Source organism: Caloenas nicobarica, chromosome 15, assembly GCF_036013445.1.
Source record: "Caloenas nicobarica isolate bCalNic1 chromosome 15, bCalNic1.hap1, whole genome shotgun sequence".
Lineage (NCBI taxonomy): Eukaryota > Metazoa > Chordata > Aves > Columbiformes > Columbidae > Caloenas > Caloenas nicobarica.
The window spans coordinates 3469283-3757640 of NC_088259.1; the positions used below are offsets into that span (position 1 = coordinate 3469283).

Below are 288358 nucleotides of genomic sequence, written 5' to 3' on the forward strand. Positions count from 1 at the left end.
ATTTGTTAAGTATCCGTATGACTTGTACTATGGAAATGTGGGGCTTAGGCCATTTTGCTTGCAATCCTTTGAATCTCTAACTGAAAGTTAGTTTCCCTATTTGATTTGGAATGTGTGTAGGTGACCTTACCTAAATTTCGTGCCATCAATTTAAGTACCTAAATTCAGTTAGAACGTTGCTCAGTTGTTGTTACAGACAAATATAGCAAAGACCAAAAGGTTTTCAGGAACGATCATGTTTGGTGTTAAAATATGAGCAAAATTAGATTGCAGAACATCTGGGGATTCTGTTCCTACTGAAGGAAGTGCACAGTGCTTACCCTCTGCTTTTCCAAAAAGCATCCAGAGCGTTGGCTTGGATGCTAGAGCACTTAGCAATAACTCACCAACAGAGCTCCTGCACGAAAAAAAGATGTGTCCAGCAGCCAGAAATGTGGCAAAACAAAGTGTCTTCTGTGAGTTACTTGAACGTGCTTGAGATGCTTGATAAGCAAGGTTTGGGGGACCAGACGGGGACAAGCACGATGAGCAAAAAGTAACTGTGTAGTGCTCTGAGTAGTTTCTCAGAGTAGGTCTGAGCAGGAGGAAGATGGGCTTGCATGACCACAGAATATTTCTGAGGCTTTTGAAAAGACAAATGTTTTTCCCTTGTTCTCTGCTTTTGTTGAGTGACAAAGCGACACACAACAGCAGAAGCAGTTGAATTCTAGAGGGCTGGAATGTTCTCAGTTGTTAAAAATGCCATTTATCCCATGAAAAACTTTAACAAAAATGAAATTTTCCAGTTGAAAACATTTCAGTTACAAAACTTTGTGCTGATATCTGCAGGGGAATTTACTGCATCAACAATTCCATTTCTTTTGAAAGTGCTGTTCTTATTTTTCCATTTTAAAAGTTCAGGTTCAGAATGGTTTTTGTTTGTTTGTTTGGTTGGTTGGTTGGTTTTTAATTTGAAATTAAAAAATAGCTTAGTCAAAACTTCCCATAAATAAAATCTATTTTCCCGACACTACTGTTACCTGAATTAGGGCCAAATTCTGCTCTTGGCTTCTATTCTGGCCTCGAGGGACAGAACTTACACCTCATTATACTGTAGATATTTGTAGGGTGTAATTAATTTTCTCATTTAAAGAAGAAAGAAATCCCAGGGATTTGTTCTGTGCTGCTTTGAAATGAAACTCAACTGTCACTCTGGAAAACGATATAGGTTTTCAGACATGATGCAGGAAGGCTGGTTTGCGTTCACAGAACCAGCCACTGGAGCCTGGTGTGGATGTGCATTTGACTTTCTCTCCTCTGATCTCAGTCAGCATTTCATTTTCTCCTTGTTTGGCTCATTGTATTTTCCATTGTTGTAAGTTTACAAAAAAACCCCCACTTGTTTTGCCTTTTCTTTTTTCCATCTTTTTTCTTCTGTTTTTCCACACTTTCTTGGCTTTTCTTCCTCTTTTGTACTGTCACATGAACATACTCTTCTATGAAATTTGTTTTTCCATACTTCTTTTTCTATCCGACTGTTTCCCTTTCCTCTTTTTGATGTATTTTCAGGCCCTCTTTTCTCTTTTTCCTTTATCCACCTTATTTTTTAACTATCGCAGCTTTTTTGCTCTCTGTCAATTCCCCCATTTTGTTGTTGTCTCCATTTCCTCCTAATTTCACAGAATCACAGAATCACAGAATGTTAGGGATTGGAAGGGACCTCAAAAGATGATCTAGTCCAATCCCCCTGCCAGAGCAGGAACACCTAGGTGAGGTTACACAGGAAGGTGTCCAGGAGGGTTTTGAATGTCTCCAGAGAAGGAGAATCCACAACCTCCCTGGGCAGCCGGTTCCAGTGTTCTGTCACCCTCACTGAGAAGAAGTTTCTTCTCAAATTTAAGTGGAACCTCTTGTGTTCCAGCTTGAACCCATTGCCCCTTGTCTTACTGTTGGTTGTCACCGAGAAGAGCCTGGCTCCATCCTCGTGACACCCACCCTTTATATATTTATAAACATTGATGAGGTCACCCCTCAGTCTCCTCTTCTCCAGCTCCAGAGCCCCAGCTCCTCAGCCTTTCCTCACACGGGAGATGCTCCACTCCCTTCAGCATCTTCGTGGCTGCGCTGGACTCTCTCCAGCAGTTCCCTGTCCTTCTGGAACTGAGGGGCCAGAACTGGACACAATATTCCAGATGCAGCCTCACCAGGGCAGAGTAGAGGGGCAGGAGAACCTCTCTGACCTACTGACCACCCCCCTTCTAATACACTCCAGGATGCCATTGGCCTTCTTGGCTCCCTCCTCATACATCTCATTACTGTTTGATATCACCAACACATACCCTTGTGTGACCCCTTTGCTCCTTCATACCTACCTCCTGCCTGTGCCTAGGGCCCTCCTCATGCGCACATCTGTCTGCAGATGTTCTTAGTTTCATTAGGACTGGGATGATACAAGAGGAGGAGTTTTTCTCCTGTTCCCACAAGGATCTGGATACACACGTGGTCTATTTGCCATTCAAAGATCCATGTGCATCCATCATCTGCACAGTCCACTGAATAGTCTGGGGATATTTGCAGATCATATTTTTTAACTGACTCATACAACCTTATAATAGGATTTGATGTCTTTCATGGGTATATGAGACCAAACTCCTCTTGGCAACATCTCTGATTTTGAAGTTATGTTCATGTGTCAGCAAGCAGCCTGATCCATCCTTATTTTGCTGCAAGAATGTAACACTTCTAATTTATTTTTTTTTTCCTCAGTTGCAAATGCTTTTATCTGGAAACCATTGCTATTCTGAAAACCTTAGCAGCTTGGCTTAAGGCACTCCGGTCTTCAAAAAAGGCAAGAAGGAGGACCCGGGCAACTATAGACCGGTCAGCCTCACCTCCGTCCCTGGGAAAGTGATGGAACACCTTATCCTTGGTGCCATCTTAAGACATATCAAGGATAAGAGGGTCATCAGAGGCAGTCAACATGGCTTCACCAAGCGGAAGTCATGCTTGACCAACCTCATAGCCTTTTATGAAGATGTAACAAGGTGGATTGACGATGGCAGAGCAGTGGATGTGGTCTACCTTGACTTCAGCAAAGCATTTGACACAGTCTCCCACAGCATCCTCATGGCTAAACTGAGGAAGCGTGGACTGGACAATCGGGTAGTAAGGTGGACCGCAAACTGGCTGAAGGAGAGAAGCCAGAGAGTCGTGGTCAATGGGGCAGAGTCTGGTTGGAGGCCTGTATCTAGTGGAGTGCCTCAAGGGTCAGTTCTGGGACCAGTATTATTCAATATATTCATCAACGACTTGGATGAGGGAATTGAGTGTACTATCAGCAAGTTTGCTGATGACACCAAGCTGAGAGGAGTGGCTGACACGCCAGAAGGCCGTGCTGCCGTCCAGCAAGACCTGGACAGGCTGGAGAGTTGGGCAAGGAAAAATTTAATGAAATATAATAAGGGAAAATGTAGAGTCTTACATGTGGGCAGGAACAACCCCAGGTTCCAGTATAGGTTGGGGAATGACCTATTAGAGAGCAGTGTAGGGGAAAGGGACCTGGGGGTCCTGGGGACAGCAGGGTGACCATGAGCCAGCACTGGGCCCTTGTGGCCAGGAAGGCCAATGGGACCTGGGGGGGATTAGAAGGGGGGTGGTCAGTAGGTCAGAGAGGTTCTCCTGCCCCTCTGCTCTGCCCTGGTGAGACCTCATCTGGAATATTGTGTCCAGTTCTGGCCCCTCAGTTCCAGAAGGACAGGGAACTGCTGGAGAGAGTCCAGCGCAGCCACGAAGATGCTGAAGGGAGTGGAGCATCTCCCGTGTGAGGAAAGGCTGAGGAGCTGGGGCTCTGGAGCTGGAGAAGAGGAGACTGAGGGGTGACCTCATTCATGGGGATCAATATGGAAAGGGGGAGTGTCAGGAGGATGGAGCCAGGCTCTTCTCGGTGACAACCAATGATAGGACAAGGGGCAATGGGTACAAACTGGAACACAGGAGGTTCCACTTAAATATGAGAAGAAACTTCTTCCCGGTGAGGGTGCCAGAGCCTGGCCCAGGCTGCCCAGGGAGGTTGTGGAGTCTCCTTCTCTGCAGACATTCCAACCCGCCTGGACACCTTCCTGTGTAACCTCATCTGGGTGTTCCTGCTCCGGCGGGGGGATTGGGCTGGATGAGCTTTCGTGGTCCCTTCCCATCCCCGACATTCTGGGATTCTGTGATGATTTTTTCTAATATATGAATAAGAAAGTTAGAAGCCCAGCTGAAATAAAAGTGGCTGTTATTTACAAGACTGTCACTGATTTTATTAGGAAGAAGGTTCTCCGCTTCTGCGACATGTTACTATCAAGAGGCGATCTAAACATATTTGTTGGAAGGACAATCTGAAGAGACAATTACAGAATTCACAAGAAGATGCTGCTCAGTTCTAAGAAGAGAAATAACATGTGCCTTTGGGCAGCAATACAGTGTAAGGATGGGAAACCCTGTCTGAGCAAAGTCAAATTTCTGCTCTTCCGTACTTTGAGACGCTTACAGGCTTTCTCAATCAATTTATGTCAATGACATATCTAATCAGATGTTTTCTGATTATAAACCTTTATGGTTTTCAGATACAGTGAGATCTGAGAATGCAAATACGAAATAACCGACAACTAACAAAAATCTTTTAATAGAAGGAACAGCAGAGTGGAAATTTGGAGCTTATATGTCTAATATTTTAAAAAGGGAACAGATTATTACAGCCAAATAAATTCTTATTCATACATGACAAGATGGATCAAAATAATTAAAAATAGAGTACTGAAAAGTCTGAAACATCATGATAGGATGAGGTTTGAACAATCGAATGAGCCATGGAAGACTTCTTTTGCAGAAGGGCTATCACCTCTCAGTGAGATTTCTCATTCTCTTAAACATGAGGTCCTGATCCCTCCCAAAACCAGATCACTTGGTTAAACAGATTATATCTGACCCAGTTCTTGGTTTAGTATGAGAATAGATGTAACAAAAATCACGGAAATGCCACTTTATGCACACCTGGACTTGCAAAAAATCAGTGGAAGGCAGTTTAAGATCAGTATTGTAATACTTCAGTGGTACACCTCTTGCTGCTAGTTCTGTGGAGTTGCACTGTTACAAAATCAGAGTTTTTCTCTGTAATAAGTAATGGAGAAGATGGGCCTATTTGGAGAACGTTCAGAGAAACCTTAGGGTTTGGAGAAGTGACACACGGATGATGCGAGTGAAATTAATCCTATTCATGCTTTTGAGTAAAATATTGCAAATGGTTCCATTACATTTTGGTAAAATAATACTACGTCAGTTCAGAAGAATGTCTTATCTTTAGGCTTGGAGGTCTGGTATTTAATGATTTATCCTCAAATCTAAAAAATCAAAGAATGTTATTTCACTGGAAACAGTCAAAAATGAGCAAAACCCACACATGGCGACAGGTTAGTACAGGATTTACTGCTGCGTTTAAGCAACATAGAAACCTGCCAGCTTTCCCCAGCCGCACGTTGCTATGCGATGGTCATTATTACCACAGCTGCTCTCATTTCATCGCCAGGGAATTTGTAACATGAGTTGTCTTCCACTCTTATGAGGATCTAAAGTCTGTTGGCCAAATTTGACCATATTCCTTTACGTGTTGCCCTAATTTTCAGAACATGGTGACCAATCTGAGATATTATTTTGCTTTGTAATTTAAATGCTTTATTTCTCAGAGAAGAGAAATGCAGAGAGTATTTTGGTCATGGAAATACTGAAAATGTGAAAGCTTTTGGATTGCAACAACATTAGGCAAAGCATTGATCGAAAAACTTCAAAAATTAATTCATAGCTGTTCTTTGTGAACATTATGTGTTGTATATGTTCAGATTTATACAAGATGTTTTAATGATGGACATAAAATTCTAAAACGTAAACACACTGATGGTATTATCAAGGATCAGATGTCTATTGCCTTTCTTGTATATAAAATAAGAAAGTGAGCGTTCTGAATGTTTGAAGAATTTAATGAATAGGCGGTGCTTGATTTCATGTGCATGCAATTTTGTGGCTCTCGCACAAAGGCTAAAGACGTCGTATGCTTTAAGATTAATTCTAGCAAGTTTTCAAGAACGTTCATTCCATTTGTTGAAAGAGGATGGCAAACTCAGATAATTTTTTCTAGGGCAATTAGACCAACAATCTTAATTTCCAGTATCTTTAAGTTTTAAATGGTGAGGCGGGGGGGAAAAAAGACAAATTTATTCTAATGCTGGTTTAGTGAGGGATTTTTCCTTCCCTTTCAAATTTATTTACAGCAAAAAATGTACCAATTTATTCTGAAAATATACAGTAACACTACTGAGATTTGTCAGATACAAAATTTTTTTGCAAAAGACAGAAATGTGGGAAGAGTAACTGAATATTATGGGGTACTTAAAATCCTTTTCTGTGTTTAGTTAGAAAGTAGATATACTAGAGCAATTGAAATCTGTTTAGGAAGTTCCAAGATACCAACAGCACAGCCTATTTTAGCACTTAGATACACTCCCTCAGAGCACAGTAAACTACAAAGGTGTGAAAATGTTATGACTGTAACATGAATAAACAAAGCTATGAATGTAGAATGTAAATTAGCTATTTAATTAAAATACTATATTTCCTTTTGTGGCTTGGTTACGACTATCATTAGAGCTTGTAATTTAAAATGAAAAGAATCTAACAATTCAATGAAAAATACTGAAGCGTTTCCCAAACCTCATTTTATATATATAGAATACATGTATGTAGTGCATATATTTGAGATTTTGAGGCATAGCGATGCACCACATATTAGTTTTGCTGTGAGACAGCAGGTGCTTCAAAGAGTAATGAAAATCCCTTCCCTAAAAACATTTTCAATTTAAAGTCCTGAAAACCTGTCACAGATGTGGTCAGAGCTGAAATAGCTGCAACAAGTAGCATATGTAGAAAATATTAGTGGAAGAAGGCAACAAAAAGTTTTGGAAATGGCTTTAAAAAATTATCTAACATTCAGTGAAATCACTTCTGAAACAGAAAACAAGATTTAACTTTCCACAATGAAGAAACTACTTATTTTACCTCTGTAATATAACAAATTTGAGGCTGGTATGAGACGAAACTCTAAAAGCAGTAAAAATATGTTTCATATGAAAAGATATTTTTAAGTCTTAAGTGTCCGATTTCTAAAGGCAAAATTATAATTGGAAACACAGAAGGAAAACACTCTCTTGCCCACTAAAAAGTGTTGCAGAAATTAGTATTTTCATTTAATTAAAACTCGTCGTCTCCTTTTCTAATATATTCAATTTTTATTTTAAAAAAATGGTGAGTAGCTATTACCCTTCATGTTTTAACTGGCTGGTGCTGTTATTTTTAAAGTAGGTGTTGTATATCAGTTTACATATACATGGAAGCAGTGTGTTTAAGCCATAGATTTCTCTGGCCCCTGTATTTTCATTTTAGCTTGCTAAACAAATCCATATCATACGTACAGTTCTCAAGCTATATCTTCCTAAAATATTTTGTTGTAATTTAGAAAAACAGTGAATTACAAATTTATGAATAATTTCTGAATACAAGCAAAACGTCCACTTGAGAAATAATTTACTCACCCCAGGCAAGTAGCGGAGGAGAATGTACTTCTAGCCAGGTTTGAACATCATAGCTGAGGCGCTGCACATGGGCAGTTCTGGCTTTTCTCATTGCAAGAAACTTCACTGCAAGTCAAGTGAAGCTAATCCTGCTAAATCCTTTGATTTATCTAGAGCTTCCTAGGTAACACAGGTTTTCAGGCCTTTCTAGAGATTTATTTTTCTTAAAAATCAACCACTGAAGAAAAGGAGGTAACAAAAAACTGCTGTAGCATTAAGGCATCCTGACATTGTCCTGTCACCTAAGGGCAGTATGGATCAGCAGGATTTGCCCAATACATTTTGTTTAGCTGCATTAAAAAATGAACTTCCAAATGCATTCACCACATACCGTTCTAGTAGGTCTTCTGCTGTCTGTATTTTTAACGTTCTGGTTCTGCTTCCTTTTCATACGAACCAGAAGTTAACCTTCAATCAGTGAATTAAAGAAGTGAGAGGTCTTGCTTATATTGAATATCCAAGACCTGTTGGCAGGGGTGGTACTTCGAGGGGGTTATAATGTATTTTCCTCCCTCTCCAGTGGGAGGTGAAACGGGACTGATGCTCTCAGTTCACGTGGTCCTTTGTACTCATGCAATAAAAGTTTATATACGAGGTACGTAAGACATATAATACCCAGTGAGCAGTTCCAGAGGAGCGACCAACAGATAATGTAATTTAGTTCTACTGTGTATGGCGATGTTTCTGTAGCTGATACCTGTTGGTTTTGTGCCTTTGGTATTGGCAGCTGTTAAAACTTGAAAGCAAAGGCCTAAAGACTATATTCAGTATCCTCTTGGTAGCAGATTACTTCTACAGACCTCTTACAGAGGGAAGTCTATTGGTTTGGTACCTTCTATTTTGGAAGGAAGAAGGCTGGAGCTACAGCATCCAAACCAATGCCTGCTTCCCTGCTGGACCTACAGCATCCAAACCAGTTCCTGCTTCAATGCTGGGTGTGAAGGACATTTTGGTGAACTGAGTCTTGCTTCTGCAAAAGCCGCTTGACTGATGGTCCTTGTGCCTCCGCTAACAGGGCCTGGGCCAGGTTCTCCTCTTGCATTTCCCTTCCTGCAGCTCTGCCTTTCTCAAGTGTAAATTAAATTAAATTTATTTCATTAAATTATTTATTTAAATGGAAAATTTTATTAAGCAATTACTAAGCATTAATAAGCGTTGCACAATCTGAAAAACAGTCTCCTCATTTTTACTGCATGCAAAACCGGTCCATTTTAATTTTTGCTAGAGGCATGACAGCAGTACTGAAGGCGCTGCCCACGGAGAGCTTTGCTTTTTCATGGTCCAGAATGCACCACACACAGACTGGGAGAGCTGGGGGACTGGAACTACGCATGTCAGCAAGCTATTAATTCAAGTTTTCCCAAGAAGGAAAAAAGAAAACAGAACAACTTGAAGCAGATAAATGCTTAAAGATTGGCACTTTAAATAAGATGGTGAAACTGGACATTATTTCAGGGACAAGAAATTTCTAGGGTCTTTTTCTTAAGTTTTGGGGCTGTGCTGGCTCTTGGACATGTAATCCTCAAAAGCTGGAAGTAAGGCTTTCAGTAGATTAAAATATTCCCTATTATTGAGTTACAAAATTGTTTTCGAACAACTTTTGTTGTAAGCTGTCAAGATAGAGAACCAGGAATACTAAATACTGAATTTACATGTCAGTTGGGGAATAATGTGGAAATGTAACCATGTAAAGTCCTTATTAAGTGGAAACCATGTAATTAGTCCTCTTTTTATTTATTTTTTTCCCCCGTTTTCCCTGCTTTTTGCTTTTCTTTCAGTTTATCTGGTTTGCATTAGACTGAACCTGGCATAACATATGGCTAGCATACAGCCTTGCCAGAACTAGCTGGAGCCTCCTCACGGTTGCCTGAAACCTCTGATTATTTCAGCTTCCTGTGACAGTCATTACACAGGGAATCTCTAGGCAATTTTGTTGTATATTTGCCAAACGCACCTCTGAAGCTGTATATTAGAAGAAAATTAAGCTGGGAAGGGTACTGAGATGTTTTTGTCATTGAGGCTATTTTAAGCAAAACCTAATTCTTTTTTTTCTAGAAGTCTTTTAATTCTGACTGTATAAGATGCAATTTCTCCTTTATCCACAAATAGTATGTTTTTCTACTGTCCCCTTTTGCACAACACAATTGTATTTTTTTTCATTTTTCTGTTAGCAGAATACTTAATGCTGAAGACCAGGTCTTCGGGTAATTTAAGCTAATAGGTCCAAACTTAGTTGCTATTCTAAACCATCTGTAAATTTTGACCTCAAAGCGTAGAAACTCCTAAGAATACCAGTTTGAAAAGTCTCATTGCGAATGGGCACAGAGGAAAACGAGGCATTCAGAATGAGCTCCGCAAGGTGGAAGGGCACTGCCTGGGTGAAAATACAAATGCACTCCTTGAAACCAAGGTGTTTGATGGGTATATGCGTGTTTGTCGAATACATATTCTGGAGTACTTATTCACAGAATCATAAACCAGTAGTAGCTAATGCAGCATGTTCTCATGGTATTGCATGTGAAGGCAGGATAATACATTGTCCAGAGATCCAGGTAGTTTCTAAAGTTCTCCCTGCCGCTGCACTGCCCGAACACTGGTGAGGGTTTCTTGAGGTGAGTGCTGCTGGATGTTGGGTTTTTTTTGTCCAGATAAAACACTTCCCAGCAGTGGAGACCAGGCCAGGAGGCCTTCAGGAGCCTTTCAGCTCCTCTTACAGAGTCCTGGAAGTCCACCCCCAGGGGAGTTAACACAGGTATGTAAAACACATGTCTGAGTGCTCAAGCCAGTCAGCTGTGAAGCACGTTGTTTCCTTTTCTGTAAATGAATAGAAACTATAAAATTAATATGATTTCATTGAAGGGAGATTTCTCAGTTTTGCTGAGCGGATGAATTAAAGCTACTGTTCTTCTCCTTTCATTTAGGAGAGGGTGTCTGTATTCCTGTCCAGAAAGTCCTGGACAGAAATCTGGGATTAAGCCACAAACAGTAGTGAGATTTGGGTGAGAAGTGGAGGGTTTGGGTGGGCACAGCTCTCTCCCTGGGGTCAGGCAGTCTGAGCAGAGATGCTGCTCCGGCTCCAGCTGGGCTGCCTGACACCTGGGACATTCTGGTCCTGCCAGTGCTCCATCACAAACCCATTTGTGAACAACAGACAATATCTTCATCTTGCTGTCCATGAATGGTACACGCACAGCCTCTGGCTGCAGGCAGTCCAACTGGAAATACTGCAACTGCTCTGAGTGGATCGCCAGCTCTAGGAAATCCACAGTGATTTCCTCATTTCTGCAACCTCTCTTCTCTTTCTTCTACCTGAACTCAAATTGCGGTGGAAAAACAGGGCAAGCAGCTCCACAGATCTGGAAAAAATAGCTTACTTAGCAGATGTTTCACTGAACCAGGTGTTTTCACCGAAAGCTGATTTTATCTAGATGGAGTCGTACAGCAAAAACTTCAGCAAAGTGTTCTCAGCTGAAATGCTATGTCTGTTACACACATAGAAAATGTGTGCATTTTTATACCGCACTGTTGTGGCAGATGCACTCAACGCTCCCCCAGCCAAACCAGCGGCAGTTTGGTTCAGGTAAAGGCCTGAGCCATAGCCAGGCCAAGAACTCCTTTTAGGAAACCCACAAAGCGGCAGAACGGTGCATTGAACACCGATAAGTTGTGGGTGCAGGGAGTGTTGTGCATACCTTTCTCACTGTATGCAACTTGACTACGAGTCAACCACATTCTTCTATAAATATGAGAGCCTGGATGAGCTCACTTTGAGCTCTCTCTGCTAAATAAGTGAGCTATATGGTGATGGTTTTACTAATCAGAGGTCAGTGGATAAGCCCAATTTAAATTTCATATCGATGATTTGGCTTAAGTAAATGCATACTAAATATAATAAATCATCTAGAAGTACAAGGTTGTATGATTTTTAATATACTCTCTGATTCATGTTACTTAGTAAGCTGGATTTGCTAAAATCTTAAGCTGTAAAGTTCTGCTCAAATTTACCAAAAGCAGCTACAAACTACACAGAACATTTGCAAGATAAGGTCCAGTTTGCACTTCGCTGGGAAGAACGGAACTGACTGGGAAAAAAAACCAAACCACAAACCAAGGCTAACGCAGAGACATTACAGACGTGCAGAATGGGGCCTGTTTTGCACTTCACTGAGAAGAAAGGATTTATTCAGACAAAATAGCACCTGCAAGGCTATGGACCAAAACCAATGTCTGCAGCTGAACAAAACAAAGGCACATGTGAGATCAATGAAAAAGATCCAGTGAGAAGCAAGAAGACCCCAAAGTGAAATATTGCTGTTGGACTGAATCATGGCAGGAATGGTCTGTGAAGATATAAAAATCTGTGGTTTTCTTTGCTCGGGTTGGACCTCTGCGCAGGTACCCAGCTTGACCCAGCTGTCTTGCTATTCTTCTACGTTATTTTTTTTTTTTTCCTGAGAATATTTTTTCCTGAAAGTCTGCTCTGCATATGGGTATCAGGCCTCGCCTGAAAGTTTGCCTCTGGAGTTCTAAAATACAGACTCCAGAGCGAATGGTTATCAGGGAGGGAACTCCTGAAAGTTTGCTTTTGCAAACGGATACAGGCCTTCCCTGAAAGTTTGCCTTTGGAACTCTAAATACAGACTCTGGAGCGAACAGTTATCAGGGAGAGAATCATGAAAGTTTGCACCACAATGGGTAAAGGCCTCGCCTGAAAGTTTGGCTCCGAATCTCCAAGACACAGACTCCGTAGTGAGCACTTATCAGGGAGGGAAGGCATCCAAAAGTTTTCTTCGTGAGCAGGTGCAGGCTCCTGGAGAGAAGGTCAGCAGCATTCGGCTTGGCATATTTCCCCCATGCAGTAAATAACAGAGTGAACCTGCCACCGAATTCTTTTGAGTTGCACTTTTCTTTGAGAAATCTGAACACTGTTCTGCAGTAAGCAGAACCCCAAATTACTCCCCCGTGACAACTATGACTTACCTGTGTAAGGTTGGATAGACTTGAGTTAATTTTGGTTGTCTCTTCCTGCTCAGAGAATACATGTTTAACTGCTCTTCCAGTGATAGCAAGTATGTTTAGTATTATACCGTATTCAAACTGCTTGCTAAACAGCAAGAAAGTAAAAAAATGTAGCAAAACCGCTACAAAGTACATGATTTCTTAGGAATATAACTTGTATCATAGAGTTATCATTCTTCCTTTTTAACTTTGTGAAAAAACTGCCATTTCTAGTGAAAATCATCAGTAATTAAGAAAGCAAATGATTACAGTGCTAGAAAGAAATACCTTTTTTTAAAGATAAAAAGCATGTTTCATCTCAGGGGTACCCATGTTTCTGAGGGAGAACGTGAAAGTCCACACCCATAAAGCAGTTGCATACTGATCTATACAGCCAAAGTACATGAAGAAAGTACTTCTTTAAAATGGGAGAATTTGATAATTTGTTTATTATCTATTGGATTGATCATAGGATTCAGTGCAGCTTTGATAATGTCTGCTTAAAGAAGGAGATCACAAAATGTGAAAGACTACGTACAGGCCAGCTTATACTCCTCACAGAGAAGGGATTTGCTCGGTAGTTGAGTTTCTTCTCCTTTGTTGTCTGCACATTTCACATGGAGCCAATTGTTGGGTGTTCCACACAAGCCTGACAGGAATAGGACCTCTTGCCTCATGGTTTGATGATATGCATTGTGCTTACCCTCCCCGAAGCCATGCTTCAAACTCGCTGGAGAGAAGTTTATCATTCTGGAGACATGAGGTCAACCTCGGAATTTCTAGGTGAAGTCCTTTGCTTTGAAAAAAGCATTTACAACTGAGTTGCAGGTAATAACCTCTTTATCCGGAGCTTTTAAAGCAATAGGTAGAAATATTTAGCACTCAGTCAGAAGCTGCAGTCCTTATGGATAGAATTTGTGTAACTAAATGTAGATGCCAACAACTATGCTAATCAGCCCACAATTCTTTTACCATCAAAAGGGTATAACACTTTGCTTTTGCATTTCAATACGACATTTCATTCAAATTGTACATTTCAATTTTGTCCAACCAAAGGATTTTTTGCTTACACAACACTATTACTATGAGTAGTAAAACTTGGTTCCTCCCTGGCTACAAAGCTTTTTCTTGGAAATCCTGTTATTTAATGTCACAATTAATAAAACTTGAGCCATAAGTGTTTAAGATATGTTGGGTTTTAATGGCTAGATCTAAGGCTGGGCTGAGCTGGGCTTAGTTGTTAGGCTGGGTCATTTCAGTGCATTAAATTTATACAGTGCTTCAAACCACATAACCCCCAAAACTCTACCTTTATCCTGCTCAGAGTAATATTTTACTTCTTTTCACAAGGTACTGGAGTTACTTTAGAAACCTGCAAACTTCAGCTTGGAATAAATTTGGTTTTGCCAGTGTGCTCAGGATGCACTAAATTTTTCTGAATTTCCCTTTTATGGGACTTGCCTTATGAGCTTAAATAATAGCTAGGCTTTCCACAGATTCCCATGAGAATACACTGATAACTACAGAGTTCTATTCTGCTTGCTTTGGGCTCTAAGACCCAAATTCTTCCATCTTCCACTTCTTTTTTCCCCCTAGGTGTTGATGACAGAGTTTACTGCCTCCTTTATAGAGTCTCGCTGGGTACTATGTCAAAAACTATATTGGAGTGCTTGTTACCAATCTCTTTTACTGCTAAATGCTGGGCCAGTATGTGACCTCTGCTCCACTAGAGCTTCTGCAATAGTCTTGGAAGCTCAAAGGCTTCAGTGCATGTGCGATCTTCAGAACTTTGTTTCCTTGCACCACCTAGGGTGTGTGGTTTTATACTGCCAAGCAAATATCTACCCAGTGATCACATATGCTGATCCTGAACTCATTTTCCTATGTCTTTAGCAGTTTGGCAAAAGAAAAGACAACTTGTTTTCTAAGTGTGGTGTGTGTTGTCCTGGCCCTTCAGGATCAGAGTGAGCATTTGAGTGCCTCGTCCTTGAGTTCTGTGAGCACTTCTGGTCTTGAGAAGGTCTTAGTTCTACCTGTTTCTGCTTTCAGGTAAGACATAAAGCAAAAACTTGCCCAGCACATTCAATCGGGGAGATGGAGAGGCTGTATGGTATGCATATCCTCTCTTTTTGTGTGTGTAAGGAGAGGGTAGTCATCTGAATGTGGAGTTCTGTTGTCCAGATGTGGGCCATGGTTGCACACAGATTCTGCCGTTGAAGCAGGACCGGTATGGAGCCATGTGGTCTGCAGACTATGTGAAATATGTGCATCTTTTTAGATCTTGAAAGGACTGCTGTGATAACAAGAGCCATATTGTGATAGATGAGGGAGAGACAAAGCACTGAGTGTCAGACGTGCTGTTTGCACTGTCCCAACGTCACGTCTAGTCCTTACAAAGGTCTCATTGGGTCTTTCTTTTAGGAAGAACGTGTTGAATCCACAGCACAGCAGACTTGTGACCTCAGGGTGCCACGGAGAGCAAGGACTCTGTGTACCCCATCTTGAGTGGTACTGTCACTCGGTCCCAGCACAAAGACAGGAAAGTGATGGAGGAAAACCTGTTCTTAGTGAAGGCTCAGAATAAAAAGAGAAACTCAGAAGGGTCTTTGCGGTGTGCTGGTCGTGCTGGTAGCAAGGGCTGTGACACCAGCTTTGTGTGTTCCCATCAGGACTTCACTCAGAAAGGTCACCCTCTGTAAGTGGACTGCAGTTCGATATGTGTTAGAGATGGGTGTATCTAATTTAATATAATTTAAATTTGTAACTTATTCACTTATTCTTATGTTTTTATTTGCTGAAATTGGTTTTGAGGAGTTTTGTTGTTATTGTTGATTGTGGAGGTGTTTTTTTTAATTTTTTAAAATTATTTTTGTTTGGTTTTGTGGTTTGGTTTGGTTTTTTTCCTTCTCTCTAACATAATCTTGTTTTCTTGTTTTCTTTAACAAGTTTTCTTGATGGTTGATTCAGTTATACCTGATAAACCAAGGATGCCTCAACTTTCATAAAAATAAATAATGCAAAAAGAAAGCAATGATAAAGACAAATACTCAAAACCAGAGGAGGGTACTTAAATTTCTGGATATACAATATGTTTCCCAGCTTGGGGTCTGGCATTATTAGTTGTCAACAGAGAGCCCTTACTGTAGATCATCCTGGCATCCCTTTGAAGAGGTAGTCCACAGATTTTACTTATTCTGTACAGCTTCAGTCATGCTTCACTGCCTTTCCTCAACTGTTTCATAATAGCAGACTGTCAAATATTTAAGTCTTCAATATAAGAAGTTGGTCTGGAAGCAGCCCCAGCTTTAGAAGATTCATGAGATGCTCCCTGCTGCTTACAGGTACTTGTTTCCTTTTCTCAAAAATCACTTAGACAATATTCAGCTGGATGAAGGAACATTACCGACATACGGTTCTTGGTATAATTTTCTAGTGCAACCTTCATGCAGAGAGAGAAAGAAGCTCCGGTTTATTGACTTGGCAAGAACACAGCTCTTTTTCACAGAGCTTTTAAAATTCTATTTTAAATGGGAAGAAAAACCTACAAGAAAGAAGGAGGTCAGAAATACCATCCAGTGAGGTTGTCAGCACAGATGTGAGCAAGAGGCCTATGCAGTGCAGGCTGCACAATACTTCAATTCAAAGAAGGAGCACTTTAAAAAAAAAAGGGGAAAAAAAACCCAAAACAAGAAAAATTAAAGCAGCATCCTAACTAGCTAGCTAACTAGCTAACTAACTAACTAATAGTTAGTTACTATTCTATATCAGTGTGTTTGTTCTACAGGAGTCCTCTCTTTCAGACCTCCCTCTAGATGGAATTTGTTGTAAAATGGTTTAGGAAGCCAATAAAAACATGTTTTCAGTTTGTTCTGGTCGCAGTTATTCTGATTATAAAATTTAATTTACACTCATATTGTCCCAGACATCACGTATTTGAAGTTGCTGAGGTTTATAACTTTGGTTTCAAGGAGTACCAAAGACCCTTAGAGGAAATAAGAGAAATAAGGATGCATAGAATTATTTTGCGTGCTTTTAACTGTAAAATGTTGTGTGATGTGAATGAACTCTTTTTCAAATAGACCAATGTTCATGAGCTTAGGGAGGAGGAAGCTGGATATTGGTTTCATCATTCAGGAGTTCTCTCTGCTGGAGCAGAGATCACATCCAGCTGTGCGGAAATCAGTCCATGACTTCTGGCCTGGTAAGTTCTTCTCTGTCTTCTCTATCTTATCTGAGCTAATACAAAGAGACAAGGGAATCTCCCCAGATACCTGACCTACAGCATTGAAATGCCCATAGTTTCAAGATTAAAACCAGACAACTTGGGGAGAGGGAGTGGGAAAAGCTGTGTTTACTGCTATGGAGAGGAAGAGTTATGGGAATAAGAACATACATATGTTTTGATGATCTTAATATAATTATCCATCTGCAAAGGTGGGTACTCTAAGGGAAAAAGCAGCTCAAAATTCACAATGAAATAATAGGATTTTTGAACATCATTTCAGCAGCAAGTAGCTATTTTTGAAATGACTCTTGCTCCTGAAGGCTCCACAGTGATCGCAGCAATTGGACGGCGAAGGACCAGGCTGCCCAGGGAGGTTGTGGAGTCTCCTTCTCTGCAGACATTCCAACCCGCCTGGACACCTTCCTGTGTAACCTCATCTGGGTGTTCCTGCTCCGGCGGGGGGATTGCACTGGATGAGCTTTCGAGGTCCCTTCCAACCCCTGACATTCTGGGATTCTGTGATTCTGTGATCTCAACAGAAGGCATTAACAACGCTAAAACCTTTCTTTTAACCGAGGCTCATAGAAAATGCAGGCGGGGCCGGCCTGAAGTCCTGGACTGTGGTGGGTTGCTCTGCAATTGAGCTTCTGAAATGGATAGGTGTGATCTGGATCTACCAGGGGCCGAGGTGTACCACTGCAAGGGGCTGGGTTTTCAAGTGGCGCCTTTTAACCGGCTCTCGAGTAAATGCTGCAGAGGTGAAGTGCCCCATGGAAGCTGCTGTTAGAAATTCCAGGACATCCCCACAAACGTGCAATGCTGACAGTGCTTTAGCAAGTGGATTTTAGGACTGGAAGTCTGCAAGTGCAATATTCTGTTTGTCATAATCCAACGTGCCAGACTTCTCCTCAGTGTATCTTCATCAGTGTTAATCACTTATGATTGTGACATTCATTGGGTCTGTGAAGTTAAAGTTTATGAGAAAATAAAGGCTCATAAAGGAAAGCCATTACAAGTGAAGGATTTGTATAACTGTGATGTAGCCCTTATTTCTTTTACTTCCCTTCTGGCTAGGAATGCAGATGATTTTAACTTTTTAATTTTATTTATTTAACTGAAAAAAATGGAAGAGGGGAGAGAAATGCACAGAGTTTAGCTTTTCCTTGTGCAAAAAGAAAATGTGGAATATCTTCTGTCGCTGGTAAGAAAATGTTCCATTTGACTTGGCCCTAATGTTCCTAAGTGTTTCATTTCAACTACTCTTGGGAAAGCAAAAGAAGAAAAAGAAGCTTCTTCATTAACTTGCTGGGGCAGGAATAGAAGGAGGCAGGGATGGTGTTTGTACTCTCATCCAAACAGGCAGCCTAAGCAGAATTTTATCATTGCAAGGCAAATTTTTAAAAAGTACTATCCAGATCAGGTTATTTTATCATAATGTGTCTGCCAAATTGAAAGAGAAATAGATATTCTCTTTAATGCACACATGACACTAGGATTCAGAGTGTTTCCTGAAAAGAAAACCTGTAGGGGAGCGAATGCCGAGGCTGTTACTGTGGCTGTTACTGCTACCTTGAGAGAAAAAACACCAAACCAAAACCATATTTATACACACACATGCAGATATATATATATCTCTCTCTATATATAGATAGATATATCTTTTCTGGCTTATTCCAGGCGCTTAAGTAACTCTTTTTGGTGACTACCTTACCAATATGATATTACTTGAGGACCACTGTTTCAAAATACCCCAAATTAAAAATCTCTTTTGTTTTTGTATAAATCTTCTGCTACTTCTTCTGTCAGCTGACATGGTGTTTATGACTCTCTGGGCTCACAGAAAAAGGCTGTAATTATTATAACTTTCCACTTCCAATCTTAAGACACTTTTCTTTCGTCTTTTTACCAACACATCTTTTTGTATTCTGATATAATTTTATATTCTGTAATTCTTTTCTAATTCTGTTTTAAAAACAGCAACAGTAGAATTATTATATTATGCAGTGATAACTTAAACAGATGTATTTTATGCTTTTTGTAACGAAGAATCTTGAAGCATAGAGTTTCCAAGAACTTGTCTTTTCAAATGCACCAAAAATGGGGAAAAGAAAAAGCTAGTGTCAGTTATGCATAGATCAGAAAATGCTATCTTGATAAAATCACAACGTTTTGCAGAAATGTATTAATCGCAATGAACTCTCTCCAAAACACTAACAGGTTTTGAAGACTTCTTGCCTTGTTTTTTGATGAGTTCTTGCCTTGGCTTTGTGCTCTTTTTGGAATAGTGACCCAAAATGCCCAGCTGTTTTTATGTTGAGTCTTCTGTCATTTTCTAGCTTTCCTCCTGCCTGTCCACTGAAACACTGGGTGTGTTTTTTCATGGTAGCCCTCTACCTTATCCTCAGGACAGGTGTATCTAAGTTAGTAGCTCGTCCATACATCGCCCCGCTTGTAATTTCCACAAACAGACTCTTCAAAGGATGCATTCATATATGTAAAGAAAAAATACTTGAAAGATACCTTACTTAAAAAGCAAAGGAAAAAAAGGCAGAGGATTACCTTCAGACCTGGTACTAGCAGAGCTGAGTCCCAGAAAACCAACCCTTCCCATGGAGCCCTGTCCTTGGCGCCATCCACGACATTATGTTCTGTGGTGAAAATAAAACACCAAGGAATGTTTACGGTGGCAGACGGGCTGTCTGGTCACCCCGTACTCTCTCCGGCAGTGGCAGGAGATGCCGTTCGAGGACAGCGCGTGAGCAAAACCGTGCGAGTGGTTTGCTGCCCTGGTGCTTTGCCTCCATCTTCTCGTGGGGCTGTAAGTGGGCTACCCGCACAGTGCTCCCAGGTTTGTTCCAGCGGCAGGATGATGTAAACATTGGAGAACATGACCTTATGTCCAGTCTAAACCTCCCCTGATGAAGCTATTATGGTGTAACAGGCTGGCCATGAGCTTATCTTCTCAAACGGACTTCAGGTCTGCCTGGAAGTTTGCAGCTGGGAACCATTTTAAAGGAGTGACGCTGGCAGGGTAGCTTTCTCCTGGAAACGATAAGATCATTAGGTATGCGAGTGCTACCAAATGGACATGCAATTATTTGATAGCTGCGTAAAACCTTATTTCTGATTACAGAATCATATGTGTCATCTTACAATCATACTGGCATTCGATTGTTTTATTTTGCACTGCTGGTAGTGGTTGAGAAAGTAAGAAGTTACGTGGACTGGTGGATATCCATCTTTTTAAAATTATTTTTGGACCAAAAGGTATGGATTTTACTTCTTAGGGATTTTTTTTCTCTTTTTTTGGAAGTTGAATAAGAAACAGAGTTATTTGGGGTGCAGCCTGCATATAATCTCATGATTACTGATGAGCAATCCAGGTAGACTACAGCTAATCAAAGTTCTCCATAATAACTAATAGTAACTTGCAAGTAATTTTCTTTTACTGAGACAAGCATTAAGAAAAATAGTATCTATGTAAGAGTCTGGATCTAGTGAAGGCAAGGCAATCTTGCCAGAAACTGCTTTGACATGTTTTGTGTAGGTGTGAAGTAGAGCATGCATCTTGATCTGTGTCGTAGTTCAGCCCAAGAGAACGCTTTCGAAGATCCCCTGACAGACTCCATTTCTCACCCTCGGGTTTGTGTTGCAGCCAGTGGGTTTGTTCCAAGAAAAACTGCACCCAAAGATGCTCTCCTGGAGCCCACCCGCACTCCAACCTCAAGTTGCCCTTTGGGTCATGGCCCCAGATTAGCACAGGACTAAAGTAAAACCCCTGCAAAGCGCATACTGTGGTCAGTGGCTCCTCGAGGGCTGGCTGCATTGCTCCAGGTATCTGCTGCTACTGAGCTGCCCTGCAATCCACAGCTATTGCAGCTCCACTGAGAACTCCTACCTATGCTGGACTTGCTGTGTTTGAGCTCACCTTGAAGAAATACCGCAATTATCATCACTCTGAAACTGAATAGGCTATTGTAGAGCTGTGTACAGCTGATTGTTATTCCCGTGAATGTCTAATTTCTTAAATCCAAGCGAGTTTTGCTGTTGCTTTTTCCCTGGAAACAATTGTAATTAAACAAATGGACTCCTTATGTAAATTTTTCTTATTTCTGTCAATACTTTTGTTAAAAGCTTTGGTAATTATTTCAATCTGTCCCTAAGCTCTCAGAAGGACTATTTGTATTCTTCCACCTATTTCTGTGTTTTGTTCTATTTATGTAATATTTCCACATTATTTTCTTTTGGTTTAGAATCATAGAATTCTTTAGTTTGGAAAAGACACTTGATGGTTAAGTCCAACATTTAAGCTAGCACTGCCAAGTCCACCACTAACCCATTTCCCTAAGAACATCGTCTAAACAGCTTTTAAACCCCTCCAGGGATGGTGACTCCAGCACTGCCCTGGGCAGCCTGTTCCAATGCCCCACAGCCCTTTGGGGAAGAAATTGTTCCCCAGATCCAACCTCAACCTCCCCTGGCGCAACTTGAGGCCGTTTCCTCTGGTCCTGGCGCTTGTTCCTGGGGAGCAGAGCCCGACCCCCCCTGGCTCCAAGCTCCTTTCAGGCAGGTCAGAGATCAGAAGGTCTCCCCTCAGCTCCTGTTCTCCAGCTGAACCCCCAGCTCCCTCAGCCGCTCCCATCACACTTGTGCTCCAGCCCCTCACCAGCTCCGTTCCCTTCTCTCAACTCGCTCCAGCACCTCAAGGCCTTTCTTGGTGTGTGGGGCCCAAAAACTGACCCCAGGATTCGAGGTCTGGCCTCCCCAGTGCCCAGTATATGGGCAATCACTGCCCTGGTCCTGCTGGCCACACTAGTGCTGGTAGAAGCCAGGATGCTCTTGGGCTTCTTGAGAGTTGGAAGTGACCTGCAATGATCATCTAGTCCAACCGCCTGACCACTTCAGGGCTGATCAAAAATTAAAGCATGTCATCAAGGGCATTGTCCAGATGCCTCCTAAACACTGGCAGGCTTAGAGCATTGATCACCTCTCTAGGAACAAAACCAAACCAAACCAAATATGTCCAGTCTTACCATTCCCCATTTCTAACTGTGTTTTGTTTTAATTTCATTGTTGGCCATTTTAAACATATTTAGTATCCCACTATTGGTTTTATTCCAGTTTTAGTTCTATTTTTGTTTGCTTTTTGTTTTTCAGTATTTTATTATTAGAGCTAAAAGATGATGAGGAGTCTGGAGCATCTTTCTCATGAGGAGAGACTGAGAGAGCTGGGGCTGTTCAGCTGGGGAAGAGAAGCTGAGAGGGATCTCATCAATGTTTATAAACATCTCCAGGGTGGGTGTCAGAGGACGGACCAGACTCTGTTCAGTGGTGCCCAATGACAGGGTGAGGGGCAACGGGCACAGACTGGAACACAGGAGGTTCCATCTGAACATGAGGAGAAACTCCTTTGCTGGGAGGTGCCAGAGCCTGGACCAGGCTGCCCAGAGCGGGTGTGGAGTCTCCTTCTCTGGAGACATTCAAACCCAACTGGACCGACCTGTGTGATCTGCTCTGGTGACCCTGCGTGAGCAGGGGGGTTGGACTGGGGGATCTGCAGAGGTCCCTGCAACCCCAACCAGCCTGGGATTCTGGAATTCCAGGATTATGGGATTTTGGTACCATGCTGCGTTCCTCTATGAACACTGGGTGTATTACATCGGCACTATTGCTTTAGTAATAATATCTTACATATATAATCTTTCATCACTACACTGCAAAATGCTTTACAAAGAGAAGTCAGCATTGTTACAAATGGGGAAAAGAACACAAAGCAGTGAAGTGACCTGTATGTGGAAATGCAGTGATGGAAAGAGGCAAGATGTGCTGATTCCCAACCACTTGCCACGCAGTTACAGGTTTGAACTGTGGCTCCCACGAACAGAAACTCTGTATAAACAAATGTAACCAATTAGTGCCTGGATTCTAGTTTTTCAGTACTTTGGAACCTTGCTAACTGCGAACGTAAAAGTAAATGCTGTAACAAAAGCCATTCTGAAGGATGTGAGACAGATGTTTCCGACTTTGTGTTATTGAATCCTAGGCCATTTACTGTTCTTTCAGAGAGAACCAACATTTTTGAAAGACCGAAAGGGACATTGTGGTTACTGAAAACCTGAAAATATGCTCCTCCTAAAAGCTGCAAAATCAAGAAGCAGAGTAGACTAACTTAAGAATTTGCTGCATGAGTCATTACTTTAAATCATATCGTATGTGCTTTGGACTCTGATACCTGATCATGTCTGTTCTGTCATTTCTTTTTCTGCTCATGTTTAGTCATATAACTTCATATTCCTTTTATGCAAGCTTTCTTTCATCTTACTTGCTGAGTCTAAATTGACACACTTTCCACATTGAAGTCCTAATGTTCATTATTGTCGTGGTTTTGGCTGGGATATAGTTAATTTCGTTCCTAGTAGCTGGTACAGTGCTGGCCTGGGCATTGTACTCAGCATTGCCATCATCTCCGTACTTCGGGACCCACCTAGTGGAAACTATTAATAACTACACTTATTTTTTCTCTGAAAGCCAACCTACCGGGGAGACACCTTCCTTCACCTTCTCCTCTTCCAACAGGTCTTGAAAATGTTGAATATCCTTGGGATGTTCAAACCAGTGTGTTCCTATTGCTGTGTCTCCTGAATGTGGCTCAGGTCTTTGTTTAGGGTTAAACAACATTTCAACACCACCCAGAGATCGACCGTGGTGACAGGCACTGCAGGTACTCAAACCCCGGCGACAGGCACGGCCGCCGAACCAGAGCACCAACCTGTGCCAGTACCAGTTGCCCATATACACAAGAAGAAATCTCAGAAGCAAAAGTCAGCTCCTTCAGTAAGGGATGATGAAAAAGCAGGGCCACTGTGAGAAGAGGAAGAGGAAGACGAGCAGGTAACCCTAACCCAATCCTCTGAGATATGCGAAAAGATTTCACCATCATCCAGGTGAGCACATTATCACCTTGCTGATCCGATGCTGTGATGACGGGGCTGGTAGTCTGGAATTCGAGGGCAGGGAGCCCAAGCAGCTGGGAAGAGGTGGGAAGGAGGGAGAAATGGATAAAGAAAATGTTCTTCCTGCCCCCACAGCCAGTATGGCACATCCCAGAGTTTGAATTGCTAAGGGATGAGTTTTGAGTGGTTGGGAGCATCCATCCCTGTGCAAAGCACTGCAGCCTCTGCAGCGTCGAGCTTCTGAGGACACGACATCTCATGGGCTCTTAAAGAAACACAGATGCACAAGTATCGGATGTAGCCACTGCAGGTAGATACAACAGGCAATGACTATTTCAAAATATTTGTCTTGAAATGCTCTGTTTATTCAAATAACATATTTTGAAAGAAAGTGCTAATGACAGGATTTGAGATTTGAAATTAATATTTTTTTCCCTTTTTTCACATTGCATCTTAAGAATTAACAAAACCATTTTCCATTAAGAAAGGAGAGAAAATCACCAACTTTGTTATTCAAAGCTATATGAGCTGGAAAGTGTTTGAAGTTAACTGGAAAACTGATGAATGATGTCCTGACTGCAGAGGGATGTCACTACCCGAGGAGGCACTCGGGAGAAGCTGATGGGTGACGACCAGCCCGTGAAGGCTTGTACAACCGTGAAAGAACTAATAAGAGGTAAAACCCAAAAGCTCTATTGAAAATAAAACTAACTCTTGAAACAACAAATAGTACTTGTAGCACTAGTGCAGTGTAGACCCTAAACACTAACTTCTTTTGCTCCACCAGGTAAAGCAAACACCTCAACCTACCTGTCCAGTGCTTCACACAAGCACATCCAGGTGGCTTTAAGTTCCTGAACTAGTGCTGTGCAACAATAGTCGGGAGTGTTTGTGCATCTCCTGCTGGCACGGGACTGCTGAGGGCACCCAAATGATCTGACAAAAAGGGAAGGATCTGTGAATGAGTCCGACGAATGGTAGTCAGTAGGGTAACAACCCCACTGTTAGAAGGTACCTCCGGTGTCACCAGCTATATTAGGCAAAAGCCACTCAATGGAGACATTGTAGGACAACTGAGCATTTTGCTAAGGTGTAGGGTACCGCTGGACTCAAGCGATGTGTACCTGAAATTACATGCGTTACCGTTTAAACCCCTTCTGCCTATGTACTCAAGCACGTCATGGGTTCAGTCCTGTGCTGTTAGCATTTCTACTGCATTGGGATGATACTGGCTCAACATCTCCTATGTGGCTTGGGACTATAAAATAGTATTTCTTTAAATATTTACTGATTTACTGAATTCAGGTAAAAGTTGTATTTAGTGAAGCAAGCTAAGGGTTTGTGGCTGAACATCTGTATGTAGATGTGACCTCTGTTATCTGCAGAATTCTGTTTTACTCCTGTTGGCAATACCATGTTAGCAGAAGTCTGTTTACTGTCAAAACATTCAAATACTGGATGCATTGCTTCATACCAAATGGTACAGCAACAGACACTTCAGCACAGCAAGAACATTAAGGAAATAGCTTGCTATAAAACCCCTTTTGTTCTCAGAATTAAAATCTGTTGCACAGAGAACAGAAATGCCTACTTTTGCAAAGACATAGTCATAATGATTTAAACTAACTGCAAAAGACACTGAAGAGGTTGAGTGTTGCTTCTGGCGCAAAGACCTATCCAGAAAACCTTAATCTTGGTCATCTTTGTGAGGACACGTGGGTGTTGAGCAGAGTTGTGTCTACTGATAGCCATCGTTTGACATTTCAGAGCTGCATTATTTTGCAAAACTCCTTTCCTCTTGATATACAGGCAACCACTGTCTAGTGCTTCCTGAGGACAGAGAATTCGTAGAGTTCATTACATTTCACAGATTTTTCTCTGTCAAAACCAGTAGCACATGGCATTTTATCAGAAGTCTCTGCTCTGCAGTGAAGTTGGTGATTTTTAATAACCAACCTGCAATACGCTGTTGTCTGGACCACGTTGGGATTTTTGGAATGCTTCTGAAGGCATTTGGAAGTCTCTCGAGGTGACGTCCTGTCCATGTGCTGTCAGCACAGCCTGATCGAACCTGAACGGTGTGGAAATGCCGTGTCAGACTGACAGCTGTCAGCAAGGCCATGTCTCCGACAGACTCAGACTGTGCTACAGCCACAGCAACAGGCACAGCCCCAAGACTTGGGCAAATTTTATTTCAGGCTGTGCTTTGGATGCAGGATCATTACTTTAGGGAACCTGAGCTTGTCAGGGGAAAAGTGCTTGCGTTCATGTATCTGAACATGTATCTCTGTTAAAAATAGCCTGAACTAGCACTGTTCTATCTTACAGCCCTATCTTACATCTATTACCCACAGCTATGTCTGTCAGTGCCTCGGCACACAAGATGTGGGTGTGCTTACCCAAAAGACAACGCTGAGAAGGCTGTAGCATTGCATCAAAAACACTCACAGGGAAGAAAGAGCTGAAGAAGATTGTGTAAGGGCTACAGAACAGTGAAGAACCGACTTCTGGAACCTCAGAGTTAAACAGGCCACTGAAAACTGAAAAGGCTCTGACCATCAAGGATGCCATCTGCCCAGGGGTCAGTGAGAACATTCATTTTTACATGACATGAAGCACGAACCAGGAGCTGAAAATGTCATGGCTGATTACTGCTCTTGCTTGATGCTGTCTCCACTGGGATGCCAGAAGATAAGTGCACAATTCCTTGTGCATTTTCACAACTCAATCTACTGCAGCTAATGAGAACAATTTCCCAAAGTTCTATCTGTAAGCATGTGATGCACAATCAGCACTGTTGATTCAAATATTAACATCCATTCATTCTACATAGCTAAATATTTGTATTTTTTTTAAATTGGGACAATTCAGTACCCCAATGTCATGGCACAGACTGGGTTTTCTAAGTAAAATAAACACTTGCAAGGGCATGTGTAACTAACATTTTTAAAATTTGTCCTGCTGCCAGACTAGAAGGAAGATATTTCCATTAAAACCATTCTGAGTCTGAGAATATTAGATGAAAACCTTTTCTTAAGAACTGCCAGAATGGATCAAACTGAATTTTCCATCAAGTAAAAACATCATTTTGTACTTTGGAACTCACCAAGGAGATTAGCAACATCAGAGTATCTTTTCCTAAATCAGTTACCTGAAAATGGAGTTGAAATCTTGACTTCAATGAATATTGGACAGTCATTTCCTCTCTGTATTGCTGGCTGTTTTATAGGTCCTTCACATGTACCTTCTTCAGTCATCTCTTCTGAGAACCAGTTCATTTATTTGGATGGGAAGTGGTTCCTCAGCTCTGGTCACCTTTTTTGCACCTCTCTGGACTTTTTTGACATTCACAGCTGCATGTAGAATTCCAAATATTGATGCATCACTGGTTTATGCAGTTTTTTCCTCCCTCTCTAAACTTCTTCCCTAATGTCCTAACTTCATTTTTTCAATGCTAAGAATTTATTTGGAAAATCACTCTGTTAACTACTCTAGAAAGCGCTCATGGACTCATCAAGGGTTCAGGCTCCACCTGCCATGTCCTTTTCTTCTTGTTGTTTAAATTTATTGACCAAGCCTTGTTGCAAGACCTCCTGCTGCCTTCTGCATGGTTATTTTGAATAACTGTGTCAACAAACTTTGTCTTAAGTAACCTGCAAAAGGACCAGATATCACTTGGCAACTATGAGCATCCAAAAAGGGACTTTGGATTTCTCTCTTTCCTTTCTGAAAAGCAACCATCCTTTCCTACCCTTTAAGCAACTGCTGATACAAAACTAGTGTCCAGTCTTGCACTTAATTCCTGTCTTATGACAGCTCAATTTCTTTAAGTGCCTTCGTAAAGGCACTGTTGAAAGATGCATCTAAAAAAAAAAGTCTGTGGTATATCAACAGGTCTTCATGTCTGCCTGTTAATGCCTTAATATTTCTTCTTCTCTCTGCAAAAGGTATGTTGGCTCTTATCTAAATATTTTATCTATTTGAGGCTATTGTAACTCAGTAATTTAGAACAGTGCTGTGATTTTTTTTTCTCCATAATCGTAGGTCCTTTATTTTGCTCTGCAGGAATCCCAAGGTAAGGCACACGTACAGCTTGTTGCAACAGACTGGCTCTTCAGAGCCGACAGTCTGACCAGCTGCTGCGCACAGCTCAGGGCAAAATCCAGAGCTTCTCTACTCTTTTGCTGCATATTTGGGTCAAGAAACACCTGCTTATCACAGAATCAGAGAATCACAGAACGTCAGGGATTGGAAGGGACCTCAAAAGATCACCCAGTGCAATCCCCCCCCCGGAGCAGGAACACCCAGATGAGGTTACACAGGAAGGTGTCCAGGCGGGTTGGAATGTCTGCAGAGAAGGAGACTCCACAACCTCCCTGGGCAGCCTGTTCCAGTGTTCCGTCACCCTCACTGAGAAGAAGTTTCTTCTCAAATTTAAGTGGAACCTCTTGTGTTCCAGCTTGAATCCATTACCCCTTGTCTTACTGTTGGTTGCCACCGAGAAGAGCCTGGCTCCACCCTCGTGATACCCACCCTTTATATATTTATAAACATGAATGAGGTCACCCCTCAGTCTCCTCTTCTCCAGCTCCAGAGCCCCAGCTCCTCAGCCTTTCCTCACACGGGAGATGCTCCACTCCCTTCAGCATCTTCGTGGCTGCGCTGGACTCTCTCCAGCAGTTCCCTGTCCTGCTGGAACTGAGGGGCCCAGACCTGGACACAATATTCCAGATGAGGTCTCACCAGGGCTGAGCAGAGGGGCAGGAGAACCTCTCTGACCTACTGACCACCCCCCTTCTAATCCCCCCCAGGTCCCATTGGCCTTCCTGGCCACAAGGGCCCAGTGCTGGCTCATGGTCACCCTGCTGTCCCCAGGACCGCCAGGTCCCTTTCCCCTACACTGCTCTCTAATAGGTCATTCCCCAACCTATACTGGAACCTGGGGTTGTTCCTGCCCACATGTAAGACTCTACATTTTCCCTTATTATATTTCATTAAATTTTTCCTTGCCCAACTCTCTAGCCTGTCCAGATCTCGCTGGATGGCAGCACGGCCTTCTGGCGTGTCAGCCACTCCTCCCAGCTTGGTGTCATCAGCAAACTTGCTGATAGTACACTCAATTCCCTCATCCAAGTCGTTGATGAATATATTGAATAATACTGGTCCCAGAACTGACCCTTGAGGCACTCCACTCGATACAGGCCTCCAACCAGACTCTGCCCCATTGACCACGACTCTCTGGCTTCTCTCCTTCAGCCAGTTTGCAGTCCACCTCACTACCCGATTGTCCAGTCCACACTTCCTCAGTTTAGCCATGAGGATGCTGTGGGAGACTGTGTCAAATGCTTTGCTGAAGTCAAGGTAGACCACATCCACTGCTCTGCCATCGTCGATCCACCTTGTTACATCTTCATAAAAGGCTATGAGTTTGGTCAAGCACGACTTCCCCTTGGTGAAGCCATGTTGACTGTCCCTGATGACCCTCTTATCCTTGATATGTCTTAAGATGGCACCAAGGATAAGGTGTTCCATCACCTTCCCAGGGATGGAGGTGAGGCTGACCGGTCTATAGCTGCTCGGGTCCTCCTTCTTGCCCTTTTTGAAGACTGGAGTGACATTTGCTTTCCTCCAGTCCTCAGGCACCTCTCCCATTTCCCAAGACTTGGCAAAGATGATGGAGAGCGGTCCAGCAATGACTTCAGCCAGCTCCCTCAGCACCCGCAGGTGCTGCGCATTAGATTTGCTCTAAGTATACATTTCAGTCCAAACAATATATATATTCTTTGTGGATTATTATACTTTAAAGGATACAGAAAACCATAATCACAATCTTCGCAAACATAGCACTTGCTGGGTTTGGAATTTTTAAAAATAATCTTCTGGAACCAGACGCTTTGATCACTAAATAATATCAGCATAGACATGCCATCGCAACACAAGATGCAGTATTGGAATAGGTAGGTTTTGCATCAGACATTTGTAGCATTTATAGAGAAATAGAGTTACTGAAACACTCTTAAAACACATCCAGTGAATTTTCCCCCAAATATTAAAAACATCTGTGGTTATAGATACCTACTTTCATGTGTCACAAGGGATAACCAATTTCTAGAGCCTTCCCTTCCAGCTCCTCAACTCAAGCTTAAGGATGGTTTGCGTTTGCCATGTTCCAGCCATCCACAGTGACCACCCCAGGATTGTAACCAGCTGGTACAAGCTAAACCTTGCTCTAATATAGTCTTGGGCAACGAATAAGTGAAATGTTATGGTTTCAGGCTATTTGCAACTATTTTAAATATAGTCTCACAATTTGAAGCAGAAAGAAAATCAATCCTTCAGCAAATATTTCTCAGTGACATCAAGAAAGTCCCTTTGCAACTGGACCTGCTCAGCTTTCTCTTCCTTGCATTTGATTGAACAGCTCTTGATGCAAATGTTTAATAATAATAATATGATTTCTTAGGCATATCAGTTTGGTTTTTTTTTTCCAGCTACATTGTGTGAAAGCAGGCACCCCTGAAATCTGTAGTCTCTTCTGCCGTGCCTTATTAACAGTTAATGTTTTCTTCCAGTAACTTTCCAGTGTTTGGGACTTCGCATGAAAGAATGTAAGAGCTCACTGATGTTGGTACTCACTGATAGGGAAGCCAAGATCGTCCCTCAGTTTCTCATGTTTTGCAAGTAAACAGGTTCATAATGCGGGGAGGAGCAGATCCAGGCCAGCTGACTCAGCTTGGCCAACACGACTGTTCCACACCATGAACCTCATATTCCGTATTTAAGCGGGAAGTTGCTGGGAATGGCTCTTTCCTTGATGGTCACTGTCCCTGAGGGGGTCCTGCTCCTGTTCCTGTGCCCGGGGCTCAATTCCTGTGACATCCCTGTGTCCTGTTCTTGATCTCCACGTATTTACTGAACTCGCTGTGCTCGCTGTGTCTGCCCTCTGGTGCTCATTGCTCCGAGCACGCATTCTAGTGGCCAAGTATTTGTTTTGTATTGTTCTTCTATTATTATTATTTTATTAACTTTGTTTCTATTGCAACCCATGAGTCTTTCCTCCTCTTTCCCTTCCTTCCCCCCAGAGAAGCACAGGTGAGACAACAACTATTTTGTGTTTTAGCTGCTGGCCCAGTGTTAAACGGCAACAGGGATCAAGAGGAGATCTTCCACAGCAAAGACTGACAGGGGTAGTTGTGGGTATTTTGTTGCCTTTTTCTGCTAAGCAAAAGGTGATTTTATCCTTAGTGCATATGGTCAATTTTATGCTGCCATGCAGTCTTCTCCTGTTCTCTCTTTACCCTTACTTATCCTCTCAGCTAATTTCACCAACATGATTAGATCAGCTCTCCAGTGCATTTAGATGGTTCTCCCTCATCTATGCTCCCTTTCACAGACTTAAGTTGTCTTAATCTAGCTGTCGAAACAGTTTATTTTCTTTGAAAAGCAATTTTCTTCCCAAACAGAAACTATTTACCAACTCTAGCAACAGGCTTAAAAGAGTGACCCTCAAGAGGCAGCCTTAAATGTGCTCTTGTGCCCTTAAATTATGTACATGGAGAACTGAAACAGTCTTAACTACCTGCATATCATTTAACATGAGAATCCAAATGCCAGAAATCTTTGGGGTGAGGATGTAGCTGTTACTCTAAATTTTCTGGGGGCACCACAAAGCACTGAGGGCTGGATTAATGAGATGCAATCCACAGTGCTGTTCCTCGGACACTGCAGCAAACTCGCCTCCCCGGCGCCAGTGGGTACAAACAGGACGAGGCTGGGGGTCTCAGCCAGCATGCGGTACCACGACTGGCAAATACCTAAGTGCAGTGTCTTGATGTAATACTTCATTTATACTTAATTTGGGGGTGTTGGTGACAGAGGCTGAACATGAGCCAACGTGTGCCCAGGTGGCCAAAAAGGCCACCAGCATCCTGGCTGGTACCAGGAATAGTGTGGCCAGCAGGACTAGAGAAGTGATTGTGCCACTGTCCTGGGCACTGGGGAGGCCCCACCTTGAACCCTGGAGTCAGTTTTGGGCCCCTCACACCAAGAAAGCCCTTGAGGTGCTGGAGCGAGTTGAGAGAAGGGAACGGAGCTGGTGAGGGGCTGGAGCACAAGTGTGATGGGAGCGGCTGAGGGAGCTGGGGGTTCAGCTGGAGAACAGGAGGCTGCAGTGCCTGGGGACTGGATTATAACCAGTCTCATCACTGGTCTCCCAGCTGGAGGTGGGGAATCCTTGGCTATCCTATTATAGCGGATGTACATTCCCGCTGTATATGGTATTACACATGGCATAGAGGGAGTCTGCAGATCTAGCCCTAATTGTGAGAATTTGACCACGACATAGCAATCCTTTCCCGCTACTATTTTAATAGCTCTGGAACCGCACCGAAGCCACAGTCTTTGCTAATCAAAGTTAGTGCAGAGGACACTTAAGCACATGCTAATGCTGAAGGAGGAGTTTACAGCAATGAAAAGTGGCTGTGGCCTCCACATAATGTTAGGGCCCTGGGTGCACTAACAGGGCTTAATGGTCCTGACCAGGCTCACCTGGGACTCCTGCCCACATGCCCTGCCCATGGGTCCTGGTGCCCCATTTAAGCTCAAGCCTGAGGGCTCAGTGCCTCTCTTGAGCTATGCTGTAGGAGCACTGACCTCCTGGATTGACCTTGGATGTATGCTGCAGGCAGCTGGTCTCCTGGATGGACCCCCTTGGAGGTAGGTTCCCATCTCCTGGGTGGGCTTTATGTTTGTGTTATAGTCTTTTTGATCCTTGGACTATGGGATGCAGAGGATGCCTCTGTGCTCTGTCTCACCGCACTCACACAGTGGGAATTGCCGTCCCCAAATCATGCCTGACCACCCTGATATCTCTATATCTACTACCAATATCCAGGTAGTAGTGTGACCCAGGAGACCAGGGAGGTTGCAACCACCACAGTCCTAAAACATTGTTTTGCTCTGATATTTAGGAGCTGTTTGCCGTGTAATTAGGTATGCACACATTTTTTTCTGCTCAGCTTTTTAAAATGGGTATTTTATAGCACAGTCTGTATATTTTTCAGCCAGAGTATCATTTAAATTTCAGTGCATTCTACAGCTCAAACCAAGTTTGGAGGAAATCAACGTCATGCTTTGTCAAATTAAGATAGTATTCAACGCATTGTCTGCCTGCTAATCAGAGCAGCAGATGCTTCAGATTCAGTTTTAGTGACCAGGAAAGCAATATTCATAGTGAAGAACAGCATGCTGTGGGGAAGTTGCAACAGAGACAGTCATTGCTTCCTGATGCTGTGAATGTGGCTTAGCAGCCCCAAAGTCTCTCTGATATTGCCCTCTGCTGCAGAGCCCCCGAAGAGTGTGCAACATTTGGAAGTCACTCATATCTTCTATCCTGCATGCCAGTAATTCAAAAATCAGCTGGTTAAAACATTTCAAAACCAGATTAGGACTGATGTCCTCATGAAGTGTTGCATTCCTACAGCAATGCAAGGGAGGACAACGCCGAGTGTCATTGCTAGGCTTCTTTTCCTCAGTTTGGTAGATTTTTAAAGGCAACAGAGGTTTTCTAGGAGAAAGATAATGAGAATCTGTCTCCACTTAAGTCAGCAAATGAATGTTATTTTAAATAACCTTGACTGTACACAAACAGTTCCATTGTGTGCAGTGCAAATCCCAGAATTGTTGGTTCTCATATTTGCCCTTTCAGTAGTGTAGTCATAATAAAAAGAAGCAGCAGTTATAGAGGACTCATCTGAAAGAATCTTGATGTATTTCATCTCAATGTAAATTGAAGGAGATGGAGAAGACTGGGTGTAACCAGCCATGACCATCAAGGATGTGGGGAGAGGGTCAGCAGAGGTTCATGTTTCTACCTGTTTTCCCCAAAGTGTCACCAAACAAGCTACTGGCAAAATAGAAAGCCCTTGTAGCTATGGATAAGCAGCACTGTCATAAGACTTAGTAAGACTTTTAGATACATGACAGCTCTGTCAACAGCTCCCTGTCAAAAATGCAAGGAGAGTACTTCATGTGGAGCAGGAATAACCAATTTCTTAAATATGAATCCAGGAACCAATGGCCATGTAACTGTTCTGCAGGAAAAATCTGGCAGCAGAGCACACAGATGCTGTGGGTTCAGATCCAGCTGTGAACCGGTGCAGTGATTGTTCTGAGATCCAGCTGTGAACAATCACTGCACCGGTTCACAGCTGGATCTGAGCCCACTGCATCAGACATCGCACCAGGCACTGAGAGCAGCTGGGTGCTGTGAAACAAATGTGGAATAGACCTTCTCCTCCATGTGGTGCTCAGGCCTTTGCTGTGGTGATATGTCTAATGCTGGACACTGAAAGAAGAAAAGCAGGGTGCATGAAAGCGGGCAGGAGAGATTAGTAAGAGTTCTTTAAAAACAGGAAACGGGGACCTAAAGAGCTGCACTCCTGTCTTTGGGTGGCTGGAAGCATTTGAGTGAATGAATACTGAAACACTGGTTATTATTGGGCTACTGTAAAACGGGAAGAATGAACATAAATGTGAAAATACCACCTATAGCTGGTATTTTCCAATATATAAAAATGCCAAACATTCAGACTTTCAGAGAAGACACAAGTTACTGATGAGCTGATCCCAAAAGAATTAAAATCTTTGGCTCAGCATTTAAATCCCTTAAGCAAAAACATGTATCCTCTGTTAGGTGGGGAAGGTATTTATAGCTTAACTATGAGTGACCCAGACAGCCTTGCCAAGGCAATGTTACTGCTTCTGACCCAACAGTTGTAAAAACTGCTGCCAGAGAAGCTACATTTAATTCAAATGGTCAATGTGCTATGTGACCTTCCAAAGCAAGAGCAGAAATGTAATAGGAGAAGAAAATATATTATCTAGAGGAGCATAAATCCAATGAAAGCACAGAAATACTTTGGAGGTTGAAAGCTGCTGTTCGTGGGTTTTTTTGTGCAGCTCCAAATTACAACCAGGTGATATTTAAAACAACTTTAGGAGGTGGCCTGACCATAGGAATGTGTCCATGTGTCTAGTCTTAGGCTGCGTAGATGTGGAAACAGCATGAGATGTGTTAGAAGCTCTGGGGCAGGTAGGAATAGGCTGTGAAGCAGTGAATACAGATTTTTAAAAAAGCTAACTGTAATGAAAAGGAACGGCCTTTGCTACTATAGCTCTCTGACATCTTCCTTTGTGAAAGGACAGAAAAGGAGGGTAACTGGGTAAAACGGAGGGACAGAATAACGTAACCCTTCAGGGAGCATTAAATAAATAGTGCAGCAATGGATCTGCAACAAGAGCAAACATGAGGTTGCACATGGAAAGGACTGTGGGGTTTGGGGAGGGTATCAGACAAGTATCTAGGATGTTTCCTACTTGGTCCTTGACAGAGATCAGGATGGAAAAAAAAAAAAAGGAAAGGTGAGCCCAGGATCTCCACCACCCCAGTTCTGGAGTAGGGATGCCCATCACCTGCCTTACCAGTGCCTGGGGGACTAGAGCGAGTGCCCATGTGTACACTGATTTTTACAAGGTGACAGGGCAATAAGGAGCCCAGGATGCTGCTGGGTGCTGGTGTACCCGTCAGCATAACGCTGGCCACCAACCTCTATTAAGCAGAGGTACAAGAACTATTAAGCTTGAATCTGTTACCAGATGTGTAGGAAAATCCAAAGAAATTTGACCTACTGAAGTACAAATTGGATTAGATCTTAATTTAAATGGCTGAAATTCACTTTAGCTTGATGAATTCCCACAGGATGACCTATAAAGCTATGCACATAATTCTCTTATTTCTTCCCTGTTCTCAATTGCGAATACATACAATTAGAGGCATATTTGCTAGATTTAAAATTGATGGGTTTATTCCTGTCCTGCACCTCAAGCAAAAGGAATTCTTCTTGATAAAATCTCGACAAAAGCTGGCAAAATTTTTACCCAGGTAGTATCTTGTTTCTAATCTAAGCGCAACAGTTAAAGATGGACCATACGAGCCATACCATGCAGAACTGCAACCAACAGAGCTACGATACCTAAAGAGTTACAGCCCTACCCAGCCCTTGAGCAGCCAAGGGTGGTTTCTCTCCTGGTGTCCCTGTGCCACCCTGACACTGTCCCGCCTCTCAAAGTCTGTTCTTGCCGTAGATCCATGTTAAAGTGTAATGATAAAGGTGGTTATTTCTACAACAGTCCTTTAGGGTGAGTGGACAATTATTTAGGAGATTCGTATCTGCCCCAGCTCACTCCTGGATGAAGCACATGGAAAGCAGGACCAGCACTGTTGTACTACGGTGCCAAGACACCTCTGTTAAACCTCAACGAGGCAAAGAATGGACTGCTCCAGTGTTAGATGGTACTTTTTCATGTTTGTAATAGGACCATAAATCAGGCGGCAAGTAATGTAATTTTCATTCGTGTTTCCAATTTACATTTCCCTCATGTATGAAGTGGCTGAGGCAGAGAAGGTGCCAGATGGTAGACTTTGAAAATTAGGTGTGGAGATGGGGAAACCAGCAGTGGATCAGGGGAGAAGAGAGTGCTTTGCAGCTGGATTTCTTTTCCCCCGTCTTTGTTTCTAGGGTCCCAGAATTTTTCTCTCTCTCTTCTCCTTTCTGACCAAGAATTCATTAGATTCCCTAATCTGTTAGGCTTTACATTCATTACAGAAAAACGTGTCTGGTCTTTCCTCATTCTTTCTCATTTTCTTACTCCATTTCTCTCTTTGTTTCTGCTTCCATTCCCTCTCACTATTTCTCTTCTCTATTTTTCTTTCCTGTACAGATTTGGATATAAAAAAATTGTACTGATACAATATGGCAATATAGCTGTGCAGATCTAATATATCAGTACAGCTTGTTGTGGACTCTTTGCCTTCCCTGCAGGTTCTTGTGATTGAGAGACAACGAACTGAACAACCGGTGTCATTTGCACTAGATGACTTACCAAGATTAGTTATTTTTCAGATGTGATTGTTGTGATTGCTGAAACTTTTGCTGTAATCCCATTCTGTACTACAGATGAAGATGTTTCAAGGTGCTCTAGCCCAGTAAATAAGAATGAACTGTATTGCAGATTTATTGCTGGTCAGTTAGTATTGGTGTTTTGATCCTCTCCTGTGATTTTTCCCCAACACATTGCAAGAATAAAAATGCAACTGTTCTTGGTTCAGTCTTATCCAAGCCCTGCCAATTGCATTAAAAAAATCAACTAGGAGAGATTACATCATAATACAGGGTATTTCAAAGAGATGGACCCAATTTCAAAGCAGTGTATTTCGCGATGACATGTTACAATTACACAAAAATTTATGAACAGTTTAATGAGTTATCAAGTAGCACTAATCATTTGAAACTCTCTGCCCTGCCCTTTCAAGAGTTTCATTGATAGGCGGTTCGTGCTTGCAAAGATATAATGATTTCAAATTGGATCTTTTGGAAACACCCTGTATATTTTACAAACAAGGAGGTAAGTTTGCTACATCCTTTGTAGATAATGTGCAAGGTATATAATATGCTGACTTGGATTTATAGATTAAGCAAAGAACTCACTTTTTTGTTTGTTTTTTTTAAATATCAGATCAAAAGTTGCAGTGTGGGCAAACATCTACTTTTCAGAACAAGTGGGCAATTAACAGCAAACGATTTCCATGTGATGTTTGGAGTGGTGTGCAGGTCTTGCCTTTTTTTGATTTAGATGCACACCATTTTTTTTTTTACATACTTCTGTTCTCAATTCTTTGACATCTCCATCAGGAACAGAAAATTCAGCCTTTTCTCTGCCATACCTAGAGCAAATTCACAGAAGTGGCTTTTAAGTGCCACCCAGCTTACTTTGAATAATGTGACTCGACCCGGGTGCACCCAATGGAGCACACAACTAGTGTGTCTTTGAATTCCTTGTATCTTCCTCTGCTCTTCCATTAAATAGATACCCTGATTTTCACAATAATAGGCACAATCATATGTAAGGTTGTCATATTTCCACCTGTTCTTTTACTTAATTTCTTACTGGAAGTCACTAATTAATTAGCATAGTTGTACCTTTACAATTGATGTGACAAACATGTGAAAGACATTTCAATACTAAGAACTTCTGGAAAATTTGCCATTTTCACCTTCATTGTGATTTGTTGGGCTAAACATTTACATTTCTTTGAACACAAAGAAAGTATTTTTAGTCAGAAATAGTTTTTTTGGCAGATAGCTCTACTTCTGTGAAATCTTAATAAATAAAGCTTTGTTTAGGATGGCATTGAAGGAAATAGCGTGGTTGAAATTGCAGAGAACAGAATGCAATTAAAAGAAGAGTTAAAACTGAAGCTGTTTATCTTTGGCTGAACTTGAAAATCAAGTTTCCTGTTCAAGACCATTTTGACAATATAACAAAATCCTTTTTTTTGTTAGAGAAACGCTGTGCAGACTTTTTCACACCCTTATAAAGTCTGTCTGTTAGAAAAGAAGTTGTCACTGTCTAAAGAACCATTAGGAATGAAATGTTACTTCAAATCCAAAAGAATGGTTTAAGCATACTTTTGATCATAAAAGAAAAATTGTCTAGAAACTCCATGCTTTTCTGTGATATTTACACAAAAGAGACCCAAATTTTATAGCTTCTAATGGCATATGGAACTGTGAGATGAGCAGATGCTTTTTGTTATAATATTTGTGATCAATGCTGCCATTCTATTTGCACGCATAAATATTAGGCAGGAATGTATATTGTACAGTTGATTCGTATTTATTTATTTATTTCTTCCTTGACAGACAATTGGAACTTTTTTTGAGCTTCCTGAGTGTAAAAATCTCAAGGTGGTGAACTCGTTTTCAACCTGCAGTGTCAGACAGTGGTTTCTTAGCCCTTTGCTTTGGAGAGCAATTAAGAAGTGTTTGAAAAACAGCACAGGGCAATTAGTGGGACAAAGCCTCACAAGAAATAACCAGATAATCCCAAGAATGGAGTTTTGCATGAGTGTTTGCAGATGTGACAAATTACATCAAACAACTTCAGCACAAAAGGGCAACGTGCATTACCAGCTCCTTGTGGTCTCCAGAACAGTCATTCCTGCTTCTGGCTTCCTCTCATTATGTTTAGAGTTTCCTTAAGTGTGTTATTTTCCATCTCCAAGACCTCTCTTCTGAAGTCTGCCTTTTGAAGGTTGCATTTTTGGCAAAGAAAACCAATTCTGTTTGCTTAGGACAGATGTGTCGTCTTGTTTCATCTACCCTATGAGTAGGGGGTGTCACCCTTGTTCCTGTCTCTTAAAACAATTCTGGGGCTGACATGGTGACCTGGGAGGTACTTGACCCTCTTCAGTGCTGCAGAGCTCAGCTCAGGTTGCTCAGAGCCCCGTCCAGCCTGGCCTGGGATGTCTCCAGGGATGGTTCAGCCACCACCTCTCTGGCCAACCTGGGACAGGCTCCCACCACCCTCAGGGCCAACAATTTCTTCCTCGTGTCTGGCCTGAACCTTCCCTCTTCTAGTTTAAAACCATCACCCCTTGTCCTATCGCAATAGGCCCTGCTAAAAGTCTGTCCCCATCTTTCTAATTGGCCCCTTTTAAGTACGGAAAGGCTGCAATAAGGTCTCCCTGGGACCTTCTCTTCTCCAGGTTGAGCACCCCCAACTCATAGCAGAGGTGTTTCAGCCTCTGATCACCTTGGTGGCCTCCTCTGGGCCCTCTCCAGCAGTTCCATGTCTGTTAGGACTGTGTCCTGTGGGAGGGACCCCACGCTGGAGCAGGGGAAGAGCGTGAGGAGGAAGGAGCAGCAGAGACACCGTACGACGGAGTGACCACAAACCCCCTTCCCCATCCCCTGCACCACCCGGGGGGAGCAGGTAGAGAAAACTGGGAGTGAAGTTGAGCCTGGGAAGAAGGGAGGGGTGGGGCAAAGGTGTTTTAAAATTGGATTTATTTCTCGTTAACCTACTCTGACCTGATCTGTTTTGCCCATGACAGAAATTGCTGATTGATCTCCCTGTCCTTATCTTGACCCATGAGCCTTTTGTCACATTTTTTTTTTCTCCTTGTGTCCAGTTGAGGAGGAGTGATAGAGCAGCTTGGTGGGTACTCGGTGTCCAGCCAGGGTCAACCCACCAAAAGATGGAAATATAAAATGAGAAGATTAAATGCCTGTATGAGGCAAGATGTATTGTTTCCAACAAAGGTATTGGGCAATATATGCCGAAGCTTGGATGCTATTCCTGCACAGCTTCCATAGGAGATTCAGCTCTGCAGTGGTTTGTGTTCTGTAACTGCTTGAGGAAAAAAGTGTCATTTCAGTGCTTAACATCCTGGGCTTTTCACACAGAACTGGTGAAGCACAATGTAAAGACATGGCAGAGTTCTGAAAATGTTTAGTTGCTGCCACAGCATCATAGGAATACAACATGAGTTTCTTCTCAAAACAAACTTCTAGAAGGTACTTCCAAATTTTTGGCAAGTTTAAAGCAGCAGCAGCAGCTTCTCGCTGGTTTTCTCTTTTCTCTATTTGTGGAGGTGCAGTTTCGTTTTGAGCAGAATTCTTAAAGCAGAGAAATGCTGTTGGGTAGCAAGTATAAGATAACCCAGCACCAGAAAATGCAGTAAAAGGGGTCATGCTCTGCCTGTGAGGACTGAGATGAAGAGAATCCACTAGTATGGACAAACAGAGCTGGTTCGTGCCTGTGCTGAGTCGGGCTCTGGTGCAGGACATCCACCTCCATTTGCAAATTCATGGTGAGCAATTGGCTTCTTAGGCTTTAAATACCTTAAAGAGTGGCAGACCCCATGCCAGGCAGAATTGTACACACACACACAAATTGTTTCTGTATTTGCCCTGGAGATAAAGAACTCGTAAAAAGCAAAGTAGCAGTAGCCTCTGTAACTGGTAAGGCCACCATAGATTTCCACAACAGCAAAAAATACATTCCTTGTACTGTGGGAAAACAACTGCTTCAATGACAGACAGTGAGTCCTGCAGAATTTGAGCTGGCTGCTGGTTGCTTTCCCAAAAGACCAATATCAGGGGAGAGTCTGTAAATCTGCCAGCTCAAAGGGGATCAGTTCCTAAATAAACGGATATATAGACAAAATTGTCAAGGAGAATGGGGTTTCCCAAACTATATTTCTTCTGAGAATAATTTCCTGAAATGACAAGGTGCCTATTTAGATTTAAAATATTACCATTTGTTGTGCTTAAAAAGGACCTGCATCAAATACTGCAGGGAATGAAAGCATTTGCCATATCTAATAACTGGGTAAGGTGGTAATAAATGAGATAAAGTCTTAAAGGAAAAATTGGGAAAAAAAAAAGTAAAGAGTTTGGAAAGACTCTTTGACAATAGTAAGCATCCTTCCTCCCCTCAGGACTTGTTTTCCCTGAAGCGTTAATTTGAAGAGTTAGCTCTGGCAAGCAGCTGTCCCCAGCTGTGCATCACTGAGTCACAGCGACTGCCGTGTGCAGGCTCCTTACCCATCAGGGATGCAGATTTTCCTCATCCCTCACTGAAGAGTGCTCAGCTAAAATGCATCACTTTGCACTTAACTATGGGCTAAACTCTTAAACACCGAGTTATTGCGATTTAGTGGATGTGGTGCAGTGAACAGTAGCTCAGCAGATGTGGCAGCTCGCTACCATACCCTAAGCTACTCAGGTGTCTAGTTTCCTAGTTTAAGTGTATGTCTTTGTTATTCATAAGAGCACCTTCTCAAATGTCTATATATTGCAATAAATTAATGATAAAGCAGACAAAAAGATAAAATTTTGAGGCGGAAGTAGGTAATGCTTCATTAGTGTCCAAGGACCTCACAGATGGTTATTGATCTTTGTGTGATAGTCACTACAGATCATCAAAAGAACTTGTTATTGCATGTACCCTGTCTGAATTGACCCATTTGTGAGAAAACATACAACGGGAAGTGTTGTGCTGATATTATCCTATTATTGGCAGAAACACCGCTTTGGAAATGGGCCAAGGCTCTGCCTTTCAGATAGCGTTAATAGTTTCAGAAGATGGGAAGGGTACTGGCAGAGAATAAAGTATCTTCAATTTTCGTTTATTTCTGTAAGGACTCTGAGTTGCACATAAACCTCATTAAAATTGCATAATATATGTACTAAAGATATAGCAAGAAGTTATTTTGTGAGGCCAAAGATGGTAACAAAAGGAAGTGAAAAATGTTCTTTTGGAAAAAAAAATGAGTATTGATTTCGTTACCAGATGATGAATACCACTTGCTGGGAATTCCCAGATCTTCTGAAAAACTGCATGGAGCTCCAATTTTTCATCCTGACTTTTACAAAATTAATGTTCGTGTCAAGTGTGTGGGAAGGAGTTACATTTTTAAGAAAACCTGCTATCAGTTTAAATTGCAGAAAAATTTCATTTCCTGCCTGCAAGTTGAAGTTCTCCAGGGAAGTATGTGATCAGGATGTTATTTCTATTTTCATTTCAGGTTCGGGTTTCTTGCAACAAGATGGCTTCAATTATCTCCGTAAAAGAGGATTTTTATTTTGTGATGTTAGTTGACTTTCCTCAAGATTCTCCAGGAAGAATCTTTCTGTTGTTGAATCAATCTAATGAATTTCCTTGCGGGTCACTGCACAGGGATGTGACCTTGGGCACTTCTGAGCTTGGTGGGTACCTGGTGTCCAACACCACGTGCTTGGTCATCTCTGCAGGTGAGCGAAACAGGTTTCAGATCATGTTTAAAAGAGAGAAATGTGCAAGAGAAAGGCTAGAGCTAAAGGAACTACACTTCTCAGAAGTTACCAGTGATCTGATGAGCTAAACATGACTTTTGTATATGGGATGTATTTCTCTTTGTCATTGGTTACTAATCCTTACCATTTACTGTGGTTTGCTTCATTCACTGCTGTGGCAATAACAGAAGTCATAAATTTGGTCATGAAACAGAGGACTGTCCATTTCTTTTAGAAAAAGGGAGTGACAACAATAGTCAGAACTGAATTTTCTCCCCTCCTGGCAACAAAGTTACGTAGCTTTGGGACAGCAGACTGCTTACTGCAAGAGCCTTGAGTCCATTTATTGGTGAAATATTCCAAAAACCAGGCATTCCCAGCTCCTCCTGTACAGAATAGACACCCTCTGTCCCTCTCAGATACCTCTTCCAAAACGGTCCCTGCTGTGTTGTGAACCCTACTGCGTTGTGTCATCTTCTGCCCAGGATCTGCGCCCTTGACTTGCAGCACAAATCTGTGTCAACCTTGTCCACTTGAACTGGGGCAGCAGCTGCTACCGAGCTTAGAAAATCGCTGGAGTTGTCTCCTGAAATGGGGCAGGATTCACTCCGTGCTTGAGGCTCAAAGGGAGCGTCTGCAAACAGGAGGGAGGTGTCGAACATCAGGATCTCTGGGCTCTCCAGCCTGTGGTTTGGGAGCAATGTGTGATCCAGAGAACAACAGCCACAAAACCAGTGTCAGTGGTGGCCAAGCTGGGGAACATGTTCTGAAAGGCAACGGAACTGAAGGGAAATGGTCCGAGACGCAGTAGTGTGTGATTCCCAAGTCTTGGTAAGCTTTACAGCGGAAAAGAGCATGTCAAAATGGGCTTTATTCCTTCTCCAGTGCTGCTGGCAAAGATGTGCTGCTCATGGATCAGGGAGAAAATGGCTAAAAACAGTAATATGGACACACCTGCTGGAATTCCTGAAAGGCTGGCTGCCCCTAAGGGCAGAAAGGGTTTCATCACAGACAGGCTCTCTGCTAAGCCAAAACCTGTCCCTTCACCAGGAGATGATTCAAACCAGCCTCCTGCACCAGTTAATTTCAGAGTTATTTCAAATAAACACCCTCCTTCTGCAAGGCTTCAGCCCAGCCTTGGTCATGACTGCTGCACCGCAACTTGGGAACTCAGCAAAAGTGAAACAGGATCTCAAGGATGCCCATCGAGTGAGGAGCTGCAGAGCGCCCTGCCTTCCGCAGTGCAAACCTCCTGGCCTCTTGATGCAGATTTTAGTACCTGAAAAGCTCGACCATTTTGAAAACGTAGATGAGGGTAAGTCTTCCTGGTGCTTGAATTCTTATGCTAACACGCAACTGAAAGTTGAAATCTATTGTGTGGAGTGGAAAATGCAGCAAAACGAGACTGCTGGTGTGGTATGCAACAAAGCTGTTGGGTACGAGTCAAAGCTTCATAAATCTCCAGGATTGTTTTAGCTGCTTCAGATGACTACAGATCAAGATGAGGGTGCTCAAAGGAGAAATGTTTTTCTCTCCTGAAACTCAGGCTCCCAATTTCTGTTTTCTTTCTCATTTGGTTCAATATAAACAAAAGTTTATACTTGCTAAGAATTTAATGTTTTTCTTTTACGATGAAAGAAACACTTGTGGGAAACCTCAGACTACTCTTTGGGAGTCCAGCGTTTTCCAGACAGCTACACTGTGAAAATTGTGGTGCTACTGACAGATGCAGGAGAAGGGCTGACTCATCCCCTTGCCATCTGATGTGGTTCTTTTGTGGACCTGGATCCTTATGTTCCAGTCCAGATGGAGCTGGGAATTAAAATGTATTTAGTTTTGTATTTGTAGTTCAAAGACTGTTAGATGGGTGGTCAGAAACCCTGGGCTATCTGAAGCCTTAGCCTTTCCCTTCACAGAGTAGCCCACAGCCACTGACAATGCTAACTCCTGCTCTGGTCCAGTTGCCACAAGGATCATGGAATCACAGAATTCTTTTGGTTGGAAAAGACCTTTAAGATCATAGAGTCCAACCATTACATAACACTGTCAAGTCCACCACTAACCCATGTCCCTGCGAACCTCATCTCTGTGTCTGCTCAACCCCTCCAGGGATGGTGACTCCAGCACTGCCCTGGGCAGCCTGTTCCAATGCCCGACAGCCCTTTGGGGAAGAAATTGTTGCCCAGATCCAACCTCAACCTCCCCTGGTGCAACTTGAGGCCGTTTCTGTCTTTTTTTGATTGTCCATGACAGTGACTGCCAAAGCATGGGAGTGTTTCAAAATGTGTGACTAGTGAAGCTGTTCCCACAGTAAGAAAATCAGCTCCTTTGCAAGATACTGAATGGCTCTGATCCTCGCTGTGGATTTGCTGTCATCGTTATGCTATGGCATTTGCTTTTAAATGAATGCCCGTTAGCTGTCCAGATATACTGGTCTTTACTGATCAAATGTTCTTTCTCACCCTGTGAGGGAAGGCTATTTCCAGCCTGCTTCTGTTATATTAGCATTTGAAAATAAGATCAAGGAATCAAATATTATTTTTGACTTTTTGATTCTTAAATAATTCACAGAATCAAATCAGATCCTTACTGCTAGATTGACAAAAATTAACTTCAACTGAAGGCCAGTAACTGAACGTCAGGATGTTGGAGGCAATAGTAACTTTATAATTTTTTTGTAAGCAATGCCATGAATAGGCTTTTTTTTTTTTCCTTGTGTCCTGAGAATTAGAAAACAATGGAAAACACTGGGCTTCCATTTTTCAACCATAACTATACAAAAATCCCATTTAGGAATGTGGATGAGTTGCACAGTGTAACTTAACCCAGCTGATTGCTCCAGTTTGTAAAACTTTCTTAGCTTGTACAATAATGTGCTAATTAAAAGAAGACTGAGCAGCACTTTTACTAATCCCTCTGATTTTTCTACCACAGCTTGCTGCACCCTCCTGTTTGTGGAGCTTATGCTGCTCTTAGTTACTTTGTGTGACTGGTACATTTGTCCCTGCAAAACTTCTACTGTGGATGCAGTTATAATGGCAAGACCAAACACTTGACAGTATCTTTGATCTGTGTGAGGTGATGAATTGCTTGAAATGGGTTTTTAAAACCCACTCAACATATGCCTTTTCCTTTATGAGAGATTTATTTTGACTAGGATTAAGTTAATCATTTATAAATTTGGGAATAGAAAGATAAGCTGCTGCTTATGTGAAATATGTGAATCCACAAGATCTGTGCCTATGTGACAGTTTAGAAATGGATCTAATTATCTAATTGACCTTTTTTTTTCCCCAAGGCTTTGAATTCCAGAACTGAGATGCAATTTGGTTCTGTGTTGATTCATATTGTCAATTATCGCTAATAGGTATGTGTCAACTTCCAGTTATGATGAGAAAATAATCTAAAATATATACGCTTGTGTGTATCCATTTTCTTCCTATATTTGCCTGATCAAAACTTGTGACAGAAGGTGGCATTTCCATCAAATCTGGAAAAGGTTGTTTAGGGTGTTGTATCATTTCTAGACATATCTTTGATATTTTTATCCACATGCATCTTTTTCAAATATGTACATGGAACAGAGAGTCTTCTGGCAAATAAGGACTTACTCCTTGTTTAAATGGATTCAATTAAAATCTTGTGTCCATGTGATGTTGTTCTTGATCAAATGTATTGATAATTTTTCCTGAGTGGGAAGATACTAAAGAATAGCAAGGGTGTTTTAAATGCTTTTGACCTCAATTAACCCTCCAGTGCATGGAAGTTTTAAGTGAAAAAAAGTGACACCTCTGCAAATGCAAACAACAAATCTTGAAATCCAGTCACACCAGTAAGTAACACGGCTTCAGCATCACAGGGAGCACCCGAGCAGGACTCAGAATTCAGAAAGGCAAATTGACAAAGTCTTTTTCTGGAGGGCTGGGTAATACTACAAGGGCAGACAGGCTTGCAGCCTCCACAAGTGTGTTCCATGTGATTGTGATTTTCACTGTGCCATCCCCCCCAGTTCAGGGTTGCATTTGGAGTTTGTTCATCCCAGACTGTGACTGCTCATCACTTTCAGGCTATAACTTGGGCAACTGCATAATACTTCCAGTGCGCTCAGTTTCTGAGCTTTAAGTTGGTGAAAATTCTAGTTGTCATTCTGCATCATGTGCCTTTTTCTTCATATGTCATGACTGCTGCTCATCAACAAAATAACCAAAAAAAGAAAAAGATACCTTTTATCTGTGTGTTTCTGCAAGCTCTCTAACCCAGACTGTGCCTTCCTTACCAAAACTCACAGAGGATTTTTTTTTTTTCCCCAAGTATCAGATCAAAGAGACTAGTTTCAGCTGTTCTTGGTCAAGTGTTGACATTGGTAACAACTAACGTAGCAGTGCTCTTAAGTTTCTGGAACTTATTTCATTCACAAGGAGAGCAAAGAAGAAAACTGAACAGGAAAGTCCTGCATCCTGAACGGGTTTTCAGCGGAAGAGGGGAAAAAAAAAATCAATACATGATGGTCTCCCAGACATGCTTTTGATGTTGCAGATCTGCAGCCAAGAGCTTCAAAGACATTGTTTTGGTTTCTATCTGAAGATCAGGTTATAACTCCGGCATAGCACTTCCAGCAGCTCCCATTAGTTTTTCCTCTGACATTTTCCAAATACGTGTATTATGTATGGGCACTACATATGTTATGTATTATTCATTAGGCAGCCCAACTGGAGGAAATCTCAGGGTATTTATCACTAATAATACTTGGTCCTCAAATACTACTAACAAAGGAAATGGTGGATCTTATTCTAGAATGCATTAACAGATGTGTCATGGATGAAATATTGGGGGGAATTACGCTGCTCTACTTGGTACTGCCATGGCATCTGATGAAAGTACTTTGTCCAGTATTGGGCACTGCACTGAAGAAATAAATACATAAGTAAGTGAGGCGCAAAATGCAGCAATGAAAATGATAACAACAAAAAAATGATCTCATGAAAAAGGTTGGAGGGGCTGGATTTGCATCTTTGGAAAAATAAGACTGTGGGGACAAGACAGGAAAGAGCACAGTGATATTCCAAAGGTCTGTGGGTTGTCACATGGGGAGCAGTGAACTTCTGTGTCCCCAGGGGACACTACAACAGGCACTGGGTTAAGTCACAGCAAGGAAGAGGAAGAAATTTTTTTGTCAGGCACTTGATCGGGCTGCAGAGAGAATCTCTGTCCATCGTGGTGTTTAAGAACAGCTTAGATAAATGTAATTGCGGGCAATATAAAAATATAGTTATCTCAGGACAGGAGGTTGGTCTGGGTGAGCTCTGGGAAGTGAGGAGGGTGTCAGGCTGTGGTCGTTAGCACAGTCATTAGCACAGTGATTACCAATCCACGCACTCTGGCTTCACACCAGTGGAAAGTGTCTCAGTGTGAACAGTCTAATATGCCAGGGAAACAGAGCAAAAGAAAATAATTTGGTGGGAAACCACCTTCAGTGTTACAGCAGCACTGAATGTGCCTGCTCAGCATATCACCAGCATTAAATCACAGCTGCCTGCAGTACCTTAAAAGCCGTGGCATCCCTGCGACATAACAGCAAGTGACAGCGACACAAATACTGCAAATGCCCAGGGAAATGTCGTGGTACTGAAGCAAGAATGGAAAGTAATTCTTTCGAAGTTGGCTTTCAGAAGTTTAACAGAAAAATATTTTAGTCATACTGGGAAAAGCTAAAACCGATCCTGCTCCCCACTGGGTCTCCAAACTCGTGGCTTTGCATACGGAATGTGTCGGGTGTCCTCACCTTCAACTGAGGCAAGCAGGAAAGGCAGAGGAAAGGAAGACCGAGGACAGACAAGATGGGAAGTCTTTTCTTGTAGGTGATTAAAAAGTTAAATGATATAGTGTGCATAATCTCCCACCACTGTAAAAAGAACAGTACAAGTTTACAGCACATAATGGGAAGTTATGGGACTCCAAGAGCGCAAATGGTCTGGAAATATTAAAATGTAAACCAGTCTGTAACAGTTTGGGCTGATGGCTCTGTCTGCGTTAACACTAAATCTTGCATGAAATGAACGATCTTTTAATTGTGAGGAGTGAGTTTGGAGGCAGAATTTTAACCGGTACTTCTCATTGTGTTATTAGTGCTGTATTATTTTGTCAGCTAGGATTAGGGAAAAGGAGCAAGGAGGAAGGACTAAGGGACTGGAGCATCTGACATGTGAGGAGGAACTGGGAGAGCCTGGATTGTTAAACCTATAAAAGAGAAGGCTCAGGGGATCGTATCAATGTGTGTATAGAGCGGGGTTAACAAAGCAGACATTCCAACCCGCCTGGACACCTTCCTGTGTAACCTCATCTGGGTGTTCCTGCTCCGGCGGGGGGATTGCACTGGATGAGCTTGCGAGGTCCCTTCCAACCCCTGACACTCCGGGATTCTGTGAGGAGGCGGCCCCGGTGACAAACCCGCCGCCCCGGTGACAAACCCGCCGCCCCGGTGACAAACCCGCCGCCCCGGCGGGGCGGGCTGGGCCGCGCGCGGCTGCCGCTCCGGAAGCCACAACTCCCGCGAGGCGCCGCGGCGGGACGCGCGTGCGCGGGGCGGCTGCGCAGGCGCGGGGCGGCGCGCGGGGGAGGGGAGCGCTGATGCAAGAGCCGAGCGCGGCGGTCGCGGGCAGCGGCCGATCCGGTTCCTGAGCGCCCGCCGCTCCGCCCGCCTCCCGCTCCGCTCCGCGCCCGGCCGCAGCCATGTCGGGCGACGAGGTGAGACCCGGCGGCCGCCGCCCTCGTCGGGGGAGCCGGGCCCGAGGCCTGCGCCGCGGCCGCCGCCATGTGGGAGAGCGGGCCTGAGGCCTACGGCGAGCGCGGCCTCCGCCGTGGGGCAGAACCGGCGCCCCGGTGCTCGGGCGGGCGGAGGCGCATGGGCCCCGCGGCCCCGCCGGGCGGCCCCGGCCGCCGCCCCGCTCGCTGCCGTCCCGGAGCGGGGCCCGCGGCCGCCTCTCGGTGCGCGGGGCGGAGGCCGAGCGGGCGCTGGCGCCTTCCCCGGAGCTCCCGGCGTCTGCGCCGCGCGGTCCCGCCGGCCCGCGGCCGTGGGCAGGCGGAGAACTCGGCTGGAGCTGCCGTGTTCCGCCGGCTCCGGCGGAGGGAGGGCCGGGGAGGGAGGCGGGTTTCCCCGCCGCCCCTTCTCCATCGTGTGCCGTGCTGTGCTAACGCGATGTAGCGTTCAGTCAGCGTATTTACCACTCTCTGGAGCTTTAATAACTCGCTTTTAACCCGGAGAGCTAAATAGCTACATCTTAGCAAATGATACCTTCCTGTTTTCCGGATCCCGTGGTGTTTGCCCTGGCACACCTCAGGGAAGTAGACACCTCTGTGTCTGAGAAACCTTTCGCGTGTTGTACCTGCCGTGTGCTGGCGCCTTTACTAACCGCATTTCAGTTGCTCTCATGGGGAAAAGGAAAGCTTTACATCTCTGAAGCACCCTGATGGGTGACTGTAGCCTGTGGGGAACTGCACTGGCTGGATCCATGAGATGGCTGCTGCTGGTCTTCTCGCTGGTGTTTGATATACCTGTGTGGCATGTTTCCTTTGAGCAAGTAGTCGCTCTAGCCATGGAGACAGGCGAGTCCTCATTTGTCCTGTGTAATAAAGGAGAACTAGTGTAATTACTAAGTATTTTAATGGTAGTTGAGACTGACTTATTCAGCTACTTTAACATCTAGAATGAATGTACTGCATTTTTATGCCTAATTATGTCCCTGGAACCGCAGTTGTAATGTCTAGGTTGTACTCTGGTTCCAGAAATTAGGGCCCAGGAATCCTTGTGTCAGATGCTTTCTGTCTCAGGTGATCACAGAGCCTTAGAGCAGTTCACCTGGACTTTCCCAGTTTGTATTTAATTTAAGTGCCAGTAAAATTATTTTTCTTGCATAATGCATTTGTTCTGCTATTGAGGTGATATCAGGAATATCTAATGTATTAAAGTTACATTTCTGAAGTGCTTTATGTAGCAGTCTGACAGAATAAAATATCATTGTTGAACTATCACTGTTAGGTCTCCTGGCTAGTGCATGTGTGAGTGAGTGAGCGCACGTGCCTTCCAGAACTTCTCTATATCTGGTTGTGGGAGCCAAGCAGTTTGTTATTGACATTAACTTGGTGAAACTTTTTAAAGCCAACAACCCTACAACAGTGAGGAAGATGAAGACACATTTGCACTTTAAACTGGTACAGATGTTACAAAACTTTGTTTTCTTGCGTTGGACACTAGCTTAAGATGTTCAGAGCTGTATGCAAAATGAAGCGCCCTGGTGGAACCATCTCCTGCCTGAGTGCTGCCCAGAGGTGCAGCTACAGAGGCAACACAGGCCCCGTTTGCAGCGGGAAGCAGTCTGTTAACATCTGTTTGCTCTATTAAAAATCCTTTTATATCATGCTACTAGATATCTAAAAGTTATTCTTGCCCTGAGGTTCTCTGAAGCTTCAGGAAATAATATTGGAGAATGCTGTGTTTTGAGCAGCCAGAGGGTTTAGGAGCAGGTTGGTCTTCGCCATTTTGCACTCCGTCATAGACATCGACTCGGTGTAGCGTAAGGATAGTTGAACTACACTCAACAGCGCAGAGTTGCTGTGTGCTTTGTAGACCTGCCTGTGTTTATTCAGACTAATGAAATGGGATTTATTTGTGAGCGCTGTTAGAATCCCCAGCATTTGCCACTGTCACGGCAGTTTAGAGTTGTGTTGGCTTCTGTCTTGAGAGTCGGACTTGAACTATGAAGCTTTGACGAGTTTTTTTCCCTCTGTTCTTTCACTTGCAAGTTTTCTGTAAGTTGAGGTTTTGACTGTTTAGGCATTTGAAATAAGGAGTAGATGAATGTATCTGGATGTGAGAAAGAACTCTGTGGTCCACAGAAGACAAAACCCCATATGGGACTTTGAGAGGAGAATAAGGATAGAAATTTATAACCATTTTGACACAGGAGAAGCAGAGGGTTTGGTGTATTTGTGCTGGAGGCTACAGCCTCTTTAGTAGAGGGCCTGCAAGTTTTTAGAGTTTCTCAGTGCTTAAATGGTATTATAATGCTTTGACTAATCAAACATACTGAATAGAGAAAAGAAATAAAGGAACTTCTGAAACGCTTAGCTCAGAAAGGCAAACACAGCATGGCCTGGTTATCAGGCTGGCTTAGTTTGTATCATGATTTGTTAAAGCATGTGTGACTTAAGACTCCTGCTTAGTTTTCATTGAAGCCCTTGATGAAAAAAAAATTCCAGGCATAGGCCTCCTTGTCCCGTTGTGGAAGTATTCTGTTATTTGCTGAGAGCAGCTCACATGTTATGATGGGGTCTTGTGTTTGCAGAAGCTTGCCCTGGCCTGGCTGGATGGAGTGGACCTGCAGAGCAGTGTTCTGTCCAAGGCCAGCTACACAGTTTTAATGCTGAAAAAACAATCTCCTGCATCCAGAAGTTGTCCTTGTGTGTTGTCTTCAGTAGCACCACTCTAAACTGAAGTTACAGTCTGTCTCTTGTAGACACAAGATGTGCTTTATGGTGGTTTGGGATGAAAGATGGCTTTTTCTTTGCAAAGAAAAGAGTGATTTGCGGTGGGTGGGCTAGTTCCTTCTTAGAAATCGTTACACCTGACCTAAGCATAATCTTAGAAATACATCATTTGTTCATAGAATCATAGAATGTCCTGAGTTGGAAGGGACCCACCAGGTTCATCAAGTCCAGCTCCTGTCCCTGCACAGGACACCCCACAGGTCACCCCGTGTGTCTGAGGACGTTGTCCAGTCTCTTCTTGAACACTGTCAGGCTGGGGCCGTGACACCTCCCTGGGGAGCCTGTTCCAGTGTCCAGCACCTCTGGGTGAAGAACCTTTTCCTCATGTCCAACTGACCCTCCCTGGCACATATTCCTGCCATTCCCATCTTATGTTCGCTTAATCGTGTGAGAGGATATACAACTCTTCAGAGTCTTGCAAAGCTGCTTCACTGAAATGAGTCATGGTCTTGAAAAGGGCGTTCGTGTGCTTGTTCCCGGAGCTGCGGGCTCTGCTGCGGGCGCCTCTCCCTCTGTTCGGCGGGCTGGTGTTGCGGGAGGGAGCCAACAGACAGCGCAACCGGTTGTGCACATTCTTTGCTTACTGTGCATCATAAGAGCATGATTCATACATGTGACTAACGAAGCATTAGAGGGAAACCCTCTTTGGAAAATTGTAGTGTGGCGTGTACAACTAAAGGCACACTTCAGCAGTTTGAAAGCCTTGAGCTTCAGTGTCCTATGTCTGTGGACCATTCTGTGATGTGCCGCTTCAGACACTCGCATGTGCAGTTTGCTGCCTTTCAGTAGAGCCTTTATGAAACATGCAAGTTCCAGAAAATCAGATCATCATAAAAATATGTGTAGGAGAATGAGAAGTGAGAGGAAAAGATTGCTGGAGAAAGTTTCAAGTGTCAAAAACGGTTTGATATATTAAATAGATACTATGGTGTGAAAATATGGCCAGATGTCTGTAACAAAAGTGACCAATAGCTGTGATATCAAACTTGCATCTTCAGTGACAAAAGTAGGAAGCATTCCTGTGTTGGAAAACTGAAGAACTCGTGTGTTAAATATCTCAGGTCCACAGCTGCTGAATAGGTTAAAAGTGAGCCTTGGGGTTAGCGCCTTCTTCACAGCCAGACTAGGTGAATTAAGCTGCTTTGCTGGCTAAAGAACTCATTAATGGTTTTTAATCACTCGGTCTCTGAGGTTCGGTTTCCCGCCAGTGTGGGAAAAGGATGAGACCTTTGCTACTTCGTAGTGTTGAGAGCTGATACAGTTCTTGCTGTGTCACCAGCCCCTTCTGGGATTTTCCCTAGTCCAGAGCATTCTTCTCAAGAGAGTTGTTGGTAGATCTTGCCTTTTAATAAATCTGGAAATTAACACGTCTCACAAATAGAAGTACAAAGTGTAACTGGTAAGTAATCAGGCTCTGTGGTATAAGTGAGCTTAATTTTTTTTCTGGTGCTGAGTGATTCAGTGATGGCTTTGCAAAGTCTTGTCTCAAAATTTGAGTGCATAGTGGTAATAAAACAGAGAAGCAGCTGGTAGTTAGTCTGTCAAAGATCCCCAGCTTTAATATATTTTCAGCTGAGCTAATACAGAGATGGCAGGAAACTTGGACTATTGTAGGAAAAGTCGCAGAAGCTCTAAACTGTCAAGCAGTGTTGTAATATCTCTTTTGTAATTGGTTGCATCAGTTATGCCTTGGGACAAGATCTGCAGTGTTTTTAGTAATCACTGTTTTGGGTCGGTTAACTTGTGTTACGTTGTTACAGCTCTAGGAAAAATCCCTCCTTGAGATTGAAGCCAAGGAACAGTTTGTGTAACTTGAAAGAATCTCAAGAGAAACTTAAAGATGTTACAAATATTAAATGGTAGGTGATCATTGTGTTGCTAAGGAACTCTTGACTTTTACAGATGATTTTCGATCCCACTATGAGCAAGAAGAAGAAGAAAAAGAAGAAGCCCTTTATGTTGGATGAGGAAGGAGGGGATACACAAGCAGAAGAGACTCAGCAGTCAGAAACAAAAGAAGTTGAACCAGAGCCAACAGAAGACAAAGATGTTGAAGCAGACGAAGAAGACAGCAGGAAGAAAGGTAAAGTGAATCCGGGTAGATAAACTCACAAAGGTAGTTCTGTATTTTGAGACCACAAGGCCCATTTCAAGAATTTGGCATCATGGTGTATAACGCTGGGGCCCAGGTTTGTTTAGAGGCTTGTGAGTAACACTCTGCCTGTTTGGAGGGTGGATTTCCCTCCTGCTTGAAATCACATTCACAGCCAGCCAGCAAACTACCACTGGCTTATTTAAATTCCGCTTTCTTGACTCACACTGTTTTCTGTGAGACAATGAAAAGAGAACCGTAAAATAGTTGGCATGATGTTTTATGTCTTCCACATGCAGTTATTACAATACACAACTATGACTGGTTTTCATGTGAACAATTAAGCAATTGTATGATAACAGAAATATGGTTAAAGGGGGTTTTGGTTTTTGGACAACTGTAAATGTGATAACTAGAATGTTCTTCAGAATCTTTCAGGAAATAAGCTTGCAATTGTGAATATAACCTTGCTTTTTAAATTGAGGCCAATGTCATTTCACGATAACCTGATTCAGGGAATGCTGTTAACTGAAATCCAGTTCGTTGATAAAATTGTCTCCAGCAGTAGAGCAAAGAAACTATACCTTCCTCCTGCAGTTTTTGGTTTTGTTTTGTTTTTTTTCAAGCATTTCTCTTATTTTGACAAAAGCGGGCAGTTTCTCTTGTACAGCAGACAGAGAGATTAAGCATTTAAAAATTAAGTAAATGCAATTAGATGCAGAAACTGTAAACCAGTACTGAGGTATTTGGGGGAGAAGGGAATGACCTCTTTAAAACCTGATGGATATCTGCAGGTGCTACAGATCATTGCTTATGTCTTACTGTATAGTTTTGAAGATGTGGATGTAAATTAGAAACATTAATGTCTGAACTGTTTCTACAGTTATTATACTTCTTCTGGCAATCCTTTTGGTTTTTAGATGCAACAGATGACCTGGATGACTTAAACTTCTTCAATCAAAAGAAAAAGAAGAAAAAAACAAAAAAGATATTTGATATAGATGAAGCAGAAGAAGGCATAAAGGTTTGTTCACATAACTACGTCATTTGTCTATGGCTGAAAACTTTCTTGCTTTCATTTTCTGGGGATTGGCAGTGCAGGAGTTGTTTCCAGTCTGTCATTGTCTTGTAGTGTGATTAATAATGAAACTTACATTTCACTGTGTCTTTCATGTTATAGTAGGTTCTGCTAAACATGTTGCTTCTGGAGCACTTTTTGCCCAGAAGGGAAAGTAACCTAACTGATCTGCACAATGAGCAAGTAATTCTGCAATCGGTAGTAAGGGTTGGCTGGCATCAAGGTTAATTGTCTTTTGGAGTGAGAGAAGTAAATGGATGTCAGAAGTCACACAGAATAGTCCTTTAAAGGCCAGACCTTCAAATAAAGGCTATATATCTGCTCAGAAGTAATTTATTCTGGTGTTTTAGAAATGATTGTCTACTGTTCTGTGTTTCAGAAGGTGTACAAGATATTTTTGCTCTTCTCAAATTGTGTGTCATTGTAACTGGCCAGCCCAGAGGGCAAGAGGACAGAGAGATGTTACGTTATGTGTAAACCTCTTCTTTAGATTCTGCCTTTTGGGGAAGAAAATGTCCCTCTGATCTGCCCCAGACAGGTGAAATGTTTGCTCCGTGTTCTCTACATGTGCAGAATTGTGATAACAAATGGGACTGGCTGCAGGTAGCAGAGCTTTGCCTCACCTTATTGCCTTCCATGTGAGGTGTTTTGTTCTCTTAGCCCCTCAAATGGCTCATGCCTTTAGGGTAAGTATAATGTGACCTTGCTCTTGAAGTTACACTAGAAGATTTTTGCCTGCATTGATCACTTAGTAGGAAATCAAGTATTCCAAAGGAAATAGTATAAACTAAGTTTTAGTACAAGGCTGCACTGTTAGACACACATACGTCATTGTATCTGAGCTTGGCATAAAAATATCTAGCCCTACGTCATGGTGATAGTGCAGCACACCCTTCAACATCTTAATACTTTAGTTCTGTTCTTACCTGTTACCTTTTAGGATTGCGGTGGATATTACTAGTATTCATCTAGTATAGCATGCTACTAGTATTATTTCAAATGCAGAGCAATGGAGATTTGTGTTTTAATACTGTAAACTACGGTCTTATTATTTCTTTGCAGGACTTGAAAATTGAAGGAGATGTGCCAGAGGCAGTAGAACCTGAAGATGACCTTGATATCATGCTGGGCAATAAAAAGAAGAAAAAAAAGAATGTGAAGTTTCCAGATGAAGATGAGATGATGGAGAAGGATGAAGGTAAAAGTATAACCCAGCTCGACTAGATGTTGAAAGTAAAATGTAGTCCATGTTGTAGAAAACTAAGTTCTGTTCAAGTGTCTTTTTGTTTCAAAATTCATTTTCTTACCTTTACTGCTATATTATTTATCAGAAGAAGGTTCTGTAAAAGCACTGTATAAACTTGCCATAAGTGCTGGTGTCCTTTGTAGGCAGACAAAGAAGACTTGTGTTCGCATCTTAGTGGTATCTTCTTTGATGTACCTTTTAGAAATGGTGCAAGCAGGAGATTTAAAGAATGTTTCTTCTTAATGAATCCCAAACTTTCTTTACAGCTTTTGAGGATGAAGATAGCAAAAAAGATGATGGAATTTCTTTTAGCCTTCAGTCAGGACCTGCGTGGGCAGGCTCAGAAAGGGACTACACATATGATGAGGTAATGTTCTAAAGACACTTAAAAAAATATTCGTTGATGGGCATCAGTAGAGCAGGGCCTTAAGTTCATATGTCCTATTTCTAACTGAAAGTAACAGCACATCTTTTATCACAGTTAACTTTCATATAGGGCAATATTAGTGATAGTTAAAACACCTCTGCAAATAGACTGAGTTATTGTAGGTTATGAAATAAACCATTAGTGAAATGGCTTTTTTATTTTGCATTTATCAGAACTTTTTTTGTGTGTGTTCGAAAGCATATGGCGGAAATGCTAATGGTCAGATATGGTCTAATATTAATTGTGAACGGTGTTTCAAGGTTTTCGAAGGGATGTACTTCGTTTGAGAAATGTAACGTGTTCATGTGAATATTTTTTTTTTTTCAGTTGCTCAATAGAGTATTTAACATCATGCGGGAAAAAAACCCAGATATGGTAGCTGGAGAAAAACGAAAATTTGTCATGAAGCCTCCGCAGGTTGTAAGAGTAGGGACCAAGAAAACATCTTTTGTCAACTTTACAGACATCTGCAAATTGTAAGTTTGTTCTTGAGATTTCCCAGGAATAGTGAATGGATGCACTTCTCAGTGCTGTTGGTGTTTGTGTTGAATGTGTGTTTTCTGACAAAAACTCTGGCAAACCAGGAGCAAACTGAAAGGTGTTTAAATCATACTGCGAGGTTCCTCTCTGTAAGAAGATATTTATATAAGGATGGTTTGAGATAATTTCTTATTTTATACTTAAATTATGAGAATTGTAGGCTTGCTACCTGGGCCCCTGAAACTCAACGTATTGATTTTGTGAGTTTACCAGCTTCTGTAGTTGGGTCACCAGTGATATTTATTTGCAGGTCTTGGGAGGAGGGGTGGGAAAAGTGATTTATTATTTGACCTGACTACAAATACCGCTCTCTTGGTAAATGGTATGGAATTCAGTAATTTTTTCCATTATTTTCTGCAGTGCTTTCTGTGTCTTAATTATTCGTCACGAAGGCAGTTCTGTCCTTTGTGGGCACTTCTGGGAATGCATATCTGATTTGTTTTACAGATGTGCCAGAAAACAGTCCTGGTGAAATCACACTGAGGATCTGGGTAGTCCACTAAAGTGAATTTTGAATGGTAGTGTTTTTCAGGGAATGGTGAGGGGATGGGAGAATAAGAATGGAAAATCTCAAATAGAAAACTGATTTTCAATAGTTACTGTAATTGCGAGTTTAGTTTTTAGGGTTGGTAGGGTTTTTTTGTGGACTGTTCAGCTTTCTTGTGTCCTCATTGTCTGCCCCTTGCACTTTGGTGCAGACCCTCTGGCACCACCGCCTTTTAAACTTAGTAATTTAAGATCATTTTAGCCTGCCAGGCCTGATATAAATATCAAATTTCTCTGAAGGGGGAAGGTTAAACATATCCTTACTCTATTTTTAGATTACATCGTCAGCCAAAACATCTTCTGGCATTTTTGTTGGCAGAATTGGGTACAAGGTAAGCCTGCTGGGCTATGTATGAGCTTATGCATGCAGGAGACAATGGCAACATGGTTGACACCTGTTCAAAAATAAAATTCTTGGATTTAGATCTGTGTATATGTGCTTGAACATCAGGATTTCCTTCCCTGCACGTAGATGTTGTGCTGAGTGATTGAGGAGGTACCATCATAGGGAAGAGGTACAGAGGCAAACTGTAAGTCCCAGGGAACAGTTTGGATAAGGGTTTGGGTTCCCTGTTTGTGGCTTTTCTGAAAGCTGCTCTGCCAGCAGAGCTGTTTGTCACAGCCCTTAAGGCAGGTGATGGATGGCGGTGGAAGGCGGAATGCCTGGCTCCCAGATGGTGAGTCTGGTGGGCCTGGAGCTAGTTATTCCATCTAATGCTGCCGTTAAGCCCACCTGTTTTACCACAACAAGTGTTGATTTTATATGCCTCTTCTCAAAGATCTCCTGCTTGGGTGGTGTAATTCCTGGTTGTCTGTTCCTTTCTCTGGTGTAGACTACAATGTTATATATAAACATGGAGTCAAATTGTGACATGTATATAACAAATGTCAGTTTGATTGGGCTTTGGAGTCTGTTCAACTCCAGATGACTTAAACGAAAACTTCGGAACAATAATGTGAAAAAACACTCACTACACCAGAACGGCTAGAAGAGAATCTTATTAGTCATATTACACCTTACTAGGGAGTCGTCTTGGTCACTTCTCTGAGATAAGCAGGTGTTAATTCTCAATTCTGTGAAGTTGTTCTGACTGGATAGCTTAACTATGAGGCTCTTCTCTGCTGGAGTTTGCTTTTACTGCCATGTGGGTTGTGTTTGGGCAAAACTTCCTGTAGGTTTTCAGGTGCCTTCAGAATTGTGCATTTTTTTCCACTTACTCTTATCTTGAAGAATGCACCGTTATCTTGCTTCATGTTCCTGACTTGTTTTAATGCTTGACGTCTTCTGCAAATCAAATACTTAATTAATTTTTCTTTTAACTTAGTGGCTCAATAGATGGTAACAACCAACTTGTAATCAAAGGAAGATTCCAGCAAAAACAGATAGAAAATGTCTTGAGAAGATATATCAGTAAGTAAAACTCCCTTTTCCACTTCAGATTTCTCTCAGCCCCCTTTTGATGAGCAGTGGCCCATGTATGGCCCACTTGTGTGCATGCTGTGGAGATTCTGTGCTAAGAAGCTACAATTTGCTGCAGCTTTATAATGGAATAATGCAAATACAGATGGTTGTAATAAGCGTGTAGGTCGTACTCTGTCCTGGCACTAAAACATACCAAGGAAAAACAAAGTGTTTGAGAATTGCTTGTTTTCTTCTGACTTTGATTTCTTGGCTTTGATGAGGAGTATGGAAAATAACAGTAATTGTTAATTTTAAAATCTGTTGTACATATTAACAAAAAGAGTGTGTGTGCTGCTGGCCAAAGGCCTTGCAGATTTTATGTAACAAAACCCACTGGTTTAGTGCTGTGTCTGTACAAGAGTTGCTGACATCTGGTAATGCTGTTTCAGCAGCGGAAATTCTGGAATGCCAGTGGGAAGTCTTAATTGGTTGTTACTATTTTTAAAACACCAGTGTCAGTGCATAACGTACCATATGAAACCCCAGGCTTCATTAACCTGGGAACAAGGGGGAATTTTTAGGTTGCCTCAACCTCCGTGGTTTTCATAGCAAACCCACTTCTAAGTTAGTAGCTGCGTTTGAACAGCCTTTCAAGACAACTGTGAAACTAAAGGCTAAAGAAGTAGTGACTTGTCCGCATTATCCTTTAACTGCAACTTAATTCCTTTTCTGCAGAGGAGTATGTCACCTGTCACACGTGTCGGTCACCGGACACAATCCTACAGAAGGACACCAGATTATACTTCTTGCAGTGTGAGACTTGCCACTCTCGCTGCTCCGTCGCCAGCATCAAAACTGGTTTCCAGGCTGTCACAGGCAAGAGAGCACAGCTCCGTGCCAAAGCTAACTAGTTTGCTAATCAACACTGGATTTTGCAAAGTGTTCTGGGGAGATATGACTGGACAGGTTTACAATCGGAATGGATTTACCATTGTATTAAAACAAGATTGTAAAAACTACAAGAAATTGGGCTTTTGATTGGTCTGTGAAATCCTTGCAAGATGCAGATCCTCAAGCTGTTCACATACCTTTGCTCATTGAATATATTTTACCAACTGTAAGGAACGTGATGGGAAAGGAGGTGCTTTTTAATCCATTCAGACTTCTGTAAAACACAAGATAAATTAAAGATACTATAACAGTGAGTGTCTTTGATTTGGATTTTTCCTTCAGTTTCCTCTTTAAACAGCTTGTGGGAATGGTTGGCATGTTGTTCTGTGCATCATCTCACTGAACTATGTCCAAGACCCAGAATAAAGTTTTAGATAAAGGTTATTTTGCTTTTACATAACAAGCTTATTTTTAGTTAGGCTGTCACTGAACAGAGAAACCAGCCAGAAAAAGTCAGGGGGACTATACCAACGTGAGAACTGCTCATGCTTTTCTGGCTGCATTAATAGGAGAATGGATTTTGCACAGAAAGTGATGTCAGGACAGGTTGATACTGCTCAATTATGCAGAATATAACTTTGAGATAGTTCAGACACAACATTGATGCTGAATCTTAACATGGAATTGGCAAACTGTTCTGTAAGCTTTCATAGTGTCTTAGTACTAAATTTTTCAATTTCTAATAGAGAAATGTTACGTTTCTTAAGTCCTGCACTCTTTACGACTTTAAAAAGAGTCCAGCTGAATGCAGGAGAAAAAGAAAAGAAAAAGGATATAGGTAACATCATCATATGATGGCTGCAACACACTCTCTTATATAAATCTTGAATTTACAGAAGATACTGCCAAGTATTTTTGGGTTGATCATAACGAGCACTTTGCCAGCAGACACTATCAGCAGTTTCTAGTGCTGTCCTAACTTGTTTTTCTAGCGCTGTAGAAATTTTGTTAGAGCTGCCACGTACAAAGATGCGCACAGGGGGTCAAGTCCTTGAGCACCGTAATGGGGACAGTTTTCGTTTAATCACCAAAATGGTGCAGGGTCAGAAGGTGCAGCAGCTCAGGACCCCACGCACCCACCCTGCAGGTGAGCACAGCAGCCTCCTCCCCAGAGAGATGGGGGCTGTTCCGAATGCCATTCATCAGGTGTTAGAAACTGAAGGGTTTCTACCAAGTTTTAATCTTTGTATGGTAATACGGAACAGAGTCTTGCTGGGAAGTCACTTACTTGCTATTTGAAAACTTGACAGCACTCTAAGGCAAACCCCAAGGTTTTATCATTGGTTTCTTAAAAGCATTTTGAATTTCAAGTGAGCTATAATGAATGTTGGATGTATCTTGAAGTGAATAAAGCCAGGATCAGTGCCTCTTGTAACATTATTGTTGTATTCTTGTTTTTTCTCTAGCAAATAGACATTATCCTATTGGAAGTAAAACTTCTTGGAGAAGTGCTAGTTGCCTTTTTGTTTCAGTGACTTGCTGTTGGGACACACTGAAATAGGTGGAGAACAATGATACTTTCTGTTTCTAAATGCTTTTGCCTGGGTCAAATACCTTCAGCATACTAAATTTAAAAAAACAAACCACATACAAAAAGCGTGAACACACAAGAAAAAACCAACAACAAACCCTCACAGTATGGCCTTGAGCTCGTGCTGTGTTTAAGTGCGTTAAATACAAGTTTGATTTCAGTATATTTAGATCGAAAAGATGCAAGTTAATAAAAAACCCAAATAACTGTTCAAACCTGTGTGGAGAGCTTTATAGGTGTATTTTATAGGTGTATTTTACAGATGTATTTTGAGCCTGTGCATGAAATCTTGAAGGCATTGGCTTTGATGACTAATATTTGAGTGAAACATCTTGAGCTGTAGACTCTAATTCACCTGTGGAGTAGCCTCACTGATGCATGAAAAGTCTGTGTCTAGGAGTAGCAATTAGTTGATTTTATTACCAAAAAACACCTTCCAAAAAAGGAGTACAGTCTGCCGCAAGTGGTGCGTGAACATAAATGCCTCTTGCTGCTTGTCAGACTGATATAATTCGAAGTGGAGTCGTGAGTCCAGAGGTGAAAAAGCAGAGTTCTGTACTTAAGCAGAATGGAAAGAGGCAGCTTAAGGATGGAGTTCTCGCCAGAAGTTTGTAGCTTGCTTTGCCTTGGGTCTGCACATAGGCGTGTGTTTGGAGGCAAAAAGAGCTGTGTTCCTCCGTGCTTTGTGAGCTGAAAGTTGGCTGGATGGTGCTGCTGGAGATGCAGGAGCCGGATTTTTTCGGGCATCACCTGGCTGCAGAGTGGGATGGAATCGCTGTTTGAGGGGCTGGGGAGGAGCCCGGAGCTGACACAGCCCCGAGGTACAGCGGAGTCACTCCTCTTGCCTCCTGTGATCTCTCACATCTCATCTAACTCATCAAAGTGGTCGCAGGTCTGTTCCTTTCCAGATGCAGCACATCTGTCAGCACAGAACGTGTAAAGGAAAATCTTTCGAGATTTGTCACTGGAGGTCCCAGGAGAACGGTACAGAAGTCACGTTGCTGCCAGTCTGCCTGAAATTCACTGATATCCTTGTAAGAATAATCTCTTTATAACCCACTTTTGCCAGGGAAATGCTTTTCTCTCTGTTGCATAGTCAGGGGGTTGGAACTCAAAGGGTCCGGTTGGGTCACCAAAGTAACCAGTACAGTGAAAATAATCTAGTTCCCTGGCTTAGGATGGATGCAGTGGGATCAGCCACCTTCGAGGTGGTGTGGTTCTGTTCTGCTGAAATAACTGCTTATGAAAATAAGTGAGATTAAATACTTCTCATGGAAGCTTCTGGCCAGAGTAAGGATTTAATCAAAGCAGTAGTATTTTTATCACCAGAAATGGTGTAAAGAAGGAGAAACCTTTATAAAAAGTTTCTGTTGAGAGTGGGGGGTTTTTGGTTGGTCCTGTGTGTGGGTCATGGTGCATTGTGTCCTTCAGACGTGTACCCCACACCCCGAAATCCCGCGTTTGTGTCATCCGGGGGCCGGCTTGGCAGGGACGCTTGGTCACCTGAGGTTGTAGGTGAGGGGAAGAAAAAGCGGAATTTCAAAGCTGGTGCTGCTGAAAACAACACAAGGTTTGTCACGAATCGCATGGGATGTTCTGTAATCAGACAAAAGTGCGTACGATGGTATCTAGTGGAGGAGAACAGAGGAGAATAGAAACAGCAAGAAAACTCTGAAAGTCAAGAGAATGTGAAGTTGAGTATGATGCTGACAGCTAAGATTCATTAGAAATTATCTATTAATCTTTTGAATAACATTTCTCCAGGTATCTGTCCTACCCGTCTGCTCAGTTTTTTCCTAGAGGTTTATTCCAGATTACCAGGCTAATAGAACAGTATCCAAGCGCGTGGGAGGCCAAGCTTTGAGAAAGAATTGAGGGCAGATGTTCGGCAGCAAACAGAAGCTGCACAAGAATTACCAGTTCAGCAGCAAACTGCAAAGTCACTCCAGCTTCCAAAATAATTGCTTGCTTTTCTATTTTTAAATTGGTTTTGCCATAGTAAAGGGTAGTCCCATGTTGCCCGAGTAGCAGAATATGGTTTTCTGCAGCTTCCCGTTTGACAGGTGCTTGCCCTTGCCACATAGGATCATGGAATATTTTGGGTTGAAGGGCCCTTCCCAGCGCCCCCAGTGTCCCCCCCGCCATGAGCAGGGACATCTGCACCAGCTCAGGTTGCTCAGAGCCCCGTCCAGCCTGGCCTGGGTTGTCTCCAGGGATGGTTCAGCCACCACCTCTCTGGCCAACCCGGGCCAGGCTCTCACCACCCTCAGGGCCAACAATTTCTTCCTCATGTCCAGCCTGAATCTCCCCTCCTTTAGTTTAAAACCATCACCCCTTGTCCTATTGCAACAGGCCCTGCTGAAAAGTCTGTCCCCATCTTTCTTACCAGCCCCTTTTAAGTCCGTAAAGGCTGAAAAAAGGTCTCCCCGGAGCTTCTCTTCTCCAGGCTAACAGGTCACGATCATGGACCTCAGGCAGTTCTTCAGCCGCACGGCCACCCTTGGGCACACTGCAGCATCAGTCCCAGCAGTGGCTTCCAGGGTGGGGGGACTTTGAGATCAGCCATCAGGGCACCCCCTGCCCCCCGTCAGCTCACGGGAGGGCCAGAGGCAGGAGCCACATCTCTGCTCCCCATCGTGCCTGCACGCCGGCTGCTGCAGCGGCAGCTCTGCCCTCACAGCCTGCTCCTGGTTCTGCCCCTGGCAGGACACGGTGGGGATGGAGCCTGCTGGAGTCCGGGTTCACTCATCCTGCTCCCCAGCCGGCCTGTTCACTGGTGTGTTTTCCCAGCCACTGTATGGGGATGTAGCAGAAGATCGGCGAGGAGGTTGGTTAAATGTAAATACGCTCAAGTGACTTGCAGCTGTGTGTAGAAAAAGCACATACATCACACTAATTGTTTTACTGACCTCGTGTGCTTGATGAGTAGAACCTCTGTGTTAGATAACATAGGCCTGTGAGAAACTCCAGACAACTTATCGCCATGTCTGAGATTCCTGCTTTGCTGTGAGAAAGAGCAAGAGGCTGCGCCTGCCTGAAGCCTTGAAATCCCGGCGAGCTCAGCAGGCCCAGCGATCTTCCAGCAGGGCTGAACTCACCAGCGCCTGCGTCCCCGCTTGTGTCACCTCTGCCTGGGAGCTCAGGTGCTACTTTGGACATCCCCCAGTAGAGAGGTAACTAAAATAAAACTTGCTCTTTGCAAAATGCATTCGTGGCCTCTGGCTGTTCTTTCAACGTGCCTGTGTATGTGCACGCACCAATAAGCTCACTGTTCCCTGGAAAACAGAAGGATTCAAATGATGGGAAAAGGGGCAGCTGAGTGTCCCTGGAGGAGAATGGCCAGAAACACCCAGGTCAGAGACAGTGTTCAGGCAGCACAAGCCTGTCCTGGCTAAACCTCTCCTGGGCTTTTCCAGCAGCGCAAAGGGTCCTCCAGCTGTGGTCTGCAGATGTTTGGATTCCCACGGTGTCCATGGATATTGGCCAGTGTAGGGTTGGACCTACACGGCTCTACCTCGTGTTCTCCTTTCCGCACATGTAGGGATATTGTGGCAGTGAACCTAAATGACGCCTTGCTGTAGTCCCAGGCGTCTGTCAGCCTTGAGGAAACTCTTCTCAACTGGCTCTAATTTGGGCTAATAGCTAAAACGATTTTGGATCAACAGTAAAATCCTATGGCAGAGAAGGGTGCACAACTCCATGTGTCCTTTCCCTTGGAACCCCTTCAATACATAGAGCTGATGGAGAAGAAAGGTCGCTCTGATCCTGATCGGTTGCTTAAATGCTCTCGTGGCAGGGGGAAAACGGCTTTTTAAGGAAGATATTACTTGGAAATTGTGGAATTCTAAAGAGAAACAGGTTTGAGGGCTTTTGCTGATCTTTTCTGGCTTGAAGGAACCTCACCTGGCTCCAGTCCCTCGGCTAAGAAATCCAGTTTTCTCAGCTCTTTCTGTGCTCAATAATGAAGACAGGGAGGTGCCTCCAGAGGCGATCCAGCCCAGTCTTTTAGTTTTTAGAAAGAGCCTAGGGAGACACTGCTTCTACTGCAGGTGTTTCATCATAGATTAATATAGATAAGACATACATACATATTCACATTGGTATCAGATACATATAGACACTATAATTTCTTACGTATTCTATATAGGAGAATAGGGCTGAACCTGTGCTGTTAGTCTCTGTCGCAAGCCTAAGGGAACAACCACACTACTTTACACAGACTTAGAAATTTAAGCTGGCTCTGGAAAGACGTTGCTGCCTGACAGACATGAGGAACTGGCTTTTCCTTGCAGGAAGAAAAATACATTCTCGCTTCCCTTCCGCTTGCGCCTCGAGCACCAGGCTCATTCCTTACTGGCTCAGCTCGCTGTTTATCCTTTCTCCTTTTTGCATACTTCAAACAGTTGCATATTTCCAAAATAAAACAGCCATAGCTTTAAATCTGTGTTATTAGCCATGTTTCTGCTGAATTCTCAGCAGAAGTCTGTGGTACCTCCCTCTGTTACATCATCCATAGTGGTCTCTGGGCTCACAGAGACTTTGGGTTTTCTAATGCAGAAGCAGTTTCCTTAATTCTACATTCTTTATTAAAGCAGATTAGTTTGAAACCCTTTGTTTCTTCCCCCAGCCCTTTTTTTTTGGTAATTATCCCATAGGTTTTGTGTATTTCTTTCTTCCATGTTGACACATTTCACTTGAGGACCATGTGACTGACGGCAAAACATGCTCGTGTCCTAATTGTCACCAGTGTTCGATGGCATGGCTGCATGCTGGAGCTTCTAATGTGGTCTTACAGTGCTCTTCTGATAATACGCGTTTTCATTTAAAAAAGGAGAAGAAAAGGGAGTTTTATTGCCTTCGTTACAGGGAGAAAAGCTAGATGTGCTTCACTTTGAAAACAAGGCACTGAAGGCAAGTAAAAACCAAATCTTTGGCTCTTTTTAGTTTTGTGCGCTGAAATGTCTCTATACTGCTCATCGTCCGAGCCTGCTGCAGACTGTGTGCTAAGGTTTTGTCCAGCACCAAACCAGCCTTTTTTCCACCATGAACGTGGAAAAACTAAGTTCTGGGAAATGTGAGCTCATCTGAAATGAAGCTTAAAATGCTTTTCTTCGCTGCTTTGTCTCCGCACTTTCTGACACCTTCGAACAATGGGCTGCTCTCCTATGAGTCCCAGCCAGCAGGGAGGATTACATTCCTTTCTTTTTTCTTCTGAAGGAGCTGTGCAAAGATCTCTCGGGTTGTCTTGAAGCGGTTATTTAGGTTGGAGGCTGCGGTTGCCATTGAGGTTTCCCTGTTAGTGAGAGGCTGCTTGGGGCGGGCTGTGTGGTCTCACCTTTTTTAGTACATGATTGGTTTTTATTCCAGACCTACTCCACTTTCTCAAATCCACTTATGTGCTGAATCACACCGTTTTCCCTCTACACTTTGTTCCGGATGAGGGAGGTGGCCATTAAATCTGTCCCCAACCGAGAACATATTCAGGCTTGAAGAACGAGGAGCGTGCTGGGGCTGGAGATGCTGCAGCAGAGACGTGTCTTCTGAGCTGGCCAAAATCAGGAGATGATGCTTTGGCACGTGTGGATGTGAAGGGCGGCGGGGGCCAAGCCGGAGCATAGGGTGAGGATGAGGAGCGGACGTCCCAGCTGTCCTGCCAGCCCTGTCTGTCCCGCGCTCCCCGGCTGGCTCAGCATCACCCAGCAGAAGGAAACCCCAAGGCAACACGGGGAGCGTGGGCACCGTGGTGGCTCTGGGCCCGTCCTGCCAGGTGGCATCTCACAGCTGCGGCCACCGCGGCAGCCGCTGCTGCCGTCGCTCCGGAGGTGGAGCTGCTGTCATCCCCATGCAGAACAGAGATGATTTGCTGTGAAGGTTGAAGCGTTCTTGAAGGTAGAAAGAAAATACATAAGTAATGAAAAAAATAAGATTAAACTGAATGCACAGAAATAACAAAAGGTAAGGATTGGGCAAGTGTGCAAATGCAATGGAAGAAAAACCGATGTGATGGAATCAGGAAGGTATCAATTTGTGTGTGCTGTCTTGAAATACTGTCGTTTGAGAGTTCTGCTGTTAAAAAGGTGATTGTGTATCAGATTTACCTTTCTAATTTGGATTTTAATGCCCAGGGCACAACGCTTTTTGCCTGTTACACATTGAATGTTTTCCAGAAGAGTACGATATTCACAGTGGGTCTTGTATATCCGCAGCCTTGTGGGTTGAAATGGTGCTTAAGAGGAGGCAAGGAACCAGAGGAAGGGAAGAGGGGAGCGCTGTGAGGAGCAGAGCTGATGGGAATGAGGTCAGGTAGGGATTAATCCAGCCCGCAGCGACATCCCATCCCTCTGCATCCCCAGGGAGTGCTCTGCCAAGCCATCGCTGCGGCCGGTCCTCATGTGCTGAACTACAGACGGAGTTCGGCTGCGGGGTGAAGATGCGCTGGGTGAGCAGACGGGGGTGGCTGCAGCTTTGGTCTGTGCTTGACCCCCAGCGACGTCTTCTTGAAACGGGACTAAAGGCGTCAGCAAGGAGGCTCCTTTGCTCCTCTGTGGGCAGGGCTGGGAGCCTGGGTTCCTGCTTCTGCCTGCACCTCCCACCCCATCCTTCCCTTCCCATCCTTGCCCTCTCGCATCTTGCCTTTCTTGATCACGCTTCCTCCAGATCTCTTTTGCAACTAGTTTGGGTGGATCACTGGGGCCAGGAGCCCAGGGAGGGGGGTGGAAGCTGGGATCCGTGGGAATTTGTGTTTGCAGAACCCTCTCAAACCTGACAGGCAGGAATGGCTGCTCGAGCCCCTCTGTCAGAGGTGCACAGAGGATTTCGGAAATGGCTGAGTCCTTCTTCACATTGGACCATCCCCATCCAAGGCCTGCGTGTGTTTTCCTGGCAGAGGATGGACAAACTCCACCAGGAGCCTTGGGGTTCCTGACACATCCCCAAATGCTTCCACGACTTTCTTGGGAAGAGGAAAAATATGGCATCAAATCTCCTGCAGATCATAGGAAAACAATGCAAGAGGGATATGACAGCTCTTGCAGAGTCAGCAACTGGCTTTTACAAATTCCCCAGAGAATGGGTCCTGTTATAGCTGCAGTAACCGAAGTGTTTCCAAAGCGCTGCACAGACTTGAACTGCAATGCTCATTGAAGTCAACAGGATTTATTCAAGTCAGTGTGGGCTTTTGTTGTATATCCTGACTCAAACTGAATGCAAGACTACAGGCATTTTGGCCCAACAGATTGTCTTTCCATGTCCAGAAGCACATAAAAGGAGGATTTGGTACTGGAGAAACCCTGCTCTATTGCTCTAACGCCTGCCGAGGCCAGCACATCAAACACCAGAGCACCAAACCTTCCGCTACACCTGCTGTTCCCATCCAGAGCAGCACATTTAAGCCCAAAGTGAGTCAGGAACCTCAAACATTTGACGTTTCCTTTGCAGAGGTGCAGGCAAGGCAGTGGGGATTGGGACCTTTGGTTTTGTTTCCCACAAAGATCCCGCCGCCGCTGCCACCAAGTGCAGATGGGATGGCACCAAGCGGAGCAGCAAATGTGAGGTTTGGGGCACTTGGTACTCAGATCTTGTCTCTGTGGGTGGTGGGGCAAGGCTTTAACAAAGGCATTTATTTGGTTTCCATTTCACAGACAGAAACTGTATGTTCAGTTGAGTTGCTCAGTTTATGTTGATCACTTTTCTTCAGCATGTACAGATGTTGGATTAACTGTTGCCCTGGGGGAAGTGCAGGGAGAACAGAGCGGTCCAGCCCTCGTATTCCCACATCCCAGCAGCACAGGGACAACTGACGGGGAGCAGCTCTGTGGGGACACTGGATCCTGGAAAACAAAGCTGGGTGCATGTGGGGTGAGATGATGCATGTAGGGTGAATGTAAACGGGGGGCCTTTATAGTCACTCAAGAGCTAATGAGATGACAGATCTTTTTGTGTCATGGATACTTAAAATGCCATAGGGAGGACCACACATTTTTCTGTTAACCAGGACAAGCTCAGAGCTGGGGCTTCCGCTGCTCCCTGCGCCCCAGAGCCTGCGCTGGGCTGGGGCTGAGGGTGAGGATGACGGGCTGGGGATGAAGCTCTGTGTTGTGCTCTGAGCACACAGCACCTCACGCTGTATCTCACGCGGGGGTTCACGTTTGGAGAGACGGGACGGGGGAGCTGGGGCACAGGAGCTGACTGGGATCAGGCGTGCACTGAAGTAGCACCGATGGCTTTGTCTGTGCTCTGTGTGCATGGTCACTATAAATACTCCGGAGTCCTTACACCTCCACAGCCTCGGCTGCTCTTGCCCGTGTGCTTTCACCAGCCTCTTTCTCCATCGCTCTGTGCCTCCTGCCCCTGCAGTGGGATCTGCCTTTCCCCCCGTCCCTCTCTGTCTCCAGCCTGGGGGTGACACCTCCTCTTCCTCTGCTCCGCTCTTGATGGACCCAGGGAAGTCAGCAGGAAGCTTTGCAGCCGCTTGATGGCCTTAAGGGGTGAAAGGGCTGGTATGTCCCCCTTCCCACCCCGTGCTGTGCCCTCGCCTCTTCACGTGAAGATTTTCTGGGTGGTCACACACAGAACTCCACGAACAGGAAAACCCCAGACCCCATGTCGTGGAGGCCCCATCTACAGTCAATAGCAAAGTTCATTACCCTACAGGGCCCTGCATATGAGCTCCCAAACTGCCCCACTCTCCCCTCAAAATAATTAATTATAGTTAGTAATTGATAATTAATAACCAGTCCTCTTATGAGGAGTGGTTGAGGGACCTGGGGAGAACAGGAGCTGAGGGGAGACCTTCTGATCTCTGACCTGCCTGAAAGGAGCTTGGAGCCAGGGGGGTCGGGCTCTGCTCCCCAGGAACAAGCGCCAGGACCAGAGGAAACGGCCTCAAGTTGTGCCAGGGGAGGTTGAGGTTGGATCTGGGGAACAATTTCTTCCCCAAAGGGCTGTCGGGCATTGGAACAGGCTGCCCAGGGCAGTGCTGGAGTCACCATCCCTGGAGGGGTTTGAAACGTGTTTAGAGGAGGTTCTCAGGGACAGGCGTTAGTGCCAGAGTTAAGTTATGGTTGGACTTGATGATCCTGAGGGTCTCTTCCAACCGAAATGATTCTATTCTATGAATTAACAGGGTCAGAACAGTTGTTTGCCCGGAGACATCAACCATGCTCTGATGGCGTGAAGCTGATGAGCTGCACGGTGCTGCCGTTACCCGGTGCCAGGCTGAGCATTTGGGGGAGGCAGGGGCCGGGGTGGGGATGGCACAGGGAGATGCTCTGCCCGCCCCCGAGGCACCGAGCCCTGGGCACAGCCCAGGTACGCAGCTCAACGGACCAAAGGCTGGGCTGAGTTTGACCTTGATAGCCAAATGCTTTGATTTGCTTTTTTTCTTCTGCTCCCCGCCCTGCAGTCTTTCCTCCTTCTTCCCAGCTGCAAAGATATCCAGCCATCACTCTGACCTCGCTGCTTTCCTCATCTTGAACTGGTGACTGATGGATGGCAGGATGGATGGATGGATGGATGCTCAAGCATCCCCAGCTTCACCATGAACAGATGAAACAGGCAGCTGTGCCCTCCAGTGCTGGATGACGGCTCAGGCCAGGCTCAGCAGCCAGCTTTCTGGGACTGGAAACTTTAAAAAAGCACTGAAAGGGCGGTAGCAGCTTGTGGTCACTGGTGCCCTCCAGACACAGCTCAGGTGCCACATGTCCCAGGGTTTGGACGGTTACTCCAATGAACATGTGCACGATTGACAACATGGTGTGAGCTTTGCTCTGCTGGGGAGGGGACTGGGGACACGGCCAGAAGACATTGTGCTTAAGGAGCATTTATTAGCACTGTCGGCTTGTGCAAACTGGAACAGCAGCCTCATTTTTCCAGTCTGTTATGAGCTGGACCAGTGCAAAGTCCAGAGATTAAAGGTTTGGATTTTTCCCCAGCTCTCCTGCATTAAAAGTGTTTTCAGGCCTCCTGAGGAAAAGTCCCAGACACCTGTGAATCCAGATGTTTTACTCAGCTCAGTGGGACATACCTTGTGTATGGGAAATCAAATCCTGTGGGCAGAGGTGAAGCTTAGGAAGGGAAAGAATTACTTGTCTGAAATAGAGCAAAAAAGTGCATGTTATATGGATGTATAACAGAGAGAAAAGAGAGTGCAAGCAAATTAGATTTCTTTCTTTTATTATACAGGATTGTATGTACAAGGTCACCTTTCTCCCAAACATCAGCATCACAGTCAGTTCATAGCAAAAACTGCAGCTCATCTCTCAAAGCCTAGAAAACAGCTCTACAGCGGCTCAGTACAACACAATGGATAAATTGTACAGGAACCGGAAAAAGGGAGGGGAAAGCACGGTTATCCCTTTAATCCCTCATGAATTATTTGAAACTAAGAAATGCAAATAAAACATTGTGCTTCAAGAGCCATGCTTGCTCCAGGACGGCCCTCGGGGGAGGCAAGCGTTGCCCTGGGACCTGTTTTCCCCTCTACCCCTCAAAGAGCGATGCCGTAGACAAGGTCTGGCTTTGAGCGCTGGAGCAGAAAGCAGGAGTCCCCTTTCAGAGCACCCCAGAGATGCGGCGGGGCCACATGGTTTGTGGGAGAGTTTGACCGAGGAGAAGGTGCGGACACTGTTGCGGATTCAAAGCACTGATGTGTGTATTTTGGAGGGGAAGAGAGGAGATGGGCAGGACACACCTGATCTGAATAAAGTGCTATGTGAGTCTCAGTCCCACCCACCCCTGAACTCCGAAAAAACGCATAAGCCCATGAAGGAGGAAGGAACAAGAAGAGAAAAGGCCAAGAGCCTTCCTGGGTGTTGTGGTGTAAGGGGGTTCCCACGCCAAGTGGCATGCTGGCTGCTGCCACCCTCTGCTCGCAGGACGTGGCACGGGTCAGAAGCAGCTTGAATTTGGGCAGGAAGGGGAGGCGCTCGCACGCCCACATGCATCGTGCTCAGGGTGTTCACCGTTACCAGTCTCGTTACTGCAGACAAGTCGTCCCGCGGCGCAGACCCATCAGGCTGGGGATGCAGCGCAGGCTCTGCAGGCAGGAGCAGGAGCAGGAGCTGTTGTGCCGCTCTCCTGGGAGGCCAGGTCGGTGCGAAGACCCAGCGAGGCTGCGGCACGAGGAGATGTTGGCGCCCTGGGGAAGGGGCTGATGTCTCTGGCGCTGGGCTGGAGAAGCGAGTGGATCACATCCCTTCCAGGGAGCAGCTGGGCTAGGAAAAGGGTCTAATCCACATGTGCTGGCACCCCCTCACTCTGCAGAGACTTGCTCAGCCTTTACCTAGTGGTTTCCCAACGGAGAAGGAGAAGCCCAAACCAATGAAGACGATGTATGCTTTGCCCCTCCTGCTTGGGATCCCCCGCTTGCCTGCAGGCAGCCTCCTGTCCCCTTCCCTCTCTCCAAGCAGCTGCAGAGAGCACAGCACATGCACCAGCACCGACTCATTCCCGCCTGGACGTGACCGGGGACCTGCGGCAGCTCATGGGGCAAAAGAGACGCGACAGGAGGTGACCGTTCTGGGAGGAGAGCTCACCCCACAGCCTCAACACGACCTTTAGCATGAGAACACAAATCGTCCAAACTGAGACAGTACTTTTCCTCCAGGCAGCAAATGCTCTGGCTCTCACCTAGCACAGGAAAGAATGTCTTTATTAGGTCAGGCTTTTTTCTCCCTCCTCTCCTGCAAAAAGCCCTATAACATGTCTGACTCATTTGGTGACACAACCACTCTCCTGTTATCCAGTCGGTGGTGGTTATGGGTTGTGCAGGGTTCGGTTCCTGCCTCTGCTGCTGCAGAGCTCCGAATCCAGCGCACAGGGTAGCGGGGATTCACTGGGATGATGACTTTTGTCTTTGCTTTACAGATGGGTGGAAGATGTTGGGCCATGTTTCTCCTTTTGAATGCCAGGCAGAGATGACAGCAGCACTTTGATTCAGCTTGTCTTGCTCACCGTGCCAGGACAGGGTTTAGCCTCGTGCTTTCCTCACGCGGTTGCTCACTGCTGTTCTGGATGGGCTGCAAGGAGAGGAGATGGAGAAGGTGGAAAAAAAGGTACATAATTTTCCTTGAACTTCAAAGATTTGTGATTTACGAAAGGGAGGGAGGGGCTGATCAGTGGCCAAGCTCAGTGCTAGGAAAACACAGAGGATCAATGGAAAAGAGTATCTCCTGAAGTAGCACCCCCCTGACCCCAACATGCACAGAATGGCAGCTTTTGCTCAGGATCAGCCTCTGAAAAGCAGCGTGTGAGCTGTACCTGGTTACTGTAGTCTGGCATCCTCCACGTCTGTGTAATGGCTGTTCTCCTGGAGGGAAAAGGGAACCAGAAACAGTAAATCACCACATGTCCCTCCTGCCCTGCCCGGGACGCTGTGACGCCTCGCACGCTGTGACCAGCTGCCACCACGCTGTGGGACAGTTCACAGGCTGCGAGCAGGGGCAGACTGCTCAGCGTGGTGGACGAGCTACAAACCACACCTCATGGGGACACTGCATGTGTTTGCTGGCAGACACTGTCCCAGGCAAACCCACAAATCTCCCCTGGCTCCTTATTCTGGCAGGGTTCTGCCAAACAGACCCAGGATGTGTGATTCCCTCTTGGATTTTGAAGTCTGGCTCCTGCTGAACCTCAAAGGGACTGGGAAGAAACTAAGCCCGTGTTCCCCGGTGTAAAGTCTGGTGTCTGATCTGGGCTACGCCAGCGTCAGCATCTCCAGTGGGCAGGTCCCAGGGAAGGCCTTGAGCCCGTGGCATGAGTTGCCGGCTGCCAAATTTCTGCAGGGCCAAGTTAAGTCCTTGCTCAGCGCTTTCGTAATATTTACTGCATGTGCTTGCACAGCTCACGCCTTCTTGCAGCACTGTGAAAAGTTAATTTGGGACCTAGGAATGGCCCGCACCAGGGGACAGGCATTCCTGCGACACTGCAGCTGCTCACAGATGCAGAGGTGCAGTCGGTCCACAATGGCAAATCATGCACAATGTAATGACTCTGCTGTTGAACACAGCAACTGGTCCCAGTTTGCAGCAGAACTCATCACCCAGAATGATAACACATAGTATTCATCACTCCAAAGGCCACAATAATAGTGCTGGTGTGCTGAACCAGTCCCCGTGCAAGAGCAGTTTGAAAGCACGGCATGTGAAAGTTGCTGTTCTGCAATGCAGCATCATTAAGAGAAGAATTCGTAGCATTTCATCTCCTGCACAGCCCAAATTGTGTGGTAAACATTTGAGAGATGGAAATCCAGATGTCTGCAGGGGATGCCAGGTAATCTGAACAGAAAAGCAAGGGAGCCCAGTCCCAATGTGGTCAGCAGTGGGCTGGCACTGGGGGAGACAAAGAGATTTTTATATTCAGGGACACCAAGAGGGTCTTTGCAGAGATCCTCCAGTGGAAAAGCCTCAGGACTGCAAAGCTTGAGGAAGGGGCAGCTGGAGACTGTGCTCCAAGGAGCTGTGGATGGAGACTCCCAGGAGAGGGGAGTCTGGAGGCTTGTGACTTCTGGCAACAGAACAAAGGCTCCTTCTCTGCACTTACACAGCAGGTAGCACGCTGGGAACAGGCTCTTCAGGAAAGCCAGGTGAGGTGGCACGTGCTCTGGGCAAAGGAGTAGCCCAGATGCACTGGGATGTGCCCTGGAATGGGTGATGAGTCAGCTGAGAGCTTGTGGGTGAGGATCAGGGGACACGTGAACACGGGTGACACCAGGGCAGGCACCTGCTACAGCCCACCTCATAGGAAGTCTCCTCTGCATGGCTGGAGAAAGCCTCCTGATCACAGACCCCTGAGCTCCTGGGCACTTCAACCACCCTGGTGTCTGGTGGGAGGGCAGCAGGACTGACTGCAGGCAACCCAGGAGATATCTGAAGAGTGTCAAGAATGAACAATTTCATGACACAACTGACTGACAAGCTGACCAGGGGAGACGTTCTTCTGGCCTGTTGCTGATGACCAAGGAAGAACGGGTCCAAGGTGTGAAGACTGAGAGAAGCCTTGGCTGCAGTGACCAGGAGATTGTGAAGTTGAATATCCTGAGAGAAGTGACCAAGGTAAAGAGCAGAACCAAACCCCTGAATTTAAGAGCAGATTTTGTGTTGTCTGGGGATCTGCTTGGCAAAATCCCATAGGAGACTGCTCTGGAGGCCAAGGCAGCTGGGTCATCTTCAAGGACACCTGCCTTGGAATACAAGAATGGGCCATTCTGGTGACAGCTGGGCAGGCGTGGCCGGAGGTCAGTGTGGATGAACAGCAAGCTCCCAACCGAGGTTTTTCATACGTGAAACGGCAGAACCCAGAAGATGGAAAGCAGAGCTGAGCCACCCAGGAGGAATATAGAGCCATCCCACCTCTGCAGTGATGGAGTTAGAGGAGCATCTGCAGGTACACCAGCAGCATAAGGAAAGCCAAGGCAAGCATGAGCTCACTGCTCAGTGGTGCAGGGGACCAAGGGACCCGGTGACAAGGCACATGGAAAAGGCCAAGGTGCCCAGTGCTTCTTTGTCTTCTTGGTTCTCACTGGTCAGGTCTGTCTTCTGGCCGCCCAGGTTCCTAAGCCTAGTGGCAGAGCCTGGGGGGAGGAAACATCACCGACTCGATCCTTCCTCCGCAGCGCTCCTCTGCTGCCCATCTTCTCTGAAAAGGGCACAAACTCATGCTGGGAGGGGAGGGATCCCTTTGTCCTTCTCCTAGTGGGCTGTAGCGTGTAGTCTGGACTCGATTTCCCCAGGTGATGTTGGAAACTTCACCAAGGCCAAGCAGAGATTTGTGCACAACACCAGGGCAGCCAATGTTGCTCTGGAAGTGGGTATGAAAGGAAGTATTTGCCCAGCTCCTGTTGATTTTCAATGGAAATTGTGTGCCTGACTCCCTCGGGGTCTAAAACGCTCCCCCTGGGCCCAGCTGGAGCTGACATCTCTGTGAAGCATCACCCTGCTTAGCCGTGGTATTTTCAGGTGAGCTGCAGTTCAGTGAACTCCCCTATGAACAGGGATGCTCAGTCCTGCTGCTCCCCAGGAGACGTCCTACAGCTGTCTACAGGGTGCAGGTGGGACCCAGACCCAAGTCCACCTGGACCTTCCCCACTTGTCACCACAGGGAAGAGGTTCCTGGCAGGGAAGCCTCTGTGCTGGGTACTGCCCCAGCGTGAGCAGGTCTGACTCCCGCCTTGCATAAATGATGCCGTTCCCACTCGTGACAGATGTTCTCCTCCTGTCTGAACTAACCGAACTTTGGCAGACGCTCAGCAAGTAGGCCTAACCAGAGTTAATTCTACTGTGTGAGGCTATCAGTGAGAACTCAGCACCAAACCCCCAGAGAAATGGTTTGGCTGGAGTCTGGGCTGATAAGCATCTGAAACTGCATGAGCACAGTAGAAAATCTAACTGCAAATCAACCACTTCATACTATAAATATCTGCAGCTATCAAGGCTGGTGAGCTGGCTGCGCGGTGGCGATCCCCCCTTGAATAGGGACGTCTGTCAAGGCTCAGAGACCCCTTACCTGACACCAGACACCGAGGGGTTCGCAAGTGACATTTTTTGCACGCATGTAACATTTAAGATATGCATAGTAAGCTTACGTGATAATCTTCATATCCCATACTAACTTCAAGTGTAGTAAACAGCAGAGTATTGACCGCCAACCCATCTGTACTTATTAAATATTTTACATACCTAAATTTACTGATTAGAACTCAATAAGCTATTAGATGAGATCTGTCTGAGTGACTTCTGCCTTTGCTACTGTGACACCAGAGCCAAGCGTAGATAATGTTTTTGGGGACTGGTGTGGGCACCATGTCCATGGACAGAAGGTGGTGAAGGCTACACAGATGTGTGTAAGCTGTGAGATAAAGGAGTCACTCCCCAGGAACTGGAAGGCTTGAAAACACCTCAGTGTTTTAAGGTCAGGAGCAAAATACGAAGAACGGCTTTTCTGAGTCGCCTTGCAGTGTTTAAGAGAACATCCCTGCAGACGAACTGCACACATTGACTTGCCCCATGCAGAGCACACGTGAGCCTGTCTGATGTTGACACTAAAATATTTCTGATCTCAATGATACTGTAGGACCAGGGAGTTACAGAAAATAGAGATGGAAGGGACCTGAAATAGTCATCTTGTTCATCTGCTCCTAATGAGGACCAGCTCTTCTTAAATCATAGCCAGCAGATGTCTGTTCACTCTGCTCTCTTATCCCGCTAATGGCAGAAAAGTCCACATTTTCTGTTGACAGGCTGTGTGCTGATTTATGATCATTAGTATCAGCAAGTTTCCCCCTAATTTCTACCATCTGTTTCCCCTGATGGAATTCAGACCTGGCCTTCCTTATCCTAATCGACACAGAGATGGAGACCAGCTTTTGCCTTTCTTCTTTATAGTGTGTGTTATGATGTTTCCCCTTCATCATCCCTCAGACTTAGCAGGGGTCATGGACTTCACCTACGAGGCCCCAGAAACCGAAATAGCTGAAAGACCCCGTTCAGATCCCTCATCCATCAGGACTCAGCGGGGGCAGCGCAGAAGAGCACAAACAACCTGGGCAGTGGTTTGAGTTCGAGGAGGATTTTGGCCAAAGAAAGGGTGCTGTGCTTGTGCATGGTGGTGTGGTCGCCCCAGCGATGAAGGGGTGAGGAAGGACAAACGGATGCTGATGCTCGAGCGCTGCCCTCGCCAGGGATGTGCAGCTCCACGCACAGCGGTCCGAGCAAGGTCCTGCGGTCCTGCCTTGCTCAGACCTTCTAAGCAGGTTTGTGCCATGTGGTGTCTGTCCAGACAAAATGACATTGCAAAGGCAGGTTGGTAGGAAAGTGTAGTTAATAGAACATGGTCCGCCTTTGCCATATGTTTCAATCCATCTCAGAATCACTCGGGGGCAGAATGACTCTTATTAACCATTCATTAAGAGTTGTGAAATCAAGGATAAATGCGGTCAGAATTTCAAGAGTCAACCATTTTTCTTCAGGGTGTCCACACACATTTGCTAGGTCAATGCTTTTGCAAGCAGCAGAACACTTACAAAGAAAAAGCTGTGAACAATCATGGCATTTAAGTACAACAATTTCTTTTGACGAAGGAAAATCTATTTTTCTGGGGATTTAATAAGTTCCAGTGGTCCATTACTGAACTCCCTCAGCTGGAGGAATGTGTTACCCAAACTCTCTTACCAGTTCATCTTCACACTCATCCCGTGCGAGACCCTCCTCCTCCCCCTCGTCCCCGTTCAGCGGCTCCTCCGTGTTGACCTCGGCCTCTGATGCTGTGTCTTCCTGTGAGATTTCGCTTTTGCTGCCGTCCGCCTTCTTCCGTACCTCTGAGAGAGAAGGGCCAAGGGTCAGGGGTCGGGGGGACAATGTCCGGAGCCTGGTGACACTAATCCAGTGGGCCCCCAAATTCAGTTAGCAGGTAAATAATGGATCTAAGTTCTTTCTCTGCAATGGGAAGTTTTGCTGACTTTGACAAAGCTGCCTGAAAGCAGCCCCAGAGAGGGCAGAGCAGGTCATTGTTCTGCAGCGCTCCAGAGCGTGGGAGGCAGATCGAATAGAACAACAGGACAAAAAAGCAAACTAAAAAAAATATAAACTATATGACAAAAGGAAAAAAAAAAATCTCATTATAATCTAGGGAGTTTTGGCATGTAATTTTGGCCTGTGATTCCACCCTGGGACCTGGGGGTTGACACTTCCCTACCAGAGCCTGGAGGATGCTCTAAGCCACGATGGTTTCCTGGCCAGCTCTGCAGGGCACATCCCTGTGCTCGTTGCCCATTTCTAGACCATCCCCAAGGCATCGGTGAGCATCCAACTGACCTGTGGACAACTTCTGCTCTTCAGCGATCTGCTCCAGTCGGCCCAGGAGAGCATCGATGTTGGATTTGATCTGTGTCAGCTCCGTTTTGATTGTTTGCAGCTCGCTGCACTTCACTTGGGAGGAAAGAAAGAATGAAAAAAAGGCATTTAGTGTCCTGCAGAGCACCCGAGGTACCTGCCTCATCCCTGCCCGGCCCAAGTCACCTTGCTGAGCAAGTTAAAATATCAACTGGAAACTCCACGCTAGAAACATGCTCCTTGCACCCCTGGGTGAGCATGCGGTGCTGCTCACACAGAATCCCAGAATGTCAGGGATTGGAAGGGACCTCGAAAGCTCATCCAGTGCAATCCCCCCGCCGGAGCAGGAACACCCAGATGAGGTTACACAGGAAGGTGTCCAGGCGGGTTGGAATGTCTGCAGAGAAGGAGACTCCACAACCTCCCTGGGCAGCCTGGGCCAGGCTCTGGCACCCTCACCAGGAAGAAGTTTCTTCTCATATTTAAGTGGAACCTCCTGTGTTCCAGTTTGCACCCATTACCCCTTGTCCTATCACTGGTTGTCACCGAGAAGAGCCTGGCTCCATCCTCCTGACACTCCCCCTTTCCATATTGATCCCCATGAATGAGGTCACCCCTCAGTCTCCTCTTCTCCAGCTCCAGAGCCCCAGCTCCTCAGCCTTTCCTCACACGGGAGATGCTCCACTCCCTTCAGCATCTTCGTTGCCCTGCGCTGGACTCTCTCCAGCAGTTCCCTGCCCTTCTTGAACACCTCGCTGCATGGTGTGTCTGAGCCTCTCCCTGATGGAGGAGCAGCGGTGATCAGTGTGCAGGGCACCCTGCCCAGGTAACGGGGACAAGTGGGGAGATGCATCCGCCTGCACCTTTGTGGCATCAGCAGGGAAGGCTGAGGGGGCTGTGGGTGGTCATAGGCACCCAAAAAAGCCTGTGTGTCCATTGTCCAGGCAAATTGTGGAGGCTGACGCTGGGCTTTGGCACACTCAGGTTGTACTTGTACCTTCCCCTGCTGCACCTGCAGCCTGCGGGATTCTGAACAGCCCTTGCCTGGGCTGTTATTGTCAGATGGGGAGCGGCTGAGGGAGCTGGGGGTTCAGCTGGAGAACAGGAGCTGAGGGGAGACCTTCTGATCTCTGAACTGCCCGAAAGCAGCTTGGAGCCAGGGGGGGTCGGGCTCTGCTCCCCAGGAACAAGCGCCAGGACCAGAGGAAACGGCCTCAAGTTACGCCAGGGGAGGTTGAGGTTGGATCTGGGGAACAATTTCTTCCCCCAAGGGCTGTGGGGCATTGGAACAGGCTGCCCAGGGCAGTGCTGGAGTCACCATCCCTGGAGGGGTTGGACAGACGGAGATGAGGTTCTCAGGGACATTGGGCAGTGCCAGGGGTGGGTTACGGTTGGACTCGATGATCTTGGGGGTCTTTTCCAACCAAAATGATTCTATGATTCTACGTTTTTTAGTTTTTTAAGGTTTTCTCTGGGAGCACCTGGCCCTGTGGGTGACTGGCTAGGTATGGACGTCCACATACACACTCGTCTCCACACCATCCCGCACACCCACGCGCAGACTCACACTTCAGTTTGGCCGAGCTGTTGGCGATGGCGGCTGATCTGGCGAAGAGCTTGACGGGGAGCGTCGCCTTCACACGCCGGACGAGGGGGATGGTGACGCGCGGCCGCTTCACAGGGACCACCCTGGGTACCGGAGAGACCCGGCCCCGGTACTCGAAGAGCCTGGAGAAGGGGGAAGGATGGGGGGTGAAGCAGCCTGGCAGCACCCCCAGCCATCAGTGCCACAACCGGAGCCAAGCAGCTGGCGGTGAGCCAGGGCACAGCCCGGCCAGCGGACCCCACTGCCCCCCAGCCTCCCCCCACGGCAGGAGCCGCGCTGCAGTGGAGATCTCGCCCCACAGCAAACCCCTTTGGCTGATGCCTCCCCTGCTCACCTGTCGTAGAAGTCGTCCCTGTAATAGTCATAGTCGAAGTCGTAGCCGCTGCAGAGACACAGGCGGGATGACACGGGTTAATTAGTGCTGGCAATTTATTGTTATTACTCCCTCATCACCTGCAAGCTGGGGCTGGGGACAAATGTCCACCAACACCCCACGGGAACGTCTACACGTGAAGTGACGGCGGGGTCTGGGGCGCAGGGACCAGCCCTCCGTCCCCAAGCGCTGCCCGGGGAAGCTGAACGTGCAGCTGACAGGTTGTGGCTGTAAAATGTGGGCTGAACTGCTCTCACGGCATTGCCGACAACCCTCCGTCCTGCCTTTTGTTCAGCGGGACTGTGCCAGGAGGGCACTGCCCTGCAACACCCTGGTGTGATTTCTTTTTTTTTTCCATACCATATGTACGCTGAGGGAGAAGTCAGGAAGAAGGGGATATTTATTAACTTAATAACTCTGCTATTAAAGATGTTTAAACCTCTTTCTTCCTAGCAAGACTCTGCCCACGACCTTAGGTTTGAACTGCATTTTAACCCAAAGCTGGAGCGATGAATTTCTCACTCCCTGCAGACCCAGTGATGTGCTTTGTCTCTTGCTGCGGCTGGTTTTTCACAAGGCAACACAAACCAGGTGGAAAACAAAAGAAAAACTAATGGGAAGAAAGAGAGAGAGATGGGGAGAGGGAAGGACTCTGAGCCAGGAGAACCCGGGGCATGTGGAGAGGGCAGGATGAGCGCTCAGGTGTGCAGCTTAGACTAAACGTGCTGACCTGCATCTTAGGCAAGAAGTGAGAAGAAAGTGAGTCTGGCCAGGGCGGCCGGTGGGAGGTGTGGTTTGGACCAGAAATTCCAGGCTTGATTCAGGATGCCTGTCATAGAATCGTAAGATAGTTTGGGTGGAAGGGCCCTCCCCAGCCCCCCTCAGTGCCCCCCCCGCCATGAGCAGGGACATCTGCACCAGCTCAGGTTGCTCAGAGCCCCGTCCAGCCTGGCCTGGGATGTCTCCAGGGATGGTTCAGCCACCACCTCTCTGGGCAACCTGGGCCAGGCTCTCACCACCCTCAGGGCCAACAATTTCTTCCTCATGTCCAGCCTGAATCTCCCCTCTTTTAGTTTAAAACCATCACCCCCTGTCCTGTTGTAACATGCTCTTCTAAAAAGTCTGTCCTGCCTATGCTGGCAGTGGGATTCCCACTCAATATTTTAACTTCAGTAACCAGCTGGTTTCTTTTTTTTTTGTTTTTTTTTTTTTTTCCATTCTCCTTGGATGCTCCCTGGGTTCCCCAGGAGCCTGTGGCAGCATGTGGAGATTCAGCCTGTGCCTCGAGGGGACTCAAAGAACACTCTGGATGGCTGGAGGCACCAGGGGCTCCTTTGGGGCAAAAGACGGTGCAAGGGGTTAAAGACAACGAGACAACATTTACACCGACTGCCTCTTTGGGGTTTGCTGCCACCACCATGCACTACCACGGTGACTTCAAACGAGGGGGTGTTTTATAAAGCGGGACCTTATCTCTGAGCTGCTGGCCAGGATGCTGGATGCAGGGATGCAAGGAGCACGGGCGGGGAGGGGAAGACGTGGCTAAGGAGGTGTCAACACCATAAACCTTCCAAATTCAGTCACATGATGAAAAATAGCCATTTCGCTGACAGTCTCAGCACAGATGAGTTTCAGCATCTTTTCAGCTTTGGCATCCTCCCTTTCTGACCTGACTTGTAGACAACGTGTCTGCTGGGCTCACAATGGAGAAATGAATATCTCGGCAGCCTTTGGTCCCAACCACTGCGTGACCTGGAGTTAGTCCCCTCTGAGCTGGTGGATCAAGTAAGACTGTCAAGATTGATGCTTCCTCTATGTCCAAAACGAACCAAAAGGGAAAGGTAATTCCTACCACGTCAGCTTTTGCTGGAATATAACCAGCCTGCTTGCGTGGCTGAGGAGACGGGCAGTATGGACCGAGGAAAGGTGTTCTCATGGAGGTTTTCGTGACAGGTAACTTGATTTTCGTTCTAACCTGGGATGAAACCTGGAAATATAGAAAACCTGCAAGAAAATAGCTCCCCTCAGCCCGCCAATCTATTTTGACCACCAAGGATGTTTGACTCCAGTTCTAGTTGAATCCAGTAAATACAGAATACAATCAAAATAGGATGTACCTTGAAAGGAAAATTGAAGGAGGATGCTTCTACAATGTTGGACTCCCCCTCTTCTTTTTTATTTTTTTTTCCCCTTAGATGCAACTTAAATGAAATAGATGCGATTTTCGATAGCATATGGTGAACTGCTTCTGGCAAGCTCTGGCAGTGCCCTGGAGCCAATGTTCTCTGTAGCCACAGGCCAGAGAAGACCGTGGCATTTCTCTGCGGCTCAAGAACCCCAAGTGGGACCGAGTGCCTCTATTCAGGGCAAAAGGCAGATCTCCCAACACAAATGCAGAAAAAAACGCCAGTCAAAGTGAGTGCCTTAGCGTGGGTGATTTACTGGACACTGTGTGCCTGAAAATTTCACTGCACGTACGATAAACCTCCCTGAGACTGATGGATCATTTTTCAGTGACCTGGCAGCTCTTCCTTTGTGTACAGGAATAATTTTTGCTGTTTTTCAATCAGCTGCTGACATTGTGCCCTTTACAAATAAAGCAGGGACAGAGTGAGAGGCAGCAGGCTGTGTCAAGTAACACGATGCTTCCACCTCCTGATGCATTTCTTCTGCTTTATTTTTCTTTAGTAATTAAATAACATTTATTAATGACTCAGGAAGGTTCAAAATCCAGAGACTCATAATTGAAGGGCAGTTGTTTGTCTGTGCTGCCTTTACATTACATTTGTCGTGCCATTTCTGAGCATGTACCTGAATAGCAGATGTACATTTGAGTGGCTGCGCTTTTAATTATTGGCTGAGACAGCCCCGCACCGATAATCACAAGTGACCCGTTGTGCTCAGCTCCCACCCTTCTCCTAACGGTTGCACAACCTTAGTTATTGCAGCAGTAGAAATAATACCTGCTGGAAAGCTGGTATTATTTATTATTATTACTATTATTACTTGAAAAATCTGGCATTGATCAAACAATGAGCTTTTAAGACCTTGTGTATGTGGTGCGAGATTTTTTCCTCCTGCAAAGAGCCAAGGTAGCGGGAAGCTGGGAGAGAACTGGGGGAAGGGAGCCCGGCATGGCCGTGCTGCCAGGGCTGGGTCTGCTGGGTTTGGGTCCCACTGCTCCTCTCCGCTGCCCTCTCCGTGTGGATTTGGCACCGGGGCTTGCCGGGGTGTGACAGCCCCCGGTACCGCTGCCCAGATGTGGCAGATCTGGCTGGACAGGGGCTGACAGCAGCTTCCTGCAGGGATGGCGATGGGTGGAACACGGCACACGAACGCCCGCGGAGCTGGGAGGACACCGTGCACTTGCATCTGCAGGCTGTGAAAATAAATCAGCACTGGTTTGTGTCTGTCACCGTTTCAGAGACGGCTCCTTGGGCCACTGAGCTGCCAGACACTCCGTAGCTATGCCGGCAAATAGAGGATCGTCACAAGTGCCAGAAGGCAAAAGGGTTTGAGACGCAGTATGTGAATATCTGGGGGACATGGTCAAAATGCAAGTTCATTTTCCAGCCACCCTCACTAACTCGTTTGCGGTACGTCCACCAACGTCCACGTTCAGCAGCGGTGGCCGGGGTGCCGGGCAGGAGCACCCAGGGGACGTCCCTCGTGCAAAGGGGTGACGTCCCTCGTGCAAAGGGGTGACATCCCACGTGCAAAGGGGTGACATCCCTCGTGCAAAGGGGTGACATCCCACGTGCAAAGGGACATTCTGGCAAATGCCAGAGGCAGAGGGAAGGAGGCCCCCCTGAAGATTCAGAGGGGTCGGGGGAGAGCAGTGATGACAGCAAGGTTTTTTATTAACCGAAGGTCCCTCTTATGGAGACACCTCAGAAAATTTACGGTGGTATGAACCTGGGCGTATGTTTTACCCACTGGAGGTAGATGGGAGGCTACAGCCCAGAGGATTTCTATTAAACTCCCAGATACCCACCCCGAGCTGGTGGATCACGTAAGACTGTCAAGACTCTTGCTTCTCTATGTCCAAAATGAAATTCCTCTTCCCCTTCCCCTTGACACTCACATAGACTTGGAGTGAGGCAAAGTAAAATCCAATCTTGGAAAAAAATAATCTCACGTATTAAACACAGCATTTCTATAAATTATAGTGCTGCAATTTTTGAAGACTAACATTTAGAAAAATTTATGACGGTTAGGGAAGCTATAACCACGGCTCACTGCAAACCTGGATTCCCTGCTTTCCATGAGATATCTTAAGTTCTCATAGTCCAGATGGCAAAGTTTAAATCTGTCACCAATCTGGGATGAAATGTTGCTGAAGCTCAGAGCAGTATAGCTCCCTGGCCCATATTTTAGCATTTCCATATTTGTAGGAGAAAACAAACATCTCTCGTTCACTCTCTCTTCACCTACATGGCAGCCTGGAAGTCTGAAATATTGGTCATTTCAACAGAAATGGATTAGTGGCCAAGGCACAGACAAAGAGCGAACAGAAGGTCTCACCAGATGCCTTGTGGTGGTGGTGGGAGGGTTGCTGAGCTCTGGTGGGTTCCCTACGCCAGGAGAGCGATGCCACCACTTACATTTGCCATTTCATAGCCCACCAGTGTTGGACTACGTGGCCGAGTTCGAATCATAATTTTTTTTCATTTGTCTTCATCCCTCTCACTTTTTTTTTTCCTTTTTGTAGAAAACCCCACAATTCTCTCATGATTTCCTTTTTTACTACACCCACCTATAACCCTGATACTGATTTTCGTCTTTTCTTCTCCACATCACAGCTTCTAAATTCTGACTCAGTGCCCCAGTCTCCATACCATGAGACTGACAGAAAAACAATGAGAATTTATAAATAAAACACAATTTGGGATCTTGTTATTTGTTTTTAGGTCCTTGAACCTGCAGGGTACTCTCCGAATACCCTTTTAAGTTTCGCCTTCTGCAACCTCAGGAGCAAAAACTTAATGAGTTTCTCCCGTATTCCCATGACTCCAGACTCTGGGGGTTAAACGAAAATCTTCGCTTCTTGTGACAATCTTGCTAAAGTCTCTAGAGCTGGCAGCAGCAGCACTGAAGGCTCACTGACATCTGCAACACCCTCCATCTCCCGCAGACCTGCTCCACGTCCCACTTGTCCCTCCTGTTCGCTTGGTCCCTTGGTCAGTGCACAGCACAGGCTCCCTTGGGGCTTCTCCCGGCCACCTCCTTGGTCCACCTCCATTTGTTGCCCCAAGAACTTCCCACTTTCTTCCCTTCTTCTCTCCCCTTCCCTGTCATTCTTCTCTTGCCCTTTTCTCCAGCATCTTTCCCTAAATTATCCCTGTTACCTGCTCTCCCCCACTCCTACTCCCCAGCTGGAGGAGCTGGGGCTGGTGGGGAGCGCTCCTCTTGGTTCGCCTCTTTCAAGACCTCGGACGCGGTTAAAGCAGCTCCTGCCCACGTTTCTCCAACCATCTCCAGGTCCAACCCCATTCACAGGTTGGCCCATGCCCAGACAGAGTCCCACAGGGCCACGGGCGATGGCCAAACGTGGCTCTGCCGCTGCCGTCTCCTGCAGCCCGGCGCTGAGGGACATCGCAAAGGCCACAAAGCCCAGGGGAGGAGAAGATCTGAAGGCGCAGCAGCAGCCAGAGCTGCCTGGGGTGGGGGCCAGGGAGCTCAGGGCAGCAGCCTGGGGGGTGCGAAAATCAGCCCCAACCAGAAGGTAAATACCAGCCCGGGGACCGTGCCGCGGTGGAGACCTACCTGTACAAGGCGGAGGCTGCTCTCTTCAGCCCTTTAGGTCTGTTGGGTTTGGGCTCCCCAGCCATGTTGATATCTGCAATGAAGGGACAGGCAGCTGTGACACGGCCCGTCCCGCGCACCAGCAGCTGTACCCGCCGTGGAGCAAGGGGGGCTGTGCACAGCAAAACGAGCTCCTCCACACCTCCCACCGCATTCCCACCCGCTTTTAGCACGTCTGGGGCCCAGCTGGACCTCCACACGAAGGCAAATATATTCTTGCACTTGGCGAGCCTCCTCCTTTCCCTTTACGAAGCTACTAACCATTGATTTTTTGAAGTCAAGGCCTTGCACGTGGTCTAACCCCGCCTCACAAATTCAGGACAGGCTTCTCAGGAGAACGCAGTGCTTTTATGGTAAGGCACGGACAACATATAAAACCGCTGCACTCTGCTAACTGCTAACAACTTCTTCTTTGCTCCTTCTAGAATCAAAATGAGTGCTGAGCACGAGCCAGCCAGGCGTCGCTGCGGACGGGGCTGCGCTAAAAGCTGCCCGGGGTGCAGGCACACGCCCCAGCTGATCTCAGAGGAGCATCTTCTACCAGGGGAGGTGAGAATGAGCTCTTCTAATCCGCCGAGGAAATTCTTCTGCTTGGCCTCGGTGCCAAGCGTGCTTTAGACGTGCGAACAAAGTGACAGAGCCCATTCACAGAGGCTGCTGAGAGCCTGGTGATCTAACGTTGATTGTGGCCCCAGAACTGCAGAGAGAGGAGCTACAGGAACACGAAGCTTCACCTCCTCTTTGATTCCTGGCTCGGAAGTGAGCAAATCCCTGCTGGTTTCTCCAAACAGCCCTAAACATTGTCATTCTTCAAGTCCTTTCTGTCTAAACAGGTGTCAGACCTCTGGGCATGCCAGATCTGAGCCAAGCAAGCCAGGATTTCCTCACGTAGACCAAAAGCACCGTTTCCGTGGGGCTGGACAAGGCTGGTCTTTGTGCCAAGCTGGTGGCACGAGTTGCAGCTGAGGTGCAGGTGGATTTGAAGGTCTCCGTCTGGGGCTCAGGCTTCGTGGACCTGTGACTGCCAAACACAGGTACTTCAGATCTCACCTCTTCCAGACTTACAGGATATGCCATGAAACTCAGCGGGTTTAAGCTTATTAATTGTTGCTTTTTTCATGCTGCATGAAGGGACTTTATGGAGAAATGTGGACAGGCTGGTCCGCTCACCATCAAAATCAAGAGCTTGCAAAGTGATCCAAAGTGAACAGTCTGCTGACTTCATTATTATCCAAGAAAATTACCTACAGGAGCACAACAAGCTGCAGCACTGCTGAGACAACCTGTGCAGGAGGAGCACAGGCTGGGACACGCGTGGGACTCGGCTCTGGAGGAGCACGGACACGGTCCCACTGCTCAAATGCCTGGATGTGCAATTCCCCGGACTGCCTTTTAGGGTCCAGCAAGAGACCTCATTCCCACTGAAGCTGGAGCTCAGCCTGTTTACAAGCCAGCATAATGAGGGGGTCGCTCAGTGACACTGAGTGTCCCTCTGCAGGCACATGCAGACCAGAGCATGTGTCTTCTTTGCTGCCTTTTGCCCTCCATCCTCCCGTACTCGGCTGCTAAGCGGGATGCAGAAGAGCGTCCAGCCTGACGCTGGCGAGGACACGCATGGCCACAGGACAGGTCCGTGGACAACTGCTGCCAGTGTGAACATTAAGCATGCAGTTGTCTTTCTGAGTCTGTTGAGCAACGCAATGCTTCTGGTAATGCTGTTTTCTGTAAGGGAAGAGAGGAATAAACTCTTCCTTGGTGCATCCCAGACCACATCCCTGCTCAGCTCCAGTTCCCTTGTCGTGAACCCTTTTTGCTGTCAGGGTGCATCTTGCCAGCTGCCAGTCACTTCTCTTTGCAAAGTGGAGAGCTACTGACAGCACCATGTTGATTAACACCCTTCAAGGGAGATGCAATGAAAGCCCAATGGTCGATAATGACAACAATTAGCTCAATTTGCTAGAAATAGCACTGTGGAGCCTTCATCAGTACATGCAGACAGATCAGGAAATTTATCTTTTCAATCTCAAGTGGTGATGGGCAGTCAGATCCCTCAGGATTCCCTTGACAGTGAACAAGGAGAGACAAGAGCTCAGCATGCACACCAGCCTGGACAGATTTTCTATCTCATTCCCATTCTGGCTCCCTCCTCTGCATCACTGAATCCGTCTGCCCACTCCAAAGCAGCGTCTGTCCCTCCTGCTCATATCCAGGCACCTTTGCCCACACTAAATGGGGAGGTTGTGCTTTGTTTAGCCAACATGCCAGGGTCACGCTATGGTGTGGACCCAGCTTCCAGTGCACAGCTCCCCCACTGTACTGGCCATTGTCTCCCGCAATGACTGGGCTGACTGGGAGCCTCTGGAGAAAGCACAGAGGTTGCCAGGACCTGCCTGGCAGAGCAGTCCCTGTCCCAGCACAGGATGGGCTACAGCTGCGCTTTCAAACACCTCCATTTGTGATGCATTCAGTATCTTGCTGATCAATTAAAATGCAAGTTTGCTTGCATATCTGGTAGAAAAGGAAGAAAAAAAAAGAAAAAATGGAGGAAATGCTATTAGACCAGTTAGCTCGAAAGCTGACCTTAGCTGAGAGATGCGAGCTAGAAAGATGCTGCTTGCTTTGCTCATTCATTCTGGTATGTACTGGAAAAAGTCACCTGCAAATCATCACTGGCGCTCAGGAGCAGATGGAGGAATGAACCCTCCTGCCAGCAGCAGCACGTGCAGCTGTCCCACAGCAGCACAGCCAGCTGTGCTCCCAGAGGGGACAAGTGCCATCGAGAGCTGGAGTTGTTCACTGAAGGGTTTCTGCAAGGAACAGCTTTTCTATGATTGGAAAGACTGGCAAGAGCTGGGGGAGCTGTGAAATCCCGAAACTTCATGCCCACTCAGACAAGAGGCAGGCACAGCACCCATGTCACACGCAAAACTATGATGCCTTCCCGTTTCTTAAATGAAGATGCAAATTCTCTTTCCCATCTGAACACAGAATCAGAGAATCATCTTGGTTGGAAAAGACCCTCAAGATCATCGAGTCCAACCGTAACCCATCCCTGGCACTGCCCAATGTCCCTGAGAACCTCATCTCCGTCTGTCCAACCCCTCCAGGGATGGTGACTCCAGCACTGCCCTGGGCAGCCTGTTCCAATGCCCCACAGCCCTTGGGGGAAGAAATTGTTCCCCAGATCCAACCTCAACCTCCCCTGGCGCAACTTGAGGCCGTTTCCTCTGGTCCTGGCGCTTGTTCCTGGGGAGCAGAGCCCGACCCCCCCTGGCTCCAAGCTCCTTTCAGGCAGTTCAGAGATCAGAAGGTCTCCCCTCAGCTCCTGTTCTCCAGCTGAACCCCCAGCTCCCTCAGCCGCTCCCCATCTGACAATAACAGCCCAGGCAAGGGCTGTTCAGAATCCCGTAGGCTGCAGGTGCAGCAGGGGAAGGTACAAGTACAACCTGAGCGTGCCAAAGCCCAGCGTCAGCCTCCACAATTTGCCTGGACAATGGACACACAGGCTTTTTTGGGAAGAAATCATTGCCAATATCCAGCCTCAACATCCCCTGGTGCAACTTGAGGCCATTTCCTCTTGTCCTATCACTTGCTACTTGGGAGAAGCTGTGCCGGAGCGGCTCTGGATTCGGACAGGGATGCTGTCCTGCTGAGTGACCACGTGCTGGCTCTGGGGACAGGTGGCCTTGCAGTACCCACAGGCTGCTGCCCTTGCACGGGCTGCGGGTACTTTGCCCTCTGCCTGAGCCGTGCTGTCCCACTGTGGGGGCGGCGCATCCCAGCAGCTCCTGCCACATCAAATGCAGCCATGTGCCTGGCAGCCATGGTTTGCAGCTCTTCCACAGGATCGTGTGGTGGCACCTGCTGAAGTTACTGGCTGGAGCTGCCAGGGCCGAAAGCAGAAACCTTCGTGCTGCCCACATGGGGAGGCAAGTTTTGTCATCACCTCAAGGACCCCCCCAAGACCCTGCCCATGAACAGAAGCAGGGACAGTCTCTTCAGCCATGTCCCTGTCAATCCCACCCTGTGCCTCCTCTCCACATGTCTATGTGGCCACCACCTCTTCTTTTTTAGCAGAGGGGGAGACTTTCTACCTCGTTTTGTGCAAAGACATTTTCTAACCACATATTGTTCAGCTCTTCTCTGCTGGTTTCTCCTAAAAGCGGAGTGTCTCCGTGGTTTTCCAGGCCCATGACCAGCAAGGGAAAGCCTGCTGAGCTCTTCTGTGGGACAACTGGCCATGAAGGGAAGGCACATAAAAGGGAGCTGAGTTTGCACCTTGTCCAGTACATGTGTAGGACTCCCAGCTGTAATACCATCCGTTTGTCTTCTTGGCAGGCCAGAGCTCTGGACAAGCACTGAGAGGAGAGTAAGAGGTTCCTATCACGGTAAACCTTTCGTCTTTCTTCAGCTACGTAAACAAGAGTTGCCTGTCTCTGCTGTATCTGTCTGGAGCATCACGACGAGCTCCTTTGCTCCCCAAGGCCCTTTCCATGATATCTACGGGCTCTGCACACGTGGGCTGGAAGCGTCCCTGACACGCTGCGCTCGCCTCGGTCTGCAGCTCCACTCTCTGGACCGTAGGAGAAGTGAAAAGAGGTTTCTGGTATTTGAATAAACCACAGATGGAAACAGCACACTGTCTTAAACAACAGATCTAGCACACAGCTTCTTATTTCAGACCACTGTGCCAGAGGCAGGGTGGGAATGGGCTGCAAATCGCTTTCCTGGGTGTCCATTAACCGCCGCCTGCAGCAGGCTTGGAAATAACAATTTTTCATTAAAAATACTGTCTCCAGTTCCAATTCTCAGCTTAGAGCTGGTGACAAGAGCTTCTCAGCATGTGACACTTCGGAGCAATCTCCAAAATAAGGACGCAGCTGGGAGCAGCTGGGGTGGTTTTGTTTGTTATTTCTTATCTCACAGCAGTGCAGATGAGACACTTCCATGTGTCTGGGGGGAAGTGATCTCGTTTAACATCACCTGCCTAAAGTTAGTCGGAGCTAGTCTGAGTTAGACTATCACCGCTCTTGACAGGCCTGGTCCAGAAAGAGAACTAGACAATGTCTTTTCCCACCCTTGTTCTTCCCCACCAGATCAAGGACATGGGATGATTCAGAACCGTGTTTTAGCTTCTACGATCGCAGTCCACAACATGAGTTTTTGGGCCACAATGTCACAGCCCTGAGGGTACTAAGAATGGCCAAGACCAGCCTCGCTTCGGACACCCACACACAGGGGACCTGGGCACCTTCAGCCCCTACCTGAGCGCTGTGGTAGGAGCGCTGGTCTCCAGCTCTGTCACAGCTGTTCCTGGCCATGGACCCTGCTGATCCTGAGTTCCCAGCCTGGCCCCAGACCCGCCTTATCACTATGGGCCTGCCCGGTCATCACTGGGCTCTGTCTGACCTGCTCGCCATCACTGAACCTGACCCTCATCTGCAGACGGATGTCCCAGTTTGACCTCGGACTGGCCATCCCTTGACCATCCCCTAAGGAGCAACCAACCCGTGTTGCACCTGGACACCCAAAGTGGTTGAAGAAGCTCCTTACCCAGCGTCTGGCCAGCAAGCACCCGTCCGTTCTCGCCCAGGACGGCAGCGCGCGCGTGCCTCTCGTTGGAGTACTGTACGAAGGCATAGCCCTTGTGAACGGAGCAGCCCACCACCCGGCCGTACTTGGAGAAAATGGTTTCCACATCGGACTTCTTGACCACGGCTGTGTTGAGATTGCCAATGAAGACTCTGGAGTTAATGGACTTGGGGTCATTCTTGTTCGTGATGTTGCTCGTCTGCACCTTCAATGACATCTTGAAGACCTGAATGAACAAATCGAGAGTCAGGCAGGTGTGCAAGGGAGGGGTTTACAAAAAGGGCTGGGGGAAAAATCTCCCAGTAAGCCTGGAATGAAGGAACCAGCTCTTCAACTTCAAGCCGTCACAGCTGGGGGGATCCCATCTCCGGGGAGCTCCTGGGTGTTGGGAGGTGACTGTCACAGCCAGCGCAAAACTCCTGCTGGAAACCTGTTTATCAGGCTGACTGGCTACAAGCTGGTTGCTTTTAGAGCACAAAACAAGTTTTTTAAAAAATTTACATCTTTAATGCTATTGTATGAGAGATTTTCCCTCTCTATACTTAATTACAATCCAAAGGACCGCTCTTTATAAAGCAGTTTGCATTCAGCACCTTTGTTCATGGCCAGGCTCTCCCCTGCTGAGCACCTCCCAGCTCAGGCCAGTTCTCACCATGCCCAGGGACACAGGGACAGCTTCGCCCCCACAGACCCGCGCTCACAGCTGGAAGTGGACTTGACTTTTCTGGATGCAAATGAAGAGATTTAAGTGGCGAAGCAGCCCATGTGGTCCTGTCTGACGTCTGCACTCTGCTGCCTGCCTGTGCATTTACTCACTGGGCTCTGAGTTGTGCTTTTGCAAACAGGAGGTGTCACTGTTTGCTTGGGAATCACTAAGCATCCGCCAGATGAGCTGGAAGCCACTCCAACCCGCTTCCCACAGCTGCAAGGCATGATCCTCCAGTTTCTTACCTGGGGTGTTTCATGGGCAGCCCCTGAGAACAGGTTTCACCTCTGAGGACCAAGAGAACCAAGGGACAAGGCTGGAAATGGTATGAAATTAAAGGTGGTCTGGCTGCCTGCTCACATTTCTGCAGCAAAAATTACAGGCGTCCTAGGAGATCAATTTGATTTTCTTCTTCCAGAAACAGAGGGGGTGCTTTGCGATTGCTATTGGTGCTGCATAAATAGTGTGTGGTTTGTGGTTTTCACCCGGGAAAAGTCAGAGCAGAGCTGTGGAAGGTATTTTATGATGCACATTGAAGTGCTGCTCTTCCCCAGCCCCTTCCAGCAGCACACGCAGATACTCCCAGCAGTGAGGCGATGCCACCAGGGTGTCCCCAGCTCCAGGAGGTCACCAAGCCTGGCACAGGGGACGCATGGCTACCACAGGGCCATGGTGTCCCCCCCCCGGTAGTCCCCAGTGTCTGCCCCGGCACAGGGCAGAGCTAAAGCACTGCCTGGCTTTGGGGTTTGGGTCTCTGGGCTCAAAGCCCAAGTTTGGCTGAGCAGTCTGGTCCAAGCTGGGGACAGTGGTGGCTGCCTGCGTGAATGGGTGCAGCTCCTGTGGACCTGGTCACCTCGGTCACCAAGCCCTGGCAGGGTCTGCCCAGGCACTGACGCCGGCAGTGCGGGATGCTCTGGCTTTGCCAAGCCCTAAACCACACAGCGAGTCTTTCCCACACTCCTCACTAGGCAGGCAGAGCCCGGGAAAAAGCCACCAACATTTCCTGCTCTGCTTTTTGGGGTTGCACCCAAAACTTTCAAAAACCCCAAGGCCTCCTTCCTTGTCTTCTCCTGCGCAGAGCTTCCCCCCAGGACATGAAGTCCCTCATTGCTTCTGTCTCCTCTTAAATCCATTAGGGGATAACTCCATCACACCTATCTCACCCCTCTGCCAGGTGAGCCCCATTTTGGCTCCTGGGGTGATGGATGTCCTGAGCTACCAGCTCCTTGGGATACCCAGCGGGGGCTGCTCCTGCCCATGGTCCCATGTTGCCTGCAGGTACTTCTACCCACACAGACAAGCTCTTGTAGCCCCTGGCTCTGTGTCTCCAGGATCTGAAACTTCAGTCCAGCATGGAGGCAAAGAGACAACAGAGGAGACTCACCCAGCCCCACGTGCAGATGGTGCTTTGCAGCCAGACCTGGGGAGACACAGGGGATTTAACGCCGATTGCAATCAATGAGCTCTGAACAGACAAGCTGTGATGTGCAGACCTCTGCCTTTTTAATTTTGAGAGCACAAAGGACTGGACACTCGATTCCTTTCAGCATTTAAAGCCAGACCACACAGAGCATTGGAGATACCTGGCCAGGCTGATCCTCTACATGGAGCAGGGGGAGGACGCGATGGCACAATAAACTCATCCAGCTCTAAGCCCTGTGACTCTATTAACCTATCACTGAGGCGGGAAATTATCTCCTTGCGAAATCCAACGAAAAAAAATTAGACTTTGTCTGAGTCTGGCTTTAATTTTCCCTTTCACCCTTATAGATTAAAAGATTCAGAGACTTTTGTTTTATTTGTTTAGAAACAATTCCTAGCAGACACAGTGTTCCTAAAAAAACTGGAAAAAATAACCAAAGGACAGGAATTTTAAAAGCATATGAGTGAATTAAATTCTGACATCTCCGGCAAGTGGTGCCCAACCTTTTGAGGTTGCTCCAAGTTCCAACCTATATAATAACACTCGTTTAATGCAATCTATTTTCACATATTTTTGCAGTGCAGTCTGGAAGACGTTCACAAAGGAAACTGTCCCCATTCCTGCTGCAGAGGTGGAGAGGCAGAAGAAGAGCCAAGGCTGTTTTCAGCTGTTTGGTCACTTTGAGTACCCAGCTTGAGCCTCAGGGACTCGTTTTGCAGAAGTATCTGCACAAAGCCGGGCTGGAGGCTGCTCCAGGACGGCCAGTCCCAGGAACCTCCATTCTAAACCTGCTGGGATCGCTGAGGCTCTGCGGGACCTTCACAGAGCCTGCACACGTGTAGGGTGTCTGCAGCTGGGTGGCCCTGGTTGGTCTTGCTACCCAAGGACGTGTCTGACTTGATGTTGCAGGACAGTGACTTCAGCACGTGGCTTTACACTTGGTGACTCCTGGAGTTCCCAGTTCCTGGTGCCCACATTTTTTGTTTCAGAGGAAATCTGCCCTGGCACCTCCTTCATCCACACTAGGCCATGGCACATGGATACCCCTGATCCCACTTTGCTCCTTCCCCTTGAGATGATGCACTCCCACTTCTTCATCCTTGCTTATCCACCAGTTTATGCAAGCCTCCAACCCATTTTTCCACCTCCCCATGGGCTTCTTCCCCCATCCCCAGTCCTTGGGGGAAATCCTCTTGCCCTTGGAGCCCCACCACCCAGATGGTGCTGCTCTCGGACACCACCCACCTGGGCTGCCATGTCCAACCTGGATGCCAGGATACTGCAGGAGACCACGTCAAAAGTCTTCCCGAAGGCAAGGGAGACAGCACTCATGTCACATCCTTTGCCACACACTTCGCCACAGAAAGCAAACAGGTTGGTCAGGTTTGGCCATACCATTTCCAGGCCTGGCCCAGCCACAGGCATGCAGGAGGAATGCTCTCTTCCTCCAAATAAAATACAGCGCTCAAATAAAATACACCTCTGTATCTGTTTTCACACTCCATCGCTGTTGCTACACCCCCAGTCCCAGCTTAGGGAAACCCCTAAGCTGTTGCTCTTTGCCCAAATCCTTCCCAAGTACAACCCAGCCCAGCAGTGTGTTATTTACACTGGTCTGAATCTCTGCCCAGCTGTTTGCAGTTGCAAACACCAATTACATCAGGGTGCTGAGCTCCTTAAGCCTGTGTAGGAGGGACGTGGGTTAAGCTGCCTCTGTGCATGGGAACAGAAAATACTAGCTGGAGGATTTGGGCAGGATGCAGGGTGTGTGGGGGCATAAAACATGTATTTTCCCCCAAATCTAGTGGGCTGCCCCCTCTCAGCAGGTGTAACATGAGCCAGCTCTGCTGCTGCCAATGGACCCTCCACTCTGTGGGTTTGCTTTAAAAATAGAAGAGCTGGATGAAGTCGAGGTGTTTCTCAGGTGGGCACTAAGGTACCAGATGGACCTTCACTTGGAGAAGGACATCTCCTAAGGGACAGCCCAAGGTATGACCCTGGCTGCCATGCAGGTGGGAGGGTTTAGGGGATCCTGCTCCCCCGTCCCCACCTTGCACTCCCCTCGTCTGGCTCCTGCGACCTTCCTCAAGCTCTCTGCAGCTGGACCAGCATGTGCTTGTCCCCTGTGCTGTCTCCTCTCCTCCCCAATGTGATGGAGTGGGGAGCTCAGCATCCTCCTCCCTCGGCAGAGCCTTCCCCTCGGCTCCCTGGTGGCTTCGAGGCCATGTCAGGACACGGCAGGTCTGTGCAGGAGACGTGCCTGTGGCTGACGAGCGATGGGACGGGGCCACCAGATGGCAAACTCAAGGTCAGGCAAGGTGACGGCCACGCCGCTGGGAAAGCCTTGGGAGGCAGCCAAGGAGGACCTGACGTCTCTGCAGATGGGATGCTGTCCCCGTGCCATCTGCTGTCCTGCCCAGGCACGGAGCGGGGCTTTGCCAGGGAGCTGAGGAGCTGGGGCGCTGGGCTTCTAGCACGGCATTGCTCCGAGATTTTGGGCACCACCAGTGATGTCCTTCATTTAACAAGTGGCCTGCACCGCTCCCATTTCACAGCTTATAAAATACTGGGTATTGTGTGTTCAAAAACCCTGTGCGAAGTGCTCTTCTGCTGCCCCATGCAAGCCCAGCATCCCCTGGAGGAAACAGCCTCCCTCGCCTTCTCCGTCCCAGCCATTTAGGGTTTTTGCCTTTCAATATCCGTTTTGCACCACTTATTGGCTCCCTTACTGTAACAACTGGAAGAGGACATTTTAATCATCGCACATTAATATTTCATACTCCACCTAACTGCACTCCAGGAGAGCACTCTGCATTGTGCCCAGACTAAATCCAGCACAGGAACCAGCCACATCGGCTTCGTGTCCCTTCCACGTGCAACACCACAGCTCACGGTGCAGAGCTACCGTGCCTCCTCAACCCACCTCTTTGATCCACCACCTAAAAACCAGCAGGCATGAGTTGGAGCAGAGTATCTTGATTAGAAAAATATACAGAAGACATAAATATTACTGGTTATGGATTAATATTCTAGTAACTATCACTGTCTTCGGCGGATGCATTTTCACAGCTATTATTTTACTTTTCAACTCCAAATCCACAACTGCAACAAGACAGACTTGAGTTGGAAAAGACAAGAAGACAAAATGCAACTTGTAATAATACTTGGACACAGATAAATGAATGTATAAAGGGATCCTTCATCTGTAGGACCCAAGAGAACAGCAAGGACAGATTAGCATGATTATCCCTGTTTTCTGCAAGGGAAACTGAGGCCCAGACAGGAGAGGTCTGGGGTAGCGGGGTGTGTGCCTCACCAAAGCCTGCAGAAACATCATAACAACGTCTCCCACACCCAAATGCCACAAAGACACAAGGAGACTTCCTTCTTTCCCTTCCTTCTTTCCCTTCCTTCCTTCCTTCCTTCCGTCCTTCCTTCCTTCCTTTCCTTCTTTCGCCATCCCAGTGCTCTCCAACCACCCTTTGACCACCATCCCTGCAGCCTGACCCTTGCACAGACCCCAGGATCGCAGCTCTTCATAGAATTTATTCAGGCTGGATGTGAGGAAGAAATTGGCGGTGAGAGCCTGGCCCAGGTTGGCCAGAGAGGTGGTGGATGAACCGTCCCTGGAGACATCCCAGGCCAGGCTGGACGGGGCTCTGAGCAACCTGAGCTGGTGCAGATGTCCCTGCTCATGGCAGGGGGGGCACTGGGGGAGCTGGGAAGGGCCCTTCAACCCAAACTGTTCTGTGATTCTGTGACTACCATCCCACTATGCATAGCACAAAGAAAACTGTTTGGCAGCACCAGGCTGAGAAGAAAACACGATATGAGATTAACTGAACGTTGTACCCCAAAAAGTCAAGGATCCCCTGTGCCATTTCCTCAAGGTGCTGAGGACGCTCCGAGGTCCCGCGGGGCTCCCACGCTCCAGGACAGGCTGTGCCTCCCTGCACATCCCCATCTGGATGCTGCAGCGCTCGGAGGTGCAGCGACCCACCGACAAAGTCCTCCCCGCACCAGCACCTCTGCTCTTCCTAGGACAGCATGGCTGGAAACAACGTCACGGTCCCTGCTGCCACTAACGGTCAGGAATCCCTTAAAAATATTGATATTCAATCTGGTAACAGCCCAAGGCCAGAACTGGTTTACTTGATAAGCTATTTTTCCTCCCTGCTTCGAGTGCCTTGCTTCACAGATTAGCTGTTTAATTGAGAGCCAGGTGTCTGAAAACCCCAGAGGCCTCAGTCTTAGTGACGAACTGTCAAAGAAGAAGGCAAAGAAAAGCCACCGAGTCTCACCACTCTCTCCTGCAGAAAGCTCTCTTTATTTCAGAGTGATGGCAACACACAGCCAGGCTGTTATTCTCCTCTTATCACGCTTGTTCACAAAAGGGGAGATGCGGTTTTTCATCCTGTCCCCATCTCCAGTCACTAACAAGTTTTCCCAACTTGGTGGCTTTCCACTGGGAGCCAGATGACAAATGAAGACATCCTGCAGGGAATCTGGCGCGGGGAGAAGGGCCAGGTCCATTCCCCTCCAAGTCTGGGGAAAATTTGGCATTTAGGGTGCCAAAAAAAGCACCAGCAAACCCGTGTCTTGCCAGCACACGTGATGGGTGTTACGCCCGGGCTGCTGCACCCCCGAATGATGCACTGTTCTTTAACCATCTCATATACTCTTGCATAGGACAAAACCCGCTCCTATACCACCTCACTGCTTTTTGGAGGTTGCCCCCCTGCTTTCATCCCAAACCTTTAACGTCTGTACTTGCGAGCGGCAAGAAAGATGATTTTTAAGGAGGAATAGGGCAGTTAACGTGCACAAACGAATTGGCATGGCTGGCGCACGGTGAGCATCTCGCTTCAGGCAGCGATCAACCCAGACACTTGGCTCCGAGGGATTTCTGACTAAAATAAGCCTTTTTTTCAGCCACAAAAAAAGCAGTTTTAAAAAGCAACACAGGCAGCTACAAGATAGAGAGACTCCACTGATTGCACTGGTACAGCACCGTCGATAGCACAGAAATGCACGTGCATTTAAAAGCAAAGCCCCTGCCACCCCTGGTGCCAATCATTCCTCCCCTGAGAGCTGCAAGTAATTTGCTAGTGAGTCCCCAAACACCAGAGCCAAGCTCCAAAGCATTAGTTTAATAACCAACACAAAGCCGGCAATCTTTTTAATAACTTCTGGGTCCCCAACAAGTCCTGCAGAGAAACCCAGAGGGGCTCAGCCCTCCTCCTGGAGCGCAGAAAGGCCCTTCTCACTGTTGTGTGGTTCAATAAACAGAACAAACGAGAAGGAAACCAGACCTTGGGCGTTCTGGGGAAAACAGCTTTGATGTGATTGTTAAGGGACCAGAAAGTTATTAAAAAAAGAGGATAGATAAAGATGTCACAATTATTAGACTAGTTCTGCAGGACCAGGGCTGTCTTTTGGGGAAATCTCCACTATGCTGAGTAAGCTGGAGGGCCCAGAAAGCTGGAGATCAGCTCGGCAGGAGCCAGACCAGCTTGTTGTGAAGCTGTGGGTTCCCTCTGCAAACCTTCCCCCCGCCGCAAAGTACAACTGAGCACAGCCCGCTAAGGGAAGATGCTTCTGCTGCGGGCAGGGTGGATCCTTGGCGCTCTCGAGTGCTGTTTTGGGCTGTCCCATCTCCTATCAGACAAGGGGCTCCTTGCGCAGGGTGTGCGAATTTTTCCGAACACTTCCCAGGGTTCCGCCACGCAGATGAGTGAGCCCAGCCCAGGCTCAGGCTCTGCCGGTGGCGATCGCTGACCTGGCTGCCGGTCACTGCCCATCTCTGACGCACCCCAACGCCAAGCCCCAGCGCGGGACCCCCAACGCCACCCACCTCTATCCCCTCTCCACACCCAGGCCACCCCACCAGGGTTGTGTGGCTGGAGCAGGGATGGAGAAGGCACCGATGCTGCCTTGCAGCACACTGTGCATCCCCACAGCCCCCAGTTTCGCTCGGGGACCACTTTCTGCCTGAGGACGTTTTCTCCTCCTGAGCTCTGCAGGCTTACACAGTGAGCCCAGTTCCAGCATATTTCCACCCGGCACATCATATTTTCCTTGGTAGAATGAAATCATGTTAACACCTGACGTGAGGAGACAACGCCGCTGCACCAGCTCCGATGGGGACTGCCCGTGTCACAGACACAGTGATGCAGCTGCAGCACCCTGGGTCACCACCCAGCAACCGCCGCCTTTGCAAGCACCCTGGAAACCCCTGGGGATTCGGGGTCACAGCCATGCTTACAACCTGACCTTGTTGCCTGCTCTCCGCCAAGCACTTGGGTCTCAACTTATGGGGTGGATGAAGCGGGGAGCAGCTGCTGCCCACCCCGGTCCCCTCCACCGCTGTTTAGATGGAGGCTGCACCCATCCTGCGCACTGGGACTGTGCAGAGGAGAAAGCAAAGCTACTGAGAGGGAGAGAAAACATCAGCCAAGTCTGGTTCACTAAAGCACATTTGCTGCAGGACGTAAGCAAGTAATCCAGACTGACACCATTAGCCTGTGGCAGACGGCGGGTTCTGCATTTCGCAGGGCTCTGGCAGGAGGGGCTGACTCTGTCCCCTCGATCCATCTGACTTTATGCCACCTCTGACGCACTGTGAATTTTTACATGGCCGTGTTGTCTCCCAGAGCCGCTCCGGGCTCGGCGTAGCTGCAGCACATTGTCACTGCTACACGCTGGCTTATGTCACCTATTGCTGAAGCACTGGGACCTGCAAGCATGGGGACATCTGCAGCCCCCCCAGGCTGGTGCCTGTGCTGGATGGTGAGGAGATTTAGTTTCCTTAATCCCTCTGTTTTTGAGTGATATCTCCATAAATTTGGGGTTCGCCCCTGTTCAATGCAGGGTGCTGGTGCCCCGAGAGGTGGCTGCTGAGTGCACAGCAGCGTGAACAGAATTAGCTCCCTTATAATCTTCCTTCAACTATCCATCCTGCTATGCAAATAGCCTCCTTTCTAAATTTTTAATTAAAACAACAAGTCATTTCGAACTGGAGAAATCTTGCCAAGCCTTTGAAAACCTGGCTCTGATTTAAATTTCAGTGCAACTGGTAAATCCTTCATAAAGGAACGATAAATAATCAATCGCTGTTTTAATAAGTATTTAATCAGTTGTTAAAGGTACAATGGTTACAAACTCTATCAGCTCAGCATAAAGTTTATAGTCGTGGCTTGTCACCATCTGTCCTACATATTATTCATGCCTATAGAAAGCTTAAAAATCTATTAATTAGCGTCTTAAGTCATAGAATGGAATAATACAATCATAGAATCATTTCAGTTGGAAGAGACCCTCAGGATCATCCAGTCCAACCATAACCTAACCTAACTCTAGCACTAACCCACGTCCCTGAGAACCTCGTCTAAATGTCTGTTCAACCCCTCCAGGGATGGTGACTCCAGCACTGCCCTGGGCAGCCTGTTCCAATGCCCGACAGCCCTTTCCGGGAAGAATTTTTTCCTAATATCCAATCTGAACCCTCCCCTTCCTAATAAGCGTGATGAAGGGATGACCGACAGCTGGGACGTCTGCGATGCAGCCCCTGGATCCTCACCCTGCCCACCTCCGCAGCGCTGGGCTCACTCCAAACCCTGCACAGCTCATTGCTCACGCGTGTGGAGCCAACGGGGCTCCCGTGGGGCAGGACGCGGTTCCCCGGGGCAGGTACGTGTCCTCACCATGGGGACACCGTGCTCTGCCTTGACACCGAAGCCGCTGACCTACGCTGGCTTTGGAGGTGGGGTTTTCTCCCATCTCCTTGGGCCACGACAGACACGAGCTGTCCCAGCAGCAGTGCCACAGGACAGCAAGGAGCATCCAAAGTGCCCCCGACCCGCCGTCCTGCCCTTCGACTCAGAGCGGAATTCCTTTGAGAAGAAGCACGTCTGTTGTGCACTGATTGGGATTCCCAGGCAGATAACAACCTTGGCAGGTTAAACTGGGGTTTCCACTCTCATGCTGACATTGCCTTCCAAATATGAGAAGAGTCCTGACAGCATACGGGGCCAGAAAATAAATCCCACCATCGGCACTGTGCTAGAACCAAGAATTAGGGCATCTTGTGAAGCCTACACGGAGCAGCCCCTGGGTTCCACCCTACCAGAAGGAGCTCCCAGCAGCTGTTTGGCTTATTTTTAAAATTAAGGCATTTTTTTCCTAAAAAAAAAAAAAAAAAAAAGCTAGGATCATCCTTTGATTGCAGAATATGCAAGCAACAAGTAGACTTTTCAGTAGCCTCTGCTTCTAATCGTCTTAGAAATCTCTCGTGAACAGACTAGCATTCTTTCTGACAGCAGCAAAATAAATTTTAAAGGTCAATTGAATCAGATAAGCCCAGTCTGGCAGCACTTTCAGATGCAGAATTCCATGGATAACATTTAGGTTATGTTTGAGAACAGAAACAAAATTCTTTGGAGGAAAGAATCTTTGAAAGGAAATAAAGGAAAAAAAGGAAAGAAAATGAAAAGGAAACAGCAATTAAATAGAATGTCATCCATAATCCCACTGGTGCAAAACCTGATGATTACCTACTGGGCTATGGACAATGCTACATGTATTAATGTAATTAAAGTCCCTTTTTACAGGCATCTGAAGCCAGCTCATTAGTGTTACCAAGATGCTCATTAATGGCTGGCCATGACTAATTTCTTTGAATTATTCTTTAATTCTTTATCATTCACAGCCTAATAGGAAACCACAATGTTTCCATCTCCCGCTCTCCCACTTGTATGCGGTAGAAACACGTTCTCATCAGCCACCCATTGACTTGATGTTCCTTAATGAACAACACCCCCCACCAGCCCAAATGTTGTTTTAACAGCAAATGATTTATTTATGAGGAAAAGCAAGTGAACTGTCTGGGAACTTTCTCAGCTGTTAATGAACTGGCATATTCACTGCTGCTTTTTGCATTTCCCTGCATGTGGCAGAGAAGACATGGAGCGGTGGAGGAGCGGTCTGGCTGCAGAAGAGCCTCCTGCCCTGGTCCATCAGCCCAGTGCTCAGCTCCTTGTCCCAAACCCCTCTGCGGGTTTTGCTATATCTAGTGGGTGGCCTTAGGAGCACTCCCAAGCTCCAACGTTGGGCCACGTCCCACCCTACAGAGGGCATGACGCAGGTTCCTGTGGGAAGGACCACTTACCCCAGGGCAGCACTGAAGCCGGGGGAAGATCTGGGCTCCGGGAGGGACCCCCATTTCACGCTGCCAACCCACCGCCAGATAACTGAGTCACCCGCCAGGGCCACCCGGCTCCCAGGGAGGAGCTGCTGCAGATGGAGCCGTGCTGACGCAATTCGCATTATTTAGCTCCACTGCTGTCTTCTAAGCACAAGTCCTGCATCTTGACGCCATGGCTTCTTGAACGCACAGATGCTGCTCTGTTCCCAGCCAAACCGGCCCCGCTCGTGCCCGGGGCTGTGCGGTGCTGTCCCTGCCTCTTCCAAGACGTGAGGGCTACAGCTGGTTTTTCTGAATGACTGAGCACAAGTCAGAGGTTTCCACATCACCACGTGCTTCCTGCCGCGGGGGATTTTAGCAAAACCCCAAACACTGGGAGACTCGGCAAAACCGCGAGCTGAGGACGCTGTGAGTGCAGTCACCACCCGCAGATCAAAAGGTCCCTCTGGGGACCCAGATCAGACTGTTCCTCCAAATTTCTTGTCTAAATGCTACAAACAGCTGATTGTCTCCCCCACCCGCTACACGGGACTTCAAGTCACGAGTATCGCTGAGGCCGGGCGGTCGCTCCCCAGAGATTGTGCTGGGGCGGGGGGAGCAGGACACGGGGTGGGAGCTTTAGGGTGCACGGAGCGCGAGAAAGTTTCCGGCCCTTGGCACACTAACCCTCAGTTCTTCAACCATTGACATTTCTGACATGCTCCTTTCCTCTCTCAGAGTTAATGATCAGCTGATTGCCTTTCAAAATTATTTCAGACAGTTTAAATACAAAGAATGACATAAAAGACTAAGATACCTGTCTCTCTAAAGTCACTGGGGGTAGGCTCCTACTTCACTTGCGGTGGGATTTGCTGAGGTTTGGTTGTCTAAACGCCACCTCCAAGGCTCCACAGAGAGACTGGGGAGGGAAGCATGTCAGACGGGAGGGATGCAGCCTGCAGTGATGGGAGAGGGAGACCTGAAAAACCGCTGAGCTGCTCGAGGTGACAGCTACAGCAAGACCTATGTTGGCAGCCATGCCTTCTCCTGAAAAATAATGTCCTGCTCCCCATCTCCTGGTCTTTGCCTTTCCAGCTCTACGCAGATGAAAGTCTGAAAGGAAAGCCTGGTTTTACAGAGGCCACACCTGCTCCCAGGTGCTGTGCTGCCCTTGGCATCGGTTCGCCCGAAGCCCAGAGGTGACCGATGCTTTGGGGATCTTCCCACTGATGTCAGCGGGTTTTGGGTCAAAGCCAGAAACGACAGTACGTTGTCTACTGCTCTCATTCTCCACCAATATCGCCATGCCAGTCTTGCACGCTGTGATTCTGTGTGATGGTTCAGGACCGCGAGGACTCTCGGGACTCCCTGTTGATGCTGGTTTTATCCCTTCGCACACAGCATCGCCCTTCCCTTCGCAGCACTAAGCTCCCATAGAGGGGGCTAAAGACACAGACCCCTTTTTAATAATACAGAAAGACTAGTAACCCATCATTGTTTGTTGATTACGGTCATTCTTTTCTGTAAATGAAGTTTAAAAGTCATTAAAAGATTTGTCAGCTGTGACTTATGAGCTCGTCTTGCTGTAGGGGAGTGAAGCAATGACAAATTCCCTCCTTTGCCATATCATCTGTTACGTGTTAGAAGTTGCCATGTTCCAATTACCAGAGACCCACTAAATCCGCAAACGAAAAGCAACTCAAATATCCTACACAGCTGCTGGGACCATTAGTCAGAGCTGGCGGGTTTCACCGCCACAGCATCGGGCTGAGAGGGACTCGGGAATAAATAACACTTTGCATGTGTGCAGGGTGGCGTGAGGCTTTACCAACGTTAATTATGCCTTGGGGCCACCTTTGGGGAGGTGGAGCGGCTCCTGCCTTCCCCAGCAGGAGACACGGCTGCAGGGCTGCAGGAGCCGTGGGCTGGGGCCGCTGGGACGTGACCAGCATCGGGCGGTAGGTTGGGGCCAGAACGGCTCCGTAGCCCAGTGAAAAACTAAATTAAAAAAATCATCTTGCTCATTTTTCTTGCTTGCAGCACAGTGGCAAAGGATACAGTCAGTGCCAAGCGCTGTGCTGCCCTGTTGGCCACTTGCAAGGAAGCCTTTTGCACTGGGGCGGCCACAAAGCCCTGAAGACACAGAGGGGCTCAGTGACCTGCCCCGGCCCTGCAGCCCCGGTCCTGCAGCCCCAGCCCTGCCCCTCGCCCCCCGCCCAGGGAAGCTGCTCCTGATGGCACAAGGAGAGCCCGTGCTTGTTGGGGGAGCAGCCAGTGCTGGACACCGTACAACCTGTCTGGGGCACAGGACACAGAATCCCAGAATGTCAGGGGTTGGAAGGGACCTCAAAAGCTCACCCAGTCCAATCCCCCCGCCGGAGCAGGAACACCCAGATGGGGTTACACAGGAAGGTGTCCAGGCGGGTTGGAATGTCTGCAGACAAGGAGACTCCACAGCCTCCCTGGGCAGCCTGGGCCAGGCTCTGGCACCCTCACCATGAAGAAGTTTCTTCTCATATTTAAGTGGAAGCTCCTGTGTTCCAGTTTGCACCCATTGCCCCTTGTCCTATCACTGGTTGTCACCCAGAAGAGCCTGGCTCCATCCTCCTGACACTCCCCCTTTCCATATTGATCCCCATGAATGAGGTCACCCCTCAGTCTCCTCTTCTCCAGCTCCAGAGCCCCAGCTCCTCAGCCTTTGCTCACACGGGAGATGCTCCACTCCCTTCAGCATCTTCGTTGCCCTGCGCTGGACTCTCTCCAGCAGTTCCCTGCCCTTCACAGGGTCACCTTTCTCAGCCCAGCCAGCAGAGCCTGGCATGGCCCCTTGTCTCTGCTCTGGGATGGGGGGGTTGCTCCCCACAGACCACCCCAATGAAGGCATCCAGATAAAGTCAATTTTTCCTGCCAGACCAGGGGCTGGCGTTGGCACCAAGCACCTCCCGGCTCCGCGGGGACCCTGCAGCTCCTCAGCTGCTCAACCTTGGCCTTCCCACGGGATGCTGAACAGCTTCCCTGCGCCAGACGGGCGCTCCTTCTGCCCCTTCCCCACACAGGGCTCCCAAATGCCCCAGGGAAGTCAGGACAAAGCTCCTGGCCCCTGAGTCATGGCAGGAAGGCGGAAGCTCTCCCGGTCTCTGCAGCATCCTTTCTCTGCCCCTTGCCCTGGGGACCAGCCCCAGTGGGTGGGCACCGCGCAAAGCTGACGCTACCAGCACCTCCCAGTGCTCGCCCACCGCTCACCGCTGGGGAAGGGCACACAGCAGATGTCACCAAACTGTCTGGGTGATGTTGGGGGAACACCGTAGAGCTTCTTGTTAACACAACACCTTATAAAATCAATTAGATCACATTAAAGGGCAATTTGGACCTCATCACACTTAACCTCCTCTGTGAGAGGGGTAATGGCCCATGGAAGTTTACTGCCTGTTTGGCTTTAATTAACTGGGCACGGTGGAGGCAGCATCCACAATGGCAAACCTTGCTTTCTTAGGCAACAACATCTGCCACTAAAATCTTTGGGACGAGCTTCTCCCCAAGCTTTTCTCTACCAGAGGCCACCGCAAGAGCCACACCAGAGCGGGGCCACGGCATTGCAGTTGTGACTCGGGTGTGGGGCTGTCACAACGGACCAGACGGCTGTGTCAGGAGCCCTGTGTCCTGGCTCTGGCAGCGGCCAACACCTGCCCATAGCACCAGCAGAGAGGCGAATGTGCCTGCTGGGTGCCAGGAACTGCCCTCGGGTCCCCTGAAGTGCGTGGCTGGCATCCTCACACGTGAAGGCTGATTTTCTTTCATTCACTCTCCCTGACCACGCACAGAAGCCGGCAGGCATTTATCCTGTTAACCCTCTTTTATCCTATTTAACCCTATCAAATCTGATCTTTTATCAGCAAAACTGGCCGCATGGGACTGTGTCTACCACTAATCCACAGACCATTGGAGACTCACTCAAGTCAGCGTGACTTTCAGCAGCTCTTTGCTTCCCTTGCTGTGCAGGGCATCTGACTATCGCCAAGAACGGTGGGCAGAAAGCTGCCTGGACACAGCTGCTCCATGATTACTTATTTTTACAGTAGCAGTCATTGGAAAAGCAAAAGAAGAATGATTTCATTTTCATAACCTTGAGTTCCCCCTGTCCTGCTTGGGCAAGTTTGCCTGCATGATTTTCATCGCCCAGGAACACAGACACCACATTGCTCCTGCTACAGAGCTCACCCTGCATATCCCACACACACTGAAGACCTGGTCCCAGCACTGGGACGTCCAGGGCTTGTTCTGGTCCGATGGATGATGAACCTTAACAGAGAAACCCAGGGCAGCCAACCTACACTTGCTTCCCCTGGTCAGTGATCATCTGCAAATGCCAAATGAGTTGGGTGCTAATTGTGCTGCTCTGTTCCACCGGGCACCTCGCAATAAATAACGAGGGAGCTCATTCCATCACTGTGCCGACAGCCCAGAGCCGAGCACCGGCTCTTTGCTGAACGGAACCTGATGAAGTTAAATGGGGAGTTCAAGCTGGTTTGTGAAACCTTCATGGTTCGCTGCAGTGGGGTTTCAGCCATTCCCTCATTTTCCCAGTTGCAAGGCTGCTGGTTGTGCAGCAAACACACCCAGAGCCACGACACAGACAAACCCGTGTGATACACCAAATGTTCTTGTGAGAGGCTGATTCTGGGAAAGGCGAGGAGGACGTTTGATAATGTTATGCATTTATATTTTATAGAGGAGTCTGAAACATGCCCAACACATCTCCACAACACACAGTCATTGCTTAGGAGCTCCCTACTGCAGAATACCAACACTAGGGGCAGAGAAATCAAGAAAATTCTGTTTTCAAGTGTCTTCCTAACTCCCGTCCATGAACAAGACTTTAATTTTGTTAGGCCAAAGTGAGAGCTCTTTTGTTCTTGGCAAGTGTGGTATGGAATGGCAACGGGGCAGCACTTGGCATTCACATTTAACGACTGTATTGGGAAGCCACAGGTAACCAGCATTTTCTCCTGGCATCAAGGTGATATTTTGAAACCTGTTTTGATTTTGCAAAACACAACTCCTGCCCTGCCTTTGCCATGGAGAACAGCAAATGTACCTTCAACACTTCGGCAGGGGTAGAGAGAAAAGAGTGTTTACTTTAAAAAATTCTCATATTTTCAAAAGCCAAACTAGGGAAGAGGGTGAGGGAGGGGAAGACCAGCTGATGAGTCCATGGGGTTGGCAAGATCCCTCTTCATCAGCTGGTGCAAGGCAGGTGATCTCCAGGAGCTTGGAGAACCCTTCTCTGGGGTTCTGGAAGAGGCTGGGTGGGTTCAGGAGACTCTTCATCAAGGGTCACCTGCTGAATGTGTCAGACCCTCAGGGGTCTGTCTCGATCCGCCCTGAGGGAACTGGTCGCCCCGTAGAGAAGCACTGGCTGAGGATGTCCCACCATCGGTACGTTCTGCAGTGCCATGAGACCAGTGCCCCACGGGAGCGTTTGGGATGGACCAGAGATGTGATGGAAAAAAAAAAAGATGCCTTGCTTTCTCATACCTGCAGCTTATGGGGCATTGAGTCAGCTTTTATCACAGCAGGCTATTTAAAACTTTTTTTTTTTTTCCAAAGGAAGAATTCATCAACAGTCATGTTTATCTTTCTGGCTTTGCAGAGTCATCTTTCCACAGCGCTACCTGGCCAGCTGACCTCTCGCTCCCGAGCAGAGAGGAGTAAATATCATCGCACTCACTTCCTCCGAAGTAATTTCATTTCTGAACTTGTCTGTATGGCTCACACGCGCTTTGTCTCTGCAACTGCTAACGATTCGGGAGGATAGCTGAAATACGGAGGGCCCTGCAGGAAGGGTGCTGATCATCCCTCATGTAAGGAGGTGAAAACCTCACCCTTCGAAGCACCCACAAGAGCACCTTACATGGGAAAGCTGGGAGAAATCCTCTTTCTTTCACTATGATCTTTAACCTCCCTGTGCCATAATCCACACCAGCATAAAGGGGTTGCTTTTTGGGTTCAATATATATGAAGATTTGTTCATGGCTGCGAACCACCTTGACGAAATGCAACCTGTAAATGCAAATGATGACAGTGACAGCTGCTATATATAACGTCCGTAAGATCATTAATGCCAATCAACTCACATATACGGAATATACACCTTGTCAAGTAAAATGAGATCATTTTACAATAAGATCCCAAGCTGGGTTTATAGAGGTAATAATAGTATCGATAAACTTAGACTTCTTTAAGATGTTTGACTTGGGGCACATGTTTTCACTAAAATATCTGAACAGTACAACAGCAGCTCAGATGAAGACCTGGCTAAACAGGGAAGTCTCCAACCATCAGGGATGCAGCTGCTCCTGGGGCCCCACCACAGCCGTGTTTTGCACCCACAGTGTCTTCTGTCTTTACTAATGACCTAGAGGAAAGCACTAAACCATCACTGCTGCTGTCTGCAGGTGAGATAACGTTGAGGGAGCACAGAAGAACAAAGAGTCACAGCCAAACGATGGTACCGGAGCAGACTCACACGGCGACGTACCCTCTTCTGGAAGCAGGAACTCTGGAAAGTCCTTGAGCTTATTGTGGAAAACTAACTGGACCCAAAATGAAGTTCTGGGGTGATCAGACCAGGCAACGGTTTGACGAGGCATCGATAATACTTTTGGCTCTGGCAGAATCTGGTCAAAATTCAAGGAAAACACAGACAGTTTGGAGACAGCTCAAACAAGCTGTTGATGGATAGGAAAACATACTTTTTTACAAAATCTTTGTTGCTTGACAAAGATGAATTTACCTGGTGACTTGGCTGGGGGCTGTAAGTGCCATTATGGAGAGCACAAATGGAAAAGAGAATTTATCAATCTGCTGGACCACGCCACGACAGCATCCAGCAACTGGACAAACTCAGGTTGTGAACAAGGTACACATGCTTAACGCTGTGGGTGATCAGCCTGAGAGACTCATTGTTTTGATAGATTCTCTGTTGTTTTTAAAGCAAGGTGGACTGTTTTCCTAAAAAACCTGCTACTGTTTATGTGTTAGTTCAAGATGGAATTCAGGACAGTGCCAGGGCCTGATTTATGTAGGTGGTCAGATTAAGGGATAATTTAACTTAATAAATTTATTCAGCACTTTATCATACACATGACTGCTTGTGTCCATGCTGCATTTGTTTCCCTCCAGTCTCACTGCCAGACTCCTCTTCCCTTTGCCACCACCAGGACACGCTGTCTGAAGCAGGAGGTGATCTGGTTCCCTTGCTAAAGCTAATGTTAGCTGTAACACTTCATCTAGACCCCAAAATCTATGAGAATGTCCCTTTGGCTGTTAAATTACAAGTTTCCCCATTTAAAGGATGTTCAGGTCCTATTTTCAACTCTCTTTGAAATTAAATCCACATTTTCATTCATTTTTTGACAGTCACTATTACCAGATGAGTCCAGCCCCCGTGATGCTGTTGGCATCACTAAAACTGAGCAGGGAAGAGACACTCTGGTGTATTTTTTCAGGGTTCAATTCTCATTTATTGTGAACAAAAACCTGTTAGTTTAAACTTCAGGTGGCCAGTGATGCAAGCAGAGATGGGTGCTTTGAACTGCTGCCTTCCTGACTCATGAACTATTAGGCTTCCATGTGCCCACACAGAGACAGGTTCCTGATGCAAGTATCACTGCTCTGCTGAGATCACCAGCAAAAATATAGGAGGAACATGGTAATTAACATTAAGACTTTTATTTCTTTCTGCCTGACACTTTGCATGATGCCATTTCTCTCTGAGCTCTACAGTCCTGCATTGAGATCGATGCGGCTGCGGTTCCCCCTGGCTCTGCTCAGGCTGCAGAGCCGGAGGAGATGAAGTGCTGAGCACGCAGCGATATCAAACAGCGTGCGATCGCAACCACGCTGTCGGGATGCAGCATGTGGAGTGCAGGCGCTCTGCAGGGAAATTTCTCTTTGGGGCAGGAATGGGCTGCAGTGAACGGCACAGGTCTCTTTGCTACGCATGAGCAGGGGCAGACGGTGCCCGCTCCATCTGCGTTAGAGACCTGGTGCGGTGTCCTGGGAGCTGGTGACGAGGAACAAGATCCAGAGGAGAGGTGTGGGAGCCACAGAGGCTAAATCAGGCACTGGCGGCTGAAGGAAGCAGTGGGTGAAAGTCCCTGGAGACACCCTCCTAGAGACAGGGGCACCCACCGGCCAGCGTGACTTGATGTCTCTACACCGTTCATGCCTTCATCACGTTTCAGGTCTACTCTTTCGAGTTAGTTGTCCATCTGGGCAACCAAACACCTCTGGAAATACCACTACTATTTAATTCTATTTAAGCCACCAGTTTAAGCCACTGAGAAACACAATGAAGCTGAATGAGGAGGAGATGGGCAAACAGAGGCATTAAATAGGTACAGATGTAAAAATTACAGCCGAGCTCAAATTTGGCCACCATGATGCTCTGCCTTGAGCTTGTCACATGGAATTTGCTGTCTACTAAATGTGTCACTGCAGAGCTACCCTGAGCACGGAGCAGGAGGGCATTACACAGGAATTTGGTGAGATTTCCACACCTTTACAAAGCTTCCTGCTGCTTGGATGTGTCCTGACTAGAAAGATTAAAGGGATTAGATGCTTACAAATGATGAGGCAGGGAAATGAAGGGCTTTAGAAAATACCGAGGTCTTAATTTACAAGGGATGTTTAAAAAACGAACGGAGTGAGGATTTTCTCCCACAGGAAAGTGGGAAAGTTTATTCTGAAGCAAGGTTATTTGACCAGTAAAATGGTTGGCTCATCCCATGTGAAAGTACTAATATATATTTTATATGGTGCAGAGACAGAGGCATCTCTCATTTGCTCCTCTACAAATTAAGTGAAGAGAGTGAATGGAGTTAGTAGGATGGGTAGGAATACGGTTTTATGAACACAATGAATAAAGCGATGCTAGAGTAAAGCTGGGAACCACGTTTCCAGATGAGTAGTTCATTGACTAAAAATTACACTTTGGGGTAGGCTGAACACTATTCCCAAAGCATGCCAAAAGTCCCACTGGAACACTTGCAGAAGGAATAAAGTGCAGATACCTTATTTTCCGCAGACGTATGGGCAGTGTTTTAGTTCAGCACTGGCAACACCCTCCCAAGCTCTCTCCTTTCTGTCGCCCCCAGCCCTGCCCCGGGAGGACTGTGCTATTTCCCACGCTAACTGGTTGCTTGGGCCAGTTTAGTACCCAGTCCTCGTTAAAACAAAATTTCACTGAGCCTGTAAAAAGCGGGGGGTAGAGAGAGCTCCTGAAGGCTTTCCCAAGTGGGGTTTACAGGTCGAGAATCTGTTCTTCCCTTTGCATTGCCCCCAGGCACAGATGCGGCAGAGAAGGACGGGGCAGGACAGGGGTGCTGAGCAGCCCTGGGTGCTGGCTCTCCAGGCTTGTTCCTGCAGGTTCCTCCTTGGCCCCGAACACAACTCCTGCAGAAGGAGAAGCGATTCCCAGCATAGGTGTCCTTCCACGCTGGCTCTTTCAGGCGTGGGTTTCTCTACCCTCAGTCCCTGCTGACTTGTGCACCCCAGAAAATTCTGTAAGGCCAGGGAGCCAGGCAGTGTGAGCCTCCAGCAAACGCCTCATCTCCTGGGTTTGCAGAAACTATTCCCAGATGCTCACCAAGCCTGTGCACAGCTGCAGCACTTCTAGAAACCCTCTCAAAACTTCAGACCCCAGCACCGAAAGCGACTCACAGCAAGGTCCTTGTTTGCAATATGGCTGAGCCAGTCTGAAAGGGGCCCAACCTCTGCAGGCACCTGCTCTGCTCGTCTGTCACTTATGCCCAGGTCCCAAGGGTGCTCCTGACCGCCCTGCCCCTCTTGGTGCAGAAGAGATGGGTTTGCTGCGTCCAACATCACGCATGAGCGTAATACCAAGGAGCACCCACCTGCTTTGCTTTTGACATGAAAAATAAAGACGGTAAGAGGGAGATTAATATACACAGGGCTAAAGGTACTTTACTACAGGTGACTCGTTGTCCCTCTCAAGTCAGCAAGGCAGAGCAGCTACGTGATGCTGACATGCATCAGAAAGCAGAATCTACCCTTGTGAGACACAAAGTGGATGGAAACCAGGCTTGGCTGGATGAAGGGCTCTTGCCCTGATGGAGGTACCTCCCCGAGCCATAGAAAGTTGGTGCAACTGAATCTGGGCCAAACTGGTGTCTCCGTGCCACGAGGCAGGTGGTCCTAGGGCAGAGCACTGTAGTGGTGGCACCGAGACCATCTACCAGCCCCGGAGCTCCTCTGAATTAGTCCAAGGGCTGGATCAGGAGGAGGAGAGGTGGTATGTAATGGCCAGGAAAAAAACTTTTTAAAATTATTTTGGATGTATCTAGCTGTAGCCAACTCATCTCTCACAGAGCAGAACTGGGGCCACACGTTATTTCTGTTAGTAGAACCCACCCAAAGTACAGACACTTCGGTGCAGCGTAAGCACTAAGTGTGTTTACTCTGACATCAAAAGGGAAGTACTAAGTAAGAAGGATTTGGCTCTTTATGATTAACTTCACGACGCTTCTGAACGGCTGACAGTCTGAGATGTGCAGAATTGTTTTTTAACTGATTCAGGATTTTTGTTTTAATGCAGATACAGCCAGATTTTTATCAGACAGCTTCTACGTCCTCAACCTGGTTGATCCGACCTTGCACTGCCCATGTGGCTAACACAGCATTAAGTCTCCCCTGGTGCGAATCGCAGGTGTGTGACGTGCAGTCCCACTGAGGAACACACCGGCCACCGGTGGTCACACACAGCACCAGTGCACCAACATACAAACCCACTGCAAACAGGTCATCTACGTTTTGCTTTAAAGTAGCAACAGAGGTGCAGAGAGGTATAAATCGTCACATACATTTTTATGTAGTTCAGCCTCCCCTGCAGCGTTATAAATCATCATGAAAATAGGCCCATGCCAGAGGGTATATGAACTGGAATATTAAACCTGTTAACCTACTTATACTTCAAAAACGCTATGCAAAGTTAAAAGACATTAAGACAGATTATGTCTGTTAATGGGATTCAGTGGTTTCAGGTGTTTCAGTTAAATTACAAAACCCCAGCCGCAAAGCCTAGAAGGCGGGCAGCAAGGATGCTCCGCTGAGGTTTCCAGTTCCCAAGAGCCTGACCATGGTCATAAGGTCTTTGGAGTCAGAGTGTTCCTTGGTTCACTTGCACTGGTGCCTTGCAGAAAGGGGCTGTGTTTCCTGATCTGATCCGTGGTTCACTCCTGCAGACAAAGCAACGACCACTGTAATCACACCCCAGCAGTGCTCCTGCTCTGGTGCTCTCTCGTTACCCTCATTCTGGAGGTGGTGTAACTTGGATGCTTTCTGTGACTTGTTCCTGATTTATTTCGAGGGTTGTTGCTGCTTTCCTAACGGCCTCTGGCTGTCGCAGAGGACATGCTGGTGGCTCCTGGGGAGCGTGGCGGGGTGAAGGCAGCGTCCTCCCCCGCATGCTGGGGGGCTCGGGCTTCAGAGAGGCAGCACCCACCACCCCATCGCAAGTGAGACAGAATCCCAGGCTGGTTGGGGTTGAAGGGACCTCTGCAGATCCCCCAGTCCAACCCCTGCTCATGCAGGGTCACCGGAGCAGATCACACAGGTCGGTCCAGTTGGGTTTGAATGTCTCCAGAGGAGACTCCACACCCGCTCTGGGCAGCCTGGTCCAGGCTCTGGCACCTCACACCAAAGGAGTTTCTCCTCATATTCAGATGGAACCTCCTGTGTCCCAGTCTGTGCCTGTTGCCCCTCATCCTATTGTTGGGAACCACTGAAAAGAGTCTGGTCCATCCTCTGACACCCACCCTGGAGATGTTTATCAGCACTGATAAGATACAAAGAGATACGAGACGAACAGGAGTGTCCCTGTTTCAAGTGCCGGGTGGCACCAACCGTCCCTGGCTGAGCACAGAGTCCCGTTCCCCTGGGGTGCAAGCCCCGGGGGGGGCTCTCGTGTCCCCCCCGTTCCCAGTGTGTGCACAGCCCCCCCTCGCTGCCAGCAGCGCTCAGCCCAGCACAGAAACGCCGCTGGCTCAAAGAAGCTGAACTGCTCCTGCTTCGGGCACAATCTCTGCTGGCTCTAATAGCAACGGCGCTGTGACTTGACAGAGTGCTTTTAAAACTTTCCAGGCTCCGGGTAAGATTTACAGAGCACTGGGTGTAGGAAAGTATTTATTGCGGAGCAGAGGCGACAGTGAACTGAGAGCGCGGGACACGGGGAGGAAGGCAGCATGATTCATCAGCGGGGAAGAGCAAGACAACTTATCTGTTTTCTGCAATTCCACTTACAGCCAAGAAAAATGAGCCATCGTAGCAGAAATTATGTGTGACAGGGAAGGACAAACCGCTCTAATCAAAACAACAGCGGTTCAGATAACTCCTGGAAGAACCCTGACATGGGCACCCGACTCCGTTTGGATACCGGGCTGGGAGGATGCTCCTGGTGGGATGAGGCACCGACACCGCACACCCCTCTGGGGTGGATAAATAAGTACTCAAAAAGCAAGCAGTGCACCTCCAGAATACTGATTCCCGTGTGCTAATATTTTCTGGCTCCCTGCTACAAAGTCAAGGCGATTTGATTTAAGCCAAAGCATAATAAATAAATGAAAACTTCCCAGTCATATGGTGAGGTGAGGCAGACGAGGAGGGTGAGGCAGAAATATGGAAGCCATGAAAACAAAATATAATAATGCAAGTCACTAAGAACAACTGGCTCCCAGAAATGCTTGAAATGGCTCCCGAGGCAAAGCTTTCATCTGGGGTTCCAATGCACTGTTTATCTTGCTCAAGCAAAGTGTGAACCTTGGGGTCAACAGCATCACCTTGAAGGTCCTCTGAAGTTGGCTGACTCCTGAGCAGCAACAAACTCCTTTCTGCCACTGTCAGCAGAGGTCAAATCCCAGACCTAGAGAGGCTTTTATCTTCTTGTGGTGGAAGGAGAGCATACATTATCAGACTGAATTACATTTGCAGTTAGACAATAACCCCTACTTGGAGGTCGGTTAGTAGCCCCTGTTAAAAACTTGACTGGGGGAGCAGGTTCAGAGAAGATGCGAAATCTAGGAGATTGTTATTTAAGTAGAGATCTAGGTCTCCATTCAGACCATACAACAAAGACCCAGGCACCACTCAAGTCTGAATCAGACCATTGGAAAGGTCACAGCGATTTGGATGCTGAAATGTATCCTCATATTTCAAGTCTGTTTAACTTCAGCTATTCCAGAAACCAGCTAGGTCTTAAGTCTGTTTGATTTCTCCTGGACAAAGTGAATAACCAAGCAGAGCACGCTTTGTAGGGAGAGGGGATTTCCTACTGCAAAGGCTCCCTGATGTTTTGCCTTTGCCCATGATGAGGTACAACACCTGGAGTCGAGCGCTATGTTCTTTTGCCATGTTCACCTTAAGCAACTTGACCGAGTCCATGTGGTCTGGCTGTGGACGAGGAGAGGACAGTGCATATCATGCAAACAGCTGGCTGGGTCTGAGCACTGGGCCACCCTCTGAAGAGCAAATAACCCCCCTGAAGTCCCCTGGATACCACTGGGGGACACTCCAGATCCAAGGCATGGTGAAACACAGGAGCTATCTCCATTACTTCAGTGAACCTTCAGGCCCTCCAGAAGACCAGCGACAAACCCAGTGCCCTGCAGCAAACTGGTGCAGAAGAGGAGAGCTTGTGCCTCCCATCTCAGGCTCTCCAAATCCTTGTACCCAAGTCCAAGCAGAGCTTCTTCACCACCAAACACCGTGGATTCCGGTGAGCCCAGAAGGTTGGTCTGTCTGCCGCTACTGCTGTGAGACACTGGACTGCCCACTTAATCCTCTCTCTTGCTCTTGTTTTCTTTTGAATAATGGGGTTTTGCTGCTTTCTGTTGTCTCAGTCCTTGTTCGAGGCTCGCCCTTTGCCTGGAGTGTGACGGAATAACCTGTGACAAGCCGGCATCGCCCTCAGCACGCAGGGAAGATCTCCCTGACACACGCTCCCTGGGCAAGGAGATGTCTGGGCACCTTCTGGACAGGAGCTCAAAAGGGACATAAGGAACCACATCTATACAGGCAAAGGGTGAGGGGGAAAAAGAACACATGCAAAAAATTCATTCCTGAGCTGATGCCAAAGGCCAGCTGGATCTAAAGGCAATGACGGCAATTAAAGGCAACCCCTCTTGCCTGTTCTGCACACCATGGATCTCCTTTCCTGCCTTCACCAGTCGTACCGGGGATGTGCAAAATGCATCCTGAGGTCTGTGCCAAATGCGCTGTGAAAGCAAGAAGTCCTGTGGGGCAATGCTGGTGGTGCCAGCACACCCCAGCGCGGTGGGGCAGACACCGGCAGTGTCCCCCACCAGCTCCTGCTGGTGCAAGTCTGGCCGGTGCCCAACAAGGAAAAACCAAATATCCTCACTTCAGGAGAAACAGGGTCATGAGGGCTTGAAAGGCCTGAGCAAGTAGCTCACTGTCAGACCTTCATATGGGCTGCAGGTCCGCCAAAGGAATAACAGGCCTTGCTTTCCCCAGGGGTTTGCCAGCCCGTCCCCTTCCCCAGCCCCGGCTCTGCTCTCCTCACAGCCCTCCCTGTTCCCCGTGATGTACGACAGCGGGGAACCCTCATCTATCCAGTGGGCAGGCTCATTTATACAGTGCTTGAAAAATAGATGGTGTATGAAGTGCAATTTGGTGTTGTAGCAGAGTTCTGTCCCCCTTGGGGTGTCAGGGCATTTGATTAAAGCCCTTTTATGGGAAATCGATATTTTACTCATTATAACTGTCATTCTCAGACCTAAAAACTACTGAGATGGACTTGTAAGACGCTGCACTACATGCATGCACACACAGGTCTATTCATTAGGGGAGTAATCCCTTAGCATTTATTTTTCTTTCATAAGCACACACAGAGGTAAATAAGCAGCAAGAGGGTGTCATTCTAACGGGCGAGCGACAAGCTGCAGCAAGGATGCACCATTTCTACTACGTTAAAGGTTAGAAACACTGTCCCGGACCATCCCAAGATCCCAGCAATGACCTTGGACAAAACTCTTCCAAGGCCAAACCAGCCTAAAGCTTTGAATTATACTGAAGGGCAGTGGCTCACACAGGAGACTGGAGAGATGCTCAGCTGAACGGAATGAATAAAGCACTGACTTGAGGTTCATGAGGTGTAAAGTTGACTTCTATGTCTGGCCCCCTGGGGACCCCGGTGAGTCCCTTTGCAGCTTTGTGCCTTGGTTTTCCCATCTGTACAATGGGTGGACAACACTGTCCTCCTGTGGGGTAACACCTGCAGGCACACTAACGTAGGGGCTGGGGAAGGAGTGGGATTGTCGCCGGGATTGTGGCCCCAGGAGCAGTCATGGGGGCCACAGGCAGGGCTGGAGGCAGCACGGCACAAACTGTGGGTACAGCGCGCTGGGCTGCTGCTAATTAGAGCCACGAAGATGCTGCAGGGAGTGGAGCATCTCCCGTGTGAGGAAAGGCTGAGGAGCTGGGGCTCTGGAGCTGGAGAAGAGGAGACTGAGGGGTGACCTCATTCATGGGGATCAATATGGAAAGGGGGAGTGTCAGGAGGATGGAGCCAGGCTCTTCTGGGTGACAACCAGTGACAGGACAAGGGGCAATGGGTACAAACTGGAACACAGGAGGTTCCACTTAAATATGAGAAGAAACTTGTTCCCGGTGAGGGTGCCAGAGCCTGGCCCAGGCTGCCCAGGGAGGCTGTGGAGTCTCCTTCTCTGCAGACATTCCAACCCGCCTGGACACCTTCTGTGTAACCTCATCTGGGTGTTCCTGCTCCGGCGGGGGGATTGCACTGGATGCGCTTTCGAGATCCCTTCCAATCCCTGACATTCTGGGATTCTGTGATTCTGTAATTATAATCCTGCACACACCCAGCAGCTACATAAATGAAACAGGCAGCAATAATAATAACAAAATAATATTTAATAATCCCTTCCCCAAGCAGCACTTATTCCTTTCTCTAAGGCGTTGCTTTGCCTCCTACAACCCGATCCGTTAGTGCTGAAACCATAGAAACAGCCCGGATCATACCACTACGCATCAGGATGCACAGCCGCTAGCATCTGCACCAGCACCCTGCCTTCATTTCACAAACACAAAAGATGTTCAGATTCCATTCTCCAGCTTGCACCACATCCCACAGATGTACGGACCGCGGGCCGCCGATCCCAGCGCTACGGGCCCTGGGACATGTTTGCTGGGACCATCGTTCTGATGCCAAATCCCACAGGAAAAAGTAAGGCAGCAAAAAGCAAAGTATTTTCCAGTACAAACTGGGGCTGGAAGAGACCCTCTCTTACCACACAACTGGAGCAGGTGTGAATCTAATGATGATAAAACAAATTTCCTTTCTGCTCAACACTGAGAAGGAGGCAGACGGATGTGTCCAGCGCTGCTCTTTTTTTTTTCAATTGAAAGTACCACTCTTCGGTTTATTGATGGCTATTGTTTATGGTACTTTTGGGAGCCAGAATAAGGGATGCGAAAGCAACACGATGCGCAAAACGAGGACAGGCCTTGTCTTAGAGGGCCGAGTGGTCCCCAGTCCAGCCCAGCCCTGCGCTCCTCACCCCGTACCGCTCCTCCCTCCTGCATCTCCACTGTGGACTGTCCTGCAAAAACAATAAACTCTATTACCTTCTGTTTAAAGCAATTCAGCCACTCAACCCAGCAGCAGAAACAAGAACATGTGACAAAAGGATCAACCTCTCCATGAGATGAAGGGAACAAAGTGACCAGAGACAGCAGAACAAAGGGACAGCATTATTTCGGGGTTATTTTTCTACTTGCTTCTTTTTATTTCAAAATACAAAATTTCATTAACATTTGAAAGCACTGAATATTTTCTGTTTGCTTCCTGGAGGTTAGGAAGCGGGAAGGAAAAGTTTGCAAACATTTCACAACTATCCTCTTTTATTCTTGGAAAAACGTTAAGATGTTCAAAACATGTCTGAGGGTTTTGTGCACAAGCCGCACGTAGGTAATTATGCTGCTTTGCAGTGGGATGAGCATATAGGAGAAATGCCTCCATTTAGAGAAAATATAAGTGGGTTGGGGTTTCTACAGGATGAGTGGGATCGGAGGAAGGGATTTTTGAAGGGGACAGAGCTGGTTATCTGGGCACGGTCTGGCTGGCAGTGACAGCAGGGCTGGCAGAGCCCAGACCGGTATCGGCTGCTGCAGACAGTCAACACCAGCCCGAATCTGATCCGATGCTCATCTGTGCGGCGTTATCTTCCACGGCTCCTTTGCTGAATCAGTCACACTCTCGCAACACCAAAAAATGAATTAATTTGTCTGGGTAAAGACATCCAGACAAGAAATCAAATCAAAATCAAGTCTCACTTGTCCAAGGGAGAGCAAATGACTCCCCCAAAGACATTCCTCAGGTCAACCCTGTCTCCATGCCCATGGCCAGAAGAAATATCTATCACTGGGATGGCAAGGGAGCAGCTCTGCCCTTCACTGGCACCCTCCCCACGCTTCAGCGGGTGTTTCAGGGATTCAGTGACCATGTTTAAACCCCAATACAGCATTTGCCAACCCCTTCTGTGGCTGCACAAGGAGAAGGAGCCTGGGGCTTGTGGGAGACCCCAAATTTCCATGGGTGGGAGCACAGCAGCACAAGAAACCCAAAGGCCACCTCTTGTCACCCACAGTGTTCCTCTGCGGGGCTGGGAGCTACAGCGGCTCATTTGGGGTGATGGGCATTTCATAATGCTGGCTAACGACATTTCTTCTCTTTCAGCGATGCTCAGGAGCAGGTATGTCCATCTGTCTAACAACCCCCTTGCTGGACAGAATAAATCCCCAGCACCTCCTGACTCTTCATGCGACAATACAGATCTGATCAGCCATTCGCACTACCCCTGCCCCAGTAATTTTAGGTTTTGCCTCTGAGGGATTTTTGTCATTTTGAGAAGCTTAGAAATGGGAGGGGAGCCCTGCTGCTTCCCAGGGCAGGCGGGATTTAGAGGCAAGGGTAGGGGAAGGAAACCTTATGAGATTTATACCTTTTTTTCTTTAAAAAGTGTCATTTTCTATTTACTGACCTGGTTTCCAGCCTCACATCTGCACATGTACTTGCATGCACCCAGCCTGAGGACTAACAGCAAGCAGGCAGTGTGATTTTTATTTTATTTTAAAGGTATTAGGAATAAAGCCAGACCTTGCTCTGTGCACCCAGTGAAACGCATCTGTCAGGAAAGTGCCAGTGTCACCCGCCACCTGCACTGGACCGCGCCTGATGCTGGGGGACGTGTCTGGGGGGCTTTCCTTGGACCATCTCTCTTCTTCTCATCTCTGCTGTACATAGAATATGGTGGTTCCCAGGACTTTCAGAGGATGGACAGGGGGAAAACCTCATGAAAAGGATGAAGTGCAGGACAGAAGGATGAGACTAGGACAGCGTGTGTATTCTGAACCTGCTGCTGGCAAACCTGAAAGCTGCTCATGCTGCTGCACCTTAGATGTAAATTCCTAGAAGTTTCATAAAAATCAGTGGCTGGGAAGAGAAGACCTCTAAGAAGGTCTTAGAGGCTCTAACATGAGCACGACCCTTTTTAGACATCAGAGAAGTTACAAGGAGGAGTGGGAGGTTCTGAACAATCCAGTTGCAGAAAACCTTTCAGCCTGAGCTCATTGTGTATGAGAAAATCCATGTCGTAACCAGACATTTCCTCCTGCACAGGCTCTCTGGTGCCTGGCAGTGTGCAGGGTCTGAATCTCTTCCTACCATTAGGGCATTCACATTTTATCCTCACATTTAGATCCACCGATATCTAGCCAGAGCTCAGCTCATGCTGAAACCTTGGCGCAATTCAGTCAAAAAGTCCATGAACTGAGACTAAAAGCTCCTCTGCTTGAGCTTCGGTAGCACCAGTTGCTCATGAAACTCCAGGTTCTGCCCTGAACTCGCAGAAGTCAATTAACTGTTCCATTAACTTCAGTGGAGCAGGACTGGTCCCTAACAAAACACCAGGACGGCTTCATTTGGTGCTGTGCGCCCTCTGGAAAACGCTGCCAGGCGACAATGCTCAGTTCGGAAATCACCACCGAAGTATTACCAAAGGATTTACAAAGCCTTCTATTCTCAGGATGAGTGAAAACAGCAGGTAGTATTTTAGCCACCTTCTCCAAAACGCCTGGCAACCCCAGGGTTACACAACAACATGATTTGGGGTGAAACATGCCATCCTGTGACATACAGACAGTCTGACTAGGGGCAACAACAGTTCTCGAAAGTCCAGGGTATTGCACAGCTTGGCAAATGTCATTGTGTATAGACTAAGTTTGGCATCACTTGTGCAAGAAGACAACCCCCCCCCAGAAGGCACTTGCAAACAAGGTCTTGTAAGTCTGAGTAGGAAGTGTAATTTCTTTCCCAAAATTGTATCTCCTTGAGGACCCTCCTGAGTGAAACCATCTTGTCTCTCACTGAAGTGTTTGAGCTAAATACCAGGAAAATTAAATGGGGAATAAGCCTTGCTTAAGGAATGGGCCTCCAACCCCAGCGGCTCAGCCAGCTGTTCCCATGTTATTTGTTGTTGACTTTTTAATTTTCACTGAGGGTGAAAAAGCATTGACCAAAACCTGCTGAATGACAAAAGAAATACATCCAGAAATGCAGGCACAGTACTGATGCCAAAGCGCAGCCAGAAGGAAGATGAGCACGGACACACGTCTAAACCCCAGTTTTGGGCACAGGATTGACATCCTTGGAGCACAAGTGTGATGGGAGCGGCTGAGGGAGCTGGGGGTTCAGCTGGAGAACAGGAGCTGAGGGGAGACCTTCTGATCTCTGACCTGCCTGAAAGGAGCTTGGAGCCAGGGGGGGGCGGGCTCTGCTCCCCAGGAACAAGCGCCGGGACCAGAGGAAACGGCCTCAAGTTGCGCCAGGGGAGGTTGAGGTTGGATCTGGGGAACAATTTCTTCCCCAAAGGGCTGTGGGGCATTGGAACAGGCTGCCCAGGGCAGTGCTGGAGTCACCATCCCTGGAGGGGGTGGACAGAGATGAGGTTCTCAGGGACGTGGGTTAGTGCCAGGATTGGGTTAATGGTTGGACTCCATGATCTTGAGGGTCTTTTCCAACCAAAATGATTCTATGATTCTATGTTCAACAAGTCCACGACTCCCGCACTGCCTCTGACTGTGCCCAGGGACACTTAGATGGGCAGGACACCGTGGTTTCACGACTTGAAATCAGTGAAACTGCAGCATTTCTTTAAGAGAAATGAATCACTCCCTTTAAGTTGGCTAAATAAGAAAACGTTTTCTTGAATAGAGATGTTTTCCCACACAAGGGCCATATTAGTGGGTTTGCTGGCTGAAGCCAAATCCTGCTGTGCTGTGAACTTCCCACAATTTAATGCATGTGCACTATAAGTTTGATTTAAAACTATCACTTAAAGTTCGATTTAAAAAAAAAATCTCTTCTAACTTTTTCTTAATCTGGGGTTTGTTGCTGTACCGTTATTTGTCATTTGTATAAAATAAGGTTTTAAAGATACGCGATTCCACAAATTCGCAAAAATCTGTGATTAAAAGAAGATGTCAAAATGGTTATTCCTAATGGTGGAAACTTCTGAAACTCCTAAGAGGTGCTCAGCAGCTGCAACAAAAGGGCTAATAAACACCTTCCACTCCTACAGTCAGTGCCACGGACTTTGGAATAGATACGTTCCCAGCAACGTTAAATTATGTTCGTTAGAAAGATCATTAAATTTCTTTTGATTAAGTGTCAGGGATAAACTGCTGATGAATGATGTAGTTTTTTAATGAGTTCGAAGTCTATGAAATAATTTTCTTCCGTGGGTCAATTATAACTTCGAAACTAAATTCCTGTGGGACCAATTTACTGGGAGTGCAAACAGGTTTTTGTTTTGCAGCTCCCGGCTGCTCCATACACTGCCTGACCCTGCCCGTGTTTGCTTGGCTGCGATTTCGCTTACTCAGATAAGATGCTGGATGCCCCAGGAAAAAGCTCTGGGGAGCAGCTTTCTCTTTCTAGCTAATAATACATATTTTGATGCTGTTATTTACAAAAGAAAAAAGACAAGTGTCCTGCACATTGAACAATTCCCACTGATTTCTGAAGCCATCCAGGGATTTTTGCAGGCACATTATGTAGGCAGAGACGTTCAGTGTAGTGTGGGTAAGAAGAGCTCTTCTTTGGAGCATGAATGTATGCGATTGTTGCTGAATATCTACAGAAAGAGCAACCAACACACGTGGCAAGATGTGCCTTTCACAGTGCAATACAGTATCGTGCTGCATGAATCACAGAATCATAGAATCGTTTCAGCTGGAAGAGACCCCCAGGATCATCGAGTCCAACCATAACCTAACTCTAGCACTAACCCATGCCCCTAAGAACCTCGTCTAAACGCCTTTTAAACCCCTCCAGGGATGGTGAAGAAAGCACTGGACCCAAAGCACTGAGAACAGGTCTGTGTTTTAGTCCCAGATATACCTGTGTAAGTGAAATATTCACAGTAAGGATGATCAGAGACGGTGGCCAAAGCAACAGGATCCACGTGTACATCCATCTCATTGGGTTTCAGCAGGATGTCTATTGTCAGACAGCCTTCAGTCCCCCAAAATCCCAGCAGAAAGTCATCAGTCAGCTTCAGAATCACTTAGAGAAACATGACATCTCCTGCTAGCACCAACAACCATCACGACATCCAGACTTGTGGTGCCGGTCAAACCAGAGGTCCATCCAACCTGCCTCTACAGGAGGCTTGGAGAAGAGCACACGGGACAGTGTGTGTGCAGGGTGACACCGAGTATATCCATTAATTTAATAGAGTAATGGAAGAAACGTGGCAGAGAACGCAGAACGGGTGACTACAGCCCTACAGAGGTGGCAGCAGCAGTGACAGAGGTAACAGCTGTGCAAAATATAAATGAATTAAACCCTCCCCACCTTATTCCTGCGTGTGAGTTACGCAGCGAGCACACAGACCCACAGCATCAACGTGCCTCACAGCGCAACCCGGGCGAGATCTGCTGCAGCTAACTGGAATCCCACCAACTCCTCCTTCCAAACCTGGGTGCAGCATCCAACCAGCACAACCCTGGCACCGCAACAAGGCTCTGGTCCCATGAGAAGGGCCTGGGAAAGCAGAGTTATTGCAGACTGTTCCCCCTCGGGAAGGACTCCAGCCTGCTGCCCTCCTGCCCTCAACAGCAGAACAGTTTCTTGACACTTTATCTACCACCAGCTCTTCGTTTTGGCCTCTCTTTACCTGCATCGCTGCTTAATATAAGCCCTGTCCTAAGCCCTGTCCTCCCCTTTCTGCTGTCCTTCCTGAACACAACTTAGACTGTCACCCACAGGGAAAGCCTGAGAACTGATGGCACTAAGCATTTTGAGGGACCCGGGCACCCCACTGCACAGTCACTGGACCACGGACATGGTCTCTGATTTAACCATCTACAGATCCACTGGCATATAACACATCAGATCCAGAATTAACACAGCATCATTTCTGCTAAATCCATTCCTTGCACTAAAACATAGGACACCCATTCTTCAAAAACCTCCTAACACAGCAGCTTCTGCAACTTCTGCAACAAAATACAGCACCAGGCTCAATGATGAAGCAAGACGTGGGCTCAAGCACTGCTTGGTCCAAACCTCTCCTTGGTGAGTTCCCAGATATCTGGTTTTTTTATCTTTTTCATCTTCTCTCCCCCACCAGAATGGCTCTGCTGGAGGCTGAAACCTCCAGTATGGAAAAGAAAAGCAGCTGACACCTCCTGAAGCCATTGTTCACAGCCTGGAGTACTCAGTTAAATAGCCATCCATTTCCAGGCTGGGCCTTGCTGTCAGATCAAGCTGAGTCTTGATGCTGGTCTCAGAATATTCTGTGATGAAGCATCATCTTTCCAGCTTCAGACTCTACTACCCCTCCCAGCTCCTTCAGTGGCAACAGTACATAGGACAGGATTCTAACTCTAAGTCTTTGCTATAAGCTGAGCCTTGCTATCCACAGGATAATCCTGGTTTTTGAATGCTGATGGACGTTCTGCCTCACCCACCCCACTCAGCGGCACCTTCCACGGTTCCCCTGTACCCCACACACGCTCAGTTCATGTATCATTGCCCGGACTAACAGACTTTTTCCAAGGCTTTGCACCCAGAAAATAACACTGTTCAACTGACTTATTACCCAAAGCACAGGCATTTTTGAAAATGTTTCCACAAAGCTTTCACTAAAGTCAAGACAGGCTTCATTTGCTGCACTTTCCGTTTCTCCCAAAGAGCAAAAATCTCATCAAAGTGAGTATATTAACCAACTCCATTTTATAAACACAGATCAACACACATTCACAATTTGATTGCAATTATGCCATTTGCTTAACAGAGGCCACTGAACATGCACTATATGGCAGTGATGAAATTCAAGCCCTTCTGACCTGGGCTGGATACAAACTACAGCGCCCACTGATGTGTGGGGCCTGTGGATGGGGCCAAGCTGGGATCTCTGAGATCATATTTTGCAGTCGAATAGCAGGAGCTGAGAAAGGAGCTGGTTAAGCAAAGCAAAACATTTAAACATGCCTGTGATCAAGCACGTCTGCAGAGAGGAAATCATAAGTCACATGCCCTGGTGCTCTTGAACGTTCCAGAGCATCTCCACTAGAAGCGGCGATTTTGGTAACTAATCACAGAGTCAATGCATGTGACCTATCTACTTATTCAGATTTTTTTTTCAGATTAAATGTTTCAAAACGGGTGTTTGCCAAGGAAGAAGTGCCAGCCAGCTGGCAGGCGCTGGGTGTGCAGAACAGAGGTCTAACGCGGTCCATGTCAAATACTGCACGCCACAACACAAAGAAGGGGCAGTTCACAAGGTGCTCAGTACCCTGGTGCTGATCCAGGAAATCAGTTAATTATTTGCTTAAATCCATGCACACAAGCAGCCTAATTACATGCAACAGGACACTCTTCTAGCTTAAGTGTTTTGCTGGACCAGCTCCCTGATATAAAGTATAAAGCCAGGGGCTCTGTGCAGAGTACAGAGGGATTTTGATTAAATTCTTCTGACGGGGAAGGGGGAGGGAGAAATGTAGCCTTTATTGAACGCCCTCCTCAGTTGACAATTCATATTCCAAAAAGCTGCAAGCTATGGTGTTAAGGAAGGAAGGAAGGAGATTTGCATTGCCCGCGGTGACCGTCCCCCTCTGCCCACCACGGCACCTTGACATGAAGCCTAAAGAGGAATCAACCTTGTCCCGTCTTCTCGGTCAAAAAGAAAAAAACAGAAGCATTGTGCTGCCTCAAAGGAGGGACTAGATTGTGTGACCGAGGCTTTCGCACTGATTTTGGCTGCCCCGAAGCACCAGCGCAAGCCTGGCCTTGAGCTGCTGCCTGCCCAGAGCAAGCCCTGCAGCCCACCGAGAGCGTCCAGCCGAGCAGAACCACCTCCAGATCCACCGCAAACTTCAGCTGAAGCTACGCAAACCACAGGGGACAGAGGCTGCATGTGTAAAGATGGGGTTTCTGCGCTGTTTGGAGGTGTTGAATTTGCCCAGCAGGCAAGATGACAAGGGGAATTATCTCAATCCACCAGCAGCCCCCCAGCTCTCTCCCCTCCAGCTCTCCCCATATGAATCAACACCCTAAAACCCTGGAGAAACAGACTTGACCTTCTTCCCAGCTCTATGCTTGTAATGACCAAAACAACTATTTCTCTTTCCCTCAGCCTGCAGAGCAGCAAAGATCTCAGCTGTGCTAGTGACCTGTAATCACCAGCCACCAGCACGGCTGCGAACCCGGCACACACAGCCCTGAAACCCTCGGCTTTGCTGAGAGCCTCCAAAAACCCCGCCAAAAGTAAAGCAAATCTCCCAATGATCAAGCTATGGAGATCAATACTCAAAACCACCCCAAACCGGGAGAGGACAAGGCATTTCAAAGGCCAGCGAAGGCAGCGGGTGTTATGGCATGATGCTGGTGGCCCCTTCTGCACCGGTGGGACAGTGGGACAGGGACATGCCACGTCCTGGGCTCTCGGCTGAGCTGGAAATCACCAGCGCTTCAGCTTCCACAAGATGCCAACTTCCTCCTGCAGGTATCCACCAGCCCTTTCATGAGCAGGCGGTTTAGAGGAGGTTTATGCTGCTGCCCGCTTTGAACACACCGTCGCTGTGAGCAGTCAGCGCTAAATCGGAAACCGAGCTCTGTGCGTAAACACTACCACGCTTCACCAATTTTGCTGCTCCAAATTCATCCGTCTCCCAGTTCTTCATTCATGCCAAGCCACTTTCTGCATCATTTCACCTCCAATAGCCTCGGTGCGAGTCCCTGCAATGGTGCAGGACCAGCAGCCCGGCAGCAGAGCCGGCACCCGGGACAACCAGAGACTGTGGGGATCCGTGTTCAGGTCCTCATTCAACGCCTAGGCAGACATTTAGCCTTCCCTGCACCGCGACTCCCACCTAAAAATGAGCTAAAGCAGCTACGTCTCACATGTCCGCTGCTAATTCATTAATCATTTGTGACTGCACATCGCTGGCGCCCCTTTGCACGGAGATCAGACCCTGCCCTGAAAAGATTTTTACAAAGGTCAACAACTGAACAGCAAACCTGTATCCAGGGCTGCTCAATTATTTTATTTTATTTTCTTCACTCTGGACACAGTTCTGTGCAGACTAGTACTTTACAACACATTCGCATCACTGTCCCTTTTAACCTGTTTTAAAATCTGGAGTTGGGTAGAGAAGAATAGAAAATGCCTACTATCTTCAGAAAATAAAAATGCTCCATTTGCACGGAGCAGTAACATTTTTCACCTCCAAATCCGTTTTTGAGTCTTTCTGTCTATGCGCACACGTGCGCAGGGCTGCTCAGAGGCGGGGCTGTGTCGTCTGAGCAATCCTCCACCTGCAAACAGCTCAGAAATATTAATCAGGAGCAAAGACAGTAAAGGAGAGATGCTGATTAGACCAAGAAACTAAAAAAAATCCTTTCGCAAGTGGCCAAGGCCATTAGCTGTGACTCAGAGGCAAGACTAAGCTCTAGGATTATCCCACTTAAAGCTTCAGAAAAAAATTCAATTAAATTACAGCCTACCTTGATTGCCACCTTTGTCAGGACAAAGCGGGTATGCCAAAGAAGGCTCTTCTGGGCCAACAAATTGAAGCAAACTGGTATGAGCTGGGGGGAGGAGAAGAGTGGGAAGCAAAAGGGGATTGGAGACGGGAGATGCACAACCTAGAGCAGATGCTGGAGCAGCTGAAATGTACCAGTTGCTGGAGGCAATTTAAAGAAAGGAATTACGAGAAAGACAAGGAGCGTCTAGAGCCACAAAACCCAGAAAGTCATTCCTTTCGAAACCACGCGTGATCCAGGGTTGGCAGTGAGTGGTCAGCACAACCTGACTGGCAATCTGCAGGGAGCTGACAGCTCGGTTTGAGCAGCCCCGGGAAGCAGAAAGCTGGGGAGCTGGTGGCTGTAACTGCCCCTCAAATGGCACTTGCATAAGGAGTTGGCCACTGGCACCAAAGCTGGGTGATGTCTCAGGGTGCTGCTGGCATGGGAGCTCGGCACAGGACACACACGGACCTGCTGGAGAGGGGCCAGAGGAGCCACCGCAATGATGTGAGGCTGGAACAGCTCTGCTGGGAGGACAGGCTGAGAGAGCTGAGTATTCAGCTGGAGAAGAGAAGCTGCGGGGAGACCTTAGTGTGCCTTTCAGTGCTTAAAAGGGGCCGACAGGAAAGATGGGGACAGACTTTTTAGAAGGACCTGCTATGATAGGATAAGGGGTGATGGTTTTAAACTAAAGGAGCGAGATTCAGGCTGGACATGAGGAAGGAATTGTTGGCCCTGAGGGTGGTGAGAGCCTGGCCCAGGTTGGCCAGAGAGGTGGTGGATGAACTGTCCCTGGAGACATCCCAGGCCAGGCTGGACGGGGCTCTGAGCAACCTGAGCTGGTGCAGATGTCCCTGCTCATGGCAGGGGGGGCACTGGGGGAGCTGGGGAGGGCCCTTCAACCCCAACTGTTCTGTGACTCTATGATTCTATGATGGAAACGAGGGGGCACACACAAACCCAAAGGAGTGATCCACCTGCAAACATCTCACTGAGATTCACTGCCCTGGAGGTCCCCAGCACCCAGCCTTGCTCTCTCCTGGGAGCTCCGCACCATCCACTTCTAACCCAGCGCCTGCTTCTCTCCAGTCCAAGCTGTGCAGCCAGGAAAGCTCATTTTGGGAACATTCCCCTGCCTTCTCCTCACAGGCTGGCAGTGCAGGTTCAGCACAAAGCCCCCACCTCTCAGACCTCCTGTCCTTCACCCCCCTGCACCTGTTCTCCCGTCTTGGCTGGTTTCTCTCTGTGGTTGATGCAAAAGCAACGCAGGTGGAGGAGCAGCATATGCCAGCCAGGCTGTTCGCCTTTGGGTTCCCTTGCTACAAACCTGTAACTGCCTGGACAGAGGAACAGCAGCGTGTGATCCACCGGGTCAGGTCCATCATGCCACAAGGTACCTGAGTCCCACCTAAAATCCTGTGTGTCTGTGGGGAGACCACCTCTAAACGTCTCCATGTCAGGCAGATGAAAATACTGAAGCCTAAACTGCAGACATGAAAAGCGTCTTGGCATCTGACTGTGGGCTCCTTGTTTGTTATGCAAATACATGAAATACAGTACTTAAAAAAAAAAAAAAAAAGAACAAACCAAAAGACACAAAACCAACAGGTTACTCAAGCACTCAAGATAAAATTCTTGCTGGTCATTAATTGCTGTCTGCTGAACAGACAGGCAGCCTTTATTAAACAACAACCGCAGCAGAAAACTCAAGTGACAAGTGAGCTCAAGAGCTAAAATAAATCTTAGAGACTCTCTCCAGCCAACGCAGTAGAAACACAAGGGTTTTTCAGCAATTTGTGATGCCTGTTTAATAGCAGGGTGAAGAACGTTAAGAAAAGAAATTGGCTGGGCAAGCTTTAACTACACTGAACAGATCACCTTAGGTTAGCAAAGCTGTAGTCAATAGCCAAGCCTTCAGATTTAGACTTTCAATCAAGTGCCTAATTAAGGGAGCCGAGGAAAGCAGGGCTGTGAAATTTAATGAGACACTCAACACAGGGCTAAGCGCTTCAGATATCGAAGCTTTTGAAAATCACGAGAAAGTGATAAAAAAAAAGAGTGAAGATTATGCAAATATAACCCCTCTTTGGGTCCACTGTAAGGTCTGCTGAAAAGAAATGAGGATGCGCCACCCCTGGAACGGCTCTGCGATGGTGACAGGAGTATTTATTAAGGAGCTTGATCCCCAGTGGCTGCAGAGTCCCGGAGCTGCTTTGATTTCAGGAGGATACTCCAGATTGCCATCTGCTGCCTCCTGCAGTCCCCTTTCCCTGGGAAGCTCCGCCAGTAGGAAAAGGCTCCTCTAGGGTGAACCAGGCTGGAGAAGCTGAGAAGGGACCAACAGCTCTTGTGGCAATTTTGGGAAAGTTTCAGAAAACTTTGGGTCACCTCCTCATCTGTCCTTTTCCCCCCTGCATCTTCTGATGGGAGGATGAGAAAGCAAAATGCCTAAGTAGAACTGGAGATGCCCTCGGTCCTCAGTGACAGTGGCCTTGGGAGAGTCACTCTGCACACCGAGTCTGGTGGCTTCAGCCTGGTAGATCCTCGGTGCGGGTTTGGGTAACCACATCCACAACGGCACCGCACGTCTGAAGCCACCTTCACGAGCACAGCATGTCCCCAGAGCAACCAAGGGAAGGAAATCATGCCATGAAAGCACCAGGGAGCAAGGCTGGGAAAAATGAACTTCAGATCGATATCAACGCCCGCACGCACTTGTATTTAGCCTGACCCTGAGCTGGCCTTTCTCAGAGAGGTTAAAGAGACATGGCTGTGGAGTTTGGTGGGGCACCAGATCAGAAAGGAGATGTTGTATCTGTCCTGGCTTTGCTACATGAAAAAAGGTCTTGCATCAACAGGTAATTCGCGTTGATTTAGTTTAAGAAGATCTCAGCTCAAAATGATATTGCCAAAACTGAGCCAGGTGTTGACCCACAGTCTTCTCCAGGGGCTTATTTACAAAGGCAACAGTAAATTATTTAAAACCAAAATTCATTCTCTATCTTCAAAAGGAGGAACACAGACTGGGACTTTACGGTTGGCTTTAGCAGAGCAGAGTCCGTGCTGAGCCGTTAATCCAGACTCAGACTTCTACCTGCAAAGAACCGCTCTGTGCGGTGTCTCGCACTCCTCATTCGAAAGGGTTGATGGGTGTGATCGTGCGATAAATAACAACACTGATGGGTCAGTGCAGGCAGGTGGGACCAGATGCCAATCTCAGCAAGAGAGACAGGAATGTGAACCTCAACGGCACTTGTTGTGGCTGTACATAGAATCATAAAATGGTTTGTGTTGAAGGGCCCTCCCCAGCTCCCCCAGTGCCCCCCTGCCATGAGCAGGGACATCTGCACCAGCTCAGGTTGCTCAGAGCCCCGTCCAGCCTGGCCTGGGATGTCTCCAGGGATGGTTCAGCCACCACCTCTCTGGCCAACCTGGGACAGGCTCTCACCACCCTCAGGGCCAACAATTTCTTCCTCATGTCCGGCCTGAATCTCCCCTCTTTTAGTTTAAAACCATCACCCCTTGTCTCCATCCTTCTTATAGGCTTCTTTTAAGTACTTCAGGTGGACAAGAGATTCCCTTTGCTCGCTGGCAGACTGGAAAGCAGCAGGGCTTCGAATGACCGCCTGGCAAAGCCACAGCCAGATCTCTTCCAGCATCCTTTGTCCCTGTGACATGAGATGGTGGTAGCAAGAAGACGGGCTTGGTGCTTGCAGCCCGCAGGGTAAGAAGTGCCTGTCAAGGCAAAGACCACAGCAGGAGGCTGCAACCTGGAGGTGCAGGGGAGCTGCCAGCAAGGCTGGTTTGGAGATGTGGACCCTGCTCAGAGCTGCGCTGCATCTTCCTGCCAGCCCTTGGGATCTTCGGCCCCAGGAATTCAGTGGTTTCCTGCTCTACAAGCATCGCAGGGGTCTCGGAGGCTGGGGGCTGCGTGGAGGAGGGGGAGATCCGGGCCATGGGATGGGCAGGTGTCCATGCTCAGGGCTTGAGGCTCGGCAGGAATTTGGCACTTCTGATTTGAAAACTTAACACACCCCATTTGACACCAAAATTTTACAAATTAAAATAAAAGGGAGAAAGTGCAGAACACAGCCACGAAGATGATTCAAGGGTTGAAGAAAATGCTTGACAAAGAGAAAATTAAAGCCTTTGTTCTGTTTAGCTTCTCAAAAAGGAGATGGGAAGGTGATGTGATTACTCAGTGTAAGAACTTTCATCCGCAGACAATGGTGGGTACGAAAGGGCTCTTTAATCAAAAGGGTAAAGACAGAACAGGAATAAATGGCTGCGAGCCGAGGCCCAACCAATTCAAATGAGATAAAGGGCACAGATTTTAACAGGGAGATGATTAACCACTGGCACAAGCGACAAGGGGGGCAGGGGAGTCCTTGACTGTTGACATCTTAACTGCATTTCTTTCTGAAAGAGATACTTTAACCATGCACAGGTCCCCAGGCTCAGTCCTGGCCACGGCTGGTTAGATCGGGACTGAACACCAGGAGGCAGAACCGACGGTGGAGCGATGGTGATGGGCTGATGCCAACACCCTGGAGATCCCTCCAGGCTTCTCCTGAAGGAAATCCATCCCCAGGACACCTTCCCATCGCTGGGAGGCAGCAAGTTAACACTGCACTGGTGGAGATGCCAGCCTGCTGTGGGATGCTACCCAAGGACCCCCGATCTGGGGACCCCAGCCCAGACACAGTCCATCTCCTCTGCCACCAGGCTCCACCGCACGCTCCGCAGGAGAGCAAAAGAAGCTGTAAGCACTTGGCTGCCTGTGTAAAACTGCAGCACCAGGTGAAATGTTTTATTTGCTTCCTTAAATCACGGCTCTGCCTTTTTTACACTATTCTAAACATGAATGTCTAGCCCTCAGCTCCATTATTTCCAGCATTTCACACCCGCAGGATATATTCTGGCAATTTCCCCTGGTTCTGGTTTTTAAGTACAGTGAACAATTACACTCAACTGCATTCATAAGCCAACGTTAATGAGGCTCGTCGACACACTTTACTGATAGCAGCTGCTGCGCATCATATAACTGATCTGCGTGCTACAGAGATACTGCAAACCCTCTCACTAAAATCCAAGTTTCCTCCTTTGCTGCGACCACAACGAGATGTGTGAGCCGTTCCCCGCTGCTTCTCCTTTCCCTCCTCCACACCAGCAGAGGATGTACCCGTATCTCCGCGACTGTATTAACGGAGTCACTGCTACTCACTTCTCTGATAATATTTACCTGCAGGCTGCCAAGTGCTTCTTGACAGAGCAAATATTTGTGTGTTACGCCCAGATTGTCCCACTAACTGCAAACAGCATCATCAGGAGATGGATCAATAGGTACCTGCACGTCTGAGGCTGCTCAACAGCTGGAGCCCCAGCGAAGGCCAACGAGTCTTTTCCCACAGGGGTGACGAAGGTGGACGTGGCTGGGGACACTTAGTGAACCCTCCTGCAGAGATCCTGAGGCTGTTTCTTGCTGCCACAGGGCTGGTCTTAGATGAAGGGATGCTGCTGGGATTCCCCCAAATCCAGCCCTGAGCAGAGAGGACACAAGGAACAGCTAATAACTCCTTTCTGAAAAAGCCCAGCTCAAAGTGAGAAGCTTAACAAAAAAAAAAGGAAAATCTTTCTGTAGACACGATCCATGAAATCTCCTGGGCAAGGCTCCTTTGGGCTGTTCACATCAGGAACTGGCAGGTTTTGGACAGGTCTCCACTGAAGCCAGTCGTTCCCACCTCAGTGAAAAGCCGGAGGTCGCTGCTGGCAATAATGGGATCTGTCCCTTTTCCCCGTGTTCAGGACCACTCCTGCTCACTCCCGCTGATCCCTGTCCCAGGGGTGGGAGCTGCTGGAGATGCTGGATTTGGGCACCACAGGCTGCCCCACATCAGGCTCCCGCTTGTCCCGCAGCAGCATGAAAATCCGTGCTTAGACCCGGAGAGGACTCCAGCCCGGACACCCGAGAGATGACACAATTACTGCTAATTAGGAGTAGGAACCGCTTGAGGAGAATGGCACAGACTGGCACTGAGGATGGAGGGATGGGGTCAACCGTCTCGTTAGGGAAACAAGGCAAATGCTTTCAGCATCTTAAGGAGGGCGTTTAACAAGCTGTGATTTGTGAAAGAGCTGTACCCACTTGTGTTTCATCCGAGGAAAGGCTGGGGATAGTGACAGCGTTCAAGGACCCAAGTATATTCCCCGTGTGCCAATTTGTCACTCTTATCTTCAGCAGCCCACACTGTTCTGGTGGGGCTGGAAAGCAAAGTTTGCCCTTGAGAAATAAGAGTGTGCTGTGAAAAAAAGATCCTTCCAAATGAGATGCACAAGCATTGTCTGGAAGGAAAGCGCCGGTCTCCAGGGAGCAAGACACACACAGCGCCCGGGTCAGGACACGGAGCGTGGCCTCGCAAAGGAGTCCTTGCAAATCTATCAGAAAATCACCCCGTGCTTGACAGTGCCGGAGAGCAGCCCGTCAGGAAGTGGAAAGAGTTCTCCATGAAATATGTGAAATGAAATCACAACGCTTGTAGAAAAATACATCCACTATGTCCTCTTCCTCAGATTAAAACTCCAAGTTACAATTTACTGTTTCTCAGTAAACATTACAGCTTTCATTCTTCATATTAAAAACATGACGTCTTTGAAATAAAATACTTTCTATGACAATTTGCACTGAAGAAGTTATTTTAACCTGAAAAACTTAAATTAAAACGCACCCCTCTTATTTTTGTTCTGTAGAACTAAACCCCCAATATTACCACTACGGATAGCTATGAAATCTACGAATCGTAGAATCAGAGAATCATTTTGGTTGGAAAAGACCCTCAAGATCATCAAGTCCAGCCGTTAACCCAACACTGGCACTGCCCCATGTCCCTAAGAACCTCATCTCTGCATCTGTCCAACCCCTCCAGGGATGGTGACTCCAGCACTGCCCTGGGCAGCCTGTTCCAATGCCCCACAGCCCTTTGGGGAAGAAATTGTTCCCCAGATCCAACCCCAACCTCCCCTGGCGCAACTTGAGGCCGTTTCCTCTGGTCCTGGCGCTTGTTCCTGGGGAGCAGAGCCCGACCCCCCCTAGCTCCAAGCTCCTTTCAGGCAGGTCAGAGATCAGAAGGTCTCCCCTCAGCTCCTGTTCTCCACAGAAAGGTGGATTTCCCATCAAATCCTACGATCATCGCATTATTGATGCATTGTACTCTGCAGGACTTCCCTGCAAAGAGAGTGAAGAACGCTGATTATCTGTAATGTTGGCCAGCAAACTGCAAAGTGATAGACTGTTTGCTGTGCTGCTCCCATGATAAATAAATAATACTGCCACTTTGCCCTTTATAGCATTGATTAGATATGGTTAAAACAAACAGGGGAAAAAAAAAACATCACAGGAGGAACTTATAGTTGCTTGTGAACTAAATCTCAGCCTGGGGCAGGAGGTATTACTATTAATTATATGGTATCAAAGGCAGTTGCAGTGGGATGGTAAAGATTTAACACTCCAGCTGCAGCTCGATACAACACATGCTGAAGTCAATAGCGAAGCCCTCTTTGACTTTGGGGGTGCAGGATCAGCGGTTAAACGTTCACCCGCACCCCTGTGTTGGGGGCAGTGGTAGGCAGGCGATGCTCTGCCCCAGCACCCACACAGATGCAGAGATGGCCAGAAGGATCAAGAAGATGAAGCCCAAAGAGGCGAACTACTCTACAAGCTTGTGAGCAAAAGGACTGCAGGAGAACATCGTCCTGGTATACACCATATCAGGAACCCCCTCCTTCCATCACCTGTTCCACCTCTCTGACTAGTGCCTGGTGGCCTCTCCCAACACTGGCCATTGCACAGCACCGTTTGGAGGGATGGAGCTTAGATCTTTCCTGTCTTGCTCCAACACCACTACTCATTTTGCAATTACAAGCCCTTAAAATTGAGCAGACCCAGAGGCCAAGGGACACCACCTTGCAGAGCCCAGGAGAGCTGCAGGGGTCAGGCAGGGTGGATCTGTCTTGCTTGCGCTGCAAGACCTACAGAGCTGTAGATGAGGGCCTTTACCTCAGCATCACCTGCATTTTCACCAGGACAGGAGATGGCTTGGTGACAAGGGGCAGACAACCAGTGACAGGACAAGGGGCAATGGGTACAAACTGGAACACAGGAGGTTCCACTTAAATATGAGAAGAAACTTCTTCTCAGTGAGGGTGCCAGAGCCTGGCCCAGGCTGCCCAGGGAGGCTGTGGAGTCTCCTTCTCTGCAGACATTCCAACCCGCCTGGACACCTTCTGTGTAACCTCATCTGGGTGTTCCTGCTCCGGCGGGGGGATTGGGCTGGATGAGCTTTCGAGGTCCCTTCCAATCCCTGACATTCTGTGATAGAAAAAAAAAAAAATGGCAGAGACCTCACCTCCTGCTGCATTTAGCAGACCACAGGTATCGTTTCAGGAGAAAACATCCGCACCGCAGGGAGAGGCAGCACAGGCAGGAGATGCAGGCAGGACCCTGCCCTATGTGCACAGCACATGGAGATGCTCTTAGGACAGAGATACAAGGAGGCAAGGTACCGTAGAGGGGAAAGCAGTCAGGAGACCCATGTTTCTGTTCACATACACCTTTTCCTCAGCTCTCTCTGCTCACTTCCCCACATAGAATCACAGAAAGTCAGGGATGGGAAGGGACCTCAAAAGCTCATCCAGTGCAATCCCCCCGCCGGAGCAGGAACACCCAGATGAGGTTACACAGGAAGGTGTCCAGGCGGGTTGGAATGTCTGCAGAGAAGGAGACTCCACAACCTCCCTGGGCAGCCTGGGCCAGGCTCTGGCACCCTCACCGGGAAGAAGTTTCTTCTCATATTTAAGTGAAACCTCTTGTGTTCCAGTTTGAACTCATTACCCCTTGTATTACTATTGGTTGTCACCGAGAAGAGCCTGGCTCCATCCTCCTGACACTCCCCCTTTCCATGTTGATCCCCATGAATGAGGTCACCCCTCAGTCTCCTCTTCTCCAGCTCCAGAGCCCCAGCTCCTCAGCCTTTCCTCACACGGGAGATGCTCCACTCCCTGCAGCATCTTCGTGGCTGCGCTGGACTCTCTCCAGCAGTTCCCTGTCCTTCTGGAGCTGAGGGGCCCAGCACTGGACACAATATTCCAGATGAGGTCTCACCAGGGCAGAGCAGAGGGGCAGGAGAACCTCTCTGACCTACTGACCACCCCCCTTCTAATCCCCCCCAGGTGCCATTGGCCTTCCTGGCCACAAGGGCCCAGTGCTGGCTCATGGTCACCCTGCTGTCCCCAGGACCCCCAGGTCCCTTTCCCCTGCACTGCTCTCCAACAGGTCGTTCCCAACTTACACTGGAACCTGGGGTTGTTCCTGCCCAGATGCAACACTCTACGCTTGCCCTTGTTCTATTTCATTAAATTTTTCCCCTCATATCACTGCCCTACTCTTGTGCCCATCCCCTCAGCATCTCCCTCTTCCTCCTTCACTGACAGAAAATGATGACACTGGACAGCCCCGACCTCCTCCTCCGCAAAGAAATCCTGTGCCAAATATTGTGATTCATCACACGAGTAAGAGCAGAGCCCTTCCTTAGTCTGAATGTTGATCTTCAATCTCCAGAGGCTTCTGCTGCCTGGAATATAAGCTTCACTTCTAATTAATGGTGTTGTTAAGGAAGTTAATGAATCTTTCGGCACCAGCAAGCTTTCAGTGGTGTTTTTCCAAGGGCTTTGTCAGAAAGACATCAGCATCACGTTACCCTCCTGGGGGAAGCTATTTTGGAGAGCGGAGACCCCAGCTCTGTGTTGAGCCACCTGTCTGTTCTGGGGCGCTGGGGCACCCAGGCCAGGGCAGTTCTGCTCCCGATCCCTCATCTTCCTCCGGTGCTTGTTCCGTGTGCTGGCTCTCACCTTCCTCCGTGGGGCAGGAAACATGAACCGCTTTAGGAACAGACAGCTTAGATTTCCCTTTTCTTGGGAAATCCGTGCAAGATGGGAAGAATCGCTGCCTTCGCCTACGGACCAGAGGGGCAGCCTGGATACACACGTCAGCCATTCACACCTATTTTTTAGGAGGAATGAAACCCAAATTACTGTTTGGAGCCAGAAACTTCTTCTGACCCTGGGAGCCCACCCCACATTTCAGAAGGTAACGCAAAGTGAGGTGAGGCCACCTGAGCCAGGAGATCCTCGGACTGAGCTCCTCGTTGGTTTGGAGTTTTATGCAATATAGATTTGTTTCCTTCTCAGCTCTGAACTTTGCTGACTCAAAGGAAAGTGATCTTTAACGATCCCCTAGATAGCTGTATTTTTCTTACCTAAGTGCACACAAATTGCAACCTGCAACCAATTAAACAGACGGTTTCTCATTTTTTCACAACAAACATCATTTGTAATTCCAAAATGTCAATAAAGAGTCCTTTTATATTCCACAGCATTTGCAACTTAGCTCAGTAATTTTGAAGTCAATAATTACAAAAAGGCAATTAGGGTATTAATTAAGAACTACCAAGTTACTTCATAAAACATTTTGCATATTTATCCACTTGCATGCTTTGCCCTAACTGCTCATAGCACACTGAATGCTGTTCCATCACTTTTCAGAGCAATGCATCTCTCCCCAGCCCTTCATCCCGGCCCCGCTCCTGGCTTACAGCACTGAGACAAGGGATGGATCTGGTACAGGGGGAGGGAATGATGAATCACGGAGGGATGAGCAGGATTTACCTTGAACTAAGCTGTGTTTGCTGATTGGAACAAGGTGGGAAAAAAAACCCAAAACAACAAACAAAAAACCAGCCTGTTCATTATGGAAAGGTTTAGTGAAAAAAAGAAGAGAAGAATTTTCTAAAAGTGTTATCGTCCACAATAACCACAATAGTTTCATTCTATAAATTATACATTTTGTTTCCTGCCTACTGTTCTGGGTTATTTTTAGAACTGAAAAATACAAGTGGCCCAGCCGAAAGCAGATTCTTGGTACTAAAAAGACAGTAGTCTGGCTCCCAATTCAGACATCCATGCATCCCTTCCACTGTCTCCCCCGGAAGAGGGTCTGGATACAGGACCTCCGAGCCAGGCAGGGTCCCCAAACTCTGGGGAGGCTCAGGACCCCAGACTGACCATGGCCACATTTGCCCATGGTCTTATCTCGCACCAGGACAAAGGAGAAAGGGAGAAGATGAGTCTGGAAGAAGACAGACGAAAAAGAAGCCAGCACCTTCATCAGATGGGACTAGCAGTTACTGAGTGTCCCCCAGTTCTGCAGAAACAACCCAACGGGGACAGTTGTGAACGGCCACCTCGGCCCTGTGCCCTCCTCATGCCTCGGCGGCTGTCTTGCAATCTGACATTTTCAGAAATACGACGTTGTTGTTATTATTATTATTTTTTTTTTCCACACTAATATCCTAATTCATAGGAGGCATTATCGATGCGACAGATTCTTTGCAAATTCAAACACGAAGGCAGGAAAGCTGCGTGCATCCACATGCCCAGACACAGAGGCGATGCACTCTGCTTTCCAAAGCTCTCGGTTGGAGGGATATTTCTGAGAGCAGAGTGCTAATGCAGCACAGCTTCAGATGGATCGGCAGCACACCACCTGCAGTATTAAGACTTCCATCAGCTGTCTTGTCACACAAAGAGCAGCATCTCAATAAAAACCTAATACCTTGCAATTTTGCAAGTTTGATATTAATACCAAGGCTTAAGAAGAAAATTCAAGTCAGCTGAATACAGTCGGCTGTTCTTCCAGTTTGGCGATGCTGCTACCTGAGAATGAGCTGCACTGCAACAACAAGGTAGCTCTGGCACTGTGGTAGCAAACACAGATGCTACAAAAATGAAGGCGAAGAAGCCCAAAACATGCCCTAGGGACGGACACACTATAGTAGACGTTACAGAAATACTTGTGTAAGTGAAACGAGGTTAGGCAGACCATAGAGATTGAGGACCAGAGAAAGGCAGGCACACGTGAGAAGGCCCAGCGACCAGATCAGAAGCCTGTCTGCAGGCCAGTAGGAAGGATCTTGTTTTTGTAACATGCAGCAATGTCACAGAATCACAGATGGTTTGGGTTGAAGGGCCCTCCCCAGCCCCCCCAGTGCCCCCCCTGCCATGAGCAGGGACATCTGCACCAGCTCAGGTTGCTCAGAGCCCCGTCCAGCCTGGCCTGGGATGTCTCCAGGGATGGTTCAGCCACCACCTCTCTGGCCAACCTGGGCCAGGCTCTCACCACCCTCAGGGCCAACAATTTCTTCCTCGTGTCCAGCCCGAATCTCCCCTCTTTTAGTTTAAAACCATCACCCCTTGTCCTATCGCAACAGGCCCTGCTGAAAAGTCTGTCCCCATCTTTCTTATCGGCCCCTTTTAAGTCCAGAAAGGCCGCAATACAGGACAAAGGGCAAACAGGACAGCAGCGAGCGGCTGGCAGAGCCCCTCCTGGGGCTTTGTTTTCTCTTGCAATTGAATTAGATGCTGATAAGAGATGGTGAAGGATTTTCGTACCACATGTGGCTCTGCAATGGAACTTCTGATCTATGGATTACAGTTTACCAAGCAGGCAGCTCTGGGGAAAAATGCTTATGAGGAAGAAATGCCATCACTGTGAAGAAAAGCTCAGGGAACCATTTTCCGGGGTCATTTCTCTTAGAAAAACAGCCCTATAAGGTCACAGAAAGACTCTTAACCAAGTGACAGGGACCCAGCAGGTGGCTCGGAGCAGGACGACTCCCATGTCCTCATCCCACAAGGCTCATGTCTGAGCCCCACTCACAGCACCTTCATCAGCGCTTGCTTTGAGGCAAACAGGGCTGAGCTTGCTTCCAATTACTTCTCCAAAGAAGTAAAAACAATGCTGTGTGGTTTTACTTCTGAGGTCCACTACAACCAGGCAGATGGCCCCAAGATTTGGGCTTGTGCCATAAATGAATCCAAGACCTTCTGAACAGCCAGCCATGCCTCTGACCTTCAGCTTTTGAACTCACGCTCATCTGAATAAAACCCCATGTGCCAGATACTGGGACAGAAGACCAGCCTCTCTCTCTGATTAAAACATTTACCATGGACTTACCCATAGCCACAAGTATCTCGCACACATCTGTGACTGCAGACCAAAGCCAGTATTACTCCTAAAAAGTCAAACAGGTCATCGCAAAGTAGCCAGCAATATTGTCTGAGCCTGATTTCGAAAATCCCAGCAGAACAGCTGTGGGTGAGCCATTAGCAGTGATTCACCTTACACAACATTAGGCACTTTTCATGACCCATTGGTTGGGAAATCCTTCTAAAGCCAATGGGAACTGCCACAATAGTGTTTGCAAGCCCTGTGTGCTGCCCCGGTGAGGTGCACGGGCAGTGGGGAGCCACAAAATCCCCTTCCCGTGCCGAGGGTGCCCATGAGCTGACCCTGCAGGATGAGGATCATAGAATCATTGAATCATTTTGGTTGGAAGAGACCCTTAGAGTTGTTAAGTTGAACCATAACCTAAATCTAGGACTACTCCATGTCCCTGGGAAGCTCATCTCCGCATCTGTTCAACCCCTCCAGGGACGGCGACTCTACCAGTGCCCTGGGCAGCCTGTTCCAGTGCTTCACAACACCGTGGAAATTCCCCCACCGCAGAGTCCTAAAGCTAAAAATCCAAGAAGAACCCAAATTTTGTATTGCTCATCAAGCTTTCCAGCGGCTCCAATTAATGCTGCTACACTATGTATAACCCGTAATTCCTCTCTGAACCATTGCACACAGCATATGTGAGGCATCACCCAGGCTTCCATCTTCAGCTCACAGCACTGAGGCCCTACAACCACCAGCTTTTTCCCCAAATCTCCCCATAGGTGGGTGTCAGAGACTTTCTGATCCAGGACAGGCAACTGCAGGTTCCTCCAGCCCTGGGGCTGGGCAGAGGCACCAAACAGCAGCGGCTTCCACCTCTCTTGGTGCATCATTTTGACGCGGTCCATCGAGCCTTGAACCCCCCTGGACCACGAAAGACACCATTTACACTCTGCTTGTAGAAAGAAAGGCTTGGCTGTTCCTCATTATAAACTTTCCATGCCCTTGTATGCTTTCTCCTCAAACTACAAAACGATATCACACCTTTGTACAATACTGTAGGTTTCACATGCCGCAAAGCAGCATCTATGTGCATTCCCGATTTCTGTGCGGCTTTGATTTACAGTATCCCTTAATTGTCTGTTTTGTTTACAACTCACAATGGAAAAGCTCCAGTACTGCTTTCCACCCCCTGCAAATACAGATATTGTTGTTTATGTACAGCTCCTTATTTGCAGAGGGCCTATGGAGATGAGATGTCATTCCCGGGGAAGGCAGATGCATTGAATCCATCGCCATGCAGAGGGGCCTGGGGTATTTCACAAAAGAACCATAGTTCACAACAGAAGATAAATTCTCCAAATGTTTATACATCCTTTCCTGTCAGTTACTATCTTGATACAAACTTGGAAAAAATAAAGCAAAAGTTCCTCTTTTCTAGGTCTAACAGGAAAGTGCAGGTCTCTGTTCTCCAGTTTTTCAGCTTGACCAAGTGGCAATGACAAAGGGAACTGCCTCTGTTTGTATTTCTCCTGATATTTAGAATCATAAAATATCTGAAGTTGGAAGGGACCCCTGACGACCATCAAGTCCAACTCCCTGCTCCTTGCAGGACTACCTAAAAGGAAACCACATTTAAACACATCCAGGTTTCTACCTCAAGTCTTGCTTAATGGATGCAGCTGTATGGTCTTAATTGTCTTTAAAAGTTTCCATTTATAGGTTGGGGGGGAAAAAGAAAAAAAATCTCCCAACCCAAAGTGCTGTAAACTGCTTTATGGGTGGGGTGGGGAGCCCTTCTCACATTAAAAAAGGATATTTCTATGTCTGCAGATATAAAACAACAGAGGTGGCAGAAAGCTCCTCTACTCTATGTAAGGATAAAAACTGTCAAAGATGGACAATGAGATATTCCTAAGTTAGAAGAAGGGTCAGTACTTCACAGACTTCTACATATTTCCCTGAACGCATCGGGAAAATGACCGACCTTCAGAACACAGACATCACATATATGAGCACAGATCTAATCGGAGTTATTTTTTAGCGATGACAGCTCAGGGAACTGTATACAGATAATCAGAATTTTGAGCCACAGCATGCCCACATCCTATACCTGTTCTACAGGAAAGCAGGAATAGCTCTAGACCTTGCCTTGCTGTGTGTTTTTTAAAACATGGTTCCTATTTCTGACCCTCTCCCACTTTTGGGCTCAGCTTGCAAATCGCTCTGTTACAGATGACAAAATAGCCCATGTACCTGCAGTAATTTATTTTCCAAACCCATTGTGGCAATGGCAGGAATTGGTCTGTAAGTAAACGGACCGTTTATCTATGGATCATAAATAAGAACATTCGATTCTTCATAATCACAGAGCAAAGCTGAAGATTCCTTCTTTGTCCAAGCCTGTGGACACCCAGCTACTGCGAGCCGCGCTGTGGTGGGCAGGGGACAGCCAAAAGTCAGAAGAAATGTCATTTATTGCCTCTCCCTTTCCACAATATCCTCACCATTTAAATGCAGGCCAGGAAAAATCTTCAGAACAGAAAGAGTTGAACTGTGAGCAGCCAAGGTGCCTCCAGGGCAGGTACAGCAGGCAACTCAGGGGAGAAGCCGCACCAGGTTATGGCCATCAAAGCTCCTAGATTTGGAAGACGCTTGTTGGAAAAGGACAAATTCCTTACCACGGCAACTTGGATGAGAATTACTGAGAGTTAATTTTGAGACGCTTGTTGGTTGGGGTGGAAACTAAGCACAAGCAAGGCAGAAACCCAAAGGAATTACAAGGCAGTAAGGTCACCAATGGGGGAGAAATTCAGCTGAGTAATTCTGGGGTGGGGGGAAGAGTAGGAAATGATGCTGGTAAGCACAGGGTGAAATCAAACTGGAGAAATCAATAAAGGGAAAGGACAGTGGGGGGTGATTGGGATGCAGGAAAAGATAAATTAAAGGCTTGCCCAGGGGTTATGATGGCTAGTGAGCAATAAATTAAATAAAAGAGGGCAACAGGGACAAGCAAGGTAGTGTGAAAAAAATAATTAAAAGGAAGGGAGGCATAACCAAGGCATAAAATATGGGTGCTGGTGGAAAGATTAGAGGACCCAGGGAATGAAGAGGCTTTCAAAAGTAAAAGAGCCAAGGCAGAGGCTGTAAAGGCTGTGACCATGTGTGAGGGTCAGATAAACGATTCAGATGCGTTTTCAAGAGTATGAGAGGCAGGAAACCATGGGAGAAGAAAGGAAGCATCTTGCAGAAGGAGGTGGCGTTGCTGGTGCTGAGGTACTGGTACACCAAGCTTCTCTCCTTGGATTTTGCAGCCAAGTGTAATGGGGTACTGACCCCCCATCTGCCTGCAAACAGCCTCCTTCCCCCCACCCCGCAGCCCCCAAAGCAGAGGGCACAGGTGCTGCCTGCAGGATGAGGCAAGATGGATTATTTTAGCTGGCTGTCCTAAACATGTCTGCTGAGACACAAGGAAAGGGGTGAGCAGGTCTGACTCAAGCTGGCTGCCCCCTCTGGCTCTCCAAAATAAAACCACAGCCCTCCCTGCAACCATTTCTGAAGGGATCCCCCAGCTCCGGAGCAACATGCACCAACATCTGAGCCAGCACAGCTGAGCTCAGCCCATGCTCTGGTGTGGATGTGCCCTGTTGACTTCTCCAGGCTGATGGGACAGGCAGACTTTGGGTGGTGGGCAGAGGACCTTGGCCTCAGGGATTTATGTGGCAAGCACAGACTCACATCCAAGTCCCTGCTGGGTCCATTTGCCACTGAGGACTTGAATGCTGGGCCTGAAACCACACAGGGGAGCACCCTGTTTGCCTTGGGGGTTCTCTTGAGGTGAGCTGGCTTCACACTTTTATACTGAAGCTGTTCGACTTTGAACAAAATAATGACAAGTGTGCTGGGAGAACGGGAGCTGGGGCTGGATGGAGCAAGCACAGCTCTGCAGCCTGGCAGCCGAGCACCTCACCTGGGCATGGGGGAATCTGGACTTTCTCAATCTTTGCGAGACAGGAGCAGAGCAGCTCTCCGGTGGATCCTCACTCAGCCGTGCGGCTGTGCTGAGCATCAAGGTATCAAACCCCCGTGTGCTCAGGGCCGCTGTCCTGCCCAGAGCCCCGTGGGGTCAGCCCCAAACCCTGCAGTCATAGATTCATTCTGGTTGGAAAAGACCCTCAAGCTCATTGAGTCCAACTGTTAACCCAACACTGGCACTAACCCACGTCCCTGAGAACCTCATCTCCATCTGTCCAACCCCTCCAGGGATGGTGACTCCAGCACTGCCCTGGGCAGCCTGTTCCAATGCCCAACAGCCCTTTGGGGAAGAAATTGTTCCCCAGATCCAACCTCAACCTCCCCTGGCGCAACTTGAGGCCGTTTCCTCTGGTCCTGGCGCTTGTTCCTGGGGAGCAGAGCCCGACCCCCCCTGGCTCCAAGCTCCTTTCAGGCAGTTCAGAGATCAGAAGGTCTCCCCTCAGCTCCTGTTCTCCAGCTGAACCCCCAGCTCCCTCAGCCGCTCCCATCACACTTGTGCTCCAGCCCCTCACCAGCTCCGTTCCCTTCTCTCAACTCCCTCCAGCACCTCGAGGGCTTTCTTGGCACGAGAGGCCCAAAACTGAACACTGTATTTGAGGTGGGGCCCCACCAGTGTCAAGTTGAGTGGAATGATCACCTTGTCCATCACCTGCTTCCCGGTCCCAGGTGCATCACTGGGACAGCAGCAATTACCCATGGACTGGGGGTACAGTGGTTTGCAAAGGATTTACAGTTGTGTGCCAGAGAGGATAAGCAGCAGATGATCAGCTCTGTGCAGAGCAGCATGGAGTGTCCCAAAGCCACCAGTTTTGCAGTGCCAGATTCTGTGTTTGTAATTCAGCTCTGCAGCGGTCAGGACCCGGGCAACCTGGATGGGACCAGCTGCTCGGCAGGAACAGGCGGTCCTGTCTCTGGCCTCAAAAGTGTCCTTCCAGCCCAGGACACCGGTGCACTCACAGGGCTGCTCAGGACCATTGCAGCCTCCTCTGGTTATCACGTCAGCATGAGCAGCGAGCTGCGTGAGCTGCTACTGACCATCACCCCAAAGCTTCCTAACCCAGAATTTCATTAGCAAGCTGTTAATTGCTACTGCAGTGCATGTGGTGGTTTGCTTTTGGAGGATTTCTCATGCAGAGTAGAGATGCAATTTTTAGAGGAGCTGAAGACTGGGGGTATGTGTAGGGGAAATAATTACATTAGTATTTTCAGGGCCTTCAAATCACAGGGGAAAAGAAAGAATTGGACAAGTCTGGATCACTCCTGCCCTTACAGCAGCATTCTTTGAAATGAACAGGCTACCTCGGTGCTCAGAGACAGCTAAGAAGATTATAAGCAAAAGACACCTATACCAGAGGAGGGAAGAAGAAATAATAAAGACATTCAAAGCTATGACAAGCAAATAATAAACATAAATAAAGCTGACTTTTTTGGATATACCAGGAGAGGTACAAGCAAGATCAATACAGCAACAGCCAAAGCAAGGAATAGATTCAGAGCATCACCATGGGGCAGAGCCACCCAACCCAGAAGACAGCACAAGGACTTTCATGGGTCTCAGTGGCCACCAATCAGGCACTCCAGTGAAGGGAAGCAGAACAAGAATTAATGCATAATTAACAACATCAGAGAACATCAAATGGGCTCCCTAACTTCTCTCAGCCCTAATAAACTTTGCTTTGGCTTCTATTTGAACCAGACTATAGACAGCAAAGTTATAGCTCATTGTACCCTACACCCAGTAGGAAGCAGGTGAGGTCTTGGGGAAGTTGTCATGTACACAGACAAGGGGAGGGGTGTATTTCCACTCCTTTTTAACATACCAGAGCAGAGACACACGGGGTATTAGTCTAATGAAATACTAGTTTGAGGTCACCACGGTGCAGAGCCGGGTGCCGCAGGGGTCTGATCACAGGGAGCCCGTGCTGGATCCAGAGCCAAGCACGCCTTCCTGAGACCCCACTGCACATCTGCACCGAGACACAGCCTGTCCTTATCCTGTGTGCAGTTCTGCAAATTCACAAACTCAGCCTGCACACACAGACCCCAGGGTCATTTCCCACCTCTTGTAGCATCCCTCTATATTTGCTACTGAGATTCACTAAGAATTTTGGTGCACAGCAACAACAAAAGCTGCCTTATTCTTTTATACAAAGGCATAAGGAGATAAGCGAGAGCACTTGGGTTATTGCAGGGTGATGGTTCATCATACCAGGGCATCGCTCACAGCCACCAGCTGGCAACCAGCTTCACAGGGCTTTAAATTAACCCCACCGAACACTCAGCCAGTGCAGGTGCGGTGTCCGCACATCCAGCTACCTGGTCAGCGGTAACTTGCTCAGCTGTTGTAAGACAGGCTCTTCCACCTGTGTGCAGGGAACCTGTCACTGATGTTTCCCAAACCTGTATTACACAAAGGTGCATGGCCTCGAAGTTATGTACGAGGCAGATCTGCTGAGCAGCACAACATTCCCCTCCCAAGTTACTTCTCTGAATAGAACTCCATTTGAAGCTTTTGCCCTTTAAAACATTAATTCCTATAATTACTAACCCTCCTAACTACAAAGAGTCATTGTTCAAGGGTATGGCATTAATGACACCCTCAACTCATCCAGCTTCAGAGAGGCCTGAGACTGCCCTGCTGATTGCAGGCAGCACCTTCGAAGCAGAAATCTGCCACTCAAGAGGATTCACACAAAATCTTTGTTATTCCCTGGTTTCAGCTGCATTGGAAGAGACTCAAGTACACATATATTCTATGCACTCTGTGGCCACACACTGACGTGACAGGTCCAGAGCCCAGTGCCCCCACCAACCCTCTCAAGCTGAGGTTCATCTGACACCACGGCTCCAAAGACAATGCTGCTGCTTGGGGAACCCCAGAGACAATCCAGGTTCGGTTCTGTGCTTCATGCAACCCTGGCATGTGTTCAATCTGCAACCACAGCCCGCAGGTGAGATGGGCCCAACAAGGCAAATGGGATGAGGTCAATGTGGAGGGGGAGATAACCCACAGGAGGTCACCAGGGCACAGGGGCCACGTCCTGGTTCCCAGACAGCACAGGAAAACCAAGTTTTTTGGCAAAGACGCAGAAGGACAATACAGGGTTTGGCTATTAGGCTTTTCCCTAGCGTGCAGGAAAGAATGGGCAAGCAGACGACCACGACTGCCATGGTCCCTGTTTGTCCCTCTCCTGTGCAGGGCAGAACAGCCCGTCACCGAGAGCTTGTCCCTGCAGAGGAAAGCTGGGGACCCAGATCAGCCCTCCAAGGTTAACCAGGACATCCCCAGGTCACCCTTACCGACCTTCTCACCCTGCTTTTTTTAGTCAAACCTCCATCCTCAGGAATAAAAGACAGGATTTTAGAAAGAAAAACAAAACAAAAAAAAACCCCCACAAACAAAAAAAACCAACAAACAAACAAACAAACAAAACCCCAGCTCCACACAGCTCATCATAAACACAGGGTGCGTGGCATCCAGCATCCTTTGGATACTACAGCACACCAGGGAATCCAGCCTGAACTTTCCAGGCAGCACAAAGTCCCTTACATTAGTCTTTGTGTCACACCCCAGCCTGCAAAAGGTCAGCGCCTTATAGAAGAAACACATATGATAATGAAACGCTACAGATTAGGGGGCCACAAAATAAGCAACTTTTTAGCTCATTTCCTATAATCTGCAATGCAAGCCAAGCTGGAAGCAAATCTCAGGCCTAGATTTCTACTGATGAAGGAATGCAGCCATCTGTCTGTTTGCCTTTTCTGCACTTCTTGCTAACCCTTATTTCTCTCCTTAAAAAAAAAAATTTAAAAAAATCCACACTTGCACATCATATTTGATGCATGTGACAAGGTCAGAGCCATCACATCCCATCAAGCACGTGCCGATACAGCCTCGCAATGGGAAGCTGAGAAAAGATGTGCAAAGAGAGTTCTATTTTCAGATTTTCATTTCAAGGCATCTCCTTACCTTCTGCTTCCTGACTTAGAGTTCCAGTACTCAGCCAGAAAGCTGCATCTGATTAGGAGAGGACACAGTGAGTGAGCAGCACTGATGTACTTGGTTGTCTCCTGTCCCCCACGTCTGAGCACCTCATGGAGTAATGTTTTCATGGTCATAACACCAGTTCAAGCTGGAGGAGAAAGACTATTATTCCTATTGAAGGCTGAGAATTGAGAAATTCAGGCCCAGCTCCTTCAACACTGACTGGACAACTTGGATGGCTGAAGGCAGCCAACTGGCCAGGGAACCTGGGAAAATTATGGTGGAGAACCTGAACCCTGAGCAGAGACTTAAACCTGGCTTCATCTAGCACTAAATCCTGTCCCCTGGCCTTTCTCTCCATAACAAACACCACCCCTTGAGCGGGCAGCAACTGGTGTGTGATAGGAGAGGCAGAAAACACCTTGTAGGTGATGAGGAAAACAAGCCAAGGTGGTGAGGACCAGGTGGTTGAGAAACAGGTGTGAAGAGCCCACCCTCAGTCCTTCTGGCCATCAGCATGTTTCTCTAAGGAGTTAACCATAGAATCATAGAATCATTTCAGTTGGAAAAGACTCTCAGGATCATCGACTCCAACCATAACCTAACCTAACTCTAGCACTAAACCATGTCCTTAAAAACCTCATCTAAATGCCTTTTAAACCCCTCCAGGGACGGTGACTCCAGCACTGCCCTGGGCAGCCTGTTCCAATGCCCCACAGCCCTTGGGGGAAGAAATTGTTCCCCAGATCCAACCTCAACCTCCCCTGGCGCAACTTGAGGCCGTTTCCTCTGGTCCTGGCGCTTGTTCCTGGGGAGCAGAGCCCGACCCCCCCTGGCTCCAAGCTCCTTTCAGGCAGTCCAGAGATCAGAAGGTCTCCCCTCAGCTCCTGTTCTCCAGCTGAACCCCCAGCTCCCTCAGCCGCTCCCATCACACTTGTGCTCCAGCCCCTCACCAGCTCCGTTCCCTCCTCTGCTCCCTCTAGTATTTCAATGTCCTTCTTGTGACGAGAGGCCCAAAACTGACGCCAGGATTCAAGGTGTGGCCTCCCCAGTGCCCAGGACAGTGGCACAATCACTTCTCTGTGCCAATAAGTACAAGCCACCTCACTCCAAGTCTGTGAGCACTCCCTTGAGTTCCACTCAAATTCACGCCGGCTGGGTGCCCGTTCAATGAACACACACACAGAGCCAGGGGTGTGCCTGTGACAGACACCAACACCCAGGCCTGCTCCGATGTTCCCTCTGGAGCCATTCTGAAACTTCTAAGGTTTCATTCTGCAAATATTTTCATCTGAAGTTTGAGCACAGGCATTATCCTTAACCACAGCAAAAGAAATTACTCGTGTCATCATCTGTCAGCTGGTGCTTACACAAAAAGTTATTTGGGAAAAGATTTTGCATTTTCCTTTCATGCACTACCTTAATCTGAATTAACCTTCGGGTCTTGAGAAGCTCTGAACAATGGATAGTTTCAAAAAGCAAATCCAATATTGGAAAAAAAAAAGTCCCCAAATCAGATAATTTAAATTGACACGTTATTTTGATAAGATCAAGATTTACAGAAAACTTCATTCTCAGATACAGTATTCGTTATGAATTGCTTGCTCAGCTCTTAAAAGAATCAACATTTTGGTTGATTGCAGGAAACCAGCTCAGCTCTAGAAATTAATTGTTGATTCAGGAAGGTATTATTAACCCATGGCTCTCTCTGAGCATAAGAATTCTGACTGAATTTATAGGCTTAAAATTAGGCATATGCTTGAGCTTTTTGGTTTATCAAGGTTTAAAAATCTCAAACTAGATAGCACACATGATCTGGTGGACTGCATTGTAAGTGAAGTCATTTTTGATTTTCTCTTCAGCCTTACGGCCCTCAAATATCACCGAATGACCTGCCCTTCTCATATACCAGGAGAAGCCTGAGCTACATAACTCTGCTTGCAGACTGCACCGTCGGCTGGCACGTCCAGGGCAGGAAGGTCCCCAGGTAGAGCTGCTGGCAATGGCCTGTCATGCGACTCGGCATCTGGAACCACCGCGACTTTCCTGTAGAGTGGCTGAGAGCTTCATGCAATTAATTTGCTTATCTAAAAGTTCAGGTAACCATGGGGACAGAGCAATGAGGCTGTTTATAAAGGGTTAATTAGCATCTCATCTTCCACTCGCTCCCAGCAGAGCCATGTGAGCCTGGCACGGGCAGAAATGAGGGAACAGCTTCTCCAAGAACTTCTGTGAGGCTCCAGCATGAAAAATGGCAGCTCAGCATGTCAGGATTTGGCTCTTGTTGGAAAACCAGATCCTTTATCAGAACAGCTTGGGTTCCCACTCATGGCCAGCTAAGCTCAGCTCTACATAGACAGAACACATGTGGAGGTAAAGGAGGGGACAGCTCCATCACGGAGAACTTTGGAACAGGCCAACACCAGGATCTGAGCCTGCAGACCACAATCCTGGTGCCCGCAACTGCTAGATGACTCCTAATCACAGAATCACAGAATCACAGAATGTTAGGGATTGGAAGGGACCTCGAAAGATCATCTAGTCCAATCCCCCTGCCAGAGCAGGAACCCCTAGGTGAGGTTACACAGGAAGGCGTCCAGGCGGGTTTTGAATGTCTCCAGAGAAGGAGAATCCACAACCCCCCTGGGCAGCCTGTTCCAGTGTTCTGTCACCCTCACTGAGAAGAAGTTTCTTCTCACATTTAAGTGGAACCTCTTGTGTTCCAGCTTGAACCCATTACCCCTTGTCTTACTGTTGGTTGTCACCGAGAAGAGCCTGGCTCCATCCTCGTGACACTCACCCTTTATATATTTATAAACATTGATGAGGTCACCCCTCAGTCTCCTCTTCTCCAAGCTAAAGAGACCCAGCTCCCTCAGCCTTTCCTCACACGGGAGATGCTCCACTCCCTTCATCATCTTCGTGGCTGCGCTGGACTCTCTCCAGCAGTTCCCTGTCCCTCTTGAACTGAGGGGCCCAGAACTGGACACAACATTCCAGATGAGGTCTCACCAGGGCGGAGTAGAGGGGAAGGAGAACCTCTCTGGACCTACTAACCACCCCCCTTCTAATACACCCCAGGATGCCATTGGCCTTCTTGGCCACAAGGGCACAGTGCTGGCTCATGGTCATCCTGCTGTCCACCAGGACCCCCAGGTCCCTTTCCCCTACACTGCTCTCTAATAGGTCATTCCCCAACCTGTACTGGAACCTGGGGTTGTTCCTGCCCAGATGCAAGACTCTACATTTCCCCTTGTTATATTTCATTAAATTTTTCCCCGCCCAACTCTCTAGCCTGTCCAGATCTCGCTGGATGGCAGCACAGCCTTCTGGCGTGTCAGCCACTCCTCCCAGCTTGGTGTCATCAGCAAACTTACTGATAGTACACTCGATCATCTAATCATCTACACTAATCATCTTCAATCGAAACAATCTCTGACATGCTCTGTCATCATGACAAACTTTAGTGCCAAGATCATGGCTTTTCTCGCCCAAAACTCATCCGCTTCCCTGCAGACAATGGTCATGGACCAGGGCCTCTGTGTGAGGAGAGCACTCCTCTCACCTTGCCTTTGCTAGACGGGCTCCACAGCCTGTTCTCACTATGCAAGCATGAGCCTACTCAAGACAAAACCTGTTCCAGATGAACCAGCTGCCTGGGAACACCCTCCAGCCAACTGCTGACAAATATCACACACATCATTAGATGATTTTTAGCACAGACATGTGGGCAATCCTTCCAGAGAATCTACTAAAAAGGATTTTTAACTAGGTCTTTGCATTTATTTACTATGGCTAAGAACTGGGGAGCATTAACTTTGGAGGAAATTTCTGTTCCTGTCCTCTGCAGCCCAGACCACCCTTCTCCTCGGTTCTCCAGGGTTCAGAGTCACCATGTCAGCTCTGCCTCTTGAAACAAGAATTACAGCCTTATTTTATAGGGGACCTCATCACACTGAGCCTGTAGCAAAAGAAAATCCTCTTCAGAGTCACCAGGATTCCCAGAACTTTGGCAGAAAGGGTCAAGACAGATTTGCCCTCTTTGGGTCGTCTCAAGGGCCCCATTGCTGGAGCACGCTGGGAGCGTGCACACTTGAACCTGCTTATCCTCACGGTTCTCTTTCATTTTCTGGGGACAGCTTGGGGTCACCAGGTCTATGAAGAGACACCACAGGTGCAACAGATCCTGGTCCACTCTCCTGGCAGCTTTTTAACCAGTTCTTCCTTCCTCCACCTCTTAGTTTGCCTAAAAGGGGTCTCTCTCTTTGAGTATTTTACACAGGTCTATTTTGACTCAACAGTTTGCACAGTAACCAATGGCCCAAGCGGGCTGCAGGTGACAGCATGCGTGTCCAGTGCTCCAGCTGCAGAGGAGATGGTGCGAATTGGCGTCATATCCCAATTTTTGCACCTCCATGTCACTCGCTGCTGGGACCATGCTCTGCAGGAGACAGCGGTGACAGGTCTAAAGCCTCTCCTCCCTTTTATTGCTAAACAAAACCACGTATTTTGTTTTATCTAGTGGGAATTGTCTGGGGCTAGTGTCAATTATTTGGATTTCTTCTCCTTTTCCGAGAGGTTTTCAAAAAAACACACAAGCCCCTGGGGACAACTGAAGTGGACCGCACTCTTGGGATAGGAGACTGTCCCTGGTCAGAAACACGGGGGGCTGGTAGCAGGGCTCAGAGAGCCCAGCACACCGCACCCTGCTCTGAACTGCTCAACAGTTCACCTTCACCTGCTCCTCCACAGCCATCCCCGCACTGGGATGTTGCTGATGAGATAACTGCATTGAATAATCCTCCCAGCACGTGCTTGCAGAAGAATGAAGAGAAATACGAGGAAAGGCTGAGGAGCTGGGGCTCTTGAGCTGGAGAAGAGGAGACTGAGGGGTGACCTCATTCATGGGGATCAATATGGAAAGGGGGAGTGTCAGGAGGATGGAGCCAGGCTCTTCTCGGTGACAACCAGTGATAGGACAAGGGGCAATGGGTGCAAACTGGAACACAGGAGGTTCCACTTAAAGATGAGAAGAAACTTGTTCCCGGTGAGGGTGGCAGAGCCTGGCCCAGGCTGCCCAGGGAGGTTGTGGAGTCTCCTTCTCTGCAGACATTCCAACCCGCCTGGACACCTTCCTGTGTAACCTCATCTGGGTGTTCCTGCTCCGGCGGGGGGATTGCACTGGATGAGCTTTCGAGGTCCCTTCCAACCCCTGACATTCTGGGATTCTGCAAAATAAAGAACTTGTGCATGCACACATCTGATCAACACTGCAGACACCCTGCCATCCAATTGCCTCCAGAGGAATAAAAATTAAAACCAAAACCAAACCAAGCCGCAAAGGGCAAAGCCAGTGTGCAGCAGGCAGAGGACTTGCCCACTCTTGTTGAAACATCAGAGCTGCAAAGCATTGCAAACAGCAGAGCCAGCAGCCGGGCCCAGGCTGCCCCTGCCCTCACAGCTTCACACGCTGCTGCTGCGCCTAAAGCCCTGGAGCTGCTTTCTGATGGTTTGTGACACCTGCAGAGCCTTTGGAAAGAATTACAACTTCACAGTGAGACGTGACTTGTCCTACTACTGTTCATTTCCTTGACAAGGTATCTTAGTCACAGAGGGTGGCTTGTTCCCAGAGTCAGGCTTTTTTAGACCTGATCATGACCCCCGTGAAGGCACCGTTCGTGTCCCACCAGCACCCCGGCCACCGCGGCCTTAGCCAGGGCCTGCGCCACCACCAGCTGCCCGGGGCGCCGGCACCGCCACCTCCTCCTGACCCGCACCGTCTTTTCTAAAGTAAGAACCTGTTACACCACGTCCTGCCCTGGCCCGCGGGCTGCTAAGAAGGTCACTGCCAGATCACAGCTTAACGGGCTACCGAGTGCCGGCCTAATCCTGGAAGGACAGGAACTGCTGGAGCTGGTAAATGACCCGAGCAAGCGATTACAGTCTGGATTTATTTGCGATTAGACACTGTGACAGCCCACTGTTGTTTTTTTTAAGACAAACAAAGTTTCATCCACAAAGTTTTTGTTGAGCTACTTAAGGACACTTTGTGTGTCCCGCCCCTGTGAGGTGGACTCAGCTATTTCTGTGACGCTCCCTGCATTGCTGGAATAATGGGCATTTTTATCAGCCTTCCTAGTTCTCCAGAGTTATACTCTGTGCTCTTCTCCAATTGTCTGAATGAGATCTTTTCACAGATTTTCCTGCAACCCCCAGTAAACAGGTAGTTTAACAGCTCCCTCTGGAATCAACCTGTATTCTGTGCACTCCCAATAATGGGAGGGAGAAGTGAAAAATGAAAAAGCAAATAATCAACCAGCAACATCCAAGAGTTCAGAAGTCCTGTGAAAGTGAAGAACTCATCAATTGAAGGAGGTGCTGCAGCTCAAGCCCTGCAGTCTGTGCACACAGGATAAAAGGAGTTTTCCTCTTAAGGGACAGCACAGCTGTAGCTACTTACAATAAATACCATGTATGAAAAGAACACTCCAGTTTAAAGCACTGTTTAATACACCAACAGCCAAAACAAAACTTTTAAAAACTTCTAGTGGTCTTCTTTTTAAAAGTGTCTTGAATATTCAAAACATAAGGTATTTCTTCGATGCTGCTGAATCCCATAATTTCATTTGCCAAGTTAAATCCTGGTCTATGGAATTAGGGCACAGTAGTTGTCTTATTCATGCAGAAGAGAGTTTTTAGCCAGCTCATTTGTTTAACATATCTGTATGTCAGAATGTGTCAAGATGTTCTCACTTCTACTAAGGGAAGGTATATTAAGCTAGAAGCAGAAAACGGTTTTAGACAAATCAAAAGCAAACTCAAATTCCCTTTCTCGGTCAAACTCTTGATTTTGGTCTAAAAAAGTTCAGGTGAGTCTTTAGCCCTCTGTTATTTAGAGCTTCCTAGATTAGATTTCCAAATACGCCAAGAAGTGTTAAACCACTGGATCTTTATTTGCTGTACGTGGTATCTCCTGAGGACCACGAAGTAACTGCAGAGCTCCTACCTGTACAAGATGTTTCACCTGATCACATTCATTTTTTTTCCCCTCCTACATAAGTTCCCAGGGAAAAACTTAACCATGATACCAATTAAAACAGATGTTTTATGCCGGGACTGTAAACCATGCAGAACTGGAAACTGAGGACCTGGTTTTATCCATTTGTCTGGGAACTGGAGGGGAAAGACCCCTGTTGACAATATTACCTTGCCCCATCTCCACATCATGGATTGTGCATAGTACAATTGCATCCTGAAATCTTCATTCGCCCTCTGCTGCAGCAAACTCCAGGTTTCATTCACCCAGAGCCCTGATACTCCATTCTTACTGAAACAAAACTCCCACAAAACCAGGAAGAGACCTCCAAGCTCAGGTCTCCATCAACTTCATTGCAAGTTTCTATCAGCCACAGTGATTTCCAGACCAGCATTTCCCAATACTGAGGTCACACTGTCACTGGAGCCAACCCCTAAATCTTCTCCCATCTCCCCACAAAACCTCTTCTTCAAAGAGGTGCTTTCAGCTCAGCCCACCTGGCCAAGCTGGGTCTGGGGGATGCTAAAGCTCACATCCTGACAGTGCCATGTCTGTTGGCACTTATCTTCCTAAATTCCTGCCTGAGAACACTGCTGTACCTTTTGGGGATGGGGGAATTTCTCTATCCTGACTGAAGCACTAAGAAACACAGCCCTGATTTACTGGTGTTCAAGGAAATAGCACGACTGCACTTTCTCCCACCCTGTTTTGAAGAGGACGGTCCGCTTACCCTGTGCAGAGGCAGAACCAGGGATGTGATTAAACCCTGGGCACCCTCCTCCACCACAACGGCAGCTCTACAAGATTCGTGTCTGCCCGAGCACGACGTCCTTCACTTCACCCCAGCTTCTCTTTGCAAACTCCTGCTCTGGGGTGTGCACCAGGAGAGTCAAGAGCAGAGTCCACCCCTACATCACCCAGAAGTCAAGCTTGTATTCATGCTCACTCACAACAAACTGCAAATGTAACTCTTAGAAGAAATATAAACAATGAATCAGAAATGAAAACATGCCAAAACCTACTGTGTCCAAAACAATCGCAATTTGCCCATCGGGGCATAATTAATGCAATCTCATTTTTATTGCCAATAGCACATGAGGGAACAGCAGATTCTCAGCACATCCATCACCCTTTGATTCCTTGAACACTTACACGAGGCCAGGAAGAGGCCATTTCCAGCAGAAAGAGAAAACCTTCAACCTGAACCCAGATGAAGCCCACTCTGACAACTCCGCATCTCAGGCAACTGACCTGACTGCCCCAATCTCATTGTCAAGTCCCACCTCACACAGAACAGCAGCAGCTAGGAAGTGTGGGGATCTCTCCCACCATCCATCCCATCTAAATCACACAGAATGCCAGGGATTGGAAGGGACCTCGAAAGCTCATCCAGTGCAATCCCCCCGCCGGAGCAGGAACACCCAGATGAGGTTACACAGGAAGGTGTCCAGGCGGGTTGGAATGTCTGCAGAGAAGGAGACTCCACAACCTCCCTGGGCAGCCTGGGCCAGGCTCTGGCACCCTCACCGGGAAGAAGTTTCTTCTCATATTTAAGTGAAACCTCTTGTGTTCCAGCTTGAACTCATTACCCCTTGTATTACTGTTGGTTGTTACCGAGAAGAGCCTGGCTCCATCCTCCTGACACTCCCCCTTTCCATATTGATCCCCATGAATGAGGTCACCCCTCAGTCTCCTCTTCTCCAGCTCCAGAGCCCCAGCTCCTCAGCCTTTCCTCACACGGGAGATGCTCCACTCCCTTCAGCATCTCCGTGGCTGCGCTGGACTCTCTCCAGCAGTTCCCTGTCCTTCTGGAACTGAGGGGCCCAGAACTGGACACAATATTCCAGATGCGGTCTCACCAGGGCAGAGCAGAGGGGCAGGAGAACCTCTCTGACCTACTGACCACCCCCCTTCTAATCCCCCCCAGGTCCCATTGCCCTTCCTGGCCACAAGGGCCCAGTGCTGGCTCATGGTCACCCTGCTGTCCCCAGGACCCCTTCCCCTACACTGCTCTCTAATAGGTCATTCCCCAACCTATACTGGAACCTGGAGTTGTTCCTGCCCAGATGCAACACTCTACACTTGCCCTTGTTATATTTCATTAAATTTTTCCCTGCCCAACTCTCCAGCCTGTCCAGCTCTCGCTGGAGGTACCTCAGGGCACAGTTACTCACCAGGACTGGTTTGGGCGCTGGGGTTCGTCAGTCCTTCCCGTCACCGGTCCGGGAGCAGGCAGCACAGCCCTCTATGGTCTCAGCTTCACCCTGCAAGAATCAGGACACTGAGGGTCAGTTTGGTTTTTTTTTCCCCAGTGGTAAGCAGATAATCCCATACTTTCTAACCCTCAGCAGGGAAGGGTGTGCTGCAGTGGGAAGAAAAGCTGCTGGCTGGCTGCCTGCGAGGATCAGACCCAGGACTCTCAGGGCTAAGGCTCTGAGCTACTTAGCAAGGAGCTCAAAGCGGAGCAGACAGAGTCAGTTGTGTTTGCAGGGCTCAGTACTCAGGATTGCTGCTGGGGACGCGGTTCAGGCCAGCTCAGACACAAGAAATCCCACAAAAAACTGCTACATCATGTTAATACTTGCAGAGAACAAGATAACCAGGGGATAGAGGCAGGCAGGAACTTTTGGTCATGAGAGCTGGTATTTGCTCGGGGAAAACAGAGTTTCTTCAAACTGCAATATCCCACAGTAAAGCAGAAACTTTCATGCTGGTTTGTTTGTTTTCCTGTTTTAAAAAACATGCTTTGAAACTTAAGATTTTGCTCTGGGTCAGGCAAGTGAATTGAAATATTTTATTGATGGAATTGAAATAAAATGTCCTGCTTTAAGTCAGTTCCCCTGGGTGCCCCGAGCAGCCAGGACACCTCCTGGGACTTGAAATTAAGGCGCTTTCCCTTCCCTGCCATGGGCTGCGATACGCGGCTGGACTGCACGCAGCGCACTGATGTGTCCCCCTGAGAGATCCAACAAGTAGGAACACAAGACGTTACAATTCAGAACTTGCGGGGCTTTTTATAGTATTTTTTTTTTCTGGGCAGCACACAAGTGCCAGCTGAGCAGGCTCTGGTGCGGCAGTGTCATAGAATAAAATCATAGAATCATTTTGGTTGGAAGAGACCCTCAAGATCATCGAGTCCAACCATTAACCCAACACTGGCACTGCCCCATGTCCCTGAGAACCTCATCTCCGTCTGCCCAACCCCTCCAGGGATGGTGACTCCAGCACTGCCCTGGGCAGCCTGTTCCAATGCCCCACAGCCCTTGGGGGAAGAAATTGTTCCCCAGATCCAACCTCAACCTCCCCTGGCGCAACTTGAGGCCGTTTCCTCTGGTCCTGGCGCTTGTTCCTGGGGAGCAGAGCCCGACCCCCCCTGGCTCCAAGCTCCTTTCAGGCAGGTCAGAGATCAGAAGGTCTCCCCTCAGCTCCTGTTCTCCAGCTGAACCCCCAGCTCCCTCAGTCGCTCCCATCACACTTGTGCTCCAGCCCCTCACCAGCTCCGTTCCCTTCTCTGTCAGCACAGTCCAAGGATCCTCCTCGCAGTGATTCCTGCAGAGCACAGCTGCACCTCCCGTCAGAACTGGGCTAGTCCTTTAGAGGTGGGATCTAGGTCCCATCAAATCCTCACTCCTCCACAACCACATGCACACCAACTCCTGCCCCAGCACTCCAGGCAAGGAGGTGGGAGCCACAATCAAACGGATGGGACACAGTGACACCTTCTCCCTGCCCTGTGTTCTCCAGCCCCGGCTCCCACACAGGGACCGTCCCTCCGAGCTCCCAGCCTACACAGTCCAGAGCTGATGGGAACTGGATCCACATCTCCGTATCCTCACTCTAGAGCCTCAGCCACTAACAAGGTCCAGTGATTTAAATTCATTCCTTCAAATCAGCCTTGTTGCGCTAGTGATGATGTACAGAGGCAGTAAATCACTATGAGATCACTCCTCTGCTTTTTCCGCCCTTCTCAAACCAGTGATGATTCCCACCTCCTGCCTCCCAAGCACTGTTTCTTGAATAACCGTGGTTTTTATTGAAAGAGCAGTGCTTTTCCACCCTGCTCTGTGAAACACTCGGATACCTGGGCTGCTCGATCGCATGGGCAGGGCAGGAGGAGCAGTGAGGGCTCCTGCCAGTCTCCATCAAGCTCAGGGTGAGCAGCTGGTTCACCCACCCCGCCTGCCAGGAGAGACCCTCCCTAATTAGAGGCTCCACTCAGTCTCGGTTATGCCATAGCATTGCAAAAGGTCAAACTGGAATGAAGCTTTTAATTAAAAGAGAGAAAGCACTAAAGAAACAGAGAAATGAAGCACTAGGTTTCACCCAACGACAACGACACCCTTATCTAATGAGTGGATCAGAGATGACAGGCTGGCTTTCACAGTAACATCTCTGCGCACTCCAGCACTGCACTGATGGATAATCCCTCCTGCACAGGGGTTCAAAGCTCTGCCTGAAAAAGCCACCACAGTGACAACAGCTAAAAGTTTGCTGTCCTCCAAGAACCCAACAAAGCATTAAAGATTATGAACTTCCAAGTGCTGCTTCCTCAGTTCCCCTCCATTTCAACGGACCCATCATTCCAGTTTGAGTCTCTCCAGAGATCTGGTTGCACCTCTCAGAAATTTAACTGAATATGTAAAGTGCTACAATCAACAACAAGTACAGCGATGCCACGAGAATGGGCCTTTGTGCAGGAGAGATGAAGAAGAGGGGAGAAAGAAACCTGAGGCCAAACAAGGTCTGAGCAGAGCCCTGAACATCAAAACTCTCAGAGATGCTAGGGATGTGGAAAAGCTTCATGGCCTGCTCTCATCATACCAGCCAGAGCCCTGAAGGTCCCTGCTTCACCACTGCTTGGATAGAATGAGGGTGACAGAGAATTACAGAAGCAAATCCCAGCAAGGAAGGAAGAAAAGAGATTTTACCTGAGGTCCGGAATAAGTTCTGAATGACTTCCTCATCTTCCACCCAGACACTCAACTGAAGCAAAAGTGCTTATTTTGTTCCTAAAGCCTTCTCCTGCTGATAAGAACGACCTAGAAGCATGTGAGGTGAGGGGAGGTATGAGGGGGCAGAGGGACGTGGTGTATCAAAGCGCATCTGAAGCTCTGAGTTCTTCTCTTAGCTCTACTGCACAACTCTGAGACCAAGGGCCAAAGTACTGCACCTCTTTGTGTCCCTGGGGCTGTTAAGTTAGATCCAGATGAGGTCTACACAATTGTCTGATAACCTGAAGTGGAAGCTGTACAGCAGGTGGCCCAGTAAAACCTCACTGCTGGAGAGATCTGGGGAGCTAAGAAGAGAAAGTCCACCTCTGCTACTTCAGAGTCCCTCATTTCCCAAACGTACAGCTACATAAAAGACGAAATTGTCCTACTCTCATACAGAATTCCTCTTTACTGCGTGAGTCCTAACGAATTCGCGCGGCAGCAGCGGCCGGCTGCAGCTCTTGCAAGGCTGGAGTCAATCAGTGCGGTGCCCCATCCTGTGCCCTTTCTAGAACCGCTTCGACCCACGTGGCAAAACTGAAGGAGGAAGGAGGTCAAGTACCCTGCCAAAATACAACAACATCTTTCAAACAAAGTAACCGCTCTAAAACGTGCTGGTTTATTTTCACTCTGGGCTCCCAAAGCATTTTCCTTCTCTCCCTGAAAGATAACGGGCAGAAAAATTAAATATAAATTCTCCAACAAAAAGTGAAACGCACTGAAGGGTCATAAATCACAGAGGCTGGATGGCATTCAGAGGAAGTTGGGGGAAGGAATAAAGGATGAAATAGTGCAGATACTGACTAAAACATCACGGACCCTTAAAAACCCAAGACTCATCCTTGGGGCAGGGGACTCACCACAATGGGCTGAAGGTAGAAGAAGCAGCAAAGGGAACTCGCCCAGCGAAGCGGTGAGGCTGGTACGTGGTGCTCGCAGTCCCACGGGGCTCAGAGCATGGCCAACGTCCCCCCAGCACCCCGCTCACACCCCCACCTCATGCACAGATGAAGACCCCCATGAAAACATCCCCTAATGCCCCCAAAGCCATAATTCTGTACCAGTTGCTAACTGTCAAGGGCAGAACACCTGCAAACAGAAAAAATCTGTTCTGGGGGTTTCTAATGAATTTTGTATGAAACAGGACATGTGCCCTTCTCAGTCAACCAAAGGGCTGCAGGGATGTACCCAGGGGACTGGTGCTGCCCCTTTTTCTCCCCACGGCCATGATTGATGGGGACTCCAGAAGAAGTGAAGAGGGACCAGCCGGTGCTGTGGTGGGGATATACACATTCACAAACAGCAGCTGGATACGCTCTCATCTGATGACCCGAGATTCTTACACTGGTATTTCCAGTAACCTCAAACACTCCCCTGGGCAATACACAGAAGCACAATATTCTGGAAACACTATATATCGGCAACAATTTTCTTCTAATAAACAAGATCACCTTTAATTTTGCAGGCACCTCCTACCTCATTAAACCTAAAGATCTTGCTCTCCAGGGGTTTCCTTCTCTACTGGGGCAGGAAATGAAAAGACAGAGAACACAATTTAGTTGGGGGATGAAGCTTCATCTTTACACTCTCATAACTATGTGTCATTTAAAGACAAGCATGGAACAGGCGTGAAACGGCACCAGCTCAGGATGCACGTAAAAAAGGTTGACACCAGCAGCATGTCTCTGCAAGAATCAGATGGTGCAACTTGAAAACTCCATTTCTCTCTGGTTCCTTTTTTCCTTTGTTCCCTTAAACTTCTCCAAAAAAAAAAAATCCTTTTGAAATGGAAGAGAAGAAATGTGGTTTGAAGGGAAACAAAGGTAATTTCAGCATACGTGCTGGAGCAGAGCTAGAGACCCTACAAAACGTGGGGCAGGGCTGGTGTTGGTGCAGAGGACAGGTGAGCCACGTGCCTTCGTGTGACACAGACGTGGTCATGCTGAATCTTCTGCTCCTGCTGCTTCCACTCCAGGTATCGCTTTTCCTCTCCTTGCTATCCTAGACAAGACGTCCAGCTGGGTTTGATGCTTACAGTTGAGACCAGAGTGAACCCCTATGGAAGTGACCTCAAGGTGCTGACGTTTGCCCTGGGAGTTGAGTTGGGTGAGAAGTTTCTGCTTTCCCTCAGGTCACACAGCCCCTTTTCCTCCATGCTCTAGCACCAGGAAGACAAAAGCAAAAGAAACACTTTTGTCAAGTTAATATTGAGGGTTTCTGTAGACCTTCTGCCAAGAGTAGAACCAAGGAAGAGTAGATAGATTGATTATGCTGCTCAATTGGAGTTGTTCACTAACGCAGTGTTATTATCCCAGAAAAGCGGCCTGAAGTTCATCTTTCGTGCTGCTGGAGTCTCCATGGGATTTAGGGCAGCTCAGTTGGCTCAAGCCTTCCCAAAACAGCTTCTGCCACTAAGGTTTCTCCATTTGAGGAACCGCAACATCAGACTCATCACAGCCTGGGCAGCCTGTTCCAATGCCCCACAGCCCTTTGGGGAAGAAATTGTTCCCCAGATCCAACCTCAACCTCCCCTGGCGCAACTTGAGGCCATTTCCTCTGGTCCTGGCGCTTGTTCCTGGGGAGCAGAGCCCGACCCCCCTGGCTCCAAGCTCCTTTCAGGCAGGTCAGAGATCAGAAGGTCTCCCCTCCTTCTCAGTGCTGCTTCCTCAGTTCTCCATTTCAACAGACGCATCATTCATGTTTGAGTCTCTCCAGAGATTTGGTTGTATCTCTCAGAAATTTAACTCAATATGTCAAGTGCTAGAATCAACAAGTGCAGCAATACCATGAGAATGGGCCTTTGTGCAGGAGAGAGGCAGAAGAGGGACAAAAAAGAAACCTGAGGCTAAACAAGGTCTGAGCAGAGCCCTGAACATCAAAACTGAGATGCTAGGGATGTGGAAAAGCAAAGGGCTCATGGCCTGCTCCCATCGTACCTGCCGGAGCCCTAATGGTCCCTGCTTCACCACTGCTTGGACAGAACAAGGCTGATGGAGAATTACAGGAGCACAGAGCAGCTCAGTGTGAGCGTTCCCAGGCTCCTGCTTTGCCTGCTTGGTTGGTTTGAGACGACTGTATGTTCTTCCTGAAAAAGATGTCTGAAGCGTGAGGCAGAGCAGACATCTCTACCCTTTGTGCCTTTCTGGATGGTATCAGTAACACCCCGGATTTACATACTGCCTACTTTTCTAACAAGTGCCTTTTCTATACTTCCAGCCATGGGAGATAAAACAGGGAGGAACTGCATTAATTTAACTGATGCACTTTAATTAGTTGCCTGTCATTGTCAAAGTGTTGCTCTTACATTTTGATGCAAATTCATAGCCTTTCATTTGAAGCAATAAGTCAGTTTAGCTTTAGTCTTCCAGTGATCCTTTAATGTCATACCTTCTCCCCAGTGAATCAATATTCAGATCCTCTAATTGGAACTTATCTGCTCATCCAACCTTGGGCGAGGTTTGTTTAGCAGCTGAGCGTATCAGACACTTTTACCGACTGAACCAGCGGAGCCAAAATTTGCACAGTAGCTTTTCGGCAGGATGCTGCAGCGGGATGCTGCCCGTGCCGCCTCCTCCCGCGCTGCTCAGCAGCCACCCAGCTCCCCAGCCACCCAGCTCCCCAGCCACAAGCGCTGGGAGCAAGATGTGCCTTGCCCAAGGCAAACAGACCAGAGTATTTTCTGTGATGGTGATACAGAATCACAGAATCATTTTGCTTGGAAGAGACCCTAAAGACCATCAAGTCCAGCCGTTAACCCAACGCTGTCACTAACCCATGTCCCTAAGTGCCACATCTACATGTTCATTAAACCCCTCCAGGGATGGTGACTCCAGCACTGCCCTGGGCAGCCTGTTCCAAGGCCCCACAGCCCTTTGGGGAAGAAATTGTTCCCCAGATCCAACCCCAACCTCCCCTGGTGCAACTTGAGGCCGTTTCCTCTGGTCCTGGCGCTTGTTCCTGGGGAGCAGAGCCCGACCCCCCCTGGCTCCAAGCTCCTTTCAGGCTGGTCAGAGATCAGAAGGTCTCCCCTCAGCTCCTGTTCTCCAGCTGAACCCCCAGCTCCCTCAGCCGCTCCCATCACACTTGTGCTCCAGCCCCTCACCAGCTCCGTTGTCCTGAAACCCTAAACCATGTCCCTGCCCCGGACGGGATCAGAGACGGGTCAGTTTTCTTGTTCTGCTTCAAGGCACAAAGATACAGGTCCCTATCATTTCTAATTTTAAATCACATCTCCATCCTCTGCCTGTAAATTCTCTCCTGCTGTCAGAAGGTCACTAAGCCAGTCGGAAAGCTATTTTTCACAACCTTGCTAATCTGGAGGCACTTTCCTGCCTCTTCCCACCAGGAAAATGCTGACCACAAAACTAATTAGTGGCCAGCAGGGCTCCAGGCTGGGTAGGGCATTGCAGACAGGACTGGCCTTTAGGTATCAGCCAGAAATGCAAGAGATTCAGGATCCTGGCTCTTCCCCAGACTCCTCCATGACCTTGGGCTCCAGCTCTGTGACTCAACCTCACCCCTACGAACTCGGGTTAATAACACTTGCACAGTTGGTCATGCAGATAAATTCATCTATGTTTAGGAAATAACCTATTATGATGAGCACAAAGGCCCTTTTAGAATAAAATTGATATTTTTTCTCTTGTATCACCACCAGCTTTATGGGAATGAAGCCAAGAATGACTGTAACCTGCAATGTCTAGGGCTAGGCAGTAAAAATACTAGATTTGTGCATTTTCTGAATCATCTCCCCCAGTCTGGGCTGAGCAAATCACAGTGACTGTGCTGATGTTTAAGATGGGGCTGTGACCTGGCTCAAGGGGGCACTGACCTGTCTCTTGGCTGGCAGATGCCTGTTTCAGTCAGGGAGGACAGATCACACCTCAATGAGCTCAGTGTCTGCTGCCATCAACAAAGAAAGTGCAGCAAGGTGATGAACCCACACTCAGCTCCGGGATCTTCTCCCATCACCTGCTGCCAGTCCTTGGCAATAAGTATTTCTAAGGAACAGCAGCTGCTCAGCGCCCTCCCCTGAAATAACCAAGACTTCCCCAGGTGGAAGGGCTTGGCCCACAGGATTTCCACTTGGAGCAGGGGGTTCACCAAGGACTGCTCGAGCATCATCCCTCCCACCCCAAGGTTTTACCAGGCTCTGGATCGAATTGCTTGATGAAAAGTCTTCAAGCCGCATGCTGCACCTACACATCCGGACTGCTGACATTGTCAGGCGCACACATTTCATAGAAACGTTTCGGTTGGAAGAGACCCTCAGGATCATCAAGTCCAACCACAAAGTTGGTCCTGGTGTGTTTTGCACCATGGATCAGGTAGAAGTTCCTCCAAGGCAGAGACATGCAATGAAGCTGTGGTGCCAGGGGATGCTCCACAGCCAGATCAGGAGATGGTTAACTCCTCACTCAGCTTTTGTTGTCATCTGGACTGATTAAATCCACTGCTGGTGAATGGGCATCCATGGACCATCATTCTTTTTAAAATTTAATTAGGGATTGCAGACCGCTCAGGTCTGCAGCATGAACACCCCTTGGGCACCCCCTGCAGCCCCAGCTGCTTTGCTCCCCATCACTTGCCCAGCACTGACCCTGCCTCAGAGACCCACACCAGCCTCTGGCCATCCCCACAGCATTCCGTCCCTCTGAACAACCCCTGGGAAGTCAGGACAACCCCAACGAGCAGCTGAAGTCCCTGGGTTTGTTCCGCTGGAGCAGAGGAGACTGAGGGCAGAGCTCATGGGGCTGCAGCTTCAGCAGGGGAGCAGGAGGGGCAGGGCTGAGCTCTTCTCTCTGTGACAGTGACAGAACCCAGGGAATGGCAGAAGATGTGCCAGGGGAGGGTCAGCTGGACATGAGGAAAAGGTTCTTCCCCCAGAGGTGCTGGACACTGGAACAGGCTCCCCAGGGAGGTGTCACGGCCCCAACCTGACAGTGTTCAAGAAGAGACTGGACAACGTCCTCAGACCCACGGGGTGACCTGTGGGGTGTCCTGTGCAGGGACAGGAGCTGGACTCCATGATCCTTGGGGGTCCCTCCCAACTCAGGACATTCTAACTGGGAAACAGCATGAAAAACACCTCAACATCCCCAGCCAGCAGCAGTTCCTCCCCATCTATAAAACACCAAGAGGGGCTCAGCCAAGAGGGGTCTGCTGAAGCACAGCGGGACCCCCAGAGATGGAAAGGAAAGGGAAACCCTAAGCCACCTGTCAAAACTTCAGCAGCAGAGATAATTGGTTTATACACATTTATCCCTGTACTCAATTATCAGCTCAGTTTAGTGTTTGATTTTACGCAACTCTGGTCCAGCAAATCTGTCATTGTTCTGCTTGATTCTGCCTCTCTCACTCATTTATGTATATATTATCCAGTCCCTAAATCATTTTTAATAGCTTCTTTACTCGCATGCCCTCCCGTCCAATTCCAGCACCATCAGCACAAGGCAGGTTGCAGATACGAAGAAGCCGACATTTCTCTTTTGAGTAATTTGCAGTGGATTTCTTGCCTGCTTGATGTAGTCATTTTGTTCTCTGAGCTGATGTGACATTAATTATTGTTAAATATTCTTATCTGTTACACACAGTTCTATTTAGATAAAGGTCAGTGCATGAACCCCTGACAGTGCTCATTGCTGCCATGCTCCAAAGCCAATTTGTCATTCTCTCCCTTCAATACCCTCATCTTAGTTTCAGTCCATTTTTTCCATTAATTCAGTCACAGTGGAGAGTCATTAAAAAATGCAAAATATCTCAGCTGTTCAGATTGGAACTCTGATAGGAAATTAGCTTGGTTAGCACTGGTTGCACGGGGAGGTCAGGTAATATTGCCCATGAAAATCCAGCAGCAGCCTCTCATTAAGGAACTGTATGGCTGCCCCACAAAATACATATTTCTGCTTTAACTGAAAATTAGCTAAGCCTTCCATAGCACGCAATGCCTTCTCCCAGCCCGGCTTGCAGTGGGATGACAGCAAAAGCCCACACCACCCTCTCTTGGCAGAGGACAAGAAGGACAAGCTGAAGCCACCATCACCACGTGTGCCAGAATGGAAGAAGGTGGATGTGTGATCTGTCTCCGCTGAGCAGCTGGACTCACAAGTCTGCTCGCACCGAGTAAAACGTACACCTGCACCTGCTCAGTCTCGCTTTACCTCTCTGACAGAATAAATCCCCCTCTGCCACACGTGTGTTGCTTCCTGAGATGGCACCTGTGATGTGTGGATCACAGAATCATTTCAGTTGGAAGATACCCCCCCATAACCTAACCTAACTCTAGCACTAACCCATGTCCCTGAGAACCTCGTCTAAATGATTTTAAACCCCTCTAAGGATGGTGACTCCACCACTGCCCTGGGCAGCCTGTTCCAATGGCTGGGATGGGGACGGAGGGAACACCCTGGCTGGGACTCGCTCCCAGCACCCCCGTACCCCACCTGCCTTGCGACACCTCAACTGGCCAAAACAGCATCCCCACAGCTTATTCCCAGCACAGCTGTTGCAGGCTTGCCAGCCGTCAGAAAGCAGCCTGTGACCCCCAGCAGCTCTCCCAGGGGAGAAGGTGGTCACACAACCCTACAGGCACACACATCAGCACGTTACAAACAGACCTCGGGCCATTCAGTCTGCAGCGGCAGAGGACAGGAGCTGTCACAACACCCGGGTCACCTTACACCAGCAGCCAGCAGCCCAGCAGCGGGGCTGCCAGCCCCCAGTGCCTTGTAAAACCTATTTTACTGCTCAGTTGAAGCTCATGCACTTTTATGACTCCATCCAGCCAAGTGCTTCAGCACATACTTAACTCCAAGCACACAAATAGTCTTAATTACATCAAGGGAGCCATTCAGACACTTAAACTGAAGTCCGTGACTAACTGAGCATCCGAGTAGAGGACTTTGGTGCAAAAAGAGGAGTAAATAGGATGGCGAAGAGCTGAGTACGCAGCCCCACCAAGCTGTGACAAGGACCAGGGTGGAGATGCTCAAACGGGGCAGGGAGCTCCAAAAGCAGGACCAGGTAAATGCAAAAGCTCACCTGGCTGAAAAGGGGGTTCTGCTGCATGAGCAGAGAAGGATGCAAAGGTGGATTCAGTATGACTGAAGCTACCACACAATAAAACATGCTGGTTTCAACAGTTGCCAAATGGAAGAACATTTGACTATTTATTCAAAGTGACATTTAATTCTGCCTTCTGATAAATAATTTTGTACTTTTAAATAAAAGAGAATGAGCTCCCAATCTCTACCCACTCTCAGTAAAATACAAAGAAATACTGCATTTTGCTGAAATGTAATCAAGCGCAGGGGTTTTTCCTCCACTTCTTTTTACATGAACGAGATAAAAGTTGGAAGGGAAGTGCAGGGCCCCTTCGGCTTTAGGCTCAAGGGGCAAACTGCAGCTCACACCGTGCGGAACCTGCCCCAGCCCAAGGGTACCAGGCTCTTTGTGCACCTGGTACCGGATGAGCACACGTACTGCTGCTCCTGCTCCACGCAGACCTACGGACACCCAGAAATGTGCGACCACCTGCTATGCTGACAGAGACACATGCAGGGCAGAAGCCCCTGAACAATTTCAGCCTGTACCTGACCCTTGTAACCACAGACCAGGCTGCACACAAGGGCTCCTCTACTTGTGTTGCCGCATCTCAGAGATGCCTTCCTCATTCTTTCTCAAAAACTCTCATTTACCACAACCATCAATAAACTCCTGGGCAAACAGATATTCACATCTCAGGCCCCCAGCTTAGCTACACCAGTACGAGTGGGAAGAAACCGCACTGCTGCCCTCCCCTTCTCTAAATCAGGGCATGGAGAAGGGCGAGAGTTGGCTTCACGCGTTTAGAAAGGTATGAGAAAACTCGGGTGCTCTCCAGGTTTGGGGACAGGGTGTCCTGTAGCTAAAAATACAGACACAAGCCAAAAAGTCAAGGCTAGCAAGAGGCACTGGTAAGGTGACCGAAGACAAAAACAGAGCCTGTTTATTTATGTAGCCGGTGACTATCCAGCAAGAGGGACTGAAAGCTCCGCACACATGCTGCCTGTGTGATGGACAGGCTGCTGCCAGCTGGAGGGGTCCGGTTTCTCACACAGACACAGGGCTTCCCTCTCCCTGTCCCTCACTGCAGGCTCACACCTTTATTGCAATTATTTTTAGCTGCTGCACAAAGCAGGGTAACGTGCAGGACCAGAGGGAAACGGCAAGGGATGGAAATCATTGCTCTGGCAAAGGCTCTCGCCCTCACCACCACAACAGGGAGCTCAGGACCCAGACCTCACCAGGGTCCATGCTCAGACCTATCCAGTTTGTGCTATCTAAGATGAGAATCTCTTCCCAAAGAGCTCCAGGCTAAGAGAAAAATGTTGGAAAAGGCCATGATAGGACTAAGGTTTTCTCAGCTTGATTTTGCTCTTGTCTTGCTCTTAGAGGAGCCTGGGTCACAAGGAAAACCCAAGAACAGAAGTACAGATTAGACCCAGGTGAGAGCTTCTTGGCAGAGTCCTTTTCTCCAGTAACACCTGCAAAGTTTCATTTACCAAGGTTAAACAGTGTCCTGCCAGAGCCCAACGGGTATCAGGAAGCAGCAGCTGCGGGGGCTGCAGGGAAGACGAGACACCCTGCTCACTGTCAGCGTCCTTTAGAACAGCAAATCTTACGCTAAGTGGACTCGAGAAGCTTTCAGAAGTCTGGCCACGAGCAGCAAAAGGTCCTGCTGAATTAGCTGTATGGAGCAACGTATCAACAGTGGGGATAGACAGGGTATGATCTATTACCCATGACAGTCACAATTTAACAACAGCCAGGCATAAGTGAAGCAAAGGACAGATGACCTGCTGGCGACTGAACCCTCAGACCTATTTCTGTAATAAGACACGTGTCCTTCCCACAAGCTTTGAGGCCAGCAGGAGAGAAACCAGTGAAGCATCTCTGTGGCCTGAGATGGGCCACCTCTTTTGTAAACTCGGGTACCATTGACACTTTGTACCTCCGCAGTGAAGTGTCCCCTGTAGAACGCTGTGGGTGTGACAGCACACGGGGATGCAGGTCCTGCTGGGGTGATGCTCAGCTGGGATGGATGCGAGGTGTGCAAGAGTGGGGGTCCAAGAGAGCTCTGGCCAAGAGGTCACAGCTCATGTTGGTGCCAGCTCCCAGGGCTGGGATCCCTCTTGCCTGGCACAACCCGATCCCAGTGCCTGTGAGCTTGGGCATCAGCCCTTCTAGCAGGGAGAGCATCTCCTCTGCCCCCAAAGTTATAGCTAGATTCCCTGTTTCTAGCAAACCCACCTTACACCCACCTGTGCATCACCTCCCACACAAACCCTGATGGGCTCGTTAATCCTAAAACTGCCAGGCCTCCCTTCTCCTCCTGTCCCACAGAGCTGTGCGATGACATCGGTGTGTCCACGTCCCACCTGCTCAGGCTGGGAAGTCAAACACCCCCCACCAGTTCAGCTCAGGGGAGGGCTGGCAGGGTACACTGAGCCGCATCAGAATTTAATTTGGGTTCCAGAGCTCAAGCTTGCCAAAGTGCCACGGGTGCTTCCATGACAAATATTTGACGCCTCATCCAGAAGATACTGCTTACAGCAAGGCTGTGTAAGGCTTCCGAGGGAATTCCAGAAATGCAGGGCTGAGATGCACCGAGCTCAGGGTTCTGCAGCCGCCGGCCCCTGGGGCTTTGCAACACCAGAGCAAGCTCCACAAAATAGCTGCAGGCAGATCAGAAACCCCAACGAACAGACATTCACAGGTATTTAAGTAAAGCAATAAGACAGGAGGTTGGCTTTCTTAATTGCAAGTTAAAATGGTTGCAACTGTCAGAGTTTGGATCCTCTCAGCCAGTGTAAATGACCAAAATGCTGACACCAAGACGCAGCCATTAAAAACACCAAGGGAGCACCGAGAGGAGACCCTGAAACCAGCTCTATGCCAGGCTGAGCTTTCCATACGGGGTTCTTCAATTCAATTTGCCTTACTTCATTAACCCCAATGGATTTACACCCGAGACCAGCACCGAGAGAAAAAAAAAAAAATCAATTATCTATTTAACCTCACTGCCCTGATATTATTCCCTCTGTCCCATATTTGGCTCCATTCTGATATCTGAATTCTTGCAGACCTGCCAGAAATTTGGGCGCAGTCTCCAGGCTGTAGCACAAACCTCCTCCTGCATTCACCAAGGTAAGCAAAAGCTAAAGCCACAGTGGCTTTTGCAAGAGTGATTTCAGCAGTAAAATACTGCAGAAATAATGTATAGAAAACTCCAGATCTACAAGTGCAGCCATTCCCTCTGCAACTTGCATGCGATTGCACGGATTAGAGTCCATATCTTGCTATAAGAACCCATCTCCGCAGAGGAGACCTGGGGAGTTCTGGTCGACCATGAGTCACCAATGTGCCCTTGTGGCCAAGAGGCCAATGGTATCTGGGGTGCGTGAGGAAGAGTGTGACCAGCAGGTGGAGGAAGGTTGTTCCTCCCCCTCTGCTCTGCCCTGGTGAGGCCACATCTGGAGTTACTGTGTCCAGTTCTGGGCTCCCCAGTTTAAGAAGGACAAGGAATTACTGGAGGGAGTCCAGTGGAGGGCTATGGAGATGAGGGGCCTAGAGCACCTTTCTGAGGAGAGAGCTGGGGCTGTTCAGCTGGAGAAGAGAAGCTGAGAGGGATTTCAGTGTTTATAAATATCTCCAGGTGGGTGTCAGAGGATGGACCAGACTGTTCAGTGTTTCCCAGTGACAGGGTGAGGGGCAACGGGCACAGACTGGAACACAGGAGGTTCCATCTGAACATGAGGAGAAACTTCTTTGGTGTGAGGTGCCAGAGCCTGGACCAGGCTGCCCAGAGCGGCTGTGGAGTCTCCTTCTCTGGAGACATTCAAACCCGCCTGGACCGACCTGTGTGATCTGCTCTGTGACCCTGCGTGAGCAGGGGGGTTGGACTGGGGGATCTCCAGAGGTCCCCTCACCCTCAACCAGCCTGGGATTCTGTGGTCTCCCTCTGACAGCAATGCTGCCAGGGCTCCCACACAAGCAGACACTGCACTGGAGCTGGAAGGCAGAATCGACAGACCAGCACATCCCTCAGCAAAGGCCTGAGAAGCCGCCTGGACCCGCACAGCACGGCTGGCAGCTGGGTGCTGCCCGTCATGATGCTTCTATCTTGCAGCTGATGGCAGAGGCACCTTCCAGGAGAGCAGATCCCAGAAGTTTTACACAATAGGCTTTTGTCAGACGTGTGCCATTCGTTCCAGGCTTTGGCGCGGTTCACTGAAAACCACAGAAGAACTCCAGCAGGGGATAAATAACTTTTTGTGCTACTTTGGTCTCAGAGCAGATCAGATCAAGTAGAGTTGACATGGAAAACAAACAAGCACACCACACGGGCACCTCCGCTGCCCTACCACTGCTGAGCTTCACATACGAGACCCACTAAACCCCAGCTGAGTGGCTCCCTGGACACTTGGTCACAGCACACAGCCCACGGTCCCCCAAAGCTCTGGTCAGTTGGGAGGGTCCTTCCTCACCCCCATCTTACAGACACCTCAAGAACCAACTCACAGAAGAGCCAGCGTCTCAAACGCAGCCACGCGAGACCCAGCTTGGCCACACGGACCTCTGGGGATGCCACACGGGCCAGCGCTCACACAGCTCCAGCCGGAGAGGTGGAAATTAATTGTGTACTAAATTAGGTGGTTTGTCGTACACTAGCAATTTCTTTTTTTTTTTAATGAAGTGGGTGTATCATTATGATTAGGCATAGTCGTTACATTCAGCCTTTAATTAGATTTGTGTAATTAGAAATTCACTGAGTTATTTCACACAGTGGAAAAAATATTGCTTGGAAGGGGTTATACAAGACAGCAACAGATTTCTCTGTAGCTCTGGGAGCTGACTGATAATCTGCAACAAATAACATCTTTGGTTTTGAGACCTTCACAAGGCATGCATAATGCTTAACTTCTGGCAGATTTTGCATGGCTAAGAGGTAGAGATGAGGCAGGAGCAAGTAGAAAAATATCATAACCAGCTCCTACTGATATTTTTTCCTCCTGCTGGGATATTCACCTGTCCAACTGGGATAACTGGGAGTTTGATGCTGCAGCCACAGGTACCGGAGGCACCAGCCCCAATCACCCGGCCAGCAAGAGGGCATGTCCCCAGGTCACCGCTGGGCATCGGACACACAAATGGGACATTTATATTCCAAATGAAGAAAAAGTCATTTGGAAACAACCTAATGGATCAGGAGGCTTTTGCAAAAGGCTGGATGGGGATGCAGACCCACAGGACTCAGGTCCAGCCCCATTGCTGCACCAGCTGGGAGGCATCTAATGGCTCCAGAACCAAGTATCAGTTGGATCAAGGAAGCTGGTTACCTATTTTTGGCTTGTTTAGCCTAGCAAACAAAGGTTGGGAGGCAATACAGCTGTTTTCTATAGGGGCAAGCATCAAGCCACACAGAAAAATCATTCAAGCTAAATAGGAGACTGGTATACAGAGAAATGGGCACAAGCCGGCTGTGAACAGACCGAGGAATAACACTGGCTCCTCATCCCACCTCCCAAGTAACACCAAAACCAAACAAAAACACAAGCAAACAAAAAACAAACACACAAACCAACCAAAAAAACCCCAAATCACAAACAACAACAACAACAACTACTCAGAAGTTTACGCTTGGGGTTAATTCATGAGTGGTTGTGGGACAGACAAACCACACTCCGAGCTGGGTGCTCCCTTGCGGTTCTTCAAACCATAGCCCAGTGCACACCAGCGCAGGGGCCGATCCAGCCGTGTTTGCTTTGGAGAGCTGCTCAGAGATAATTTTTAGCTCTTCTTGTCATGAAGAACGCCAAAACACTGAGCTGGAAGAAAAACGTTAAGTGTCACCACACTTGGCCCAACCACAGGATGCAACAGGCACGAGGCTGCCACAGGAGAAGAAGTGGTTTCACTTATTTCTTTAGGTTTGACCCAAGGAGAACAACCACCAGCATTGCTACTGATATCAAAGCAAGTCGACCTGCCAGCCAGAGGTTTCAAACAGATGGAAAAAAATAGTTTTAGGGTTTTCTTTTGTTTGCGATTTTTTAACTCTTATGGCATTAGTAATTAGAAAAAAAAATTCTCCAAGTTCATTTGCAGGAAAGTACCTTCAACCTGCCATCAGATCCTATCACCAGGATGGAAGAAAGTGAGTAGAGTGAACAGCTATATTTTAATATATAAATATATTTTGGAGCCGGTGTGTATCTGTGCATGCAGGAGTTCCCTCACGGCCTCCTGTCAGAAACATCTTATTACACATCATCTCAGCACTACCCTTTCTGAAACAACCGCTTCTTTTGAGCAATATCCTCCTCTCTCTCATGGATCCCCAGCTACCACAGGCTTCGTATGAGATGAGTTTAACCCCAAGATACAACCCCCCTTCCAAGAAACCACTAACATAAACCCACAATAATATAACAAGTTTATCTGCTCGTTCTTCTCTGTACATACGTGAACATAGAGCTTTTCCCTAAATCCAGTCTGTCTTGAAGGAATATTTTAAATTTCAAATCAACTTCCCCTAGCCTTGTACTAACAGCAGTGCTGCAGAACTCACATATATTTTGCCTCCACATCTTCTCACACACAGACAGGGACAATGTCCCTGCGAGAAAAAAGCCAGGTGATGCTACAAGTCACCTCTGAATTGCCACCAAGAGCAAAGAAATGGCATTTCACTGTAAACATCCACTGTGCTCGGCCAAAAACAGAGACAAGTCCAATGTGGTATCATCTGCTGCTTTGCTCATCCCCTGTGAATCCGTCTGATGAGAAAACACGTCCTTCGCACCCTCACCCACCCACTAAAAACACCCCAGACTCTCGGAAGGGCACAACTGGTCACCACTGGTCATCACTGGTGTGCTGCACAAGCTACGGGAGCAGCAATGGAGCAGCAGGGAAAGCATCAGCTGAAGGACACAGGAAAGCAGAAATTCAATTTCCCCCTCCCCACTTTAACATGCATGTTGTAACAGTGCTGCAGTGAGCAACACCAACGCCATACATCTCCGTATACATTTGGAAAGGACCCGACCCTGTGTCTGCTGATGACTCGAAGTGTCACTGAGATTCCAGCTGCCTCAAGTCTCACGACTCCCCGGCCCCTCTAACAAGTGACATCCCCAAGTGGGTGCTCACCCCCTCCTACTGAAACAGCCACAGGTGTTGTGCCCACATGGGCATCAACTGCTCCTACCCGGGTAGGTGAGGGTGCACCCCAAGTCTGAATGAACACATTATCCATAATGAGAGGCAGCAATGAGGACCTACCAGTGGGACATCACCCGTGCCAGCCCTGCACCTCTATCAGGCGCTTGGGTACCGCCTTTCCCGTTCACAAGTGCTGCATCGTCTCAGAGCCAGCGCATGGTCCTCCTGGACAATATCACATGCTCTGACACGGATGCTTTAGCACTCCACACAGGCAGGGACACTGACACCCGAAGTCATTTTAATTCACCCCAAGGCAGAAAAGCACCTCATGGCACAGCCAGGAGCAGGATCTGGCCTCACCCCCCAGCATCGCAGCTTTAAAAAGCTCCCCGAGCTCTTTTCTCTGCAACAGCTGCAGGCACATCACTGCACCAGGCACCTCTAACAGTGCTCTCTGCACCCTAGAGGGAAAACACCGAGAGCACAAAACAGTAAAGCAACAGGAAAAACCTCTGCTGGGAGACTTGAGCCTGAGGTTTCCCCATTAGACTTTTTTTTTTTTTTTTTACAGCTGGGGAAATGAAGCGGAGACAAGAAATGGCCCCCAGCCATGGAGTCAGCTACTGGCAAGAGAACAGCCAGCTTTACTATCAGATTTATGCATGGCTGCCTTACTACTCCGAGCAACATTTACACCTTAAGTAACTTCTCGCACTAAAGTGGGGACAGCGCAGCACGGCCAACCCGGCGAGGCTTCAATTAGAGATGAGGTGGCCAGAGGGGATGGCACAAGCCTCGTGGTTGGGCCGGGGATGGCCAAATGGCCCAGAGCTTCTGAGAAGGTAACATCTACACTCTGGCTTGGCTCCAGCTGTGACAAGTTATGGCACGACTTGAAAAAAGCTGGAAAATATAGAAAAAGGCAGCTCCAACCAGCAGAGACAAGAAAACTCCTAAAATCATAACTTTACTCTTAAAAGTTTTTCCATTAAACTGCTTCTCCAGCAGCAGTGCTGGCAGGTGGGAAAAGGGGGAACCAGTTACACACACAACTCACAGTACAATGACAAAAGCATTTGATTAAGGAGCACTTTAAAGAAAGTCCTTAACGAACATTTCAAGGACCCCTAATATATGTTTGCAGTCATGTCTGGAGCTAATTTAAACAAAATGTTTATTTGCACAACCAGGTGAGAGTCAAATTATGATGCAAAAAAAAAAAAATCTTGTTTTCTTCCTCTTCTACAGCTTTCCCTTAGGTACACGGTCCCTGCTCCTCAAATTTCTCCCAATCCTGTTTGTGGGAAGAAAACTTTTCCTCCCCACCTGCAGGCTTTCAGGCCACAAGTGCTCATTTGCTCATCGCAATCACAGCTCCGAGTGACTCTTAGAAACCCTCCAGCTTCTCAGGCCAATCACAAATAAGCAACACAGCTTGAATTTTAAACATTTTTTTTGAAGCTGAACAACTCTGAGAGCTCTTCATCAAAACCACTTGAGGAAGAAGCTTGGAAGAAACCTCCTGTCTGGAGTGGTGGCGGGTGCAGCAGCAGAAGCCACATCCACCAGCTCTGAGCACAGGGGGTACCTGCGCACAGCGTGTCATGTTTTCCTCCTGAAAACTCGTTCTGGTTGAGCTTTAGGGCAGTACCAAAGATCTTGGGCAGCCATCAATGAGAGGAGCTGTTCCAAGTCTCTCTTCTTCCAAATAATACCACCTACATCTTGTTCAGGATGTTTCACAAAGCCCAACAGTGAGAAGCTCTGGTTTCTGCATCCCATTGGGGTGCCCTGGCTGAGCCTGGGCCATCCAGCTCCTCCTGGATGGGCAGGACACAACCACTGACCTTCAGAGCTACAACGATGAGCAGCAGCTTGAGTTGAAGATGCAATTGGGAGCATGTATCTTCCAACAGGGACAGTACCTGTGTCACTGCCCTGGTGACAGAGCACCCAACACAGAAGTATCATAAGGTATTCTTACAGTAAACAAAGTACAGGTGTAAACTGACTTCAGACACAAATTCATTTTCACTTAAGAGCAGAAATATTTCAGTAGTAGTGCAAAACACAACAGTCTCTATAAAACATGAGGTGAGTGGTTTTGAAAGGAGGAAAATGGAAATTAGTTCGGAAAAACACAAGACACTGCTGAGTAATCCGTCCCAGCAGAAAACAGATTTGCACAGCTGAGACAGACCTTGAACTCATACAGCTGTTACACCTAGGAATGAACACTGAATATTCAAATACTCAAGCTTTTAAAAGTCTACTTCTTATGTTCTGCTTTTCCTCTGGTACAAAGTATGGTTTCTATCTGACCAGGACTGAAATAAAGGGTCACCTCCACAGATTGCCTGGTTTTACCACAACACCCCAATAATAGAAACAAACATCAAAAAAAAACAACCCCTCCATCACAAGCTGAAATTTGAAACAAAGAAGTTGAATTTTCAAAACAGACTTTTGAGTGGAATATTTTTTCTATTCAACACTTTTCCTGGCACATCTATATTTTTTTCCAAACATTTCAAATTTGATGAAAGAAGTTATTTTATGAAAAAGATCTCCTCATTCAGGATCTCTTCTTGACTGATTGCATGAAACGATCTTACAAGGACGAGTAAGTATTGATTTACCTAAAGGTGATGAGTGGTGATTAGAAGAGGACAGCTTTTCATACACTCCGGGAGAAACGCGTGCTCCACAGCACATCCCACGTGGCATAAAGGACGCAGGGCTACCAGAATAGGTTCTCCCTGTCTGTATCCCTGTCAAAGGTAAGAAAACCTTTTATTTGCTGTTTCAGTGCACTCAGGAATTCTTTTTATGATTATTTTTAGTTTTTTTAGGGGTTTATTTTTTAAAAAAAAAAATTGTTGCATCATCCAAACAGGATGAGCAAACTGAGTGCTGTTTTCTGAAGCTACATACGGTGTGATGAATGAAGAGCCTCAGAACTTGAGACACATGCTGCCCACAGGGATGTTTAGGGGGGTTACTACACCCCAAAGGGTGAAAAGGGGAGAAGAACTCAGACATTTTAGGAGAGATCCTTGGAAAAGGATCATTGGGATAGAGAACTTGACGAGGAGGAACCCCATGGGTCAAGCACAAGGCAGCTCTCTGCTCGTATGCTGTGAAATACCAGTCAAGTGGGGAAGACAGACCTACAAACCATTCCCATATCTCCCCCATCCAGAGACATCTCCTTCAGCTTCTGCAACAGCTCAGAAACTGGACTAGGGATCTCCAAAGGTCCCTTCCTACCTAAACTGCTCCATTATAGAGGTTAGGAGAACCATACTGGGATGGCAGGACTTTCTTCTTGGCCATGAGATGCCTGAATGAAAGATGTGGAACTGGCAAACAAGCAGGGAATTTTAACTGTTTGGAAACACATGGGAATGGCTTTTTTTGAAATAAAATGCCCCCTGCCACCTGAATATCCTCCTGCTGAAAGCAATCAGGGAATGACAGACCTGTGAAGGAAACATCAGCCCCACTTTCAGCATACCGTGTGTGTCACCTGTAATACCAGCCCTGCTGTAAGAATCGCTGCAGCCCCCATCCTGGTTTCTGCACAGCTCACTGCCCACAAAGCAACTCAAAACTTCCACAAAATCCCAAACACGAGCTGCTTACAAAGCCCATTAACTACGGGGTTAACAGATGGTGCAGATGGTTGATGTTCAGGGACCTGGCGCGAATCCCCCACCGCACGACAGCAGCGAAAGCGACTCGGTGGCTCCACGTGCAGCTCCCGCAGGTGACCGGCTCTGCAGCGGTGAGCGAGGGGGCTGGACACGACAGTTCGGCTGGGGTCAGCAAAGCTGTGAGGCCACTAAATCTGTCCCCTGCTTGCTCAGCAGCTCCCGGCCGGGCTCTCCAGGCTCACTTGACTGGTGCACACACAGAGCTTTTCCTCGCCAAGACAGATGGAGGCAGCTGGGTGCACAGAGGGGACAGCCTGAGGCACACACCCAAACATTTGGGAGAGGGTCCTGCTTAGGCAGCACCCCAACATGAGCTTCTCTCCTGTACAAAGTATCTACCACTACTTTGAAAGATATAATTCAGGTCCTGAGCTCTTTCCCTTTGTCAAAGCAGCTCCTAACACCAACCCAGCCCACAGAACAGCCCCAGCACTCTCCTCCTTGCTCTGCCAACACCCCAGTTTCCCCCAAACCTCCTACTTCGGGCACCCCTGCTTTGCAGACCCCTGCTCAGCACACAGCAAGACCAAGCCACCCCCGTTCATCGTGGTACTTCACATAGGACTATGCAACCCATTGCACAGACAAGCTCTGGGACCCTGGAAATACTATCTGAGAGCGGGAAGGAAGAGGCACCCTTGCTGTCATCTCTGGAATGACAGTCTTGTGTCCTTGCATGAAGGTGGAGGTGGCATGGATTAACAGGAACACGTCACCACCTGCTGGGTTCTGCTCCTCCATCCAGCAGACAGGGAAGACCTGACACGATTCCCTCCTGCTGCCCATCCCCTCCTGAGGAGACTGACCACCCATCACTGTTTTGTCTTCAGGAAATGAAAAGGATGCTAGGCGTGTGTCTATGTGGCAAAATGGAAGAGTCACAGCGAGATGGGGAGGTGTAACACTGTGGTAATTACTTTACAGGGAAATGTAAGGGCTGCACCCACGGCTGGCCATGGTAACGGTTCCTGCCAGCCAAAATCTACTCTGGGATCACCCCTGCCAGATATGCTAAGAAATCCGTGCCCTTCATGGATTACAGTCACATCCACCTTCCCGGGCAGTCCTGCTCAAAGAGATAAAACATGCCCATACCCACTTCTGAGCATTGTGCTTGTCTTCACACAGAAGCAGTAAGTGCCTTCGCCTCCCCCACACACCAGTGGGGCTCGTGGCATCCTCCAAGAGGGCTCAGCACACACTGACCCACTCCACAAGCCATCAGCCCACGGGCTTAATGAACAGCTCTGTGCCAAAATGCCAGGATGGGAGATACAAGGACACAGCACCTCAAATGCCACCGTTCCTTCACAACAGCCACACTGGTGAGAGCTCACAGTGAGAACTTTCAGGTGAAGGATCAGCCAGCGCTACCATCCACGGCACAGCCTCACCAGCAAGCAGAAGCAGGGCATGTCAGGGGAACGTTCCGCTCTGCGTAGCGTGGGGGTGTGCAGAGACAGACCAAGGGTCCCTGCTGATACAGCTGTTCTTTGACTTCACCAGGCTCTTCCTGGCTAGGACGTGGTGGGTGCTCTTTTTGCTGATGTAGCTCACCCACCTCATAAATCCTGCAGTGCAGTGTACGTGCTCTGACATATGTGCTTGGAAACCCAGCAATTAGAGGATGAGGAAGACAATGCATCTGGCTGAGCTTCCCCACCCCAAACTGCTGGTGCCAGTTTCCTGCACCAAGTTATCCCATTATGCTTGGAAGCGGTCTTTCAGACTCCTCCACTACAAACAAAGCAGACAAGCTAATCACTGAAGCAAAAGAGCAGTATCTAGGACAGTAATTTACATCACAAGACAAATTCTTGTCCTCCCAGCTTGGAGCAATGCTGGTTTTGTTTACTCTGAACACATGGGAACCAGAAGCTCCAGCCCTTCAGGCCACGGTGCAGGAAGTCACCAGGAGAACCCAGCTCCTGGAGCATCATCTCCCTGCTCACCCACGGCAGCTTCATCGTCACAAATCCTTGGTGGGGCTGCAGCTGCCCAGTGAGATACACTGAGGATTTCGACTTGCCTGATGCCAGGACAGAGGCAGAGGATGTGGAGGGATGTACTGGCCTCACACTAACACACTGTCATAGAATCATTTCAGGTGGAAGAGACCCTCAGGATCATTGAGTCCAACCCTAACCTAACCGAACTCCAGCACTAAACCATGTCCTTAAAAACCTCATCTAAACGCCTTTTAAACCCCTCCAGGGATGGTGGCTCCAGCACTGCCCTGGGCAGCCTGTTCCAATGCCCGACAGCCCTTTGGGGAAGAAATTGTTTCCAAGATCCAACCTCAACCTCCCCTGGTGCAACTTGAGGCCGTTTCCTCTGGTCCTGGCGCTTGTTCCTGGGGAGCAGAGCCCGACCCCCCCTGGCTCCAAGCTCCTTTCAGGCAGTTCAGAGATCAGAAGGTCTCCCCTCAGCTCCTGTTCTCCAGCTGAACCCCCAGCTCCCTCAGCCGCTCCCATCACACTTGTGCTCCAGCCCCTCACCAGCTCCGTTCCCTCCTCTGCTCTCTCTAGTATTTCAATGTCCTTCTTATGATGAGGGGCCCAAAACTGACCCCAGGATTCAAAGTGAGGCCTCACAGTGTCCCATGGGCTCATTAGGAGAAGCTCAGTCCCTGCAAACTGTACTAGCTTGTGTTTGGCTTGGAGTGTGTCTGTACCTAGAAAAACACAGCTGATCCCACCTAGGTACTGCTAGAGATGCCTACAGGAGCATTAGTGCCTGCTCATAAGGCAGGAGCAGCGGGTGTGCTCCAGGGAAGGGGGCAGGCAGGTGCTGGCAGTGTCCTGATCCTCAGCATTCTCCTGCAAAGCAGCACCCCCAAACCACCCATCACCCAGACCTGACCCCCAGCACATGCTGGTCCTGGCTATTTTATCAGAGTCCTCAGCAACCTGGTTTAAATAAGCATTTCCCTAATTCCAAAGAGCATCATCCCCAGTTCAATTTAGCCTAATTTGTCCTAAATTGATTTCTCATTCCCATTGGCTTAAGGGAAGAGCGAAACAGATTGCAAGAGTATTTCTGATTCATGCAGCTAAGCAGATCAATGCCATTTAACATAAAGGTCTTGTTGAGGCAGGAGTATCAACTTGGGATTCCTACTTCTGTGTATGAAGAGTCTTTTCCCCAAAGCCCCTGTGCCTTCAGGAGGAAGCAGGACCACAGGCTCATGCTAACCACAAGCTCACACGCCTGCTCCCAGCCAGGACATCACTATTCAGCAAAAGGCAGGTTCTTGCCATGTTTGCCTGTCTGCCTGTTTTCCCAAAATCCAATTTAAAACAAACTTTATTGGTACTAAAGCTAGATCATATGAAACATACTGCAAAATACATTAGATGAGAGATAGAGCCACCTATCTTTACACGATAAATATCTATATATAGGGCTCAGCACCTATCTTTATTGCTGGCATTACACATGGCTTATCCTTCTGCATTCCCTCCTGCTGCTAGGCTTGGCTTTTCAAAAACACCTGGGGAAGGCAGGTGATCAAATAGCCTTGGACTTCATTAAGATGCAAGTAAGATACTTGGGCTCCACTGAAAGTCCTGCCATTAAACGTGGTATATTAAATACAGTCTTACCTTCATGTTATGCCTCTCATTTCAAGGGAGCCCAGAACACTTTGCAAACATGACGTATGCTGCCCTGTCCTCACCCACAGCGGCATTTCTGGACAGAGAGTGGTGGCTGTTCAACATCCCCCGCAACATTTTGGTGCTGACCTGCTCCAGCGTCACACAAGAGGTGCCACCATGACAGCACCCCTGTCACCCGCCTGGTGTCCTATTGTCTCTGCCACCCCTCCTCTCAAAAAAAGAAAAAAAAAAGCATCATTTTTCAATGAGAAAGTTTCCATGAGACATCATACTCAGCCAAGTTTTCAACCCATCTGTTCACCGGGCACAAAGTCTCCTCAAGCACCCCGGCAGCTCCAGGCTGGCTTTCTTCCTGGGGTGTATGGCCAGAAGGAGTAAAAATTCTACACGTACAGTTGTTTCCTACACTAACAAAATCATAGAATGTCCTGAGCTGGGAGGGACCCCCAAGGCTCACGGAGTCCAACTCCTGTCCCTGCACAGGACACCCCACAGGTCACACCGCGTGTCTGAGGACGTTGTCCAGTCTCTTCTTGAACACTGTCAGGTTGGGGCCGTGACACCTCCCTGGGGAGCCTGTTCCAGTGTCCAGCACCTCTGGGGGAAGAACCTTTTCCTCATGTCCAACTGACCCTCCCTGGCACATGTTCCTGCCATTCCCTGGGTTCTGTCACTGTCACAGAGAGAAGAGCTCAGCCCGGCCCCTCCTGCTCCCCTGCTGAAGCTGCAGCCCCATGAGCTCTGCCCTCAGTCTCCTCTGCTCCAGCTGAACAAACCCAGGGACTTCAGCCGCTCCTCATACGGCTTCCCCTCCAAACCCTTCACCAACTTCGTAGCCTCCTCTAGACACTCTCTGGCAGCTAAATATCTTTTTTCTCCTGTGTCCCCAGCCCTGCACACAGTGAATGCTCCAGGTGAGGCCGCCCCAGCGCAGAGCAGAGCGGGACAATCCCCTCCCTGCCCGGCTGGCCGTGCCAACAAAATAAAAATCTCAAACTTATGGTGTTTCTAGTGTATGCGAGTATAAGTTTCATTTAGTTTAAAGATGAACCAGTGGGCAATGGAAATCTTTAAAACCACTTGAGCTGCTTCCCTTTTTTCTGGTTTAAATGCCATGTTCCTTGCCACATTCAAGTCATATAATATAAAACGCAGCGGTTCTTTGGCATCAGTATCCATCCTTGCACGTGGACCTGAATGATTTCTCTCTCTCTCATACCATAAAACAACTTTTAATCTTTATAAACCATGGTCACAGTTCAAAATTGGACAAAAAAACCAAAATGCATTAGACATTCTTCTGTGCTGGGCTGCTATGTGGATCAAAAAGTGTCAGATAGCAAAGATGATGAATTCATTGGCACTGCTGTGCATGGACATGCACCCCAAGGCCAGTCATGGAGTCCAGGGCTCACAGAAGCAGGAAAGATCACAAAAAAGGCTTCACATGTTTCCTCTGGCTGCTGCACCATGTCCCCTCTGCAACCCAGAGAGGTCCACAGCAACCCTTCCAGCTTCCTGACGCCTGCAATTTTCTGTATTTCTTCCCATTCATAGGGAAGATGCTTCCCTATTGCAAAGAGGTGAGGTGGAAAGATGTTGCTAAATTTGCTCTGGACTCGAAAGACCATTCAATATTAAGCTTTCTTTTCACTCGAACTGTGGCTGCGATGTCTCCTTAAAATCTGCAGAGCAGAGTACTTCCTAGGGATTTTTGTGCCGGTCTAGTTTAAACCTTCCTGTGATCTTCTGCTTGTCTCATCAGCGATGCAGAAACGCTGTGGAGATGCCAGACATATCCGTATCATTGTCACTCCAGTCGATTAGCTCAGCAGTCTACAATGTGTATTTTTCTACCATGCCAGAAATCAAGTTGTGCAGATGAGCAATTCCCTTACACCAGGAGCCTGCACGTCCTCTGTGCCACCAGGAAAAGGCTTCTGTGGGGCTCAGACTGATCACTGCCAGGTAACACGGCAATGGTTTGCTGAACCACGGATGAATTCACACCCATGTTTTAAGTCAGACTGGCAAAGCCACATCCTTGGCTGCAAACATAAAAACGCCAACCGTAAAGCAAGAAGAAAGCACTCAAAAAAAAAAAAGATAAAATAATTCAGGGGGCAGAAAAGCCTGTCGGGGAGAGGCGATGGAAAGGAGTGTGCAGAGAGGAGGGAGGCAGAGCAAACGCAAGTCTCGCTCGCTGCAGCCATCTCAGCTCCTGGCCCTGCCGAGAGGACATGTGCAGCATCCCACAGGGCTGCTCCTCCTGCAAACAACCTTCTGAAGAAACCACTTCACAAGGTCACAGTGAATAGCAATGAGAGGTTTTGTCCGAGTGATCCAGGCTGGTACAACAGGATGGATCTGCCCACAGAAGACTGAGAAGCGATTGGGATTTTCCTTTCTGCTTCTCAGTGCACAGGCAGCAGCTGAGATCCCAGCTCCCCAGTCCACAGACTCTGCCTCCTCCCCTCCCGACTCCAGCAGAGACCTGAGCATCCCTACAAGGTCCGAGCTGCTGCCCTTAATCCATCCCAAATTCTAAGCTCAGCTTAGAATCAGCCTCAACTTGTGCCAGGGGAGGTTTAGATTGGATATTAGGAAAAAATTCTTCCTGGAAAGGGCTGTCGGGCATTGGAACAGGCTGCCCAGGGCAGTGGTGGAGTCACCATCCCTGGAGGGGTTTAAAAGGTGTTTAGACAAAGTTCTTAAGGACATGGGTTAGTGCTAGAGTTAGGTTAGGTTATGGTTGGACTGGATGATCCTGAGGGTCTCTTCCAACTGAAATGATTTTATCATTCTACAATTCTGCCTCGCACCCAGCCAGAGTTTGGCCCCTAAACCTAAAATCTTTCCATTCTCCTTGCCTTTAAACACTTTAATAAAGCAACTCAGCACTTTAGATCAGTTAAATGTGACCATACAGTGCCTCATCAAGGGGTCAAAGCAAGGCAAGCATGTCAGTAAAGCCGGGAACATCACATCTATTCTCCCAGGGTCCTGGGTGTGGGGCATTCACCTGGGGATGTCTCATTAAACACACTGCCCTCTAATTTTACCAAATCGCGAAGGAATTAAATTTAAACCTTGCCTCCAGCAGCACAATACCTTGTTTTCATCCACCACAGACATGCACCCAACACAAAAAAAAAAGCCAAACCGCAAACACACACCTAAGCTTGTGAATACAAAAGGCACATTCCTACCAGCCCACTCTCGGCTGTACAGCAGGGTGGGTGCACACGAGCAGCCACAGAGGAAAGGGAGAAGGTTTGGAGGGACGTGGCTCCTCGCAGGGCTTGGTGGAGGCACTGGGGACAATCTGTATGCACATGGCTGGGCTGAGATTCAGCTGCAGAATTCAATTTGGTGCCTCAAAGCGAGGGACTGCACCCGAGCACCTGAATTTCCCAAGAGCAGCCTGGGGATTCCCACTTACAAGAGTTGGTCCTCGCAAACACGAACCCCTCTGCAGAGTCAGAACTAGCCCTCTGCACGATCACAGTTTCTTTTCACAGCAACTTTCTCAGCGGAAAAATCTGCAGCAGCTCAAGACAGCATTTGGGGCAGTACTGTGCTTCTCCCATTCCCGAATTGGGAGGGTCCAGTCTGAGTTATCTGATGAGGGAGCCAAGATCCAAACCCTTGAGCAAACAGTCTGCTCGAATTTATATGAAAATCAGCCACCAACGTTTTGCCTTCTGTGAAACAGCATGTTCGATGTAGTTACTTTACAGCCCCAGGCAGCTACATGTAAAAGGCCATCACTCATTTCGGTCCCAAAGTCCTTGCCAAACATCTGGCTGCTTTTCCACAATCACATGCTGGGCTGTGCCCTACACCAGAGAATAGCAAAGCACAGCCCTCCTGCAGTTTCCTCAGAGCACGGCAAATTAATCAGGGTACCGAATTAGTGAGGTTCGTTCCAATTACCTCAATTTGACCCAGATGCTTTAAGCACCATTTTTCTAATATGTACTGGAGATAGTTACCATACAAGTTCATCTTGGCACTAGGTAAAAAGCGATCTGTCTCAGAGCAGCTTTTCCAGGTGTGCCTCCATGACCCTCCAGGATGCATTTTCATCCTCTGCATGGGTGACAACGTGCACAGCTGCAAACAGCTGGGGAGGAAAAAACAGCCTTGTGTTTACAGCCCAGGACTCAGGAGATTATCCGGCCAGGAACAACTTCTCCATCTCCACCGCTTGCTGATGAAAAAACATCCAGAACCTCATCACCTCTTTCTGTCCTGCCTACTGCAAGAACAAATTGCTCAGGATACATCCTGAATTTAATGCCCTTTCCACGCTGAGACCCTGACGCTACCAGCGGCAGCCACAGATTACCATTGCCCAGATACCCCAGCACATTAAAACCAGTAACGTACCTGTATTTGATCAAAATTCCTTTTCTGGACACATTTCACCCTCAGAAAGAAATGGTCTCGCTCTGTCCATTTTCACTGGAAGAGCAGAAGGAAGGAGAAACAGGGAAAGCTACTGCAAAAAGTGTACAAAAACACCAAGGAAGCTGAAATAGTTTTTCATTATTGATAGGCAACCACTTAGAAAAGGTGACAACATCTACAGCAAGAGCAGTAGCCCTCATCCCACTCCTTCAGATCCCAACAGCTCCAATCTGAGTCACCAGAACAGTCAAAATGTTTAACCATGTCAGTAAGATGTTAGCTGTACCATGTTAACCTCTTCTCTTTAAAAGGAGGAAGCTCTTAAAAGATTAAGTGTATTGCAGAAGTTAAAAAAGATTAGTAGGTGAGGAGGAAACTGCAGGACCAGTAAATCTGCTTCCTGGGAAAGAGCAGCAGACACGGAGCAAAGCGAGTGATGATGCCGCTTCTGTCAAACAAGAAGTCACAACCGCAGCTGAACGACACAGAGCAGAGAAAGACCAAGTCACACCACCCAGGTGTGCAGCAGCCCCCAAAACTGGGCTTTTTACAAAAACAAAAGAACTCTCGGCAAAGCTTTCCATTTTCCTGAAAGAAAACCTGCAATTATGATTTTTCCAATGAGAAATGTGGAAGCAAAAGATTTGATTTTTTTTTTTGAACCAGTATTTCAAAGCATCAAAATAACTCCCGTTTTTATGTGTTATTTTATTGACATTCCTAGCAAGGTGTTCCAGAACAGTACTGCAAAACCCAACACTGAAGTGTAGGAAACACCAAATTCTTCCAGTTTGTTTTTATTCTGTGTCTATTGCTTTCAGTATGTCAGATGTTGTCAAAACGTCAGATATTGAAGCACTAGAATAGGATCTCTTGCAGACAAACTCCCATCTCCAGCCAGCCTCTGCAGCTACCGCCCATGGGCTTGAAGGGGAGGGAGATGCCTGCAAAGAAGACATGAGGAAAAAGATCCATCTCAACGTTGAAGAACATTCAGCCTCCAAATGCCTCACCACAGCTCCAGCCAGTTGCGTTTCTTAATGACTGGGATACACTGCACTTCTCTCACAAAAAGTCAAGCCCCCTTGCTGGATCGTAACAAGGAGACATCATGCAAAGGGACCCCATGGGGTGTCACGTCACCTCTCCGCACATCACGTCCCCCCAGGGAACCTCCTGCAGAGCGGGGCGCCCCCCGACATCAACAGCACCCACCACGTGGGACCTAACGGGGATGTCACCTCCCTGCTCCCATCACGAGAGAACTCTGGAAGGTTCAAGTCCCGCAGGGCTGAGATGGTTATTTTTTTTTTAACCCTCACTAAATATAGAGGTAAGATAGATCAAAATAAATGCACTCATTGAATAAGTGCTCGCTGCTGTGAAGAAGCATTATGTAACCCAGCCATGAACCCCTCCTGCCTACCTTTGATTGAAATAATGGATTTTTTTATTCATCTTTCCCTGACATTTCCTTATTATCACTGCCAAGCCTAATGAATGCAATTAAAGCTAAAAGTATCTTAATTTCTTTCCCTTCTTCTGAACAGGGTTTGTCTGAAGGTTTTTTTTGGTTAAAAAAAAAAAAAAGCCCTGAAATAGAACAGCGACTAAAATCACTTTAATAAATACAATTTGATATGCAGCAGGAGCAAAACCCCAGCCAGAATAGCTGTTCCACCAGGGTTCCCAAACACACAGCCGCAGAGATCAGGGACATGGGGAGTGTTTGTGCACAAAGCTGCAAAATAAAAAGCGTTGTGTTGGGCCAAGAAGAAAGCAAATTAACAAGGGGATATTTCTTTCTGCCTGTACTAGTTTCAGCTGGACACGTTACTTCCCACAAGCCACTAATACAGTGTAACTGGGATGGCAGGCATGGAGCACAGCAATTGCTCAGCAAACTTTATCATTATTTTTCACGGCCTCCCAATTTTCCCTGCTGCACTGGATTCACCGCGCCCTTCTGTATTTTACTGTCCTCTGCTTTATTTTCCTTCTTCTTCCTCATCCCTCCACACATTTTTATCACAACACCGAGGTCTGGCTACCAAAAAAAAAAAAATCCTTCACGAGCCCATCATTGGGGCCAACTGCCCTGCTTTTACCAGCTATAGACAAGGTTATGTTGGCTTTTGCTGATGAGGATGAGCCCAAAGCAACCGAGAGGCTGCAAAACACACGTTTGGCTCAGGTGATCGAACACCCTCATGGATTATCCTCCAGGGTTTCACCATGGGCTGTGGAACAGATGGCCAAAGATGTTTCTGATAACACTCCCTAGCAAGGATGACAGGACCCACACCCAGCACACATCCCACCCAGCCTCTGTGCCTGGCACAAAGCTGGTGGTGACCATTTCCTAATTAAGCACTAATTGGTCCAACACACCTCAGAAAAGCAAACCCTGGCTGGCCGGGTGCCAGTCTCCACACGTGCCTGTGGACAGAGCTATGGATTTACACACTTCATCTTCTGTCATCTGCTACCCTGGAGGAAGCAAGCCTCTAAATTGAATTATCACAAAGAAATCAATTCCAGATCAAACCTCTGTGAAATTAGAATTGCTTTAATGATCTGCAGGCTGGAATAGACAGGGCCCAGGGAAAGCGTCATATACTTTTCCTCCTCAATTCATAAGGCTCCTATAGGAATCAGCCTTTGTTCACAGGGAGCATTAGTGTTTTCTAATTATGTATTAATTTAATCTACTATTAATTTTCAATTATTGTTATTACACAGGCACTTCCTTTTTCCCCAATGTGACTGCCGTGTAAGACGCTGAATTCCAAACAGCTTTGTGGTGAGCAGACAGGCAACAGCTTAGCCTTTAAAAAGGGAAAAAAACAAAACAGTTCAACAACCAATTTTGATGAAGACATTCCAGCTAAACAAAAATATATTAAAAAAAAGACGCACAAACCTTTCTGACTCATCTGAAAATACTATCAACAGCCTGCTTAGCCTAAAGGCTTAAATCACTTATGTATAGCATGTCTGTGGAGACTTTCATTAGAATTGACATTTTGACAGCTGCAAAAAAAACTCTACAACAACCCAACCCACAACATGATGAGCAGTTCAAAAATAATCATCAACCAGAGGACAAAGACACCCAGGGAAATGAAGTTCCACTAATCCCTCCATTCCCTAAAGATGCAGGTGAGTACTATATTAAAAAAATAATCAAGTATTCCTCCTTGATTAATTGTAGCTGCAAAAATAGCTCAGGATTTTCAGCATTACACATTAGCAAGAGCAGAAGCGACGTGGCTGTGACCAGAGCTGGCCTGGACGGACGGCAGAGTGCCTGGGAATGCGGAGGGATTTAATTCTTGAATTTCACATTCCAGAGATTCTGCTCATCAGAAAGCTGCTGGCGCTAAGAGCAGACCCTCTTTACTATGGAAAACATCCAAGATGCCAAAGGGAAGAGGAAGCACCTGGAGAACCCAGCACATTTCAAACCCCATCAGTGGGGTTCATCCTGCTTTTTTGATAGATGTTGAGGAAAGAGGTTTACGAGAGGGAACAGAGAACGCCTGCTTGTGGACTTCGGCCCAATCTGCACCAGCTTGGCAGACTACCCTCAAATTTTCCATATACAGCTAGAATCACATCCAAAAACCAGCAAACTAGTGAGAGACTTTCCAAAAGCTCCAATAGGTTTGGATCAGAGAGACTCAAAACACTTCCAGCGCATTCAAAACAAGGCATTAAGCAATACTGCGAAATAAAGGCTTGGCAAGCGCCATTGCCTTTGCTGGTACAACATCACACAGGATGGGTCCATCTGAGACCAAGCAGCGTTATAGCAAAAAGCAAAGGCCTTGTAAGGGCGCGTGGACCAGACCTGCCGGGGCTGTGCTGCTCGAGGCCTGCGGACGAGCCGGTCTGCAGCCCTGCCTCCCAGCTCGGCCTCCTCAGCACAGCATCTCTTGGAGCTCTCTTAGACTATTACTGACCTGGGATCCGCCCCTCTCAATTCAGTGAGGTGACAAAGCTGGATTTCCCTGCAAACCTGGGGCACGCAGGTCATCCCAGAAGCTCACAGCTATCCCACCCCCTGAAATACGAGCTCTAACTTGCATACAAAGAGCACAGAAAAGTTTGGACGAGACTCCAGAAGAGAAAGAACAGGATGTACCTGTTTCATTACAAAAATAACAAAGTACTAAGGCTACCTCATGAGGTCAGAAGGTTTCTTTTGAGCCATGTGGTCCAGGTCTACTGCCTGCTGCTCTTCTTGTCCCAATAAGGCCCTATTTATCATAGAGCTCCATTCTTCTATTATTGTGTATCAAAGCAGCTGCAGTAAAATCAGAAGAATTACTCCCGATTCATACCAGAATATCAGTGATCTGAGTTTGGCTCATCAGCTGTAAAATTGTTTTGGTACGAAAAAGCTACACAGTGAATGAAATCTTTTTGATAAAAGGAAAACTCTCTTTATATACAATAATACCTGACTCCCCACGTCAACGCCGCCGCCGCTAGCCTGAAATGAGCTGGATTTTGGCCTGCCCGGCCACCAGCAGAGGCCACGGCCCTTTGGGGACGAGCGCTGGGCCTCCCGGCCTGTCCAACATCTCACACGTACCCGAGGCAAAGGGAATAGCCACGCTGGTTATCGCGGCCTGCCCACAACACAGACACCAAGTGACGAAGACAGCCAAGGATCTCCCGGGAATACTAACAGGGCTTTCCCAGCCAGCGATTTGCTCCAGCACAGGAGAGATAAGTGACAAATTTGGCCCAGAGACCTCTCTTCCAGAGCAGAAAAGACTAGCACCGTGAAGATGAACAATTTCACAAGTTTTGAAGACAAATTGTCAGAGAGATAAAGGCAACAACTCTAGATGTCTCCGACAAATAGTACCTTCTGCCATTTTTATGCTAGTGCCCGTCAGACAGGATCCCAGTCCTACAGGTCTATGGTGTGGGGCAGGACAGTTCAGGTAACACTACATGCAAAAAGACATCTGTACAAAAAGCCCTCGGAGTCATCCAACGCCTTCAGCTAAGGTGTGGACCAAGATGAACATCAGACTGGGTTAACTGATGTGGTTTCTGAAAGGGAGTGTGGTCACACCCATAAAGCCATCACACAGGGTCACCTCTGCCATTTGCCATCTCACCTGCCTTTCTGGGAAAGTCTGTGTTACCAAAGGGGGTACAGTGAGTGGTGGCTGAGGCTGGAACAAAGCCAGTGTGTTCTCCAGCTCTCTACCCTGCTCTGAGCAACTTCTGTTCAAACATCATCCTGACACGAGAGCTGTTTCTAACGCTCATTTTCACGTACGCTGCTCCTGCACTCAGGAGCACTCACTTTGACTGAAGCCCCATGCAAAGACATTGGAAAAAGCTTTGACCTCATTCATGGTTATCAGTATGGAAAGGGGGAGTCTCAGGAAGATGGAGCCAGGCTCTTCTCGGTGACAACCATGATAGGACAAGGGGCAATGGGTACAAACTGGAACACAGGAGGTTCCACTTAAATTTGAGAAGAAACTTCTTCATGGTGAGGGTGCCAGAGCCTGGCCCAGGCTGCCCAGGGAGGTTGTGGAGTCTCCTTCTCTGCAGACATTCCAACCCGCCTGGACACCTTCCTGTGTAACCTCATCTGGGTGTTCCTGCTCCGGCGGGGGGATTGCACTGGATGAGCTTTCGAGGTCCCTTCCAATCCCTGACATTCTGCGATTCTGTGACATCAGGCCTACAGCATTTTAGTCACTCTCTCGATGTCATCTATTATAACATACCCACACCAGCAACATCCTGAACCAGAGCACCACACTGGACTGGTAATGGCCACCTTGCACCCCAACACCAGAGGGGCTTGTCCACCAGCTCAGCTGGGAAATTCTGTCATTAGACTCCAACTCAGCCCACACAACCTATCAGAGCACCAGTGTAAGCCATTGATTCTCTCATGGACAGCACGCAGCCAAACTGAATGGGATCCAAGGGTATAAGGAGTGGCCATAAAGCGTGAAAAGATATTTCTTACCAAAGCACAGACACACACTGGTCCTACAGAGAACAAGGCTGAGGATGCATCCTCACCTGACACCCCAGCAAAGCTCTCCAAACTATGGTTACAAAACTTTTTAATATCTACCATAAACATTTCCCCATGCTGCCTTTCCAAAATCACTGTTACCTGCTTTACAGCTGGTGGAACAGCAAATGAGTATACAGAAGTTAAACTGCTCTCAGAACAGAGGAGCTGTAAGTAACCTCAAGGATTTCATTGGTTTCTGGGGCCCTAAAACCAAATACTACTCTCTTTAAGGAAAAAAAACCAAAACCAACCAAACCTAACCCCCCTTGCCTTGATGATACGTAAAGGTGCAGCACAGCATTTTAAAGGGCTCAGGAAGCACTTCTGCAGAAGCCTGGAATTGCAGTACAGGTCTCTGCAAACACACAGTACAGGGTCACCAGCTCCCACCACCTTCTGAGATTTGGCAGTGGTTTTATTGTTGTTATCAACTTTTTGACACCTGGGGATCTTGAGGTAAAGCGACATTAAATTCTAAGAGTGTGCTGGGTGTTTGTTGTTGGTTTCATTTGTCTGGTTTTTCTCCTTATATCTGCTGCTAGCCATCCTGCTAAAATGGCTGCAAGCATAAACCTTGCAGAATAAATCGTGAATAAAGATCCCTGGAGAAGTCCAGGCAACAGAAGGTAGAGGGGAAAGAAAAGTGCAGCACTCAGAATGCAACACAGAATTTGAAGCCATGACACCACTTGCTATTGGGTGAAAATTATCTTGGAACACAAAAGGGTGGCAAAAACATCAAGAATGTAAGATGCGTCCATAGAGAACAAAAGGTTAATGGAAGATATTTTCCTCAGGGAACACCACAAGTAGGAAGAATGATTTTTGATTCAACTTTTTAGCTGGTTGCGCCAGACTATGACCTTGAAATGTCTGAAATTCCACCCAAGGGAAATATGCAGCTGTGATGGGACAGTACAGATGTGCAGGACTCTTGCTGAAGTTTCACACAACTCCTCTGAGCCCTCCCCATTCAGTCACCATGAAACCATGGCATTTCTCTCCCTTCACAAGGCATAAAAAACTACTTCTCCCATCTCCTCAGTTCCTTTCCAAGGAGGACGGGGTGACATACACACAATACCAGCACTCAAAAGCTTCAGCATAGGCTGGGGGAGCTCCTCACTGTCACCACAATACAGATAAAAATAAAGTTTTGTCAAATTGCTTGGTCTGGCATGTTTTTTTTTCTTCCTTTAAAACAAGTGACTCATGCTAATCTGCAACTAAATCCCATGGCATAGGAGGCACTGCTGACACCTGTAAGGAAATAATTCCTGTTCCAAGGGACAAGTAAGATCTCATCAACATCCAGTGTCATGTTCTTATCTAAAGGAGTCTCAGGCCCTGCTAAATGGACAGGAGACACCTGGTTTTGAACATTACTTCAAGGATGGTCAGAATGAAAAGTTGCCCACAGAGGAAGAGGCTGTTTTTTGCAGGATCATGTTTTATACACGATACAGCACTGCAGCTCCTGGAGCACACAGCTTTGATGAGTTATTATTAATGCATTATTTTAATAAACTGCAGCAAGCAGGGGACACAGGATTCCCAGCTCTAGTGGCATTACCATATGATTTAAGATCAAAATAATCCATGTGTGCACAGAGGCAAAGGGAAACATACGTGTGGTCGCACTGTGGTGCATCAGAAGGGCTGGCAATAAGTAGAACAGCACTGGCAGCCAAAGGTCTTTGCTAGGAAAAAAACAGCCCAATAGTTGCAAAGTGAGTAAATTCTCCACAAACCAGGAAAAGCAACAGTCACCCATCTATGTCTAGAGATCCTAATGAATGCACGAGCCTACTAAAATACTTTTATCCTCCAAACTTTGAGGCTATTAGCAGCACCTGAACTCAGCCTTGTCCCATCCTCTCCTAACTCTGAATTTGCATAAAATTAATAAAGGCTTCGTCAAACTGCTGGAAGTCTCAGCCAGGCTCACTCCCCTTGAAGCACGAACTTCATCCAAACCTTTCTCCAAAGGACTTATTGCCATGAAAGTATTCAAGATATTTGTTTTGACCTAAACAGTCGTTTCACTTCTCGTGTAAATGCAGGGCAGGGAGCCGCATTCTTCCTAGCTCTTTTTTATTTATTCTCCAAAAATAAGGAGTTTACAACCCAGTTTTAAAATCAAGGCAAGAGAAAACTGCAAAACACTCCAGCTTTGTTTGCTTCCTAACCAGAATAGTCGAGAGATGCCCGACAGCTCTGGGGACTCCACTTCTGTGCTCATGCATAAACCAGACACAACAGCATGGCACATTTGTACCACTCTCGTCTCTGCCTTTATTTTAAACCACCCCTGTCACCACTGCTCACCTTCTGCCCAAAACAAGCTGCACAAATTTCCCAGCGGGTCTCCTGACTCACCAGCACATTTTCCTTTTAAAGGTCAAAAAAAAAAATCCCCTTCTGACAATTGGGATTTCATTAGTTTCCTCTTAGTTTCAGTTGGTCAGCAGGGACTTAAGAGATTGATCACACTCAGGAGCTTTCCTAGCAATGCACCGTTCATCTGATTTAGGAAGAAAGGAAAGAGCAGTCATAGGAAACATCTCGTCCCTCAATTCCTGCTGAGTACAGCAACAGAGCAATTAGCAAGGTGGTCTCTCCAGCAGAGACATCTGTACCGATATGTCCTCACACACTTCACGGATTTACACTCTGAGAATCAGGATTCCAGCCAGAATTCTTGCAGAATAGGACAGACAGAAGTTTTACTCCAATTTCCCCTCAAGTGCTCCAGTACTGCTCTTCTCCAAGCAACCCTGAGCCACTCCGCAAAGTCGAGTCCACCTCCCCACAAAGGACGCCCGCTACAATACATACCCAGCTTCCAAGACCACTGCTCCCAAATCCATAGATCAATCACAGCCACGTCCACTTTGCATGGACCATCTCCTACAATTTACTGCCCAGGTCTCCAGGACCTGCTCACTGCAGAGACGTCCCGAACTGCTGTCTGCTCATCCAGCTGCTTCAGAGCACAGAACTTCAGGTCCCATTTCGAGTCTCTCAGGAGGCTGGTACTGCTTGTAGACAACTATTTATCTGGAAGAGCTGTAGCTGATGTTCATTTGCTTGCAGATGCAAGTTATTTGCTGAAGGAGGAGGTGACAGGTGCAGCCCTTCTTCCATTTCAAATGTTTCTTGATCAGCAGATCAGCTTTAATACTAGAAATATCTTCCACGCTGCACTGGATTGCATAAGGACATTCATATATCCATCTTCACCTACTCTGCTCCTCTTCTGCCACTGTTTCAGTCATGGTCGCTTGCAAGGTCATGGCAGCTGAGGAAAAATACTTTGGGTAGCAGAGCCAGTTCCCTCTTCAGCTTTAAAATAAACCCTAAATCCTCTACTTATCTGTTTTTAATGGATGTTTAGGGCCCCGTGGGGTCACATGTTCAAGTTTTTCCTCTGTCAACCTAGGAGCTTCCTTCTGTGAGACACAAAGTCCTTGTATCATCCCATAGCTTCAGGACTGAAGACAAAGAAACTTCCCAACATGTAGAAACCAGCCAGGCTGGTTTAGGTCCCCTACTCCATGGACTGGAGTCAAACTAAGGAGGTCAGAGGACCACACTCAAGTGGGTAGATCAGTAGGAAGTGTATCTTCAATCCCCACTAGTTTCACCCTAGTAGATCATCTTCCACAAGACCAAACATCTGGATCTGAGGCCATGTCCAACAAGCAAAGGGAAACTATTTTAAAGGAGTTAGATCAGGTTCCTAACATGCTCCTGGGCAAGACAGGTTGCCTGTTTCCAGCTCATTTTATCCTCCACCATCACCAGAGTCAGAACAGGTCAAGAAATAGCAGAACAGGGTTGGCTGGGGGGCAGGAAGGAGCAGGGAGAACAATTTGCACTTTAAGAAATACAGCAATAGAAACACAGGCTTCAGAGATCAGGTAATTCAGTCAAAGCAAAGCAAGAGGCATCTGCTGGAAGTGCAGCACAGAAGCATTTAGTATTCTGAACTTAAGGCTAATCCGTTATGACACTCCATCAACCCTGGATATGCAGCTTAGATAAATCTTTCATCAGTTAAGCTCATTGTCACAAACCTGAAGCACATGGTAAACCTCACGTACTTCACCTGCACACGTATCCCCTTTGGGGTCTTCCCTTAAAGACATTCCCTATGGAGCCGGCACGCGAATTTTGCGACTCTCTCTCCCTGGTTGCAGAAAGGAAATGCTGTCAAGTTTAGTCTTCATAAAGAAGTGAACATGCATCTGACCTACATAGAGCGCACAGATGTGAGTAGCCTCACATAGTACTCCAAAGATTATTTTTTTCAATGCAAAAAAATTAAACACCACCTGCTTTGCCTGGAAATGTGCAGGAACAAAAGGCAGCTGCACACTAGAGCGCTGCACCAAGCTTCGCACTGGAACTCGGCATCGCCACATCCATCTTGTTTTAAATATACAGTTCAACGGATCATTGCCAAGATTGTTTAAGACGCAGCTTTTGTTACCAAGACTGAAAGGACTGATAACTTTGGGCAGGACTCTGAGGGATCAACATCTGTCCCACAGGGACCTTCACAGTTTTGCACGATGGTTCATGGCACAAGTGCAGGAACAGAGCGCTGGATCCGCTCAATCAGGCGAGAACTACATCACCTCCAGCACTAGTGCAAACAACCTTTTTATCTTAAATAAACCGCACACTTCTGCCACATCCAGATGACCTATCAAAAGCCCAAGTGCATTAGGCGTCTATTGTCATAAGAGAATCCCAAAGTTTAATCTTGAGACAAAAAAAAAAGGTAGGAAAATAAGCAGATGCAGGAATATGAAACAAATGAAGGCGCTGCAACCAGATCTGCCAAGCTCCCAGCAAGGAAGGTCCCTCCTTGCACACCAGCACCAGGCCTTGCAGAAATGGAGAAACGGCTGCTGTGCTCCTCACCGAGCTGAACCCCCGATGCCACACGTTCCCCAGAGTCCATCCCGCTGCGAGATAACCAGCTGTGACAGGGCAAAGCCCCTCGGAATGGGAATCACGGGAGAGGCAGCGGGTTTGGACGGCTGGGACCAGGCACGCAAGACACCATCGACTACTCGGGCTGCAAGTCAGGGTTTTGCAGGCAGGTTTTGGAAGGGGAAAGACAAGAGGGCAGTGTAACTAATGTTGAAGAGTGCAAACCGGGAGCAAGGGCTCCTGGCTTTATTCCCAGCTCTGCTATCACCCAAGGTCAGGCCAAGTCACATGCCCTTCTACCTTTTATATATTTAGAGCATAAACTCAGGAGTCACCACTGCTTCTCACCAGCTCCATGCACAGAGCTCCAGATACTATCTTACTGCATGGGAAGATGTCAAAGACTGCCTAGTACATCCCCCAAATTTTTTGTGTTTAAAAAAATAAAACCTTTTTCCAGGGAATGAGGACAGTGGCAATTCTAGAGAGTGGGAAGCCTTATCAATTGCTTCCCGCTCTTTATTCTTTCTTGAAAACCTCAAATAGAAATAAAATTCAAGGAACAAACAGGAATAAGCAAGTTAATCAGTCTGCAACCATTTTATCAGCTAGTCTTTAGTCTACGTGCCAAAGACTCCCCTTGCTCACAACTGTGAGGCTCTGGAGGGGACATAAAAACATGACAAACTTCAGGGTAAGAAAAAAAAAAAAAGAAATCCAAACTTACTGCCTGCTCTTAGCTGGCGTTCTAAACATGAGCCATGAGAAGCAGAAGTCATCGCTCTTTGCAATTGGGCACAAGCACCTCATCAGCCTGTTTCTTAGGGCATGAACTTCCAGAACCGTTTTCTCAAACAGTAACTCAGTGGTTCTAAAGGCTGTTTCCCATCATTGCACAAAGCTTTCTCACTCCCATCACCACTGCATCATTGTGGGTTGTGGAGACACTCGGTAATGCTCTCCCTGTGTTACAACCAAGGAAAGAAATTTAAAAAGTGTCTGTTTTTATAAGATATTGCTGGGCTGCTCTGTCCAACTGCATTTTGCTCCAAGACATGGCAACTTTTCAGCCTGAGCACATTGTTGAAGCATGGAGTTCATCCTCCTTTTCGGGTCTTCTAAAGAAAAGGCTTTGTTGTGTAGACATACACTATTTACTCCCCATACAAGCTATAGGTTGGCAACAAAGCTGTGAAGACTCAGGGCAAGCTATAAATCACTCACAAGACTTAATGGATGAAAGCTTAGGACTCGTGCACCAGAGTCCCATGCACCCATACCTCACAACCAACTAAAATCTAGATGTTCATGCTACATATATGGCTAAAATCTATTAATTCTGAGGTCACAAGCACTGTGTTTTTCCCCCTCTTGCATGTCAGTATTTGAACAAGCACATACCATCAGCTAGAAGCACACAAAATTGGATGGTGATGCAGCATCTGCAAACTGGACTGCGGAAGGAAACGGTAATAAAAGCAATGAATGCAGAGGCCGGTCTGTATCACAAGCACATGCTGCCCAGGCTGCTGCACCACCCGAGCCCCCAGGAGCTCCGCTCCCCAGCGTCTGGAACATGCAACGGGAACCAGGGCGAGCAGGCAGCTCAACAAGTCCGCAATGCAGCCCCTTCCAGGTTAATGCAGGAAAAGAGGTCGGTATAAGCTGTTACCACTGAGGTGCTAACAAAATTTCTTAAAAAAAAGTATATGCATACATAAAGTAGCCATCAGAAGCATGCTACATATTGCTTTATTAAATTTTGCTTCCTATTCAACTGCAACTTCCAAGCTTTTCTACACTGAATTAGCCACCTCCGCTGTCTCTTGCCTGTTTTACACAGAATGTTTTGCTGTTCTGGGGCATTTTATCCCAGCCCTGGCAGGTTCTCAGTGCTCAAACAGAGAAGGAAGGAAGAGATCCAAAGTTTCTTCTCCAAACCCCCTGCCAGCTGGTACCGGGCATCATTTCAGCGCTGCATCCCCGCACTGCGCACATCGCCCCGCAGAGCCCTCCACGAGCAGCAAGAGGAAAGAACCCACTGCTGCAATGAGGGGACAGCAAGCTGGTTTTTAACAGGATCCCACTCAAACAGAACACGTGTAGCTTTTGCCTTGAAATCAAGTAGCATTTTGGCTTTTTTCTTTCCTGGAACCCCTGCTGCTTTCCAGACCAGGCTGGAAGGCAAAACCAGGAGAACAGGGAGCAAACATGGGAGCAGTGATATCGGCTGATTTATACTTTGGCTGAAAGAGCTTTATTCTCCTGGACCATATACAGAGCCCGATCATTTTGGGAAAATAGGTAATTTAAAATACCTTTTATACTGTCTGCTGGCAGAACAAGATGAAGGACTGTAAGAGATGATCAATGTTTAAGCCCATCTTCAAAGTGATTTGGGGAGCTGCTGAAAATAAACAAGCAGTCAGGGCCCAGGAGCCAGGGTAAAAGCTGACAAAGAAATTGCTGGTTTTCCTAGGCAAACAGAAGGCAGCCAATAGCTCAGCTCAGAGAGCCTGAGCTCTCTCTCCTTCTAATATGAGCAGGGCAAGAGACTAAATTTAAATTTCTTCCTCACAACAACATCTAAGCCATTTCTGCCACAAGGTGTGACTCTGCTCACAGGAGGTATTAGCAAAGCCCGGCTTATTAACACACCCTCCCTGAAATGCTGTTTATACCGCAGTGAAAGGGCTGGGGAGCTCGGCTGCAGGAATGCCCTCCGCTGCTAACCGAGGGAAAAACAAAGCCCACCTTTGATCTGCATCGGTGGCAGCAGCGATTCCCCACATGCTTGTGACACTGTTCAACAGCATCAGCCCCACCGGGCACCTGACCAGTGGAATTTACCATCGGATGTTTCTCTTCACCATCACCTGTGCCTTGTGGGTGCCAAGACGCTACTGGAGGTAAAGGACGGACCTCGCTGCACCAAATGTCAAAGGCGGTTCCACAGTCTGGGTCCCCATCCTTGTGACATGATCTACAGCGCCCCAGTGCCTGCAGCGATGGGGGGAGGTCTGGCCTTGGGTACCAGGCTGGGACCTCTCAAACCCACCACAGATGGGGGCAGCCTGTCCGCAAGGCACAGCTTCACTGGCTTGTTGAAATGCACGAGCACGAATAAGAGTTGCAGGCAAGACTAAATTTTGAAGCAAAATCCTAAAAATAAAAACTAAAAAATTAAGCCCAAGTTACTAGAGGGGCTCAAGAGGATTTCTGCAGTGCTTATAGCTCTTACCAACTCCTGAAACAGGCCCTAGGGCTTGCTTGGTAAGAGCTATATGCACTGCACATTGACGCAGAACCAACGGTCGCAAGCAAATACCTGTTTTACAAGCAGACACAGCTCCAGGAACAGAAACCAGGAGCTGTTGAACCACCAAAGCACCGCAACATTGCCCTTCCAGCTGAGACATGCCATGCAGCACCAGCAGCTCTGCAACATCCTGTCCCACAGCAACCACAGAGTTGCTCAAATCTATCTAGAAAAAGAAATAAAAATTATGTTGGAGGCTAAAGGAAGCCTTGCCCCAAACTATATGCCCAGTACCAACCACCTAGAATCTCCTACATAGGGGCCATAGTTCAGACCAGGAGAGTCACCCTGAAGTCCTGGCAAGTCCAGGATGGAACTGAGAAGAGCAAGTGAAGACCAGATAAAAGAGGTTACAAAACACTGACAGCACCGCCTGCCAGCCGACTGTCATAACAATATCCACGGAAGGACTTGCTACCAGGCCACCCCATGTGGTCAAGGTCCAACCCCCTTCGTTGGAGCACCAGATTATCCTTATTTGTCCAAGTCAGTGGGCTTCATTCACAAGTTAAGTTCAAGCAGACCTCCCACCCCCAAGCAGAGTTATTTTCTCCCCGCACAGGAGAGGTGACAGAAACGGTGCTCCCCATGTCCTTCTAACGGAGGGATTTTTCTCACAAATGCTCCCAAGACAGTTTCCAAAAAAAAGAGTTTGCTAAAGGCAGAAAGAAAGCATGAGATTTACAGTAATAAAGACATCAAAAGCCCAGGTGAGGAGCATCAGCAACCACCTCCACCATCCACCTTGCCAGTCTAGTCCTGACCTCACACATTCATATATTAAAATGAATAATAGTGTTGATATATTCGCAGCTTCCAGAACAAGTGTCCATTCCCATCATTTCCACACTACCTTCTCTGGCAGAAACTGCCACCCTGATTCCCCTGTTTAATCAGGCTCCGGAGCAGGTGACCCTCACATGGAAGGATGTTCTTGCTCCAAGGAAGGCGAGATGCAGCAGGAGCCGCTTCATCCTGACACAGGAGACAGAGCTGCTCTGCCTCGGTTATTGCTCTTGCTCATACATTTAGCCTGACCATTCTTATTCCGCTTGTAACAGCCATCAGATCATCAGTTCACATTCATTCCCGCTGTGGCTGTATTTGTTGAAACATAAGCCGCCTGCGAACGCATCAGATAAAGCTACACCACTTTTGAGAGCCTATTGTTTGGTACCACCACACGCCACATTCAGAAGATGCTGCAGAATTCACCTGGGAATCACTGAATTCATGCTGACACGGCCCAGTGGCGCTCATGCTATTTACCTCATCCTTGTTCGCTTAGGAAAAAACCAAACAAAAAAAACAACCACCAACACACCCACAAACCACACGAAACACAACGCGGCATTATGGTTTTTATTTTGAAGGCAGACTTTTTGGAACAAAAAAAAAAAAAGGACAGTTGTGCAACATCACTGGCAAAGTCTACAAACGGATGTTCAATAAAAGAAATTCTGCTGCAGGTACAGAAATGCTACTGAACGCGAGTCCAGCATCCTGGTGTTCAGCTCCAGCGTCAGGGTAGAAGCAAAATCTCAGAAGCCCTTAAATCAATGCAGGGACCTTGCCTGCTAACGCAAGGCCAAGTCTTGCCTCAGGAGCTGCTCCCTGGCACGTCCTGCTCTATGTCAGTATTTGGTTTCAACATCTCAAGGCTCACTTTTTAAAAATATTATTATTATTAGCATTACTTGCCAGAGTGACAAATGCAGAATCCACCCACCTTGGAAACAGCTGCAGCAGCTCATCAGGTCCCCCCAGAGAGGGTCCATCCACTCCAGCTCTCCTCAGGTTGGAAGATATCAGGGACCTCCGCGAGCAGAACAAACGGGATTGTTTGTGTTATACCAGAGCCACAGAGATGACTCACGCTGCCCTTACAGCCTCTCCCTGGGTACCCAGAACACAGGGTACGGCGACAGAAAGCGGCTGTCTCTGGGGTGAGGACACCTGCCCTGGCCACACGGCTTCGGACACCGTCAACAAGGCCCATGCTGATTTAAGACTATGAGACTTTGAGACAAAAACTGCTCTCGTTTTATTCAAGAAATGGAAGTCACTACAATATTCCCAGTATTTCACCTTTCTTAAATGAGAACAACCTCACTAGGAGCTTACAGAACTATAGACTGCAGGTGATATACCTTCCACACCCACGCTTCAGCATCACCTGTTCTGTCCTGCACACTGTGCCCATCTCAGGCTCCACAGAAGTAGCTTCTCTTGTTTGCCCACAGCCTGGCAACAACAGGATACTATTTCTGATTGTTCTGATACTATTTCTCATTGTTTTAAGCTGCAAGAAACACAAGCAGCCACGAGAAAAGCTTTAAATTCACTATTCACATGCATACTTCTTATCCTCATGCAAGCTGAGGATTTCCTAAGACATGCAAAAAAACCAGTCTTTGCTTTACTGGTTGTTACAAGCCTTGGCTTTGATAGTTCCAGCATCTTAAATGCAAAACTAGACACTTACAAGCAGGTGTTAATTCTACAGAACACTGGTTTTGAGTCAATCTCTGCACTGGTGTCACTTCCATTCTGCCTTCTGTAAAGCACATCCAATTAATTTTATATCGGAGATGGAGCTAGCAGATATCTGACCTTTGAGTTAAATATAAATTTTCAGGTGAGAACCACCACATGTAAGATTACTCACTTGAATTAAACAGGTACACTGGAACTGGTGGCAAAAATAAAACCAGACAATTCACACCACGCTGAGGAAGCAGCAGAATTCTTGTGCACAACAGCAAAATCAACTTAATCATAAATGACAACTTCTGAAAGCCTTTACTTGGGATTCATCCTTGGCATTTTTCTAGGCCAGCTTGAAAACAAAAGCTTTGTCTTCTTAAAATGCAATTGCCTGAGGCACTTCTGAAAAAAAGTGACATAACTCAGGTCTGAAAAATGCCTCCTGGGTTTCAGATTCTCCTAAGAGCCTCTTTGCTATTCAGCTTGATCCAGATTACCCAGAGCAGCATGAACTCTGCAGATTTAGCCTTGGCTACCAACACAGGTATAAAAAGCACACATTTATGATTTTTTTTTAAAAAACCCACGATATAATTAAAGCTCTACAGTTATAAAAAAGAACTTGTTATTGACCCAAATGGCTCCTCTCTCCCTCCCTTTTCTTCAGTAGGTTTATAAACACTCTGTGATGACACTTTATTCTGAATTTCACTCTGCTTCACTTATTTCAGAGGGGTTTTTTCCAAGCCCATTTTTCTTGCAGGGTGTTTTCAATCTTCCCATTACAAACCTCAAGCTGTGAAAAGAATAAGCAACTTGTTTTGCAATCAAAACTGGAGCCCAAAATTTGTTTCCTTGCTTCTTCTCCACTCCACAAACCCCGTTCATCTCAGCAACTGTGCAAGCAATGCCTTTGTGCTTCTTCAAACACAGGAAACAACCCTGTGCTGGGCAAGACTTAATGGGAGGGGGCAAGGCAGAGAAAACTTCAATTCTCTTCAAGATGGGCACAGCTATTTCTAATACCAATAATTAACATTTTGGATATCTCTACAGTACTTTTAGCATATCAGATATTTTTATATCCACAGGACGTTTTCTTTGAGTAGATGCAAGTTTAATTCTCAGTCTGAAAACTCCTTCCACAGTCATCAATAAAGAACTCAAATCAAAAGAAGTTCAGTTGCTTTTATTGAATAATTTGGGATAAGGAAAGCTGAAAACTCCCTGGGAGCTGGGAATGTGTTAGCATCTTATTTTTCCGAATGATCGAGTCCTATGACTTATTCAACATAAATTGTCCTCTGTCAAGAGCTTAAACCCTCACTTTACAATTCTTAAATAAAACATCCTTCCAAAACTCTCCGCCTGTGATCTGCTTTTTCTAAAGAAAGTGGTTCTTAAGAGACCCACCTTCTTCCGCTTTGCCATTCCCCTGAAAACCAGCTACAACATTAGCTTGACAGAAGTAAAATATTGGCAACCCTTCACAGGCACGGCACGGTGAACTAAGGGAGCGTCTGCATTAACACCCGCACCTCCTGAAGGGAGGGATCGCACGCAGCCGAGCGCCGCTCACCGAAAACGAGTGTCACAAAAAGACTTCCAGAAGCGTGAGCAATAAACCTCACGACAAGTTGTCACTGAGGAGGCAGCCCATAAAGGGTGCTACCGAGCCACATTACTGTGGTTTAACCTGGGGTTTTGCTCATTGCACAGGCTCCTGACCTCCCTGGTCACCCATGAAGATCAGAAAAAGGTCCTTCCCTGGGCACCAAGTCAGCGCAGGCTCCTCATCCAGGAGCTCTGCTGCTGGCTTTGCTCAGAAAAACTCCTTCCCCATCCTTTACCTTAGAAGAAAATAATGCAAAGAGCCCAAATCAGAACAAACTGCAGAATAAAGGACAAGACAAAATGCAAGTGAAAGCACCACCTCCCCCTCCCCAATCGCGAAAGGGAAACCAAAGAGCAGGAGCACCTGTAGAGGAGAGCAGAGACAAGCAGAGCCCTGCGGCACAGCCGGGGTGACAGCCAAAGAAAACAGGTTCAGCCTGGACGCCGAGATCCAGAGCAAACACCAGTCCTGATCCGCACACAGCCCCTGCCAGCTCGGGAGAAACCGCCAGCGCCGGCAGACCCGGGCTGCCCACGCCAGCTCCCCTGCCAGCCCGGCAAACATCAGCTATTGATTACCTTACGGTATTTATTTGCAGGGGAAAGACAGCAATAACTTCTTTAATATGAAATAAGAGGGTCTTTTTTTCTTGTCTCGGAAGTAAGCTAAAGCCAATCGTGATGCTATCGAGCCCGGTCTCCACTAAAGCCTGAGCAGAAGAGCTGCCAGAAAACAGAGCGGCTGCCGGAACGCAGGGAAGCCCCGGAGCCCGCAGCCCAGCGCAAGCTTGTTCCCCACTTGGCCTTACAGCCCAGATCTTCCCCACGCCAAAAACCAAAAATAACCAAACCCCACCAAAAACAGCACCCACAAAAACAAACCAGAGAAGTATACTCAGAAGCACAGTTGGGAAAATAAAGGTGAGCATCCACACTGTTCTCCACACAAGCAATTTACATCTTAGTCTTCCACATTCTCTAATCACAAAAGAAATGAGCCTTAGGACCACCCTTATAAACACGCGGCCACAGCCAAACTTGCTGTTGGGCACACAGAGAGCCAAAAGGTTCTGACAGCAGCCCGGAGTAAAAACTGGAGTTTCACATACATTAGCTCAAACAGTTACAGAAATCTCCAATCCAAACATATTCACGTCCAGGTGACATTCCCAAACGCTAGAAAATCGCCTTTTAAGAGATGGTGGGACTCAACACTAATGGAGCCGGTTCTGAAGCCCCTTGGCTACAAGCCCAGGCGCGGCTCAAGCTGCCGTGGGAGCCGATCGGTCTCGGTATTTATCCGGTTTTATCGGTACGAAGCGTCTTAAGCAGCTCCCGCCCGCCCAAGGGGCCGCGCTCCCGGAGGAGCCGAGGATTTACACAAAGTAACTTGCGATCGTGCCGGTCGCTTTGCGGACACCCCTCCCGGCCGAGCCCCCCGTTACTGAGCACCGGGGGATCCCGTCGGGACCGGCCCCACGGCGGAGCGGGGCAAAGCGGGGGGTCACTCGGGACTCAAACCCCGGCAGCAGCAGGGACGGGACTGCACCCAGCGGCCGCTTTTCAACGCGAAAGTTTCCCGTCCCGCAGGTGCCGGCGGGTCCGCGCCGCCTTCCCGTCGGAAAGGGGGAAACACGGACTCGGGGAAGAGAAAAAAAAAAAACAACACACAACAACAACAAAAAAATCAACAACCACTAAAAATTAAAAATAAATAAATAAGTAAAAAATAAAACAAAAAAGGAAAAATAAAAAAGTAAAAAGAAAAAAAGGAAAAAAGGAAAAATATTAAAAATAGAAAAGGGAAAAAAACCAGAAAAAAGGAAAAAAGAAAAAAAAAACAGGGGAAAAAAAAGAGCAAAAACAGAAAAAAGGAAAAAAAGAAAAAAACGGGGGGAAAAAAAAACAAACACGAGAAAACTGGTGAATAGTAAGTAAAGAAGACTGGGGAAAAAAAAAAAAAAAAAAAAAGACAGTAATTCCCTTGCAGCCAGACACCCGCGGCGAGCGGAGCCCCCACCGACGCCCGCCCCGTCCCGTCCCGCAGGGGCAGCCCCGCCGAGCGGAGCCGATGGGCGGCGGGGCGCAGGCAGCCCGCTGCGGGGTCCGCCGGCCCCGGGGGGAGCAGCCAAGAAGGACGCGCCAGAGGCACTCACCGAGCAGGCCGGTGCCGAGGGGAGGCAGAGCCGGGCGCTGAGGATGAGGAGGGAGCGCAGCGGCGGCCCCGGCGCGGCCCTGCCCGCCTCGCCCCGCGGGAGCCGCAGGCACAGTGCCGCGCGCCGCCCCGCGCTCCGGCTCCTTCCCGCCGACCGTACCACGGCGCGGCGCCGGGGGGGAGGACACAAGACACCAGGCGGCGGAGGGGGGTGCCCAGGCCGGCAGCCGCTGCTGGCCCGCCGTGCCGATCCGAGCGGATCCGCCCTGCAGGGCTGCGCTGTGCCGCGCCGGGGGGCTCGGCCCAGGGCAACGTCGTTTCCCCCCCCGCACCCCCCGGCTCCCCTCCCGCTCTGCAGCCGGCGCGGTGGAAGAGTCCAGCGGGGGGGGGGCGGGGAGATGCTCCGGCTGCGGGGCAGGTGGCGGCGGGTCCTGGCAGCCGCGGGTTCGGGTCCCGCAGCCGGCGCTGGGGCCTCCAGGGGCTGCAGAGCAGCCGATCGCTCCGTGTTTAAACCAGATTCCTCCAAATCGCAGCCGAAGCTCGCAGCTGCAGAGCACGCTCGTCCGCCCGCGCCGGGCAGCACAGTTCCCCGGTGAGCGCCGCCCCGGAGCGGGGGGTCCAGCTGCACACCGGGACCCGGAGCAGAAACTCCAGCTCTGCCGCTCTTCCTCAGCTGTTCTAACAGACCGATTGGTTTCTCTATTTTGTGTTTGACTGCTCCTCACACTTACAAAGAAGAAAACGAATTCTCGGAGGAATCAGACGTTTTCTTAGCGAACCTGATGTCCAGCGTTTCATCACGCACTGAACGTGCGGGAAGTCCACGCTGCAAGCCCTGGCAGCAGAGGGACAGACCCATGCAGAGGTGCATAAGAAATACTGCAGGCAGGGCTGTACGCAGCATCAGGTGACGATGTGCACGCAGGTTCCACAAACACACAGTGTGGTCCCGGCTCGTGGGGAGCTCATTCATGTCACTGGCACATTTACAGCAAATAACTTTATGCAACAGCGTGTTACTGAACAGCAAGAGCAACCCATCACAGCGGTGCTTGCTGCAACACTTCAGCGTGTTCTTGGTCAAACATTTCTGGGATAGTGCCATAGCACAGATGATTCATTGGCAATCAAGGCAGACACAGATCCCCCCCAGAAGCATTCTCTGATAATCCCAGCATAAGTGGCATTTAAATGCTCAGTTACACAAAACTAGCCAGCGTAATGCTGGCTCCTACTGAGGCTGGTGGGAGCGATGGGGTGCTCAGAAGATACCTCTGCAGTGGGTTGTTCAGTAGGATGGGACCCCGTAATAAGGCGAACTCTCTTGCCAGCATCAAGACCTGACTCACCAAGGGCTGGAGACAAGATCTCTGGGTACCTACCAACCCAAACATGAAGAATTAACTGTTCTTTCAGCTCAGTTTTTCTTGGGCAACTCCCATATCTTTTCCAAGCTTCAGTTTTTCACCTGCAGAGCGGGCTTCCCAAAGAAGGGTTGAAAGACAAAACCGCATCATCTTCCCCGTGCAATACATTGGGTTTTCCACTGAAATCCAAACACCCCAGTCTGACATGGGACATTGTGCTCCTTCTCTCCTCAGAAAACAATCTCCTCCCTGGGTTTCGCTTCCCGTGATAAACACCGAGACACTGAATTGTAGCAGTTCTGTGTTCTGAGTATCAAAGTGCATATCCTGGGCAAGGTAATCTCCTGGGTTCCTTCCAGAAGGACGATCAAGGGGCACCAAATGATAATTTCTATGGAGCTATGCAATAGCATTTCAGAATAATTTAGCAATATTTTTCCAGTGTTGGGACATTCAGCTTTTTGACCAAAATTCTCCACCCACAAAAGCCCCAGTAACATCTGTAAACTTCTGCAAAGGCAGGTGATTCTCATATTAGAATTAAGTTTTCATCAAAACCTGATTTTCTTTAAAGTCCTATTTATTATTGCTTATAATCTCTTTCAAGTCTGTGGGTGGGAAGCAATACAAAAGTATCTTTCATTATTCATTAAGGACAAATGGTGCAGGGCTTTTGGAAGGAAATAGAAAGCACACATACTTTTCTGCACTTAAAACAATTATTTCTTATTAATAACCCTGCAGAAAGGTGCCCCACAGAGAGCTGCCATTTGGATGCTTTTGAAGTTAAGTCTGTTGATCACAAAAGGAATTTCTCTTGCCCTGTGACATTCCTGAGCAGAGATCCTGGGAAGTGTTTTGTTCTGTCATTTTCATTTTTCAAAAAGATTTAGATGCTTGTTTTTGAGGGAGTCCCTTTCATGGGATGGAAAAGTATCATCATGAAAATCACGGAGATCGAGACCTGTCATGAGAAGAAAAAGCTGCAGCTATAGAGCAAACCTGCGGCAGGATCGGGAAATGGATTGAGGAGCCACAAAATCCCAGGGGAACTGAGGCTGCAAGGGACCCTGGAGGTCTCATCCAACCTCCTGGGCGGCTGCTGGACTTACCCCAGTTCAGCACCACGTTTCTTGGCTCCAGGGGGGCCCAAACTGCACATGCTGCTCTAGGCATGGTTGGCACACGCCAAGGAGAGGGAACAGGCATCACCCTCCACCCACTGACCGTGCAGCCTGGTCACCGTGCAACCTGGTCACCGTCCTCGCCGGGGTGCACTGCTCCTCCAGGTTCACAGTGGCACCCAGGACCTTTGCAGCAGAGCTGCTCTCCAGCCCATCCATCCCCAGCCTGTACAGGGCAACAGTCCATCTCGTGTTCAGGGCTTCGCGCTTGTCCTGGCTGGATTTCCTGAGGTCGCTGTTGGCCCGTTCCTCCAGCCCACGAAGGCTGTGCTCCGCGGCAGCCCTGCCCTCAAGTGTATTGACCGTGCGTCTGGTGTCATCGGCGAACTTGAGGGTGCTTCTTGTCCCCTTCTCAGGTCACTGCTCGGGCTTATGAGGACAGGGCCCAGCAAGGACCGCTGAGAGGTCCTTCCCTTTGTAAGGGGAGGTGCCGCCCCTTGTAACCGGCCCCCAGGTAGAGCACAACCCACCCCTGACCTCCTGGAGCCCGGTTACCCAGCCAGGCTGGCACTGCTTCACACAGCCACCCAGGAGCGTGTTGGTCTCGTCTCCTGAGTACCAAGCGATAGGACGAGAGGAAATGGCCTCAAACTGCACCAGGGAAGGTTCAGATTGGATATCAGGAAAAAATTTCTTCCCAGAAAGGGTTGTAAAGCAGTGGAACAGGCTGCCCAGGGCAGTGGTGGAGTCACCATCCCTAGAGGGGTTTAAAAGACATAAAGATGAGGTTCTCAGGGACATGGGTTAGTGCCAGAGTTAGGTTATGGTTGGACTCAATGATCTTAAGGGTCTCTTCCAACCAAAATGATTCTATGATTCTATCCTGACTGTTACATCCCAACATGAATGCCAGGATGCACGGGAGATCGTGGCAAAATCCTTGCCAGCCCCAAAGTAAATGGGGTGGTGTGGGATCCCATGTAAGGAACCACAGACAAGGCTCCTTGTCCACCTCTGTCCCTCACATGGGCAGCAAAGGGTGGTTGGGGGAGCTCTGAACTGCAGAGCTGAGGATCTGCTGTTCTGAGTCCGTTGGTCTGTCTGCTCAGACCAGGAGTCCTGGTCTTAAGGTTGAGGACTGACACAGAGCAATTCTGCTGTGGCCCCACTGGTGACGAAGGGCTCCAGGGGATGGCACAGCTCCTCTGGCTGTGCCTCGCGACAGGGTCTGTCCCTCCACTCCCTAACGGTGTCCTTGAGAATGCAGGCTGTGAAAAATAAGTCAACGTGGGGCTCCCCCCGATTCCCAACGCCATCAGCAGAAAAGGAGGAGCTGGGAGCCCACGAGCAGCATCTGTGCTGGGGGAGCTGCTCCTGGAGCATCACTGCCGGCAGAGCCTCTTTGTGCCCCTGTTTCCCATCTTCTCCCCGCCCATCTTCTCCCTGCCACCTGGGGCAGGCCAGACTAGAAGTGACATCCTTGGGAACGTGGGCCAGGTGGGGACCGTGGGTGTCAGGAGGGTGCGTGGGGACCTGCCAGGCTCCAAGAGAACACCCTGCTTGGGGACCGCCCTGGGGCCACACGCAGCTCCTGGAGCTGCTCCAAGGGGTCACTGCCTGCTGAAACGTCCTGAAGAAAGCAAGTCCTCCTGCGAGACCCTTCTCTGACTCCTCATTTGATAGCAGTACACTGTGAAGGAGGTGACGGGTCCATTTTATTGGCGTGTTTGTCCAGGACATTGTGTGTGGCCGTGGATCCTTCAGACGTTTAACCCTCTCACCCCTCTCTTCCCATCACCCTGAGTTCAATCTTCTACATTTGATTTTCATGCTGGGAGACAGAGAAATGCCAGTGGTTTTCTTTCTTTTGCTTTTTTCTCTGTTTTTAATGAATTTTTCATTTTGTTCCACTGATACAGAAAGAATAACAATGAAGCAACAGTGTCAACACAGAAAGAATTTTCTCCAAAGTCACACCGTGGCCAATCTGCAGCAACAATAATAGATTTTATGAATCCCACTAAAGAGAATTGTTAGTGGAGGGGGTGGGGGTGAGTCTCAAAGGCTCTTAAGTGATTTGTGCCTTCTATACCATGAGGCCCCGCTATAAGCAGTTATTTAAAGAACAAGCCGAAAAAAGATCATTCTGCAAAAGCGGATTTCTAAAAGCAGAGGAACAAAAAATATGTAGGTGCTTTATGATGTTTAAAGAAAATAAGTTGCCTAAACAGGCAGCCTTGTCCTGCTTGCTCTGGGCAGATGCTGCCAGGGGCTGAACACTGATGGGCTTTGGATTTTGGCTGCACTTGCGATCCTGCTGGACTCGTGCTCCGCAGCCCCAGTAACGGGTTTGCTTCCACGTGTGAGCCAGGTTCTCTTTTCATATATGTTGTTTTTTCCAAGAGGTGTTAACACCAACTTGTGAGCTCAGTGGGATGACGGAGATGGGTGAGCACTGCTGACCTTGGAACTTACTGCTCTCAGATTTCTTTTTCCACCCCATCTCAAAGTCAGTCTACAAGCAGTAAAGGGATGTTGGGAGGGGCAGGGAGGAGCCGGGTCTCATCTGACTTCGTCTTAAAGGAGAAAAACTCAGTGAACACTGTCTCAAAAAGCAAATACCTCTAATGTGGCCATGCTGTACCTGTACAACTGTTGTTTTGGGGAAGGGCTGTGCATTTCATGCCAGTCTCCTGCATGCTGCTGCTGCCACGAGTGCAGAACACCTGCGCAATGTGAAATTAATATTGGCATTATTTTTTTGTTCCTGTGTACCTACTCTGTGTATCCAAGTGCCTTTTCTTCCAGGAACTGCATACCACATGCAGCTGAAGATGGTCTGAAAACAAAACCTGTGCTTATTTTCATGTGTTTTCTGACTGCTATCAAAGTGAGAAAATCAAAGATATGCTCTTAAGCACTCACTCCACCTCAGCCAGGATACGTAGCAGCTCATCAGCTGTGAATGTGCGAGAGCACAAATAGGATTCTCTACAAAAGAAAGAAAAACAATTAACAAGGTGGGGAGTAGGTAGCAAATAAAGAATATTACCTAAAGATCATTCAAAATAAACATCTTTGCCTGAATTTTGGAAGTTGGACACTCCATCTGACAACATTTTCTTCCTGAAAACACCACGTTGCCTATCAAGGTGATTTTGGGCTCAGAAACACTGCCCACCTCCAATAGCGATACTGTTTATGAGCTATCAAGTGAATGTGACTGGTCTTCAAATGATTGTCCCAAGGGATGGGAGCAGGAGCACCAGTGACACATGGTGACACCTGCCCCGGTCACACTGCTCCCCCCTTGCCCGGTGGCTGGACACCAGCACTGATAAATCTGCTACCGTACGGGTATCAGCAGCATTTCCCAGACGGACGTTTCCTCCAGTTCGAGTGTGTGACAAATGATGGAAGCACGACAACAATAAAGACTAAATCTTATCTTAGTAGTCTTTCATTATTAACTGTCTCCAGATTTATTCATCACTCAAGGAGGGAGGGAACAAGCCAGACACTATGCTGGTGTGAACCCAGGTGAAGCTTCTGACTTTACCAGGGTTATCTGATTTCTGTCAGTGAGATCTGATCCTACAGTTTGTTTCTCTTTCAATGTGTGCGCTGACTATAGAGAAACACCAGCCCCATGCTGCTCTCGGCCTTCAGGTCCTTTAGTGTTTTAAACTAAAAGAGGGGAGATTTAGGCTGGACATGAGGAAGGAATTGTTGGCCCTGAGGGTGGTGAGAGCCTGGCCCAGGTTGGCCAGAGAGGCGGTGGCTGAACCATCCCTGGAGACATCCCAGGCCAGGCTGGACGGGGCTCTGAGCAACCTGAGCTGGTGCAGATGTCCCTGCTCGTGGCAGGGGGGGCACTGGGGGAGCTGGGGAGGACCCTTCAACCCAAACCTTCCTGTGATTCTATGATTGTCCTGCCCTGGCTCCAGCCAGCACAGCAGCCACATGCTGAAGCAGATGTAGGGACCAGCTGCTTCTCTCTGCGGTGCCCCAAGCCGCTCCTGGGGAAAATCGGGAAGTGGGGACACTGGTGCTGTCCAGGCAGTAGCTGGAAAAGTGGAGCATCAAGGGGTTGAATAACTGAATTCCCCACCAGCGTGCTTCCCTCTGCCGTTTCCATGCTCTAGGAAAGGAATGTGCTTTGACAACACTTTCTTTTCCAGAACTGGGTGCACTGCCCTCCTGTACCTGCCAGATTCTTGCCCCGCAGCGCTCATTCAAATCACCCGGCATCCCAAAGGGTTTATTTCCCAAGAAAGATAACGAGATTCTTCTCACTTGCGATTCCAGCGGCTGTGCACTCATAAATGGATCCAGCATTGTGGGAGCTGGCTGGGGAGATGGGGGAAACCCCAAACTTGGGCCTGAAGAGCAATGAAAAAATTGGAGGTCAGTGGATGGGAAAGGAGGAATGTGCCAGCAGGGGCAGGGTGCGAGGGCTGCAGCCAGCAATCGGTGTGGCTGCCGGAGCCTGTGCTGGTGACCTGCAAACTGGTACAGCAGCAAAAAGAGAAAAATTTCTACTGGTTCAAGGAAATGAAGATCAACCCCTTTGAAAACCCTGCACTCCCAGTCAGCATCTCCCAAACCATGGAAGGTTTCTGCCCGCTGTAAGCAAGGGGTTGTTTTTCTAGACAGATGTTAATTTGTGTTTCCTCCAGCACTTTTCCCTAAAACAAAACAAAACCAACAACAACAAACCCCACCCAGCTTCTGCTGAAGTTCCCACCCTGGTGTTCCCCTTCTTAGCTGGACCATGTCCACTCCTCAGAGACCTGCTGTCACTACGTGCCCAGCTGAAATTCCATGGAAATGCTGTAATTAAAATGGACATGAAGAGCTCACTTGTTCAAGCCAAAGAACATTAGGAGGAAATTAAATGAAGAGGTTTTTGAATCTGTGACGTTTGTTCTAATGAGAAAACACTTCCTAATCCTGAGTGTCTCCTAATTCAAAACAGATTGGAAAGACTGCAAGTGAAAACAATTTTTTTTTTCCTCCAAAAAACACAGCTTGTAATTATTAGGCCTAAGTGGCAAATAACATTCTACTTTTCCCTACAGCTTCCACATCAGCTGGGAAGAAGGCAGTGAAAAGCAGTGTGCGGGTGGCCCCACGTTTGCATTTTGTGTTGGGACAGGTAAGAGAATTCACAGAAATTGCTGTCGCGTCAGTCCCAGTGTCTGAGGAGGAAACCATTCCAGGGGCTGCAGGGCGCTCCTGGTCCAGCTAACACGGGTGTGTTGCTGCCGCGGTGTGCTGAACGCTGAGGAAGAGCAGGGAGACAAATGTTTGCAATAGAGGAAGAACACACCGCCAGTAATTTGTTGGAGTAGGACTATTTCCAGCTGAAAACACTGAGATAAGGAAATGTAAAATATCAGCGGAAAGCCTAAAAGGAGAGCAACTTGGGGACCAAGCAAACCATTTCAGGGGTGTTTGTTTTAGACAGATGCTAGAGAGATGAAATATAATCCCCTTATTCATGTTCTTTCTTTATAACCATGGCCATTTCCCTGTTCCCTTATTCTACTCCAATAGTTTTGGTTTGTTTGGTTTTGTTGTTTGGTTTTTTTTTTTTCAATTTCCCGTATTTGCTGATCTTCTGGGGACAGGGCCTATCTCCTTTACATGTATTCCAGTGCTTAGCGCAACACTGAATGGCTCTTGGTGGAACCAGACTACCAGGAATAAACTATTTTTTGTTAATCCCATGTATTTTAAAGGAGAAAGAGCAGACAAACAAGCAAACTGCTTGTGAAAACTGCAGGCTCCTTAGTTTTCTATGCATTTCACAAACAAAGGTCTTGCACAGGGAAAGGTGATGTGACCTGTCTCTACCTTGGTTGTCTCTTATTTGAGAATATTAACCTCAGCATAGAACAGTAAGGCAGAATACTTGCTGGGTACTACTCTGAATTATTTGGAATCCCAGTCACCCATGGTCCTTAAGGACTTTATCCTTTTCCCTAGGAAAACAAGATTTGACTGTACCAGCAGAAATCCATAAAAAAACAGCAGTCCATCCATCCTCCCAGTCCCTTCTGTGCTGGGACAGTGACCTCCTGCTGTCACAGCTTATCCTGTTCTATGGACACAGCGGTGGGACCAGTGTTTGCTGGGCCATGGGCAGGGTCCTGCTCTGCTCCTCCAGGCCCTTGTTTGCATGTCCTGGGACCAGAAGCAACACAGGACCCGTTCCCAAGCAAAGCATCTACTCTGGGGCTTTCTGAATGAGGCCACAGCGTTCTGGTGTGTTCAGCAATCCAGCTTCCCACCTCCTTCAGGTTTTGCAGAAGTTGGCTCCAGAACTAGAATTCACTGGCAGACATTTCTCTAATGGGACAAACGAAAAAATCTAGATACGAAGACCCAGATTCTACAGTCCGGATCAGGATATTTGTGGCACGTATCTGTCTTTAGTTCAACGCACAATGTTACCTTCATTATCAAAGAAAGCGGTTGCATATGACATGTTCTTATTTAAGTATCCACGTCTGGCTGGTTGCTATTGTTGAACGGATGCCGGTGCCGGTGGTTCCAGGTGGACTGCATGTGCATTGCTTCTTGCTGGCTTGCTGCAAATACATGAGCATAAGTGACTGCAATATTCCCAGAAATACCTACTTTTAAGTGTTTATCGGTAACTTTGTGAAAGTGTGTTTGAATTCATCCTGCTGAGTATTCACTTTGGAAACATGAAACACTTTACCTATGAGTCCAATTAAAACAATTTAGGCTTTAAAGCTTGGGTACTTATCACCACCTTCTTGAAAGAATAATCCTGTGTTGGCATAAATGGATATAAATCAATGAAGATCAAGGGACTGACACCCGTTTATGCTCACTGACAACCCAACTTAGATCTTAACTCAGTAAATCATCTCAAATACTGTGGAAAAACTCAGAACTGTTCTGAAACATCTGCAAATAAAGAGACAGAAAAAGCATCCCTTATTTCGGTGGGAATTATGTCACTGGAAATATAGGGCTCCTTAACTTCTAGATGCAGAATCTGTAAACATAAAGCATCTACAGTAATTTTCCAGTTCTGAAAACGAATCTCTTAATCCTGACTGTCCCCTCAGAGATCCCATCTGCCCCTCCAGGCAGCTCTGCCGCAGTTCTTCTAATCTTTTCTCCTCCTCCTCCTTTGGCTCTTTGTCACCATGGATGGCCCACCATGAATAAAAGATGAGGACGTACCAGATTCAAAGGCAGCCTTTGCTTCTGGGGTCAAGGCTCTAACTCCTGCCCTGTCGGACAGGAAGGCTGCAGAGCAAAAAGGGTTCAGCTCAGGTCTCCATTACATAGGTGCACCTCCAGTCACCTCTTGGTCCAGGTTGAGAAGATAATGCTTCATCTGTGAGACCTAACGGGGCCAAGGCAATGCTGTGAAGGCTCTCAGTTTTAGGCCCGCTCTCAAACAGATAACGGGGTATTCCACCACAAAATCCTGAGGAGGATGGATTGGGTAGTGGCCAAAGGAAAAAATGAAGGATCTAAACTTTGAATGTCCGCTCAGCATTTCTTGGCCTGTTCCAGCCCTGCACCTGAGTGCACGGAAGGGTCAGTTTGTGCCAGGACTGGGGGACGCAGACCTGGCCTTCCCTCCTGAAGTTTGTCCAGCACTGGTTTGCAGACATGTGGTGTGAAGCAAGGTCGGACTTGAATACGTGCCCAAGCCCACGCTGGTGATGCAGTGGGAGCTGCGTACCAGGTGTGAACAGGGACCCGGTGACAGAAGCCAGGAGGAGCCTTCAGTTTGTCCCTGCCCTCGACTCGGTGGAGAACCTGCCCTCACAGCATGACCTGACTTACAAAAAACAAAAGTCCGGATGTTTTGAAAGTAGAAGAGACCATAGATTGCCACATTCGATGTCGGGTGCATTACATGGGATTTTGCCCATATGTTGCCTTATTGAGAGCTTGCATAGGGTTAAACTTACCTCCCTGAGGAGCACCTGACTAAGAAGTTTACCTTGAGGGGAAGGTGTTGAGAGAAGGTCTTTAGGTCATCATTTTGGTCACCCCTCCTGCTGGTCAATCTCACTTTTAAAACACATCTCGTTTCCTCCAGTGACTGATCAGCTTGCCTGTGCTGTGCTGAAGCGGCCTTCAGAACCCACCACCTTCTGCCTCTGAGAGCTCGGACCCACCACAGTGAGGTGCCTCATGAGCCTCGACACAACCCAGACCCGCAGGCCATGACGGGCCTCGCGGCACTTCTCCTATATTGAAGTTATTTCAGTGGCTCTCCCCCATGCACATCCTCACCCCAACAGCATTTTAACCCCCCCAAACTTGGTGCTGTGCTTGGTGCTGGTTTTCTGAGAGCTGTACACAAATGTAAACCAGCCTAACTGTTCCCCTTGGCTCCCTGTTGAAACACCCAGTGGTCACATTGTGAGTAGATAAGAACTGAGTTTGAACAAACTCATTTCTTACCAGTTTGAGGTCCAATTCACCACCCATGCTGTTGTCTGATACTTTTTTTCTGGAAGCAGCCTTACTACCGGCACAGCTTAGGGGCTGTGATGGCACTCAAAACAAGCAAGGATGGCAGAACTAGGTCTGCTGAAAAGAAGGCATAAACGAAAATCACCTTCCAGCATTCACTGCAAGTGAAGCTGATCTGCATTTCTTACACCACGCAAAGGCTACAGCTCAGATGCTAATTTTATCTTGCTGGCTTTGTAGCGTCCTTGATCTTCAAGAGAATTCAAAATAAGATGTAGCAAATGTATAACTAAGTCGTTTTAAAGAAGTAACTGCAAAGTGCATAACACTGCTCAAGGGGAAAGAGCTTCTCTGCTAAACACAGAGTACAACATCAGATCATACCGGCAGAATGAACGAATGGACTCTTTATGCCTTATCCTCACAACTGGGTGGTTATGGGAGACCAGGGCAGCTCGGTCTCCATCTGCCCTTCAAACCCATCCCTGATGGCAGCGTATAGGAAGGCCAAGCCCATCTTCACCTCCCAACGGCTTTTGGCTGAGCAGATGTGGGGCAATTGCCTTTTGTGAACATCAGGGCCACTTAGTGCTAAATGTGGGACACAGCTATGGCAGGAGACCCTCTCCACCCTGCGCGCAACCACCCACGCCAAGCGCTGGGGCAGGGCTGCTCCTCTCTCTGAGACAGGCTGTGACCCTGCCATGGTCCCAGCAAACCAGGGGCAGGTGAGTGGGGAAGCAGACAGTCCCACCACCGCCGTGTGCTTGCCTGGCTGGGGGAGTTTGCAGAAGCCCAGGAGAGAGGCGTCTGGGATGCTTTAAGCCTGCCAGCAGCTTGTCAGTGCAGCTGCCACGATCAAAGCTTGGGCTTCTCTCCCTCTGCTGAGCTCCAGCTGAGGCAGGAGTTTAGCTGGTCCCAGGAGCAGGATCAAACCTGTGCTAAACTGACTGCATAGATAAATCTGCTGCAACTGTCTTGAAGGCTTTTTGGAAGCAGTGTGTGCTGGTACAGCTCAACCTGGGCAGAAAGCAGGCAGAGGCCAGCGAAGGGCAGGGGGCTTCCTAGTCCCCCAGTGCGTGAAAAAATGAGGGATCAGACGTTGCCTCCCAGGGCACTGTGTGCCACCGATGATTACTGCATTGTTCCCCATGGAAGGCAAATGTTTGCTTCGAGGCTGCTACCCAGGTCCATATCTGATCGTCCTCACCTCAAAAGTCCCACGAGGTTGGTGAAGAGCCCACTTCACCAACTGGCAGCTTCAAATCCTTTCCTAGGAGCAGTCACAGCTCTTCCAGGAGTCACAGCTGAATTATTTTCTTAGTCTGTACCAGGCAGAGCTTGCTGGCAGGGAGCAAACAGGAGATTTCCTAATGTAATAGGGAAACATTCTTGCCTTTCATTGGTACTAAACTCAAGAGAAGTCTGTCCCTTCCAGGTGACAGGTATAGGGGTGCTAGGAGCAGAGCTGTCACACCCCCTGACAGCAAGTGGCAGAAAGCACATGGGCAGACAGCAAGGATGGCAAGGTGCTACTGGGGTGATTTCTGCCTGTTTTTTCCAAGCCCTATTGAGCAAAAGAAGAATAAAAATGAATAGCAGCTGTGTTTGGGAAGGAGAGCACTAGATTACTGGCATGAACTCTGTCAAAGCGCACCTCGGAGGGGATTAAAACAGCTCTCCTGCACTGAATAACACTCCTTGCAATTCCTCCAAGCTCTGGTAAGAAGAGCTGGTCCAGGAAAATCTCCTCTCTGTGTTTGTGCACCATGGCGCTGCTCAGCAGGGACCCAGCCAAGCAACCCGGGTCCATCACAGCCACAGAGAGAGGGACCCAGCATGATGGGGTGGTGGGCAGGCTCCAGAGATCTCTCCTGGGGGAGGGCAGGGAAGACAGATAGCCATTCTTTCTTACTACCCTCCATATTCACCCATATTTGAGGTTATTTGACCATCTTCCCTCTTCAGCCAGCATCAAGGTCTCACAGCCTTATCAAACGCATCTTCCTCCTTAAAGAAGGGTCATGAGCACATCCAAAGAGATGGGTCCTCCTGAAGATGAAGACAAGGAAGAAGTTAATCTGAGAGCACCTCAACCTGATCCCCTACACCTGCAGAGCTGAAGTGCAGCTGGAGACATCTGCTCTGCAGTTGGAACTCAGGTATTTGCCAGGGAGTTTTGACTTTATTCCTTGTCTGTATTTTTTCTTTAGTTGGAGAAATGAAAAGAAGGAACCAGAGAAGGTATTGAATTGCAAATGAGAAAGGAGATGGGATACTTTTTTGTTGTTTCATTTTTCTTGGGTTTAACAGTGCTTGGAATAAAAGCACTGGGAACGAGGTACCCTCTTCCCAAGCTGCTTGTGCTGCCCTCACCGACCTGCCCCAGCACCCGCTTTCCTGCCAGCTCTGCCCAGGGAGCGGGGACGCTGCAGGTGAACGATGGGAGGTACTGAACCTCTCTCTTCCCTGAGCACACTTGTACTCACATCACTTTCTCTAGTCTCTCAGTGCTTCCATTAATTTTTTTCCTTATTTTCAGAGCAGGTGCTTGTTCCCGTTCTTAATGAATCACTCTGCTTACTTGTAAACAAGACCTTTATTAGCTCCACGAGCATGCTTTCTATTTATACATGTTCCATATCAATATTTGAAAGCACAGCACCCTATTCTGAATTCTCACTCCATGCCCTTTTCCATCCCTGCTGCCTCTCTCCTGCCTCTTCTTTCTCTTCCCTGTTTGTTCACAGCTTGCACACCCCCAGGTTTATCTGTGCTGATAAAAATCAACCCTGGATTTTATGCTTCCTTCGTTGACCTGAATAAAATAATTGGGAACTTCCTTTCCGAATGACGGTCATTCAAAGATGACTTCCATATCCCTGTGTAGATTTAGTCCTTTATGTACATTTGAAATTGGTGAGAACACTTGAACCTCCAGGCAGAGCTCTGTATGTCTACTGTCCACCTCGCTTTGGAGAAAGCTGCACACCTACTCATTCGTTGGATGCTTCTGCACCTTGTATTTTAAACTCTGATCTTATTAGTATTGGGAATTAGTGTTCTAGAGTTTAAATATGTGAAAACAAGATGCTGCTTCCCTTCTCCCACCAGCTGTATCCAGGGACAAGCCTTCAGTTTCCTTTACCACAAGTGCTAGGAATAGCTTTGTAATGTAAATGGGTACTTACAGTATTTTTAACAAGCACCTGCTTTATCATGCTGCCTAATGAGAGCCTGGACAGAAATGCAGTGAAAGCAAAGGAAGGTAAGACTACTATTTTAGCTAATTAACAGCAAATTAAATTAAACTGACACACACATATATTTTGGGTTTCTGTATCCAAGGGGAGAGAGTGCTGCAGAGATTTCATTATTCACATTTCCCATCATCTGTTTTTTCCCAGCACCTACCTACCCAATTACCTGGGGAAGGAAAAGGGAGAAAGATACTAAAGCCAATAAGATAATTCTCATTTACATAACATTTTTTCTGCATTGTGTTTAATAGTCTGCGAATAACTGTAGAAGAATATATAGTCCATTCTTTAAAAAGCTCCAATGCACTAATTGAAATTAAATTACATGGAACTCAGTCTCTGTCTTCTGTTCATTGGGAGATAATATGCAAGCCACAGTTTCATGTGTTATTATTAATATTGATAGATGAACCCCTGTACTCACCACAGAACCACTTCCCAGATGTGTTTCCACTTCCTTCAGCTGTAGGTGAGCCTAAAATGGTGATTTCTCCATTAAAATGGCTCATTTGGTGCACCCAGGATTGCAATCCTTTAGCATTCAAGACAGTCATCACTGCAGGCAGCAGTGCCTATTTGTGGCATTAGCACCGGGTAACGCAACTGCATTCTTTTTTCACATTACTTTACATATGTTATAGCTCAATTAATCTGTCAGGGTGACACTTCCATCGCAAACAAAATTTAAGAGAATTTAATGCTAAGCTGGCAGGCCTAGAAAGTAAGTCTAAAGTGATATTCCTCGGAAGAGGGAAAGCATCAAGACCTCCTTCCCAGCCCATCACACGAGCAGCTGGGGCAGGAGGTTCTTGGTGGTGCTCACAGGAGGCTCAGGCTGCGTGGCGGGTTGCTCCTCGCCTTCACTTCCAGGCTGCTAACGAGGGAGCCAATTATCACCAGTTGTGACGCGAGCACTTTTTCCACCAGGAGCTGGATTGAAACCTTCAATTCATTTTGCACAAGCAGAGGGACATGAAATGTTCAAGCATGGAAAAAATCCACAAATTCTGAGAGTTTAGAGTATCCCCATGGATTTTATTCTTTGCTTCAGACTTGCAGCTTTCGTTAAAAAAAAAAAAAAAAGGAAAAAAAAAAAAAAGGTTTCTTGCCCCTCTGATGGTGAAACTACTTTCCTTCATCTCAACTAATACCAAGCTTCCCTGAGCTACTTGTGCTGAAATGGGCTTTCTCTCCTTGGTGACTCTGGGACCTTGGAATAACAAGTTGCTAAGACTGGACATCAGCCCTCACTGCCGATCACACGGCAGACAGCCTGCCAGCGCTCCAGGAGCTCCTGACATTTCCCAGCACAAAACAGAATAACCAAGGAACTCCGTGCTGTTAGCTTTCAGCTCTTTATGATCTGGAGTGAACAAGACAGGGATGAAGAGCCCGCTCCATCACTGTCTCTGTCCCAAGTGACCCGATTGCACCCTGACATCTCAGCACGTTCTGCCAAGGAGCGCCTGGTCCTCACTTCCATCACACTTCAGTGTGGGAAGGACATTGATCTGCCTCTCTGCATCAATGCTGCCTTCTGCTTGAACTTCTGCAGGGTTAAAGGTAAGATAAACTGTCTCTCATCTCATGCGGCTCCTCCACGACCTGGTTTCTCTCCTCCTTCAGACAGATTTTTGCTCTTAGAGGTTGCAGGAGGTCCCCTGAGACGGTGCAGAACTGTCCCAAAGGATGGTTGACACCAGGCAGCTGTGTCCTCCATGCCCGAGGAGACCTGCCAGTGGTCCAGCAGCACCAAGCAGCTCGGTGGAGGGAGCAGCGTGTCCAGCATGAGGCTCCAGGACTAGAATTTGACACATGCAGGAGGTGCCATGCCCAGCTCCCATCAGCAGGGCTTGGGAGCATGGCCACTGATGTGAAGAAGGCTGGACCTAGTTTAGGTTAATAAGTCCTGCCCTAAAGACGTAAGATCTTCTAGTAGGGCGACATTTCCTTTCAAAGATGTTGATCAAACACTGCTCACACACGAACAGGAGGGTACCATTTTCCACCAAGGTAAATGGGAACACAAGCTCCCTCCGTGCTTTGGATGAGTCACAGGCAAACGTTCCTGAAAACCTCCTGTCAAATAGACTTCACATTAAAGGCAGCATCAGAAAGCAGAAAGTGTTTTTCTCAGGACACATATTAAGTCCTGCAGCTATTAAGTCCATGCATTTACAAAAGAAATGCTTTACAATACACATAGTTCACCTAAATTCAAGATATGAAAGAAAATATCAGAACACTAAACCTACACATCTCCTTTGGTCTGTAACATATCTCCTTAGCAGCAAATCCCAGAAAGAAACTTCATTTTTTTCCCCATCAAGTAAAATCTTCTGTGTCAAAATCTTCTGTGTTCAGCTCACTTACCTTGTGAGTGTGAAAACCCTGTGTAAGGACTCCGGGTTCCGCACCACTGACTTTAACAGGAATGCACTTGGGAAAGACCATCACCCCAGTGCCGTTCTTGGTGGAGATGCAGAATATTTAAGCACAGGGGAAGCAAAGAAGAACTTCCTCCTCAAACACCCAGCGATGTGCTTGGGTACCCGGCTGACATGAGCATAAGGAGGATCCAGCTGGTGAACAGTGGAGATGTAGCACTGATGGCTGGCTCACTGAGGTCCAGCTCTTGGCTTGCATGTTCACACCAGCATCTCGTGGCTTCTGCAGCAATAGCACAAGATTCTGTACAGGGCTTAGTCCCTTATCCTTGGGAGGAACTCCTGGAGGAACAGATAGGTTGGAGAGACCTTGTAGTCACTGGAGGTGATGGCTTTCCAAGGAGAAGATAGATCTTATGGCAGTGGCTCCATTAACTACCCCAGTCTCCAGAACAAAGCAGGTCCCTAGCCACGGAAAGGGGGAGGGTTGGGAGCTGTGGTGTGAAATGAAACTAAGGACGAGCAGGTGCTACAGCCCTGAGACATCCCCAAGAGCTGACCGTGAGAGCTGAGCCAGTTCAGCCATTGCTCATGGTAAATACTGATGATCTCTACACTCAGTAAAACCTTCCACTGTACGGGCATCTCTAGCAATAGGTGTCAAGGTGTGAGCTCTCATGATCTGAGACAAACTGAGCTAAGGATAACAACAAACCAGGAGCATATTGACACTCAGCTTGGAGGCAAAAGAAGAAACAGAGGTTTTAAAAGGTTGGAGATTTAAGAAATGGCAGCAGTCACAAGTGTAATCCCAAAGCCATGGGATGAACAGCGCTGCCCTTTGCTTCCTGTACCAAGGAGGATTGTGCTCTGCTTAATTCTTTTCCAGAGTCGAAAAGAACTGCTAGTTCACTGTTTTTGTGGGGCTTCTGTAGGTTCAATTACTCAGTTTATAGCTATGTAGTGTAATCAAATTGCTCATTCATTTTGTCAACAAATGAGGCTATGTACAGAGTTCTGGCTGCACTGTGTGGGGTTTAAAAGCTGACCAGATATGAAGGGAGTGGGAAGGATTCCATAGGCCCCCCACACCAGTGACATTGCAGTTCCTTCTTCACCATCAGTAAATGAGTTCCCTGGCACAGTTTCAGCTCCTAGCACACACATCTGAGCCGCAGAGAACAAAGCCCCAGGCTCGGTCCTGATGGGATCCAGAGGGAAATGGGCTTCTGGGCCACCAGGCAGCAAAACGGCACCTGCTGTCCCAGGGCTGGAGGCCACCCCTGTGCCACACACACCAGCACTGGCTGGTTAAGGGTGCAAGTCTGACCCTGCCACATCCCCTCAGTGTGAGCCGGGGTTTCATTGCAGGGAACACATCAGATGGCCAGTGGGAGTGAAAAAATCCCGTGTATCACTGCGCATGCAGCTGTGTCCATGCCTACAAGTCCCATCTCTCAGGGCAGCCTTCCCGCAGGGACACAGCTCCTGCATCGCTGCCGCAGACACTCACCCCTCCCAGCACCTGTGAGCTGCCCGGACCAGCCCGTGCATCTCTGGGCAGACAGTGGGTCTCCATGGAGTGTGCAGTAAGGGGGAAGAAAAAGGAAAGACTTACTCTAAAAAATACCTGAAATTCTGCACTGGCACCGTTGTGGGTTTTCAAGCTACTGAATCTTTCTTGTTGAGCTTCCCAGAAACACACAATCGTATGTAACATTTGCTTGAAGAAACACTGGCTCCTAGTTCTCAGCAGCAGAGTAAATGTGGAAAAGACGAATAGAAGATACCAATCAGCTACTTAATGGATTTAAGAATGAGTCAATCCAGTCTTGTCATTTCTGGGTTCAGCAATGCAATGCTCAGTCTACACAAAAGACCTCTGGAGAAGCACAGAGCTGCTGGCCACCATGTGTACCTGGGTGGTCCCTGCGCTGTGTGTGCAATGTGACTGGCCTGGGCCAGGGACAGCAGCTCTGCTGCATCCTGAGGTCACAGGGACATCCTGAGGTCAGGAGTCAGTGTTGTCAGGGCTCCAGCTGTGCAGGTCTGGACCTTAGGATGGTGCTATTAACACTCAAAGCTCATTTTGCCTTTCCTGGCCAGCTTAGGCAGGGCAGTGTGAACTGCATACAGTTGGGACACGGCAGTAGGAGCCAGGACCAGCCAAATGGTCTGAGGGATGCTAAGACCAGTTATACTGGCTCTATATAAAGACCTCAACAGATGGGGTGTAGGGGAGAGCGTGGATCTCAAGTCATCCCATGTAGCTTAATTATTTCATAATAACGTCTTTAATGCATCTTAGAAGCTTGGAAGGACTCCTTTCATGCCTAATTGCAAGGCTTTCTGAGAAAGCAATCACCGCTCAGAGGCATTTTCCAAGGATTTTTCTTTTGCCTTTGTAACATCAGTCAAGCAAACCACTGTTCAGCAGTCTCTGTAGTCTGGCTCCCTTTTTAACCTCTCCTGTAAAACCTTTGGATATTATTATCCCTTCCCTATTTGTTCATGTCTTCTGAGTACAGATGCTTATTTGGAGCTTACATTAGCACGCTCGCCAAACAAAGAGAAGACATGAAAGGAGCAAAGAGAGCAGTTAAGTTGAAAGTCTCTTGGATGGACTTGGAAGTTATTTGTTACCAAATGAGAAGCAATCTTTCATCTGCTTTCACCTGGCACCTCTTCACTGCAATGGGGAGCGGAGGAGGAGGGCAGGCATCCCGTCCCAGGTGAGGAATCCCTGCCAAGGGCTCCAGCTCACGTCAGATGGGAGAAGGCTCCCTCAGGGAGCGCGTTTGAACACTTTATCCCCGGCTGCAGCACTACAAAGACTCATGCTGAGCAGAGGCATTTTCACCATGTCAGTCACTCTTCCTGGCTTACAGGAACAGTAAAGTTGAGTCTAATACCCCCGCTGTGCGCGGGCGCACACACACATTGCCAGCAGCAGCTGCATGTCTGCCTGCCCGGGATGGTTGGCGTGCTGAGCGGCTACAGCACCAAGAGGAGCCCTGGCCACCATGGCCACCCACCGCAGAACAGCCGAGCCACGGGAGGAACAGAGTTTCCCCTCGTGCTCAGGTCACCCCAGCGCAAGGCTGGAGGGCTGGGCAGAGCTGGATGAGGAGGTGCAGCAAGACGAGGCTCATGCAGGCGGTGGGAACTGCTTCCCCCACTGAGCAAGGGCATGGTGTTCTCCATCCCTCATACCAGAGTGGCTTCACAGACCTCCTGGGAGTAAACACACAGCAACTGTGACCTTTTGAAGCTATCTTCCACTGAGTAATAGTTCTTTCTAATCTTACAACCATTAATTGTTTAATAATAAACACATTCCCTCAGTAGTCAGTGGGAGTTGGACACATCGGCTCCAGTGCTCATGAAGATTGCATTGCTCCAGCTGTTCCTGTTGTACCGATCCTTTGCACCTTTGCACCCTTTGCATGCGGCCCAGGCCCACTTTAAATAGAAGAACTAAAGGGGACAGGGCTACTGTATCTCATGTTGCTGGTGTCCCAAGGGACATTAATTCCTCTCCCAAACAGCCTAATTTGTCTGCATTTTATCTGGAAAGCCAGCTAGTGGCTCCTCTGAGTATTTAATGATTACTCCTCAAAGTATTTCAGTGTTGGACTCCTCGAAGTATTTCAAGACTTACTGCTCCAGCTGAGTCAGAAGTACTCCAAGAGCTTCTCTTCATACCTGACCTGTATGGCGACACCTCTCATCTCTGCAGAGTAACCTGGAGACCACGTTCAGCTATGGTACCATCAGGTGTGTCGCTTCTTACTATGAGCAAACTGCAATCCCCATCACCCGTGAACCACGAGTCCATATTGGGTTCACAGCCGGAGGGAGGCGAACAGGGTCAGTGCATCCCAGCAAGGACCATAGCCAAGGACCAAGACACTGCTTAAGTGGGGCCAGAGAAGGGAGAGGCACTTGGTGCTTGCGCCCAGACCTTTACGGTAAAGAGTCAGGCATCACTCTTCTAGCTACATTTTGTTCTGTCAGTTCCGGAAAGATAAGCAGCAAAGCAAAAGACAGGAATAAGAATGGCAAACCCAGCCTGGAAATGGTCCTTGCACAAACGCCAGGGAAGTCTGATCTCTTATCAGACAGCACCAGCCCACCATGCTGCTGCAGGCACAGAGCTAGTCAGCCCATTTAGGTTTCCTTTTGATCTGCTGAACAGATCCCAGATCTGCTGCAGAAGGTGTCTGTGTACCCGTCAGTCACACAAACCCCACATCTGGCACCTGCAATATCTCTGCTGAAACAGCACACAGAAGATATCTTGCCAGCAGTCAGGCTCTTCTAAATACAAGCTGAGAAAGCCAAGACCTCTGAGAAGTGTTCTTATGAGAACAAACACAGGTCCACAGAGTATTACTGCTTTAGATTTGACAAGGATCCATTAATGCTCTTCCCATTCTCCATCACTGATTAACTTGGATCACAAAGCAGGTCCACGAGGAGCATCCTGGAGACAGTCATTGCCATCAGACTGCTGGGCTTCCCGAGTGCTGCTGGCTTGGTGGCTGCTGCCTTAAAACACAGAGGGATGGGTTTGTTCTGCTCAAGGTTTTGCATTTCTTGTTTACTTGTTCATTTTAGTTTGGGAAGGAGATAGATTATTTCCAGTTGTACTGTGAATAGGAAGTGAACCAAGGTTTCCCCAGGCCTGCAGCTCATGAGGAATGGTATCAGTGCCGGCTTCCCAGCTCCATCAGCACTGCAGCAGCTCTCAAAGACACCATGAATTCTAACTCCAGACCTCCTGCAGGACACCAGCACCACACCAGCCCACTGAAGCAGGAGGGAGGAGCTGTTGCCATACTCGGAGCTTTTAGCCAAGGCCAGATCTCAAGACCTCTCAGTCGTTCAGGAGAAGCTTCCCACATTTGCAGAGAAAACTCATCTGGCACGCTTTTGTTGGCTTTGTCAGAGTCAGCCTGACACACAGCACAGATCTTGTCCAGAAGTTGAAATAACACCAGGCAGCAGAATTAGACATAAGGGAAAGAACAAGGTGCTATTACGTGATAAATCAAAGCATTCAGTCATGAGGCCAGAAACACTTGCATCAGAGGGAGCTCAGAATAGAAAGTGAAGCATCACAAATTTTGGCCACTGAGGTACCACAAAGATCTAACAACCCTAGTGTTTTCGCAGCTGATTTTAATAGCCAGGTCTCAGTATCTTTGTTGTAACTCTGTAGTCAAAGCATGTTACACAGACTCTTTTCCAACAAGTCCATCAAGGGCTTCACCTGGCCCAGCTCCAGGAGAGAAGGTCCCACCAGGTCTGGCGTAGCTGGTTTTAGAGAATACACAGTTGAGCAAGATCTGTGGGAAGCTCTCCTCTTATATTAGTGTCATCCTTCACCTTGATGATAACTAAAAATAAAGCGCTGCGATAATCAACTAGATTGACTAAGACAGATGCTGCTTTTAACATGTGTACTGTAATTAACTTACACCAGGCTAGAAAACTCCATCTCAGCCTCTTCCCACAGTGGAGGAAGTTTGGCTTTCTAATAATAGGAGCTGGTAACACATGTTGAATTATAAAGTAATCAAAGTTGATTTTGGCAGGAACGATCCAGATTTGTCGTGCTTCCATTTAATCTCCAAGTCTGACAGGCTCTCATCTCCCTGTGGACCGGCTGCTCTTCTTGTATCTCCTTCTGAATTTCTTTACTCTGGCATAAGGTAGGGCACAAATTGCCCACAGTGGGAGGGGAGGATTGTTTCTCCGGCTGTCCTCTTGACAATGCTCGTGCTGACTTGCTCTCACATGCCATATGGTTTGCACACACTAGTTAGCAATCGCACACGCACACCGCGGCTGATCTGGACGCACGTTTTGTGTGCACACCCACACAAAACCTGGCGCAGCTATAAGCTATATGCTTCAGTCGGAGTGGCCTCAGCCTGAACTGCCACGTACGGGATTACACGGCACTGTCTGAGCAGCCGATAAAAGATGCTTCGCTGCCCTCTCCCATTTTCCAGCCTGCATGCATATGATATTGTGCAATGTCCTTTCATCGCCTTTTGCTGCTGTTGACATAGACATCCAGTGTCATTCTGGGACGCAGCCTTGACAGTAAATGTTAGTTGGCATTTTCTAGGTTATTAACATTCTTCATAAACTCTCTCCTAGCCCCAAATTTCACATCCTGATTCCAATCAGTCCTAGCAGCCTTCCTGGCACCCCAGCTGTCTTGGGATCATCACCGGTATCACCAGTTCCCTCCTGCACGCCTGACCTTCTCCCTTTCACCACAGCTTCTCAGCTGCATTCTCCTTTCTTACTTGCTCAGCCCTTGCTCGGCCAAATCCCATCTTTAGGCTGTGATCTAGCAGGAATGCAGTTTGGGCAGCCAGTCCCTTGCTGGCTTTGATCTCATCAGCTCAGCTAACATCCACAGTAATGAGGTGACAGCAAGGGCTTCTGTGTGTTCTAAAAACCCAGAATCCATAGTGAACTGTTAACCTGGGTTGCTAGACCATGTCCTATGCCTTTCTTGCCAGGTTAAGAAGCCCATAATGCCCTCACATCTCTAGCTTGCCTTGACAAGATGCCTTCCTTCACACATCCCAATGCATGCAGAGCATCCCAGAGGTAACACGGAAACTGTCCCTCTTCATCCCACCACTTCAGAGCAGCTTTTCTAACAATAACTGCCCCTCATTCTACTTTCACATTTGCTGCCTGCATTTCCCTGTGCTTTTCGATCTGCAGAATGATTTATCCTCATCTGACTCCTACCTCCACACATTAAAAAACACACCCCCACAATAATATTTGTGCACTGTCTGTGTGTACGTGCAGACACCAGCTACAAATCCTCATTCTGGAAGGGACATCTCCGAGGCAGGAACGCAGGGTGTAAGGGGCCAGGAGCACACTGGTGCAGACAGCCCTCGCGGGCAGGCTGCACCTCCCAAAGCCCACGCTCAACAAGCAGCACATGCAAAGACCTCAGCACGCTCGGGACATCACGCACATGAATGAGAACCCTCCCAATCTGCTGCACCTCCACAGTTTTCTAGCCTTGAGTATGTGCAGCTTTCCAGACGTGCTGGGGACATCCAGCAGTCCTCAAACGTTAACTGGAAGTGAGCAATGGGGAGTTCATTCAGATGCAGCTAAAGACTTGTTATTTCCCCCCCCCCCCCCCCAGTTTTTATCTCACTGCAATGCCAGATAAAAGGGTTTTGGCCATGTCCACCTTGTATAGCATTGGCCTGGATTCCACAAGCACCATCTGCCTCTTCTGATTTCTGAGGCAGTAGAGATAGCGTGGGATCCACCAGGCACGCGATGCCCTGGGTGGGCACACATACAGATGATATTTCCCGAGTGCCTGCTCCAATGCAGACTCAACAAGTTCAGCCTTGAATTTGCTTTGGTGTAAGACCCAGCCTATCTCCTTCCACTCGCTTGTTATTTCTGTGTTACGTTTGGCTGGTATGTGAAGCAGCAGTCACTCACAGCACTAGTACAGTGCTGAGAGGAGTCAGACTAGGAGGATTAGATGTTGTAAGTCACTGTAGCTTTCATTCTGATGTATTAAACAAGGAAGAGGCGTAAAGCAGAAAAGAACTCTTGTAATGGGAGACGACACGCACGAAGAAGGTGGAAAGGGTGGCTGTGACCACGTTAACAAAACAAGGCCTGCAGAGTTTACTGTCCCTTGTGACTTTCAGCCCTATCTGTTGAGCTTCCTAACGAGGACACGTGGCCTTGCTTTGCTCTCATGTCACTTCAGCTGATGCAAATTAGGTTTGCTGCTGTTTCAGCTGATGCAAATTCGGTTTGCTGCTGTCTGCTCTGCACGTTAACGTCGGCAACGGGGAGGTCACGTCCCTGATGCCCTCATTAGAGGCAGCGTGGGTAGCCCTGGGCGCCTGCTTCACCGCTCTCAGACACATCTGAGGAAGAAGGGCTTAGCAACAGGTCCTGATCGCGCCTAAATCGTGGGAGATATCAGCACCTTAAGCAAGATTAAGTTTTCCAGCTTGCCCTGAAACGCGCCAGCTCCCTGTGCTGCAGCAGCCTGGCTGCTGGGGTGACAGCTTGGGGACACAGAGCTCTGCCTGGTGTCCACGCACAGCTGGCGCTTCTCCACGGGAGAAAGCACCATGGAGTGCCCGTCAAAGCCACAGGACCCTCTGTGTCATGATCCAGTCTGCTGCCGTGCTTCCCTGGCGCTTTATTTCCAGCTCTGCACCACAGATGAGGGCTCTGAACTGTGCTATGATGCACCGCGGCTTTCATTGAGACAAGAGGCAACCGCCTCATGTGGTCAAGCAACAGGACAAGAAGGTAGAGAAAGAAGCAATCAGTGTCCTCACAGCACTGTCAGTACCAGATAGGTGCCATTTGAGTTCACATTTGGAAGCAAATGCTGCATTTCAAAGCATGATGCTTTGATCAAGCCAAGCACACTCCTAATTAAAACAAAGTACTAGTACTTTGCTTGTGGAAGATAGGGAAATCTTGACAAGGGTCAAGTTTCATGGCATAGAAATTGTGTATTACAAAAAGTACAATATTCTGGACATTTCTGGTGTCCCTTGGGGCACCCCCAGCAACACTTGCCTTAAGCAGCAAAGTACCAGCATTTTCTCTATTGCAGTTACTTGCATGATTTTCCAAGGTTTATGTTTCAGTTGGATCAAATTTCGCATCCAAACATGCAAAGGTAGACATATGTAACGTAAATGTAGTTTTTTCAGCTCTCTTCCAACCTAGAATGGAGGAATGATATCTGTTTCCTCGGGTTTGTGCATTTGGATCAAGGATTAACCAAAACCAAGCTCCATCTCTTCCAAAGGAAAATTAGATCCATAAAATAAAAAGGCGAAATGGAAACATGGAGCAGAGGCTCTGGCTGCTCTGACTTCTGAAGATTTTGCAAATGGTGCCAGGTAGGAAACACTGCTCTGAGCATTTCCATCATTTCCAGAAGAGAACATGCACTTGAAAATACAACAGACCCACAGTGAATGCCTGTGCAAATGGCAAATTTAACATTCATCCATCTACTGCAGCCCTTGATTATAAGCTGCCACTTTTCCCTCATGCTTCTCACTGCTCCTTAGCAAGGCTGGCAGGAGAGCAGAGTTTAAGCAGCTGACCAGGACAACGCTGTAGTTGGAGCATTTTGTGTTCAGTGAGAGATCCCCCTTCCAGTGGTAAAGAGGACCAGGGAAAACCCCACTCTGCCCGGACCAGGCTGTTTCTGGGATGGGCAGAGTCAAGAACAGCCCAGGCTGACAATCTGGGAAGGAACCTCGCTGCCCAAGCCAGAGAACGGTCCTGGACAAGCAGCAGGAGCTCCCGGCTCACAGGCTGCTGGAGGGACTGGGAGAGGAGGCCCAAAAATCAGTAATGAGGCAAGAGAGTGGGTGATATTTTGCAGGACTAAGCCATCAGAGATGCTAAATACTCTGCTGGGGACTGAGCCAGCATAAGGACAGGCTGGACTCCAGGGAATCCCACGTTCCCAGAAACGGAGACCTCGCAAGTGCTCTGATGGAAGGTTAGACCCGGCCTGCCAGGCTGGTCTAGGACAAGGTACTTGTCAGCGCTGAGAAATGCCAGACCTCTTGGCACCTGGAAAGGCCAAGCCCTGTGCTACTATGGGACCTCCAGCCCAGAGGGAACAGGAGCTGAGGACAGCAACACCAGTGTTCTACGCCACCTTCTCACCCAGGTACTGGTTTTCAGCAGAATTACCCTTTATGGCAAGATTACAGCATGCAGCAGCTGTAAACGCAAGCAAATCTGGCTGGCTGGTTTTTTCTCTGACTCTAGGTTCTCCAAATGCAGTCAAAGCCACTTTCAGCTAGTTTCACTTAAAAAAAAAGTCTAGCAAACCTGCGAGTTTCACACAAAATGCAAGCCATAAACCATCAAAGGTTCTGTTAGAGGGTTGGTGAACTTTAGCAATGCCTTTGATGAAAATGGTCTGAGTTTCAAGTGTGTAATGAAACCCCAAATCATTCAAGTTTCACATGGTTGCAAATATTTCTCACAGTTCTGATCAAAGGTGTATTCAGCAGGGAAGAAGCTTTGATTTTGCAGTACAGGGGACGTGCAGAAATTTTCAAAGCCAGGCCCTGGGATTTAAATGAGCAGCTCTTCTTGGAAGTGATACAGCTAAACTTAGCAACGCTTAGGGGGAAGTAGCGTGAAGATGACATATTTGGATTCCTCCCATTACCCCTAACCCCTTCTCAGGGGGAAGATTTAATCCCCCACACTGGCGTTGAGGGGGCTGCATGGCCCCGCAGCAGTTCAACAACTGCTCTCCCTACGCATCCATTTCCAACACTCTTCCCTGACTTCACTCTGCCGGCTGCTGACACTGCTGCTCTGCAGCACTTCGGAGGAAAAGCTCCGGCTGTTTTGAGGAGGAGGCAGGAGCGCTGCAGGACGGGTTGCTGACCCACATCCCAGCAGGGATGCGAGAGGCGCCCAAGCCGGGGAGGGTTCCCTGGCTGCCTCTGCAGGTCCCTCCACCACCCTGCGTCCCCCTGGCTTGCACCAGCTTGGGTGGAACAGGAAAGCAGCTGCATCTTTTGCTGCAGTCAGCGACGAGACCCAAATCCCCCTGGAGCCAGAGGCATATGTAAATGTCTGGTTTTAATACCACTGCCTTGCTGTGAAGTCTTCATTTGTGACAAAGATTTCCATAGCAACAGACCAATCTCACTGGCAGGACAGTGGTCCCCTTGGAGGAGCAGGTGGAAGGAGGGAATAGAGAAAGCACGACATCGCACAAAGTGCTATAGAGAAGCAGATACGCATATTTGTGTAACCAGAGTACAGGCTTCAGCGTGTCAAAACTCCCCAAGAAAGGGAATTCATCAGGAAAACTCTGCAGAGGATGCTGTGAATGCATCAGGCTGGGGCCCAGGACTCTGCGCAAACCACATCTCCCCACCTCGATTTGCCCGTGCACAGCGCAGGGATCCTGGCACTGCTCCCCTTGGCTGTGACACTTCGCCTGTCTAAAGGGACACATTACAGGTACCTCAAAGGTTGAGAAGCACTTTTGGGTGCTGTACCCCTCCAGCTGGGGGTGTGCAAAGCAGAGGACTGACCCCATACCACGCACAGCGAGTGTACACTCTTATCACAGCCCTGCCAGATAATTGCTCTATCCCCAGCTCACCTCCCCAGCCTATTTCTGTCCTCCGAAGGCAGCAGCTAACAGCACTGACCTACCAGACTGTGCCATAATTAAGCCACAGACTAATCAATGGTTAGATACTGCCTTTAAATCCTTAGTTACTCGGCACTGCAGAAATGCAAAGCTTTGTCACGCTGATAGATACAACTCTGTTACACTGAAGATATGTTGCAGATGCTGTTTTTTCCTAAAAACAATCCATTTTACAGGCAGCCCGGCATGACACCACAATTCATTCCCACATCCAGTTTCCAATCAGTACAAATAACACGCACACGCGTTACAGAACCATCAGCTGCTGCCGAAGAGGTGGTAACAGTGGTTGGTCGGAAAGGGCTGGGGCAGCCACGGACTGGTTTAGGCAACAGTAAATTTTTCATTCTAATGTGTTTTGCTTCTGGATAATTTTATTATTTTCACCGAGATATTACAGTAAGTGGCTTGGTTAGCATGTTGTGATTCTGACAAATATATCACATCACAGCAATTTAACCGCAAAGGTAGCGCTTTTGGCTGGCATATTTCACTTTAATGTGTCTAGAGGCATTTATGCAGAAAGACCTGCAAAGACAAAGCAGATTTTTTTCCTTTCGGTCTGTGTAACTCCCTATTTAGTTGTTTTTATTGTTCAAATAAGAGGCTACTGTTATACCAGGTTCAAAGACTTGAAGCTTCAAGTGAGAGAGAACAGGATCCAGCATCACAGAAAACTTTGGTATATTTAGCTTTAGTATTAACTGACCTAACACTTCACCCAGCAACATGAAAACCCATTATTCGTGAAACTCAAGCCTAAAAAAGGTCTCAGTGCTTTCTGAGATACCGACAAATATGTGGAGGTGCTTTTCTTACACAGATTTCTCTGAAGTCCTGAATTCTTCCATTGCTGAAGGCACCGTCGGTGCAAGAATTGTAACTCTTTCCTTTACTGAAGCCAGTACAGAATGCCCCAAAAAGGCACATTCAGTTCCCAGGTTTTAGGATGCCTGTGTGGGTTCACATATCAGTTAACGATTCCTGCATGCATTCCGTTTTGGTTTTAGTACCACTAACTTCCAGTTATCAAAAGCATCACCTTGCTGCTCACATCTCGTACCCCAGCATTGCCAAAGCAGAAAGTTGAGTAAAAGGGTGCCAGGAGAAAACAAACAAACAACTAAGAAAACCAAACAAAAATCCTTAAGCGCAGGAAAAGCTTTATTATCACTCTCTTGCAAACCTGAAACATAGAGGGATACTTACTAGCCAGCTCAAAACACATTAGATTCCTTATTTCAAACCAATATCCTGAGGAAGGGGAAAAAAAAAAAAGCCCCACAAACTAAACCCAAACAAAACACACACAAAACCCCCCCACAAACAAACCCCACCTCTCTCCTCACATCAGCAAACCCACAAGAATCTTAGGAGCCAACCTTTTATTCCTCAGGAGGGCAAACAGGCAGCTCCCTGTCTCATTGCCGAATCGGGTATTTTCTCCCCCTTCATGCAAACGAGCAATTAATTATTTACAAGCCTGTCTGTAATGCTCTGGTTTACATGCTGGAATTTACATGATTTATTAAACAAAATAGCATTTAAAAAGAAATCCTGTCATAGATGTGTCATCCTTAAAGGAAACAGAACATTTTTCTTAGGAAGTCAGTAAATAACGGAATTGCCGATGATGTCTTCTTTTGTTTGCAGCCATTTACCCACTTAAATCTTGTCCCTCCTCCCTTCCATTCCCAGGTTTTGTGATGAAGTCTCATTAGCTGACTAACCTTTGTGAGTAGGTTGGTGTTGCAGCAGGAGCTGCTCCATGAAGATCGCACATTAATCACGAATTTCCTGAAGGACTGTCTTAAAAATCTGGGAAGGTCAGCTGGTGTGGCCCAGAAAGCAACAGTGAGACATTAAAAGGCTATTTAACCCTTGCTAGGTGATTTTATTTTATTTTTTTTTTTAACTCAAACCTTTTTTTTTTTCCTGCTGTGAAAAATCAGATTGGGTCTGACAAAATATCTGATAGCGCTTGTGGTGGGTTGTTTGGATATAAAACCTCACAAATGTAGCACAAGAGATTTCATTTTTCTATTTCAATTTTTTCTTGAAACAATATCCCATTTAGAAGGAAGCTGCTGCTGCATGTTCCTGAGCATTATTCATTACAGGAGCAGACTGTGGTGCTGTAGAGCCTGACTAATTTCTTCCTGGGAAGTAGCCCACACTCCTCGGAGCTGGACCTTCTCAGAATCTACAGCCCCCAAACGCAATTAGCCGAGCAGTGTCTCCCTTAAGTGAAAATAAAGCCTAATGCATTTAAGGCTGAGTCAAAATGGTTGAAACGGCACTTCAAATAATAAACATATCAATCATTTTTCCTTCATTGGATTACACCTGTATCAATCATGATCTTCACAACAACCACAAAAGCACAGTTCCTACGCTTTCCACTGCTTTAAGCATCAACGTCCTTGCACTTGGCACGGGCACCCTGCAATCTCTAACTCATCTTTTGTCAGGTAAAATGCCTTCTAATTTCCTTTTTTTGACAAGCAGGTATGATCCATAACTGCAAAAATAGTAGGTTCATTTGTTATTGCAGGAAATTATGTGACTTAATAGATGTTACCCTGTAAAATCTGTAAATAGCAGGACTTGGGCTGTAGGTAAAAGCTAGACACATTCAAATAGAAATAAAGCTCACATTTTGGCAGTGGCAGTACTTAAATCACCGAGTCAGGTTACTGAGAGAGGGATATGGAGTCTTTTGAACTGAGGCCCAGGGTCCTTTTCAAACACCCAGTTCTGCTGCCAGTCTCTGGCTTTGATGTAGAAACCCTGGTGCGAACCCTGCTCATCTGGGTTATCAAGGAGATCAGGCTAGATAATCGTAATGGTCCCTCCCGGCCTTAAAATCCCTGGCAAGCTGAAGCAGTGAATCTGAGTATGAATTTTTCAACACTTACACTAACGTCGCTCTTCTTCTGCAGACTTGAGCTACGGAAATACTTGGCGGCAGCTGAATCGGCACAGCAGCTCACACCAGAGCAAATGTCCATGGAAAACACTCTGAGCAAGTTTATTGCAAAATATTGCCTTGCACTCTGTTAGGGAGGTAGTCAGCGGAGTGGATTATTTTCTTTCTTTCCAACTATTGACAGCAGAGGTTCGCTCCCAGCCCACTTGGTGCCTGGCTCCCCTCTGATTTCGGGCAGGCTGGAATGACTCTGACTAATGAAGTGACTCCAGGCTTTTGTGAGGGTGAATGGAGTAAGACTCCAGCTTCAGGGGATGCAAAAGATGAACCATGTTTTCCTCTCATCTCAAAATACAGGAGAAAAATGTGTGCATAATCAGAGATAAGGACATCCACCTGAAGAGAGATTTGAGCACTTCCCAGACTGATGAGATAAAGCTGTGACTAAACCTACTCTTAGCTGTCTGTTGAACCAAGTTAGTGATGGGCCCGAGAGCCCCTACAGCATTAGAGGACAAAGGGACACAGTGCAACAGATATGACATGGGAAACACAAACCTTACTGAGCAAAGAAATGAGTCCCCTCTGGACTGCAGCATGTGTCAAACTAGAGTGTTGCCACCTGCTCCTTTTCCCTATTTAATGAATATTCTCTGAACGAAAGGATGAGCAAATAATCATTAGATGAGAAAGAAAAAAATATCTCAAGACAGTGATCTTCTGCCCCTGCCTATGAGGCTGGAGTTACAATTTTTTGTTAACAGGATAACAGCAGCAGCTATATGAGCTTCCCCTCTGACTGCCCCTATGTGCCTGAGCTGTTACCAAAATGTACCATCTCCTTGACAAAACGGGAGTCTGGCATCTTGGGCTCAATTATTTCTTAGCTTCGACTTCAGGGATGTCAGGCAGATCATGACAGCTTGTTTGCAATGTAGGGAGAACTGAAAGAATGCTGGTGACTTCAGTGCACGGCCGAGCAGTCAGTAAATGGCCTGGGCCTGTGGTCAGAAAACACTCTGGAGAGTCATTGGGAGCTTTTCCACCAGCCCCAGAGGGCAATGGATAAAATTTTTAGGGTCTTGACTCAGTCAGATGCATTCTGCAATATTCTTCAGTATGACCCATGGGCCCTGAGCGATGTTCTGCAGGCACAAACCCTTGCTGACCCAGGCTGGGATTGAGCAGAGATGGGAAAGATGAGAAGTTCCTATCTCAGTCCCAGTTGTCAGATCCCAGTCACTACTAATGGTTTGCTCATTTTCTGAATGCGTGGTTTGCATTATTAAGATGGCAGCATCCCTCATTTGCAGCCATATATCCTCTTCCTGATTGGTAGTCAAAGGATCTATCTCAGACAGGTTTTATAAGGGCTTTTCCCATCAGACTCCACCTGCAGCATCCTGGAAGGTGAGGATGAAAGTGCCACCTCACACAAGGAGCCTTGAGTAGAGTCCCCAAGACATGCAGTGCCAGGTAGGCAGCTTTATGAGCAGCTTTTCTGGAGTATGTTGTTCTGTGATGCACCCATAAAACAAGGCTGTCCTGATTTGTCCATCTGACTGGAGCAGGTCTCACTTCAGAGAGAGCATTGAGCTGTCAGAGAGAGAGAGAAAATGCAGATGCTGCTTTGGGCTCCAGCTTCTAAAACTGTCTTTGGAGCTGAATCCTCCTTGCCTGTGCAATCTTGGCTTGATTTTACAGAGGGTCTCCAATTCTCCCTCTCATGTGCTTCAAACACAGGACTAGACAAAGCATTCAAAATCAGGAACAACCACCAAAAAAACCCCTTAGCCACTGAATAAACAAGCACAGGCCTTCACGGGCTGAAATCAATTCCTTTTAGCATTCTGCGCAATGCAATGGAAGCAATTCTACTTAGCTCTGCCTTAAATGCCACCGTATGTCACACTTTACAGAAACTGATAGTTCCATTTTCAGCATATTGATCTCCAGTTAAATCAATGGTTTTGAGCAAATTCACCTGTCCAGCCCACAGAGCAGACCTGAGACACCCAACGTGCAGCAGGTGTGTAGAGAGGCCTGAAGATGTAACTGGAGTTGTAGGAGATCGCGTTATGCTGCACACACACGTAACATCGCCAAGCTCCAGGCCGAAAGGGTTGTTCATTTTGTTCGTTAAGGAGCTCATTTCTGTAGAAACACCCAGAGGTCCTGTCCAGAAGGAGCTTAGACGTGAACAAGGGAATCTGTTCAGTGACAAATGTGGGGCACGGCCAGCAATCTCCTGGTAGCATTTTAAACAACGGATGAAGGAAAATAGCTTTTAAAGTGTGAGGAAAAGTATGGCGAAGAACACAAAACAATTCAGGACTCCTTTGGGCCTGCATCTGGGGAAGGAAGGTTGCTTTTCCCCCAGGACAAAGACCTGCTGGTCCTCACACTGAGCAGGAATGTTACGTCAGTGCTCAACACAGAAACAGCACCTGATGCTGAGGTACTAACGCCCTTCTCTGCAAAACCAAGATCCCCTGTGCAGTGAGCAGATGAGCCTGCAAGATCCAGAGACACCACAGTCGGAGGTACTACGGTTAATGCACGCCTGGCACAAGGAATTGCCTTTTTTCCTTGCTGAGGAGTACGTTTATACACGTTAGATGCTGCAGCCTTTCCTCAGGAAAAAAACTGCCTGAGCACATGTACCTCAAAGTTTGCACAGGTTGTGTCAACCTAAAGCAATCGCAGGTTGGAGTACTGGGATAAATCAACCACTAGCATGACTCTGACTCCACATACACTGCTAATTACTAAGTACGGGGCTGGATGTGGGCGCTCGGCACAGCAGGCAGCAGCAATCCCAGAGCCCTGGGCTGGAACATTTGTGTGCCTGGGTTTTTCGTGGATTTTTTTAAAATTATTTTTTTAATGAATGTAGCAAAAAATACTGGAGGCTCCTAATGGCTGAGGCTGCATTTTATTAGAACACAAAAAGAATAAACTAGAACAAGACTGGCAAGATAAACTACCACCTAGAAAATAAATCTTCCCTTCAGATTAGATCTGACTTTCTGGATTGAAACAAGTTCCTTGTGGGTCTTTCTCTATCACCTCTGCTCTGGGCTGTGAGTTGTTCCCTGCTGCAGGCCTGGAACCTCAAGCAGCTCTCAGGCATGCTTATGGCTCTTCATCTTCTTCTCAGCACTGTCTCCAAGCCAACACTATATCAGAGAATGAACAATCTTCACTCCAGGTGGTGGTAAGAAGGACAATGACTATAACACCTCTTTGTCCAGAGACTATGAACAAATAGTTTTATGTTCCCTGCTGATATACACACATACCTTCTTCTTACTGGGACCTTCTCAGATTAGGTAGAGGTGACAGTTGGAGAGCATTCCCATACAGGTCATTGTTAATTAGTGGGGTCAGCTGAGATTAATGACATTATTTACCTAGAGACAGGCTGGGTAATTACGGAGGACCATTTTAGGCACAGGGGATCTTTCCCATTGAGCCAATTGGTGAGAGAACTGAAATGCAAAGAGCAAAAAAATTTGCCCTTCTTGCTCCTTAGACAGAGCAGGAAAGCAGATGATGCTTGAAAAGGGGCTTACGAAGATAAGTGAAATACCTGATGAGAAAGCTGCTTTGCCTCCTCCACTGGACAAACTGGGAGATAGAGCAGGTGGAAAACAGAGTGCAGGAGTTGCACAAAGTGCTCCAGCTGCATTCAAGATGGCTGAGTCCTAGACAAGTGCTTTTACATCCTTCATTCACGCCCCTGATGCTATGATGGGTTATATTTATCAAGCTCCTTTGACAGTCTCCTCTGGACTCGGACTGTCAATTGATCTCCTTTTACCTGCTCCGAGTTGCCTCCATTTTTTAAGAGCAGTCTGCCAGAGGAGTGCGTTCTGCAGAAATTTGTCACTTCGTTCCATCTGCGCACACACCCCTCTGAAGGTGAGCTGTAAAGCGTGGCTCTGCTCTGTTGCTAAATCTTTAATCTATGTGAGGCTTCTTGGTACAAAACAATCTCCTGGAGGGTGACCCTCAGTCTGCTGTGTCCTACCCTCGTCTCTGTGAGGCTCCTTACTGCACATTTGGGGTAAGTGGTGAAGAGATCTTCATGGGCTTAGGGGGACTGTGTGTTCTGTGCTCAGGTGTGCTGGTGTGGCACAGGAGGGATGTGGGGAAGCAGGCAGCCCAGAGCAGGGAATGTCACAGAATCCCAGGCTGGCTGGGGTTGAAGGGACCTCTGTAGATCCCCCAGTCCAACCCCCCTGCTAACGCAGGGTCACCAGAGCAGATCACACAGGTCGGTCCAGTTGGGTTTGAATGTCTGCAGAGAAGGAGACTCCACACCCGCTCTGGGCAGCCTGGTCCAGGCTCTGGCACCTCAAAAGAAAGAAGCTTCTCCTCATATCCAGATGGAACCTCCTGTGTTCCAGTCTGTGCCCGTTGCCTCTCACCCTGTCACTGGGAAACACTGAACAGTCTGGTCCATCCTTTGACACCCACCTGGAGATATTTATAAACACTGATGAAATCCCTCTCAGCTTCTCTTCCCCAGGCTGAACAGCCCCAGCTCTCTCCTCAGAAAGGTGCTCTAGGCCCCTCATCATCTTCATATCCCACCACTGGACTCCCTCCAGTAATTCCTTGTCCTTCTTAAACTGGGGAGCCCAGAACTGGACACAGTAACTCCAGATGTGGCCTCACCAGGGCAGAGCAGAGGGGGAGGAACAACCTTCCTCGACCTGCTGGTCACACTCTTCCTCATGCACCCCAGATACCATTGGCCTCTTGGCCACAAGGTCACATTGGTGACTCATGGTCAATCTGTTATCGACCAGAACTCCCCAGTCCTTCTCTGCAGAGCTGCTTTCCAGCAGGTCTGCCCCTAACCTGTACTGGCGCCTGGGCTTATTCCTCCCCAGGTGCAGGACTTTTCCTAGCTGCAGAACAGATGTGCTCACAGATTCAGGATGGGTCCAGCACTGTGCCAAGGAACACAAACCAAGGAATGAACAGCGGGCTTCCAATACCCATGTGAAGCTACACGGCACAGGCTGCAGCCCATAAGGGCTTGTTAGGTTAGATGCAGCCTGACAACTCCTGCTCTGTTGATGTGGCCTGAGTCAATACCATTGTGAAGGTACAGAACAACATCCAACCTAACAGGTCCTTTCAGATCTGGAGTGACTTTGCATTGTACCAGCTCTGGCAGTATAGCTTCCTTGGCATGGTTTCGTTCCATAGGCATCTTCCTATGCTGCATCCCACCCTCTCAGCCCTCCGCACACTGACACTGCCTGCACGGCAGTGAAGAATGGTCTGAGAGGCACAAGGTTTTTTTATCAAATGTGAATGGAAATTATCTCTGATACATTTGTTATGTTCTTACATACCTGCCTTCAGCAGAGTCCCAGCTCAGCAAACCCAGTTTTGAGGAACTTTGGTGCAATCAGTGTATTTCCTAGTAAACAAAGAAGCACAAGTTGCTCAGTGGCGATCAGATCTAAGAAATTTAATGTTTCCAGTCTGTTCCCTGGGCTCATGACAGGTACAGCTCCATCCCACTCAGTGCCTGCTTTGTCCTCTTTCTCACCACGCTCTTGGATCCTGTGGGCAGGTTTGAGCTCTGCCTGGGCACTTGCTGCTGCAGCCGACAAGCCCGAGCAGCCCTAAGCAGCTCACAAGCTGAGTCCGAGGTTGAAAGCCCAGAGGGTGTTCAGAGTGACAAACGAAAATGTTGTGGAGTAGGAGCTGAAAGTTATTTCCTCTTTTTCTGACCTATTGTTAGTGCAGTTGTAGGGGAAATGGCAAACTCCACTGCTCTGATCTTTGCTTGTAACAAGCTCTCCAGCACCCCTGCAAGGAATTTTATTTTAGCTTGATGGGTTTTAGAATTTAATTTTCAGTGGTTCAGAATTTGTGACCCTCCAGTGCACCTCGGCTCATGGAGTACAAAAGCATTTGCTGCTTCTCCTCACCATACAGAAAGATACTCGGCTGAATTTCACATGTAGGTTTTAGAGCTGAATACCTGAGGTATAAAGAAAACGAAGTACTCATGAATATTCTTTTGAATCAACTCTGTATATTCCTAGAGCTGGGCTTTTCAGAGCTTTTCCACTTATTTTCCAGTCATTTGTGGAAGATGGGGTTTTTGTCTGCAGCAAAGGTTGGCCAAAGCAAAACTGTCCTGGGTGCTCAGAGTCCGACTGCATCCCTGCGGTAGCAGCGCACAGTGCTGGATCCCATTGCCAGCCATAGCTCATCCTGTCAAACCAGTCGGGAGCAAATTGTTCCCAGCTTCTTGTTGACGGACAGTCTGCTATCAGTAAAGTGACTGGTTTGGTTTTGCAGAGCATGGTGGGCTCTCAGTGTGAGCACAAAATGGACTGGAGGTGAGGGCTGGTAACTCTGATTTTACTGGTTTTAGGACAGATTGTTTGTCCCACATTGTGCTGCCCAGGGTGTGCACGAGTGCTGCAGGTGGCACTAAGCTTAATGTCCCATCACCCTGACCTCCCAGAAGGCACCCAAACCCATTTAGCATAGTGGAGACACTGGGATGAGGGACCGCGCTCATTGGGCCAGGAATACCATGAACAGCCCATTGCCCTTTGGACGGTGTTTACCTGCCAGGGGACGGTGGCAGACAGGGTGGGCACCGTGCTGTGCTGTACATGGCACCATGAGCCCTGAGTGCCCCCGCAGCCCTGGGCAGCCTCCCTGGGGCTCCCTCTACAGCTCCATGTTGGTTCCGGCCCCAATACCAGCCCTGGGCTGGGGGTGCCTGTGACAGCCCTGTCCCCACCGGTGTCCCCGCTGTCCTGTCTCAGTGATGAGCCTCACCTGTGTCATGCCGTGTCCCCGCTGTCCTCAAGGGCTGGCTGTGGTGACAGAGGGCCCTGCAGAGCGGGAGAGCCCTGGGGGACAGGGGACATGGTGGCTGTGAGGTGGGGGCTGCACCCCAGCCCAGAGGAGACTCCACAGACCCACCACAGCCCAGAGCCCACCAAGCCAGGACAGGGCAGCGGCATGGCCAAAACACTGCTGCCGCCACCGCCACACTCTGCAGGACCGGATTCATTTACAGATCCTTTATTTCCTTTCCATCTCCTGCTGAGTCTTGCCGGCTCTGTGGATCCCAGCTGCTTCGGAATGCAGCGTGTCTCTGGTGCCGACAGTCCCCCTGGCAGCGTGGCTGCAGGTGCAGCAGGGGCCATGGGAGCCTGTGTCCAGCCCCGGCACGGGGTCTGCTGTGTCACCTCCGTCCCATGGCTGTGGCCAGAGAGGACAAGTCAGGGCAGGGCTGGGCTTTCCTGGGTGCCCAGGAGCAGGAGCCTGGCGTCCCAGCACTGCCTCAGGGCTCATAAGAAATGCAAGTGGAGAGAAGCAGCTGCTTCTTTAAATGGCAGGATCCCCGCCATGCCGTCCCTGTTAAAACGAGACTGTTTTTATAACAGGTGTTGGAAGCCTTTAAATATTTGCCGGCCAAGCTTGAATCTTGCTTTTAATCCTCTAACATAGTTGCCTAGACCTTGAGCAGCTACCAGGCGTTGTTAGTAGAGTAGGACGTTATTCTTGTTCCCTCCCTCTTCCAGCACAGGCAAGGCAAGAAGCAGGGCCGAAAACAAAGGTCACCAATCACTTTGTTGAAATTCTTCCATTTGCCTGACAAATAAAGAGGACGGACGCGAAGGCGGTGACAGAACCACAACTGTGTTGTCATCAAGGAGACGTGGTGGGATACGCTGCAGGACGAGCCATTAGTGTTTGGCTGAGGCAATGCTGATCCGGGCCTGAAAAATACGCAGCCCAATTACTGCAGCTCTGCCACCGAAGTAATGAGGAGCTTGGGAGTGGGACTGACGAGCAGCTTCAGGACAGGCTAATGAGCCGTCTGGCTGCTCTCCATCAAAGACCTGGAGGAAGTTGGTACAAGACCCCTGAGGTGGTACAGGAGGGGAATGCGCAGACTGCGAAATGTCCAAATATAGCATTAAAATACAGTATGAACTGAGTGGAAGCTTGTGCTTAGCACATGGATAAAGCAACTTAAATGTGACAGGTGCATGAGAACCGATACGTTCTCAAAAGGGGCTATATTTGCATTATACAAAGCACAAGGAATAGATTAAATGTATATTTAGAAGAGCCATTTTAGAGTCAGAGCTTCTGGATGGCTGGAAACACCTTTTGCTCCAGATAGACGAGGAAGCTGCCAAAAATACCCACCTCTTGGGGTTTGATTATTGAGGAAGCATAGAGAAAAATGGAGACTAGGGAAGAGCTGTGGGTGAAATGGCAGGTATTAGAGGTGGGAGGTGGTTTGTGAGGAGCTGCTGAGGATGACAGAGGAAGAGATGGGCAGGAGCTGAAGAGGGCTTTAGGGACAGGCTGCGGATGGCAAGGAGTATCTGATGCACGTGGAGCTGGAGCTGTTAATCAGACATTTATATCTGCTGTCTCATAAAGAACTGACAATCACCATCTTCACCCCTCTGTACTAGAGGTCCATGAGACCTTTAGCAGCTTCCTACTGCTCCTCGTTATAGGTTAACTGAAGGACTTGCTGTGGATCTGAAATCCAAATCTTGCTGTTTAAACGTGTGAGAAATCAGTACTGCTGGACTGTAGGATATTTGTTCTTCTCAGCTTTTAATTTTTTAAGAAACCATAAGCTGACGGCATTAGTGAGTTGGCAAAGTCAAGATCTCAAAAGTTAGTCACTGTGTCCACATCCCAAATTCACCCCTCTGATTACACATGACGCAAGAGCTGGCCTGCACCTGCCTGTGCTCCTGGCAGCATTGCCCCGCAGGTGTTTGCCGATCTTCTGTTTTCTTTGTGGCTGGGCAACAGGAGGTGACACGGCTGATTAACTGTGATTCAAGGTATCTTTCCTTGACAAGCAACTATTTCAGAATGAGCTAAAATGTTTGTGTGAATCATGTCCCAGGACAGGTCAGAACTGGAGCCCCAGAGCATGTTAGTAATTTAACATTCTCCAGGGTGAGTAAAAGAGCCGATATAAGCTATAGTTGTTCAAGAGATAAGCATCTGGCACAACAGCACACGTAATGTAAGCCTGCCCAGCACACAGGTTAGGCCCTTGCCCCAAACTGCTGCTGATCTTTCTTAATCAGCCTCTAATTTCTTCCTTCCAGTTTCTTGCAATATAATGATCCTGCTCCACAGGTTCTTTTATTCCTGAGTGATCTCTCAGAAGCCTTTGCTGGTGTGTTAGCAAACCGAGAGGAGTGACTTGCTTCAGGGAGGCTGGGCGATGATCTCAGAGGGACATGGAACAGGGTAAGATATTTTGCAGTGTCTCATCAGTTGCTACTTGAAGTGCCAACGTGAATCCCTTGCCAGCCATGGGCATCGGCAATCAGATGCTGCCTGTTATACTTTTGATGAGGGAAGCTGCAGTGTCTGGGAAGTAAAACTATCTCTGACTGACATATTTTGCTTCAATTGGCAGAGTAATAAGTTATTTCTGTGCAAAAACTGAGATGTAATTATTCCTAATGGTGTCATGTTGACTTATTCCTTGTACTGCTAGGCAAAAAGGTAGTTTCTGTAAATACAGGAAACTGAAGCCAATTAATAATAAAAAGGATGGCTTCTGCAAGTGTATGCCTGAATGAAGAGCAAAGAGATGTGTGAACGCTTATTCCAATCAGAGTAACAAATTTTCCAGCAAGTAATTTGTGATCCTTCCTGCCCATTCTTCATCAGCATTCATAGAAGTAGACATTGTTTGTGAGAACTTCTGTGAGAAAAGTAGCAAATGAATATTAATGAGAATTACAAGAAATGACATGCAACTGTATGTGCAAAATCTGTAGGAAAAGCACTTGGATGCCCATCATGTGATCCTGGTGAATTTTGCACCGTTTTGCAACACCTGTAGTAACAAATGTGGGTGCACATGTAGTATCAGGTGACTGATCAAGCCCTACAGGCAATAAGTAGATAATATGCAAACTAAATGGACTCTGGGGAAATCCTTGGCTTAGATCTCTTTTGCCTACAACATGGAGCTTGGAAATAAATATACATACGTTTTCCTAGGCTGTTGGGTAGGCAGTGGGGCAAACACCTACTGGCATCAGCAGTGTCAGGTTTTCACCTCAAACTCCTCAAGAACAACTTGTGAAATCAAATTTGTGAAAAAAATAGAGCTGAATTTATTACTTAATCCTGTGACCAAACAAATGTGCAGAATTTTATATTTGGGCCTGGACTGCTGCTTCTGCTACAAGTAGAAAACAAACCAACAACAAATAGGGCAAAGCAGTGACTCTCTGAATGGAGAGAGAAATATATATTAATGTAATTATAAAAATCAACTGGTTGGAATTCTGGATCATTTTCCTATTTTGCATGAATACATATCTCGGATGGTCTGACACCAAGATATTATGATTTCTCTCCTTCTCCCACACAGTCAGTGGGGTGATCGTCCTGATGCTGAGGTGCTGTTAGTGCATTTACTATTATTCTGTGCACTATTAATCCTTTTATCCTCAGTTTCCGTATTGCACAGAGTTGCTCCTGAACTTCTAGCTAAATCTGAATTAGAGATGAATTCTTAGCGAGATCTCTGCTTAACCATCTTGGGCTGCTCTCTAGTTTTGGATTAATGTGTGTTCCCATTGGAGTGCATTTTTCAAAATAATTTCCTAAGTGTTTTTTGTTTTGTTTTAAAATTATGCTTACCCTTGACCTCCTTCTTGTATTGAATGACAAACTGTTTGAAACGGTTTCATTTAATTTCACTTTGAACGAGCACTAATAGCTTGTCTGCATTGCTGTTTCTTCTCCTTTATTGCGTGGTCCACCCTTCTTGCATTCACTGAACCTATAGCCTCCAAATTCGTTGTCTGTGGATGTGATGTAACGTCTGGCTGTATAAAGTTGCTTGTAAGGTGCTTCTAAATAACAATTATAATAATAAAAAACCCCAATCAACCTATGAAATGGCAAAAGTTAATTAAATGGGTTGTAAGTTCATGGGAACATTTGGGATTATTTGCTTGACTCTGAGGCTGTGGTTCATGGGTCCTTTACAGTGCCTTGGGAAACAGAAGCAGGAATGGGAACAATCAAATTAAAGGTGGTTAGAGTGCTGCCGCCTTTTGGTACAAAATTAGGGAGAGCTGTTGCCAACACTGACTTGGGAAGAAAAGCCTTTTTAATATCTGAATAGCGGTGAAAAGGGATTACCTGGATGTAACCTACTTGACAAGAAAGTTATCCCATGTAGCTGCTTTTCTTTCTTCCTCCTCTGTGCTTTCCTTCCTCCTGTCAGTTCTCTATTTGCCTGTTGTTTTCACGAACAGTTTCCATACCGTTGTTTGTCATGTTTCTATCTATGATGAATGCAACATGCAACTGCTTACAGCATCTCCCAGCCTCGGGAAAGGATGCTCTGATGCTTCTTTTGGGAGAGGCGGTGGCTTAAATCAAAGACATGTAGCAGCTGAGCAGGTTGTAGAAAATTGCTTGACACAGAAAAACGACTTGTGTCGCTTGTCTGTGGCACTCCAAAGCGAGGATGTGAATTGAGCTGGTTTATCGGTCTCGCTAAGAGTCAGTGGTAACACACAGGCTTGAAACGCTGCCTCTTGCTCCACGCAGCGCTCAGCGACACAGAGAGATAAATGGAACAGTGTCATGTCTGCATGCAGTTTTACTTCCTGCCACTGCGTGTTTTAAATGTTTCTGATGAACATTTTCTGTAGTTTAACCCATAGGAGAAGGCAGACAACCTATAGACAGGTCATAGGAAATATTTTTCAGTGCAGCTTCTTGCACAATTGAAAGGACATGGGACCAAACCACAAATCTCTCTCTCTTCCAGAAGTAAGGTTCTTGGAGGGGATAAGAGATGCCATCTGGGGACACTCTAATGTCAATCCCAGACTTGGGGATCGGAGGTTGGCACGCATAGGTCTGTAGGGATCTCTGATCCCTCACTACTGGATCTTGTAGAAGCGGAGGCAGAACCTCACTCAGGAAACGGCTGATGTCCCCACTGAGGACACGTGCAGCTCCGGACACTGATTTGCGTTGGGGTTAATCCCTCGCTGACGGATGCACTGCGGGTTCTCAGGGTGCGTGGGGTTGCTGCGAGAGCAGGCTGCAGTTAACCGGTGGGCACCTAAGGGTTATAACAACCATTTTCACGGTTGGTAATGACAGTCGTGTTTTATTAAGTGAGAAAGCTACCCACTTCTTTACTCTGTAGGCTCCAGCTTATAACTGATAGTTAAATAGTACTATAATTTTACTTTATGATACACTCAAGTCCTGTTTTTACAACTCTGAGTAGTACTTTCTCACGGGAGTCAGTTCCTTGACTTTAAAGACAACGGTCACATGAACAAAGATGCAAAATCATGTTTTACATCTGTATTGTACACGCAGCATGTATGTTATTGGATGGACGCTGTAATTATTGTTTCTGTACATGTTATGAAGTCAGTGTGACTGCTTCTACCCCAGGGTCAGGGTATTGATAGTGAATAACTGAGAGGGAGCTGCAAAGGAAACTTAGTTGGTATGCAAAATACAAGATGTCAAGATCTGACATTCTTCATCACTTATAAGAGGACATCTAGTAACTCATAAGTGAATGTAAATGTCATATCTTTTCTAAAACATTATGCATCCTCTATCAACCAGAATAATGAATGATTACAAACGTTCCAGTGCACAAAACACCAAAGAAAACAAAAGTGAAGCAGGAAATCAAATTAAAGAAATAAAGCGGAAAATAATAATGCTACTATACCTGGCGCTGTTAATACTTATCGTCTGGGAGGATCTCAAAGCTGTGGGCAGGATGGCTGCTTGCTGGCTCCAGCAAAATCTGACCGCACATACAGAAATACTCATACATCACTTTTATGTAGTTGTTGGCACAGAACAGTTTTGGTTTTTTTCCTAATTGTTGTGGACTTGCAACATGGCAGACATAGTATTCTGGGAAAAAAAAAATAATGAAATGGTTTTTGAAGGTTTTTTTGCAGTTGCAAGCACTGGAAAATTAGTGTTGGCAGCAATAGCATTTGCAATCACGTGAATCTGAGAGCTGAATTCTCTGTTACCTCCCTTAGAGTGACCAAATGGGGGACGTTCCATTTTCTGAACATTCTACAGCTCTTCTGCAAGGGTAGATGAAAAGGGGAACATCCTAACTTCTTAGTTTTTCTTATTTCTTTCTTTGGATGTCCTGCGCCCAATCTTCTTTAAACACTTTTGCCTCTGCTGTGCCTGAAACACACCAAGCACATGTTGTGCCTGAGATGTCCATGCTGCCATTTTGACCCTTTCCCATCCATTTCTACTTTGGGAATTTGGGCAGAAGACACAGTTGCTATTGTTATTTGTCATATTTGAGATTTTATACTCAAATGATAAGTTTTTTCCTTGTTTGTTTTCCCCAGTAACTTTGAAAACTGCAAAATGTCTCGATATGCATCTGGAATCTGTGAAAGGGTGGGTTTAAGAATAGTTCTTCAGAAGCTTAGATTACAGAAAATATTGAGTCTACTCCCTTTCCAATATCCTTGGTGAGCTCTGCTCCTTTTAAAAAGTAACAAATCCAAGTGGTAGTTAGGAAAATGTATATGTTTTTTAAATCGCATAAAGGCAAATTCAGAGATTACACAGAGGCCTCATAAAACCATCTCGTACTGACATGCCGTGGGGTTCTGGTACCTAACTTCAGGTTGCCTGTAAAAATCTTCTCCCTTGCCATACATTTAAAAACGAATATTTCTGCCAGGGTAGGAGTAACTGGGCTAAACTGGCTTCTGGGACAAAGGAAGGTGATCATTATACATGTTTCAGCAAAAAACACCTAACGCTTCACACTGACCATATGCTTCTGAAGCCTTGCTCCTAAGGGTCCTTCATTTAAAATAAGTACTCCTGGGCAGATATCTTCATAAAAAATGAACAAAGCAGTTAACTCACGTCAGCACTTACTGCAGTGGCTGCTACTGTTTTCACATGTGCTTGTGTAATGCAGTTACCACACAGACAGTGAGTCAGAGATGGGAAAGGGCACGTTTGTCCCCAGGCGGGTTTCAGAGCAGGCCGCAGGCCGAGCGGCAGTTCGGCTGCACGGGGGCTGTTTGCTGGTGGGGGTCACTGCGGTCATTCACACAAGCGTGGTTTGGCTTGGGACTCCTCCCCGGCGCTGTCGTGTCACGGGAAAGAACTGGGAAACTCCACAGGGCGTAAATAAACCTGGTTCTTGGACTAGCTTCTCCAATAATGTTCACTTCCAGCCCTGTACGTTGCCTTTTACATGAGCAACACACCCCTTCCTTTAGCTCTTTGTTGCCAATGTTCTTCCTCTCTGATGATTTTCTCCCATTTCTGTGTCTGTCACTACCAGAAGACATTTCCTTCTGCCTTGTTCTTGCCTTGTGGTGCCCTCCTGGGTCACCTCTTCCTTCTCAGCTCTTTCCTTCCTCCAGATCCATAAAACCCATGTCCTAAATCCCTTCTCCTTCCAGAGGAGGCTGCATCCTTCATTGCACTTTCAGAACACCCATTGGCTCCAGCCTCTTGCCCCTCAAAGAGACAAGGAGCGTCCATGAGGGGTTGGGTCTGCCAAGCTGTTCGGCTTCTTGGTCCACAGCAGGAAGAGGAGAAGAGCAGCTGGTAGCAGAAGAGGGAAAGTATTGCAAAATTCCTGGTGGCAAGCCAGGATCCAGAGCAGAAGAAGTGAAAGGGAAGGGCTGGAGGTAAAAGCAGATAGCAGAAGCTTGGGGCTTTGATTTGCAAGTGTCCTGTGATCCTGAGAATCTGTATTTTAGGATCCCGACCTGAGGTTTACTAGAGAAACAGTGACTAACTGCAATACGATGCTGTACAGATACAAAAAGGAAAGGGTGGCAAATCTATTTACAAGCATCAGCTGTTGTGTTCTGTGCCTGTGTAAAGCCCATGCCCTGATCATGCGGGTTCTCCGCAGCCGCACTGGGAGCAAGGGGTTGGTTGTAACTCTGGAAATCTGTGCCCTGACCAGGGATTTCTTTAGTAATGGTCTCCTGGCAAAGGGCGATGCCCGAGAGCTCACATCCTTGCTCAGGAAACCCATGAAGAGATATCCATTCATCTACCATGAAATCTATCTCTAGTCTTCCAGAATCATGCCCCAAAATTACATTATTCTGTTCAATCCCATAGGATTTTAATGTAATTAGCCATTATTAGTTTGTTATCTCTTAGTTTTGTGTCTCTCTGCCATGAGATGAGAAGTCCAGTGATTAAAGCCAGTGTATCTGAATGACTTGCATCCTGCCTCCGGTTCATTAATTTTCCTACATCTATTTAAGTCTTTTTTCAGATGTTTACTCAATGGATTGATCACAGGCAATAGGCACTGTTTGTGTCATACTTCCATGCAGTGGCCTGGTGAGCCACATGGCTCACCGCTGTTCTCTTGCTTAGACAACACATTATCAACAAAGATATTTGCAGGGTGAGATTTTCCACCTCTGCCCCCGAAGTGGCCAGAACTACTCTAATGCTGATGTGCACAAATGTTTGTGCACACAGTATTGAATTCATGGCAAGGGGCATTTTATTTTCACTCGAGAGCTGGTGTATCTGAACAGCTGTGCTGATACAAGTTCACAGCATGGATTATGACTTTAATAAACCAACATAACTTTTCCAGAAGCCCTGCAACAACATCTTGACCTTGTTCCTTCTCCTTGCCTCACACAGGGAGCATTTTCAAAATTCTCTGTTTATACCTGATAATAACATGGTATAACTAATAAACAACCCTTTTGTGGGAACTCCTAGGCAGACAACAGTGTTCATAAACAGAAATTACAATATGTACTAAATCATTCAAAATGAAACAGTACACCAAATAAAGTAAGTGCATTTTATTGTTATCTCATTATAAATGCTTAATTGCTTCCAGCAAAATACTGTATATGCAGATATAAATATTAGATACCTATTTAAAAAGCCTTACGGGAAAATGGACAAACCTGCAAATTAAATATATGCTGCAGACTCTGTGGTAGTTCAACAGAGGTGGCCAGAGCAGTCATTGTACACTAATATTTATTGGAAACTATGCCTTTCCATTATAGATAGAGAACTTGGTGAACTGACCTCAATTTCTCATTGTGATGCCGGTCAAGTCTTCTTGAAAGAAACAGAAAATTTTATTGATTATGCAAAATGTTCATAAAGCATTTTTTTTACGAGGGAGAACCGGGTGCACTAAAAACACAGGCTGCCGGGATGTAGTCGAAAACTTTAGTGTCAGGAAGGACGAACAAGTGGTTTAGAGCCATCCCAGCTCGCAACCACCAGCAGTGGGTCTCTCGGCAGTTGTAGGTCAGGTCTCCCGTGTCCTCCGCTTCTTCTGTGGGTCAATGTTCTCACCTCGCTGGTGTCCCATGAGGAACCACCATCCAAGAAGTGAAAACTTTATTTTCAAGAGAGACCTTCTGTTGTCTTCCTCTGGAAAACAGACCATCCATGAAAGTATATGTGGACCCCACGGGGCACGTGCCTGGGATCAAGCCAAAGTTCTAGTCCAAGTGCTCTTAGGAGGCAAAGGGAAGAGGTCTGTGCTTTGGCTGTGCTCTCCCCATCGAAGGGACTTCCATTGGGAGCTGGGCAGCACAGAAATACTTGCTGATGGTTCGTGTAAATGTGGGGGAATGGAAAGACCTGTCTCCTGGAAAGACACACCTGCAATGCGCTGGTTTGGTGACTGTGGCAAGGCTCTCCCTGACTAGTTTATAGGGGTTTTTGTCTGTAGTCTGTATGCTTCTTAACTTCAGTCAGGACCTAATTTTCGTGGGGAACTGGAGGAGATTTCTTCCAACATTCCTCAAGGCAAACACTAAGCTCAGGAGATCTTGTTATTAACTTCTAGTTACCGGTAGGGAAACTGAGGCATGCAAAAGCGGCGTGAATTGCTCAGGGGTATTCAATGACATAAACATAGTTCCCATGTGCTGAGTATCCCCTTACCCAGCGCTCCATTGCTCCTGTACAGTGTTTAGCAAATAGCTGGAGCAGTTTGCAACCTACCAGCTGTTACAGCACACTCATGGACGGTCCTTAAGGACTAAGTAATAAAACAACTTGGTACCTAATGCATATCTGTATTCTGATTTTTGGAGGGGAATTCAATGGCCAGACTGTCCATCCTGTAAGTTAAATTCCACCTGATGCTGTTTTTGTCCCCTATATTCCTCATGCCCCCTAATGAGAGAACATTTGTAAAGGTTAATTTCAGTGCTGTTAAACTGGTGGCTCTTCTCCTGAAGCTGATGCAAGGCAGACCACTGCATTTTAAAACCTTTTTTTGAAAGGCCCATAAGGAGGTAAACAAGTGCAGATGAGCAAATACATTAGGCCTGGGCAGTGCTTGCCGTTTTTCTTGGTGAACCCTGTGAAATCTGCTGTTTCACAGGTCGTGGAGATAATGGGACTGTGTATATGTATATATGGTTTATTAGAGATGGGTCACACTGCAGGACAGTAGAAACACTGGAGCTTATCAAGCCTGGTTTTCCTGTGAGTCTTCACACTGTTCTGTAAGTGTCCCTTACAGTCTTGTCCTCCTGACACCTCCAGCACCGTCCTTCATCCTGCAGCTTTTAGCAAGCCAAGAGGCTGCATACGGCTTCTGAGAGAGGTTTTGCTGGTCAACTGGTGAAATAAAAAGGACAACAAGGAGTTCAAGCTTTTTTTTTCTGGTCAGTGCTAGTTTAAGTCTCTTTCCTCAGTCCTGCTTATGATTTTCAGGAGACTGAAGAGATAATCACATACCTATAAAACATCTACTCCTTTATCAAATTTGGTTAAAATTTAGCCAAATATTTGAAAAAAGTCTTCAGAAAATTGGGCTGGGAGGACCAACAGAGGCAGCACGGCTACATAGGTCCAGTTTCCTTAGGAAACTTGACTAAAAATGTCTCAGAAAGGCTCTAACAGTTCATCAGTGCAAGGTCTGCACCAAGGGACAGTGATTAACCATCCTTTCTTAAAAACATCTGAAGAGGATTTCACTGTGTACTTTGGCAAAGGCTGGGTTGACAAAGTCTGTCTTGGTGGAGTGTCACAGATTTAGGGACAAACTATTGACACTGATATGTTTTCTTTTTTCTTTTTATTCTCATCTCCCAATCTATAGCTGGTTCCTCCTTTGCCAAAGCAGCTTTTTAAACATTAGATGTCAAGTTGGACACTTTTTTTTTTTTTTTTTTGAGTAGGCAGGTTTTAAGTAAAATCTCTGCTGAGCACTCCTTTTGACTACTAGATGAAGCGTTTGGAACAAAATAGGAAAGTAGCTTTAAAAATTAAAGAATTCAAAAAGTCCCCTTTAAAAGATAAAATGGGAAGTATTTCATTGGTTGCTCCAGAGAAAAATGAAAACCTGCCATGAGATCATTCCCAGCCATGAAGGATGAAGATACCTGTGAAACCCTGGCTGTAAATCTCAAGATGGTGCTTTGAACTAAGTGGGAAGAGTCCCAGGTTTGGCCTGAAATGAAGCAGGACTGGGGTTTGTTGGCTTTTTCCTTCTTGATGCAGGAGAATTGTCACTCAGTGGAAAACCAAAGTGCAGCGCAGTAAGAGCTGTTCTAAAGGTTAATACAGAAGTGTTAAGCTTTCTGTGCTTGGAGTCAAGCCTGGAAATCGCCTCCTGGCTGTGTGGATCATTACCAAGGGGAGGAACACTGTAGAGAGCAGGATTCTGTGGTATGAAAAGATAAGCAAGTCCTGATAAGATTTTCTCTGCTCTCCAGTGCAGAGGTTTCCTTGCAAGGCTGCTGTAACAGCAGGTAAAACAAGATTGAAATTAAAACGAAAGACAAAGTTTAAAAAAAAAAAAAGACAGATGGTTAGCTTTGTGGGTAATTGTAGAAAGCAGAACACAGGGCCGCACCGCCATGTTGGACACAGGCCTATCAAGGATCTCAGTCAGAGTTCTGTGATGACCATGGCCCACACCCCCATGAGGTCTGGGGCTTTCAGCGGAGCAGCTGATGGCTCTTCAGCACCTTTTGTCCCCACTGTCCCTGTCCCCCCCGGGTCACGGTGACTCCTCACGGTCACCCCCGGCTGTGGGGGCAGGAGGGCCAGGACCCCCGGTTAACAGACAGGGCCCTCAGCCTGTACAGCATTGCCATGAACCATCTGTTGACCTCAAGAAAATGAGAAGAGCAACAGTTATTCCAAAGTGTCAGAAAATATTTAACATTCAAACTTGTTTTCACATGGACCAAAAGACGTGCCATATTCAAATACAAAGCCTCTTGTCATCAGCAACTGTGACCACTTTAGAATAAACCAGTTCATTGCATGCTGAAGCAACACGGTTGGTCAAGAAACCAGTTTCTGGTATATTGCTATTTGTAGTTACTTTTGCCTTCTCTGAGAGACTGCAAACAATAAGATGTAGACATGAACACCTTGTGAATACATTTAACTTTCCATTTAGCTATGGCTTTATTCAGCATGACTGTAGGTGAGGGTAGCAGCAAACAATCATTGAAGCTTAAAGAACATTTTTTAAATAAGTACCATGGCCTCATATTTGTTCTGAAACTGTTCGTTTTATTTTCAGGGAATACGGTTTAATTTAATCGTCTTGTGGGGTTTTTTGACTCCTCACGGTCACCCCCGGCTGTGGGGGCAGGAGGGGCGGGACCCCGGTTGACAGACAGGGCCCTCAGCCAATGAGATGCCCCGGCCTCGGGACCCATCTGGCCCAGCCCGACGGCCGCAGCCGGTCGGGGTTGTGGAACCGGCCCGGGCCCCTCGGAGGGGCCTGGGGGCAGAGCCCTCGCCTTCGAGCAGGACACCGTCTGAGGGGCTTCCCGGCATGGAGAGCCTCCCCTGCGCCTTGGTGAGTGATTATTTCTGCTGGGTATTTCCCTGAGGGAGCCCTTGTCCCCCGGGCTGCCCTGGAGGCCCCTCTGTGGGCGCCCCCGCCCTTGTGTGGTTGTGTGGTAATAACGTCTCCAACAGGCCTGTGGCACCTGCGGTTGCTGGAGTGACGAAGTATTTTGGATAAACCGCATTTCTAGTAGGTTCCCCGCTTGTGCTCATTTCTGGGGTGACTCTGAGAACAGAGACACAAACCAGCCCAGGTGGGGCTGTTGTTGAACACACACCTGGGCTGTGCCCAAGGACCTGGAAAAAAACCCCGTGTCAGCTTTGGGGCTGCTGAAACAACTCGAGGCCTTCCAAAATAAAAAGGGTTTATCTTTGGAAAAGTGGGTCTGAAACAGCACATGTGAGAATAGAAATCTGGGCTGGTGGGAGGTGATGGAAGGTCCGTGCACCATGGTGTGAAGAGGGATCTCTGTCACTTTGTTTCTGTAAAAGTCTCCGCTTTTTTTCTATCTGCCCTTGGCAGGATCCCAGCGTTGGGTCAGTGTCTGACAGGCATCTGGTGTGTGGTATCTGCTCTGTGTCTGTCTCACCTGTTTGCAGTCCTGAGAATGCAACTGTAATTGGGAGGATATATCTTTAATTGTGTTGTTGTGGAGCCCTTTGATATGAGCAAATTAACTTTGATCTCCAGCTGCTAAGTGAAAGGCTTTTGCCTGGATCAGGTGAAAAATGTTGCCTAAGATTGAGAAAAACACAAGGGTGATGGGATCTGGTAATACTTCCAACATCAAAGAAGTAGAAACACCATAAATCCTCAACACAAGCTTAGAGTAAGGAGAGTTTTCTGAACGTTGAGGTGAGGGGGGCTGGTTTACCATTTGAGACCAAACAGTGCAAACCCTGAAAGGATAATTGCAAAAAAAATTACTGTTGATAATTGCTTGTGTATAAGCTGTATTTCTGCTTTTACTTTGAGACAATGTAATGGCAAAACTTCCTTATTATGGAGAAGTAGATTGTCCTTTCCTGGCGCTACCTGTGTGGTGGTTAATGGTTGTCTCCTCACCTACCTGGCCTGCGTGAGGCTGCTTGTCTACCTGTGTCATCAGCTTTTCCTCCTTAATTGCTTTAGTGTTTTTTTTCTCCTTCTTGTATCAGTGCCCATATATTGGTCCAGCAAAATGCGTGTGTTGATGTTACTGGTGTTTTAATTAATGCTCCTGATTGCTAGAAGATACATGGAACTGAGGCAAATGTGTGTTGGCTCACACTAAACACGCAGCTTGGTTTAAGGAGCACTTAGAGCAGTGTAACTACTCCTACGTTTATACAGTCCTAAAATTACATTCAGCCCTTTGAAAGCAACCACGAGGCTGATGTGGCCCCTGGTGAAAATGATTTTGACAAACCTGACTTGGTGGATGGGTGTGTGTTTGCATCCAAGATCACTAAATAGATGGATGGTATAGATCAAGACATGAAATAGGGTATGGTAAAAACAAGTTCCTTTTCGGAGCTACTTGAGATTGTACAGTTTGGATGGGCAATCTTGCAAGAGCTGGAGATTTTTAAGGACTTCTAGAAGTATTTCAAGTACTGGCTCCTTAAGAGCTATTTCATTTTTCAGCATGCCTGGTTGTAAGCAAAGCCCTGTTCTCACTAGCATGCTACCATTGTCTTTCCAAGCAAAATTAAATCAGACCAGATTCTCACATGAAATGGAAATGTGTACAAGGGAAATAGTCATCAGACAGTGGTCATGGAACAATTTTTAAAGAGATAAGATGAAATTTGTCTTTAGTAGTTTTCTTTAGCCTTAGTTTTACATGATCAAGACTTTAAGCTTCTTTCTACTGACCTTAGTATCAAATAATTTTTTTTTTTTTTTTCCCGGGAAAATGCTTCTAATTGGCAAAGAAGGGTGTTTGACGGTGGGAGATAATCTCACGTATAGGGTGTATATTAGCTACAGAGATAAAAATATTTTAAGGCTAAGAATATTTTGTTGTAGTTGAGAAATGCCTGCTTAATGATTTCACTTAGTATACTACTATACAGCAATTTCTGTGAAACAGCAGTTAAGGCATGTTTGTGAAAGACTTGGCTCATATTCAGATCTGCAAATAAGCATGACATCAGTGGAGCAGGAGATGTTATTTCTCCCGGCTTGGTGTGCTCACCCCTGCTAGCAGGTATGTGGTTCAGTTCACATCCGTTTAATTAAGGTACTTATGTTGTACTAGGGGAAAGGGAAGTTGTTTGCAGGACAGAAAGGATTAAGAAAATCAAGTTACCACGTAAGATGGGCTAAATCAGAAGCTTTTATTGAAGTCTCTGTACATTAAGATTGGGGATATTAATGAACTCAGATCTTAACCATCTCCTGGGTTTGTATTTACAGAAACTATTGAGGTTTTAATATAGCAGCTAGAAAGGGCAGGCACTTGGCATCATGTCAGATGTGAACTGATTCCAGCTGTGTGACAGAGTTGAGATGGGTGCTTATTCAGTGTTACAGACCTTGGTGGCCCTGGGAGGAGTCCTGAGTTATCACATGGTGTCTTGGCCAGGCCGATTGCTGTAGGGATCTGCTCAGCCAGGACAGAGGACAGTACCATGGACGCGTGCCTTTGGAACACCAGGTGAATAACTGAGTGTGCTATTCTTCTGGAGAAGCATCTCCGCATTTAAGCTTTGCTTGTAGTAAACCTCAAACCAATTAAGCTAACATCAGGTTTTTAATTGCCTTGGTTAAGCTGCTGCAGACCTCAGTGTGCGTACTCATAAATCAATTTAAATGCAAGTTGTACCATCTTGGTGAAATATGCATTAAAGCAGCACAATTCTTGCCTCCCCCCAGAAAGAACACTTCACCAGAATTCCTTTTAAACAGAAACAGGAATCAAGAGGAAGCAATTCTTGGTGACCCTTTGCGGATTCACTGGGATGTGGCACTTTGCTCCAGCACTGGCCATTTTGTTATGCTGTAGCTGCTAATGCTGAGAGTGGAATCATGAGTGGATACGCATCTGGAAGGGCAGGGGAGCTATGCAGCGATGGGGCTGGAAGGGGAGGGTCGAGCAGGGCTGCGCAAAGGGCAGAGACATAAGCCCCAGCTGCTCATCTGCAAATGCAGTGGCTGGTGGGGGTCCTGCCCGCGCCCCTCTGCTTCCAGCTCAGGCTTCCTCGGCAGAGAAACGGGAGCTGCTGCTGCACATCTCCTGTGGGTCAGTGCCCCAAAGCATCCCACTGTGTCCCACCTTGTTTTAACACACCACATGCCACAATGAGGTGTTAATCCTTTCTGTTCAGGTGTCACCATGTCAGCTTTGCCTTGGGCAGAGCCAGCTGCGGATTACCTTTCTTCCCCAAATCCTAGTGCTTTCCCCTCAAGTCTCTTGTAAGTCCAGCTTTGATTCAGTGATTTTTATCCTCATGAGATTTTTCTGGATGGAGAGGGGGAAAACAAGCCTTTCTTCCCTGGCCACACTCCATTAATTTAAACCTCCCTGTATGGAGTTTCCCTCGCAGTCCCCTCAGCCCATCTACTCTGCAGACTGTGACTTCTTAACGGCTCCTTGGGGAGAGAAGCAAATGCTTCAAAATTCAGAACGAAGCTGTGATCAGTCCTGGAAAGAAGGAAAAAAAGGACAGTTGTTTGTTCCTGCTCTCACCTGCAGAGAGTTCATGTGGCCAACCAGTGCAATGGGTACACTGTGTGGAACAGTCTACCCCAACCCCCTTGGTTCTCACTCCAGTCTTTATTTTTCTTAGTTTTTTAGGATTTTGTTCTTAGTGTTAATCAACTGAAGCAGTCTGGGAAGAATAAACACAGCTATAACTAATTATTAAACCTTTAAGCTGTGATTTGCAGCACCCTACTGTGGCTCAGCACTGCTGAACATTGGCAGGTGCAGGTGGGAGACAAGAGCAAGAGCAGCATCTGAAAAGCATCATTGCACACACTTCTTGCTCGTGTAGGAAAGAAATGGTGGGAAAGGAAATTTTCTTGTAAAAAGCTATGGAAATTTCTTAGGGCAAACTTGTAACTGCTCAGCAGTGAGGAATCCCAGTGTCTTACAGCACTGCAGTTTATTATTTTACAGGTGTATTATTTGTTGAGCTATTTTTGTCTCTCCATTAATCCAATTAGATAAAGAATCACTGTGGAAAAGGATGAGTACACAGTAATCTTGCATTCACTGAGATCTCTATGGTTGGAATTCCAACAGCCATGAAGCAACTGCAGTGTCTGCTTAGTTCTTGTGATGCTGAGTGGTGGGATTGGATAATGATCATTTAATTAGGCATGTAAGCCTCCAATACATCACTATGATGGTATGAAAAATTGTATCCATACGTGCTAGAGAGGACATACTGGATTTGTATAGCTAACATATAAAGCACAAGTGAGTTACCACAGGTGGACTGAGGTGTTGGAAGAGTCCATATGTGAGCTAAGAGTACATGTGAATGGCTGTAGTAGCACAGTCTGTGCACAATTACTTGCAATATGCTTGTGTAAGTGATTCTAGAGCAAGCTCTCTTCAAACACCCAGGCTAGAAAGGACAGACAGGGTAACCCGAGTAAATTTAGTTCTACATGTCAGATGCTTTGATTAAGAGACACTGCGTTGAGGATTGTTTTGGGGTTTGGAATGTATTGAGTGGTAGATGAGATCTTACAGGATTTGCCAGATTTTCTCAATTGCATTTTGAGTGGGAGCTGGTGAGTGAGGATGTGTGGGAGGAGGGCGCCAGTCTCGTCAGCTGTGTTAACCAGCAGAAGCAGGAACGGATAGAGAAGAAACCTCAGATAGAAAATGCAGAGGATTAAGTTTAAGGAGGTGGCTGGAGGTGTACCTGCCCTTGCTGAAACTCCATTCATGTGAGGACAACAAATGTTTTCCAGAGCTAGGTTGGAGCTTGGCTTATGCTGGTCCAGAAGGAAAGAAAGAAGAGGTGCCTTCAAGAAAACCAAGTCTTTGAATTGCAGGAGGTCCTTCTTGTACACACAAAACCTGTGTGAGAAGCCTGCACATGAAAGTGGACACTTGTGCTGAGTTGTAACTTAGGGACTTTATTACAAAACCATCAAGCATGTGTCTTTTATATTGATATCATATTTATATATTTTTTCTTTTCTTCTTGACCCTTTTTCTTACTTGGATGTCAGCCAGATGACAAGGTTATTCTGTTAGACAAGCTGGGAAATGGCAATGACAGGATTATAATTGAGTACCAGGACATGCAGCTAACACAATTACCATGCTGTTATTACACTGGATGATGTGCTAAAGAAGCTCATAAAAATGATATAAAGAATATAAATCATGGGACATGTATACAGTTGGGGAAGAAAATGTTTCCCCCTTTGCTAATGCCCAACCAGTACTAGGTAAGTCCAGTGATAGAGATGTGTTGTTGCACTGACAGCTTTCCTACCTTCAAATAGTTCTAGTAGCAAACAATGTGGTGTGTTTTTATTATTATTATTTTTTTTAATTCTTTCCAGCTTCATGCATGGTACTGTAAATCTTAGTAATTTTTAAGCTGCTATTTCCCCCTCTATTTTCAACCATTACTTTCCTTCGTACCAGCACCTTTGTCACGTCTGGCCAAATCTTCCCAGTTGTCAGGCTTCTCTTGGCATCATGCAGGCATCTGTCACTGCTGGCAGTATTATTGTACTCTGCTGATTTCCCTGGTTGTCTTCTTGATAAAATACTTAAGCCAAAGCAGGTCTGAATCTTCTCACTGAAGACAGAAGACCCAGGGAACTCCTGCGAAAGATGCCTATTACACAAAACACTGATTAACAGCGTATACCTCTGAGCTATATTTTTAGTTTTTGATTCTTCAGCTGAATGGTGAACTTGAGGTTTGTGCTTGTCAAAATCTACCTTGAGTCAGAGCATTCTGACACTCAGTTCAAAAAGAGAGGCTGATCTGTGAGCCCCTGCTCGGGATGTCTTCAGGTGTCTCTGTTCTCCTGGCCCTTGCAGACCTTGGGTCTGGAGTTGAACACCTCTAAAAAAGTGAACTCCCGGAAGCAGGGCTGGTCAGGAGGAGCTCTGATGCTTTCTATAGCCAAAGGCAGTTCTGCTGAAATCATCATGCTTCACCGCATTGCTGTTTTGAGAATATTTTTGTTTCAGATCATCTTCTCCTTAGAAAGCTCCTGTTCTGATAACTTCAGAAAAATGCCAGAAACCTTTTTAATCTTTTAATTGGCACTGCTTTCTGCTGTGCTGCACAAAGCTAAGATTTCAAATGGTCAAATTTTATCAGTTTGAAAAACCCAGTACTTTGTAATGAAGTGTAAAAGAAGCTAAATTTTCTCCACTGTCTGTTTTGATTTTTTTATCTGAACATTCTGGTAATTTGAATGATTTGAGGATATTTAGGCCTTTGAATTCTAGACTAATGTGCTAAATTCACAGCCCTTGAAGTGCTCATGGTATCTCAGATCTGCTCCAAGCACCTCCAGTACCTTAATTCCTTTTCCAAGGCTAATCAAGGACAACTTCAGTCTGAATAAATGTCTGAACCACAGGCTGGTTCCCTAACTCTGCAAAACACCCTCTGCTCTGCTTGAGCAACACTGCAGGATCCGGCCCTGTGGCCTTTTGGCTGGACTGTTCGTCTCATTAAACTGAAATAAAAGCAAAGAAAGGGGGTTCTGCAAAGCCTGTATTGGTACAAATTTTGAAATATGGAGCTGGTGAGCTTGATTTACGGTCCCAGTAGTTGGTAATTAGCATGGTTATTTGTAAATGTTGTGCTGTCTAATCTCCACTCCTGGAAGGTTCATCAGTTTAATCTCACCCAGACATTTGCAGCTCTTCTTGCTCTGAGGTTACTCAACATGTGTTTTGGGAGCACAGTCTGAGCTGGCTGGTGCAGGCAGAGCTGCTGGTGGGACTCAAAATCTCCAGCGCCCCTTCTGTGCTGGCCCCAGGGACGCAGCCGTGTTTCTCTGCAAGCTGCCCTTGTGATAAGGGGTTGCTGAAGGGTATTTGTAGGTCCCTTTGTGATACAGGGTTTGCCGAAGGCCATTGGTAAGGCTGTGTTTTCTCCAGCTGGATTTTTCTTCCTGTGAATTCTTATCACACTCAGTTGTACATAATGGAGAGAACTGCCGAGATGACAGGGCTTTATTATTACTTTTATTATTTTAAACTTACTCTTTTATAAAAGGCAGGACAAGAGGCTGCTGCCTGACATTTTAGTCAATTCTTTTACTTCGTATTTTAAAACATAATGAGGAGCCTGATGTACTGACTGGCAGCTGCAGGCAAGCATCTTATTCTTCAAAAGATTTAAATGTAAGGAGAGTTGCTCATTCAGCACTGATCTCCTGCTGGGACACAGGAGTCTATAGGGAACAAAATCCATCTGTACGTGCTGGGGAGGATTTGCAGGTCTCTTCCTTGGGTGCAGGGATTCAGGCACAAAGGGAGAGCACAGGGGTCACTCATGGAAAAGGGGCTTCATCATTGCCGTGGCTGGCTGATGTGTGTGAGAGCATTGGCATGGGCATCTCTGCATATATATATATAATGTATATATATAAGTGCTCCTGTGGGCTATAAGGGCTGTGGAACAACTGGATTCAGGGCTGTCTGTGTCTGTACTGCGCCTGATGGATGGACTCAAAAGCTTGTGCCTACATGCCAAAATCAGAAAAGACTGTCCTCATGTAGTGGTCATGGGGGCCCTTCCCAACGTGGAGGATTTTGCTTCTGTGTCCACTGCTTTTTACATTTCTACCCTGCCCTCCATATGTGGAAGGGAATGGATGGACAGAGAAGCCAGGGATTTTCAAGCACAGTGCTGCTTGGCTACAGCTGGAGATGTAGCAAACAGGCAAACCCTGCCTGCAAACCCCTCTGCCCGTGCACAGCTGCCCGGCTGGCCCCTTCGCACCCAGCGTTCTGCAGCCTGTGTCTCTGCATCTCGATGGCTTTGCTGCCCTGCGGCACCTCCTATTCCCAGCACTGCTCTTCTTGCAGGGGCCTGTTTCTGCTGATCCTTGTTCTTTCTGTTCCTGGTGTATTTTTGTCACCGACTGGCTGAGTGGGCGAGCGACGCCGTTTGTTGCATTAGCGCTCTGGAAGATACACAGGAGGGGAGCAGGAAGCGCCAGGCTGAGCTGTTGGGCAGCGCGGGGACTCCCACGGACTTGCCCTGAGTGATGCTCTCTCTGTTGCGTCCTCTGCTTCTGAAACAAACAGATCAGCATCCGGTCTTCCCTTCTGTGCTGAAGCAAGAATGGCTGAGTTTTATTTCTGGAGCTACTTTGGTGATAGGGAAAGCTATTAACTGACTTTATAGCTGGCAAACATTGTCCAGCAGTGCAGTTTACTGCAGCCATGCTGCAGGAGTGCTGGACACCAAAATATACCTGGGTCTATATGATATATTCCAAAGAATACATGTAAAATGTAGGAGTGTCATCACCTCTGTTCTCTTGCAGAACTTGCTCTCTTTTTCCTAAAGCCCCAGCCTTTGGAAATGTGATTTAGTATGAATCCCAGCTTTCTATCTTCATTTCCCTTTCCCTCCAAGTGAAGTGTTTTGCTGTGGGTTTGTGTGTGGTGTTTTTTTTTTTTTTTTTTTTTTTTTTTTCCTTCTAACTTGTGTGGTTTCTGGACACTGAGGGTAGGCAGATGCTTCGTGGGATTTTTTCCCTTGGTGGGGAGCTCATACATCTCCTCAGCCCATGTGCCAACAGAGGCTGCTGTGCTGAGATGATGCTTCTTGGTCTGTGAGCATCAAGGTGCTCAGCTCACCCTTCTGCCCACTGTCTGTGCCACACAGCGAGGAGCAAAGTGAACAGTGATGAAAGCAGGAAAGATCGCTGAATTTTATTCAAACAGGCTATTTGAAAGCTTGCCTTAAATATTTTCTGCTGGGATATGGGTGGTAAATGCCTGAAGGTGAGTAGCAGGGTCTTGGCATATGTGGCAGCTGACCTTATTTTCAAAACATCACTGAGCCTGGAAACTTTAAGCATGAAAGACAAGGGATCTTGTAAAGCCTTGAGGTGTTCAAGGAGCAGACTCTGCCTCAGAAAGGTTCAGGGAGGTTTTCTCCCTTCATCTCCTGCCATCAGCTGAGGTATGAAAACATTTGTGTTCCCCTAATTGTCATGTCAACTAACACGGGAATAATCGTGAGACAAGAGGTGTCAGTGAGATTCAGTGTTTGTGTTTGCCAAGGAAAAGGAACTCGGGGTGTCACACTTCAGAGTCTTTTTAGAGAGGAAGAAATACAGAGTAGGATGGAGAGCTGATCCCCAGTATGGCTTGAGTTTTACATCCATGCCACTGCTCTGGTTTCAGTGTTGAATTGGAAAACCATGGCTGAGATTTGGGCCTTTTTTTCTTCTCTTTTTCCCCTACAAAGACTCAGAAAGGCGGCACCAAATGTACCTCATTAACTATGCTAATAAGCTGCAAAACCGAATTCATAGCATCATAGAATTGCTTTGGTTGGAAGAGACCCTCAAGGTCATTGTGTTCAACCATAAATTCAAGGAAAAGATCAGCAGAAGCAACTCCCTTGAAACACAAGGGGCTGTCCCTATGCCCCTGGGGTTCCTGCTGCTCAGGGGGTGACCCCCTCAAATTCCGGCCCTGGTCCAGCTGCACAGGAGAAGCCCCAGGATGGGGGGACTGGATGAGATGAGTAGCTCTGTGACTGTCCTTCATGAGAAATGCAGAGGGGATGGGAAGGACTTGGAAAAGAAGAGAGGATGTATTTGAGGGAGGAAATAGTAAGGAATGGGTGGGAAGATTGTCTTCCTGTGAACTAGAACCCGGGGGATGGTGGATGGTGGTATATTGGGGGTGTTCAGCCAAAAGAGGCCACTGCAGTGCTTATCCTCAAAGGGCGGAAACAGCTGGAGTGCCATTGAGGTATAAATAAAATAACAGGCAGAATAATGACTGGTGGCACCCAAATGGGAAACTGAGGCAAATCTGTTGCAGATCATCAAAGGCTGCTGCCAGTGGAGCTCTGCTCCACTCAGACAAATGTGTGTGGCCATAGTGGTGCTCAAGCTGTGCCCAGCTCGACTCTGTTCCGAGCTGACTGCGGTACAGCTGCAGCAGGAGGAATTTGTTCCTGTGCCATCCCGTGCAAGCATTCAAAGGCTCTGTGGCTGGTCTCCTCCATGGCCCAGCAGATGCTGGGGTTTGGATCAGCTTGGGCAAGAAGCAGCTCTGAGCAGCTGGTGGGACTTGCAGTGTGTGCAGAGCTGCAGATGGTGTCTGGTACACAGCAACTCTAGACGGCAGGCCAGCCCTTAGTGTGCCTTGTTTTATCAGCGGTATAAAAATCAGTCAAAACAGGGATGATTTACATACAGTGCTAGATCGGATCCTCCTCCAGTGCAGAATGTTTACAAGCCTGCCATTTTCCTCCAGTTGAAGAGTTGTACTGGGACACAAGTCTGAGCTAAATCAGCCATGGATTTGGGGTCAGAGGCTGTAACAGATGTACTGTCCTTTTGCTAATGTGTGGACAGTCCCTGCTGCTTTTGTTATCTTTCCTCAATAGGCGCAACACCAGCGTAGATGCATCGTGTTGTCAGTGGCCATGAAAAGCTCATGCAAAGGTGGCTGGAGGGCGGAGGGTCAAAGTGGCACAGCCACAGTGAGCTCTGCGGTGTTGGTGAGACCTGGAAGGCTGATTGCCTTTGCCTTACTCCTGTTTCTCCGTTCCCCTAAAAGCTTTTTGTTCAGAAATTCAGCAAACACAGCCCAATTTGCCCAGTTGACTAGGAAACAGATATTCCCAGAGCCTGCTCTCAAACAAATGACCTACTAAAAATAGCTGTGGTTAAGAGCAGGTGAATAATACTGTTGCAAAACCTGTCTGGCTGTTTTAGTAACTGTGGATTGCTGATCTTGGAGGCCAAATTTGGCTGTTACCTCTGGTGGAGAGCAGGGAGGGGTAGGTGTGATGTTGACTCCCAAACTTAGGGCCTTCTGCTCTGTAGCTTTTGTTTGGATACACCGTTAATGCTCTTTGCAGCTCTGCTGCCCCCTTTCACAACTCAGCAGGCCAACAGGGGGCTCAGTGATCCCAAGGGGGCTCTTGAGGGAGCCCCTGAATTGTCTGTGCTGTATCCAGCAGCACAAGATAGTAGGTGTCAGACTGGGGGGAAAGAGGCAGCATTTTGGGGTGTTGCCATTGCTTTAGTGTTTGTAATTCTGGGCTTTGTTGGCAACTGGCAAGATAAGGCTGGGCTCTGGTAGAAAATGAGGAGTCTTGCCTTGAAAACTTGGGTAACTGGGTTTGTTTGGCATTTTCCTATCAAGTTCTGCAACTGAAATGGCTTCTTTCAAAAGAAGCAAACCTGCAGACAGATATTGCTTGCTTATTTTTCCATGGCTCTGCTCAGCACTTTCTCCTTCATGTCTTGATAGCTGATGTTCAGAGGAAAGGTCACGAAATGCTGCATTTGCGTCCTTCCCCAGCCAGCACCCCTCTCTCTTGCTTTCCATGGTGATGTGCTCATGTGTCTGATGGACAGATGTCACTCCATGACAAGCCTTTGCACTGGTCTCTGGAGAACTTCTGCCTGAGTGTGATGTATGCAACAGGAGCAAAGAAATCACAGTATTATTCATTTTAGGGAACTTGTAGCATGTCCAGGACTTGTCTTCTTTCAGCAGTTGTGTTTGATGTCTGCTGTAGGTGCTGAGATAGTTCTGACTGCTCCCATGGATTTATTTATTGGCTCCTTTTTGCGCTGTCCCCTACTTGGGATGTCTTCAGGTATCTCTGTTCCCCTCATTTGCAGTCTTGGGAAGGTGCTGTGAGGGTGCCTGTGAAGATGGCTGGATGTCAATAAGCTGCCGTGGTGATGGAGCACTGAACTGGCTCGGGTGAGCGCAGCAGATAAACGGGGCTCAGGGAGGCTCTGCAGAGCACATCAGTCACCTCTCTGCCACACCTGACATCTGTCCTGGGTTTTCAAGCTGGTCTTCTTCTAAATGACTTGCAGGCTGAATAACTGCTTAAAAAACAAAGGCAAAGTAGAAAGCCTGCTGTATGTCCCATTTTAGACTCCCTTTTTAAAAAAAACAAAGTAGGTGGCAATACTGAAATCAACTGCTTATTAATGGAAGTGCACAGAGTACAATGTAACTGAGCAAATCTGAAGGCCTGACTCTTTCTCAGAGTGCTGGTCATGAATAATTTGCTTAATGGTTATATCTAAAGAATCTGTTCTGGGATAAGTAAGCAACTTTAAAAGGTAACTTACAAATTAATATAATGAATGAAGGAACATAAGAATTGCCAGGCTGGATCAGACCCTTCTTGCTTAGATTTATATCTTGATTTAAAGCTGTAACTGTTTCAGAGCAAAGTATGAGAACTTAATGGAAGCAGTTAATGGAAGAACTCGCCTACGTATTACATCTTTCGTATCTTTAATGATTAGCAATTAGTTTCAGACCTGACGAACAAAGTTGAATACCCCTTCCACAATACTGTTATTGTAATTGATACCTCCGAGTATTCTCTATTAATGTAAATGTCAAGGCTGCTTTCAAATCTTAAGGTTTTTCCCATCTTGGTGAGCATTGATTGTGCTTGAACTCACTTGAGATAAGATATGGAGATAGTCTTTGGGTTCTTTTGTATCCTCTAGCATTCCCATCTTTGACTTGCTCGACTGTGTTTTTGTGGATATTAGTCAGCAGAACTCCTTAATTTTCATGATATACTGGTAGCCACCCATTCCTTGCTTTAAATAAATGTATTTACAATGACGTTATTTGTGTCTTTGAGCAATGATCCTGTTTTTTTTGGATTACCCTTATGAGCTTTTTGTAGGTCTTTTTTTGATCTCTGAATTCTTGCCATCTCTGCTGTCCTTGTTTTGAGCCAGGATGACCACTACAGTTGCAGTCTCAAATTAGGTATCTGTGTCTCCAAAGACATGGCAGCTTCCTTGAGATAGTCAACTGATTTTGCTGCAATGTCTATTCTTCTCTGACTCCTGAAGATCTAAACCTTCTTTCCCTGTTCTGGGGCATTCTCATTATTTCATTTTTTCCTATATAATCTGTCTTTATTCTACATACTGCAGAGTCTTTTGTTTCCTCTGCTTCAGAAGCTGAGTTAGAGAATCTGCAATTATGTTTTCTCATGGTGAAGCTGATCTACATGAGAGTACTCGGAGAGGACAAGCAAGTGCTGTCGATGGAACAGCTCCCCACCCCTCCACATGAAGCCGATGTGTATCTGCACAAGAGAAAACACATGTCCTTTGCCTGGAACAATCCCAGCAAAAGGGTGAGAGAAACAAAGGAAAAGAGAAAAGGCTTTCTTCTGGTTAAGCCTGGGGAAAAGCTGGAGCTCAGCACTGCATGAGTGAGAGAAGCATTTGTTTAATTCTGTATTTCAAACCCATCTCGGCGTGTAGAGCTTGTCCTCCTGGGCTGTGCTTGGCATGGGGAAGCTCTGATGGCTAAAGGAGCGTCACAAGAGTGTGGTGGGGCCCACAGGTGCCTGAGAGTGTCTGATCCTGCTGTCCTGCCCCAGGAGTGGGGGTGTCCCTGAGCCCCCAGAGGTGCCTTTGCTGCTCCTCTTGCTGTCAGGGTCTGCTCTGGCTCCTCACTGCCCTGCGTCTCGTTTAGGCACCTTATTAAATCAGTCCTTATTGTCTCTTTTCCCTGAGAAGGTTCTTTTTTCTTCTCATCTCTGGGAATACACTTTCCTTCCTGGATTTCATGTAGCTTGGTTTCTTTCACCATCATGATCCCATTTCTTATCAAGCTCTGGTTTCTGTTGATTTTCCAGCTGTGAAATAGCAGAAGAGTGGAAGAGGACCAGCAACGGATTAATTTTGAAGCCCTGACCCAACCCGCAGAACTGGAAGAGATGAATTATTTAAGTTGTGCTTGATCAGCTATTTTTTTTTTTTTTTAAAGTTTGCTGCTTTGAAAGTAGCTGGTCTGAAAGTGAAGAGCAAGAGTTCCAGCCTTTTGCAGGAGTGGGTGAGTCATGATGTTTTCTGTCAGTCTCTGCTCTGGAAAGCGTCAGAACTCCGCTGCAAAGGTGGGTTTTTGAGGGCAGGAGGATGGCAAAGCTTTCAGACCTGTGTGTACACAGTGGTTGTGCAGAACAATTTTTGTCTCTGCCTTCTAATGTACCTTTCTCTGACCTGTAGCGAGACCTGCACTCAGAGTGGTTTGACTTTCCTCTGCCGCATTAAAACACGTGCAATTCTGCCTGTTGTGTGAGGAGAAAACAGGAAAGCCAGAAGGATTAAGCACTATTATTCTGCCATGCTCTGTCATGTTGAGTAGTGTGAGTTGGTTGGGAAGTTGGCTGGGGATGCTTTTGGAGGAACACAATATTCTCTAGTTGCAGAGCTCCTGTTTGAGACATAAGCAAAGCCGTAGAGAGGTGTGAGGTAGAATTCGGATTCTACTTTTTTTTACAGTGCTTCTATTGCTCAGTTTTGGAATTAAAATGACCCAGACATGTGAAGGGAGCAGCCTGTTTCTGAATGTCTTCAGAGTGCTGGGACAATTGAGGCATATTAGCATCATGGAACAAAAGCCTGGGTGCATGGGGGCTGGTTTTGACAGATCAGTCTGGGTGGCTGGAAACACCACTTCTGTGTCCAGCTCTGCCCTCCATGATGTGGATGGTCAGCTCGCCAAGGGAGTATTAAGAAAGGGTAAGGCAAGTGTTAAACTCTGCCGAAAATCCTCCCTAACCACTCTTTTAACTCTAATTCTGTGGAGATGCTGGCATTTTAGCTCTGTGGCCCGAAATCTGAGTATTTTAGATGGAGACAAACAGAATCTATTCTTTGCTTGCCTTATTGACAGCATACATTTCAAACTGGAAGCAGATACAGCTTTTCTTTTCACACACTGTCTATCAAATGTGAGAACATTGTTTGAACCACTTTAGAAAAATCAAAATGTTTTATCTAGAAAAACCTGAAACATAACATCAACCCATCCATCCCCCTTTCCTTTTTCTTACAGACTGGCTGCTGATGCAGTGGAAGTTCATGTAGGTTTGATTATTGTGAAACAGCATGTTTGAGAAAATTGTTTCTTTCCAAATATTAACCTTTTTTTCTTTGCTTACACCTGTTGAGGATGAGGTTACACTGACTCATACACTACTGGCTATCCTGTTTTCACTGTTGAGAGACTTTATTAGACTGACTGATTCTGCGTGAAAGATACGACTTTTAAAGAGCTTGTGTGTGTGTTGACACCAACCAACCACATAATCATGGTACTGCACCCTGGTTCAGTCCTGATTCTGCTCAGCAGTTTCACCTCTTCCCACCGCATCCAGCTCTTGCCTGGTCTTGCCGGAAATGGGGTTTTGCCCAATCTGGTAACTCCTGAGTCATCTTCAGTTTCATCTCCTTTTTCTGAAGAAAGTCTAAGGCTCCCTAGCTGTATCTGTCAGAGTCTAAACCAGCTGTGTGAAGTTCTTAACCCTCCGTTTTAATAGTTGAGCTGTTTATATCTTGTAAACAAGACTTCATATTATTTAAAAAAAACCCAAACCCTCTTTACTGTTGAATATTTTTACTTCATTAAAATACCATGTCTATTCTTGTTTCCTGCATTCAAAGCCTTAGAGTTTGGGGCTCCCACAGAGCTACTATCATTTGAGAGAGGACAGTCTCCTCCTGAGTTCAACACTTAGCGTTTCACTGATTTTTAGCTTGTTCCCGAGTTGGAAAACAGCAAAAAGAAGTATTTGCTCTCCATTTACTAGCTTTCTCAGGACACTGATTAACCTGCTGCTCATTCCCTTGCCAAGGTGAATTCATGTTTTTGTTCTCTCTCTGTAGGAGTAGAAAAAATCATTCCCATTACTGCTCTGTGAATCCTGCCAAGCGTGTGCTCGCTGCTCTGCGGGGCTTGCTGGGCAGCAGGCAGGTCCTGAGGAGGTTAAGACGCTGTTTTGCGTAGGAGCATTGCACCGATTAGTAATATTTGCCATTCATTTCATACACTAAATTCCTGTTGGCCAGAGACCCCAAAATATGAAATGTTAAAATAAAACTTGTAATATAGTATTGGGCTCTGTAGCAATAATACATATATGGTATACCCCATACGAATGACTGATTTTAAAGCTGTGTCTTAAATATGACTCTCCACTGGGCAGCTACATTCAAATGAAAACATTAATGTCCCTGGAGCTTGGCATGGCAGGGCTCTGAGCAGTGGTCGCAATCCACAGTGTGGTCCAATTTTTTATAAAATCAGGATTAAAGACCTATAATGATGAAGCAGGGCTGGGATTCTGCAGCATTTGCTTGTTTCAAATCTCAGCACGCTCTTCACAAATACATGTCCTTTCTCAAGTGCTCCTGTTGATCTCTTGCATACTCCACGCAAGGCCAAGTGGTGTGGGGTAGATACCATCACATTTAGCAGATACTTTCTCCTTTGTTAAAATATGTTAAATTTACACCCATTATTATAAAGTGCAAATTCCTTGGCTATGAATTGAAGGAAATGCACATTTCTTTTCTTTTTTATAATCATCTTTGCTAGTCATCAGGCAGTTGGAATAATGTGTTCTTTTTCAAATGAAAACAAAGGCATAAAAATAGATCTTCAGAGCCTAGAACAGTGGCAGGAAGATCTTTAAATAAAACCCCTCAGAATACTCTTGTTTGCAAATGTGTTACTTCAAATAGATTCACTGCCTCGCCTTCTCCCCAGAAGATGCTTTTATCAGATCCAAAACTAAAGGACATTTAGTCAGGAAACCTTCAGTGGTGCTTTTCTAACAACTGATTGTAGTACCTAAGCCAAAATCAAACATCTGTATGTGCATAAGTGTGTAGTATCCTTTGCAGTTTTCCCTGAGTACAGTCTTCTTCATTCCTGGCCACTGCTGTTAGATTGCTGCTGCATTTCCCTGCAGAGAAGGCTGCGTTTTGTTGATGTATGAAACGATTCCAAATAATCCATTGTCAATGGCAGTGACTATTTTTTCTTTAGGGAAAGCCTCTTAGCTGGTCTCTGAAGCTTAACAAACAAACAAAACGGTGCCACATTCACTTGTGGATGGAACAGGAGGAAAATCTCAGGACTTAATTGGTGTGATTAATAGATTTTCTGGACAATGTCCATTGCCTTATTCTTATATTCACTTTATATGTCATATTCACATGAGGATGTGTGTTACCAGAGCAGGCACAGGCGCTGCAGACCACTGAAGACCAGGTATCTTTGTGGTTGTGAAGCAGAAGAGCAAACATCCTCGGGATGCAGCCTTTGGGAAGGCAAAGCCATCACTGAGTTCACGGCCCAGAGTGCTGGGTACCTGCATGCTTGGTTCACCGTAACAATCCTGCTGCCCCAGATGTGTGGCTTGATTCCTGAAAATGACCTGCTTTCCCTCTTCTCTGTGCCTAATGAATTACCAGGGATGTGTCTAGCCTATCCAGTGATGATTCTGAATCTTCTCCGTATTTATTTTCTTCTCAAGGAAGATCCTGGATCTGAGCAATGGAATAGGTCAGAGAAGTGAAAGCGTTGCCAGGTTGGCAGCTGGGAATTCACATTCAAGCAGATTGTTGTTGCCATTCCGGCACCTCCAGCAGCAGGCTGGCTCAAGCATAAATGCTGGTGCTCGGCAAATCTAGCTGTTGGTTTCTAGCTTTTCTACAAACTTGCTGTGTGAATTTTGGCAAGTTGCTTAATTTCACCGAGCAAGATCCAAAACCTGGGGAAGGCAAAGAAAATCTTTCCTGGAACTTAAATATGCTTTAAATAGACTCTTTAGTTCTCTGCTTCTTGTCTATAAAATGGTAAATGCAGTCTTTCTCATACATTGGTTGTAAGCTCTGCATGACAGGGTTTGTTTCTTACTGTTAATACAAGAGAGCCCTGATTTTGGTTGGTATTCTGTGATTTGAAGGGGAACATGACCTGTGACCACCACACAGATACAGGAAATGGCCTCAAATTGTGCCAGGGGAGGTTGAGGTTGGATATTAGGAAAAAATTCTTCCCAGAAAGGGTTATCAGGCATTGGAACAGGCTGCCCAGGGCAGTGGTGGAGTCACCATCCCTGGAGGGGTTTAAAATGTGTTTAGACGAAGCTCTCAGGGACATGGTTCAGTGCTAGAGTTAGGTTAGGTTGTGGTTGGGCTCGATGATCCTGAGGGTCTTGTCCAACCAAAACGATTCTATGATTCTATGAACTCAGTTGGGGGGCATGCATCATGCTTCCAAATTTTATGCTGCTCATGTATGGGAAGAAGTAAAGCTGATTCTCACTGTCTGAAAAATAATTCAGACAAAATTGAAACCAACAGGGGAAAGGGCTCAGGCTCTTCTGTTCTTTATGGCTGTGGTTTGGCTTCTGCTCACTGATGCTGCCAACCTACAGGAATGATCACGTTCATGCAAACATTTCTCTTTACCTGTTTTATGTATATTTTGTGGAAACAGAAGTGCTAACAGGGCCCTCTTCATGTTCCCCAGGCCTTGGTCTGCACTACTTGTTGGCAGAGCTGGGTTTCCATGGTGTTGTCTGGCCCCAGGTCTCAGTGTGAGATCTTTGCCTGCCAGCTGGCTGCAACAGCCCCATCCTCCGCCCTGCCAGGCTGTGGGTACTAATTACTGAGCAGATCAGGCTCCTCCGTAGAAGGGCTTGGATGGCTCATATTTACCCACTACAAAAAAACAAAACAAAAAAACACACCCAAAGAAGGTTGTAGTTAGTCTGGTTGTAGGGGGTTGCACTGGTAGGTGAGGAACAGACATTACTAAGACTTAAACAGAAAGAAGGATTCCTGCAGGCGTTTTGCTTACACAGACAGCGAGATAAAGCTTAGCACAGCATCCTTCATGTCAGAGCTGGATGCCTTTTCTGCTCCACAGCCCTCGCCGCCAGGTGAAGACAAAGCGGAGACCGCATTTGCATCGCTGCCTAGGAGCTGGGCAGAGACTCGTCTCTCCCTGCTTTCCTGAATCCGCAATCAAAACTGTCTTCTCACACCTCCTGCGCAGCCTGCTGAGCGGAGCTGCACCCAGAGGTCTGCTGTGCATTCCTGCAGCGCTCAGTAAATGTCACGGTACGGGAGAGCCAAGCAATACTCATTCCCGGCAAGCCAAAGGGCTGGGGGCATCGGTTGCAAGCCAAGTATGTTAGAATTCAAGTCCCCTTCTTATACAAACTGCCCTTATGGCCTAACATAAAGGAGACCATGACCATTCTGCTCTTAAGAGGAGGATGCAGCTGAGAAGCTGAGCTGATGCTGGTCTCAGCTGGCTGGAGCTTGTTTGGTCATGTAAGGGGTTTATATCCACATTGTTGAAACAGGGGCATTATCTGGGATAGAGTTGGAGGACAGGAGTAGCTCTGGGATGGATCTGAGGTGGTTTGGAGAGTTTGGGTGGTAGATTTCGGGTTCTTCTGTGGCCAAGGAGAGGATTATGTGGGACTGGACGACGAGAGAGCTGAGGGCTCTGGAGTCTTGAAACTCTGAGATGGAGTATTAGGGAGGAACTGGGATGAAGAGGCACAGGGAGTTAAAGGCTGTCACCACCAATGGTTAGGAAGGACGTCATGGAGATGCTTTTATGTCTCAGTATCGAACCAGGACTCAGCACGAAGGTAAGAGCTGCTCTCCCTGTGTTGGGTACCTCCGTTTTACTTCTGGAAATCAGTAGCTCTGGGCATTCTGTTGTAGGGCTCCAGGTGTTATGTTTAAGTATATACATGCTTTGCAGTGGCGAGACAGACACAGAAAGGATATGAAGCCATTTGGGTTTATGCCTTTAAATACAAAAGTCTTCAGGTCATTGCATGACCCAGCCAAGAATGAGCAGGTTTCTCCAAACTCCTAGTGTACTGCTGTGGCAATTTCTGGCTGTCATGAACTTCGTGTATCTTAAAAGTGTTCGTGAAGCATTTATAAAAAAAAAAAAGTCTGTCTGGCATATTTTAATGGAGAAGGAGTAGAAGTATTTGTTTCATTTAAGCTGTGCACTAGAAATCTGCTCCATGCTTGGTGGGGAATGGTTGCCCACCACTGTGATGTGAAAGAGAAGAAATGCACTTGTCGTGAACTCTTTGTTACAGAGTGAAAGACAAGTCTGTGCCCAAGAATACCCACTGTACTCTGTATAATTTTGGGCTTTTCAGAGAACTTGATAGTTCAGTTGGCTTTTGCTTTTGCCACTCTATTCCTGAGGTCAAATCAAAGGTCATACAGCTTTCACTGGCTTCTGAAAAATGTGGATTTAGGGTTCTTTTTGCTCATTGGCAATTTTTATTCTTTCAATGCTACTATAAGTTCTATTAACCTGGAGTTAAGCTAAGGTTATGCTGTTGGATGAGCATAATAAAATGCACTACCCTGACTATGGAAAGTATTTCTTTCATGGTTCTTTAAGAGGTCTATAAAGCTGTGATTAAATGATGTCTAAGTTTAGCTCTTCTGCAGCGTTTTGCTGAGAGCAGAATCAGAACCTTGTTGGGAACTTTTCTTTTGTACTTGACTGTTGCAGCAAGATGCGGAACCATCAGACTTAGCAACGCTGCTTATTTTAAGCCAGCAACAGCTGAGGTGCCGGTAGTCCCATTGCAAATGCTTGTAACATGATGCTCACATAAGGAACGGCCCAATTCATTCTGCAGTTCTGGGGAATGTGTTGGTCTGTGTACAGGGAGCAGCTGGCAGCGGAGGGAGGGCTGAGAAATGCTTCGCAAGCAACCAAGCTGGGCTGAGCCGGGGGCTTTGAAAGGCACAAGCTGTGCCCAGATTGCTAAAGTGAAACAGCTGCATGCAAGAGGGAAAAAAAAGAGTTATCTTTTGTCCAACCCGCAGCTGTTTTGTGCAGAGGCTGCATTGTTTCGCAGAACAGCAGCAAGATAAATCTTTCTTCAGCTCAGCTCCACGTGTGCTCATGGCCACCGCGCTGCCCGCCACTGCTGAGGTGGCACATTCCTATGGTCAGGCTCATGTCCCAGCCAGTGCAACATACTTTTTCAAGGAACTTGAGCACAGCAGTCAAGTGGTCCCAAAAACTCACTGCTGCATTACTGTGTGAACAGGCAGAGGTAGCAAGGAGCTGATATTTGTGATTGGCGAGGGCTGGTGGTTAATACCAGAGATTCACGCTCATGCAGCCAGAAAAGTTAAGCAAGGCTTTCTCCTGGAAGTAAACAGAGTGGTTGTCTTTGAGACTGAAGGAGTAGAGCTTGTTGCTGTGGTGTTATTTTAATACATGTTGTGTAACTTCACCTCACTCTTAACTCCAAAATTTTTCTGGATGGGAACAGGAATGCTGCCATAGCATGATCCTAGAAGCCAGACGCCTTGGAAACTTCCCAGGGAGGCTGGTGAATCAAAGATGTGCAGCTTATTATAGAGACAATGTTTAAACTGGTAGCAAAACAGCAATGTCTTAGTTGCAGAGTCTACATGAGTTCACAGCATTGCTCACTTTCATGGCTTCCTCTCTCTCAGAAGGGGCAGCTGTGTAAGAATTTCTTAATCTGGCCATCAAGTGATTCCCACAGGATTGATGTGCGTGTGTGCAGGCAAGGGCTGTGCCCCATAAGACTGAGTCCTCATGGTGCTGTGTATTTGAGACAGCCCTTGCCCAGCGAGTGGATAGTCTGTATGCCGTGTATGATGGGAAAGGGGATCGGAAGGTACAGAGAGGACAGTGGCTTTTTGTGGTCACAGCCAGAAGAGCAGCAGAGCAAGGCAGAAAACCAGAGGGGACTTCACATCATGGCTCTGTCCCAAAGGCAGTGAGCCTGCAGCTGCTTCCACTTCTGATTGCAAGGATCAGGAAGGGATGGGCAAAGAGGGGAGATCCCCCCTCTCCTGCCTCACCTGTACTTGGGCAAACACTTCTGTCCACCTTAGTCCCAATCCTGACGCTCCATCACTGTGTTTGGAGCAAAGTCTTGTGGTCTCTCAGGCTTTTCCAGAGCAGACCTGCTTCACAGGCCCTGTCCAGCAATGCGCTCTCAATCTTCTTTCAGCAAAGCCAACAAATCATTTGCAAGTAACTTCTAGTCCCAGAAGTGATTCCCACCAGTCTCTGTGGCAGCTCTAAGTGTTTTAAACTGAGCAATAGGTGTTATTCACATGAGAATCTTGAAATCACAGTTATTTTGCAGGGTCTGAGAAGGACCTGCCAGCTGCAGGTCGTGGTTGTGCTGTGCCAAAACTGTTTGAACTCAGGACCTTGTTACCAAACACATGCTGGCTGGGGCAGGACACTCTTTTCACTACATTTGCTGCTTTAATATGGCTTAAGATGGGAGGTTTGAAAGAAACATCTCTTTCTTTCAAGCAAGCCTCCTCCTGGAATACTTGGCTCGGCAGCTAAATAGACAGAAAACTCACTCGATTGAAAAAGACTTTGTGTTGCTCCCATGGAGCTTTCATCTAATGCCCTCCAAGTGCACTGGAAGAAATATCACGGTAAAATCTTTTATGAGATCATCACAGAGATTAAGACATATAAATGTCAGCCCATCCACTACTCACTGTCACTTAAGCTGCTGGTCCAGCAGGCAAGGAAGAATGGGAATTTTTTCTTTTCTCTTGTCCCCAAGGACCTATTTCTATGGAAAGCAAACTGCTCCTCTCATGGGGGAACTGGCAAGACGGGGGGTCACCAAGATGAGCTTGCTGCTCTCCTGGTTGAGGCAAGAACAGCCTCAAAGCTAGCTGGTGTGACGTGTCCAAATCACGTCTAGGCGCCCCATGGTGGAAGGGAGCCCTGCTCATGAGTTAAACTTGACCATAGGAGGACGAAATGAAAGAATCAGGTCTGACCTTGCCAAAAGATAAGTCAATATGGATGTGTTGTCTTAGTCTGCCCTGAGCTGTTCCTGCAGGATGCTGTGGTTTTCACTGGGGTTCCTCCCACAATCATGAATCCTTCCTCTGCATGTTGAAGTGTTTTCTGCTCAAAGAACGCAGCACTGTGTGGTGGGACCTCTGTCTGTGCTCCCTGTTGAACCTTCTGCAAGGTAGGACCTTCTCATAAGACGCTTTCTGATGCAAAGCAGAAACCAGCCCCAAGTCTTCCGCTCTGCACTGTGCTGGTGTGGCCTCCCTTGGAGCACTGTGTCCAGGGCTGGGGACACAGGATAAAAAAAGATAGTAAGCTACTAGAGAGCATCCAGAAGAGGCTACAAAGTTGGTGAAGGGTTTGGAGGGGAAGCCGTATGAGGAGTGGCTGAAGTCACTGGGTTTGTTCAGCTGGAGAAGAGGAGACTAAGAGAAGACCTCATCGCGGTTACAGCTTCCTCATGAGGGAAGGAGGAGGGACAGGCACCAAACTCTTCTCTTTAGTGACCAACAGCAGAACCCCAGGAAATGACAGGAAGATGTGCCAGGGAGGGTCAGTTGGACATGAGGAAAAGGTTCTTCACCCAGAGGGTGTTGGACACTGGAACAGGCTCCCCAGGGAGGTGTCACGGCCCCAACCTGACAGTGTTCAAGAAGAGACTGGACAACGTCCTCAGACACACGGAATGACCTGTGGGGTTGTCCTGTGCAGGGACAGGAGTTGGACTCCATGATTCTTGTGGGTTCCTTCCAACTCAGGGCATTTTATGATTCTGTTATTCTATGATTCAGAATGGTTTTGAGATCTTCGAGAGCAACTCTTAATACCATAATACCTCTTGCTGGAATGTATTGTGCAGCTTCTGCTTTTGGCAAGTCAGTCCAAGCCACGCGCTCTCTGTGCAGTGAACAGAGGCTGAACGTTGCTCAGAGCAATGATGCCGGTTGTTGTTAATACTTAGTGGTGAGAAGAGATGGAGCTGACATCTTGTGGCTGGATGCTCTGTAAGCATCTCCTTCCAGTGCAAAATTAGGATCCCTAAGCTTATTTCCTAGTTTTCATCTTTTGTTGTAGGTTAAACTGTGGCTCAGGAGATCATATTTTTAAGTGCATTGATGCTAAGATCAGAAGAGACAGTTCCTATTCAGCACGAATGAATTATCCCATTCCCCCACTGTTGTATTTTGAGGACTATCACTATGTCCAGCACATTTTTCTTCAGTAATGCCACTTCTGTGGCTAGAAAGTCTCAATTGCAAGTCGCATGTGTAAACATTTGACTAGTTATTTATCCAGTTTACAATTTGTAAAGATGACATGTAATTTAAATAGTGGATGTAACGTAAAAATCCTCAGACTGATTTAGTAGCCTTATTATTACCCTGTCAGCAAAATTAATGTTGTATTTGCACAAAGCATTGGTTCATTCTCCCTATCTGCAGGAACAGAGGTTGGGGTACGGGCTGAGGTGTCTTGACAACTGAGCAATGTGTTATGTGCCAGCACCTGTCGCTGCTGCAGGCACAACAGGCATTTTCCAAGATTGCCTTGCATTGGAAATAGCACATCCCAATTACCAATTTAGAAGGACAATAACAGAGTGACAGACAGACCGAAGTGTGAATCCGCAGCCACGATTCACCCAGCGATTGGCTCCTTTCCAACAAAATGGTTGAAATTTTTGGTTTGAGCGGAAGAGTCTGAGGGAAAAGCACAGGAAGGAAAATATTAGCAACAAGCTCTGCAAAACCAGGAGCAACTCTTCTCTGTTTTCTAACAAGAGGAAGGGACATCCTCTCCTGCATTTCCCCTATTTTCTGCATTGTGCTTTCCAACAAATATATTAAATTGCCAGGGAGCAGCAGGACTGGGCTGCTCCCCAGGGGAACACAAGCCAGGAGCGGAGCGTGACGAGGTGGCAGGCGTGGGACAGTGTCCTGCTGCAGTCCCGCAGGACCTGGCAGAGAAGAACAGGTCCAGTTGCGGTCCCTGGGGTCAGCCAGTCACTTCCAGACAGGCTCACAGTGACAGGCCCTTGGTCTGGTCAGGAATTCAAGTCAGGACCAGCAAGACACAACGCCAAACACAGGCTCAACCGTAGTTAGTCCAGGCATGGACCAAAGATGAGGACTTGAGCAAAGCGGGTGGCTCCAAAAAGGGTCCTCACAGTTCTTTCCCAACAGCTCAACGCCTGGTTACAGCTGCACCGTATTGGCTTTTGAACTCTTGTAGTGAGAGATCTCTGTTTTCAATACACTGGAGGGGCTGGGAGCAAATCAAAGGATCCACAAGGAGACTGCACCCTAATAGCTTCATCCTCGATGCACTTTACATTTCTGTACCTCTCTTTTCAGTGGGAGTGCATCCCCCATGAACCAGTTGTCTGGAAGAATGCATGGCGCAGGGTACAGATGGCCGTAAATATTCTCTAGTGCAATGGCAGGAACCTGTAGGAGGGAAAATGAACTGTCAGCTTGAGAAGTGAAAGAACAAAGCCATTAATAAGAGCATCAAAAAGACAGTGGAGCGTGGTACTGCAGCGTGGAGTGGCTGCCAGGAAGATGATATCTACTGCAGCTTTTCCAGAGATCTTCAGACCAGTAGAGCCTTCAGCAGATACCCTTGGTCTTTGGATTGGACCGTCTGCAGAAGCCCTGCAATGATGGGTAGACAGACAAGGACCTCTCAGAATAAAGTCGGACCCTCGTAATGTTCTCTGTGCTTCCTCAAAAGTGAGGGTACATTTGAGAGTATTCAAAATGCATTCGTGGCAAGGTGTCCACTTAAACCTGTGATGGTAAGATGGGCTGAAAAGAAAATGAAACACTTTAAAAGAGCCAGTCATTAAAGCACTTTAATTGGTGAGGTAACCAGATATTTATCTTTTTGGAGCCATTCATGGCAGACTATAAATAGAAGAAAACTGAACCTGTTTTAGCTGGTTTGCCATCTATCTTTACACCTGAATTTTGATGAAGGCTACCTTAACCACAAGGTTTTTGCAAAGCTATTTATTCTGCCATTTCTAATCAGTTACCTGCATGTTTCTGTACCTTTCATATACTCTTGGGTGAAGCTGTTTGGCTGCTGGAGTTGTGAAGCACCAGAACAGGTTCGCCATGGGGACTGTGGGATCCACATTCTTGCAGCTTTTCAAAACACAGTTGGACACGGTGCTGAATGACCTGATCTAACCTTGAATTGATTGCTTTGAATTCTTCTGTGGTTCCAAATTCTCTGTGCTACTGTAAGGCTAGAAAAGATATGTTTTATTAAAAGTTTAAATATTTATTCATTCTCTTAAATCTACACACTCAAGAAAGAAGAAATTATTTGTTTTTATTTATGATACAATTCTGAGATTTCAGGATTAATCTGATGAAGACTTTGATGTCTTCTCTGCCTTCCATTTTTTCTGTCCACAAATGCAAACTGAAAAGCCAGAAATTATACATTTAAAAAAAAAAATGTAAGGCAAGTTCCCTCCTGCTGACCTTTCCTTTTGGTCCTCAGAGGTTGGTGATGAAGTCTCAAGCTGCCTAGAATGAGACACTCCAGGAGCTCTGTTCTCCTGGAAACGCTTTTGGTGTGGGAGAGGAGAGAGGAAGGCTGGGGCTGTGAGGTTGGTGAAGGGTTTGGAGGGGAAGCCGTATGAGGAGCGGCTGAAGTCCCTGGG

General features: G+C 47.3%; 2 protein-coding genes across 3 annotated transcripts; one reads left to right on the plus strand and one right to left on the minus strand.

Moving 5' to 3' along the window:
- The first annotated feature begins 49073 nt into the window (after positions 1-49073).
- On the plus strand, positions 49074-60575 carry EIF2S2 (eukaryotic translation initiation factor 2 subunit beta). Its single transcript, XM_065645840.1, has 9 exons — positions 49074-49240; positions 53942-54122; positions 55052-55155; positions 56272-56407; positions 56722-56822; positions 57210-57358; positions 58244-58300; positions 59294-59379; positions 60106-60575. Exons 1-9 carry the CDS (start codon positions 49226-49228, stop codon positions 60279-60281), a joined length of 1005 nt encoding a protein of 334 aa, XP_065501912.1. The 5' UTR covers positions 49074-49225; the 3' UTR covers positions 60282-60575.
- An 11459-nt stretch (positions 60576-72034) lies between these two features.
- RALY (RALY heterogeneous nuclear ribonucleoprotein) lies at positions 72035-211254 on the minus strand. 2 transcript variants are annotated; one of them, XM_065645494.1, is made up of 11 exons: positions 211154-211254; positions 181460-181591; positions 160794-160883; positions 93015-93279; positions 87423-87495; positions 81618-81665; positions 81245-81405; positions 79660-79773; positions 79018-79163; positions 74111-74159; positions 72035-73869 (listed from the first exon to the last, which is right to left on the minus strand). In XM_065645494.1, exons 4-10 carry the CDS (start codon positions 93268-93270, stop codon positions 74115-74117), a joined length of 843 nt encoding a protein of 280 aa, XP_065501566.1. In that variant the 5' UTR covers positions 93271-93279; positions 160794-160883; positions 181460-181591; positions 211154-211254; the 3' UTR covers positions 72035-73869; positions 74111-74114. The 2 variants fall into 2 exon arrangements, with proteins under 2 accessions (XP_065501566.1, XP_065501565.1); XM_065645493.1 differs by lacking the exon at positions 181460-181591.
- Positions 211255-288358: the final 77104 nt, after the last annotated feature.

Excerpts from the sequence above, each read along its gene's own strand:
- RALY (XM_065645493.1), bottom strand. The coding sequence starts at position 93,270 with ATGTCATTGAAGGTGCAGACGAGCAACATCACGAACAAGAATGACCCC. Across the intron at positions 87,496-93,014 it reads GCTTGCTGGCCAGACGCTGG|ATATCAACATGGCTGGGGAG; the intron begins GTAAGGAGCTTC and ends CCTTCATTGCAG. Across the intron at positions 79,774-81,244 it reads CAGCTCGGCCAAACTGAAGT|TGAAGTGCAGCGAGCTGCAA; the intron begins GTGAGTCTGCGC and ends TTTCCTCCCAAG.
- EIF2S2 (XM_065645840.1), top strand. Across the intron at positions 54,123-55,051 it reads AGAAGACAGCAGGAAGAAAG|ATGCAACAGATGACCTGGAT; the intron begins GTAAAGTGAATC and ends TTTGGTTTTTAG. Across the intron at positions 58,301-59,293 it reads TTGGCAGAATTGGGTACAAG|TGGCTCAATAGATGGTAACA; the intron begins GTAAGCCTGCTG and ends CTTTTAACTTAG.